The following is a 288,358-nucleotide window of genomic DNA, read 5'->3' on the forward strand; positions in this document are numbered from 1 at the left end:
CACTGATCCTCAACACTGGGGCCCCACAAGGGTGCGTTCTCAGCCCTCTCCTGTACTCCCTGTTCACCCATGACTGTGTGGCCATGCATGCCTCCAACTCAATCATCAAGATTGCAGATGACACTACAGTGGTAGGCTTGATTACCAACAACGACGAGACGGCCTACAGGGAGGAGGTGAGGGCCCTCGGAGTGTGGTGTCAGGAAAATAACCTCTCACTCAACGTCAACAAAAGAAAGGAGATGATCGTGGACTTCAGGAAACAGCAGAGGGAGCACCCCCCCATCCACATCGACGGGACAGTAGTGGAGAAGGTTGAAAGATTTAAGTTCCTTGGCGCACACATCACGGACAAACTGAATGGTCCACCCACACAGATAGTGTGGTTAGGTGATCTCCTGTACTCCCTGTTCACCCATGACTGTGTGGCCATGCATGCCTCCAACTCAATCATCAAGATTGCAGATGACACTACAGGTGCAACAGCACCTCTTCAACCTCAGGAGGCTGAATACATTTGGCTTGTCACCTAAAACACTGTACAATTGGGTCCTGGACTTTCTGACGGGCCGCTTTACAGATGCACAATCGAGAGCATCCTGTCGGGCTATATCATGGCCTGGTACAGCAACTGCACCGCCCTACCACAATGCTCTCCAAAGTGTAGTGCGGTCTGCATAACGCATCACCGGGGGCAAACTACCTGCCTTCCAGGACACCTACAGCACCTGATGTCACAGGAAGGTGTTAGTGTTTAAATACTGGAGAGTTGAGACCAAATCACGAACGCTGGACAGAGTGGATTTCAGTTGTAACAAAAGACAGTTTTAATGAGTCAAAGATATCTTGTCCCGCAGTTTTACGTGCACAGACCTAGTTCACATAACTCGGCAAGGAGTCAGGTGAAAAAGAGACCTTATACAACGGTTACATTCATTTTTATACATAGAATAAAGTAGGTGGAGTCTTGTCGTTTCGGTCTTCTTGACTGGTCGGAGGGTTGGAGGCGGGCCTTGCTCTAGCCAGAGCAGAAGCCCCATTGGTGCACAGCAGAGCCTTATCCTGAGCATCCGACCAATAGAGGGGGTCAGTCTTGTGGCTGGGTGTATGTGTTCTTGCGACGGAATGTCTTTGTTTATATGAGCTATGTGTATGAATATTTATATAACAAGGACAACAACCACCCAAGCCACTGCCTGTTCACCCTGCAATCATCCAGAAGGCGAGGTCAGTAGAGGTGCATTTTTTTATTTATTTTTTATTTCACCTTTATTTAACCAGGTAGGCTAGTTGAGAACAAGTTCTCATTTGCAACTGCGACCTGGCCAAGATAAAGCATAGCAGTGTGAGCAGACAACACAGAGTTACACATGGAGTAAACAATTAACAAGTCAATAACACAGTAGAAAACAAAGGGGGAGTCTATATACAATGTGTGCAAAAGGCATGAGGAGGTAGGCAAATCATTACAATTTTGCAGATTAACACTGGAGTGATAAATGATCAGATGGTCATGTACAGGTAGAGATATTGGTGTGCAAAAGAGCAGAAAAGTAAATAAATAAAAACAGTATGGGGATGAGGTAGGTGAAAATGGGTGGGCTATTTACCAATAGACTATGTACAGCTGCAGCGATCGGTTAGCTGCTCAGATAGCTGATGTTTGAAGTTGGTGAGGGAGATAAAAGTCTCCAACTTCAGCGATTTTTGCAATTCGTTCCAGTCACAGGCAGCAGAGTACTGGAACGAAAGGCGGCCAAATGAGGTGTTGGCTTTAGGGATGATCAGTGAGATACACCTGCTGGAGCGCGTGCTACGGATGGGTGTTGCCATCGTGACCAGTGAGCTGAGATAAGGCGGAGCTTTACCTAGCATGGACTTGTAGATGACCTGGAGCCAGTGGGTCTGGCGACGAATATGTAGCGAGGGCCAGCCGACTAGAGCATACAAGTCGTAGTGGTGGGTGGTATAAGGTGCTTTAGTGACAAAACGGATGGCACTGTGATAGACTGCATCCAGTTTGCTGAGTAGAGTGTTGGAAGCCATTTTGTAGATGACATCGCCGAAGTCGAGGATCGGTAGGATAGTCAGTTTTACTAGGGTAAGCTTGGCGGCGTGAGTGAAGGAGGCTTTGTTGCGGAATAGAAAGCCGACTCTTGATTTGATTTTTGATTGGAGATGTTTGATATGAGTCTGGAAGGAGAGTTTGCAGTCTAGCCAGACACCTAGGTACTTATAGATGTCCACATATTCTAGGTCGGAACCATCCAGGGTGGTGATGCTAGTCGGGCATGCGGGTGCAGGCAGCGATCGGTTGAAAAGCATGCATTTGGTTTTACTAGCGTTTAAGAGCAGTTGGAGGCCACGGAAGGAGTGTTGTATGGCATTGAAGCTTGTTTGGAGGTTAGATAGCACAGTGTCCAATGACGGGCCGAAAGTATATAGAATGGTGTCGTCTGCGTAGAGGTGGATCAGGGAATCGCCCGCAGCAAGAGCAACATCATTGATGTATACAGAGAAAAGAGTCGGCCCGAGAATTGAACCCTGTGGCACCCCCATAGAGACTGCCAGAGGACCGGACAGCATGCCCTCCGATTTGACACACTGAACTCTGTCTGCAAAGTAATTGGTGAACCAGGCAAGGCAGTCATCCAAAAAACCGAGGCTACTGAGTCTGCCGATAAGAATATGGTGATTGACAGAGTCGAAAGCCTTGGCAAGGTCGATGAAGACGGCTGCACAGTACTGTCTTTTATCGATGGCGGTTATGATATCGTTTAGTACCTTGAGTGTGGCTGAGGTGCACCCGTGACCGGCTCGGAAACCAGATTGCACAGCGGAGAAGGTACAGTGGGATTCGAGATGGTCAGTGACCTGTTTGTTGACTTGGCTTTCGAAGACCTTAGATAGGCAGGGCAGGATGGATATAGGTCTGTAACAGTTTGGGTCCAGGGTGTCTCCCCCTTTGAAGAGGGGGATGACTGCGGCAGCTTTCCAATCCTTGGGGATCTCAGACGATATGAAAGAGAGGTTGAACAGGCTGGTAATAGGGGTTGCGACAAAGGTGGCGGATAGTTTCAGAAATAGAGGGTCCAGATTGTCAAGCCCAGCTGATTTGTACGGGTCCAGGTTTTGCAGCTCTTTCAGAACATCTGCTATCTGGATTTGGGTAAAGGAGAACCTGGAGAGGCTTGGGCGAGGAGCAGCGGGGGGGCGGGGCTGTTGGCCGAGGTTGAAGTAGCCAGGCGGAAGGCATGGCCAGCCGTTGAGAAATGCTTATTGAAGTTTTCGATAATCATGGATTTATCGGTGGTGACCGTGTTACCTAGCCTCAGTGCAGTGGGCAGCTGGGAGGAGGTGCTCTTGTTCTCCATGGACTTCACAGTGTCCCAGAACTTTTTGGAGTTGGAGCTACAGGATGCAAACTTCTGCCTGAAGAAGCTGGCCTTAGCTTTCCTGACTGACTGCGTGTATTGGTTCCGGACTTCCCTGAACAGTTGCATATCACGGGGACTATTCGATGCTATTGCAGTCCGCCACAGGATGTTTTTGTGCTGGTCGAGGGCAGTCAGGTCTGGGGTGAACCAAGGGCTGTATCTGTTCTTAGTTCTGCATTTTTTGAACGGAGCATGCTTATCTAAAATGGTGAGGAAGTTACTTTTAAAGAATGACCAGGCATCCTCAACTGACGGGATGAGGTCAATGTCCTTCCAGGATACCCGGGCCAGGTCGATTAGAAAGGCCTGCTCACAGAAGTGTTTTAGGGAGCGTTTGACAGTGATGAGGGGTGGTCGTTTGACTGCGGCTCCGTAGCGGATACAGGCAATGAGGCAGTGATCGCTGAGATCCTGGTTAAAGGCAGCGGAGGTGTATTTGGAGGGCCAGTTGGTCAGGATGACGTCTATGAGGGTGCCCTTGTTTACAGAGTTAGGGTTGTACCTGGTGGGTTCCTTGATGATTTGTGTGAGATTGAGGGCATCTAGCTTAGATTGTAGGACTGGCGGGGTGTTAAGCATATCCCAGTTTAGGTCACCTAACAGAACAAACTCTGAAGCTAGATGGGGGGCGATCAATTCACAAATGGTGTCCAGGGCACAGCTGGGAGCTGAGGGGGGTCGGTAGCAGGCGGCAACAGTGAGAGACTTATTTCTGGAGAGAGTAATTTTCAAAATTAGTAGTTCGAACTGTTTGGGTATGGACCTGGAAAGTATGACATTACTTTGCAGGCTATCTCTGCAGTAGACTGCAACTCCTCCCCCTTTGGCAGTTCTATCTTGACGGAAGATGTTATAGTTGGGTATGGAAATCTCTGAATTTTTGGTGGCCTTCCTGAGCCAGGATTCAGACACAGCAAGGACATCAGGGTTAGCAGAGTGTGCTAAAGCAGTGAGTAAAACAAACTTAGGGAGGAGGCTTCTGATGTTGACATGCATGAAACCAAGGCTTTTTCTATCACAGAAGTCAACAAATGAGGATGCCTGGGGACATGCAGGGCCTGGGTTTACCTCCACATCACCCGCGGAACAGAGAAGGAGTAGTATGAGGGTGCGGCTAAAGGCTATCAAAACTGGTCGCCTAGAGCGTTGGGGACAGAGAATAAGAGGAGCAGGTTTCTGGGCATGGTAGAATATATTCAGGGCATAATGCGCAGTATGGTGGGGTGCAGGTACAGCAGAGGTAAAAAGCTGAGACCGAGAGACTGAAAAACAGCTTCTATCTCAAGGTCATCAGACTGTTGAACAGCCATCACTAACATAGAGGCTGCTTCCAACATATAGACTCAAATCTCTGGCCACTTTAAGAAATGTATTTAGTAAAGGTATCATATATTCTATACCATCTAGTGCCGCACGGCCATCGCTCATCCATATATTTACATGTATATATTCTTATTAATCCCTTTGAATTAGGTAGTCGTTGTGATTACTTAGCTAATTATTCACCTAACCCTAACCGTAACCCTTTAACCTAACTCCTAACATTATTGTAAATGGAATTCGTAACATATCATGTATATTGGAAATTCAAAACATATGGTATTAATTGCAATTCATAACATATCATGTGAAATGGATGATGGACATTCACAAATGAATACATACCATACCGGGTTTGGCCGGGGTAGGCCGCCATTGTAAAATATAAATTTGTTCTTAATTGACTTGCCCAGTTAAATAAAGGTTAAATAAATATCCTGCACTGTAGAAAACATACAAATCAAAGTATTGTCACCCTTGATAAAGATGAGCAAAAAAGACTGTATACAATCATTAAAGCAAATGCTGAGCTGTATTGTATGCTAAAAACCTTGAATATGATATTTTTTTATACATTTTCTCAGAGATAGGCATTTTGTTTATCTATATAATATATAAACTCAGCAAAAAAAGAAACTTCCTTTCACTGTCAACAGTATTTATTTTCAGCAAACTTAACATGTGTAAATATTTGTATGAACATAACAAGATTCAACAACTGATACATGAACTGAACAAGTTCCACAGACATGTGACTAAAAGAAATGGAATAAGGTGGGGGGGGGGGGGGGGGGGGTCAAAATCAAAAGCATCAGTCAGTATCTGGTGTGGCCACCAGCTGCATTAAGTACTGCAGTGCATCTCTTCCTCATGGACTGCACCAGATTTGCCAGTTCTTACTGTGAGATGTTACACCACTCTTCCACTAAGGCACATGCAAAGTTCCCGGACATTTCTGGGAGAAATGGCCCTAGCCCTCACCCTCCGATCCAACAGGTCCCAGACGTGCTCAATGGGATTGGCCCTTCACTGGCCATGGCAGAACACTGACATTCCTGTCTTGCAGGAAATCAGACACAGAACGAGCAGTATGGCTGGTGGCATTGTCATGCTGGAGGGTCATGTCAGGATGAGCCTGCAGGAAGGGTACCACATGAGGGAGGAGGAGGTCTTCCCTGTAACACACAGCGTTGAGATTGCCTGCAATGACAATAAGCTCAGTCCGATGATGCTGTGACACACCGCCCCAGACCATGACGGACCCTCCACCTCCAAATCGATCCCGCTCCAGAGTACAGGCCTCAGTGTAATGCTCATTCCTTCGACAGTTGGAGGAATAGGGCTTGAAATGACTGATATGCTTTCTAAATATAGCCGGGCTGGCGCCAGAACGAATCAGTTAGATGGGCCTTTGATTCCATAGGCGGGCACCAGTGTAGGCTCCTCAGAGGAGAAAAGGGAGGACTATCCTTCTCAGTGAATTTCATAAAAATAAAAAAACATGAAAAAAGTTGTCCTTTTTAGATAAACCTATATTAAATATATTCACGCCACCAAATCATTTTTTTTAAACACACTGTCTTGCAATGAAGGTCTACAGTAGCCTCAACAGCACTCTGTAGGGTAGCACCATGGTGTAGCCAGAGGACATCTGGCTTCTGTTCTCCTCTGGGTACATTGACTTCAATACAAAACCTTGGATGCTCATGGTTCCATAGACTTACACAGTAATTATGACAACTTCCAGAGGACGTCCTCCAACCTATCAGAGCTCTTGCAGCATGAACTGACATGTTGTCCAACCAATCAAATCAATAATGACTAATTATGTATACATTTCAATCAGGACTGACTAATCAGAATACTATTATGTTACTGTATAGATGTATGAATGTTCTTTTAATCCTAGTACTGAATATAATGTGTGTAAATATAATCAAGAATTAGAACAATGACTGTCTGTTCCTTGGTAGAAATGAATGAACTTATCGTCAGACTGACTAGAATGTTTATCTACACAGGAAGACCTTGGCTCGGTCATAAATTATATTAAATTGGTGTGGGACAATGTGGGAAGGCTTTAGATATTGCCTTTGTACCAGGGTGAAGAAGAGACGGGACAGTTCGAAAACTAATGACATCATTTTCAGTTTATAACCTGTGGTAAACTGTATCATGTTCAGTACTCTCGAGAATAAACGCTGCTGATTGATTTTGAGACTGGTCTCTGTCCATTTTATGCAAATAAGAGTCTTACAAATTCTTAGAAGTGGAGAGAGTGTTTAATTTAATTGGGTATTAAAACATGTAGGAATTTAATTCCTGTAACAATCTAGTACTGAAAGCATAAGCTACAGCTAGATAGCACTGCAGTGCACAACATTTGGTGAGTAGTTGACTCAAAGAGAGAGAAAGACAATAGTTGAACAGTTTTGAACAAATTAATTTCTTCCAAAATGAAGAAGCAAGAGAGAGAGTGAGAGAGAGAGATGTTTTTGGTTGTATTTACTTTCACTCAGCTAGCAAATGCAGCTAGCTCGTTTAGCCTACTCAAATACCCGGCTCAAACAGAGAGGGATGCTATGTTAGCTATGGCTATCCAACACTGGAACTCTTCCAAGTCAAGGTAAGCTTTTGGTTTTATACATTATTTTCACATGGCCTACCGGTGTAACTGCTAAACTGCTTTCTGGCTGTACACTGTACTGCATGATTGTAGCGGATTTACTAACACGATAGTTCTGGTAGTTCTAGTTGACTTTGATGTGACAACGATGTAGGTTGTTAAGCTGTCATGATATGACGGTTTGGCTTGGAAAGGTTTTTTCGCCTGGTCACAGAAAGCTGATGTGTTGTGCACTGAAGTTCACAAACGAAGGGAAAAAGTGAGGAGGAGAGCACATAGATACTTGCGAGAAGGAATTATACAGCCTATACAATGAGCAAAGTGATCATGCTGTTGTTATGTGGCTGCTATGAAAATGAACTGTTGGCCTGTGATCAGGATTGGACTCATTCCACCGATTCTGTTGAAAAACGTTTCTTAAATTGAAGCAAATGGAAGGAAACGGGGATATACATACTTGAATTTGTCCAAGAGAAACTCCTATTTGCAACTGTTGAACTATTGATTACACCCTAGATCAACTAGATGCAGAAAATAGTGTGCAACCTGGTACTGACTGTGTCACTGTCTGTCACCTTGATAGTCAAAATGCTCTTGACCTTGAAGTTGTAAACTTTCATTCAAAGGCTAGATTGTAGCAACCTCATGATGGTTACAGGGGGAATTGAAATAGCCTAAACCTATCGATGTTACATTGAGCTGGGTGAATGGAATATGAATGACAGTCATCCAATATGCTGTAATAGAAATAAGGCCATGCTCATAAAAAAAACAGGTAAGCCTCACTAACCTCCTGCAGGGCCATCACGGCGGAGCTCTGGAAGCGCAGGTCGGTAGTGAAGTCCTGAGCGATTTCTCTCACCAGGCGCTGGAAGGGCAGTTTGCGGATGAGCAGCTCAGTGGACAACACATCCGCCACACTGATCCTCAACACAGGGGCCCCTCAGCGGTGCGTGCTCAGTCCACTCCTGTACTCACTGTTCACACATGACTGCACGGCCAGGCATGACTCCAACACCATCATTAAGTTTGCCGATGACACAACAGTGGTAGGCCTGCTCACTGACAACGACAAGACAGCCTATAGGGAGGAGGTCAGAGACCAGGCCGTGTGGTGCCAGGACAACAACCTCTACCTCAACGTGATCAAGACAGTGGAGATGATTGTGGACTACAGGAAAAAGAGGACCGAGCACGCCCCCATTCTCATCGACGGGGCTGTAGTGGAGCAGGTTGAGAGCTTCAAGTTCACATCACCAACAAACTAACATGGTCCAAGCACACCTATACAGTCCTGAAGAGGGCACGACAAAACCTACTCCCTCTCAGGAGACTGAATACATTTGGCATGGGTTCTCAGATCCTCAAAAGGTTCCACAGCTGCACCATGGAGAGCATCCTGGTTGCATCACTGCCTGGTATGGCAACTGCTCGGCCTCCGACCGCAAGGCACTACACAGGGTAGTGCGTATGGCCCAGTACATCACTGGGTCCAAGCTTCCTGCCATCCAGGACCTCTATACCAGGCGGTGTCAGAGGAAGGCCCAGAAATTGTCAAAGACTCCAGCCATGCTCGTCATAGACTGTTCTCTCTGCTACCGCATGGCAAGTGATATCGAGGTCTAGGTCCAAGAGGCTTCTAAACAGCTTCTACCCCCAAGCCATAAGACTCCTGAACATCTAATCAAAAGGCTACCCAGACGATTTGTATTGTCCCCCCCCCCCCCCCCCCCTTTACACCGCTGCTACTCTCTGTTGTTACCATCTATGCAAAGTCACTTTAATAACTCTACCTACATGTACAACTAACCAGTGCCACCGCACATTGACTCTGTACTGGTACCCCCATGTATATAGACTCATTATTTTACTGGTGCTCTTTAATTACTTGTTACTTTTTTTAAATTATTCTTATCCATATATTTTTTAACTGCATTGTTGGTTAGGGGCTCTAAATAAGCATTTCACTGTAAGTTCTTTTCAGCGCTTGTGACTTATACAATTTGATTTGATTTGATCGTCAACGTCACCGACGGCCACTGGCACGCATGTTTTTTCATGGGACCTTTTGTGTGTAATTTAAAAAATAAATAAAAAATGATGGGTATAATAGGAAATACCATAGGCATCTCCTGAGATTCAAGTTTATGGAAGCTTACAATTTATCCTTGTCACGGTTTTCTGTATGTGAAAAAGAGTCGGACCAAAATGCGGCGTGTAGATTGCGATCCATGTTAATTTAAACTAAAGTAAACACAAATCTAAATACAAACACTACAAAACAATAAACGTAATGAAAACCGAAACAGCCTAAACTGGTGCAAACTAACACAGAGGACACTAAGGACAATCACCCACAACAAACTCAAAGAATATGGCTGCCTAAATATGGTTCCCAATCAGAGACAACGATAAACACCTGCCTCTGATTGAGAACCACTTCAGACAGCCATAGACTTAACTAGAACACCCCACTAGCTACAATCCCCATACATACACACCACATACAAAAACCCATGCCACACCCTGGCCTGACCAAATAAATAAAGATAAACACAAAATACTTCGACCAGGGCGTGACAATCCTACCATTTCTACGGGTCTGCTGCCAGTTATGATTATTTTTAGATGTGCATTTTCGTGTAACAGCTTAATTTCAATAATACTGTTTTTGTTTCTCAAAGTCAGTGTCACGTTGTTAATCATAAAAAATCTGAAGTAAAATTGTAAAAGTTCAAATTCAACTAAAGGAAGAGCACCAGCCTCACATAGACACATTGATACACTGTGATCCATTGGCTGTAAGTAAAATAATAGGCCTAAAGCCGACAAATAAAAACAGTAGATACAATCCTGATGAAAATTACGGTTCTTTCAATCACATTCATCTATACTCTGCGTGTCTGCCTCACTTACCATCTGTCTTGACTGAAGCTATTGCTAGTGAAGTTCAGCATTATATCAACTAGCTTATTCCGGGCCCTCAGAGTTTCCTACACCACTGAGCTCGGGACAGACAGGTGTTTTTTATGTTTCCACTGGATATATGGGATCATCAGATCATGATATTTTAATCTATCACACCGAGGATTGGTGATATCGAGGCGGGAGTGTTGGACATTTTTTTTAAATAATGAGGAACTATCATGCACAGTGGATGTTTTAAAAAACGGACTTGGTTGACTTACTGGTTGAGGTGAAGAAACAAACCTGAGAAACTCAGCTTATTAGTGGTGTGTTAAGACAGTCAGAAATCAGACATTGACAGATGGGCACTTACCTACATATGCATGCATTCTGGAGAGAGACGCACCATATCTTTGCTACACACCCCTCCCCTTCTTCTTGATGCAACATTTTAAATGAACCTCGAGACACATTATCTTCATAAATATTTTAGACACTTTTCATTGACAGCCGCAACTCAATCAGACCTATTGCCAGGCGCACTACCCAAATTGCGGTCTTCCCAAATAGGCATATGCTACATGACACACTTGTAATTTGAAACAATCGATAGCTATTTAAAAAAAAATTGTATCTAATGATGCTCTGTGGCTAAATCGTGCTCCCGGGTGAAGTATTTTGAATGATTTCATTTAAACAAGAGTAATTATATAATTTGGGCGAAACATTAGGGCAAACTTTAGGGCAATCCAGCATCATAACAGTGCACTGTGCGCTCGCCAACTTTCCTTTCCAATTCACAAGAGGCTCTGAAACCAGAGATCTGAATATAATGACAAGATGTTCATGTCTCCGCCCTAACAATGGGAGTCTTTGTCCCAAAGGTGGGAAGGCAGGCGACAAGTTTAGGTCTGTATATTATTCCAGTTGAAAAGCAATGGGTATTTTGGGTTTATTCTGGACAGATTTTGGCGAGAGTGAGCCCTTTCGCTTCGCCTCTTCCTCTCTGCTGAAACTATGTCACCTGTCCTCTGAGCAGTGCAGAGATGCCATTTTGTTTTCTGTACTCCCATAGAGTCCTGGCTGAACACTGACCCAGCCTAGGGCCATCACAATAGGACGGAAATGATGAATGCTTCCACTTTTCAATCCATAAATTACATGCCTTTAGTGCAATGTAAAAATGTAATGGTCAAAAAAGTGTTTATACTGAGTCTTGGTGGCACTATTTTTTTGAATGCTCTAGTATTGCTCAAGCATTAATATGTCAATTAACCACAGTCTCTAAATGAAAAATGTTCTGAATGCTCTTTGGTACTGTACATGGTGTTCTTTAGGTGAGACAGATTCCATCACAGTAATTCTAACCATTCTGATGAAAATACTTAACAAAAAAGGTGGAATTAAGTCTACATAGTTGTGGAATATGAATCAATAGAGGCACAGAGCCTCTTTCTAAAATGTTTTGTGAGATTGGAGAACACATTGGGAGGGATCTTAGACCATTCCTCTATATATAGTATTTCCATAGTCATTTAGACAGATTACCTTGGCATTCTTGGGCACAGGGATTATGATGGTCTGCTTGAAACATGTAGGTATTTCATACTGGGTCAGGGAGAGCTGGTCAGCGCATGCTTTGAGTACATGTCCGGGTAATCCGTCTGGCCATGCGGCCTTGTGAATGTTTACCTCTTTAAAGTCGTTACTAACATCGACTACGGAGAACATGATTACAGAGTCGTCCAGAACAGCTGGTGGTCTCATGCATGGTTCAGTGTTGCTAGTCTCGAAGCTTGGATAAAAAGCATTTAGCTCGCCTGGTAGGCTCACGTCACTGGGCAGTTTACGGCTGGGTTTCCCTTTGTAATCCGTGATCATTTGTAAGCCCTGCCACATCTGACGAGCATCAGAGCCAGTGTAGTATGATTCAATCTTAGTCCTGTATTAACCATTTGTTTCCTCAGTTCCTTTCAAAACGCATCTGAGTAGAGGTTCCAAGGTCTCCCACTCAGACCTCCTCCTCGAATGGCCTTTGATAGGAAATGAAAAGGGACAACAGGGATGGAGGAAGCAAGGATTTAACAGCTAGTACATTTTCTGGCAGACTAGAGTGAACTGATGTGCAGTGGCTTGCCCTGGTTCTGTCTTCCTCATCCATCCAATCAGTTGGTTCGGGAGGCAATGCACCCACCCTGCTCAGTCCTATTCAGATCTCAGACCAGGCAGAGCACTGGAGGGGGGTGAGAGAGAGGGGGAGGTCTCTTCTGTAAGGGAAATTAAACAGAGCTGCACATAGCTCATGGCTTCATCTACTCATCTCTGTGGCTGTTAGGGTTGAGAGAATAGGTCAGGCTATTGTACTAAGGATGTTGTCCTCATGAAAATAAAAATCACTTGGAAGCACACAACAGTGTTCAGGTTTATTTTGTTACTTTGAACTGTTCTCTCGATCCGGCACATGGCATGTGGATGTGAGCTCATTGACACCTAAAGAACAAATGATTGTTCTGAGCTTTTTTTAGTTGACTTGTTTCCAACAGCCTTATCTGATGTGACAATGGCGCAGTGCATGTTGCTTATCATGAGCGCTGGTGCCTGAAGTCTGTTCTGTCTTTTCAAGGAAAATATGCTTTCTGCACGCTGAACACTTGTTGCTCCAGCACAATGTGCACCTGTTTAATTTGTGAAATATAGATGCAATTCTGAAAAGGTTATGCTATTGCACCAAGACTTAGAAATGGTAACGAAGGCATACTGTGGGATACCTGTAGGTTGGTCCTATACATAGGGTTAGGGCTTTTATCTGACCACATGACCTAACCAGGAAAGACTCTGGGCCCTAACTATATAGCCCATAACTAGGACCTAGAGGTTTTAGTATCACTTTCTATGAAGCCCATATGCATTATACAGCATTATACTCATAATGCATAATGATAGAGTAATAATGCAATATAAGTATATTTATAGACACACATAAAACTCATATAGACTCTTAATTCCATTTACAAATACTCCTAATGCATTATAAGTATAATCATAATCACGTGTAATATACAGCAACATAGTGCTTCATAATTGCTGGTCACTTGTTGCTCAAGGATCACACAGCATTATAATGACCATCAATGTGATGCATTTCAAATAAATAATAAGTAAATATAATACATAAGAAAAAATGTAATTGTAAATAAGAATTTGTTCTTAACTGACTTGCCTAGTTAAAAAAAATCACAATCTTTGTTATGGTGTTTTATAGCATACTTATAAGCCACTATAAAATTGCTTTAGGTAAAGTGATGAAATGTCTAAGGCAGACAGTTATAATACACCAAAGGTAGGCAACTAGATTCAGCCGCAGGACAATTTTTGTCGAAAGTGGATGGTCGGGGGCCGGGAACCGAGAATCCAGTGTATAAATAAACAGTGTAACAAAATGCAATGTAGGCTACAACAGTCGATATATTAGAATGAGCTATGTGGAGAATATAGTATATGAATACACAGTGTGAAAAATGGTATGAAAGAAACGGTTCAGTGTATGATATCTCTATATACATGAGACAGCAGCGTTGGCTGTGTGTGTGTGACAATCATTTAATACCTCGATTACGTTGAGGAATTATCACATATGTCTCTTTTTTTTATTTGTGGGAAAATATTTGCTAAACTAAACATATTTTTAGCTGAATTTCGTTTTTCACTGAAAACTTTGGGGGCAAAACAAAATCACTCGGCAGACTTTCAAGGTAGATTGTGGCGCCATTGAGGTAATCGTACCGCAAAACTCTTAAAAGAACACCTGAGAGTAGTTGAATGGGAATACTGGCTTGCAAGAAATCACAGATACAAAAAATATAATGTGCATGGGTGTCAGTGACTTTGCACACATAGTGTAAGCCAAGGCCTTTCCCAATAAAAGTGAGAAAGCTCTGAGGAATTTCATCCTTACATCAAACCAAATCAAGCTTAATTTATATTGCAAATTTCAGACATCAATGCATTGCAATGCCCTTCAAAGAAAAAAAGGAGCAACAATGGCTCAGCCGCAAAGTGGTAGGCCACACAAGCTCACAGAACGGGACCGCCAAGTGCTGAGGCGCGTAAAAATCGTCTGTCCTCGATTGCAACACTCACTACCAAGTTCCAAACTGCCTCTGGAAGCAACGTCAGCACAATAACTGTTCATTGGGAGCTTCATGAAATGGATTTCCATGGCCAAGCAGCCGCACACAAGCCTAAGATCACCATGCGCAATGCCAAGCGTCGGCTGGAGTGGTGTAAAGCTCGCTGCCATTGGACTCTGGAGCAGTGGAAACGCGTTCTCTGGACTGATTAATCAATCTTCACCATCTGGCAGTCCGATGGACAAATCTGGGTTTGGTGGATGCCAGGGGAACTCTACCTGCCCGAGTGCATAGTGCCAACTGTAAAGTTTGGTGGAGGAGGAATAATGGTCTGGGGCTGTTTTTCATTGTTCAGGCTAGACCCCTTACTTCCAGTGAAGGGAAATCTAGACTATTCTGTGCTTCCAACTTTGTGGCAACAGTTTGGGGAAGGCCCTTTCCTGTTTCAGCATGACAATGCCCCCGTCCATACAGAAATGGGTTGTCGAGATCGATGTGGAAGAACTTGACTGGCCTGCACAGAGCCCTGACCTCAACCCCATTGAACAGCTTTAGGATGAATTGGAATGCAGACTGCGAGCTAGGCCTAATCGCCCAACATACGTGTCTGACCTCACTAATGCTCTTGTGGCTGAAAGGAAGCAAGTCCCGGTAGCAATGTTCCAACATCTAGTGGAAAGCCTTCCCAGAAGAGTGGAGACTGTCATCCCAGCAAGGGGGACCAACTCCCTATTAATGCCCATGATTTTGGAATGAGATGTTCGACGAGCAGGTGTCCACATACTTTGGATCATGCAGAGCATTTACTACAGAACAAACATACTGTAAGAGGATAAAAAACAAAAGAACACCAATAAAAACGGGAGTGAAAAAATATCACCCTAAGGAAAAGCAATGCTAAAATTGTGTGTTTTAGGACTTCTTTTAAATATGTCCACAGTTTCGGGCCCTCAGGTTCTATGGCAGGCTATTCCAGAAGCAGGGGGCAAGGTAATAAAAGGCTGATTCCCATGCCTCTTGGTCCTAGGCTTTGGGATAGTTAAAAGGCCAGTGCCAGAGGACCTGAGGGACCTACTGGATACTTACCCCAAAAGCATGTCTGATATGTATTGGGGTGCACAATCGTGAATCGATTTAAAAACCAATAGGATTACCTTCAAATGAATTCTAAAACTCGCAGGCAGCCAGTGCAGAGACTTTAAAACTGGTGTAATGTGTGCTCTCTGTCTGGTCTTGGTCAGTACCCGTGCTGCAGCATTCTGTATGTTTTGCAGTTGAGCAATGACTTTCAGACAGGAGATCATTACAGTACTCAAGCCTGCTTGTAATAAAAGCATGGATGAGGCTCTCTTTGTCAGCCTGAGATAGAAACGTCCGCACCGTGGCAAAGTTCCACAGGTGGTTAAAAGCTACATTGGTCACAAACCTAATGTGTGATTCGAAATTGAGTTCAGAATCTAAAATGACACCTAGGCTTTTTACCTGGTGTTTTATCTTTATTGCCCGTGAATGAAAATGTGCGGCCAGATTCTCCCCCTGTGCTTTGGGCTCCAATAAAAAGTACCCCAATCTTGTCTTGAATTAGCTGGAGGAAGTTGTGAGACATCCAGTATTAAAATCACTAACACAGTCTAATAATTTATCTGTGGAGCAAACATTTTCTCCATGACACAGAAAATCAATGCCGTCTGGTTGGTTGATGGAAATCATAATCAGATAAACAACTTTTTAATCTTACACCCCAATGGCCTTGAGACTTTTTTATAGCAAGTTGTTATGGAAACCATATTTGAAAACAGTTGTGGCCAAGTTTCAGCCTCCTGGCAAGAAAATATAGCTCTATGGCCAAGCACACCAGTGGTCTGAGTCTATTCTCTCTGCTACTGCACGGCAAGCGGTACCAATCCACCAAGTCTGGAACCAACAGGACCCTGAACAGGTTCTACGCCCGAGCTATACGACTGCTAAACAAGACTGCTAAATAGCTCATCAAATATCTACACGGACTATCTGCATTGACCCTTTTTTGCACTAACTCTCTTGCATTGACTCTATGCACACACACTGAACTCTACTCACACATACTTACACTGACACCCCAACACACACATTCACACACATAACATGCACACACATGCATCCTGACGCAACACTCACTCACTCACTCACTCACTCACTCACACACACACACACACACACTGCTGCTGGTCACTTTTCCCCTACCTATATGTACAGTACATAGATACCTCAATTACCTCGTACCCCTGCACATCGACTCAGTACCGGTACTCCCTCTGTATAGCCATGTTATTTTCTACTCCCTATAGATAGCCATGTTATTTTCTACTCCCTATAGATAGCCATCTAATTTTTACTCTTTATTTGTATTTATTTTTCACTGTGTCACTATTTCCATATATATATATATATTTTTAAATGTTTAATCTATTTTTTAATCTTTCACTCTGCATTGTTGGAAAGGAACCCAAAGTAAACATTTCACTTTTATTCTAAACCCGATGTCTATGAAGCATGTGACAAATAACATGAAAACAGGGCTGTCAATCATTTTGAACCCTATCTTTTTGTGATTTGTTTTATTACTTGTTAAACAGAATCTCTTTCACCGAGCAATTGTATTAAAATAAAACAATATCATTTCTCATTTTTTAAGCATACAATACACAGTTGAAGTCGGAAGTTTACACACACTTAGGTTGGAGTTATTGAAACTAATTTTTCAACCACTCCACGCATTTCTTGTTAACAAACTACAGTTTTGGCAAGTCGGTTAGGACATCTACTTTGTGCAGGACACAAGTAATTTTTCCAACAATTGTTTACAGACAGATTATTTCACTTTTAATTCACTGTAACACAATTCCAGTGGGTCAGAATGTACATACACTAAGTAGACTGTGCCTTTAAACAGCTCGGAAAATTCCAAAAAACTTTGTCTTGGCTTTAAAAGCTTCTGATAGGCTTATTGACATCATTTGAGTCAATTGGAGGTCTAGCTGTGGATGTATTTCATGTAGTACCTTCAAACTCAGTGCCTCTTTGCTTGAAATCATGGGAAAATCAAAAGAAATCAGCCAAGACCTCAGAAAAATAATTGTAGACCTCCTCAAGTCTGGTTCATCATTGGGAGCAATTTTCAAATGCCTGAAGGTATCACATTCATCTTTACAAACAATAGTACGCAAGTATAATGGGACCACACAGCCGTCATACCACTCAGGAAGGCGGTGTGAAAAGTTCAAATCAACCCCGGAACAACAGTAAAGGACCTTGTGAAGATGCTGGAGGAAACAGGTACAAAAGTATCTATATCCAAAGTAAAACGAGTCCTATATCAACATAACCTGAAAGGCCGCCCGGCAAGCAAGAAGCCACTGCTCCAAAATCACCATTAAAAAAGCCAGACTACGGTTTGCAACTGCACATGGGGACTGTCACGGCCGTCCTCCTCTTCATCTGAAGAGGAGAGGCGAGATGGATCTGAGGACCAATACGCAGCGTGGTAAGTGTCCATGGTGAATCTTTAATAAAGAAAGACTGAACACTATGCAAAAGAGTAACGAAAACAATAAACCAAATACGACCGTGAAGCTACAAAATGAGACCTGTGCTGACACAAGCCACTAACATAGACAATCACCCACAAACAAACAGTGCAACCCAGGCTACCTAAGTATGATTCTCAATCAGAGACAACTAATGACACCTGCCTCTGATTGAGAACCATACTAGGCCGAAAACATAGAAATGCCCCAAAACATAGAAAAACAAACATAGACTGCCCACCCAACTTACGCCCTGACCATACTAAATAAATACAAAACAACGGAAATAAAGATCAGAACGTGACAGTACCCCCCCACAAAGGTGCGGACTCCGGCCGCAAAACCTTGACCTATAGGGGAGGGTCTGGGTGGGCGTCTGTCCGCGGTGGCGGCTCTGGTGCGGGACGCGGACCCCACCTCATCATTGTCTTAGTCCGCCTTATTGTCCGCCTCCGTGGCTTTCTCAGCATGACCACCCCTCTCAATGACCCCACTGGACAGAGGGACAGCTGCTCGGGACAGAGGGACAGCTGCTCGGGACAGAGAGACAGCTGCTCGGGACAGAGAGACAGCTGCTCGGGACAGAGAGACAGCTGCTCGGGACAGAGAGACAGCTGCTCGGGACAGAGAGACAGCTGCTCGGGACAGAGAGACAGCTGCTCGGGACAGAGAGACAGCTGCTCGGGACAGAGAGACAGCTGCTCTGGGCAGAGGGGCTCCGGCAGCGGCGCCGGACAGGCGGGAGGCTCCGGCAGAGGCGCCGGACAGGCGGGAGGCTCCGGCAGAGGCGCCGGACAGGCGGGAGGCTCCGGCAGAGGCGCCGGACAGGCGGGAGGCTCCGGCAGAGGCGCCGGACAGGCGGGAGGCTCCGGCAGCGGCGCCGGACAGGCGGGAGGCTCCGGCAGCGGCGCCGGACAGGCGGGAGGCTCCGGCAGCGGCGCCGGACAGGCGGGAGACTCCGGCAGCGGCGCCGGACAGGCGGGAGACTCCGGCAGCGGCGCCGGACAGGCGGGAGACTCCGGCAGCGGCGCCGGACAGGCGGGAGACTCCGGCAGCGGCGCCGGACAGGCGGGAGACTCCGGCAGCGGCGCCGGACAGGCGGGAGACTCCGGCAGCGGCGCCGGACAGACAGGACCACCTGCAGGGAGGAGACAGAGAGACAGCCTGGTGCATGGGGCTGCCACAGGAACCACCAGGCTGGGAAGACCTTCAGGAGGCTTGGGGTTAAGAGGAGGCACCTGAAAGACCGGGCTGTGGGGGAGCACTGGAGCTCTGGTGCGCAACCTTGGCACCACTTCCCCAGGCTGGATAACCACTCTAGCCCGGACCGTCCAGAGTGCAGGCACAGGTTGAACCGGGCTGTGGGGGAGCACTGGAGCTCTGGTGCGCAACCTTGGCACCACTTCCCCAGGCTGGATAACCACTCTAGCCCGGACCGTCCAGAGTGCAGGCACAGGTTGAACCGGGCTGTGGGTAAGCACGGGAGATCTAGTGCTTACTACACGCACCTCTCCCTTCGGCTCCATTCCCACAGTCGCCCGGTACGAGCGGAGCGCGGGCAGAGGACGCACTGCACCCTCCCAGCGCCCCGGAGACACAGCACGCAGAGCCGGCGCAGGATACCCTGGGCCAAAACTGCGTACCGGCGACCAGACCCGCTGAGCAGGCACCATACGCCCTGGCTCGATGCCCGCACTCGCATGACACTCTCGGGGGGCTGTCCTATAGCGCACCGGGCTATGGACACGTACTGGCGACACCGTGCGCTTAACCGCATAACACGGTGCCTGCCCAGTCTCTTGCTGCTTATAATAAGCACGAGGAGTGAGCGCAGGTCTGCTACCTGGCTTAGCTCCACCCCTCGTGTGCCCCCCCCCAAAAAAAATTTGGGGCTGTCTCTCGTACCTGTCGCACTGCCTTCGCCAACCTCATTCTCCTGTAACCTTCCTTGCACTGCTCCATCGAATCCCAGGCGGGCTCCGGCACTCTCCCTGGGTCGATGGCCCATCTGTCTATCTCCTCCCAAGTTGTGTAGTCCTGTGAAGCCGGCCGCTGTTGTTGTTGCTGCCGCTGCTGCTGCTGCTGTCGTCGCTGTTTTCTACCACGCCGCTTGGTCCTTGGTTGGTGGGTGATTCTGTCACGGCCGTCCTCCTCTTCATCTGAAGAGGAGAGGCGAGATGGATCTGAGGACCAATACGCAGCGTGGTAAGTGTCCATGGTGAATCTTTAATAAAGAAAGACTGAACACTATGCAAAAGAGTAACGAAAACAATAAACCAAATACGACCGTGAAGCTACAAAATGAGACCTGTGCTGACACAAGCCACTAACATAGACAATCACCCACAAACAAACAGTGCAACCCAGGCTACCTAAGTATGATTCTCAATCAGAGACAACTAATGACACCTGCCTCTGATTGAGAACCATACTAGGCCGAAAACATAGAAATGCCCCAAAACATAGAAAAACAAACATAGACTGCCCACCCAACTCACGCCCTGACCATACTAAATAAATACAAAACAACGGAAATAAAGGTCAGAACGTGACAGGGACAAAGATCGCATTTTTTGGAAAAATGTCCTCTGGTCTGATGAAACAAAAATAGAACTGTTTGGCCATAATGAGCATCATTATGTTTGGAGGAAAAAGGGGGAGGCTTGCAAGCTGAAGAACACCATCCCAACCGTGAAGCACGGGGGTGGCAGCATCATGTTGTGGGGGTGCTTTGGGACTGGTGCACTTCACAAAATAGATGGCATCATGAGGGAGGAAAATTGTAGATATATTGAAGTAACATCTCGACATCAGTCAGGAAGTTAAAGCTTGGTCGCAAATGGGTCTTCCAAATGGACAATGACCCCAAGCATACTTCCAAAGTTGAGCCAAAATGGCTTAAGGACAACAAAGTCAAGGTATTGGATTGGCCACCACAAAGCCCTGACCTCAATCCTATAGAAAATGTGTGGGCAGAACTGAAAAGGTATGTGTGAGCAAGGAGGCCTACAAACCTGACTCAGTTGCACCAGCTCTGTCAGGAGGAATGGGCCAACATTCTCCCAACTTATTGTGGAAAGCTTGTGGAAGGCTACCCTGTTTGACCCAAGTTAAACAATTTAAAGGCAATGCTAATCAAACACTAATTGAGTGTATGTAAACTTCTGACCCACCTGGAATGTGATGAAAGCTGAAATAAATCATTCTCTCTACTATTATTCTGACATTTCACACTCTTAAAATAAAGTGGTGATCCTAACTGACCTAAGACAGGGAATTTTTTACTAGGATTAAATGTCGGGAATTGTGAAAAACTGAGTTTAAATGTATTTGCCTAAGGTGTATGTAAACTTCCGACTTCAACTGTAGCTCAGAATTTGTATTACTTATTTTATACAGTATGTTTTGCTCCTCTTTATCAAGGCTGCCAATTATTATGAACCTGACTGTACATGGTTAGTTTTAATGCTTCCATACTAATGTATGAGTGAGTCAACAGATTATAAAGTAAATTGCCCCATCCCACTTCCCTTGACAGTGGTCAAGGGGTAGTGACAAAGAGTACTGTAGAATTAACATATTATGCTTATTGAAAAGAAGAGCCACGCACAAAAGTCAAGGCCACAACATTCCAATGATGCACCACTCAGGACAAAAAGTTTCCATTCTCTTTTGGGACTATTAATGTTTATACAATGGGCAGGAGTGCCAAATTGCCAATTGTAAGATTTTGTGGAAATGTATGTTATGTTATATTACGTTATGTTATATTATGTTATGTTATATTACGTTATGTTATGTTATATTATGTTATGTTATATTACGTTATGTTATGTTATATTATGTTATGTTATATTACGTTATGTTATGTTATATTATGTTATGTTATATTACGTTATGTTATGTTATATTATGTTATGTTATATTACGTTATGTTATGTTATGTTATATTATGGTTTGTTATATTATGTTTTGTTATGTTTTGTTATGTTATATTATGTTATGGTTTGTTATATTATGTTATGTTATGGTTTGTTATGTTACATTATGGTTTGTTATGTTATGTCATATTATGTTATGTTATATTATTTTTTGTTATGTTATGTTATGGTTTGTTATGTTATATTATGTTATGGTTTGTTATGTTACATTATGGTTTGTTATGTTATGTCATATTATGTTATGTTATATTATTTTTTGTTATATTATGTTATGGTTTGTTATGTTATATTATGTTATGGTTTGTTATGTTTTGTTATGTTATGTTATGGTTTGTTATGTTATGTTATATTATGTTATGGTTTGTTATGTTATGTCATATTATGTTATGTTATATTATTTTTTGTTATGTTATGTTATGGTTTGTTATGTTATATTATGTTATGGTTTGTTATGTTTTGTTATGTTATGTTATGGTTTGTTATGTTATATTATGTTATGGTTTGTTATGTTATGTTATATTATGTTATGGTTTGTTATGTTATGTCATATTATGTTATGTTATATTATTTTTTGTTATGTTATGTTATGTTATGTTATGTTATATTATGTTATGGTTTGTTATGTTTTGTTATTTATGTTATGGTTTGTTATGTTATGTTATATTATGTTATGGTTTGTTATGTTATATTATGTTATGTTATATTATGTTATGGTTTGTTATGTTATGTTATGTCATATTATGTTATGTTTTATTATGTTATATTATGTTATGGTTTGTTATGTTATGTTATGTTTTGTTATATTATGTTATGGTTTGTTATGTTATGTTATGTCATATTATGTTATGTTTTATTATGTTATATTATGTTATGGTTTGTTATGTTATATTATGTTTTGTTATGTTATGTTATGGTTTGTTATGTTATGTTATATTATGTTATGGTTTGTTATGTTATGTTATATTATGTTATGGTTTGTTATGTTACGTTATATAATGTTATGGTTTGTTATGTTACGTTATATTATGTTATGGTTTGTTATGTTTTGTTATGTTATATTATGTCATGGTTTGTTATGTTATGTTATATAATTGTATAGTGACAGCTTATGGTGTATTATTTCTCTCTGCCTCAGGCATTTCATCACTTTACCTAAAGCAATCAAAGATTACTTTACAGTGTCTTATAAGTATGCTGTAATAAAGATTTTGATTTAGTAACAGTGATGTGCTGCTCAATGACAAAAACAATGTGATTGTAATTATGATTACACTTATAATGCATTAGGAGTATTGGTTATTAATGGAATTATGAGTATATATATGAGTCCATAACTATGCTTATACTGCATTACTACTCTATCACAGTGCATTATGAGCACAACTATAATACTCTATTATGCATTATGCATATAGTTTCATAAAAGGGTGACCAAGGTTTTTTCTGGGCAGGTCACGGGGCCATGGAAAATTCAGGGACCTTCCTATATAGCAAACTCCATTCAACCCTGTCTGGCTCTATCTTTAGAGTGGACATTGAGCACATTCACATTTACCCTTTCTGGCACATGAAAGCCCTCTAAAAAATCTACCTGATTTATGGCCTGACAGCATGTGTCTGGCCATTACTCTGTGTATCCGATCCCCTGGAGTCAAATGTACTGTAGGTTGTGCACGGTCTCAACTCCACTCCAATTCCTCACAAGAGCCCAGCCTGCCTGAGTCAGGTACTATGAAATAATTGAAGGACATGCTTGTCTCTTTCCTGTGTATTGTTTGTGGAGGAAGGAGTTATTGCGTTATGGCTTAGATTCATTTCATGGTATGAGCTAGGAATGTGCGTGAAATGGATGTTATGGCTTTTGGCACTGTATGCATGCCTATGCTGGCATGCATGTTTTCTCGGTGCACACATAAGCTAAGTCCCTTTCCAATAAAAAAAGGAAAAACTCTGGTTGGTTATTGGAAATCATAATCAGATAAACATTTTAATCTCCCACCCAAATGGCCAGAGAGAGCCCTGCAAGCTTGAGGCTTATTAATAGCAGGTTGTTATGTAAACCATATTTGGAAACAGTTACGGCCAAGTATCAGCCTCCTGGCATCAAAATATAGCTCTTTGGCCAAGCACAGCAGTGGTGGGTTTGGCGTTGAAAGAAATATGCATATGCAGAAAATAACCCCATACCTACTGTAAAATATGGTGGTGGATCTTTGATGTTATGGGGCTATTTTGCTTCCACTGGTCCTGGGGCCCTTGCTACAGTCAACAGCATCAGAATCTTTACCCAGTACCAGGACATTTTAGCCCAAAACATGGTTGCCTCTGCAAGGAGGCCGAAACTTGGCTGCATGTGGATATTCCAGCAAGACAATAACCCCAGGCACACATCAAAATCCACAAAGAAATGGTTAACTGACCACAATATTAACATTTCGCAATGGCCATCTCAGTCTCCGGATTTGAAACCCATTAAAAACCTGTGTTTAGATTTGAAGAGGGAAGTGTAGGTTTCAAGATCAAGTTTCAGACGAAGGTTATTAAGGATCTGGAAATATTCTGTATGGAGGAATGGTCTAAGATCCCTCCCAATGTGTTCTCTAATCTCATAAAACATTTTAGAAAAAGGCTCTGTGCCATTATTCTAGCAAGGAGAGGTAACCTTTCTAAGTGACTATCTCCCCGTAGCACTCACATCTGTAGCCATGTAATGCTTTGAAAGGCTGGTCATGGCTTACATCAACACCATCATCCCAGACAGCCTGGACCCACTCCAATACGCATACAACCCCGACAGATCCTACAGATGACGCAATCTCTACTACGTTTCACACTGCCCTTTCCCACTTTGACAAAAGGAACACCTACGTGAGAATGCTGTTCATTGACTACAGCTCATCGTTCATCACCATAGTACCCTCGAAGCTCATCACTAAACTAAGGTCACTGGGACTGATCGCCTCCCTTGGCAACTGGATCCTGTACTTCCTGACGGGCCGCCCCCAGATGGTGAGGGTAGGCAACAACACATGCGCCACACTGACCTTCAACATGGGGGCCCCTCAGGGGTGCGTGCTTAGTCTCCTCTTGTACTCCCTCTTCACCCATGACTGCGTAGCCGCAAACAACTCCAACACCATCATTAAGTTTGCTAACGACGCAACAGTGCCCTGATCACAATGACAATGAGACAGCCTATAGCAAATAGGGTCAGAGACCTGCCAGTGTCAGTAAGACAAAGGAGCTGATCATGGACTACAGAAAATGAGCTGTGGTGGAGTGGGTTGAGAGCTTCAAGTTCCTCTGTGTCCACATCACTAAGGATCTATCATGGTCCAAACACACCAACACAGTCGTGAAGAGAGCCCGACAATGCCTCTTCTCCCCTCAGCAGGCTGAAGAAAAAGTTAAACAGCTCCACCATCGACAGCATCTTGACTGGCTGCATTGCCCCTTGGTATGGCAACTGCTTGGCATCCGACCGCAAGGCGCTCCAGAGGGTAGTGAGTATGGCCCAGTACAGCACTGGGGCCGAGCTTCCTGCCATCCAGGATCTCTATACCAGGTGGTGTAGGTAGGCCCAGAAAATTGTCAAAAACTCCAGCCACGCAAACCACAGACTATTCTCTCTGCTACCGCATGGCAAGTGGTACCAATCCCCCAAGTCTGGAACCAACAAGACCCTGAACAGCTTCTACCCCCAAGCCTTAAGACTTCTAAACAAGATTGCTAAATAGCCAATAAAATGACTACCTGCATTGACCCTTTTTTGCACTAACTCTCTTGCACTGACTCTGTGCACACACTGGACTCTACTCACATACTTACACTGACAACCCAACACACACACACACACACACACACACACACACACACACACACACACACACACACACACACACACACACACACACACACACAAGAAGAGGTATTCGGAGTGGGCCTCTAGTCCGACTCAGGAGGAAGCCACGCTATCCACCGCTTCCGAGTATATTACTCACTAATGTTCAGTCTCTGGACAATAAAGTAAACAAGCTCAGGGCGAGGATCTCCTTCCAGAGAGACATCAGGGACTGTAAGATACTCTGTTTCACAGAATCATGGCTCTCCCTGGATATTCTGTCTCTGTCCATAAAGCCAGCTGGGTTCTCAGTACATGGCAGACAGGAATAAAGAACTTTCCAGGAAGAAGAAAGCCTGTGGTGTGTGTTTCATGATCAACTACTCATGGTGTGATTGTGATAACATACAGAAACTCAAGTCCTTTTGTTCGCCTGACCTAGAATATCTCACAATCAGATGCCGGCCATATTACCTCCCCAAATAATTATCTTCGGTTATAGTCACAGCCGTGTATATTCCCCTTCAAGCCAATACCACGACGGCCCTCAAGGAACTACATTGGACTTATGCAAACAGGAAACCACATATCCTGCGGCCACATTTATTGCAGCTGTGGACTTTAACCAAGCAAATTTGAGGAAAACGCTACAGAAGTTCTATCAACACATTGACTGTAGTACTCGGCTGGGAAAACACTCAACTACTGCTATTCTCTCTTCCTGGATGCCTACAAGCCCCCCCCCCCCCCCCCCCCCACCCCCCACCCCCACCCTTCAACAAATCAGATCACGACTCCATTTTGCTCCTCCTTTCCTATAGGCAGACCCTCAAACAGTAAGTACCCGTGCTAAGGTCTATTCAACACTTGTCTGACCAATCGGAATCCAGGCTTCAAGATTGTTGATCAAGTGGACTGGGATATGTTCTGGGTAGCCTTGGATAATAACATTGATGTATACATGGACACGGTGACTTAGTTCATCAGGAAGTGTATAGGGGATGTAGTTCCCACTATGACTATTAAAACCTACTCAAACCAGAAACTGCGGTGGCAGCAGATGGCAGCATTCACATTAAACTGAAAGTGCGGAGAGCCACATTAAACCATGAAAAGGTGACTGGGAATATGGCAGAATACAAACAGTTATTAGCAGTTATTCCCTCCGGTAAGGCAATTAAACAGGTAAAACATTGGTGCAGAGACAAAGTGGAGTCGCAACTCAATGCTCTCAAGGGTCTACAGACAATCACGGATTACAAAGGGAAAACCAGCCACGTTGCGGACACCGACGTCTTGCTCTCGGACAGGCTAAACACCTTCTTCGCCCGCTTTCAGGATAACACAGTGCCATAGATGCGGCCCGCTCCCAAGGAATGTGGGCACTCGTTCTCCGTGGCCGACGTGAGTAAGACATTTAAGCGTGTTAACCCTCGCAGGGCTGACGGCTCAGACGGCATCCCTAGCCGCGTCCTGAGAGCATGCGCAGACCAGCTGGCTGGAGTGTTTATGGACATATTCAATCTCTCCCTATCCCAGTCTGCTGTCCCCACTTGCTTCAAGATGTCCACCATTATTCCTTTATCCAAGAAAGCAAAGGTAACTGAACTAAATGACTATCGCCCCGTAGCACTCACTTCTGTCATCATGAAGTGCAGGGCTCTCCAGAGGGTGGTGCGGTTTGCCCTCCAGGACACCACCAGCACTCGATGTCACAGGAAGTCCAAAAAGATCCTCAAGGACATCAACCACCCGAGCCACGGCCTGTTCACCCCATTATCATCCAGAAGGCGAGGTCAGTACAGGTGCATCAAAGCTGGGACCGAGAGACTAAAAAACAGCTTCCATCTCAAGGACAGTTAAATAGCCATCACTAGCCGGCTACCAGTTGGTTACTCAACCGTTCACCTTAGAGGCTGCTGCCCTATATAACATAGACTTGGAATGAATGTTCACTTTAATAATGGCACACTAGTCACTTTAATAATGTTTACATACTACTTTACTCATTTCATATGTTAATACTGTATTCTATTCTACTGTATTCTAGTCAATGCCACTCCGACATTAATCGTCCTAATATTGATATATTTCTTAATTCCATTACTTTACTTTTAGATGTGTGTGTATTGTTGTGAACTGTTAGATATCACTGCACTGTTGGAACTAGGAACACAAGCATTTCGCAAAATCCGCAATAACATCTGCTAAATATGTGTATGTGACCAATAAAATGTTATTTGACACACACACACACACTTTCACATATACTGTACGCTGCTGCTAGTCCCTTTACCCCTACCTATACAGTATGTACAGTACATATCTACCTCAGTTACCGCGTACCCCTGCACATCCACTCGGTACTGGTACTCCCTGTACATAGTCATCTTGTAGCACTTCCGGCGCCGACAGAGATGGCCGCCTCGCTTCGCGTTCCTAGGAAACTATGCAGTTTTTTGTTTTTTTACGTGTTATTTCTTACATTAGTACCCCAGGTCATCTTAGGTTTCATTACATACAGTCGAGAAGAACTACTGAATATAAGATCAGCGTCAACTCACCATCAGTACGACCAAGAATATGTTTTTCGCGACGCGGATCTTGTGTTCTGCCTTACAAACAGGACAACGGAGTGGATCCTATGCAGCGACCCAAAAAAACGACTCCGAAAGAGAGGGAAACGTGGCGGTCTTCTGGTCAGACTCCGGAGACGGGCACACCGTGCACCACTCCCTAGCATTCTTCTTGCCAATGTCCAGTCTCTTGACAACAAGGTTGATGAAATCCGAGCAAGGGTAGCATTCCAGAGGGACATCAGAGACTGTAACGTCCTTTGCTTCACTGAAACATGGCTCACTGGAGAGACTCTATCCGAAGCGGTGCAGCCAACGGGTTTCTCCACGCATCGCGCTGACAGAAACAAACATCTTTCTGGTAAGAAGAGGGGCGGGGGCGTATGCCTCATGGCCAACGTGACATGGTGTGATGAAAGAAACATACAGGAACTCAAATCCTTCTGTTCACCTGATTTAGAATTCCTCACAATCAAATGTAGACCGCATTATCTACCAAGAGAATTCTCTTCGATTATAATCACAGCCGTATATATCCCCCCCCAAGCAGACACATCGATGGCTCTGAACAAACTTTATTTAACTCTCTGCAAACTGTAAACAATTTATCCGGAGGCTGCATTCATTGTAGCTGGGGATTTTAACAAGGCTAATCTGAAAACAAGACTCCCTAAATTTTATCAGCATATCGATTGCGCAACCAGGGGTGGAAAGACCTTGGATCATTGTTACTCTAACTTCCGCGACGCATATAAGGCCCTGCCCCGCCCCCCTTTCGGAAAAGCTGACCACGACTCCATTTTGTTGATCCCTGCCTACAGACAGAAACTAAAACAAGAGGCTCCCACGCTGAGGTCTGTCCAACGCTGGTCCGACCAAGCTGACTCCACACTCCAAGACTGCTTCCATCACGTGGACTGGGAGATGTTTCGTATTGCGTCAGATAACAACATTGACGAATACGCTGATTCGGTGTGCGAGTTCATTAGAACGTGCGTTGAAGATGTCGTTCCCATAGCAACGATTAAAACATTCCCTAACCAGAAACCGTGGATTGATGGCAGCATTCGTGTGAAACTGAAAGCGCGAACCACTGCTTTTAATCAGAGCAAGGTGTCTGGTAACATGACCGAATACAAACAGTGCAGCTATTCCCTCCGCAAGGCTATCAAACAAGCTAAGCGCCAGTACAGAGACAAAGTAGAATCTCAATTCAACGGCTCAGACACAAGAGGCATGTGGCAGGGTCTACAGTCAATCACGGACTACAGGAAGAAATCCAGCCCAGTCACGGACCAGGATGTCTTGCTCCCAGGCAGACTAAATAACTTTTTTGCCCGCTTTGAGGACAATACAGTGCCACTGACACGGCCTGCAACGAAAACATGCGGTCTCTCCTTCACTGCAGCCGAGGTGAGTAAGACATTTAAACGTGTTAACCCTCGCAAGGCTGCAGGCCCAGACGGCATCCCCAGCCGCGCCCTCAGAGCATGCGCAGACCAGCTGGCCGGTGTGTTTACGGACATATTCAATCAATCCCTATACCAGTCTGCTGTTCCCACATGCTTCAAGAGGGCCACCATTGTTCCTGTTCCCAAGAAAGCTAAGGTAACTGAGCTAAACAACTACCGCCCCGTAGCACTCACATCCGTCATCATGAAGTGCTTTGAGAGACTAGTCAAGGACCATATCACCTCCACCCTACCTGACACCCTAGACCCACTCCAATTTGCTTACCGCCCAAATAGGTCCACAGACGATGCAATCTCAACCACACTGCACACTGCCCTAACCCATCTGGACAAGAGGAATACCTACAGTGCCTTGCGAAAGTATTCGGCCCCCTTGAACTTTGCGACCTTTTGCCACATTTCAGGCTTCAAACATAAAGATATAAAACTGTATTTTTTTGTGAAGAATCAACAACAAGTGGGACACAATCATGAAGTGGAACGACATTTATTGGATATTTCAAACTTTTTTAACAAATCAAAAACTGAAAAATTGGGCGTGCAAAATTATTCAGCCCCTTTACTTTCAGTGCAGCAAACTCTCTCCAGAAGTTCAGTGAGGATCTCTGAATGATCCAATGTTGACCTAAATGACTAATGATGATAAATACAATCCACCTGTGTGTAATCAAGTCTCCGTATAAATGCACCTGCACTGTGATAGTCTCAGAGGTCCGTTAAAAGCGCAGAGAGCATCATGAAGAACAAGGAACACACCAGGCAGGTCCGAGATACTGTTGTGAAGAAGTTTAAAGCCGGATTTGGATACAAAAAGATTTCCCAAGCTTTAAACATCCCAAGGAGCACTGTGCAAGCGATAATATTGAAATGGAAGGAGTATCAGACCACTGCAAATCTACCAAGACCTGGCCGTCCCTCTAAACTTTCAGCTCATACAAGGAGAAGACTGATCAGAGATGCAGCCAAGAGGCCCATGATCACTCTGGATGAACTGCAGAGATCTACAGCTGAGGTGGGAGACTCTGCCCATAGGACAACAATCTGGCCTTTATGGAAGAGTGGCAAGAAGAAAGCCATTTCTTAAAGATATCCATAAAAAGTGTTGTTTAAAGTTTGCCACAAGCCACCTGGGAGACACACCAAACATGTGGAAGAAGGTGCTCTGGTCAGATGAAACCAAAATTGAACTTTTTGGCAACAATGCAAAACGTTATGTTTGGCGTAAAAGCAACACAGCTGAACACACCATCCCCACTGTCAAACATGGTGGTGGCAGCATCATGGTTTGGGCCTGCTTTTCTTCAGCAGGGACAGGGAAGATGGTTAAAATTGATGGGAAGATGGATGGAGCCAAATACAGGACCATTCTGGAAGAAAACCTGATGGAGTCTGCAAAAGACCTGAGACTGGGACTGAGATTTGTCTTCCAACAAGACAATGATCCAAAACATAAAGCAAAATCTACAATGGAATGGTTCAAAAATAAACATATCCAGGTGTTAGAATGGCCAAGTCAAAGTCCAGACCTGAATCCAATCGAGAATCTGGGGAAAGAACTGAAAACTGCTGTTCACAAATGCTCTCCATCCAACCTCACTGAGCTTGAGCTGTTTTGCAAGGAGGAATGGGAAAAAATTTCAGTCTCTCGATGTGCAAAACTGATAGAGACATACCCCAAGCGACTTACAGCTGTAATCGCAGCAAAAGGTGGCGCTACAAAGTATTAACTTAAGGGGGCTGAATAATTTTGCACGCCCAATTTTTCAGTTTTTGATTTGTTAAAAAAGTTTGAAATATCCAATAAATGTCGTTCCACTTCATGATTGTGTCCGTCTTGTTGTTGATTCTTTACAAAAAATACAGTTTTATATCTTTATGTTTGAAGCCTGAAATGTGGCAAAAGGTCGCAAAGTTCAAGGGGGCCAAATACTTTCGCAAGGCACTGTATGTGAGAATGCTGTTCATCGACTACAGCTCGGCATTCAACACCATAGTACCCTCCAAGCTCGTCATCAAGCTCGAGACCCTGGGTCTCGACCCCGCCCTGTGCAACTGGGTACTGGACTTCCTGACGGGCCGCCCCCAGGTGGTGAGGGTAGGCAACAACATCTCCTCCCCGCTGATCCTCAACACTGGGGCCCCACAAGGGTGCGTTCTGAGCCCTCTCCTGTACTCCCTGTTCACCCACGACTGCGTGGCCACGCACGCCTCCAACTCAATCATCAAGTTTGCGGACGACACAACAGTGGTAGGCTTGATTACCAACAACGACGAGACGGCCTACAGGGAGGAGGTGAGGGCCCTCGGAGTGTGGTGTCAGGAAAATAACCTCACACTCAACGTCAACAAAACTAAGTAGATGATTGTGGACTTCAGGAAACAGCAGAGGGAACACCCCCCTATCCACATCGATGGAACAGTAGTGGAGAGGGTAGCAAGTTTTAAGTTCCTCGGCATACACATCACAAACAAACTGAATTGGTTCACTCACACAGACAGCATCGTGAAGAAGGCGCAGCAGCGCCTCTTCAACCTCAGGAGGCTGAAGAAATTTGGCTTGTCACCAAAAGCACTCACAAACTTCTACAGATGCACAATCGAGAGCATCCTGGCGGGCTGTATCACCGCCTGGTATGGCAACTGCACCGCCCTCAACCGTAAGGCTCTCCAGAGGGTAGTGAGGTCTGCACAACGCATCACCGGGGGCAAACTACCTGCCCTCCAGGACACCTACACCACCCGATGTCACAGGAAGGCCATAAAGATCATCAAGGACATCAACCACCCGAGCCACTGCCTGTTCACCCCGCTATCATCCAGAAGGCGAGGTCAGTACAGGTGCATCAAAGCTGGGACCAAGAGACTGAAAAACAGCTTCTATCTCAAGGCCATCAGACTGTTAAACAGCCACCACTAACACTGAGTGGCTGCTGCCAACACACTGACACTGACTCAACTCCAGCCACTTTAATAATGGGAATTGATGGGAAATTATGTAAATATATCACTAGCCACTTTAAACAATGCTACCTTATATAATGTTACTTACCCCACATTATTCATCTCATATGCATACGTATATACTGTACTCTATATCATCGACTGTATCCTTATGTAATACATGTATCACTAGCCACTTTAAACTATGCCACTTTGTTTACATACTCATCTCATTTGTACATACTGTACTCGATACCATCTACTGTATCTTGCCTATGCTGCTCTGTACCATCACTCATTCATATATCCTTATGTACATATTCTTTATCCCCTTACACTGTGTACAAGACAGTAGTTTTGGAATTGTTAGTTAGATTACTTGTTATTACTGCATTGTCGGAACTAGAAGCACAAGCATTTCGCTACACTCGCATTAACATCTGCTAACCATGTGTATGTGACAAATAAAATTTGATTTGATTTGATTTATTTTCTTCTCCCTATAAATAGCCATGTTATTTTGACTCGTTATTTTGTGTTTGTTATTCACTGTGTGACTATTTACATTTTGTGTTTGATGTTTTATCTTATCTCTAACTCTGCATTGTTGGAAAAGGATCCGTAAGTAAGCATTTCACTATTCGTCTACACCTGTTGTCTACAAAGCAAGCACGTGACGAATACAATTTGATTGATTGATGTTGAAAGGTATTGAAAACAGGGTTGCCAATAATTTGGAGAATTGTTTTATTTAGTTGTTAAACAAGTCGCTTTCACTGAGGAGTTGTAGTAATATATCAATATTTTTTTTAAGCATACAGTATAGCTCAGTATTTGTACTGATTTTATACAGTATTTTTTGCTCCTCTTTATCAAGGGCGCCAATAATAATGGAACTGACTAGAGTAATAATAATAATGATAGTAATAATGGAACTGGTTAGAGTAAATGCTTCCATACTAATGTACGAGTGAATCAACAGATTATAAAATGGATACCACCACCCCACTGCCCTTGACAGTGGTCAAGGAGTAGTGACAAAGGGTACTGTAGAATTAACAAGTTATTCAGTAGCTTCCAATGCTTATTGAAAAGAAGAGGCATGCACGACATTCCAACGAAGCAGGACTCCGGGCAAATTTTTGTTATCTGCCTGTAGCGAGATAGAGTTATAAAACCCATTTCCTGCTTGGACTTAGATCAAAATTGCTATCTGTCAGGACAGGTACAGGCCTGAAAACCAAACAAAGAAATCAAATCAACACCCATTTTCAGAGTCTGAGCTAGATCACACCATTGACATGGTTGGATGGATGACATTAATTCAACAGTTTGATGGTGAAAGGATGATCTAGACATTCTTCATCTGACATGAGGTATGCCTAAACAAGACTCATTCATTTTGAGGCAGACATCTGAATTAATCATTTTAGAAACTGGAAAGTTTCCAAGACATGTCTGTCATCCCACATTCATCGTTGCCTCTGTGGCTGGGCAGCACAGTCAGAAAGGATAGAGTGCTCAGTGAAGAACACACACTGGGAATGCACTCACTTAGTCACTCATTCACACCCATCCCTTTAAGTGCTGTGCAGGCCTGAGGGTGGAGCAGAGGGTGCTCTCAGATTCTGCCCTTAAAGGCTGGTTTACCCTTCTCTCTCTCTCTCTCTCTCTCTCTCTCTCTCTCTCTCTCTCTCTCTCTCTCTCTCTCTCTCTGTCTCTCTCTCTGTCTCTCTCTCTGTCTCTCTGTCTCATCTGCCTCATCTGCTGTTGTGGGTACAAGAGAGTCAGGTCATGTCAAAACAACAATGGAGTCTTGCTTTCCACCTTAACCTTAACCTGTACTGTCATCTCCATGTAGACAAGATCTGCTGCATCACAGCACAGTCTGGTGATAGGTATCCTGTTTATCCTACATAACAACAGTTATTTTGACTCTCTGTTACATAGTGATGGCTTTGGATGCCCTTCGATACTGTACACCATAAGATGTATTTTTCAGTTGATAGCTGTTATGGTATGAAACGTATTTAAGTTATGGGGTAGCTAAGTGTAAAAAAAAAGGTCAGCTCATCTCATTTCCAAAGACCCCAACTTTCTTTTGATTTTCTTATTGAACCAAGGTCACGCCAATCATTAATATTTCATTAGCCAATAAGTAGCCTATATTCCCGGCACTTAGCATAGGACTCGACCAGGCAGGGCCTCAGTCAGTCAGTAGTTTCTATTACGATGACCGACCGGTTTACCCTCCTGCTTATTCTACCTCCTTAAAGAAATATTGCTTTTCTTTTCTGATGTTTGTTGTGTGTGCAGCTAAATAACCAAAATTAGTATCAGAGTGGTGTTGTATGTGTGTATGTGTGTGTGTGTGTGTGTGTGTGTGTGTGTGTGTGTGTGTGTGTGTGTGTGTGTGTGTGTGTGTGTGTGTGTGTGTGTGTGTGTGTGTGTGCGTGTGTGTGTGGATCTTCATTAAACACTTGAACTGGAACTACTGCTTCCTGGTGTTCTGAACGGACACCCTGTGGTGGTTGCTACCGGCCTAAAATTAAGCACCTACGTTTTTATCCCTTTTTATTTGTCCCACGAATTCATTAAAAAACATATTTTTCACTAAGGCTATATGCTAGCTTTTACTATGATAAAAACATCTATTGCATAATCTGTACTCTGTAGGCTGTTATTTATACCCAGAACACATGTTACAGTTTTATGTTTATCATTACAAGTCATGTCAAAAGAGAGCTTATCCCACTGGGCAAAAACTGGTTGAATCAACATTGTTTCCATGTCATTTCAACCAAAAAATTCAATGTGGAAAACTGATTGGATTGGGGGAAAAAATCATCAACATAAGGGATTTTCTTATTTTTTTTGACCCAACTTTTAACCTAGGGGGGTTTAGCACTCAATGTACAGTACCAGTCAAACGTTTGGACACACCTACTCATTCCAGGCCTTTTCTTTATTTTGACTATTTTCTACATTGTAGAATAATAGTGAAGACATCAACACTATGAATTAACACATATGGAATCATGTACTAACCAAAAAAGTGTTAAACAAATCAAAATATACTTTATATTTTAGATTCCTCAAAGTAGCCACCCTTTGACTTGATGACAGCTTTGCACACTCTTGACATTCTCTTAACCATGAGGTACTGGTGCTGGAATGCATTTCAATTAACAGGTGTACTTTGTTAAAAGTTCATTTCTGGAATTTCGTTACATCTTAATTCGTTTGAGCCAATCAGTTGTGTTGTGACAAGGTAGGGGTGGTATACAGAACATAGCCATATTTGGTAAAAGTCCATCTTATGGCAAGAACAGCTCAAATAAGCAAAGAGAAATGCCTGTCCATCATTACTTTAAGCCATGAAGGCCAGTCAGTCCAGAAAATTTCAGGAACTTTGAAAGTTTCTTCAAGTATAGTCGCAAAAACCATTAATTGCTATGATGAAACTGGCTCTCATGAGGACCGCCACAGAAAAGGAAGTCTCAGAGTTACCTCTGCTGCAGGGGATAAATTCATTAGAGTTAACTGCACCTCAGATTGCAGCTTAAATAAATGCTTCACAGAGTTCAAGTAACAGACACATCTCAACATCAACTGTTCTGAGGAGACTGCATGAATCAGGCCTTTATGGTTGAATTGCTACAAAGAAACCACTACTAAAGGACACCAATAATAAGAAGAGACTTGCTTGGGCCAAGAAACACGAGCAATGGATATTAGACCGGTGGAAATCTGTCTGACAAGTCCAAATTTAAGATTTCTGGTTCCAACCGCCTTGCCTTTGAGACGCAGAGTAGGTGAACGGATGATCTCTGCATGTGTGGTTCCTAACGTGCAGCTTGGAGGAGGAGGTGTGGGGGGTGCTTTGTTGGTGACACTGTCAGTGATTTATTTAGAATTCAAGGCACACTTAACCAGCATGGCTACCACAGCATTCTGCAGCGATACGCCATCCCATCTGGTTTGCACTTAGTTGGATTATCATTTGTTTTTCAACAGGACAATGACCCAACACAACACCAGGCTGTGTAAGGGCTATTTGACCAAGAAGGAGAGTGAAGGAGTGCTGCATCAGATGACCTGGCCTCCACAATCACCCGACCTCAACCCAATTGAGATGGTTTGGGATGAGTTGGACCAGGGAGTGAAGGAAAAGCAGCCAACAAGTGCTCAGCACATGTGGGAACTCCAGTCTTGAGACTGTTGGAAAAGCATTCCAGATGAAGCTGGTTGAGAGAATGCCAAGAGTGTTGCTAGCTAGAGTGTAGCTGTCATCAAGGCAAATTGTATTAATATTTAATTAACTAGGCAGGTCAGTTAAGAACAAATTCTTATTTACAATGACAGCCTACCCGGGCCAAACCCTAACCCCGACGACGCTGGGCCAATTGTGCCCCACCCTATAGAACTCCCAATCACGGCCAGTTGTAATACTGCCTGGAATCAAACCAGCGTCTGTAGTGACACCTCTAGCACTGAGATGCAGTGCTTTAGACCACTGCGCCACTGGGGAGCCCTCAAAGGTGGCTACTTAGAACAATCTAAAATATAACATACATTTTGATTTGATTAACACTTTTTTGGTTACTACATGATTCCATATTATGTTTTTTTCCCCTTTATTTTTATTAACAATATTTTCTTTTCCACATACAGTGAAGACACACAGTACCAGTCAAAAGGTTGGACACCAAGTCATTCAATGTTTTTTCTTTCTTTTTACTGTTTTCTACATTGTAGAAGACGTCTAAACTATGAAATAACAAATGTCGTTATTTCATAGTTTTGATGTCTTCACTATTATTCTACAATGCAGAAAATAGTAAAAAATAAAGGAAAAAATTGGATGAGTTGGTGTGTCCAACCTTTTGACTGGTACTGTGTGTCTTCACTGTATGTGGAACAGAAAATTCTGTTAATAAAAATAAAGGGGGAAAAACATAGATCCAAGTAGACACAGCAGTAAAACAACACTCTTTCCTTACATAACCTTCTCTTCCTACTTGACCTACATGGGGCTTGGAAGTGCTCTTAAAAACATTGGTGGAATCTAAAATAACTCTTTGAATATAAATGAAAGCCACTAAATTTAACAGGCTGTCTTTGGCTTTTGGTTTGCTATCTATTCAACAAATGGGGACTGTTTGAAACCAGCAATATCTCAATAAAATGTAATAAAAAGGCAATCATTCTTAAAGTGGCAATCCGTAGTTGCTACATCCATTATAAATGATTGAAATGTACTCATTGATTCTTGAAGAATATAACTTGGAAATGCCCCATGATTTAGTTCAACTGTCGTACCCCATCAGAACCCAAAACATAAGCTTGTTTAACTCCAATGTTTGTTAACATTGTAAATTGCAGCTTAACAAACACTGTATACCTTCAAAATATGCTTTCAAACTATGAATTGGATATTTTGAATGGTCAGTCCTTGCATCAATAGCTATGTCTATGAATTTAAAAGTGGTTACATTTCTTCAGGCCCATCCCTCAGCTTTTTACCAAAATACATAGTGGCCACTTTGTTATTGTTTCAACTCCGGAATGCCCCTTTAAATAAGGGTGACCGTTGGGACCCACCCTCTCCCTTTGTCTTCATGTTTGACCTATAAGCTGTGACTGGGTAAACTCAGTACACAGTCCAGGATATCATGACATGTTGTATGCCACACAAGGTACATAACACCAGTACTTCCCGCATGATGCATTCCATTCTCTGGTCTGTAATCAGACGTCAGATCAGGGTGACAGTTGCATGTTTGGAATCATGCCCAATCAAAGATAAACAGCCTAGCACCATCTAAACTTCTAAAGTGTCAATGCTACTCTTCTGAGAGAGATTTTACCCTCATGATTCAAAATGTTCCAGGGCAGGCGGCTTTATCCAATCCCCTACTACCTTGGGCAAGGACACAGGGGTTTTCTCGTTTGGGCAAAATACTCTCTCCTCCCTCCTCTCTTCTCCGTGACCCCAGAAAACTGGTAAGTGGTTGAGTGGACGCGGAGTGTCTCAATTCATTAGTAGGCAAATGGTAGTGTCCTTCCCTCCTCGATTAGCCACCTTTCATTGAGGATACTCATGTATTCTACCGCAGAAGAGAGAGAAAATCTGCCACACCCCTTTTGAGTCAGCTTTTGTTTTGGCAGAGGAGAAAAAAACGCACACGTTTAAAAACAATACGCTACTTATTATCTATGAAACATATTGCACCACTAACTTAATTCGTTTTGATCACTTTACACATTTATTTTGGGATCCACCCCTGTAAACGTCCTATGCCTAATGATGTGTGAGTGGAGAACGACCGTCTCATTTCAAATAAGTGCATTTCCATCCACGTTCACTCTCCTCGCCGACTCTCCTCGATTAACTTTGACCTTTTTCAAAAGGAGCAGAAAGAGGACAAAGGAGGTGAGCAACTCTAATTGAAAAAAAGGCTACATATTACCTCACTGGCCTTTAGGTAACCTAGGGTCAGGACGACCCTAAGGACAGTTTCCCTCATCGCACATCGGCTCAAGATCAGGAAAGACACAACAAAGAATACAACAGATTTGGATGATCAATTCTTGTAAAATACGGTATCTTCATCTCTTACAGTAGCTTTCAAACTGACCATCCATCCCTTAGGGTAAATATATAAATGTATAAAGGAAAGCATTTTAGAGGATGAAGAATGTTATTTGGTGAACAATAGTGGCTGAGCCCCTGGTCAACCAGATTTAAGGATGGCGGGATGGAGGTATAGATGGACGGGGGATGGGGTGGGATTATTATGCCCTGGTGTTTTCATTAATGGAAAATCCTGGGAGGATTTGGAAAGAATTTAGTGGAGCGTGCCGTTACGCTGAGGCGAAACAAGTGAGGTCTTTGAAAATAAGTTTTCAATTTCCCCTTATTTGATAGGATACCCTGTCATCTCTATGTCAAAGCTCAAGGCTCTGACCAGAGGCTATTCAGACATATCTTTTTATCAATATGGAAGTACTGTAGCTCTCTTATGATCGCCTCTGCAATGAAAGTTTGACCTCTTGAACCGGGTCATATTAGAGTGTACTGTATATCAAACAAGACAAATCCACTATACGCTGTTGAGGGTCTTAAGGCTTTGTATAATCCCAATATAAATAGGGTATGAGCAGCATTTTCATGGAAACAGGCTAACATATGTTAGCTTAGTTTCATTTTGTAGATGATCAGCTGAGGAATCCAATCTTTGTTTGAACAGGCTATAGGTTTATAGTAATATTCAGAGCAAATACAGTAGGTCTATGTCACAGGCTGAAATGAAATATAGAAGGCTTTCGTCTAGGGTGACATGTTGCTATATACATAAAGACTGATGGCTTTATTTAAACCAAGTTTATGACAGATGGAGCCTTGTGATTTTCAATGTAATGACATGGCTGTGAATCTGATATTGGAAAGAGAGTTACATAAACTAGAGTTTTTCACACCCTTTCACATTTTGGAGAATATGATCCAGTCAAATTGATACAATTCAGAAGACCGGGCCTTAGCTACTAAACTTCACTTTTCATAACTTAGCATAGTTATAGTTAGTAGTAACGACGGCTCCGAGTTGTCCCTGTTCACATCAGGTCAGTCATGAGAAATCACAACCCCTGCGCGTGGTCCTAGAGTTTCCCAGTCTGTGCCTGGGCAAGACAACGATGGTCAGTGTGATAAGCACACTTTAAATTGAGGGAAGAATGGTGTCCCTGTTGGACGATGTAATTTCCCTGTTCCCCGTTCTTTCTCTCTCTCCGCCGGTCCTCACCGCCCGCTCTGATGTGGATTTTGCAGCGAAAGACACGCTCTCTGAAGCACGTCACAGCCAAGGGATATTCAGCACACACTAATCCCTGTGCCAGTCCATCAGTTCCAAGGCACAAACAACAAAATGTCCATGTGAAAGGGAAGATATGGGGCATTGCCGTAGCCACAGAAGAGTGTTTAAAAAAAATGTATGATGAAGAGCTCAAGGTGTTACTCAACAATGCTATTTTGGGGAAGTCATATGCCTACCGTGCTCATCTACAACAGCCCTGAGATGCGGGCGTAATTCTATTTTCTAAGTATTTCCTTGTTCATTGAACATGTGACATGCCTTTGAGGAAGTGCAGTCATGTCCAACTGAAAGCAACAGGTACGTGCAGTACAGTAGACACCTCAGGCTCACTGTGAGAACGAATTATATCAGAAGTCGCTGTGGACTAAGCAGTTTGACACTCATTCCTTTTCATCTCATTTGTCTGGTCTATTGGGCAGGACAGCCTATTGGGCGTGGGCGGGAGGTTCTACTAAACTAACATATGGAATTGTTTTTATAATAGTCATACCAAGGATCATTTAGCTATTTGATTTGGAATTTTAGGACTTATTTTGTTATCACAACAAAATATATACAAAAATGATTTGATAAAACATTGAATTTGGCTTTACATCTATTACCAAATAGAAACGCACTGAGTAACAGATCCATACATGGAAGGACAGATAGTCAAAAAATACATTAAAAATATGTTTGTTTTGAAGTGTCTGTCTGTCTTATATCCTATATAAGAAAGATCCGGAAATTATGACTATTATTATCATTTTTGTACTCATATATAACTCCTTTATATTGCACTAAACTACTTCCACATACAGTACTTTCAGAAATTATTCACACCCCTTAACTGTTTCCACATTTTGCTGTGTTTTAAAGTAAGATTAAAATGGATTTAATTCTTTTTTTTTGTCAATAATCTATCAAATAAAAAAAAGATACAAAATAAAATGAAACCTAAACTAATATTTCTTGATTTGATAAGTACTCAAACCCCCTAGTCAATACATGTTAGAATCACCTTTTGGCAGCGATTACATTACATTTCTGGGTAAGTCTCTAAGAGCCTCACCTAGATTGCACATCATTTGCCCATTATTATTTTCAAAAATGTTCAAGCTCTGTCAAATTGTTTTTTAATCATTGCTAGACAACCATTTAACTCAATTACCTCAACTAACCTGTACCCCTGCACATTGACTCGGTACCGGCACACCCTGTATATAGCCTTGTTATTGTTATTTTACTGTTGCTCTTTTATTTTTTACTTTAGTTTACTTAGTAAATATTTTTCTTAACTCTTATTTTTTATTAAAACTGCATTGTTGGTTAAGTACTTGTAAGCATTTCACTGTATTCAGCGCATGTGACAAAGAACATTTGATTTGATTTGATTTTCAGGCCTTGCCATAGATTTTCAAGCAGATTGAAGTCAAAACTGTAACTCGGCCTCTCAGGAACGTTCACTGTCTACTCGGTAATAAACTCCAGTGTAGATTTGGCCTTGTGTATTAGGTTATTGTCCTGCTGAAAGGTGAATTCATCTCCCAGTGTCTGGTGAAAAGCAGACTGAACTAGATTTTCCTCTAGGATTTTGCAGTGCTTAGCACCTTGCTGTTTCCTGAAAAACTCCCTAGTCCTTAACGATTACAAGCATACCCATAACATGATGCAGCCACCACTATGCTTGAAAATATGGAGAGTGGTACTCAGTAATGTGTTGCATTGGATTTGCCACAAACATAACACTCTCTATTCAGGACAAAATGTAATTGCTTTGCCACATTTTTTTAAATATTACTTTCGGACTTGTTGCAAACAGGATTCATATTTTGGAATATTTGTAATCTGTACAGGCGTCCTTCTTTTCACTCTGTAAATTATGTAAGTATTGTGGAGTAACTACAATGTTGTTGATCCATCCACAGTTTTCTCCTTTCACTCCGTAATAGTTTTTTCATCACTGGCCTCATGGTGAAATCCCTGAGTGGTTTCCTTCCTCTCCGGTAACTGAGTTAGGAAAGAGGCCTGTGTCTTTGTAGTAACTGGGTGTATTGATACACCATCAAAGTGTAATTAATAACTTCACCATGCTCAAAGGAATATTCAATGTCTGCTTTTTGTATATTTACCCATCTACCAAAAGGTGCCCTTCTTTGCAAGGCATTGGAAAACCTCCCTGGTCTTTGTGCTTGAATCTGTGTTTTAAATTCACTGCTCTTCTAAGGGACCTTACAGAAAATTGTATGTGTGGGGTACATACATTAGATGAGGCAGTCATTCAAAAATCATGTTAAACACTATTATTGCCCACAGAGTGAGTCCATGCAACTTATTATGTGGCTTGTTAAGCACATTTTTATTCCTGAACTTATTTAGGCTTGCCATAGCAAAGGGGTTGAATACTTATTGACTCAAGACATTCAGTTTTTTTTTATTTTTTATTCATTTGTACCAACAAGAAAACAAAACAAAATTTTACTTTGATATTATGGGGGTATTGTGTGTAAGCCAGTGACAAAAAAAAAATCTACATTTAATCCATTTCAAATTCAGGCTGCAACACAACAAAATGTGTAAAAAGTCAAGGGGTATGAATACTTTGACGGCACTGTAGTCCCATTCATTGTTGAAACGGGCTACCTTCAGCAAATAACAAATAATATCCAACTCTGCATGTAAAGTGTATCTTCACCCTTTTGCTTTTGTATAACAATGTGTCTCTGTTCAACTATGAGCAGTCACGTACTCTGCAGTCCAGGACCGTGGCTAGTGTGAGTGAAGGTTGACATTTTGATTATTCTGCCACCATACCAGGCAGCTGAGGCATGCGCCAAGAATAGTGTCAGTTTGCAAGGAAGGAATGGAGACTAGGAAGAAAGTGTGGTAAAAAAGCGCAAGTTCATTATTTGTGTGCTGTGCTCTATGAGTCACTAGTGATGTCAGCTCTTGCCCCCTATGATGTCATTACATTCTATGTGAGGGCTTGACAGGACAACATATAAGAGGAGGACTTTAACATGATCTGGTCACAGCATGTGACTTTAGGACAAAGAATGTGTTACATATTCAGTTTCCACCTCTTCCGATGATGTGCATAACAGAGACACCTTGGAGATGTTGGGGCCCACTGACCTGCCCAATGTCACCCACTAGTAACAAAGTTCGTCCATTAAGTAATAGACATTACAATCACACACACACACACACACACACACACACACACACACACACACACACACACACACACACACACACACACACACACACACACACACACACACACACACACACACACACACACACACTTGAGGATTGATCAGGAGTTACTAGAATTCACTATAGATGCCATGTTTTGCCTCTATGGGGTAGTGTCTGGTATTTTGGGGTTGCTTGGAGTTTAGCAAGACTTCTTTAGATGTTGTTTCCCCAAGTGAATTCTGTCTGACATATAAAACAGTCAGTCACTCTCATTATTTTGTGCCCTATAGGTATATTCAAGCTTTAGATGTACTTCTAAACAAGCCACTCATGTCCCTAGTTTCTCTAGGTAGAAGAGTAGTCCATCAGGGTCGGATGTTGTCTGGGTTTAGCATTGACCAACAAACCAAAGACCAAAATGACCGCATCAAGGTATTTTCAACCTATTTTTGTAAATCAGAACTCTGTATCAAATGAAGAGACACGTGTCAACTCTACAAACGTTCTGCAGTAGACAAGTTGATAATGAATGAATAATGGGCGTAATTTCAATAATGTCTTTGCCTGCCAATATGCCATGTCTCGTTAGAAAATCACAGCTACAATGCTTTCACATCAGAGTAGCATGTATCAAAACAACATGAAATAATTCCAAAGTAAATCAAAATATTAAGGAGAGAGAGCATGGGAGAGGGCAAGTGTTTTATGTTTCTTTCCAAGTGAAAGAACAGAGAACCCTACCCTTGTAAAGACATCATATGTTTACACAAGATTGACATTTGACTAATCACTATAGTTCCATGGACATGAGATGAAGTTCAAGTTCATAGAGATGGATTATTTCATTTGACCTCTCTGACCTCTACCAGAAATAGTATGCATTAACGTTAGTTGAGTCCAGTCATTGGTTTGTCCATTTAAAAAAAAAAAAACATGTCCAAAGATTAAGGACATACATACACTGTTAAAAAAAATCCTGTTGTTTTACAGTAACTTACTGGCAGCCGGTTACTTGTAAGTTACTGTCAAATAAAATACAGTATGTTACCGTAAATACCAAAGAAACTTTGGTTTAACAGGACATTACTGTAAGGTTAATGTTAGGATTACTGTTACCTTAAAAACAACGGGATTTTTTAACCGTGTACAGTACATGGAAAGACAAAACCAATGTTTCAAGTCTGAATCCAGTCTTATGTGATGATTCTGTAACAATTAATTGAGACAGGCCATTATATTGTCCCTGCCAAAATAACATAATTTTCACTGTGACCAGCAACATGAAAATAACTCAACTCTGTCAGTAAACAATGATGAAACATCCTGTTTCCCAATAACCTGATTACAAACACTGATCTTTACTTTGGCTTCAATGTTCAAGCGGATACCGTGTCAATACTGAGTTGACCTGTAGTGGATTCTCTATCATTGGTGAACCACTGACAACCCCATATACTGTATCCAGCTTTAAGGGACATGTGTCTGGAATTCTTTGGAGTTTTAATGGAATGAAAATGTATTTGTCATTATAACCCCATAACATCTTTGGAAACATTATGTTCCCTAACTACTCATTCAACTCTATCTGATGAGTAACCAAAGTAAACACACATCAGGCAGGCCGTTGGGCTCATTCACAAGGTGTTAATAGCAAAGGATCCATTTTTGGGATGCTGGCTAGAGTAAGGCATTGGCAGTGTAAAGGGCAGGTGTGAATGAGTGAGTAATATGACATGTCTAGGTCGTAGAGTGACTGGACAGTTAGTAGCGCCCAGAGTTCCTACCCGAGGTACTGTGCTTGACCTTTTTGACTTCGAAAAGGTGGTGAGCTCCTGACCAACGCACAAGGACACATGGCTTGATGGCCGCAAATCTTCACCACTTCTACTTATAGTAGATTTTATTGTAAGCAAGTTGTGAGAAAGTTGACGGACTACCTAGAGATGGATCATGTCGGAGTAATCACAAAACCTGGCTTCGTCCATCTTACTTGTGATAGCCTTGGTAAGTTTATGTGTGAAATGCTATGTATCCAAATGATATTATTGAAGTGTCCTGCGTCATTAACAAGGAGATTATATCATTTCAGGGTCCCATTATTTGCAGGGTAGGCTATGCCAATTCCAACAATGTTGTTGTACTCTATTGATACAATTTATTTGAACTAGCTGAAAATAGTATTATTCGGTTTGTGATATTGGTTCAGCTGCTCACGTGCTGATCGATTCATGCATGGGACGAGTGCGTTGACGCTCAATCGCTGACCATCTGTCCCTGTATCAGACAGGCAAGTAGAAGCAGAGCAAGATGAGTCCAAAAACAAGCGATAAGCCTCAGCTAGGGTACAGACCACTGAATGCTATCAAGACGATGCTTCTTAGTTACTTAATCGGATCTATCTCCTTGCTTTAACCAATCTAAACCTGATAGTCACTGACTCGCTCAATTCAACTCTGACGTTCAAACAGTAAACACAGACGTCTCCCCACTCGACCTGTCCGGGAGAAGTTTTCTTTCCCTTCGTCTCTGTGTCATTCTCTCTCTTCTACACTCTGATTGAATGCAAAGTCAAACATGCCAAGTTCTTCCGGGTCCTGAAGAAAACTGCATTTCTAAACAGCTTTTGCAGCAAATGGCTGTACGTGCTGGTAAGCAGGCAGAGCGATCGTTATGCTCACACAGTCTGTGTTATCGTCTGCTCTGCTCTCTGTCTCTAATAATAGCAGCGACCTGTCTGGTCTATGCTCATACATCTGGCAGCTCATCAATCTTGGCCAATGAGACATGCTCTCTGTCTGCCCAGTGCTCTACGTCCGTCTGTTAACATTGCCTGTGTGGCTATTTGTCTCTTCAGCATTCTTAAGTGAGGCTCTCTGCTCTTTCTGAGAGACGTGCGTCACATGCGACACTGGAAACATATGGACCAACAATGGACCAGACCCTGACCTACTATCAATCAATCAATCAATCAATCAATCAATCAAATGTATTTATAAAGGCCTTATTACATCAGCTGATGCCACAAAGTGCTGTACAGAAACCCAGCCTAAAACCCCCAAACAGCAAGCAATAAAGGTGTAGAAGCACGGTGGCTAGGAAAAACTCCCTAGAAAGGCTAGAACCTAGGAAGAAACCTAGAGTGGAACCAGGCTGTGAGGGGTTGGCCTGGTTCTGGATGTGCCGGGTGGAAATTATAACAGAACATGGCCAGGATGTTCAAATGTTCATAGATGACCAGATGACTGTTTGTGTCTGCTCTCAATTGCTTGATTGTTTGAACGGGTCACCCCTGTATAAATATACTTTTGTAATAAGAGTCACACCACTTTTATAATTTGTGCACCCTGTTTAGTCACAAAATGTCATCAAGAATGTTGTACTTGAGCTTTAGACAATGGTATTTTGCACATACAGTGATCCCAGCTGGATAATACTGCTTAGACAACATAATCATCTCATACATAAAATCCAGATTGAAAAGTCAGGAGTCTTTCACCCTTTAAACATTAGATTTTTCTTTATTTCTGAAAGGAACACAGAAAACAGTAAACCATTTCTCACACACAGAGACCTTTGCTTGCAGTAGAAAAAACCATGCTGGTGGTTAGACACCGCGGCTTGTGTCATAGCCCTTTACATTCGGCCGTATTTCCATTTCAGAAACAAAGTAGCAAACAGTGTTCACCAATGTCTGGTAAACACTGAAGCCTCAGTCCCAAGCACAGCCCTCGAACACTGACCTATTTTCCATTCATTTCCCTTTTAAGCACTTCCCTTACTTACTCATACATTCCTTAAATAACATCCCCACTGCCCTCACTCTCTTCCCCCTTGTTTTACCCATAGGAGACAATTCACATAGCATGGGTCCACGAAACACATTGAAGATAGAACAGCACATTCTTACAGTAGCAGCAAACAGTTTGAAGAGCAGGTTAGGAAGAGCACATTGAATGTGTTTGCATGTGAAGGATTTTCACAAATACCATGGAGGTAGGAAAAATGCTAAGTGAAAAAAGGGAGGTGCTCCATTTAGGCCTACAACTAATTGATAATATGCTGGGGTATCGTCATGCATATTTACCTGTATTGCTTTTCATTTTTTTCACCTGAAAGTCTTCAATCAAATGGTACCATGGCATTTTAGACAACTTCAATATGAAGTACTTTATGTTGTACCAAATGATTCCACTTTCAACTTCTTATTCTTTCACATGTTAAAGGCATACCATAATCCGGTCAGTGCAAAGTTGTGTGCTCTGGCAACAATGTCTGGCAACATTCGCGTGACTTACTTACATTGTACTGATATTCTGGTGGCTTGCCGTACATCTAACACCAAGGAATAGTTTCAGCTATTATAGGGCAAGTAAAGCTAATTATGTTGATATACTGTAAACTCACCAAAACAGCACTCCATGTACAAAATGCTAAACCTAAATGCTAAAAATATGAATTAAAGTGCAGGCTCCCAAATTTGGAGTGGTCTTTCTGTTTTTGAAAACAGCTTTACTCACTGTGTATACAGGTGGTGAAGTAACGCCCTTGTATTACAAACTGCTTATCGGACAATCAAAGTAACATCACAGAGGAAGGCATCTATGTTACGACAAATCATAATTTAACACATTTCCAAATCTATAAAATGCTTTAGTTCACTGCATAAATTGAGTACACTATTATATCTGAGCCTTTAATGCCCTTTGCAATTAATTCTAGGCAATTTAAATCATAATATTTGTGTGGCTATGATGGCATATTACCACAATGCTTTATGTTGTGTACAGGTACACAATGATTAGGGGGTTAACTGGATGACAACAACAGGATCAAATGGTTGTTTATAGATTTCTGTTTCTTCACATATACCCACAAAACATGAAGAGACAGCACATTCTGAACCTTTCCACTGCAGTGACAAAAACAAAGATGTCCATTCTTAGGGCCCCACAATGACCGCAACTGTTGATGCTCGAGTCATCTTAACGGTTCAGATTGTGGTTATATCTTCATTGTTGAGGGGGGGTCAGCCGGCACTCTCATATGAACACACAGTTAAATGTTCTGCTATCGCTCAAATGGAGTTGATGTTATGAGAGCATCTTGTGGATTTCTCATAAAGGCCCTGTTGTTGCTTCACCAGTATGGGGCCGTGGTCTCTATGCGTCCCCGGCTCTGCCATTCAGGGAAGAATCCACTGGACGTTCTCGGGCTCCCGAACTGGTCAAACTCCATCTCCGGCGTCTTGCCGTCTCTCTTGAACTCAACTGGTGCGGTGGTCTGGATGATGGGATTGCTGGTCTGGTCAGCGTCTGTGTCGTTGTGGAGCAACTTGTAGTTCTTCTCATCGTTGTTGTCCCAGTACGTCTGATCCTGGGTAGTGAAGCATATGCAGAACTCTACACGCTCCTGCGAGGGCACAGAACTTGGCAGGTCGACGGTGAAAGCGAAGGTGTCCGTGTCCAAACAACCGTACACATTGTTCAGGTACGTACATGCAACGTCCGTGTGTGTTTCCCATGAGTCAAACGTTATCCGTATGGAAACCAGTTTCTCAAAGCTTACATTCCTCACTTTCACAGTGCCAGTGAGTGACCGTTCCTGGAGCGTGCAGTTCTCCAGACACACTTGGTTCTTCTTAAGCCGGTTCCTGAAGTCAAGATAATCTGCAGCAGGCTGAGGGAAGTCCAGAGTGAAACTTTTCTCTATGGAGACCTTCAGGCCGGTGGTGGCATTGGCCAGGTCAGACAGGTCAAATTGCAGGTCAGACAGTGGGTCCTCCTCAAACTCCTTGAAGACATGGATGGCCGTTAGGGACATGCCTTTTGAATCGGCAAAGACCACCCGCTTCTTCCCGCTGGCCTTGGGACTCTTCCATCCCAGGCTGGAGGCCTCTGCCTCCTGCTTGGAGCTGATGCACGGCCTCAGTGGTTTGTAGCAGTTGGCCAGGTTTCGCGATCGGCAGTCCTCGTACGTGCTGAAGAAGCTGCGGAGGGGCGGAGAGCTTGCCAGGCAGATCCTCATGGCTACATCTACTGGCATGATAGGACCTGGCATCGGCCTGGTGTCCAACATGTGTAGGACCCTGTTGAAAAAGAAGACCGCACCAAGAGGACAACGGGGTTCTAGGTGAAACTGTTATATGTTCAGTTGAAACTGAACATAGTCAAGCCCATACAGGATGTGGTCAAAGAAAGTAATAGAACTCATGTCAGAAGTCTGTACACAGGCTGTGTCAGAGGTAACAGTATTTTAGGCATACTCAAACCACACTTCCGTAGTAATATTGTATACAGAAATGCTGTCATTATTTTGGGGGGATTGATGTAGTTCATTAATTGAAAGAGACCTGTCATCAAAATTAATCCAACACAGATGTGTAAAAGTATTCAATATATTTGTTCCTGGAACAGTTTGAAAATCTACACTGATAATAATGCTCAAAATAGTTTATAGCAGGCTATAATAATCGTATGTAGGGAGCTATATTGCATACTTTTACAGTTCAAATAGGCCTAATTATTATCCAGACAATATTCAGCAATAGCTTACAAAAGTCCAGAAGATAAACAGCTATCCAACTTTCAAGTCCTTGCTCACACGATAATAGCTGTGCCACATAGACTATAGGTTATTCGTTTTCATGTAGATCATGGGGGCAGTAGGCTTGAGTATAAATAGGTGACCTTTTATCTAGCTCTATGCAACAATACTGGCCAGTCAATGAAAATGTAATAAAAAAGTATCACAGGCATAAGAAAACTGGTCAGTGATTCAATTTATGATATTTCATCGACAGATGTAATCTCACCTGGGATTGAAAAACTATTATATTTAAGAAACTTTTCGTTTTTATTAATTGCGCAGTTCAAAATTCATGCCCCATCCAATGACAGTAGTTCCATCGAAGCGCTTCACATTTGACGCACTGTGAGCTTACCTTGTGCAATTCATTGGAAAGCGTTGAAACAGTCAAAAACCTTAAATGTTGCTGATGAATAAACGGACTAACTTCATAAGAACAGAATTGTGTTATTATTTATTTTGCCATTCCAATGAAGGTTGAGGATCCTGAATGCTGCGTGGCACGCCCACTTCACCTCTGCAGTCCAGCTGTACTGACAATGGCTTAGGCGCTCTCCAGTCTCCATCTGTACATCCAGACGATTCGCATACTGCTTCAAATTAACCCCGGATGATAGCCAATGGTAAAGCCAAACGCCGAGCGCTCGAGCAATCAGCGACCAGCTCAGCGTTGCGCGTCTACCGTCCTACCCGAGGTGCTGAAATGTCTAGTCGGTTCGGGTTACGTTGCAGGATGGGGAGTGGAGGAGAAGATTTAGATTTTGAGTCATAATAGACCTCTACTGGTTGTTTTTATGTTTAGCAACTAAATATGTGCATGTCAATAACAATAATAATAGTTTGTAGTCTATACGTTATATACATCTATAATACCATATCTCATAGTTTGAAGATAGACCTGAGGCATTTTGTACACACCATTAGCCTATTTGTGAAATTCCAGGTCTAACTAATTCTAGTTGGATCGGAAAATTAGGCGATCATAATCTAAATATAACTATGCAAAAGTGGGAGCCTGGGTTGGGAGACATTTCTTTGAGATCTCAGGCAGCTGTAGGCTTTGAAATACCTCCACCCTGACACAGCAAATCTAGTTGAACTTGTCTGAGTATCAGTTCATCATAGGGGTATGAACATCTGCTAGGTGCCATGCTAGCGAGGACAACTTCTGCCCTGAAGCGTCCTAGGGAAACTGTTTATATTTGTCTCTGCTGGCTTTAGAGCAGTGCAGATTATCGTAGCTCTTTTTAGCTTGTGAAGGGCTGGAGGAGTGTTCTCACCGCTATCATGAACGTGGTAGACAGAAGAGAGGCCATGGAGAGGGTAGTGTGTGAAAGGGTGTCAAGTGAAATGTCCAGCATCAGAAGCCTTATTACTCAGACGTGACTGAGATTCTGCTCTTGTCTCTATTGGGAGATAAGGTGCTATACATGACTCTTACATCATTGCAGTAGGAATTTTGAAAGAATTTCCGTTCCATAACTGACTTGAGTTATAACTGTGTAAATGGATGATCTACTTTCACAATATGATGTGTAATATCCCCGAATGTAAAAGCAAATGACTAAAACAATCCAATCTAGATAGGGTTTATACAAAAAAGTTTCTCACACAGTAGTCTGTCTAAAAACGTTTCTGATTGCAACCTATTTCCTCATAGCAACCATTTGGCTTGAAGCCAAGTACTGTGTGCGCTTCCCGAGCGGTCACGGTCAGGAGTTCTTACACATTCGTTGGTTTTTACATAACAGGAAGTTACGTTTAATGACGGTCTGCATATCTGCGGAATGCATGCTCACTGTTATACAGTAACTTCCGGAGCAACTGAAAAACATACCAGTGACACACCGAGATAGTGTAAATGACTCTCTAAATACAGTATCTAAGTAAGGTTGAAATTGCAGCAGCAGCCGAAAATAGTCATAATAGTGTGCCTGTTGCTTTCTTGATATCAGGAACCATTGAGGCTTAGTTTCACATGATTCAATATCCTTTAAAAGTGCACACTTCACCTGCTTTTTCTTCCACCATACTGTCGTTGGAATTTCAAATGAGTCAGCATTATTAGTTTCCTGAGGCAAAACGAACAATACTGTGTGGGAATGCCTTCAGATCCAAATCTTTATAGTTCCTTATACTTGAGGCACTGGCCCAAGAAAACACTGCAAACTTCTGTTATAGTTATGCTATTAGGCGGTTATTTCTATTTGTAACAAAATCTTTTCTATTCTTGTGTTGGATATTTCTTCTAGCATTTGGATGTGGTTTGAATGATTGACCAAGATACGTAGTTAAAACTTTATTTAGGTCAAAATGCTTTCCTGGCTGATATCCCTGCAAGTAGTAGAGTACCCATATCACAACAATGAATTGTTATGAATTCTGGATTGGTTAGGTCAGATGGTAGGCCTACCTGAAGGATTCACTCTACAGTGTTTAATCTGGCAGTCTGCCTAACAACCCAACTGAGTAGAAAAATACATTGTTTCAGACTTAGAGACATTCAGTGGAAAAATACCAAAATGATTCTTAGGGAGTAGGGACATATTTTTGAAATGCAGCCAAAATGCATACTCGTCCCTTTAAAAAAATATAATGATATAATCCATTCTTTATAGAGCCAACAAACTAGGTGATTGGTCCTTTGTAGAAATGTACCACAACTTTTGATAAGTATAGTCTACTGAGCTATTTGTGGGTATCTTTTTGAATGTGGCTTATTTGGTTCATATACCGTATCAACCAATAAACAGAGGATTCACACTACCATATGAAATGACATCATAGAACATGGAGTCTTCCCACATTTAAGTACTCTCCCAACAGCCTATAGGGGGTGCTGATGCTGATATGAATAGAGGGCCTGAAACAGGGGCCAGGCAGCTACTGAGAAGTATTTTTAGCACACCAAGTTCAGATGCGTTTGCCTTGTCCTCACCAGACTGTAGTTACAAAGGTCATTGGCAATAGAAGTAACTTCATATCCTCAAGTTCATTAGGTTTTTTGTGTTGAAAATGGAACCCTTCTACCGAAGAACTACAGTACCAGTCAACTGTTCAAAAAAATCCTCATAAATTTGAGATTCTTCAAAGTATCCACCCTTTATGCCTCGATGACAGCTTTACACAATCTTGGTATTTTTGTTCACTACGTGATTCCATATGACATTTCATAGTTTAGATGTCTTCACTGTTATTCTACAATGTAGAAAATAGTAAAAAAATAAAGAAAAACCCTTGAATGAGTAGGTGTGTCCTAACTTTTGACTGGTACTGTATGTACTTCCATTTTGGAAAATGTTGGTGATATGGTATATTTCTAGTTGTATAGTCAATATGAACAGTCCAGAGTCTTGATATTATATACAGACTATAAATCGACAACAGTACAATACATTTCTATCTCAGTGAATTTACAACAAGATACAAAATAGTAATCATAAAATGAAAATAGCACATACAGTATATGGCTCTTTGGTTGAAGGGTTGAATTATCCTTCTTAAATATTATCATAGAGAACACATGATTCATTTCATGTGCAGGTTTTGGGATGGCACAACTGGCTATCTGATCTGTGATAAATCGGGACACTGCTCAGTTGTCCAGACCACTTGAAGTGGAGCCAATACACCAGATTTACACCGAAAATTCAAGGTCAAACTCACTTAAAAAAAATGTGAATTGTGAAAACTGGTGGTAAGCCATTGGACAGATACATCAGGTGAGATATATGGCAAGAGCAGGCCCAGCATACCATGAAACTAGCATAGACATATATTATATTAATTAGACAGTATGGGATAATAACTTGATAATAATATTGCATCAAATTCTTTCCCATATTATTTTCCTTCTGAAGTATAAACCATTTTTTAGCATTTTCTTTATGGTTGTATAGGTGGTATGAATATAACAGGCATGTAGGTTTGCTGCTGTAAAAATGTGACAGTAAGCACTATCCAGTGGCAAATTAAGAAGACCAGACTGCAGTGGAGAGACAATTAGATGATCATATTCTTCCTCATAATAATGAAATTATATTTTTTAAGTAAGTGTGACCTTTATTTCATAGAGAAATCGATTTCCAGTCAGTGCATAATGCTTCAGAAGTGGTTTCATTACAAAAAGGAGTCACAACCAGAGGCGATGCTTGGCACAGCAGCACGACTGGATTTTAAGCATCTCATCACGTGATGGGTGAAAATACCTAGTTTTTTTAAATAACCGTTCTCCTGGCAGCATTATGCTAACAGCACGATCGCTGATTTATTTTATTATCCAATAAAGAGTCCCCCTACAAAGACATGAAAGAATTTGGAAACACCAATTATTTTTAAACTCTCGTTCTGTACAATTGTTTTTCACAGCATTGCAACTGCCTTAAAAAAAAGGATGATATGACATACTTTTTAATATTGTATTATTTATACCAGCATTTCTTGCGAAAGTTTACACCAATACTGGAATGTTGAAAGCTATTGTGTAGGGTAAAGAAATACAGTTCTAATAAAATACAATATGTGTAATTGGAATTACTCAATAAAGTCTAAAAAAACGTAAATTTCTCTATTGTGCTGGGCAACGGGTGTAATGCAGTGTGCTGGTGACTCCTTACTCCACCCACTCCATGCACTGCAATGCAATACACTGCACATGAATTAAATATTGGTTTATATAAAAATAAAAAAAACTATTATTTGTGCAGATGTAAACGTGGGATTGGGATTAGTCAGTAGGGTCTGTTGAACCTACAGTGAGGGAAAATAGTATTTGATCCCCTGCTGATTTTGTACGTTTGCCCACTAACAAAGAAATTATCCGTCTATAATTTTAATGGTAGGTTTATTTGAACAGTGAGAGACAGAATAACAACAAAAAAATCCAGAAAAACGCATGTCAAAAATGTTATAAATTGATTTGCATTTTAATGAGGGAAATAAGTATTTGACCCCTCTGCAAAACATGACTTAGTACTTGGTGGCAAAACCCTTGTTGGCAATCCCAGAGGTCAGACATTTCTTGTAGTTGGCCACCAGGTTTGCACACATCTCAGGAGGGATTTTGTCCCACTCCTCTTTGCAGATCTTCTCCAAGTCATTAAGGTTGCGAGGCTGACGTTTGGCAACTCGAACCTTCAGCTCCCTCCACAGACTTTCTATGGGATTAGGGTCTGGAGACTGGCTAGGCCACTCCAGGACCTTAATGTGCTTCTTCTTGAGCCACTCCATTGTTGCCTTGGCCGTGTGTTTTGGGTCATTGTCATGCTGGAATACCCATCCACGACCCATTTTCAATGCCCTGGCTGATGGAAGGAGGTTCTCGCCCAAGATTTGACTGTACATGGCCCCGTCCATCGTCCCTTTGATGCGGTGAAGTTGTGTATATATGGTGTTATTTCTTGGGGGACTGAGTTCTACGTATCCAGCAGCACTTTTTAGTCCACCCATTCCAGTGGTCCCAATGCAAAAGACTGTAGACCTATACATTACATATTGATTTTTATAAAAACAACTCCATGTGCAAATGTAAAAGTGGCATTGGGAGTACTCAGTAGGGTATGTAGAATCTATATAGGGTGTCATTTCACGGGGCACAGAATAATACAGAGTGTTGCTGGCCTTTTCCTCCGCCCATTACATTGGCAACAATAGAAAAAACTGTGCCCCATGAAGACCCCACTGAGTACTCCCAACACCACTCTTACATCGGCACAAATAATATATATATTTTTTTCAAATCTATAAGCCAATATGTAATGCATATACAGTGCATTCGGAAAGTATTCAGACCCTCTTCACTTTTTCCAAATTTTTGTTACATTACAGTCTTATTCTAAAATGTTTTTTTCCCCCCCTCATCAATCTACACACATTACCTCATAACGACAAAGCAAAAACAAGTTTTTAGACATTTTTGCACATTAATTAAAAAATTACATTTGGCAGCGATTACAGCCTCGAGTCTTCTTGGGGGGGACGCTACAAGCTTGGCAAAACTGTATTTGGGGAGTTGTAGTGGACATGTTTGTGTCCTCTGTGTCTCTGCAAATGCGTTCCTACTAGTTACTAGCTGTTGTAACCTGATTATTGTGTTAGGATGTTCTGTGACTTTGCAAGCCACTTTTGCGTAATTACTTTGCAAATTATTAGTTCAGCACAAGACGACCCACCTCTCCCTTCAAAACCAAGGCAGCACTGAAGATGAGAGATTTGTTTTTACATGGCTAGCAGCAGACAAGCCTTCTTTTGTTATTTAAAAAAGTTAAGGACACAAAATGTAATCAGCAAAGAAAAATAAGGCAGATATTCACTAATTTATTGCCTCTTGGACAAAGGAGTATTGATTCGTTTTACTGAAGGACCAGTCTGTTTGCACTTTCTGTTGTAAAACTGTTGTTTGTCGGACCTGAAGTGTACTGAATTATTTTGAAAGAAGACATGACAAAAACTTCAAGCATGGGGAGGACAAGGCTGAAGGAATCAAGAGGGCTGCGTCCCGATATCAAAAGCAAATCAGTGTGTTTACAAATCAACATGCAGTCAAAAATCAAGCTACAGAGGGGAGCTACAAAGTCGCACAGTGCATTGCTAAACATGGAAAATATCAAGGTGTCACGACTTCCGCCGAAGTCGGTCCCTCTCCTTGTTCGGGCGGCAGTCGACGTCACTAGTTTTCTAGCCAACACCGATCCACTTTTCATTTCCATTTGTTTTGTCTTCATTGTACACACCTGGTTTCCATTCCCATAATTATATTTTCCTTATTTAACCCCCTGTTTCCCCCATGGTTTTGTGCGTGTTTGTTTATTGTAAGTTGGTCTCATTTGTGAGCTTGATTATTTTCCTTCTTGGAATATATTTGTTGTTTTGAGTAAAGTTATGTTTATTACTCATCTCTGTGTCCTGCGCCTGACTCCACCTTACCTGCTACACCTAGACGCCTTACACAAGGAGTCTTTCCTCAGAAGTTCGCAGGCTGTATTTGAAGGATTGCCTAACAAATGTAACAGTATAACTTTAGTCCGTCCCCTCGCCGGGCTCGAACCACACATAGACAACTGACACCCACGAAGCATCGTTACCCATCGCTCCACAAAAGCCGCGGCTCTTGCAGAGCAAGGGTAACCACTACTTCAAGGTCTCAGAGCAAGTGACATCACCGATTGAAACGCTATTAGCGTGCACCACCGCTAACCAGTTCACATCGGTTACACTCACCCCCCTTTTGACCTCCTCCTTTTCCGCAGCAACCAGTGATCCGGGTCAACAGCATCAATGTGGCAGTATAACTTTAGTCCGTCCCCTCGCCGGGCTCGAACCAGGGACTCTCTGCACACATAGACAACTGACACCCACGAAGCATCGTTACCCATCCCTCCACAAAAGCCGTGGCCCTTGCAGAGCAAGGGGAACCACTACTTTAAAGTCTCAGAGCAAGTGATGTCACCGAGTGAAACGCTATTAGCGCGCACCACTGCTAACTAGCTAGCCATTTCACATCGGGTACACTAAGACAATCATTTCAAAGACAAAATATATGCCTGTGTCTGCCAGAACTGTTGAAAGGTGCGTTAGGATGATTGACAATGTAAAGGAGCAGCAAACTGTAGTGTTTAACGTGTGGCTCTTGATGAGAGTGTGGATGGGAATGACATTCCACGTCTGGCAGTTGTTGCAAGATACTGTGACTCACAGCAGGTACGTGAGGAGCTGCTTTGTGTCAAACCCATGCATGGTACTACTAAAGGAGAAGATGTAACAAAAGCCTTCACAGATCATTAAGAGGCGTGAGGTGGCGATTATTGAAAACCGATTACCTATTATAACTGACGGTGCCCACCCCCCCCTATGGTGGGGAAACATAAAGGATTCTTTATATACTTTCGGTAGGAATAGGTTCTTTCTTTGGTATTGTTTGAGTAGTAACCCAGAAAGGGGCACAAAAGGTTGCTGTTGATGAAAACCGCTTCCCATCCTCCTCCCAGGCCACCCAGTCAAGACCATGTTTCAAAAGGAGGGATGGTGTATCTTGTAAATACATATTTGAGTACTGTAGGATTTACTGTGTTTGCTGAAATCTTTTGTAGGAAATGTGTGATCTGTATGACTAATAATGTTGGACACTGCATTTCAGTATCCCCCGCGTCCCATCCCAGGCCAGAGGGCCCCTTTGAGCACTTGATGATGGACTTCATTGAGTTGACCCCTTATGAGGGGCACAATCATTGTTTGGTGATTGTTTAAATATTTTCAACATGGATTGAAGCTTTTCCTTGAAGAAGAGCTACAGCAGCAGCTGTGGAAAAGGCTATTCTGACAGAAATCCCACAAAGTGACTGATCTCTCCAATTGAGGTGCTGACAGGGCGACCTAACATGCTGTAATGGTTTTCCTCCTCTTCTGAGGAGGAGTAGGAAGGATCGGACCAATGCGCAGCATGGTAAGTGTTCATGTTAAATTTATTAGAACAGAAACACTAAACAAAATAACAAATAGAGTGAAACGAAGACGAAACAGTCCTGTAAGGTGCAGCAACACAAAATAGAAAACAACTACCCACAACCCATAGTGGGAAAACAGGCTGCCTAGGTATGGTTCTCAATCAGAGACAACGATTGACAGCTGCCTCTGATTGGGAACCATACCAGGCCAAAACCAGAAATACAAAACCTAGAACAAAACATAGAATGCCCACCCCAACTCACACCCTGACCAAACTAAAATAGAGACATAAAAAAGGATCTAAGGTCAGGACGTGACACATGCCATTTCCTCAAAACAGGTTGATGTTGCAGGGAATGGAAGAAGACATGGTAGCATACTGTGTCTCACTTAACAACGTTCTTAAGACTCTCGTCCCACGGGTGAAGGCTTCTCTGCCCAACCAATCAGGAGGAACTGAGCATTGTCTGCGCCCTGGAGAGTTTTTGGGGGTAAAAGGCTACAGAAGGAAGATTTTGCTGACCAACCCGACTGCGGTAAAGGTAACTGAGAGGGACACCTGGATTCACGTCTCGCACTGCAGACAAATTCCTGCCACTGAGGAGGATGGCGGGAGTCCCATCCTTTAGGCTGTGTGGCCTGCCTGTTTGGATCTGCACCAATGTGTTGATTGGAACAGTTAGTTGCCCTCCTGTGGGTGACCGTTCAAGTGAAGCTGAAAGTCCTGAGCCAAAGGGACCACCGCAGACCCAGAGTAGTGGTCCAGAAAGAGAAGTCAGCCAACGGAAAAGAGAAGTAAAAGGTCAAGATGAGGGAGAGAGTCTGTTCCTCTCTCCAGCTGGAATGGTGACAAATGGCATCTCATATAAGACATCTTGTTGGGTATGTGGGTTGGGTCCTGTGGGAGTAGGTAATGGTCTCCCATATATAGGGATTCCCTTGGGGGTGAACTTTACTATTCAACTGTCTTCAATACTGTCATTGGCCAATTCCCCCCCAAAGAATCTTGACCCCATGACTTATTTTGCGATATACAATGTTACTGTCAGCCTTGTAAATCCTAGACAAACAATTGCAGTGACCCACCCATCCCTATAGTAGGATCCCTGGTAGCCCCCTAGTGTATTAGAGGAAATGGAAGTAACCATTTGTGTGAAAATGTTTGTAACTGTACTATGTTGGTTATTGGTAGCAATAACTGCCCTCTTGTAGTACATGATTCTGTACTACAAGCACCAGTAAATGTGAGTTATACAATTTCTGTCAACAATAAGTATATCACACTAAAAGGAGTTTACCACCTAATTGGGGATGGATGTGTACTGTTGGGGTTGGTGGTGCCAGCCATGAGAGTACTTGGAAACACTGAAAGAGAATTGAGGTTGAGGGTTCTGAAAAAAATGGGAAATGCTACCAGAGAAGCATTGGTTGCTTTGAATGAAGAAGTAAAAGCACTCTGCAAAACAGGGAGGCACTTGACTACTTATTGGCTGGTCAAGGGGGTACTTGTCCAAGGAAGTACTTGTTTAATGTTTTTGATCATTTTGCTTTCTTGTTGTAAGGCCATCAAGGCTATCATGTTCAATGCTACTAAAGAAGCTTATACTGATAACTTGCTGTCTCTCCAGGAACTCCCCTTTCCCCCTATAATGGATGATAATATGCAAGAATGACTTAGTATCCATGTTTGACTAAGTACCTGGAGGTTTTAATAAAAAATAATTATAATCAAAAGGAAGAGATTCTGCAGATTCTTCAAAACATTTTATTGTCCGATTTGCAAATCTGGAGCAGTTAACAATCCACTCCAAAGTGCAGCGTTAAGAGCCCAATGAACAAGAGTTCGGTCTCAGCTTTTATAACCTTTGTCTACTTGGCAGATTAGCAGGTGTGTGAGATCATGGTGGGAAGATAGCGCACAAACAAGTGATAACGGCAGTTTTGTTACTCCTTTCTGCTAATAGAATTGTCGCTGCTGCTCAAGCCAGCCTCTGCTCTCTTCATATCTTTACACAGCTGTGTCCTTGAAAGATAGGAGAAGAACGGTATGGACCAAAAACTGGTCACTCTCAGATGGCCCTTTGTCTTTTGGCCGTGTGACTAAGTTACTCAGAAACAAAAGAGGAAAAACAATGTTTTCTCCTTACTTGACAGAAACAGACAGTGGAAATGTACAGGTTAAGGCTAATACAGCGCATGTGCATAACAAAGTTTGTAATTTATTTTAACCAATTGGCATTCAATTGGCAAATGTGTTAAGTTATTGCCATGGTATAAAAGGAATAATCAACTCAGTGTTCTCTGGAAAATAATGCAGCTCCTTGAAAGGTCAGTTACAGTACACTCCACGAGAGTGGGGTCCCCCACCTTCCACTCGTTCATTATTTCCCATAGAACTCATAGCCCCTCGTTGATTATCTCTTATGTAGAAATGTGTTCAACGTCCACTGAAGTAGCTAGCTATAGCAAGTTTACGAGATAGCTACAGTAGTTGCCGTGGTAACCAAACAAACAGCTAACAAAACCATCAGCCCTAGCTTGCCATGATGAAAATCGAATTCAACAATGCCAATAATGTTTTCAATTCAACTTTTGCTTTCAAAAGCAGCTCAAACATAGAACATGTAAGTGTGACGACCCTCCCACTCTGTCTGCCGTATTTTGTCTTTGTTCTTGTTTCCTTCCTTATTAGGATGCCGGTGGGCGGAGTTGAGAGGGTCGTCAGCTACATGGGAAACACCTGAGCCCAGGTGTTTCCCAGGATAAATACACCCCTTCCCCATTCATGGAGGAGACTCTCTCCATGCAGACATTTGTAGATTGTGTTGTGGTTCTTGTTGACTTTTTGTTTGTTTGCTTTGGCACCTTTCAACACCCTGCATTATCACATTCATGCATGCAAAACACTCACTTACGCTACTGATTACTGATTACACACATCATTGTATATTTTCCTTAGTTGCTTTAGTTAATAAATATCTTTTGTTACTCCTTATCTCCACGTTGTCTCCCTTTGTTACGGGCTTTGAGCCGGTTCGTGACATAAGAATGAACTATATCAATTGAATTGTGCCGTGCAAATACAGTGCATTATAGAGAAGTAATGCACGCTCTAGAATGCCCTTCAAGCCAATCAGAAACAATTATTTTTTTTAAATCCCATAGTATAATTATGCAATAATGCATGAGGGGGTGCGGTATATGGACAGAATACCACGGCTAAGTGCTGTTCTTCGCACAACGCAATGCGGAGTGCCTGGATACAGCCTTTAGCCATGGTATATTGTCCATATACCACAACCCCCTGAGGTGCCTTATTACTATTATAAACTTGTTACCAATGTAATTAGAACTGCAACACTCCTTATCATTTAGTGCCCCATAAAAGTACACCAAAAATAGATTCTACAGACCCCACTGAGTACTCCCAACCCCACTTTTACATTGGCACAAATTATACTTTTTTCAATTTAAGCCCACTATTGTCAACATACCACTCTGAACATTATATTTTTCAATATGGTCTTAAAATAATGTTAACAACTTTCGATTTGATTTGTAATTCTCCATAAATTCATTCTTGCATTTGTTTATAAGCACACAAAAAAAATCGTCATTGATTAAAATGTAATATATTTTGAATTAGTTGTCCACCTTGCAATGTTTTGAAATGCAGGATTTCATTTTGAAGGTTCCTCATTACCATAGGAAAGTGACGTCATCGTTAGTGCTGCAAGCAGAATAGCAGTCCTGTTATTTGGGGCGTACAACCACCCTTTGTGAGGCTTTCAATATTACATAATTAATGAATTGCTTTGTGCAATTATAATGGGGTTCGGTATGGATCGATATTTTGGTAGATGACGTATCTGCAACATGATAGAAGCTCCAAGCCGCAGCCTACAGGCTGATTTTAATGTGGACTGGGTATGGGATGCTTATTTGACAGCGCACTGATGTTCTCGTTGCCAGGAAGGATTTGACTCTGACAGTCATATTTGTTGTCGATGTCATTCATCGCGATTTTCATGTTTTGTAACGATATGCGATAAATTCGCAGAAACTCTTCCTTTTTCATGGCCTCGGTGGCAAGGTTTTGGGGGTCTGCAAACACAAATTCCAAGCTCTACATTTACGAAAATACCACACCACTTATGTCCACCCGACAGTGTTCAAGGGTAATGGGCTTGGGTGGTGTCTCCCCGGGAGTAGATTCACCCGGGTCCGGCGAGCCGAACAGGGAGATCTTCGAGGCCTGCAGAAACGGAGATGTGGAGAGCGTGAGGAGGCTTGTCACACCGGAGAATGTAAACAGTAGAGACACCGCCGGCAGAAAATCCACCCCGCTGCATTTCGCTGCTGGTAAGAACAGTTGATAGATACAATGTTGCTAGGCGCAGGAAACATCTCGCTACAATGTTCCACACTGCAAATGTAACAAATATAGTAACTAATATAGCAGACAATGTAACAAGACACGCTGTACAGTTAATAGTTTATTGTAACAGAATAATCCAGACACAAAGGCTGTACAATGTGCATCCACAATACATTCCCTAATATCAAGTTGATTCATAAAGGACTTATTTCGAGGATTTACTATTTTATTATCTTATGTTATATTACACCTGCTATTGATGTATCAATGCATTTATTAATAAGCAGTAACAGTCATTTTCCAATTAAGAAAATGAAGAAAAAAAAGCATAATAACTAAGTAGGTATGTTTATGCATAGTCACTAAGTAGGTATGTTTATGCATAGTCACTAAGTAGGTATGTTTATGCATAGTCACTAAGTAGGTATGTTTATGCATAGTCACTAAGTAGGTATGTTTATGCCTCTCTGTGGACCAGGTGCATCTATAAATCCATACCGTCTCTCTTATTCAGGATTTGGCCGCAGGGATGTGGTGGACTACCTACTACAAAACGGAGCCAACGTGCATGCCCGGGATGAGGGAGGCCTCGTATCACTCCACAACGCCTGCTCCTTCGGCCATTCTGAGGTGGTCAACCTGCTCCTGCACCATGGGGCCGATGCCAACTCCAGGGACAACTGGAGTTACACACCCCTCCACGAGGCCGCCATAAAGGGGAAGAGCGACGTCTGCATAGGTACAGTTGGATTCTGGCCTGCCTGTGAGGCTGTCCCCTTGGGGGAAAATATGCATTGTTTAAGCACAGTGACTGTTCTCTTATGGCTTCGAGTATCATGGTCTCATCTCCAGAACAATCCGTCATAGATACGTCTGTCTGTAACATGCTTTCAGGACCACTTTTGTAAAAGCCAAGTATGGCAACATTGGTGTGCCCTCTCCATATTGTTGGTGTAGAACATAAGCTATTTGTTGATATATTGTAAATGCTGATATGGGTGAATTTGGTGTTGTAGTGCTCCTGCAACATGGAGCTGAGCCAACGATTCGTAACACAGATGGGAGGACAGCGCTGGACCTGGCTGAGGAGTCCACTAAAGCAGTGCTGACCGGTGAGTGGGAGGAACATGTTCCTCACAAGCACTTTAGAAGCACCGAATTGCATGATTGCATCTATTTTGGGCATGGGAACAGACTGAAACTGTTCCTCTGGGAACCAAGAGTGACAGAACACGCAGTTGAATGAATCAAAATGGTGAAGAACAAGAGTTATCTTGGAATACATGGGCTAATATGTTTCCACACTTTCCTAATCACAGGTGAATATAGAAAAGATGACCTGCTAGAAAGTGCAAGGTGGAGTATATCTCAGATTTTTAAATGGCCACCATTCAGATGCCTTGCAATCAACTGTGACCATTATTGTGCTCTACATGTTCTAATACATGTGATGCTTTCATAGGAGTGGGAATGAAGACAAGTTGATGGCCCTGCTAACACCATTGAATGTGAACTGTCATGCCAGTGACGGTCGGAAGGTAATTCACGTGCTCTCCTAAACTATTCATGAACAGACAACATTTTCCATCGCCTCTCTAAAATTCCAAATGCACTAAAATGAGGTAAAAGACAGATAGTCGTGCCCAAAACATGTTACTAACAAAGAGTGTGTCAGTCTGGACAAACAAACAAATCCCTTTCGAATGGTCCTTTGTGGTGTATCTTTCAGTCCTCCCCTCTGCATCTGGCTGCTGGCTACAACCGTGTGAAGACAGTGCAGCTGCTGTTAAAGCATGGGGCTGACGTCCATGCTAAAGACAAAGGGTACGACTTGGTCTCTGTCCTTTCGTCATCCTCGTTGAATCAGCATCGTATGCTGCAGGGAAGGCATTGTATGTCTTTCCAATACTGTGCCAGCAAGTTCTCTGATGGATGACTCTCTCTGATGTTTCAGTGATCTGGTGCCCCTTCATAACTCCTGTTCCTATGGACATTACGAAGTCACTGAGATTTTAGTAAAGGTTTGTCTGAAACACATTCTTCCTGTATTTAGCTTATGTATTTTTGTGTCACTGTATATAAAATGTACATTTCTTAACCCAGAGGCCCATTGAACATTCAAATGCTCATTGTACAAGTCTTGTTTGACCCCTGTCTCTCCATCGCTCCTCCCTTGGTAATGCAGCACGGCGCCTGTGTGAATGCCATGGACCTGTGGCAGTTCACCCCCCTGCACGAAGCCGCCTCTAAGAATAGGGTGGACGTGTGCTCCCTGCTCGTCAGCTACGGAGCCGACCCCACTTTCCTAAACTGCCACAACCAGAGCGCCATTGACCTGTCTCCCACTTCGCAGCTCAAAGAACGCCTGGCCTGTAAGCTGTGTATATTTTTCCCTCTTTTTCATTGTTCCTATTCTTTATGAACCTTGTTTTTTTGCTTGGAGGTCGTCTACAATACTCTAGTAAAACTGAATGAAACAAATTATTTTAGGCAAGGGGCAACACCTTGATAATGAGTCCTGTTCTCCCTATGCAATAGCTGACACACTCTGACCTCTTGTGTCTGTGACAGATGAGTTCAGAGGTCATGCCTTGCTCCAGGCAGCACGTGAAGCTGACCTGCCCCGCCTAAAGAAGCACCTGTCACTGGAGACCATGACCTTCAAGCATCCCCTTACGCATGAAACCGCACTGGTAAGACACCTCACTACTGAGTTGCCAACGTACTGCAGATAGTGTTGCTGCAGATTATACAGTCAATGAATTGCAGTGCTAGTATCCCATATATTGTTTTACATTTCTGGGTTACTCTGTGTTTGCCTTTCGTCTAAGCAGTGTTTTAAGATCTAAGATATGTTTTTAACAGCACTGTGCAGCGACATCTCCCTATCCCAAGAGAAAACAAGTGTGCGAGTTACTGCTGAGGAAAGGGGCCAACGTGAATGAGAAGACTAATGAGTGAGTAGTGCAAAGTGTGTCAGTCATTGACCCTTATCCCACAAGCAATTACCAGTCACTTTACTCTTACCGTTGTTGATATGACAGATATAAATTAGTCTGAATGCTCTGATAAGAGATTAGAACCACTTTAACTTGTTTGTGATGTAATCTGTCCAAGCTTCCTGACCCCCTTGCACCTGGCTTCTGAAAAGTCACACAACGACATAATCGAGGTGTTGGTGAAACATGAGGCAAAGGTAAGGTTCAGGTGTTATCAGAGCGTTATTAATAGTATAAAGATCAAGCCAACATGAGTATTTGCTTAATGGCCTATGATTCAGCGAGTGTGTGTGTGTGTGTGTGTGTGTGTGTGTGTGTGTGTGTGTGTGTGTGTGTGTGTGTGTGTGTGTGTGTGGTAATGGTGCATCAGGGCTCTAAATGCATCCTTAGTGCTCCCAACTTTAGAGTTAGGAGCACAAAATAATATCTAGGAATATATTTTGGTATTGATTGAAATGAAGCAAGAGATCAATCAGTCATTCAGTCATTCATGCTACGATCATTGATCTTCTAAAGAAGCTATACCTTGTCCTTTCTTTCTGTGCCTCCAAATGTTTAAATATACTTGGCTGTTAGCTAGCTAGCTAATGAGGTAACATGACTGAACAAGGTGTAAACAAATGCCTGTGAGTGGTTTTGGAACGACCCGCGACATGGTTTATGAACAGGCCCTAAAAAGTCACTTTTTGGTCAGGCACTCAGAAACAACTGCACAGCGGAAGCCTATCTTTACAACAGTTTTTATCTGGGCAATTTTTTTTCTTCTCCTGGTCGCACTGGTGCTCCCAAAATAAAATGTCAGGTCGACACAGGATATATCTAGGAGCATATGCAACCAAAATGGTCACACTTTAGAGCCCTCGGTGCAATGCATGTGATTCTTGATAATACGAAGTGTCAATATTTGATTGTGTCTGTCCCTATAAAATAAATGAATTAGTATTATCTCCCTATAGGTCAATGCCCTGGATAACCTGGGCCAGACAGCTCTGCACCGTGCGGCCCACTGTGGCCACCTCCAGACCTGCCGTCTGCTGCTGAAATCAGGCTGCGACCCCCTCGTCATGTCTCTACGGGGTTTCTCTCCATCCCAAATGGGCAATGAGAGGGTGCAGGAGATACTGCATGGTAGGCTGGAAACAGCTAGGAGTATGTTACACGAACAGACAGGAACCTGGCTTGGGATGATCATTCTGGGTGGAAATATTTGCTCCCGTTTCAAGTGTCAATAAATGTCTTATGTATGTCTTTCAGAGGGAACTCTGATTGGAAACTCAGATGTGGACTGGCAGTTGCTAGAAGCCTCCAAGTCTGGAGATTTGGAGATTGTTGAAGTAACTATCTCCAATACATTTTGGCATAATCTGACCAATCAATGCTCTATTGTTATAATACTCATGTTACAAATGATTGATTTCAAATGGTAACAGTAGTCTTCGTGGTAACATGTCTGCTGTATTTATGTTTGCAGAAGCTGTGTACCATGCAGAATGTGAACTGTAGGGATGTAGAGGGCCGTCAATCCACCCCGCTCCACTTTGCGGCGGGGTATAACCGTGTGTCTGTGGTGGAGTACCTTCTACTGCATGGGGCTGACGTCCATGCCAAAGACAAAGGGTGAGCACAGGTCCTGACTTAGGCCAGGAGCTTTTCCCGGTCAGGTGATTTGGTCAGGAAAAACGCAAGGCTCTACCTATTCTCCAATGGGCCTGTGTCAGACTCGTCGCTCAGAAGGGTAATGTGTGTCCGTCTCTCTCTCGCGCTCTGTCTCCTGCAGTGGCCTGTTCCCCCTACACAATGCCTGCTCCTACGGTCACTATGAGGTGGCTGAATTGCTGGTCATCCACGGGGCTCTGGTCAACATAGCTGACCTGTGGAAGTTTACCCCTCTGCACGAGGCCGCCGCCAAGGGAAAATACGCGATCTGCAAACTGCTGCTGCAGGTAAGGAGTTTGTTTCCCAGAGTTTGTTTCCCTCTTACAGATTAGTGCTAGTTTATTTTCAACTGTGTTGGATCATCTACATAGCCACTTGGATTGGAATGATTTAGAGTCATCACTTACCCTGAAAACAATTGCGTTTGAATTTCGAGAAACCAGACACATCCTAATCCTGTGCAGTAGAACACATACTATAGAGCCTTCCGATTCTAGCACAGATGATCTAAACACACACCCCTATCACTCCCTTCCCAGCACGGTGCAGACCCGACCAAGAAGAACCGAGATGGGAGCACTCCACTGGACCTGGTGAAGGATGGGGACACTGACATGCAGGACTTGCTAAGAGGAGACGCTGCCCTGCTGGACGCAGCCAAGAAGGGCTGTCTGGCCCGGGTCGAGAAGCTCTGCAGCCCCGATAATGTTAACTGTAGAGACGCACATGGACGGCACTCTACACTGCTACACCTGGCAGGTCAGTCAGCGCGCTGGAGCTTTCTGTAAGGACAGTGATCTTGAACCCTAGTCATTGAGAGCTTCAGTGTGTACAAGCCGTTGTTCCAACCCAACATTCACAAGTTTAAGGGTTTAGAATGTTTATTGAGAAATGTAATGGATGTGAGAATGAGGATTCGCGGGGGGTGTTGGGAATGGACCGGGTGAAGCCGAGGGCTGCAGATGAAGGATCCAGGGGGGTGGACTCGGTAGAGTTTGGCTTGGAGTCCCAGGTTGACCTCATCGGGCCGTGGATGTTAGGCTGTTGTTCTTCCCTCGCCCACTTCCAGGGCGAGGTAGGAAGGAATGATTTTTAAATGGACCACCCTTGGCAGGAAATTCTACACTCGTTCATCCCGAGATGATTGTGTTTTCAGCCACCGGTAGCTTGTGGGTGCTTTATATGTGCTACAGTCAATTATGAGTGCATGTCTACTTATATTAAACATATACTTTTTAACATACACCTATTGTATGAAAGCTGGCAAATTAATTAGCTAACTAACGTTAGCCTGCCTAGCTGGAACTTCTGAAGAAGTAAAATGTTTTATTTCTACAATTACCAAAAGATAACCAAACAAAAACCATTTTACGAGACGTGTTTGTGCCGTCATGTGTATTAGTAGCACAATTTCTAACTTATTTGCGTTCATTTTAACTTACCTAACTTACTTATATGTTGACTACTCCAATGATGTTGTTTTTAAGTTTTCGCTGACTTTTCTTAGCGGATGTACAATCGCCGCAAATTGAATTATGGGGAGTTTCAGGCCTTGGAGTGAACATAATTGTACACTCGGAAAGCCGACTAAAAACGAGGAAGGTGGGGCTTACGTTGCAAACTTACCTTGCTTGGCTAATCATTTGGACCGCCCTCCAAGATGGCGACGGAGATTCCCCCAAGGGCATAAGGCAAGGACAAGGGTGTGTCTTTTAAGTGTTTGAACCGCAGCCTTAAAAGACACACCCTCGATTTGCGACGATTGTACATCCGCTAAGAAAAGACGGCGAAAACTTAAAAACAACATCAATGGACAAGTCAACATACAAGCGTAAGTAAAAACAAATGCAAATACAGTTGGAGACGGAAGTATACGAACACAATCATTAAAGCTAATTTTTCAACCACTCCACACATTTCTTGTTAACAAACTATAGTTTTGGCAAATCGGTTAGGACATCTACTTTGTGCATGACACAAGTCATTTTTCTAACAATTGTTTACAGACAGATTATTTCACTTATAATTCACTGTAATTCCAGTTGCTCAGAAGAGCTTGCAAAATTCCATGGCTTTAGAAGCTTCTGATATGCTAATTGACATCATTTGAATCAATTGGAGGTGTACCTGTGGATTTATTTCAAGGCCTACCTTCAAACTCAGTGCCTCTTTGCTTGACATCATTGGGAAATCAAACGAAATCGGCCAAGACCTCAGAAAATAAATTGTAGACCTCCGCAAGTATGGTTCATCCTTGGGAGCAATTTCCAAAAGCCTGAAGGTACCACGTTCATCTGTACAAACAATAGCACGCAAGTATAAACACCATGGGACCACGCATCCATCATACCGCTCAGGAAGGAGACGCGTTCTGTCTCCTAGAGATGAACGTACTTTGGTGCGAAAAGTGCAAATCAATCCCAGAACAACAGCAAAGGACCTTGTGAAGATGCTGGAGGAAACAGGTACAAAAGTATCTATATCCATAGTAAAACGAGTCCGATATACACATAACCTGAAAGGCCGCTCAGCAGGGAAGAAGCCACTGCTCCAAAAAAAGCCAGACTACGGTTTGCAACTGCACATGGGGACAAAGATCATACTTTTTGGAGAAATGTCCTCTGGTTTGGCCATAATGACCATCGTTATGTTTGGAGGAAAAAGGGGGAAGCTTGCAAGCCGAAGAACACCATCCCAACCGTGAAGCATAGGGGTGGCAGCATCATGTTGTGGGGGTGCTTTGCTGCAGGAGGGACTGGTGCACTTCACAAAATAGATGGCATCATGAAGAGGGAAAATTGTGTGGATATATTGAAGCAACATCTCAAGACATCAGTTAAAGCTTGGTCGCAAATGGGTCTTCCAAATGGACAATGACCCCAAGCATACTTCCAAAGTTGTGGCAAAATGGCTTAAGGACAACAAATGCAAGGTATTGGAGTGGCCATCACAAAGCCCTGACCTCAATCATATAGAACATTTGTGGGGAGAACTGAAAAAGCGTGTGCGAGCAAGGAGGCCTACAAACCTGACTCAGTTACACCACCTCTGTCAGGAGGAATGGGCCAAAATTCACCCAACTTATTGTGGGACGCTTGTAGAAGGCTAACCGAAACGTTTGACCCAAAGTTAAACAATTTATTTTAAGTGATCCTAACTGACCTAAGACAGTGAATTTTTACTAGGATTTCAATGTCAGGAATTGTGAATGTATTTGACGAAGGTGTATGCAAACTTCCAACTTCAACTGTAAGTTAGAAATTGTTGTAAGGGATTTCCTCCTCTTCGTCTGAAGAGGAGAGGCGAGAAGGATCGGAGGACCAGTATGCGGCGTGGTAAGTGTCCATGGTTATTTTAATTAGAAATACTAAACATGAAGACGACTGAATACAAAAACAATAAACGTGGAACGAACGAAACCCAAAACAGTACCGTGTGGTGAAAAACACAGACACGGAAACAAACACCCACAAACACACAGTGAAACCCAGGCTACCTAAGTATGATTCTCAATCAGAGACAACTAATGACACCTGCCTCTGATTGAGAACCATACTAGGCCGAAACATAGAAATCCCCAAATCATAGAAAATAAACATAGACTGCCCACCCCAACTCACGCCCTGACCAAACTAAATAATGACAAAACAACGGAAATAAAGGTCAGAACGTGACAATTGTGCTACTAATGCACATGACGGCACAAATACGTCTCATAAAAAGTAAAAATGTTTTTGGGAAATTATTGAAAAACATTTTCCTTCTTCAGAAGTTCCAGCTAAGCAGGCAATGTTAGTTCGCAAATTAATTTGCTAGCTATCATAAAGTAGGCGTGTATTAAAAATGATATATTTAATATAAGTAGACATGCACTCATAATTGACTGTAGCACATATACAGCACCCACAAGCTACCGGTGGCTGAAAACACAATCATCGCGGGACGAACAAGTGCCAAATTTCCGGCCAAGGGTGGTCCATTTAAAAAATCATTCCTTCCTCCCTCGCTCCTTGCCCTGCAAGTGTATACTCGTCAGACATCACGATACGTCATCAGAAGTGTCCCCTTAATTTGAGGGCTGAGGGGATAGGGTGTGTCTTTTAAGTGTTTGGACCGTAGCCATAGTGTTGCCAACGGGAATGGAGGCTGTTTGGCAGCTGGTGCTTGTTCCGTTACTAGGGAGTTGTGTTCAAGGCAATTAGTTTAAATGTTGCATTTCAAGTCTGGTCTTCTCTCCTGAATTTGATTGATTCAACTAACTTATCATTAACGCCTGAAAAGCCGGCAGACCATCAGGACGGGACTACGGATTTAGGAGAATAGCATTTTCAGATCATTGTCTCTTCTGATTAAACTAATTATGTGTCTATTGTGTCAGCTGGCTACAACAACCTGGAGGTAGCAGAGTACCTGCTTCAGCATGGAGCAGAGGTCAACTCCCAGGACAAGGGAGGACTCATCCCCCTGCACAACGCTGCCTCCTACGGGGTGAGTCCCAGTTACCCTAATCTACTGTACACACTCACAGCACAATCACACTCTAAAGGTGTCCATTGAGTCTTCCTACTACCTGTACGGTATGATTTTCTCAGAGACACCAAAAGTAAACAGGATGTCTAGAGACTTGATTGATGTGCCTAGGTTTTTCTGTGGTTGTTGAAAGAGTCAGTGCCTCGTACTCGGCACACCAAACACTCACCAAGATCCTTGTCAAAGGCTTCTTTAAAAATGTAACCAGGAATTGGTTTCAGAGATTAAGCACACCTTTGAATAAAAATTGGCATCTTCTGCGGCCTTCACAACAAGCTCCTTTAAAAAAAAAAAAATGTAATCATGAATTGGTTTCAGTGATGAGGGGTGAAGTATGTATGTTGGCCAAATGATTAGCACTCATGTCTCTATGACACAAAACACTGTTGGAAACAAAAGGCCAGTAGATTGCTTTGATCAGACCCTTGAGAAACGAGGAGCTCATCACACCACAGTCCTCCCCGACCGCCTGGTGCTTGCTCTAACTACACACACAGATTGGGTCATCTCAAATAAGCAGTTGGTGTAAATACTTCAAAGTACTACTTAAGTCGTTTTTTGGGGGTATCTGTACTTTGGTTTACTATTGATATTTTTGACAAATGCTACTTTTACTTCACTACATTCCTGGAGAAAATAATGTACTTTTAATAGATTTCCCATGACACTCAAAAGTACTCGTTACATTTTGAATGGCTAGCGTGACAGGAAAATGGTCCAATTCACCTACAGCCTCTGATCTGGCGGACTCACTAAACAATATGCCTGAGTGTTGGAGTGTGCCCCTGGTTTTCCGTAAATAAAAAAAACAAGAAAATGGTGTCATCTTGTTTGTTTAATATAGTGTTTTTCACCTCAACCTAGATTTTAGAAGAGAAAGGGTGAATTAACTAGTAGAGGTCTTGCCTAGTAGAAGTCCTATATCTGAGTCTGAGATGCAAGTTGACCAAAAGAACGAGAGAAAGTTACAAGACACGAACCAAGAGCCAAGTGGAGTCCAATGTGTTCTCATTTGCAGCATGTGGATGTGGCTGCTTTGCTCATCAAGTACGACGCATGCGTGAACGCCACAGATAAGTGGGCGTTCACTCCACTGCACGAGGCAGCGCAGAAAGGGAGGACCCAGCTGTGTGCCCTGCTATTGGCTCATGGGGCCGACCCCGCCCTCCGCAACCAGGAAGGCCAATCACCGCTGGACCTCGTCACGGTATCCGTCCACACACACTTGCTATCCTGTCTCTGAGCTGACAACCTCTCCCCAACACGGGATTGTGTGGGAAGGGGTAGCATAATCTGTCATCCTCACAGCCACCACACTCACCTGTTTCTCATGTCTACTGCTCTTGGATACATGAAATCCCTCAAATCACAACAACACCCTGACATTGTATATTGTGCTTGTGATTCGTGTTAACAGCATGTTAAACATCACCTACATAGTCTTGTTTGGAATTCTTTCCAGAGTTTCGCTGTTGTTGAGGAGATTCAATGTCTCTCAATGCTCGTTTCTACACTCTCACATGGCCTGACCTTCACCAGCAACTACTGGGTGACATGACCTCTTTCTAAATAGAAGAGAGGACCTGTCTCTGTCTCTGGCAATGAAATGCCTGGAAAGTTCTCTCTCTCATCACACATTGCTAAATGACTTGAATGTACTATATGCATGTCAAGGGTTTGCTCACATAGGAGCATGTAGCCTTATTCATACTTTCTATGCGTTATTGATGTGTTGGCAACGGTCGCTAATGCAGTCTAATCGTGTTCCTTTGCATGGTTGTACTGTGATTGAGTCGTCAATATTTTGTGTCATTCTTCATTTCTCCTCCACGACTTGGTAAATTAGGGACAATGCCTCTTTCTCCTTTCTATCTTTTCTTTCTACAGGTGGACGATGTTCGTGCCTTGTTGACAGCGGCCATGCCACCTTCAGCCCTGCCCGGTTGCTATAAACCCCAGGTAATCCGTATGTCTGCCCCTGTAGGGGTGGTGGTCCCCCCCAGCCTCTCAGCCAGCTCCACACCCCTGTCCACCTTGGCCTCCAGCAACAGTCTGGACAATCAGGCCACTGCCTCCACCTTCCCTGAGCTACCCGCTCTCCTGGGGCCCTCTGGGGCTGTGGGCACGGACAAGAAGGAGGGTCCAGGTGTGGATCTGAGTATCGGACAGTTCCTCAACAACCTTGGACTGGAACACCTACTAGAGATCTTTGAAAGAGAGCAGGTAAGCTGAACCCCAAAACGCAGCTCGCTTAAGTCTGATAACTTAGATAAACCTCTTTTTATATAAAAAGCTTCAAGGATGTCTTCAGCATCGGATGTTCCACAATAGGCCTATGAAGCATTACTTAAGATGCTGAAGGTGAGATCTGGCATTATTTTAAAGTTCACCCTTTTCTCTTTTTGAAGATCACACCGGATGTCCTGGTAGAGATGGGACACAAGGAGCTGAGAGAGATCGGTATCAATGCCTACGGACACAGACACAAGATTATCAAAGGAGTAGAGAGACTCACTAGCGGACCTCAAAGTACGTTTACACACTACAGGACCCATGCTGTTGTCCATAACACAGGTTCACTTCAAATGTATGTTAGTGTGTTTAGCATTTAACGACGTGTTTTCCAAGGGCTGTTAGTGAATGCAACCATCAAAGATTTAGATTTTGACTTGATCTTCGTGTATGAAAGGGCAGTGTGCTTCGATTGAAGTTCACATCCTGAGTGAAGTTTTGAACTACTGCAATAGTAAAAAGAAGTTCACGTTCCTGTGATGCAGGTTTGAACCCGTACCTTGCGTTGAACACGGCGAACAGTGGGACTATACTAATAGATCTGGCGTCGGACGACAAGGAGTTTCAGTTGGTGGAGGAGGAGGTACAACCAACAAGATGACTCGCTATCAAACTCTTACATCTTATTGATCATATCTTGTTGTAAATTAGATAATGTTGACTCGAATTTTGAGTCTTGTTTTTGAACAGTTGCAGAGTACGATCAGAGGGCACAGAGATGGAGGGCTTGCTGGAGGGGTTTTCAACAGATACAACATTGTTAAGGTACAGTTGGCTGGTTTCTATCCACATAAGGAAGGCAAAGCTCTGTTTTATTCTGTCAAATCAAATCAAATGTATTTATTTAGCCCTTCTTACATCAGCTGATATCTCAAAGAGGTGTACAGAAACCCAGCCTAAAACCCCAATCAGCAAGCAATGCAGGTGTAGAAGCACGGTGGCTAGGAAAAACTCCCTAGAAAAGCCAAAACCTAGGAAGAAACCTAGAGAGGAACCAAGCTATGAGGGGTGGCCAGTCCTCTTCTGGCTGTGCTGGGTGGAGATTGTAACAGAACATGGCCAAGATGTTCAAATGTTCATAGATAACCAGCAGGGTCAAATAATAATAACCACAGTAGTTGTCGAGGGTGCAGCAAGTCAGCACCTCAGGAGTAAATGTCAGTTGGCTTTTCATAGCCGATCATTAGGAGTATCTCTACCGCTCCTGCTGTCTCTAGAGAGTTGAAAACAGCAGGTCTGGGACAGGTAGCACGTCCAGTTTAACCTAGTTAATGGAAGTCTAGTTAATGGAAGTCATTATTCAACTGCACATTCAGATGATGTTATAACAACTTTATTAACCACCATTAACCATATTCTCTTATCCCTGCTTTGAGAGAAAGGTATTGTTAATTCACTAATTTTTCCCTCTTGATCTGCAGATCCAGAAAGTGTGCAACAAGAAGCTTTGGGAGAGGTACACCCATCGAAGGAAGGAGGTCTCCGAGGAGAATCACAATCACTCCAATGAACGGATGTTGTTTCACGGTAAGAGAATAATATACAGAATAGCACCGCCCACATTCCAATGAGAACCCATCATCCGTGACACTCCAGAAACCACTTGGGTCATGTTGTGTTCGTGGTTGATCTTTTTTTGCGTGCTTAAGTGTTTTAGACACTCAGAAATCCTATTTACAAGTGCTCAGTCCAGCATTCATGCCGCTCTTGATCCAACAGGTTCGCCGTTTGTCAACGCCATCCTCCACAAGGGTTTTGATGAGAGGCATGCTTACAAAGGCGGCATGTTCGGCGCAGGCATCTACTTTGCTGAGAACTCGTCTAAGAGTAACCAGTACGTCTACGGGATAGGAGGCGGTACAGGCTGCCCTCTGCACAAAGACCGGTCCTGCTACGTGTGCCAACGGTAAACCAGCCACCCAGTCCTTTGATGTTTCTCTACCACAGTAAACCATATCAAAGCTGAGGTCTTAGTCACCACAGTACAACTGAACCAAGCCATAGCTGGGCGCTAATAACACTCCAATGAGAGTTTCACAACGTTAAGAAAGAATGGCTCAAATGTGTCAAGTGGATTGATTGAATGGAGGTTCCTTCCTGGCATCACATGTGGCGTGATGTCTGATTGTCTGTGATGGGTTCTATGGGTCTTCAGGCACCTGCTGTTCTGCAGGGTGACCCTGGGCAAGTCCTTCCTGCAGTTCAGTGCCATGAAGATGGCCCACTCCCCTCCAGGACACCACTCTGTCACAGGGAGGCCCAGTGTCAACGGACTGTCACTGGCAGAGTATGTCATCTACAGAGGAGAGCAGGTACGGTAACTAGTGGCTTTGGCATATTGCATTAGTGTGTGACTTTCATTTTGACACTAACTACTGAAGTCACAGGATTGTCATTCTTTGTTATCAGCCTTACATTACATTTTTAATACTGCTCCTCTTGGATCTAATGTGTTAATTGTATGGTAGCATGCCCTTATGACTACCAAGCTGTTCAAATTGACTTGATCTGACACCTGTGTCATTTACTCTAGGCCTATCCAGAGTATTTGATCACCTATCAGATATTAAAGCCCGATGCCTCTGTGGATGGATAGAAGTGGAACGGAGGAAGGAAGAGCAACAAGTTAATTGTACAGAAGAACATCTCAGCCTGTTTCTGTTATGTTCAGGGCAGCAACAGCTTTACTAAATGCATGCACAAACAGATGTATTTATTTTTTCCTCCATTTGAAGCATTTCCATCTGTAGCCATTCTAACAAATGCTGTGCAGGACAACTACAACTGGCTAATGTCTAACTGTAATTCAAAAAAACTTCTGTGTTATAGTAGTTATTTTCTGGAGACATTGTGTATTTATTTTTTGGTACTAGCGTGTTAATTTATTTACATTTTTATGCCCAAGTTATTGTAAATGAATGACCCATAGAATATGTATTCCATCAACCAGCAGTCAAAATCAGTGTTTTCAAAGTCTGCCTTGTGGGGATGTCTGGGTCATATTTATTAGGGCACATGGTAGCAAAAAATGTTTCAAAAGTTGTGGAATGGAAAATTAATGTTTATTGGACAAGCCTAGGTGGTCACTCCCTGTTTCAGTCTGTTTTCTTCCATTGGTGCCTATTGCCTAATGGCTTATTTATCCAGTATTGTAAATCAGGACACAATTTCAGATCATTATCCTGTTAGAAGGTGTATTGTTTGGTCTACAGTGACAGTTAAAAGATCAGGATCAGTGTCCTTTCATTCAGTAATGGTGGCCGCAGCAAAGTCTTCAAATTTGAGGACTCCTAAATTGTCATAAATTGCCCCTCCACGAAGTCTGTTTTGCTTTGAAAGCTGTTTGTTTTACACACCAGACAAGGGTGACGAGACTACGCAGAGAAAACAAAACATGTAGTTTGTCAATTTACCTCGGTCAGTGTTTGGATGCGCTGTGAGAACCGTGTCTATCATTTGAAATAATGTGAAGTTAATTTACACTAATATGCTGTGGTTGCGTGATGTTCTCGCAGCACTTTGTTCCTTTTGCATGATATTCCTGTCTGATTAACTCTCGTTAGAGTTGTACGTCATGTTTGAACAGTGTTTGCTTAGTGCTAATTGGATGCATCATGGCTGGATCTGGGTGGGAATAATCTCCACACAAAACAGCCACATCAAAATAAATGAACTATTTGTGAATCCTTGGTTGTAAATGGTTTGTAGTCTACTGTAAAAAAAAAAAAAAATTGTAGTTGCATGTAATTACTTATGGACCAAACGTTGCGTTGTCTGTTTTTGTAGGTAGTGGAATAACTATCATTGTTAATTACACATGTTTCACTTGTCAGTATGATGTCTCCCAAGATAGTGTACGATTAGCCATACGAGCATACTACATACTTAAACTACTTAATTGCATACTCATTTCGACGTTTGATCTAGTAGAATTAACTGGTCTTTTACGACTCAAGTTTGACAACCGCTGATAATCAGATAAATTGACGCGCTGTACCAAAATGAACGAATGGCAGGAGTCACAGCAATCACGCATTAGATGACGCATTCGAATTACTATTTTCGAAATGTCACAGCCTACTATAAACTTTTGTTTTTTGCACACTATTTAGTAGGCTAGTATGGACATTATACATACAGTCTTCCTCTCTACCTAGGCTACTGCTTTCCTGCCGCATTGTTTTCATGAGACGTTGAGTGTCCGACAATGGCACTCTTCAGTTCAAGATGTTTTGACATGCAAGAGAAGACATTTGGGCCGTAGGAGTGGGCTTGTTACAGTTTAATGTAGTTTAACCTTTTGTCCGACCTGAATTGAGATGTACACTACAAAGCGGAATAGAGGAATTATTGATCAATTCTAAGTTCAATTTGGGATAACCATTGACAAGAAGGTGGCTCACCTTTTAGCCAGGCAGTGGAGAGCCGGGGCGAAAGTAACACGCCCATCTTCTCATAACACAGAAACTAGTGAAGTCAACACGTTGCTAATGTGGAGGTCAACCAGCATATGCACTACCGTTCAAAAGTTTGGGGTCACGTAGAAATGTCCTTGTTTTTGAAAGAAAAGTACATTTTCCGTCCATTAAAATAACAGAAAATTGACCAGAAATACAGTGTAGACATTGTTAATGTTGTAAATGACTATTGTAGCTGGCAATGGCAGATGTTTAATGGAATATCTACATAGGCGTACAGAGGCCCATTATCAGCAACCATCACTCCTGTGTTCCAATGGCACGTTGTATTTAGCTAATCCAAGTTTATAATTTTAAAAGGCTAATTGATCATTAGAAAAACCTTTTGCAATTATGGTAGCACAGCTGAAAACTGTTGTCCTGATTAAAGAAGCAATAAAATTGTCCTTCTTTAGACTAGTTGAGTATCTGGAGCATCAGCATTTGTGGGTTCGATTACAGGCTCAAAATGGCCAGAAACAAATAACTTTCTTCTGGAACTTGTCAGTCTATTCTTGTTCTGAGAAATGAAGGCTATTCCATGTGAGAAATTGCCAAGAAACTGAAGATCTCATACAACACTGTGTACTACTCTCTTCACAGAATGGCGCAAACTGGCTCTAACCAGAATAGAACGAGGAATGGGAGGCCCCGGTCCACAACTGAGCAAGAGGACAAGTACAGTAGAGTGTCTAGTTTGAGAAACAGACACCTCACAAGTTCTCAACTGGCAGCTTCATTAAATAGTACCCGCAAAACACCAGTCTCGACGTCAACAGTGAAGAGGCGACTCTGGCCTTCTAGACAGTTGCAAAGAAAAAGCCATGTCTCAGATTGGCCAATAAAAAGAAAAGATTAAGATGGGCAAAAGAACACAGACACTGGACAAAGGAACTTTGCCTAGAAGTCCAGCATCCCGGAGTCGCCTCTTCTCCACTACAGCCCTTTGAGGTTAATGGGGGCCTGTTCGGCCCACCTTTTCCTGTAGTCTACGATCAGCTCCTTTGTCTTGCTCACATGAGGGAGAGGTTGTTGTTTCCAAGCCCAGTGGATACACTACTAGGGTTGAAAACACCGGCAAATTATTGGCCAAGGGTGATGCTCCACCCTTTTCCTCCTCTATGTTTGATACACCCACTACGGCTGTGGAGGTCATGTCAGCTGGTTTTGTCAGCTGGTTATTGTCATACAAAAGACTGCTGGTATCACGGTAATTTACCATTAATTAACAGAAATGAGTTTAGCATCTCCAGGTCTCCATGCATACAAGCTGCATACAAGCCTCTGATGCACGCTTTTAAAACATCTAGATGCACTGCAGCACTTAATGCAGCTGGTGGCCACACCAGATACTGACTGTTACTTTTTTTTTGACCCCCACCACATTATTCCATTTCTGTTTGCCACATGTCTGTGGAACTTGTTCAGTTTATGTCTCAGTTGTTGAATCTTATGTTCATACACATATTTACTCATGTTTGCTGAAAATTAACGCAGTTGACAGTGAGAGGACATTTCATTTTTTGCTGAGTTTACATTATCACAGTGGTGTTGGCAGTCACAATGTAAGTAACCTAATGTATGTCCCTCTAACTCCGCTGAATGCCTCTGTTGATCCTACAGCTATTGTGTACAGTAATCATGTGCCTTGTATACAGTAATCATTGCACTGAGGCAGTGTGACCTAGTAGTAAGTCCACTGTGTTCAGCTCACCCTGCACCCTGCACACATCAGCTTACATATATAAATAACAATGTCATGTCTACTTCTGATAAGCCTCCAAGTAATGCAATAAAAACAATCAAGCATCGCAGAAAAGGGCTAAAAATAGCCCACATTAACATTTGTAGCCGAAGAAACAAGGTCCATTAAATCAATAACTTGCTAGTAAGAGATAGCATTCATATTCTCTGAAACGCACTTAGATAATACCTTTGATGACACAGTGGTAGCAATACATGGTTATAACATCTACAGAAAAGACAGAAATGCCAATGGGGGTGATGTTGTGGTGTATATTCAGGGCCACATTCATGTAAAGCTTAGAGAGGATCTCATGTTAAATACTGTTGAAGTAATATGGATACAGGTTAATCTGCCTCACCTAAAGCCCATTCTGGTGGGAAGCTGCTATAGACCACCATGTGCTAACAGTCAGTATCTGTATAATATGTGTGAAATGCTTGACAATGTATGTGGTATTAACAGAGAGCTATATTTTCTGGGTGAACTAAATATTGACTGTCTTTCATCCAGCTGGCCATTCAGCAAAAAGCTTCAAACTGTAACCAGTGCCTTCAACCTGGTTCAATCAACCTACCAAGGTATTTACAAATAGCAAACAGGAATGAAATCATCAACATGCATTAGTAAATCCATCGGATGTAGTGATCACAATATAGTAGCCATATGTAGGAAGGCTGGGCATAATATGGTGTATAAGAGGTCATACAATAAGTTTTGTAGTGATTCCTGTGTTGATGATGTAAAGAATATTTGCTAGCCTGTGGTGTGTAATGAGGAGCAACCAGAAGCTGCACTTGACACTTATGAAATTGTTTATTCCAGTTTCCAATAAGCATGTACCCATTAAGAAAATTACTGTCACGTTCGTCGTATACAGTACATAATGAGCGGACCAAGGCGCAGCGTGAGGAGAGTCAAAGAATAAACAAATGTGCAGAACAAAACAATATCCCACAAACGCAGGTGAGAAAAGGACCACACTAAGTATGATCCGCAATTAGAGGCAACGATCAGCTGCCTCCAATTGGGAACCATACTCACACCAACATAGAAATTCAAGACTAGAACACCCCCTAGTCACGCTCAGATCTATTGCACCATAGAGAACCCAAGGGCTCTCTATGGTCAGGGCGTAACAGAACCCCCCCCCCCCCAAAGGTGCGGATTCTGACCGCAAAACCTGAACCTGGATGGGGAGGGTTAGGGTGGGCAACTAGCGTTGTGGCGGCTCCGGTGTGGGACATAGCCCCCGCTCAGACCGCTGATCTGACCACTGGGACTGGACGCCGTGCCCGGACTGGACACCGGCGCAGAGGAAGACTCCGGCCCGTGGACCGTTGCTGGAGGCTTTGGACTGAGCCGTCACTGGAAGCTCTGGACTGTGAACCGTCGCTGGAGACTCCGGACTGTACACACCACTGGTGGACGAGTGCGGGGAGCCGGCACAGGACGTACCGGGCTGGGGAGGCGCACAGGAGGCCTGGTGCATGGAGCCGGCACAGGTGGCACCAGACTGATGACACGCTCTTCAGGGCGAGTGCGGGGAGCCGGCACAGAATGTACCGGGCTGGGGAGGCGCGCTTAAGGCCTGGTGCGTGGAGCCGGCACAGGTGGCACCGGACTGATAACATGCTCTCAGGGCAAGTGAGGGGAGCCGGCACAGGACGTACCGGGCCGGGGAGGTGCACTGGAGGCCTGGTGCGTGGAGCCGGCACAGGTGGCACCGGACTGATTACACGCTCTTCAGGGTGAATGCTGTGCAGAATACACCTAACCAACATCTCTCTCCGATCTCCCTCCTACAACAGCTCCATCGACTCCCCAACGGTCTCTGGCTCTCTCCCCGGCTCGACTGACAGCCACTTGTGCCCCCCCACCAAAAGATCTTGGGGTTTCTGTGGCCGTGGACCCCGGCGTCGTCGCTGTCCTCCTTGGTGACTCCCGCCAAGGAAAGGTCTCGCATCCACCCATTATTTCCTCCCATGTCCAGCTCTCCTTTACCTCCATGGTACGCTGCTTGGTCCTGTAGTGGTGGGATATTCTGTCACGTTCGTCATATACATGAGCGGATCAAGGCGCAGTGTGAGTAGAGTTCCATATACACTGCTCACAAAAATAAAGGGAACACTTAAACAACACAATGTAACTCCAAGTCAATCACACTTCTGTGAAATCAAACTGTCCACTTAGGAAGCAACACTGATTGACAATAAATTTCACATGCTGTTGTGCAAATGGAATAGACAACAGGTGGAAATTATAGGCAATTAGCAAGACACCCCCAATAAAGGAGTGGTTCTGCAGGTGGTAACCACAGACCACTTCTCAGTTCCTATGCTTCCTGGCTGATGTTTTGGTCACTTTTGAATGCTGGCGGTGCTTTCACTCTAGTGGTAGCATGAGACGGAGTCTACAACCCACACAAGTGGCTCATGTAGTGCAGCTCATCCAGGATGGCTCATCAATGCGAGCTGTGGCAAGAAGGTTTGCTGTGTCTGTCAGCGTAGTGTCCAGAGCATGGAGGTGCTACCAGGAGACAGGCCAGTACATCAGGAGATGTGGAGGAGGCCGTAGGAGGGCAACAACCCAGCAGCAGGACCGCTATCTCCGCCTTTGTGCAAGGAGGAGCAGGAGGAGCACTGCCAGAACCCCACAAAATGACCTCCAGCAGGCCACAAATGTGCATGTGTCTGCTCAAACGGTCAGAAACAGACTCCATGAGGGTGGTATGAGGGCCCGACGTCCACAGGTGGGAGTTGTGCTTACAACACCGTGCAGAACGTTTGGCATTTGCCAGAGAACACCAAGATTGGCAAATTCGCCACTGGCGCCCTGTGCTCTTCACAGATGAAAGCAGGTTCACACTGAGCACGTGACAGACATGACAGAGTCTGGAGATGCCGTGGATAACGTTCTGCTGCCTGCAACATCCTCCAGCATGACCGGTTTGGCGGTGGGTCAGTCATGGTGTGGGGTGGCATTTCTTTGGTGGGCCGCACAGCCCTCCATGTGCTCGCCAGAGGTAGCCTGACTGCCATTAGGTACCGAGATGAGATCCTCAGACCCCTTGTGAGACCATATGCTGGTGCGGTTGGCCCTGGGTTCCTCCTAATGCAAGACAATGCTAGACCTCATGTGGCTGGAGTGTGTCAGCAGTTCCTGCAAGAGGAAGGCATTGATGCTATGGACTGGCCCGCCCGTTCCCCAGACTTGAATCCAATTGAGCACATCTGGGACATCATGTCTCGCTCCATCCACCAACGCCACGTTGCACCACAGACTGTCCAGGAGTTGGCGGATGCTTTAGTCCAGGTCTGGGAGGAGATCCCTCAGGAGACCATCCGCCACCTCATCAGGAGCATGCCCAGGCGTTGTAGGGAGGTCATACTGGCATGTGGAGGCCACACACGCTACTGAGCCTCATTTTGACTTGTTTTAAGGACATTACATCAAAGTTGGATCAGCCTGTAGTGTGGTTTTCCACTTTAATTTGGAGTGTCACTCCAAATACAGACCTCCATGGGTTGATAAATTTGATTTCCATTGATAATTTTTGTGTGATTTTGTTGTCAGCACATTCAACTATGTACAGAAAAACGTATTCAATAAGAATATTTCATTCATTCAGATCTAGGATGTGTTATTTTAGTGTTCCCTTTATTTTTTTGAGCAGTGTATTTATTAAAGTGAACCTTCAAAAAAAAAAAAGAATAAACAAAATCATACTCGCACCAACATAGAAATTCAAGACTAGAACACCCCCTAGTCACGCTCTGACCTATTGCACCATAAAGAACCCCAAAGGCTCTCTATGGTCAGGGCGTGACAATTACTGTAAAAACTTAAATCCCCATGGATTAATGAGGAATTGAACATTTTATGGTTGAGAGGGATGAGGCAAAGGAATAGAAAATAAGTCTGTTTGCACAACCGATTGGAAAACGTACTGCAAATTTCGAAATCTTGACTAAACTGAATAAAAAGAAGAAGAAACTATTCTATGAAACAAAGATGAAATGATAGTAAAAACTCTTTGGAGCATCTTAAATGAAATGTTGGCCAAAAAGGAAAACTCAGCTCCATCATTCATTGAATCAGTTGGCTCATTCATCACAAAAGCCACTGATATATCCAAATACTATAATACTTTTTTTCATTGGCAAGATTAGAAAGCTTGACATGCCAGCAACAAACATTGACACTACACTGATCAAATTATGAAAGACAAGCATTGTAATATTGAGTTCCGTCTATCAACAATGACAAGCCACCAGGGTCCGACAACTAGGATGGAAAATTACTGAGGATAATAGCGGACGATATTGCCACTCATATTTGCCATATCTTCAATCAAAGCCTACAAGAAAGTGTGTGATCTCAAGCCTGGATAGAAGCAAAAGTCATTCCGCTACCCAAGAATAGTAAAGCCCGCTTTACTGTCTCAAATAGCCAACCAATCAACCTGTTACCAACTCTTAGTAAACTTTTGGAAAAAATAGTGTTTGACCAGATACAATGCTATTTTACTGTAAACAGTAGATAGTGAGAGCTGTTTTGCTAGACTTCAGTGTGGCTCTTGACATTATTGATCATAGTCTGCTGCTGGAAAAATTGACTAAAGACTTTCAGCACACTTATAGGGAAGGACATTCAACACACAGGGTGTTCTTTAATGGAAGCCTCTCCAACATAATCCAGGTAGAATAAGGAATTCCCCAGGGCAGCTGTCTAGGCCCCTTACTTTTCTCAATCTTTACTAATGACATGCTTTGAGTAAAGCCAGTGTGTCTATGTATGCAGATGACTCAACACTATACACGTCAGCTACTACAGCGAGTGAAATTACTCCAACACTTAACAAAGTGCTGCAATCAGTTTCAGAATGGGTGGTAAGAAATAAGTTAGTCCTAAATATTTCATAAACTAAAAGCATTGTATTTGGGACAAACCACTCACTAAACCTCAACTAAATATTGAAATTGATCAAGTTGAGGTGACTAAACTGCTTGGAGTATCCCTGGATTGTAAACTGTCATGGTCAAAACAGTAGATGGGGACACAGCTCGGACACCCATGCATACCCCACAAGACATGCCACCAGAGGTCTCTTCACAATAACCAAGTCCAGAACACATTATTTGTATTTATTAAGGATCCCCATTAGCTACATAGAGCCATGACTACATGGAACTTTATTCAACATCAAGTAACTCATGCAAGCAGTGGAATCAGATTAGAAAACTGATAAACACACCTTATGGAACAGCGAGGTATGTGAAGACACACACACAGGCACAGACACAGGCATAAACATGCTACACACGCACTCTACACACATGCACACATCGATTTTGTACTGTAGATATGTGGTAGTAGAGTAGAGGCCTGAGGCAGCAGCTAATGGCAATCCTTAATAAATACAAATACAAATCTAAACCAGCACCTCTACCAGAGACCACCACACGGTGGTGCTCTTTTTCACATATAAATGGACTTGACACTCAAATTACACTGAACAAAAATTTAAATGCAACATGTTAAGTGTTGGTCCCATGTTTCATGAGATTAAATAAAAGATCCCAGAAATGTTCCATACAAACAAAAAGCTTATTTCTCACAAATTTGGTGCACAAATTTGTTTACATCCCTGTTATGGAGCATTTCTCCTTTGCCAAGATAATCCATCCACCTGACAGGTGTGGCATATCAAAAAGCTGATTAAACAGCATGATCATTACACAGGTGCACCTTGCGCTGGCGGCGATACAAGGCCACTGTAAAATGTGCAGTTTTGTCCAACAGCACAATGCCACAGATGTCTCAAGATTTGAGGGAGCTTGCGATTGGCATGCTGACTGCAGGAATGTCCACCAGAGCTGTTGCCAGAAAATTAAATGTTAATTTCTCTACCATAAGCCTCCTCCAATGTCATTTTAAAGAATTTGGCAGTACATTCAACATTCCTCATGACCGCAGACCATGTGTAACCATGCCAGCCCAGGACCTACACATCCGGCTTCTTCACCTGCGGGATTATCTGAGACCAGCCACCCGGACAGCTGATGAAACTGTGGGTTTGCACAACTGAAGAATTTCTGCACAAACTGTCAGAAACCATCTCAGATGAGGGAAGCTCATCTGCGTGCTCGTCGTCCTCACCAGGGTCTTGACCTGACTGCAGTTCTGCGTCGTAACCGACTTCAGTAGGCAAATGCTCATCTTCGATGGCCACTGGCACACTGGAGAAGTGTGCTCTTCACAGATCAATCCCGCTTTCAACTGTACCAGGCAGATGGCAGACAACGTATACGGCGTTGTGTGGGCGAGCGGTTTGCCAATGTCGACGTTGTGAACAGAGTACCCCATGGTGGTGGTGGGGTTATGGTATGGTTAGGCATAAGCTATGAACAACAAACACAATTGTATTGTATCAATGGCTATTTGAATGCACAGATACTGTGACGAGATCCTGAGGCCCATTGCCATGCCATTCATCCGCTGCCATCACCTCATATTTCAGCATGATAATACACAGCCCCATGTCGCAAGAATCTGAACACAATTCCTGGAAGGTGAAAATGTCCCAGTTCTTCCATGGCCTGCATACTCAACAGATATGTCACCCATTGGGCATGTTTGGGATGCTCTGGATTGACATGTATGACAACATGTATGTGTTTCAGTTCCCGCCAATATCCATGCACTTCGCACAGCCATTAAAGAGTGGGACAACATTCCACAGGCTACAATCAACTGTCTGATCAACTCTAGCTGCATGAGGCAAATGGTGGTCACACCAGATACTGACTGGTTTTCTGATCCAAGTCCCTACCTTTCGTTTAAGGTATCTGTGACCAACAGATTCATTTCTGTATTCCCAGTCATGTGAAATCCATAGATTAGGGCCTAATGAATTCATTTCAATTGACTGATTTCCTTTTATGAACTGTAACTCAGTAAAAAAAAAAAAAATGTTGCATGTTGCGTTTACATTTTTGGTCAGTATTATTTCAAGTTTGTGCTCTATGTATCCAGTGAGCATGATTCATAGCATACAGTAACTATTTAAAAGGTCAACAGACAGTTGATTTTTTTTTGCATTGAAGCGTGTAAAATGGCCTACTGTAGTTTTTATTTTCTTCTGAAAGCAAATGCAAAACATTATTGAATTCAAACTATCTGTTCTCAGGTCCACAACAATATGCAATTATTTTTGTGTTTCAGAAATGGTCAAATGTCACTGGAAAAGAAAACATTGATGGTCCTCCACACGTTTTACGCCAAGTCTGATTTATAAAGGGAAACATACATGTATGACGTGAGCCAAGTTTGTACATGTCAATGTACACCATCGTTATAAATGAAGCCCCAGGGCCCTTATTCACAAAATGTTTCAGAGAAGGAGTGTTTATCTAGGATTACATCCCACCCCCTCTAATTCATTATGATTTACAAGGCAGAAGTGATTCTAGTCCAATTTTCCTACTCTGAGATGGTTGTGAGTACAGGCCAAATTGTCCTCCCCCAGACACAGATTAAGCCTAGCCTTGGACTATAAAACAATCTCTGTTGTCCGGGAAACTGGCCCATAAATGTCTACCTTGGCTCCAATGTATGTTTGCTTTTATATATCACTTATATGTTTTGCAAACATGTACTCTTCACTCTCTACCTCTCCTGGAGTGGGTATGCTTTCATAGTTAAACCTGCTGCTACATTCACAAGATAACTACCACATAATTGCCACTGCAATTAAACAGCCAATTATCTGTAATTATACTACTTGTTTCCTGCATCTTACCATATCAAAGACTTACTCGCCCACACATGATGCATCTTTTATTTATTTTGAGTGGAATGGTATTAAAGTACACAATGTATTATATTAGCATAATTACATTTCCTTATGAGTTGTAAAAATTACAATTAAGAAAGAGACATTTATTGGTCAGTGTAATCTTTTTATTTTATTATCTTCAACTCAATTACTTGGGGTTTGTACCAATGCTTTTATGTACACTGATATGCCCGAATATTGCACACTATAAAACCATCGGCAAATCAGAATATAGGGATAATAACTGCCCTTTTGTAGATCAAACATAAAAAAGACACAAAGTGAGCAAAATGTAGACTTGTTTCACAGATCCTCAACTTGACCTGGAATCACATAACACTCACTGGGTCCAGTTGAGGGGAAAGGCATCATATCTAATGATATTTCTGCTTCACATTCAAGCTGCAGTATTGCAGGCAGGATAATGTTTCTTTGGTTACGTGAGGTATTAGAGACAACGGAGACTTTGTCAAATGGTAGGTCCAAATCTTCCCCGTGTGAGACCATGGGCAGGCGTTGCGCACAATGCGCAGAGGCATTGATAGTTGCGTTCTGGAACGTAGTGTCGTGGCGGTAAGACATCAACTCGTTACTTAAATGGACAGCTTCTACAGAACTGGAACAGTATCTTTTGCAGCCCAGAATGGTGGAGAATGCTTTTCTGAAATCAGCATTAAAAGCGTATATGACTGGGTTTAACGAAGAGTTTGCCCATCCAAACCACACAAACATGTTAAACGTGGTGTTACTTACGCACAGGCGATCACCAAGATTGTTAATGTCACAAAAAGGTACTATGCAGTTGACCACGAAAAAAGGCAGCCAGCAAAATACAAACACTCCCATAATGATAGAGAGTGTCTTCAAAACTTTCGTTTCTTTTTTAAAGGTTGTTTTTAATGAATTTGTTTTCTCGGCTGCTTGCTGATTGTTCTGTGCGTGTTCCACGGCAGTCTCCAAGGATGATATTCTCCGGATCTGGGTTTGCGCAATCCGGTAGATCCGGGTGTAAGTGCCAACCATAATAACGACGGGAATGTAAAAACTGATCAATGAGGAAGATATGGCATACGTGCTATTCAAGCTTGCGTTGCAGTCCTCTATTTGGTTGATTTGATTAGTCTCGTCCACTCTTTCCATTTCCTCCTCTGACTTGTGCCAATTGAGCTGGACGGGAATGAAGGAGATAAGAATGGAGAGGGTCCATGCCACTCCGATCATAACGAAAGCAAACCTTTGAGTCATTTTACGTTCATATCGAAAAGGGCTCGAAATTGCCCAGTATCGGTCCATACTTATTATGCAAAGATTGAGAATAGACGCGGTGGAGCACATGATGTCAAAAGCTATCCAGGTATCACAGAAGCTGCCGAAGATCCAGTAGCCGGCCACGTCAGACATAGCCTTCCACGGCATCACAAGAATGGCCACGAATAGATCCGACACCGCCAAGGAGATTACAAAAAAGTTAGTCACTTTAGATCTAAGGTGTCGAAATTTGATCACAGCGGCGCACACAAGCGTATTCCCAAAAAGCGTGGAGACGATCAGCATGAACAAGACGCACCCGGTGAGAGCACGGACGCTGTGCTTGGAGCTGTCCGTTTCAGCACCTGCGGTTTCGTTGTCAGATTTCTCCATTGACTAATTTCTCCTCTTTTCTGCGCATATCAAATCTTTAGCGTCTTCCACACTTAGCGTTCAGTGCTCCCTTTATTCATTATGCATTCAACTTCGTTTTGGAGACCCAACTTGCGGATTTCCGTACTCACGCACCTTAATAACTACCTATTAACTACTATTAACTACTAAAACAGGACGTGGGCCAGTTGTAAGAACCTCAGTTATTTTCTTACTCTGGCGCAGTAAAACATTGTCCATTGTCGTGAATAGGTGCACTGCACATAACCCATCCTGCACAATCGCTCCTTTTTTATATAGTGAATGGATCTCACTTAATGGTTGAGTAGGTAGCTAGCTACTCATGCTTGACGATGGCAATGAAGACCCCTCCTCTTAAAGGCCCAGTGCAAATGATGATAATGTCCTTTTAGTGAAATTTCAGGGATGGGGCTTACATCAGCAGGTGGTAAATTAATTAATTGACCAATATGAAAGAGAGCTCCAAACCTCTCTGCCAAAAACAGCTAGTTTTCAGTTTTCCCCTCCTCACTCACACCATACTCAGACAGTCCTTGCGAAATTCTTGTAGTGAAATTGCCCGTTGCTAACTAAGAAGATATTTGTTTTTCTTTCTGAACATTTTAATTTAAAACAATCACAGTAAGGTACTTATACTGAAGAAAAATATAAATGCAACATGTAAAGTGTTGATCCCATGTTTCATGAGCTGAAATAAAAGATCCTAGAAATGTTCCATATGCACAATGATCGTGTTTCTCTCAAATTTTGGGCACAAATTTGTTTACATCCCTGTTAGTGAGCATTTCTCCTTTGCCAAGATAATCCATCCACCTGACAGGTGGGCATATCAAGAAGCTGATTAAACAGCATGATCATTACACAAGTGCACCTTGTGCTGGGGACAGTAATAGGCCACTCTAAAATGGGCCGTTTTGCCACACAACACAATGCCACAGAGAAATTCAGAAATCAGACATAAGAGAAACATCTATAGATCGTAGAAAATCTAAAGAAAATCTTTAATCAATCAGTTAGCTATTGTATGAACTTGGAAATAATCTGCACTTGTCACTACTCCTCCTAAGGTGGCTCCCCTTCCCGTTCGGGTGGTGCTCGGCGGTCGTCGTCACCGGCGTACTAGCTGCCACTGATTTTTTCCTCCCCCTCCTTGTCTGTTTATTGGTTACACCTGTTGTTAATTTGGTTATTAGTTGGGCTTTACTCAGCCACCCGAGCCGCGCATGTGTCTCTGGGACGCAAGGTGCTTGGTAGACTGCTGGAGCATGACCTATACGTCAAGGCTGAGAAGTGTGTGTACTCCAAACGAGCCGTCTCCTTCCTGGGTTATCGCATTTCCACCTCGGGGGTGGTGATGGAGTGTGACCGCATTAGGGCCGTGCGTAATTGACCGACTCCGACCACGGTAAAGGAGGTGCAGCGGTGTTGGGGTTTTGCCAACTACTACAAGATATTTACCCGGGGTTTTGGCCAGGTAGCGGCTCCCATTACCTCACTGCTGAAGGGGGCCCGGTGCGTTTGCGGTGGTCATCAGAGGCGGACAGAGATTTCAACAGGTTGAAGGCGCTGTTCACGGATGCACCCGTGTTGGCGCACCCGGACCCCTCTCTAGCATTCATAGTGGAGGTGGACGCGTCCGAGGCTGGGGTGGGTGCCGTGCTATCACAGCGTTCGGGTACGCCACCAAAGCTCCGCCCCTGCGCTTTCTTTTTCGAGGAAGATCAGTCCAGCGGAGTGTAACTATGATGTGGGGGACCGGGAGTTGTTAAAGGTGGTCAGGGCTCTGAAGGTGTGGAGACACTGACTTGAGGGGGCTAAGCACCACTTTCTCATCTGGACCGACCACCAGAATCTGGAGTATATTCGGGCAGCTAGGAGACTGAACCTACGTCAGGCAAGATGGGCCATGTTCTTCACCCGATTCCGTTTTACTTTGTCATATAGACCGGGCTCCCAGAACGTAAAGGCTGACGCACCGTCCCGCCTTTACGACACGGAGGATCGGTCCACCGAGCCTACTCCCATCCTTCCCGCCTCGAGGCTGATGGCACCAGTGGTATGGGAGGTGGACTCGGACATCGAGCGGGCGTTACGGGCGGAGCCCGCACCTCCTCAGTGTCCAGCTGGGCGGAAGTACGTGCCGCTTGGTGTCCGGGACCAACTGATTCGGTGGGCTCACATCCTACCCTCCTCGGGTCACCCTGGGTGGCAAGGACAGTGGGGGGCCTCCGGGAGAAGTATTGGTGGCCCACCTTGGCTAGGGACGTAAGGGTTTATGTCTCTTCCTGTTCGGTGTGCACCCAGAGTAAGGCTCCTAGGCACCTTCCTAGAGGGAAGTTACAACCCCTCCCCGTTCCACAACGACCATGGTCTCACCTATCCGTAGATTTCCTGACCGATCTCCCCCCGTCTCAGGGGAACACTACGGTTTTGGTGATTGTGGATCGGTTCTCTAAGTCCTGCCGTCTCCTCCCGTTGCCCGGTCTCCCTACAGCCCTACAGCCTGCGGAGGCATTATTCACCCACGTCTTCCGGCACTACGGGGTTCCGTAGGACATCGTCTCTGATCGAGGTCCACAGTTCACGTCCTGGGTATGGAGGGCGTTCAGGGAGCATTTGGGGGTCTCGGTCAGCCTCACCTCCGGTTATCACCCCGAGACTAATGGGCAGGTGGAGAGAGTGAACCAGGAGGTGGGTAGGTTTCTGCGGTCGTGTTGCCAGGACTGGCTAGGGGAGTGGGCGAGATATCCCCTGGGTTGAGATGGCCCAGAACTCACTACGCCACTCCTCTACTAACGTGTCCCCATTTCAGTGTGTGTTGGGGTACCAGCCAGTCCTGGCACCATGGCATCCGAGTCAGACCGAGGTTCCTGCAGTGGAGGAGTGGGTGCAGCGCTCCAAGGAGACCTGCAGGGCCGTCCAGGAATCCCTCCAACAAGCCAGTGGACGGCAGAAGAGGAGTGCTGACCGCCACCGCAGTGAGGCCCCCGACCCGAAACCTACCCCTCCGCTTGCCCTGCCGGAAGCTGGGGCCGCAGTGTGTAGGGCCCTTCAAAGTCCTGAGGAGAGTAAATTAGGTGTGTTATCGATTACAACTCCCTTCCTATTATCGTATTAACCCCTTGTTTCATGTGTCTCTCCTCGTGGTAGCTGGTCCCCTGCAGGACGGTGAGGTGCTGGAGGTCCCTCCTCCCCCTCTGGACATCGAGGGGTCTCCGGCATACACGATATGGGCCATTCTGGACTCGAGACGCCGGGTGAGGGGCCTGCAGTACCTCGTGGACTGGGAGGGGTACGGTCCGGAGGAGAGGTGCTGGGTACCGGGGAGGGACATTTTGGATCCGTCAATGTTGAGGGATTTCCATCGCCTCCATCCCGATCGCCCTGTGCCACGCCCTCCGGATCGACCTCGAGGCCGGAGTCGGCGCGCTGTGGGAGCCGCGCGTCAGGGGTACTGTCACGACTCCTACCGAAGGTGGCTCCCCTTCCCGTTCGAGTGGCACTCCGCGGTCGTCGTCACCGGCCTACTAGCTGTCACTGATTTTTTCCTCCCCCTCCTTGTCTGTTTATTGGTTACACCCGTGGTTACTTTGGTTATTAGTTGGGCTTTATTAGCCAGCCAGCCAGCCTGCTCTTTGTGCGGGATTGTTCTATGTGTACTTGTCGTGCACGCATGTATGTCACGGCTGTTTCATGTACGTGAGCTGTTTTTGGGATACAGTTTAGTTCCCCTGTGGTTTGGGGTATTTGTGTTGAGTGGCGTCTGCTTTTTCACCTGGTCGGTGTATTAAAGACGTGCCTAATCTGAACTCTCTGTCTCCTGCGTCTGACTCCTTCCTCCACTACACCCCGGACATTACAGCACTGTCAGTAGCCTAGAACATTAAAGAAAAGGATTAGGGTGTACTATCTTAAACTAGGTTAAAGTACCAGTTTGACAACAACAAACAGCGGCAGAGGTCATATTGGAGTTGTCCTCCAGGCCAAGGTTACAGGAGACGAGGCCTAGGATTATTAAGGCTGAGTACAGTCCTGACAGACTCAACCCCACAAGAGGTTCCTGGAGGACAAGGCAAAAAAAACTAAGAGAGAAGGAAGAAAGCAAAGGGAGAAAGCTGTGATACTGAAGAAAGCTGTGGCGCCACTGAAAAAGTTTGCTTCAGGTTCCAAAACCACAACAAACACCCTAAAAGAAGGGGATGCAGAATGATTGTTCTGTAACAAGCTCTTCTGTGTTACCTGTGGGAACTGGATACAGTGTGAGCAGTGTCAGAGGTGGGCTCATGAGCTATGCTCAAATTGAACTGGGGTGGGATTCATTTGCAACCTCTGTGTCAATGAAAAAATCTGGGAAAATGCCATTATGTTAAATTCTTGTTATGAAATGTGTGTGTGTGTTTAATCAGTATTTAATCAGTTATATATATATATATATAAAATATATATATAAAATATTTGTAAATATTGCAAACTGGTGGTGATTAGCAGAGTGAGTTAAGGTGTGGTGAATTGGAAGTAGAGGGCATGTCTAGAAGGTGAATAGGGAATAGGTGAGATGGTCCCGTTTTGGTGACTAGTGACAAGGGGCAATAAATCATTAATATCAATTAGGGTTGAAATCAGGTTATATGTGCTGTTGAAACTACCACAACTAAAAAAACACATGTAAACTGAAATGTGTCTTCCGCATTTAACCCAATCCCTCTGAATCAGAGGTGCGGGGGGGGGGCTGCCTTAATAATCGAAATCCACATCTTCGGCACCCAGTGGGTTAACTGCCTTGCTCAGGGGCAGAACAATAGGTTTTTAGTTATCAGCTCGGGTATTTGATCCATCAACCTTCCGGTTACTGGTCCAACCACTAGGCTACCTGCCGCCCCATATACATCACTGGTTAGAGGGCAACCGGCAGAAGACAGTCAGCCACATTTTGGAATTTTGCATTTTGATATAGAAACCATGTGTTTGATGTATTTGATACCATTCCACCCATTCCGCTCCAGCCATTACCACGAGCCCGCCCTCCCCAATTAAGGTGCCACCAACCTCCTGTTTTTGAAGTGTCTTGTTTTGATTCAAGTGGGTTGCCAGCGCAGTAAGTGTAAGGCCATTTTTTGTTTGTTAAAGGTCCAATCAGCCGTTTTTATCTCAATATCAAATAATTTCTTGTTAACAATTAAGTAACTTGCTGTGATTGTTTTAAATGAAAATGGTCAAAAAGAAACAAAAATATCTTCTTAGCAAAGAGCAATTAATCAAGCAAGAATTTTGCTAGGATTGTCTGGGAGTGATCTGAAAACTAGCTATTATTGGCAGAGAGGTTTGGAACTCTCTTTCTTATCTATTAACTAATTTACTGTCACGAACATCTAGCAACCCAAAGGTTGTGAGTTCGAATCTCATCTGGGACAATTTTAGCATTTTTAGCAACTTTTCAACTACTTACTCCTTTTTATCTACTTTGCAACTACTTAGCCTGTTAGCTAACCCTTCCCCTAACCCTAACCATTACCATTTTAGCTAACCCTTCCCCTAATCCTAATCCTAACCTTAACCCTTTACTCTAAATCCTAAAATTAACCCTAACCTTAACCCCTAACCCTAACACCTTGCCTAGCTAATGTTAGCGAGCTAGCTAACGTTAGCCACAAAGCTAGAATTTGTAACATATCATACATTTTGCGAATTCGTAACATATTGTACATTTTGCTCATTCGTAACATATAATACCAATTGTAAATCGTAACATATCATACAAAATGGGTGATGGACATCCACTAATGAATACAAACCATACAAAACGCAACATATCATACTAAATGCGGTGTCTCGGATTTATTTTACGTACAGAATAATACGAAATGCTCTGAGACCAGGTTGCCAAAGAAGGCTGAAATTAAATCTGGTCTTTTCAAACAGTTCTTACACTAAAAGGGCATTATCATAATTTTCACAATTTCACAGTATTATTCCAATTTATTCCAGGATTATAGACAACACACGGGAGAATCACGTTTTTGACTGCACTGGGGCTTTAATCACATGTTGAAATCAATTGAATGTGGGGCAAATATTTGGGGTGTATGCCCTAACACTATTCAAATGCCACACGGAATCTAAGAATAATTTTTACATCACTGGTTAAAATAACATTTGTTGAAGACAGTCATCTAAATTCTAGAATGTAGGACAGAGATTATGGGAGGCTACCAAAATGGGGCAACAAATCAGTTGCTTTGTTATTTAACTTTAACGAATCACGACCCTGAATGTGTAATTCCACTCAATTTTATGTGGTGAAAATGCAAGCTTGTGTAATGTATGTAGTAACACGCTTTCTCCACCACAGGGAAATTAACGTAATATAAAATAATTCAACATGTCAAAGTAAGAATTTTAAAAAATTATGATATTAAATGTAGCACACACAATTTTTTTTTTTACAGCAATAACATATATATCCTCCTACTTTAACCATGGAGAGAGTTTCATAATTAGCTTAAGCAAGATTTAACCAGGCACTCTAGACTAGAGCATCCTTAGTAGTCAGCATAGTTTTAGCTAAAAAAAACGCAACGTGATGTTCACAAGCATGATATTTGGTACAAACATTCCTCAGATGACAAGAAAACATAGGGGTGCTCATTGCAAACTTTACCAGGAAGCGGAAATAAAAAATGGCCACCAATGTAGATGGTAATGAATCCATACCCTGGTTGAAAAGACGTCAGTATGATATATTTTTAGGACGTATTCTTCTGGACGCAAACTGGTTAAAAAAGGAATACGGACCAGAATATGACATATTTGTCTGACCACAAAACTACCAGTTGGTCATAATTATGACCTCTATCTGACCAGCTGGTCATAATTATGAACACTATATTACGTGCTATATTACGTACTGTTTATAGTTAACACCTCATTACATGGTAATGACCACCTGGCTACAGCTTATCACTCTAAAAAGTAAGGGCTTCACTAAGTTAGACTTAGCCTAGCAAGTACATTGGCTGCAGTGCCTTCGGAAAGTATTCAGACCCCTTGACCTTTTCCACACTTTGTTAAGTTACAGCCTTATTCTAAAATTTCTTAAATTGTTTTTTTCCCCCTTATCAATCTACACACAGAACCCCTTAATGACAAAGCAAAAACAGGTTTTTAGAAATGTCGGCAAATGTATGAAAAAAACCAAACTGAAGTATCACATTTACAGTTAGAAGTCGGAAGTTTACATACACCTTAGCCAAATACATTTAAACTCAGTTTTTCACAATTCCTGACATTTAATCCTAGTAAAAATTCCCTGTCTTAGGTCAGTTAGGATCACCACTTTATTTTAATAATGTGAAATATCAGAATAATTGTCATGTATTGTCATGTTGTGTCTTTCTGTCCTTTCCTTTCACCCTGTCTCCCTCTGCTGGTCGTATTAGGTTACCTTTTCTCCCCCGCTTTCCCCCAGCTGTTCCTTGTCTCCTCTGACTACCTCATCCACCCCTTTTCCCACCTGTTCCCTTTTTCCCTCTGATTAGGTCCCTATATCTCTCTCTGTTTCTGCTCCTGTCTTTGTCGGATTCTTGTTTGTTGTGTTTCATGCCTGAACCAGACTATCGTCATGTTTGCTGTAACCTTGTCCTGTCCTGTCGGAATCTGCCGGTCTATCTGAGCCTACCTATGTTTGGTTATTAAAGAAGCTCTGTTTAAGTTAATTCGCTTTTGGGTCCTCATTCACTCACCGTAACAGAAGAATCCGACCAAGAATGGACCCAGCGACTTCGGATCCTCTCCACTCAGCCGTCGGGATCCAGGGAGCGATGCTAGGCAGACACGAGCAGGAATTGTCTGCTGCTCGACATGCCGTTGAGACCCTGGCCACCCAAGTCTCCAACCTCACAGAACAGGTTCACCATCTCCGCCTCGATCCACCGGCCACTTCCAGGGCTTTCGAATCTCCGGAGCCCAGAATCAATAACCCGCCGTGTTACTCTGGGGAGCCCACTGAATGCCGCTCGTTCCTCACCCAGTGTGATATTGTGTTTTCTCTCCAGCCCAACACTTACGCCAGGAGCACTGCTCGTGTCGCCTACGTCATATCTCTCCTTACTGGACGGGCTCGTGAGTGGGGCACGGCAATCTGGGAGGCAAGGGCTGAGTGTACTAACCAGTATCAGGACTTTAAGGAGGAGATGATACGGGTTTTTGATCGATCTGTTTTTGGGGAGGAGGCTTCCAGGGCCCTGTCTTCCCTATGTCAAGGCAATCGATCCATAACAGACTACTCTATTGAGTTTCGCACTCTTGCTGCCTCCAGTGGCTGGAACGAGCCGGCTTTGCTCGCTCGTCTTCTGGAGGGTCTCCGCGCAGAGGTAAAGGATGAGATTCTCTCCCGGGAGGTTCCTTCCAGCGTGGATTCCTTGATTGAACTCGCTATTCGCATTGAGCGACGGGTTGATCTTCGTCACCGAGCTCGTGGAAAGGAGCTCGCGCTCTCCGTTGCCCCCCTCTCCGCATCACTACCATCTTCCTCTGCCGGCTCGGGAGCTGAGCCTATGCAGCTGGGAGGTATCCGCATCTCGACTAAGGAGAGGGAACGGAGAATCACCAACCGCCTCTGTCTCTATTGCGGTTCTGCTGGTCATTTTGTCACTTCATGTCCAGTAAAAGCCAGAGCTCATCAGTAAGCGGAGGGCTACTGGTGAGCGCTACTACTCCTGTCTCTCCTTCAAGATCCTGCACTACCTTGTCGGTCCATCTACGCTGGACCGGTTCGTCAGCTTCCTGCAGTGCCTTAATAGACTCTGGGGCGGAGGGCTGTTTTATGGACGAGAACTGGGCTCGGGAACATGACATTCCTCTCAGACAGTTAAGGGAGTCCACGGCCTTGTTCGCCCTGGATGGTAGTCCTCTCCCCAGGATTCAGCGTGAGACGCTACCTTTAACCCTCACTGTTTCTGGTAATCATAGCGAAACCATTTCTTTTTTAATTTTTCGTTCACCTTTTACACCTGTTGTTTTGGGCCATCCCTGGCTAGTTTGTCATAATCCTTCCATTAATTGGTCTAGTAATTCTATCCTCTCCTGGAACGTCTCTTGTCATGTGAAATGTTTAATGTCTGCTATCCCTCCTGTTTCCTCTGTCTCTTCTTCACAGGAGGAGCCTGGTGATTTGACAGGGGTGCCGGAGGAATATCACGATCTGCGCACGGTGTTCAGTCGGTCCAGGGCCACCTCTCTTCCTCCACACCGGTCGTATGATTGTAGTATTGATCTCCTTCCGGGAACCACTCCCCCCCGGGGTAGACTATACTCTCTGTCGGCTCCCGAACGTAAGGCTCTCGAGGATTATTTGTCTGTAGCTCTTGACGCCGGTACCATAGTCCCCTCCTCCTCTCCCGCCGGAGCGGGGTTTTTTTTTGTCAAGAAGAAGGACGGGTCTCTGCGCCCCTGCATAGATTATCGAGGGCTGAATGACATAACAGTGAAGAATCGTTATCCGCTTCCTCTTATGTCTTCAGCCTTCGAGATCCTGCAGGGAGCCAGGTTTTTCACTAAGTTGGACCTTCGTAACGCTTACCATCTCGTGCGCATCAGGGAGGGGGACGAGTGGAAGACGGCGTTTAACACTCCGTTAGGGCACTTTGAATACCGGGTTCTTCCTTTCGGCCTCGCTAACGCTCCAGCTGTCTTTCAGGCATTAGTCAATGATGTCCTGAGAGACATGCTGAACATCTTTGTTTTCGTTTACCTTGACGATATCCTGATTTTTTCACCGTCACTCCAGATTCATGTTCAGCACGTTCGACGTGTCCTCCAGCGCCTTTTAGAGAATTGTCTTTTTGTGAAGGCTGAGAAGTGCACTTTTCATGCCTCCTCCGTCACATTTCTCGGTTCTGTTATTTCCGCTGAAGGCATTAAGATGGATCCCGCTAAGGTCCAAGCTGTCATTGATTGGCCCGCCCCTAAGTCACGCATCGAGCTGCAGCGCTTTCTCGGCTTCGCGAACTTCTATCGTCGTTTCATCCGTAATTTCGGTCAGGTGGCAGCTCCTCTCACAGCCCTTACTTCTGTCAAGACGTGCTTTAAGTGGTCCGTTTCCGCCCAGGGAGCTTTTGATCTCCTCAAGAATCGTTTTACATCCGCTCCTATCCTTGTTACACCTGACGTCTCTAGACAGTTCGTTGTCGAGGTTGACGCGTCAGAGGTGGGCGTGGGAGCCATTCTTTCTCAGCGCTCCCTCTCTGACGACAAGGTCCACCCATGCGCGTATTTTTCTCATCGCCTGTCGCCGTCGGAACGTAACTATGATGTGGGAAACCGCGAACTGCTCGCCATCCGGTTAGCCCTAGGCGAATGGCGACAGTGGTTGGAGGGGGCGACCGTTCCTTTTGTCGTTTGGACTGACCATAGGAACCTTGAGTACATCCGTTCTGCCAAACGACTTAATGCGCGTCAGGCGCGTTGGGCGCTGTTTTTCGCTCGTTTCGAGTTCGTGATTTCTTATCGTCCGGGCTCTAAGAACACCAAGCCTGATGCTTTATCTCGTCTCTTCAGTTCTTCAGTAGCCTCCACTGACCCCGAGGGGATTCTCCCTGAGGGGCGTGTTGTCGGGTTGACTGTCTGGGGAATTGAGAGGCAGGTAAAGCAAGCGCTCACTCACACTCCGTCGCCGCGCGCTTGTCCTAGGAACCTTCTTTTCGTTCCCGTTCCTACTCGTCTGGCCGTTCTTCAGTGGGCTCACTCTGCCAAGTTAGCCGGCCACCCTGGCGTTCGGGGTACGCTTGCTTCCATTCGCCAGCGTTTTTGGTGGCCCACCCGGGAGCATGACACGCGTCGTTTCGTGGCTGCTTGTTCGGTCTGCGCGCAGACTAAGTCCGGTAACTCTCCTCCTGCCGGCCGTCTCAGGCCGCTTCCCATTCACTCTCGACCGTGGTCTCACATCGCCTTAGATTTTGTCACCGGACTGCCTTCGTCAGCGGGGAAGACTGTTATTCTTACGGTTGTCGATAGGTTCTCTAAGGCGGCTCATTTCATTCCCCTTGCTAAGCTTCCTTCTGCTAAAGAGACGGCACAAATCATCATCGAGAATGTTTTCAGAATTCATGGCCTTCCGTCAGACGTCGTTTCGGACAGAGGTCCGCAATTCACGTCTCAATTTTGGAGGGAGTTTTGCCGTTTGATTGGGGCTTCCGTCAGTCTCTCTTCCGGCTTTCACCCCCAGTCTAACGGTCAAGCAGAACGGGCCAATCAGACTATTGGTCGCATCTTACGCAGTCTTTCTTTTCGCAACCCTGCGTCTTGGTCAGAACAGCTCCCCTGGGCAGAATACGCCCACAACTCGCTTCCTTCGTCTGCGACCGGGCTATCTCCTTTTCAGAGTAGCCTCGGGTACCAGCCTCCGCTGTTCTCATCTCAGTTCGCCGAGTCCAGCGTCCCCTCCGCTCAGGCTTTTGTCCAACGTTGCGAGCGCACCTGGAAGAGGGTCAGGTCTGCACTTTGCCGTTATAGGACGCAGACTGTGAGGGCTGCTAATAAGCGTAGAACTAAGAGTCCTAGATATTGTCGCGGTCAGAGAGTTTGGCTCTCCACTCAGAACCTTCCCCTTAAGACGGCTTCTCGCAAGTTGACCCCGCGGTTCATTGGTCCGTTCCGTATTTCTCGGGTCATTAATCCTGTCGCAGTTCGACTTCTTCTTCCGCGATACCTTCATCGCGTCCACCCGGTCTTCCATGTCTCCTGTATCAAGCCCGTTCTTCGCGCCCCCGCTCGTCTTCCCCCCCCCCCCCCCATCCTTGTCGAGGGCGCACCCATCTACAGGGTCCGCAGGATTTTGGACATGCGTCCTCGGGGCCGTGGTCACCAGTACCTCGTAGATTGGGAGGGGTACGGTCCTGAGGAGAGGAGTTGGGTTCCCTCTCGGGACGTGCTGGACCGTGCGCTGATCGAGGATTTCCTCCGTTGCCGCCAGGTTTCCTCCTCGAGTGCGCCAGGAGGCGCTCGGTGAGTGGGGGGGTACTGTCATGTATTGTCATGTTGTGTCTTTCTGTCCTTTCCTTTCACCCTGTCTCCCTCTGCTGGTCGTATTAGGTTACCTTTTCTCCCCCGCTTTCCCCCAGCTGTTCCTTGTCTCCTCTGACTACCTCATCCACCCCTTTTCCCACCTGTTCCCTTTTTCCCTCTGATTAGGTCCCTATATCTCTCTCTGTTTCTGCTCCTGTCTTTGTCGGATTCTTGTTTGTTGTGTTTCATGCCTGAACCAGACTATCGTCATGTTTGCTGTAACCTTGTCCTGTCCTGTCGGAATCTGCCGGTCTATCTGAGCCTACCTATGTTTGGTTATTAAAGAAGCTCTGTTTAAGTTAATTCGCTTTTGGGTCCTCATTCACTCACCGTAACAATAATAGGAGAGAGAATTATTTATTACACCTTTTATTTCTTTCATCACATTCTCAGTGGGTCAGAAGTTTACATACACTCAATTAGTCTTTGTTAGCATTGTCTGTAAATTGTTTATCTTGGGTCAAACGTTTCGGGTAGCCTTCCAAAACCTCCCCAAATAAGTTGGGTGAATTTTGGCCCATTCCTCCTGACAGAGCTGGTGTAACTGAGTCAGGTGTTTAGGCCTCCTTGCTTGCACACACTTTTTCAGTTCTGCCCACACATTTTCTATAGGATTGAGGTCAGGGCTTTGTAATGGCCACTCCAAAACCTTGACTTTGTTGTCCTTAAGCCATTTTGTCCCAACTTTGGAAGTATATTTGGGGTCTTGTCCATTTGGAAGACCCATTTGCGAACAAGCTTTAACTTCCTCACTGATGTCTTGAGATGTTGCTTCAATATATCCACATCATTTTGATGCCATCTATTTAGTGAAGTGCACCAGTCCCTCCTGCAGCAAAGCACCCCCACAACATGATGCTGCCACACCCGTGCTTCACGGTTGGGATGGTGTTCTTCGGCTTGAAAACCTCCCCCTTTCTCCTCCAAACATAACGATGGTCATTATGGCCAAACAGTTCTATTTTTGTTTCATCAGACCAGAGAACATTTCTCCAAAAAGTATGATCTTTGTCCCCATGTGCAGTTGCAAACCGTAGTCCGGCTTTTCTATGGTGGTTTTGGAGCAGTGGTTTCTTCCTTGCTGAGCGGCCTTTCAGGTTAAGTCGATATAGGACTCGTTTTACTATGGATACAGATACTTTTGTACCTGTTTCCTCAAGCATCTTCACAAGGTCCTTTGCTGTTGTTCTGGGATTGATTTGCAGTTTTCGCACCAAAGTACGTTCATCTCTAGGAGACAGAACGTGTCTCCTTCCTGAGCAGTTGACGGCTTCGTGGTCCCATGGTGTTTATACTTGCGTACTATTGTTTGTACAGATGAACGTGGTACCTTCAGGCGTTTGGAAATTGCTCCCAAGGATGAACCAGACTTGTGGGGGTCTACAATATTTTTTATTGAGGTCTTGGCTGATTTCTTTTGATTTTCCCATGATGTCAAGCAAAGAGGCACTCAGTTTGAAGGTAGGCCTTGAAATACATCCACAGGTACACCTCCAATTGACACAAATGATGTCAAATGATGTCAATTATCAGAAGCTTCTAAAGCCATGACATCATTTTCTGGAGTTTTCCATGCTGTTTAAAGGCACAGCCAACTTAGTGTGTGTAAACTTCTGACCCACTGGAATTGTCATACAGTGAATCATAAGTGAAATATATATGTATGTAAACAATTGTGGAAAAATGACTTTTGTCATGCACAAAGTAGATTTCTTAACTGACTTGCCAAAACTATAGTTTGTTAACAAGAAATGTGTGGAGTGGTTGAAAAACAAGTTTTAATGACTCCAACCTAAGTGTATGTAAACTTCAGACTTCAACTGTACATAAGTATTCAGACCCTTTAGTCAGTACTTTGTTGAAGCACCTTTGGCAACAATTACAGCCTTGAGTCTTCTTGGGTATGACGCTACAAGCTTGGCACACCTGTATTTAGGGAGTTTCTCCCATTCTTCTCTGCAGATCCTCTCAAGCTCTGTCAGGTTGGATGGGGAGCGTCACTGCACAGCTATTTTCAGGTCTCTCCAGAGATGTTCCATCGGTGTCAAGTCCGGGCTCTGGCTGGGCCACTCAAGGACATTCAAAGACTGGTCCCAAAGCCACTCCTGCGTTGTCTTGTCTGTGTGCTTAGGGACGTTGTCCTGTTGGAAGGTGAACCTTCGCCCTAGTCTGAGGTCCTGAGAGCTCTAGAGTGGTTTTCATCAAGGATCTCTTTGTACTTTGCACCGTTTATCTTTCCCTCGATCCTGACTAATCTCCTAGTCCCTGCCGCTGAAAACCATCACACATCACACAGCATGATGCTGCCACCACCATGCATCACCGTAGGGATGGTGCCAGGTTTCCTACAGACCTGACACTTGCGTTCAAGCCAAAGAGTTCAATCTTGGTTTCATCAAATCAGAGAATCTTGTGCAGACATTTTATAAACCTGTTTTCGCATTGTCATTATGGGGTATTGTGTGTAGATGGATTAAATAGAAAAATCCTCATCAATTTTAGAATAAGTCAAGGAGTCGGAATACTTTCCGAATGCACTGTATGTTGCCCCTCAGCAATCTGCCAGTCAGCCAGACAGAAGGATAGAGATAGAGACATAGACAGCAAAACATAGGCTATTTACATTTCTTAGTCAACAGGCTGGATAACTTCTGTACTCTTTCCCTTTGTTCCCCCTCCATCTTTCCATCTAAGCTTCCTGCTAAAAGGAAAATGAAGAATAACATAATGCAGTTGAGAGAGAGAGTGACAAGGCTCAGGAGAACACCCAGATGCAGACAGTTTTCGAAGTAACAAATGTTTATTACAGAAACAGGGGTGCAGGCAAACACCAGGTGAAGGGCAGGCAGAGGTCAGTAGTCCAGAGCAGATTCCAAAAGGTACAGAATGACAGGCAGGCTCAGGGTCAGGACAGGCAGAGGTCAGTAGTCCAGGGTGGTATAACAAGGTACAAAACGACAGGCAGGCTCAGGGTCAAGGCAGGCAGAACGGTCAGAAACTGGGAAAGGTTGAAAAGAGGAACTAGAGACAGACAGGAGCACAGGACAAAATGCTGGTAGGCTTGACGAAACAAAACAAACTGGCAACAGTCAAACAGAGAACACAGGTATAAGTACACTGGGGATAATGGGGAAGATGGGTGACACCTGGAGGGGGTGGAGACAAGCACAAAGACAGGTGAACAAATTAGGGTGTGACAGTACCCCCCCCCCCCCCCCCTCTAGCGGCACCACCTGGTGTCCTACCTGGTCGCACACCTGGTTGGCCGGGGTGCCGGCGTTGGAACTCGGCGATGAGGCCTGGGTCCAGGATGCCCCTGGAGGGGACTCAGCACCTCTCCTCCGGGCCATTACCCTCCCAGTCAACCAGGTACTGGAATCCACTGCCCCGCGGTCGAACCTTCAGGAGGCGCCTCACCGTGTACGCCGGTTGGCCATCATTGAGATGGGGAAGAGGGGTGGGCCTGGAAACAGGAGACAAAGGGCTGTGAGACATAGGTTTAATCCTATAAAAATGATAAGTGGGATGTATACGGAGGGTACGGGGCAACAGAAGACGAACAGCAGAGGGGATAATAATCTTGGAGATGGGGAAAGGGCCTATAAAGCAGGGGGAAAGTTTGCTGGACTCCACCCGGAGGGGCAGGTCTTGAGTGGACAGCCACTCTTTCTGAGACGATACCGAGGAGCCGGGGTCCGGTGGCGGTCCGCTTGTCGGTGATACCTGGAGGTGGTCTTGAGAAGAGCCAACCGGGCTCTCTTTGAAGGTATGGCGACAGAGGTGGACAAACATCTGGGCCAAGGGTATGCAGACCTCTTCCACTTGCTCCGGGAAGAGCGGAGGCTGATAACCCAGGGAACACTCGAAAGGCGAGAGACCAGTGACAGAGCAGGGGAGGATTTTGCGGGCATATTCAATCCACACGAGTTGCTGTCTCCAGGTGGTGGGGTTGGCAGAGGCAAGGCAGCGAAGAGTGGTCTACTGGTCTTGGTTGGCTCGCTCAGACTGGCAGTTGGCCTAACGGTGGAACCCGGAGGACAGACTGGCCTACGACTCAATGAAAGTGCAGAAAGCCTTCCAGAACCAGAACAAGAACTGAGGACCATAATTCCTCTCTGTGGCGTTGAGGCGATGGGAGAAGAAGGCGCAGGGATGTAGCTTGAGGTCAAGGGCAGAACGCTGGGACAGGACAGTCCCCACTCCGACATCCGAAGCATTGGCCTCCACCACAAACAGACGGGACGGGTCAAGGTGAACCAATTTGTGAGCTGTGGTGAAACAGTGCTTGAGGTCCCGGAACGCCCGGTCAGCAGCTAGGGAACATGTGAACTGAACCTTGGGAGAGGTGAGTGCAGACAGGGGGGAACCCAGGGTGCTGACAGGGGGGAAGCCAAGGATAAAGCAGCGATAAAAGTTGAAAAATCCCAGGAAATGTTGCAGCTGCACTCTGGATGCAGAATGGGGCCAATCCACCACCGCTCTCCCCTTCCCGGGATCCATCTGTACATTCCCTGCAGCTATGATGTAACCAAGGAAGGGGATGGTGGAGCGATGGAATTCTCATTTCTCCGCTTCACAAAAAACGGGTTCTCCAGGAGGCGCTGGAGGACCTGTCGGATGTGGAGCACGTGTTCTTGGTCTGAGTGGCCTCAAACAAGGATTTCTTCGAGGTAGGCGAAGACGAACCAGTTCAACATGTCGCGGAGAATGTCACTGATCAGGGAATGGAACACAGTTGGCCCATTGGTAAGGCCAAATGGCATGATCAGATATTAGTAGTGACCTCTGGCCGTGTTGAAGGCTTTCTTCCACTCGTCCCCCTCCCGTATCCGCACCAGGTGGTAGGCGTTTCGCAGGTCCAACTTGGAGAAAACGGTGGCCCCCTGGAGTGGCTAGAAGGCCGAGGCGATGAGTGGTAGTGGGTAGCGGTTCTTCACAGAGATGTCATTGAGGCCCCGGTCGTCGATGCATGGGCGCAGAGTTTTGTCCTTCTTCTCCACAAAAGAAAACCCTACGCTAGCGGGGGAGGCAGCAGGACAGATACACCCTGCAGCTAGGGAGTCCTCGATGTAGGTCTCCATAGCCTTGGTCTCTGGACCTGACAGAAAGTACAGTTGTCCCTGCGGTGGTGTGGTGCCTGGGAGAATGTCGATCCCGCAGTCATAAGGTCGGTCGGCCTTACTGAAAACCTCCCGGATGTCCTGGTACTCCGAGGGAATAGCGGAGAGGTCCGGGGCAACTTCCAAGCCTGCTGGAACACATCCTGGGGCAGGCTGCGCTGACTTCAGGCAATGTGCGTGGCAGAACGGGCTCCAGTGAGTGGGGATGCCCATCTCGGACACCAGCGTAGCGTCCATAAAACTTTCATCGGCCCCATAGTCGATGAGTACCCGGAGAGAGTTTGACTGGTTCCCCCACAGCAGAATGGCAATGGAAAGGGGTGCGAGTAAGGGGAGAGGAAAAGTTTTCCATATGGCCCACCAGAGTACTCCCCCTACTGGTTAGCCTGGTCTTTTAGTGGACAGGAGTACAAAAAATTACCAGTAGTCCCGCAATACAGGCAACTCTTCGTGTGAAGCCAGTGTACACGTTCTGCTGGGGACAGCCTAGCTCTGCCTAGTTGCATCGGCTGAGGTGAATCGGCAGACTTTGGAGAGTATCAGGGGAACTCGGGTAGCCTCGGGTCCTCTCGGCAACGGCGACATCGGGGACATCCGGGATGCCTCGGAGGCGAGGTGGAATCCTTGGGTGGGCGAGTGGAATCGGACCTCCTTTCCTTCTTACGTTCCCATAGCCGCCCATCGATCCGGATGGTCAAGGAAATGAGCGAGTCAAGATTTATTTTAATTTGATTTATTTCACCTTTATTTAACCAGGTAGGCCAGTTGAGAACAAGTTCTCATTTACAACTGCGACCCGACCAAAATAAAGCAAAGCAGTGTGACACAAACAACAACACAAACAAACAACACGCAAACAACAACAACACATAAACAAATGTACAATCAATAACACAATAGAAAAAATAGAAAAATCTATTTACAGTGTGTGCAAATGTAGAAGAGTAGGGAGGTAGGCAATAAATAGGCCATGAAGGCGAAAATAATTACAATTTAGCATAAACACTGGAGTGATAGACGTGCAGTTGATGATGTGCAAGTAGAGATACTGTGGTGCAAAAGAGCAAGAGGGTAAGTAATCATTTGGGGATGAGGTGTGCTATTTACAGATTGGCTGTGTACAGGTACAGTGATCGGTAAGCTGCTCTGACAGCTGATGCTTAAAGTTAGTGAGGGAGATATAAGTCTCCAGCTTCAGTATTTTTGCAATTCGTTCCAGTCATTGGCAGCAGAGAACTGGAAGGAAAGGCGGCCAAAGAAGGTGTTGGCTTTGGGGATGACCAGTGAGATATACCTGCTGGTGCGTGTGCTTTGGGTGGGTGTTGCTATGGTGACCAGTAAGCTGAGATAAGGCGGGGCTTTACCTAGCAAATACTTATAGAATAACTGGAGCCAGGGTTTGGGGATGAATATGTAGTGAGGGCCAGCCAAGGAGAGCAAAGAGGTCGTAGTGGTGGGCAGTATATGGGGCTTTTGTGACAAAACTAATGGCTTTGTAATAGACTACATCCAGTTTGCTGAGTAGAGTGTTGGGGGCTATTTTGTAAATGACATCGCCGAAGTCAAGGATCGGTAGGATAGTCAGTTTTACGAGGGAATGTTTGGCAGCATGAGTGAAGGAGACTTTGTTGCGAAATAGGAAGCCGATTCTTGATTTAATTTTGGATTGGAGATGCTTAATGTGAGTCTGGAAGGAGAGATTACAGTCCAACCAGACACCTAGCTATTTGTAGTTGTCCACATATTCTAGGTCAGAACCGTCCAGAGTAGTGGTGCTAGACGGGCACTTAGTTTTACTAGCATTTAAAAGCAGCTTGAGGTCATTGAAGGAGTGTTGTATGGCGTTGAAGCTCGTTTGGAGGTTTGTTAGCACAGTGTCCAAAGAAGGGCCAGATGTATACAGAATGGTGTCGTCTGCGTATAGGGGGGATCAGAGAATCACCAGCAGCAAGAGCGACATCATTGATATATACAGAGAAAAGAGTCGGCCCAAGAATTGAACACTGTGGCACCCCCATAGAGACTGCCAGAGGTCCGGACAACAGGCCCTCCAATTTGACAAACTGAACTCTTTCTGTCTGAGAAGTAGTTGGTTAACCAGGAGAGGCAGTCATTTGAGAAGCCACGGCTATTGAGTCTTCCGATAAGAATGACAGATTCAAAAGCCTTGGCCAGGTCGATGAAGACGGCTGCACAGTTCTGTCTTTTATCTTTTATTATTTTCAAAATCCTAGAGGAAAACCTGGTTCAGTCTGCTTTCTAACATACACTGGGAGACAAATTCTCCTTTCAGAAGGTCAATATCCTAAAACACAAGGCCAAATATACACTGGAGTTGCTTACCAAGACCACATTGAATCTTCCTGAGTGGCCTAGTTACAGTTTTGACTTAACTTATCGCTGTCTAGCGATAATATTGTGGTTACTCTACAAATCATTCCTACTGAATATGTGGTGTACTTAACTGCAATATAGTATTGTTACTATTCATGGGAGCATTGTTATTAGGGACATTGGTGTTGACCGTGACCTTTACCCTCCAGAGTCGTTGCATTATTAACATGACACTACCACATGTTGAGTTGGGCATATCGCTCTCCTGTTTTCTACCGTTTGTATATGGCTGTATACCGTTTGTATGTAAAGTAAATGAACATTGAAAAGCTTGTGGATATTCCTTGTAAAGTTAGCACACTAGCAATGCTCAACAGAGCTTGACAGAGCTTAAAGAATTATGTGCAAATATTGTACAATTCAGGTGTGCAAAGCTCTTAGAGATTTACCCAGAAAGACTCAAAGCTGTAATTCATGCTAAAGGTGATTCTAACATGTATTGACTCAGGGGTGTGAATACCTATGTAATGAGATATTTCATTTTCAAAACATTTTCAAAAATGTCTAAAAACATGTTTTCACTTTGTCTTTATGGGGTATTGTGTGCTGATGAGTGAGAAAAACAGTATATTTAATACATTTTTAATTCAGGCTCTAACACAACAAAATGTGGAATAAGTCAAGGGATATGAATACTTTCTGAAGGCACTGTAAATCCCAAATAGCATCTCTACCAAATTTGGCGCCAGTAGCAGCGCGTGGGTAAAATCACTGTGGAAGCCAAGCCAGACAAAAAGCCATATTACAACCTGTGTTGTGATAATTGCTTTGTTCGCTCTATAACCTGTTAGTGCATATGCCTTGCCACTGTGATATGTAGGCCTAAGGCCGAGATAATAAGAAGACACAGTGGCAGAATAAATTCAACCACTCCTTTGTTTCATCACAAAACTGGAGAGCAACATCTGTCCGGTGAAGTCTACAAAGCATATTGCATGTAACAAACAGTTACATGACCTACAGCCATGGTCAAGAAAGTTATTGTTTCCAACATTTTTGGACTACTTAACAACTATTGATTTAGAACCACGGAGAGTGACCGCATGTCACAAAGAAAACAGGAGCTGCCTCCACTATTCTAGTACCATTTCAACTTCAATATTTCAACATCATCAAATCACTTCTGCTTAGTCTAATACATTGACAACTTAGAGATATCAGAAACCATTTAGACCAATCAACGTAGGCTAAATATTATGTGGCCTGCCATGGTTCTGATTTATATGTGTGTGTGAGTATGTATATGTGTGTGTGTGTGTGTATGTGTATGTTGGCGCGTGCAAGTAGAAATAACATGTTCACTCACCTTACTTGTAGAGAAATGCCAATGCCATCCTCTCTTTCACCGTCTATGAGTCTGTCATACAGTACACGCTTTTACTTTTTTGTTGTCCTAGGCTACCTGGCTAAAATGCTTGCTCGCTAGCCTAACTTCCTTTCACGGGCAACATTAGCTAGTTAACATTAGCCTTCTACATCTAGTTACATACTGAACTTCCATCCTCTCAGGCCAGGGGCACAATGTAGGAGTTTATGGTTGGATCAGAATTGGCGTTATAATCATTGGCCAGTAGGGAGAATTAAGTTAAACCACAAGTCCAAATCCCTATCTCCATCCATGGCAAATTTTAGCTAGCTAGCTACCCACTGGAGGACAACAACACAAGTAGATGCAACAATTCAAGTTTTTTCTGTCAATTACCTATTTCTCTTGATGTGATGTGATTGCAGTGAAGCCAAATCCAAACTGTCTCCCCTTTACACTTTTTTTGGGGTGCTCCAGCCCCATTCACAGTTGAGCTCACTCAGTTTCACTCAAGTCTGATTAGCAATTATTTTATATGTTTTTTTTAAATCAAGGGAGGCCATGGGCTCGCTGTCTTTCCTTGCATTCAATACTAGGGGCGGCAACAATGTCATACTCTTTTTTTGACCGTATAGCATCAGATAGATGGCATACACATAAAGAGACAGAGGGACGCTGTTTTGCTCACTCCGATGCTTTCTCCGGTGAGATTCAGCCTCTTGGAAAATTATGAAACACAGAGATGAAAGATACATTATTTTTATTCTAGGTCCTATGAGCACATGCCACGGTAAATGAACGTGTGAATCCGCCACGTCACGTTTTTGATGCTAAGGCCCAGGACTATAGGGTCTGTCCTCTGTGCAGCAGGGTGAACGTTTAATGTCCCTAGGCATAGTCTCTTATTTAGATGCCTTTAAGCATCTACAGGTAAATAAGACGAATCAGTGTCCACTGCCCAAGTGGTTTATTTCATTGGCGCTGTCCATGGTGCTGAAACTAAACTGGGCTCTACAGGTGGTCTGTGTATATGAAGTGAACCAAATTAAACTGTAGCCTATTGAGTGATCAACTCTTTCCAGGTCTTAGCCTACCTCCATTGTTGTGTGTTCCGTTACAAAAGACGGGATACTTGTGCTGAACCAACGAAGCCTGAATACTTGCGCGTTGTGCTTTAAAAAAAACTAGTCTCGGATAAACCAGGCGTGTTATAGCTCCGTATGGACAGCAGATGTCCCCTCATCCCATATTTTCCGTCTGCGTGGCTGGTGATTTGCTCTCCCCTTCTACGTCATTGGAATCTCAAAATGGCTCCTGCTCACCGCCCAAATGGGGGCGGCTGCCGGTTTTTCTAATAACAAAAATTATACACGACCAGGCGACTGATATTCCCCCTTTTCCTGCCACCGTCGCTCGGAATAGCAACCGTATTTTGATTATGCGTCATTCTGTAAGGAGGGATACTCTCTGAGATCATGATAGGCATAATAGCTAGACAAGGAAAAACGGGGAAAGAGCAAGCAAAGCTGAACCAGCCACCACAGCGTTTTTGTTATGGAGCAGTGGTGTAGGGAGTGTGAATGACATGGAAAAGGCATATAATGTCTCTTCTCCACCGGCTTTCTGTGTTGGTGTGAACGAAAAGGGGACCAGCAGCACATATGTCACCCAGCCGCTGTCTCACGGTACCGCCGAAGCGGCAGCTCGTATCTCTAAACATGTCAGCAGGGACGCAACGGGTTGCAGTGACAGCAGGGAATCGGGTGAAGCAGGAGAGGATATTGGCCGTTCCACGGTTTTAGTTACTGACAGTCCATCCGGTGGCACTGTAAGCAATTGTGTTATTCCTGAGCCAGGTTGTGACTCTGCTACAAACGGGTTTACTGTGTCAACAATGGTAGGCGCCAAGGCAGGGACCTCTGCTGTCGCTGCAGTGAATCGAGAGGAAATGGACGGGAATGCGCTCCAGAGGATTTCACTGGCAGAGAAGAACAAGGAATCCTCTGCAGAAGAAGTAGATGCCTGTCATCCACCATTGAACTTTGTGACAGCAGCTGAGACTGTAGAGTCATTGAAACACTCCTGCAATGGACAGCTTGAACTGAGCTGCACAGCTGCCTCCCGGACTGTTCCAGAGGGGCTCTCGAATTGGGACACAGACAGTGTTATTCAGAGCACCCTCAGCAGTGATGCTGTTATTAGGCCACCGATTAACTGGAGTATGACCCCTGACAAGGAGGCCAAAATGGCAAATGGTGGATTATTTATAGGACACAGCAGCGCCAAGTTACACACAGAGACAGTTGTAACAATTATTTTGGATGGAGCTGCAACATGTCTCTCTAACACACAGTGTGAAAAACCCTCCTCAATTGCAATGAGTGCAAGGGAGGGACATCACGAATCCTGCAATATCAGAGTGGAACCTGACGGAGCCGGGGCCCAGCCTAGGACACAAGCTAACGTAGCAGGAGATCTATCTGGTGGTGCTACATCCAATCTCAACTCTCAGAGTTTACCATCAAGCCCAGCACCAACGAAAGACCCCTGTAGGGTCAGTGCTAAACCAGACACCATTCAGGGAGAGGAACCTTCAGCATCTGGTCACCTAGGAGATGATCTTTCTTCCAGACCCCATCCTCAGGCGCTCAGGACCAGGACTGTGCCCAACAGTGTGAGCTATGACTCCTCCACCATTCTCAGTCCAGGGGAGGAGGATGGGGAGACCTTCGCGGAGCTGGGGGCCCAGGGCCACAGTGACCTCCGATTCATGGACGTCAGTCTGAGCTCCAGGAACACCTTTGAGTCCAGCAGACGTCAGTCTGCCCCAGGCGATATACCAGAGGGCCTGAGTGTAGTCTCGGCAGACCCCTCAGAACTGGCTTTACAGTCCAAAAGACCCGGCATTGCTGAGTATTTTGGCAGGTAAATGAGTTGTTGTATTTGTTGGCTGAGATTATTTGCATTTTCTGCAAGGAACGAGAGGTACAAACTTTGTCACCATGTGCTTACTTCGCTTTACATCAAGGTGTGCCTTTTATACTCCGTATAGCCATATTATTGATGCAATTTAAACCCTTTAAAACAGCAGTCACTGCCATTAATCTTCCTCGCCTTGCAAAACTGTGTATTGGTATTGTAACGGCACACCAGGACATAACAAACAAAGCCAGCGACTAGAACTAGGCCTCTGTCTCATTCAACATTTAGAGCAGGCAGAGACCTGGTGGAAATGGAGCCAGCTGCAGTGAATACTGTAGTAACGGTGTTCCCACACACGGACGTCCCCTAGGTTGTTACACTTTACAGTAGGTGCTAATGAATTAGAAACACTTCATTATTAGTTCATAGATAGTTTATACATCTCTAATAAATACTTAGGCCATGATTGGTAGCTATAATATTGTGACATCAGCTGATGTAAGAAGGGCTTTATAAATACATTTGATTGATATAATATAATAAATAACAGTTTATGAGCTACGTATAGCTCCTTTGTGAACCTTCATGTGAAGTGTTAACCCCTAGGTTTATGGTCCCGCATAGGATCAGGTGAAATTGATCCAATTGATTAAATAAGAGTGGCTGCATATCACTCCTTCAGTGGCAACTGAACTGACCATATCAGTATGACTTTTGTCCGATCTAGGAAGTGATTCAGAAAGACATTTAATAACCCTGATTTCTCAGTACGTCGACTCATCAAAACCGTTTAGCTGACAGGGGGAATGAAATGTGTGTCATCATTAAAAATTGCCCACTCATTGTCCTGGCTTTTCTGTCTGGTCAGGAGTTTATTTCCCAAGAAGCAGAGAGAGCCGAAGGGTCCGTCTCAGAATGTTCCTGGTTGGAAGCTGTTTGGGAAGGTTCCCGCTAGAGAGAGCGCTCCCAAGGACTCCAGGACCATACAGCAGGTTGGTGTCCCAGGCCCATATTCATGAATAAAGCATGTCAGATTAGGAGTGCTGATCTAGGATCAGCTGTGTCTTTTAGATCATAATGAAAAGGATTTCATTGACATGGAGGCCCTGGGCCCGTATACATAAAGCATATGAGAGTTAGAGTGCGGATCTAGGATCAGGTCATCCCTGTCCATATAATCTTATTCATTATTATTTGAAAGACAAAACTGATCCTAGATCCACACTCTTACTCTGAGAAGCTTTTTGAATGTTGGCCCCGATGTCACTGCTACAGTAGTTATTCACAGACCTATTAACTGACCTAACTTCCTGTAAAGTATTGTGTATGGGAGAGAAAGCTATCTGACCCCGCCTGGAGGGAATCCAGCAAGTGCGTCATCTAGGAATGTACTAGTAAAGTCGAGGTGGATGCCATGAGCTCAATATTTAGCCTAGATAATTTTTTCCCACGTGCTAGTCAGGACTTAACCCTAATGAATAGGGATTATGTCAGCCTTATGTACCTAACCTCAATTTGTTAACATAGCTTAATGCTTTAAAGAAAGTAAAGGACTACAACTGTTTAATCTCCAAGTAATTTACACCCCTTCTGTTCAACTCCTTCACCTATGATACATTGCATTGCAGCCCTTTTGTTTTGTATCACACGATTCACTAGTTGCCACTTGAAACTGACACAGTAAAATTGCAGCCTTGTGCAACACGCAATGACACAGCATAACAATCATTCCCTACGCCCTATTCTGACAACTCACCTATACTTGTCTGACCAGGTAGCATACTGATAGCATCTCATGCTCACAGCTCGAGTAGATTCTTTAATGTCAGATATAATTTCTTCTGAGAATCCTATAATAGAGTGCCTGGTAATAATGGCATCAGAGCTTATATATAGTGGTGTGACAAAGGCTTTAGTCGGCCTGTACTTGGCCTACTCCTTCCCAACACTGACGAGAGAGTAGGGTTCAGGTCATCCAGGTTGGAGCCTGGCAGGCCCTGGGGCCTGGCTCTGTCCCTGGGGCTGGCTAGCTGCCTGAGTAAAGAGTAGGTCTTATTCAAGGTGTATGCCTCTTGCCTGATATGTTGAGCCTCGATTGAGCTTGAATTATGCCCTTATCTCCTGGCCTCAGTCGTCTCCTGCCCTCAGCCCCTGGCTATGTCCTTCCTTCCTCTCTCTCCCTCTTCTCCTCACTCCCTGTCTCCCTCCCCTACTCTGCCATGCAGCTACAGGTCCGTCTCCACAGTCATTGGAGGCACTAATGCATGATTTCATGCCTGGATGGAAACAGACACTGAAGCCAGTTAAATGTCTCCCTTCACTGGATTAGTAGTGCACTCAACTCTAGTACATACAGCTGCAGACGAGATGAGAGATGAGCGTTTATAAGCCTCACTGTCCTACTGAGATTATGACTAAAAGAGAGTGACCTCATCTAGAGTGAGCTACACTGGTTAGAGTAGGGATCTAGGTGTCAGAGGGTCCATCTGTAATGTGTTCCAGAAATGTGCCGTATAGAAGCTCAGGTGATGGGTTGATTCTTCATGCAGTTATTCTACCTGCAGGGGTAGGGATTGAATTGCATCTCCAACAGAGGCCCTTTCAATAAAGTTGCCTATCTTCTTTTCCAGTGCCAAAGGGCAAAGTTGCTTATGTGGATTGGATGTGTACTGAAGGGTCACACTTTATTTGGATAGTCCGAATAGTCCATCGGTAGATGCTCTACAGGTGGTCATACGATCAACAAACTATCTGCTAAGGTTAAGGTTAGAGTTAGGTTTAGAATAAGGGTTAAGCTTAGGGCTAGGATAAGGGTTAAGGTTTGGGATAGGGTTAATAGATAGTTAGTTGAAATGTTACTGATAGTCTGTAGAGCATCTACAGATGGACTATCTAAATAAAGTGGTTACCCTGAATTACTTGACACTATTCTTCTTCTTTTTTTGATAGACACTTTTGAACTGAGTTTAAACGTTGTTCTTCTTTCATCAGGAGAGTACTCCAGATGGTCTCGCGTCTGTGTCCACACCAAATCTCTTAAGCGCAGGGGTATGGACTTTCTCGAGTTTCCTTTTCAGTCATCTTCTCAATCTCCTATCTGCATGGGGCTGCTAAGCAACCATTTCCATTGACCATACAACTCATGTCCATGCCCACCCTAGTACTAACAGAGTAGGGGAAAATGCATGCTGGGGGAAAAAATAATCAGAATTTAATGCAGTATCAAAGTAATCTTCGACAATCACAAGGTCTCTGAGACTCTTGCCATAGCTCCAGCAGCTCATAGACTCTGTGGCTCAAAATGTTGTAATCCAGAATGTTGTGATCCATTTTCCCTTACATCCGTTCTCAAATGTGATAGATCTATTAGATTTGCCTGTATTCCTTATTATGGACAGCGGACGTTCAGGAAGCTACACAGACACACTGGAAACTAGATTAGAGCTCCTAGTTAAATTGTGTTTGAGGGCATTTAAAAAAAAAAAAACTATAAATGGTTAAATGAGTGAAAAATAGATGTCATTGTTGCAATTGTTTGACTAGGCAACATATTCTAACATCCGAAATTGACATGTTGAGTTGTTTTGCCATATTCAGTTATTTAATAATACGCTAATTTCCCTAATGTGGGCAGTTTGTGTTACTACCTTACACAAGCTTGCATTTTCACCTCAAGCAACAAAGTGAAATTACACATTTTAACCTCAGATTGGTGAACTTAATATAAACATTTATAGTCATCAAGATGACACTAAATCGATTGATTTAAATAAATGAATATCTTTGGTTTGGTACCATTGATTTTATCATATGCGCTTGTCTGTCGCATGTCTAGCAATGCTGACCAGACTGCATGCGCGCAAGTTGATTTTGTCCACTTACACCAGACGCGATCAGGACACGCAGGTTGAAATATCAAAACAAACTCTGAACCAATTCTATTAATTTGGGGACAGGTCGAAAAGCATTTAAGATTTATGGCAATCTAGCTAGCTAGCTTGCTGTTGCTAAATAAACATTGGGTTGTTATTTTACCTGAAATGCACAAGGTCCTCTACTTTGACAATTAATCCACAGATAAAACGGTCAACCGAGTTCGTTTCTAGTAATCTCTCCTCCTTCAGGCTTCTTCTTCTCTGGACTTTATATGGCGGTTGGCAACCAACTTTAAGGTGCATTACCACAACTGACTGAACTGGAGTGTGGACCTCAGTTCATCTTTCAATCACCCACGATGGTATATGCTCCTAAAAACCAATGAGGAGATGGCACGTAGGTATATCCTGCTAAAAACCAATGAGGAGATGGGAGAGGCAGGACTTGCAGCACGTTGTGCTTTACAAATAGAACCAAGTTCTATTTTTAGTGCCTGGCTACGTAGACGTGCGCGATAATTGAATAACATATATGTGTACATTTATTTTGCGACGCTCGCGCATGCGACTCAAGCGCTGTGGTCAGCATGTAAGAACGTGGTTGTCCTTTTCAAACTCAAATGGCAATGGGAGAATCAGGGCGCACTCTTTCTAAAAGCCTCTGGCTACAAACAAATACACAGATTTGACAGTCAAGCTGTCACTATGTGGAACTACCTGTGGAGTAATTATTTTTTTAAATTGTCCATTGTTGTTTACTTTTTCGTATTGGTCATCTACCGTAAACTTTGTCCCTCAGGGCGATGAGTTGATAAATGGCCACTACAGGTTCTTATCTATTGACTGGTAGTATACCCAAGTTCGTTGTCGTTTGTCTTTCAGAAGAGCGAAAAATGGTAGCGGCAGACAATTGTCCCAGTACCATTGATTTACATACAATATCCATGTGAGTGATTCCTCTGTGCACGCTATTGATTACAGTAGAACAAGCTAATCAATTTCTGTCTGGCGTGGCTGCTTGACAAATGTTGATGCATGAGCAGTTTTTAAGTTACTAATTTAGCAAAATACAAAGAATTTGAACACAAGCGTGACAAGTGTGTAGGGAGTAATGTTTATGTCTTGGTCTTCAACATGCAGTATCACAACTTATTTCAGCATATTGATTATGAATTTGGACATTTAAAACCAGTGTTTTTACACAGCTATAAATCAAAATGACATGACAGAAAGCAGCTACTGTACCATTTTCAACTTGTCTTAAGAATGTAGATGTTACTTTTTAACATTATTTTTCAACAAACTTCTACTTAATTGGTTAAATACTACTGCATGAGTCCAAAAATGTGCTATGATTGATTGATTTTGATGATAGTGAAATTGGGAAAATTACTAAGAATTGCTTTTTTGGTTTACCTTACATTGATATATTTGACTTGACATTTATTAATAAACACAGTTGATTACATGATGATTGTATATACACTTTGACATTACAAATGGTCCCAGAGATCTATATGCTTTTCTGGTATACACTTGGTGATTATATATGATAGTGTGCCTCTAGAAAAGCATTGGTGTTGGTTAAACACAGTTCAACTCTGACCTTTTCTAAGTACTATAGGATAGCAGCAATCAAATGGTGAAAAAGCAGTGCCTATTTCTCCACTTTTACTATGGTGGCTGTTATTCTTCACTGGTTTTGGTCAATCTCACTCTCCTGAGACGCCACTCCCCTCCCCCGTCCTTACCAGCCTTTTCTTCTGATAGCCCCTTTTGTAACTACTACCCATAAATGTCTTGAAGGAGCCACAACACAAGACAATGTAGCCATTGACATCCATACAGTAGCCGTTTCATGCATGGTGAAAGGTCAAAGGTGAGTCTTGTTTTGTGTAGTGGAGCTGAGGGATGTATGGTGATACATCTAGTCACTTGGTCTATTAGATAGTCAATGCACCAACTTGCACGAAACAAACGCATTGGATATCAGGGGCATTTATTGACCCCTTAGACATGACTCATGATGTACAGTTGAAGTCGGAAGTTTACATACACCTTAGCCAAATACATTTAAACTCAGTTTTTCACAACTCCTGACAATTAATCCTAACTGACCTAAGACCTAAGACCTAGTCTGGTGTAACTGAGTCAGGTTTGTAGGCCTCCTTGCTTGCACACGCTTTTTCAGTTCTACCCACAAACTTTCTGTATGATTGAGGTCAGGGCTTTGTGATGGCCACTCCAAAGCCATTTTGCCACAACTTTGGAAGTATGCTTGGGGTCATTGTCCATATGAAAGACCCATTTGCGACCAAGCTTTAACTTCCTGACTGATGTCTTGAGATGTTGCCTCAATATATCCACATAATTTTCCTTCTTCATGAAGCCATCTATTTTCTGAAGTGCACCAGTCCCTCCTGCAGCAAAGCACCACCACAACATGATGCTGCCACCCCGTGCTTCACGGTTGGGATGATGTTCTTTGGCTTGCAAGCCTCCCCTTTTCCCTCCAAACATAACGATGGTCATTATGGCCAAACAGTTCTATTTTTGTTTCCTCAGACCAGAGGACATTTCTACAAAAATACGATCTTTGTCCCCATGTGCAGTTGCAAACCGTAGTCTGGATTTTTTATGTCGGTTTTATAGCAGTGGTTTCTTCCTTGCTGAGCAGCCTTTCAGGTTATGTCGATATAGGACTCGTTTTACTGTGGATATAGATACTTTTGTACCTGTTTCCTCCAGCATCTTCACAAGGTCCTTTGCTGTTGTTCTGGGATTGATTTGCACCTTTCGCACCACAGTACGTTCATTTCTAGGAGACAGAACGCGTCTCCTTCCTGAGCGGTATAATTTCTGCGTCATCCCATGGTGTTTATACTTGCTTGCTATTGTTTGTACAGATGAACGTGGTACCTTCAGTCGTTTGGAAATTGCTCCCAAGGATGAACCAGACTTGTGGAGGTCTGCAATTTCTTTCTGAGGTCTTGGCTGATTTATTTTGATTTTCCCATGATGTCAAGCAAAGAGGCACTGAGTTTGAAGGTAAGCCTTGAAATACATCCACAAGTTCACCTCAAATTGACTCAAATTATGTCAATTAGCTTATCAGAAGTTTCTAAAGCCATGACATCATTTTCCAAGCTGTTTAAAGGCACAGTCAACCTAGTGTATGTAAACTTCTGACCCACTGGAATTGTGATACTGTGAATTCTATGTGAAATAATCTGTAAACAATTGTTGGAAAAATGACTTGTCATGCACAAAGTAGGTCCTAACCGACTTGTCAAATCTGTAGTTTGGTAACAAGAAATGTATGGAGTGGTTAAAAAACGAGTTTTAATGACTCCAACCTAAGTGTATGTAAGCTTCTGACTTCAACTGTACACCCTAAGGATGCTCTCTCTCTCTCAACCTCTCTCCAGATCGCTCTCCACAGTCATCAACAACCATCACACACTCCACAGTCCCTCCATTTTCTCTCCCCCCCCCCCCCCAACCATCACACACTATTTAGTCCCCTCATTCTCTCTCTCTAATTCCTCTCTCTCTCTCCCTCCCCAGACACATAGGCTGCTGCCTGCATGGGCCTTGTGATTTCCACAAGCCTGTCAGCTGATCCTGTCACCCCTCATGGCTAAAGCCACTATCTTTCCTCCCTTTCAAATGTAAACCCAAGAGGCTAGTTGACCTGTATTTGAGCTGTGTTTTCTAGTACCTATAGGGATTCAGGTTTTTTATGTATCTGCAGGAGTTTGAGGCCAGGGTGGGCAAGGCTGGGCCTGGGGGAACGTCAGCTGGGACGTCCCCTACTCAGCCTCAACAGGGCCGGAGGAAGAACCTGGAGTTTGAGCCACTGTCCACCACAGCTCTTATACTGGAGGACAGGCCTGCGTAAGTCCACACTATCTCTCCCTCTGACTCTCTCTCCACTTTATTTCTGTCACATCTTTCCATTTCTTTGTCTGTTCCTCTGTTCTTGTTTATTATGCCCTCCAGTCCTTGCAGAGGGAAAAGGCCAAATGTTTTGAGAAAGGTTAGACCTACAGTGGCTTGTGAAACTTTTCACTCCCCTTGGCATTTTTCCTATTTTGTTACCTTACAACCTGGAATTAAAATAGGATTTTTAGGGGGTTTGTATCATTTGTTTTACACAACATGCCTACCACTTTGAAGATGCAAAATATTTTTTTATTGTGAAACAAACAAGAAATAAGAAAAAAAAACTGATAAAAAAAACTGAGCGTGCATAACTGTTCACCCCCCAAAAGTCAATACTTTGTAGAGCCACCTTTTGCAGCAATTACAGCTGCAAGTCTCTTGGGGTATGTCTCTATAAGCTTGGCACATCTAGCCACTGGGATTTTTGCCCTTCAAGGAAAAACTTCTCCAGCTCCTTCAAGTTGGATGAGTTCCGAAGATATACAGCAATCTTTAAGTCATACCACAGATTCTCAATTGAATTGAGGTCTGGGCTTTGACTAGGCCATTCCAAGACATGTAAATGTTTCCCCTTAAACAACTTGAGTGTTGCTTTAGCAGTATGCTTAGGGTCATTGTCCTGCTGGAAGGTGAACCTCCATCCCAGTCTCAAATCTCTGGAAGACCGAAACAGGTTTTCCTCAAGAATTGTCCTGTATTTAGCGCCAACCATCATTCCTTCAATTCTGACTAGTTCCCAGTCCCTGCCGGTGAAAAACATCCCCACAGCCACCACCATGCTTCACTGTAGGGATGGTATTCTCGTGGTGATGAGAGGTGTTGGGTTTGCGCCAGACATAGCATTTTCCTTGATGGCCAAAAAGCTAAATTTAGTCGCATCTGACCATAGTACCTTCTTCCATATGTCTGGGGAGTCTCCCACATGCCTTGTGGCGAACACCAAACATGTTTGCTTCTTTTTTTCTGGGCTACTCTTCCGTAAAGCCCTGCTCTGTGGAGTGTATGGCTTAAAGTGGTCCTATGGACAGATACTCCAATCTCCACTATGGAGCTTTGCAGCTCCTTCAGGGTTATATTTGGTCTCTTTGTTGCCTCTCTGATTAATGCCCTACTTGCGTAGTCCATGAGTTTTGGTGTGCATCCCTCTCTTGGCAGGTTTGTTGTGGTGCCATATTCTTTAAAAAATGTAATAATGGATTTAATGGTGGTCCGAGGCATGTTCAAAGTTTCTGATTTATTTTTATAACCCAACCTTGATCTGTACTCCTCCACAACTTTGTCCCTGACCTGTTTGGTGAGCTCCTTGGTTTTCATAGTGCTGCTTGCTTGGTGGTGCCCCTTGCTTAGTGTTGCAGACTCTGGGGCCTTTCAGAACAGAACAGGTATGAATACTGAAATGGTGTGACAGATCATGTGACACTTAGTTTGCACACAGGTGGACTTTATTTAACTAATTATGTGACTTCTGAAGGTAATTGGTTGCTCCAGATCTTATTTAGGGGCTTCATGTCAAAGGGGGTGAATACATATGCACGCACCACTTTTCTGTTTTGAATTTTTTATAATTTTTTAAAACATGTTATTTTTTTCATTTCACTTCAGCAATTTGGACTATTTTGTGTATGTCCATTACACGAAATCCAAATAAAATCCATATAAATTACAGGTTGTAATGCAAGAAAACAGGAAAAATGCCAAGGGGGGTGAATACTTTTGCAAGGCACTGGATCTATATTACACACACGACATTATTTTCAACTAGGCTCAGGCCAGGGTGTGGTGTCTATTAAGAACACAGTGAGAAGCACACAGCGTCCAAAAACAAGTGGTGTTGAGTTTCTCTGTCTGTGAGACTCCTTGGTCACCTCAGCTGCTCTCTCTGATCCAAGACCTCAGGCCCTCATTAAGAATAGATATATGAAATCTGAGTGTGTTGCCTGAACCATAACAAACACACTGTCTACAAGGCAAAGTCAGTCTTTCTGTTTGTAGGTGTTAATCTCTCTTTAATCCTCAATGTGTTGAACTTGACTAAAAGTAACCATTTTGTGTCCTCGGTTATGTGATATGCACTGATTACGGTGAAATTGACACTGACAGACACTGATACTGTGTCTCCTCTGCTCTCTCGGCAGGAACCTTCCTGCCAAGTCTGTGGAGGAGGCCCAGCGTCACCGCCAGGAGTATGACGAGATGGTGGCCGAGGCCAAGAAGAGAGGTACTGTTAAATGCATTTCTCTCTCACCCCTTCCATTTTACTGTCTTTTCAGGGCTGTGCAATGGAGGTCAGCCGCATTTGACCTGTCCACTGTATAGACCTCCAGATGTTACTTGGCTCATTCTGTCAGTTGAAGCCGTTGCTAAAGCCAGAACTTGAACATACTTTTGCCACTTTACATCATGATAACAATTGTAAAGCAGAAGGAAAATAAGATATATATATTTTTAACGCGTTTATAAGCATCTGTTAACATTTATAAGCATTTCTAATGGCGTATTCATTAAAAGTTATTATGAAGTGTAACCAAAGGATTTGTGCCCCCCTCCCCACAGAATTGAAGGAGGCCCAGAGGAAGAGGAAAGAGATGAAGGAGAGGTTTAAGCAGGAGGAAAGCATCGCCAACGCCATGGTGGTCTGGAACAACGACATCCTGCCCAACTGGGAAAACATGTGAGTTAGCTAGCTAGTCACTTCCTGCTAAACAACTCTCCACTGGCATGGGGAAGCGATGGAGAGTATCCAGTCAGTACAGTACAGTGGCGGTCGGTGCCGTTTAAGATGAGGGATGATGATACATTTTTTATGAGCATGGCCTTGTTTCTATTACAGCATATTGGATGACTGTCATTCATATTCCATTCACCCAGCTCAATGTAACATCGATAGGTTTCGGCTATTACATGATACTCTAATTTTCCCTTTACCCATCATGATGTTGCTACAACCTAGCCTATGAATGAAAGTTTACAACGTAGGTGCACAGATAGAGAATTTTGAGTAATCAAGATGACAGACAGTGACACATTCAATACCTCCTTGCAAATTATTGTCTGCATCTATCTGATCTAGGGTGTAATCATTAGTCCAAATAGTTGCAAATGAGAGTTTCTATTGGATAAATTCAGTTATTGTTATCCCCGTTTCATTCCGTTTGCTTCCGTTTAAGAAACATTTTTCAACCGAATCGGCAAAATGAATACACCCCTGATCACATGCAAACACAGTTCACTTTCATAGTAGCCACATAAAAACAGCATGATCACTTTGCTCGTTGTATATATAATTCCTTCTCCCAACTATCTACACGCTCTCCTCCTCTCACATTTCCCCTTTGCTTGTGGACTTCAGTGCACAACACATCAGCTGTCTGTGACCAGGCAAAAAAAACTTTCCAAGCCAAACCTTCAAATCATGACCATTGACCGCTAACCGCTACACACAGCCTACATTGTCACATCATAGTCATGCAGTACAGTGTACAGTCAGAAATCAGTTTAGCAGTTACACCGGTGTGCCCCGGTGGCAATAACTTAATAAAAGCTTACCTTGATTTGGAAGAGTTCCAGTGTTGGATAGCCATAGCCAGCTGGCTAACATAGCATCCCTCTCTGTTTGAGCCGAGTGTTTGAGTAGGCTAAACTAGCTAGCTAGCTGCATTCATGTGCTAAGTGAACGTTTTTAAAAAATACTTCCAAATCTCTCTCTCTCTTGCTTCTCCTTAATTTTGGAAGAAATTAATTTGTTAAGAACAGTTGAACTATTGTCTTTGTCTCTCTTTGAGTCAACTACTCACCACATTGTATGCACTGCAGTGCCAGCTAGCTGTAGCTTATGCTTTCAGTACTAGATTCATTCTCTGATCCTTTGATTGGGTGGACAACATGTCAGTTCATGCTGCAAGCCCTGATAGGTTGGAGGACGTCCTCTGGAAGTTGTCATAATTACTGTGTAAGTCTATGGAAGGGGGTGAAAATCATGAGCATCCTAGGTTTTGTATTGAAGTCAATGTACCACCGAGGAGGACAGAAGCTAACTGTCCTGTGGCTTCACCATGGCGTTACCCTACAGAGTGCTGGTGATGTTACTGTAGACTTTCATTGCAAAACAGTGTTTTAATCAATGATTTGGTTTTAGCTATGAGGAGGACGGTCCTTCACCCTCTGAGGAGCCTCCTCTGGGACAGTATTCAGTCCGTAACTCAGTCAGTTTTTCTGCCAGTCAGCCATTTAATTAGCCAGCCAGACAGCCAATCAGTCAGTGAACCAGTCGACTCAATCAGCCAGTCAGTAACTTGGTCAGTAAACCAGTCGGTCAGTAGGCTTGTAGGCATAGGTCAGGGCTCCCATGTGCAGCAGACCCATGCCAGTCTGTTTGTGTCCCCCTGTAGGCGTAACACTCGACGGGTGCGAGAGCTCTGGTGGCAGGGCTTGCCCCCCAACGTCCGAGGAAAGGTCTGGAGCCTGGCCATAGGCAACGAGCTCAACATCACCCCAGGTATGTAATGGTGTTTCAATAGTCATAACTCAGCATAATTCAGTATAGCAGAATAGGATCAGATTTGCATTCAGAAAAATACATCCAAAGTCAAGTTATGTGTCAATACACGTAAAGTACATTGGAATGTATTAACATGGCCAACGTTGTACATCTAAAAATGTAGTGCGCGGGTATTGTTTGTTTTCTAAAACAAGCACTTTCCCCACTTTCAGCTGGAGTATATGTACCAGCCTGTTGTGTTGTGAGTGGGAGGAATTTCTGGATTGCCTCCATGTTTCACTGCCAGAAAGTGCCTTTGTGGTTTCCAGAAAAATGCAAAGTAGACGTCCTGACTCATTGAGAGAGTAATCTTCTTTCCTTTTCTACAGAGCTGTATGAAATATTCCTCTCCAGAGCAAAGGAGAGATGGAGGAGTTTCAGTGAGACGGGTTCAGAAACAGAGGCTGACGGTTGGTCTGAGGCGGGGGTGGGGTGGGTGGGTGGGTGGGTGGGGGGGGGGGGGAGAGAGAAGCCCTCAGGGGACAAGACTGTGAATCTCAGCCTCAAACGCACACACACATCCATTCTCCTCTCTTCCTGTTTGAGACAAAGCTATTTCCTCTCGTTGCTTTTACATCTGAGGTCCTTGACACATTGTGGAACTAAAACTTAGCAGTGCTGCCGCCACATTGGCGTCACATTACTGCACAAATCCCCCTCACTCAGGAGCCATTTGCAGGCTTGGTGCAAAGGCTTTCTGTTGTTTTTCCTCCAGTGATCTGTAAAGCGCCTGTTTCTACCATCATGTCAGACTGTCTGCCCATTGGTCCAGTACTGAGAGTCAATAGTGACACATTCAAAGCGCTAACATCTGTAGCGCATTAGAAAGACTGTTTTTTTGCCAACGAGAGCCTTAGGAGATGGATCCAACAGGATTTAATAGAGCTGAACAGAGAGATTTGCAGCCTGTCTCCTCTTGGCATCGTTTTAGGTTACAAAATATTGGCACTGCATCAGTGTCTCTGTATCGGTCATTGATTGCTGAGTTACTCGGCCTATCATGCACAAACAACGATACAGAGAGGTCAGACAAGCTGGAGATCAGTTTATTGTAGCAAACTGAAATGGTTCCGTTTTATCCTTTCTCTTATGATGTTTTTAACATAATTTGTTCGTGTTTCGATCCGAGATGGGGCATCGCTGGCAGACAGAGAGTCCAGTCTGGACCTGATCAAGCTGGACATATCCCGCACATTCCCTCCTCTTTTTATCTTCCAGAAGGTACAGTAAATATCTTACCCCGTGTGTGTGAGTGTGTGAGTGTGTGAGTGTGTGAGTGTGAGTGTGAGTGTGAGTGTGAGTGTGAGTGTGAGTGTGAGTGTGAGTGTGAGTGTGAGTGTGTGTGTGAGTGTGTGTGTGAGTGTGAGTGTGAGTGTGAGTGTGAGTGTGAGTGTGAGTGTGTGTGTGTGTGTGTGTGTGTGTGTGTGTGTGTGTGTGTGCGCTCCATGGCATTTCTCATCCTCTGATTGTCTTCAACCACAGGGTGGGCCATATCATGATCTCCTCCACAGTGTGCTGGGGGCCTACACCTGTTACAGACCTGACGTGGGATATGTGAGTAACACGTCCAAACAGCACTCTTTGTCCTTATTATCTCCGATACTGCAGGGGTTGTAAAGTGAAATGGCGGCTCTGTTCTCGTTCAGGTCCAGGGCATGTCCTTCATAGCTGCAGTGTTAATCCTCAACCTGGAGGAAGCTGATGCCTTCATCGCATTCGCCAACCTGCTCAACAAACCCTGTCAGCTGGCCTTTTTCAGAGTGGACCATGATCTGGTGAGGCCCACTTCCGCAGGGGCCACTGTGGAAAAATTGTCCTCTCTCTAAAAACGACTTTAACAGGACTGAGTTAGTCGTCACTGAATCTCTCGCTACCGTTCTTCTTCTCTAGATGCTGAAATACTTTGCTGCATTCGAGGTGTTCTTTGAAGAGAACCTCCCAAGACTATTTAACCACTTCCAGAGCTCCAACCTCACCCCAGATCTCTATCTCATAGACTGGTAAGTACCTATGGGATCTCTGTGAACATTTGAAGGTATGTAGCAGCTCTCTTTAGTGTGGCCTTCAACTTTTAGTTCCAGTCATGCTATCAGCTCAGTATTCACAGTTATAAGAGCACAGCTACTGTCAGCTCTAGATTAAATCATCTGCATTCACCATTCTGCTAACTGCCACTTTTGTGTGTGTGTGGTGAACTTGCTTGCGTTCGTTCGTTTGTGAATGCATGCTTCTGTGTCTGTGTACAGGATCTTCACTCTGTACAGTAAGTCGTTGCCATTGGACGTGGCGTGTCGCGTGTGGGACGTATTCTGTCGTGACGGCGAGGAGTTCCTGTTCCGGACGGGTCTGGGGATTCTGCGTCTGTATGAGGACGTGCTCCTACAGTTGGATTTCATCCGCAGCGCCCAGTTTCTGACACGCCTCCCTGAGGATATAGGCTCAGATAGGCTGTTCGCCTGCATTGCGGCCGCGCCCATGCTCAATGGAAACAGAAAATGGTCCCAGGTCAGTTCCTCTAAACAGAAGAAGACATGAAAGTGAGAAAATGGATACGTTTGAGCGGAGTGACAATAAACATACAATAATGTTATTATGTGGTTGGGTTGAAGCCATTTCTGTAGCCTATTGAGTGAACTGGATCATCCTCCCAGAATTCCTCAAAAATAGCCTGTAGTTATGTCCAGTCCCTGGTCTGCCCGTCCGTCACGTGCCACTTGTGTGGCAAGGAGCAGTTTAGAAATTACACATAACTCAGCCACTGCTATATGGAAGACATCTTTATCATAGATTCGCACTTGTTGGGTCCAACAATTCATATACTACACCACCTACAGGTGAATGAATGTACATTGAGTACACAAAACATTAGGAACACCTTCCCTTTTGCCCCACAGAACAGCCTCAATTCATCGGGGCATGGACTCTACAAGGTGTCGAAAGCGTTCCACAGGGATGCTGGCTCATGTTCACTCCAATGCTTCCCACAGTTGTGTCAAGTTAGCTGAATGCCATTTGGGTGGTGGACCACTCTTGACACACACAGGAAACTGTTGAGCGTGGAAAACCCCAGCAGCGCTGCAGTTCTTGACACAAACTAGTGCACCTGGCACCTACTAGCATACTTTGTTCAGAGGCACTTAAATATGTTGGCTTGCCCATTCACCCTCTGAATGGCACACATACACAGTCCGTGTCTCAATTGTCTCGAGGCTTAATGTCTCCTCCCCTTCATTTACACTGACTGGAGTGGATTGAACAAGTGACATCAATAAGGGATCAGTCTACTGTATATCATCGATAAGAGCAGATGTTCTTAATGTTTTGTATACTCGGTGTATGTCAGTTACAGAAATAAATTGGAAAGAACCTGTATGATGGTCTGCTTTTTTGTTGTTGTGGAAATGTAGGCTACACAGCACCACCTACAGGTGTTTATTTATTGTGTTTGCCTAAAAAGAATGACCAGTTGCAGTTTTATGCTAAGATTTGCTCTCTCCTCTCCAGGTATTTCACGCGTTGATAAAGGACAACAAGGACATGGACAGGAATTGCAACCCAGCACTTAAGAGTTTATGATTCAGCAGTGGAACATTTGAATGATCATGTTCCTCTCTTTAATTGAGAGGCTTTGATCACCTTAGATGGATCATGGTAAATGGACCTCAAAGAATTTCATACTTGAAGATGGAGGCCTTGAACACCATTGGCAATTTTATTGAATTTAGAGTGTTTATGTTAGTATATCATGAATATACAGTACCAGTCAAAAGTTTGGACAGACCTACTCATTCAAGGGTTTTTCTTTTTTACTATTATTTTAGAATAATAGTGAAGACATCAAAACTATGAAATAACATTTATGGAATCATGTAGTAACCAAAAAAGTGTTAAACAAGTCCAAATAGATTTTAGATTTAAAGTAGCCATGCTTTGTCTTGACGACAGCTTTGCACACTCTTGGCATTCTCTCAACCAGCTTCACCTGGAATGCTTGAAGGGGTTCCTACACATGCTGAGCACTTGTTGGCTGCTTTTCCTTCACTCTGTGGTCCAACTCATTCCAAACCATCTCAATTGGGTTGAGGTCGGGGGACTGTGGAGGCCAGGTCATCTGATGCAGCAGTCCATCACTCTCCTTCTTGGTCAAATAGCCCTTACACAGCCTGGAGGTGTGTTGTGTCATTGTCCTGTTGAAAAACAAATGATAGTAACACTAAGCGCAAACCAGACGGTATGGCGTATCGCTGCAGAATTCTGTGGTAGCCATGCTGGTTAAGTGTGCCATGAATTCTAAATAAATCACTGACGGTGTCACCATCAAAGCACCATCACACCTCCCCCATGCTTCACGGCCGGACCTACACATGGAGATCATCCATTCATCGACTCTGCGTCTCACAAAAACACGACGGATGGGACCAAAAATCTCATGTGGACTCATTAGACCAAAGGACAGATTTCCACCGGTCTAATGTCCATTGCTTGTGTTTCTTGGCCCAAGCATGTCTCTTCTTCTTATTGGTGTTGTTTAGTAGTGGTTTCTTTGCTGCAATTCAACCATGAAGGCCTGATTCACACAGTCTCCTCTGAACAGTTGATGTTGAGATGTGTCTGTTACTTGAACTCTGAAGCATTTATTTAGGCTGCAATCTGAGGTGCAGTTAACTCTAATGAACTTATCCTCTGCAGCAGAGGTAACTCTGGGTCTTCCTTTCCTGTGGTGGTCCTCATGAGAGCCAGTTTCATCATAGCGCTTGATGGTTTTTGTGACTGCACTTGAAGAAACTTTCAAAGTTCTTGTTATTTTCCAGATTGACTGACCTTCATGTCTTAAAGTAATGATGGATTGTCGTTTCTATTTGTTTATTTGAGCTGTTCTTGCCATAATATGGACTTGGTCTTTTACCAAATAAGGCTATCATCTGAAAACCACCCCCACCCCTGTCAAAACACAATTGATTGGCTCAAACACATTAAGAAGGAAAGACATTCCACAAATTAACTTTTATCAAGGCACACCTGTTAATTGAAATGCATTCCAGGTGACTACCGCATGAAGCTGATTGAGAGACTGCCAAGAGTGTGCAAAGCTGCCATCAAAGCAAAGGGTGGCTACTTTGAAGAATCTCAAATGTAAAATACATTTGTTTGACACTTTTTGGTTACTACAAGATTCCATATATGCTATTTCATAGTTTTGATGTCTTCACTATTATTCTAAAATAATAGTAAAATAAAGAAAAAACCTTGAATGAATAGGTGTCCAAACTTTTGACTGGTACTGTATGATGACATACTGAAGTTAGACCCAATTCATTACATCTATCTAGTCCCATCACAAAAGTCTGGAGTTTCTTATTTGAGTGAGGCCCTTAGTTACACCTGTGGATTTTATCTCACTAACATAAGATATTTAATGAAAATGCACCTCCAAGCATAGATTTACAGTATATGATTTAATGGACCAAGCCAATATAACAACATGGAACAAAATGAAAACAGTGACACAGCCCATGCATTTCTTAAGTCTCTGAAGCTTGACATTGAATAGTTTCTGCTCAACTAAACTAACAGTAATAGGTTTTCATTACAGTGAGCAGTAAGCACTTGTTTCCGAAAGACCCATAGAAAGTGCAAAAGAGAACGTGTGACACATGAAGTTTCTGTTTTGCTTTTGTGTGTGAATGAATCCACAGTGAAGCTCTAATATTGTTGTGAATGAAAGAGCAATGAGACCCTTCAAAGCACCTATTCATGAAACATAATTTACTTTTAAAACATTGTTTGTGATGTTGCTCGCATCTTTTGTTACTTTACATTTGACTTATATGTTGAGATGCAACATATGTTTTAATCAATGCTGTAGTTCATGGTTCTACAGGACATTTTTCATATCTTATATATTGGATATAAAAAAAGTTGTATATTGTTTCTTTTGCATTTTTTCTATGCTCTATTGTACAGTTTTCATACTACTATGTTAGAACAATTGTAAATATATTTGAAATGAATTTTAAAAAGTACCTCTGTGATACTGTATCAGACCAGAAGTTATGAATTATGTGAATAAATCAAAGATATGATAATTGCATTTTTAAAATATTGTCTATTTATTCCCAGACAGTCAGTGTTTCCTTACTGCCGGTGTACGCACCCACAACACACCCAAGCAAACAGGTCTTCCCGACCACTAGGTGGCATTTATTTTTATTAGATTATTTTTTCATCCGTGAAGAGAACACACTTCCATGATCTTTACTTTGAAAAAAATATATACTTCCGGAAAAGGAAAGAAACGCACGTGTGGGAACATTTTACAGTTGATAGCTAACTATTATTGTAATACACTTCAGACAACGTATTTGATATCGACTTAAACAAGCGCTCCATCTTTAAAATAAGTATTTTACGATGGCTCCGGTAAGTACATCGTGTTATAGCTAGATAGCTAGCTAGATAGACATTAGCTAGCTAGCAGCGTTACTATCTATGTAGTTACTCATTTTGTCAGCAGAATGTCTGTAATTTACACTGAACAGTTTTTCAACTACTGTTACTCATCATTATTTTAGTGGACACTATGTTATCCACATATTTTCGAGAAATTGGGCTATTGTAAACAGCCTGTCACCATTGCTTCAACTACATAGAAATAACGTTACACGAACTATTAGCTAACTAGTTGCAACTTGCAGGTTTGACAGTGATTTTCACCAGAGAGGAACCCAAGCTATGTGTTGTTTGCTTATATAAGAATTCACATTGCTTGACATGCATTCATGTCATACCATAGTCAAGTCTAGCTGTACTAGCTCGTAACTATTCAACCCCAAATCATCACCCAGGTTGTCCTTATGAATACAAAGCACTGACGACCTTTTCTCACCAACAGCCAAGGAGTAAGAAGAGGAAGCCGAGCTTTCGCAGGCTACTGAAGACGAGCAATGTGAAGCTTGACAACAAGCTAAAGAATCGTCAGTTCAAGAAAGAGAGCACCGACAAGAAACACCGCAAGGAGCAGAAGAAGCTCCGGGCAGCTATCAAAGATGCTGTCTTGAAGACCCCCCTCCCCCTGGAGCGCTACAAGAAGAGGCCAGGTGTGTGCAGTATGACGACCCACCCATACAGTAGTATAGCTTAACATCTAGGCCCTGACATCTAGCACTCAAGCTGAATGATGCATGTACTGTAATCAGTATAGTTTGGTTTCCAATTCGTGCACTGTTCCACACTATGGCATCAAAATAATTACGTAACCTATATAAAGTTATTATCGTCTATTGTTTTTTTGAGTCCTGTTTGGTGTCGTTAATTACATGTCCCTGTCTGGTTTCTGTTACAGAGGATGAAGAGGAGGAGGAGTTTGTGGAGTCCCTGCCAATGGACATGATGGAGGAAGATGACCTGGAGCAGATCAAGGCAATGGCTCAGAAAGCCTCCTTCCTTACCAGAGACCTGTCGTCAAGGTAATTACACAGTCCATACAGTCTTTTTGTAGGGCTGGTCTGTATACACATGTAGGGCTGGGCGGTATACCGTATCTTAATATTTCGGTATTGATTGATTGACGGACCGATTTGGGGTTGTACTTGCCTTCTGTAACGCTATTTCAATGTTCGGTTTGTTAAATGTAGTCCGTCAGTCCATGTGTAACATCCGTGTTTATAGTTTTGCTCTGCTACTTGAGTGAGTCCCCTTTCTCCCACCAAGCTTCATACTGTCAATAATGTGAAAAATATCACGATACTTAGATGCCGATACAATATGTATTGCGATTCGATATTGTTATTTTATTACGATCGTATGTTCCAAAGGGATTGCTCACCATATGTCTGCTGCAGAGGGACAAGAGAGATTATAGAAAACGAGTTTATCAGTCATGGAAATAAAAGTGCAGAAAACAAATTAGCGCCCTACTTAAAAATAAGATGGAGAACAAGCTATGAAGGAAAACTACTGCCATTTTGGTGCAGGTACAGCCATCTAGCGCACATATCGTCTCAAATGATATCTGATATGTAACTGTATCCCCCCATCACTATTATGTACCATCTTTCTGTCAATCTCATGTACATCCCATCACAAGTAGATCATAATACACATGTTGAAATGTATAGCTATGTCTAACTTCTCTCCTCACTTAACCTTACTTGAATACCTGCAGTGGTCCAGTGCATGCCAAAAAGCGCAAGGGGGAGCAGCAGGGGCCAGAGAGTTATGAGAAGATGCCCAGAAAGATGCAGCTAACAGAGGAAAAGGAGGTCATTCACCTCCTGCCAATCAAAGACAAGATTAGAGGCCTCATCCCTCAGAGCATGGAGAAACCTGGTAGGATGATTAATATGTGTTATCCCTGAACATCTTCACCTGTAAGTTTACATTTCCACCTAAGTCTTATTGTTTAAAAGTTTTTTAGAATTTACAGCTCTATTGATACAATTGCGTTGGATTGCTTTGTCTTGTTTTTAGTTGTAGAAAAAAAGGCTGAGGAGGAGGAAGGAGATGCCCCGACTGGCATGGAGCAATTTGAAAACGGTACCAGCACCATGAACCCCTTATTGACTTGAGTCAGTCATCCTCTCTGTGTAGAATGTATTGTTAGACCAACTATTGGTAGCCCAGTCCTGATCAGTAGATGAGGTGCTTGTCTCTGTTGCTGGTATGTTTCCACAGAGGATGAGGCTATGCCCGGGCCGGCCCTGACCCCTCAGGAGCAGCTGACGCTCCGCACACAGAAGCTGACCAACAGGAAACTACGAATCGCTAGTCTGGGATCAGACATCCTCTCAGACCCCACCACCAACGTAAGCCCTGGTTCGAACAACCCTGCATCTCCGCACCGAACCCCAAAAAATACATCACTTTCTCTTTGGAAGAGCGGGAATTGAGTGCCGTCTGAAACCACGCGGTACGCCTTGTCGGACCTCTGACGACAGCTCAGTACAGTGCATGTGAAGCACGCCTCTTGCTTCATGTTGCGCGCCAGAGCAGTTTTTCCACTGTCGGGAGAAATGGTGATACATATGTTAATTGCATGCAAATAAAGGTTGCTTCGCTACCGCACCCACAACGGAAGCACAATGATGACCCTGGATTCGCAGGTGGAGATGTTAGAACAGACCCAGGGTCTGTTTCTGTGACGGCAGAAACACTAAAAGGATCATGGTTAGTGGAGTTTTTGGTGTTTTTTAAAACCAGCAACTGACAGTAAAAACACGACTTCAACACGTTCAAACCGATGGGCACTACTACATCAACATACAATTAGTTTTTCAATCTCAGGAGAAAATGGAACGTCTGCGTTGCACATAATATCGCCATGCTAACTTATCTATCGTGGTTTATTTTAGGGATGAGGAGACTTCGGGCTTCCTTAGTAAAAGGGAGTTATGAAATCTGAAGACAGATTACGTTAACCGATACACATTAAACGGATCATGTTCATGGTTGCAAACATTAACTTCCGCACTGCACAGGTGTGCGAGTCGTCTTTCTTTGCCTTTTTAGTACAATAAACGTTGTTTATTTTTTATTTTTTTTTCACCTTTATTTAACCAGGTAGGCTAGTTGAGAACAAGTTCTCATTTGCAACTGCGACCTGGCCAAGATAAGGCATAGCAGTGTGAACAGACAACACAGAGTTACACATGGAGTAAACAATTAACAAGTCAATAACACAGTAGAAAAAAAGGGGAGTCTATATATACATTGTGTGCAAAAGGCATGAGGTAGGCAAATAATTACAATTATGCAGATTAACACTGGAGTGATAAATGATCAGATGGTTATGTACAGGTAGAGATATTGGTGTGCAAAAGAGCAGAAAAATAAAAATAAATAAATAAAAACAGTATGGGGATGAGGTAGGTGAAAATGGGTGGGCTATTTACCAATAGACTATGTACAGCTGCAGCGATCGGTTAGCTGCTCAGATAGCAGATGTTTGAAGTTGGTGAGGGAGATAAAAGTCTCCAACTTCAGCGATTTTTGCAATTCGTTCCAGTCACAGGCAGCAGAGAACTGGAACGAAAGGCGGCCAAATGAGGTGTTGGCTTTAGGGATGATCAGTGAGATACACCTGCTGGAGCGCGTGCTACGGATGGGTGTTGCCATCGTAACCAGTGAACTGAGATAAGGCGGAGCTTTACCTAGCATGGACTTGTAGATGACCTGGAGCCAGTGGGTCTGGCGACGAATATGTAGCGAGGGCCAGCCGACTAGAACATACAAGTCGCAGTGGTGGGTGGTATAAGGTGCTTTAGTGACAAAACGGATGGCACTGTGATAAACTGCATCCAGTTTGCTGAGTAGAGTGTTGGAAGCAATTTTGTAGATGACGTCGCCGAAGTCGAGGATCGGTAGGATAGTCAGTTTTACTAGGGTAAGTTTGGCGGCGTGAGTGAAGGAGGCTTTGTTGCGGAATAGAAAGCCGACTCTTGATTTGATTTTCGATTGGAGATGTTTGATATGGGTCTGGAAGGAGAGTTTAGAGTCTAGCCAGACACCTAGGTACTTATAGATGTCCACATATTCAAGGTCGGAACCATCCAGGGTGGTGATGCTGGTCAGGCGTGCGGGTGCAGGCAGCGAACGGTTGAAAAGCATGCATTTGGTTTTACTAGCGTTTAAGAGCAGTTGGAGGCCACGGAAGGAGTGCTGTATGGCATTGAAGCTCGTTTGGAGGTTAGATAGCACAGTGTCCAAGGACGGGCCGGAAGTATATAGAATGGTGTCGTCTGCGTAGAGGTGGATCAGGGAATCGCCCGCAGCATGAGAAACATCATTGATATATACAGAGAAAAGAGTCGGCCCGAGAATTGAACCCTGTGGCACCCCCATAGAGACTGCCAGAGGACCGGACAGCATGCCCTCCGATTTGACACACTGAACTCTGTCTGCAAAGTAATTGGTGAACCAGGCAAGGCAGTCATCCGAAAAACCGAGGCTACTGAGTCTGCCGATAAGAATACGGTGATTGACAGAGTCGAAAGCCTTGGCAAGGTCTATGAAGACGGCTGCACAGTACTGTCTTTTATCGATGGCGGTTATGATATCGTTTAGTACCTTGAGCGTGGCTGAGGTACACCCGTGACCGGCTCGGAAACCAGATTGCACAGCGGAGAAGGTACGGTGGGATTCAAGATGGTCAGTGACCTGTTTGTTGACTTGGCTTTCGAAGACCTTAGATAGGCAGGGCAGGATGGATATAGGTCTGTAACAGTTTGGGTCCAGGGTGTCGCCCCCTTTGAAGAGGGGGATGACTGCGGCAGCTTTCCAATCCTTGGGGATCTCAGACGATATGAAAGAGAGGTTGAACAGGCTGGTAATAGGGGTTGCGACAATGGCGGCGGATAGTTTCAGGAATAGAGGGTCCAGATTGTCCAGCCCAGCTGATTTGTACGGGTCCAGGTTTTGCAGCTCTTTCAGGACATCTGCTATCTGGATTTGGGTAAAGGAGAACCTGGAGAGGCTTGGGCGAGTAGCTGCGGGGGGGGGGGGGGAGCTGTTGTCCGAGGTTGGAGTAGCCAGGCGGAAGGCATGGCCAGCCGTTGAGAAATGCTTGTTGAAGTTTTCGATAATCATGGATTTATCGGTGGTGACCATGTTACCTAGTCTCAGTGCAGTGGGCAGCTGGGAGGAGGTGCTCTTGTTCTCCATGGACTTCACAGTGTCCCAGAACTTTTTGGAGTTGGAGCTACAGGATGCAAACTTCTGCCTGAAGAAGTTGGCTTTAGCTTTCCTGACTGACTGTGTGTATTGGTTCCTGACTTCCCTGAACAGTTGCATATCGCGGGGACTATTCGATGTTAGCGCAGTCCGCCACAGGATGTTTTTGTGCTGGTCGAGGGCAGTCAGGTCTGGAGTGAACCAGGGGCTATATCTGTTCTTAGTTCTGCATTTTTTGAACGGAGCATGCTTATCTAAAATGGTGAGGAAGTTACTTTTAAAGAAAGACCAGGCATCCTCAACTGACGGGATGAGGTCAATGTCCTTCCAGGATACCCGGGCCAGGTCGATTAGAAAGGCCTGCTCACAGAAGTGTTTTAGGGAGCGTTTGACAGTGATGAGGGGTGGTCGTTTGACTGCGGCTCCGTAGCGGATACAGGCAATGAGGCAGTGATCGCTGAGATCCTGGTTGTAGACAGCGGAGGTGTATTTGGAGGGCCAGTTGGTCAGGATGACGTCAATGAGGGTGCCCTTGTTTACAGAGTTAGGGTTGTACCTGGTGGGTTCCTTGATGATTTGAGTGAGATTGAGGGCATCTAGCTTAGATTGTAGGACTGCCGGGGTGTTAAGCATATCCCAGTTTAGGTCACCTAACAGAACAAACTCTGAAGCTAGATGGGGGGCGATCAATTCACAAATGGTGTCCAGGGCACAGCTGGGAGCTGAGGGGGGTCGGTAGCAGGCGGCAACAGTGAGAGACTTATTTCTGGAGAGAGTAATTTTCAAAATTAGTAGTTCGAACTGTTTGGGTATGGACCTGGAGAGTATGACATTACTTTGCAGGCTATCTCTGCAGTAGACTGCAACTCCTCCCCCTTTGGCAGTTCTATCTTGACGGAAGATGTTATAGTTGGGTATGGAAATCTCAGAATTTTTGGTGGCCTTCCTGAGCCAGGATTCAGACACGGCAAGGACATCAGGGTTAGCAGAGTGTGCTAGAGCAGTGAGTAAGACACACTTAGGGAGGAGGCTTCTGATGTTGACATGCATGAAACCAAGGCTTTTTCGATCACAGAAGTCAACAAATTGTGCTTTCTTTAACACAGAAGAGGTTGCTGTTATGCCTGAATTTGACCTGATACCAACAAGGAAGTCTGCGGTGTTGAGAGCTGTTGTATGACACCAATTGGTACGTCAGGAAAAGCTCTCGACCGTGCCAACCCGCTCTTTACTTCTATTCAGTTCGACTCGCCATAAGTTTGGCGTGTGAACTGTGCGTTAGACTCCTCGGGCTACTCTTGCTTCCTAGTCCCCATGGCAAAATATTATTATTTTATGTCACATAGACCAATAATCACATAGCAGAGAGAAGTAGACTTAGGAAATGTTTTGTTTCACTGTTCTTGGTATTGATGTTTTCTGTGTAAAGCCAATGTCTGAACTTTCCATCTTTGTTCAGATCAAGAAGCTGAAAGAGCTGCGAGCCATGCTGATGGAGACCGACCCCTATGTGGCCGTTACGGTCAGAAAGCTGGTCATGGTCTCTCTGATGGAGGTCTTCAAGGACATCGTCCCCTCCTACAGAATCAGACCCCTGACAGAGACTGAGAAAGCCTCAAAGGTGAAGAAAGAGACCCAGCAACTGAGGGAGTTTGAGGAGGGCTTGGTGAGCCAGTACAAGTTCTACCTGGAGAACCTGGAGCAAACGGTCAAAGGTAGTCCACTTCTATCTCTATTTGTTGATATTGATGACTTGTTCTGACTGGCTGATGTTTGCTGGGACTGGTTGATGTTTGCTGGGACTGGCTAATGTTTGCTGGGACTGGCTAATGTTTGCTGGGACTGGCTAATGGACATGACATCAGTCAAAACACCTCAAAACAAGACAGGATATCAATAACGAGATGAAATGAGCCACCTACAATTCCCCACACGGCAGCTTCTTGACATTGCTGCGAGCTATCTGACCGTTCAGAATCACAACGCACACCTTCCGGTCCACATCAACGCGCGCACATCATCTTCGTGGTGTCAGCCAATTTGTCTATTTGTTATGACTGGTTGACATTGATGACTTGTTGTGACTAGTTGATATTAATGAGTGGCTGCTGTTGGTTGTAACTATTTGCTGTGTGCACCCCCTGCCCCGTAGACTGGAAGCAGAAGAAGAGAAAGAGGAGCGAGGCTGTGTCACTGCAGTCTTATAGGGGCCTGGCTGAGGTGGCCATCCGCTGTATCTGTGAGCTGCTGGTGGCCCTGCCACACTTCAACTTCCACAACAACATCATCGTCACGGTGGTGCCCCTGATGAACGACCCTGTCAAGAGGGTGAGTCTGGGAGGCTCCGTATCAAGCCCGTAGTTCTACATCTTGTCACGTGGTGTTCACTACAATATTAGCTATAGACTTTACAATGGGAGTGGGCTCTGTAGAGGCGGGTTTCTCTTAATTAAGATTCATTTGGCTATCAATCGAAGGCCGCGGTTTTATCTTAGATATATGAAGGGTTGTGTTTGTCTCTTGTCTGACTGAGTTGGCGTTATGTTGTCTGTCCAGGTGTCTGACATGTGCTGTGAAGCAGTCAAGAAGCTACTGAAGCAGGACAAACAGGGCCATGCCTCACTTGGGACAGTCAAAGTTATCTCCGGACTGGTTAAAAGCAGAAATTATGACGTCAGACCAGAGGTACTATTCACCTACTATTCAAGTTTTTTTATTTTTTTTATTTTTATGACATGGCTCTTAAAGAAATACATCTAAAATGTTCCCACTTCTTCACCCCCACAGCTACTCAAGGTTCTCCTCTGCCTGAGGATAAAAGAGGTGGAGGTGAAGAAAGATACAGATGACACAGCTCCCAAAAAGAAGTTCATGAACTATAAAGACAAAAAGAAGAATCTGTCCAGGATGCAAAGGAAGGTCAGTAGCCCACGCACCTGTGTGTAGGGACGTCAAACGTTCAGCCTGCTGCACAACCCTATGGGCACTCTAGTCTACAGCACCTGGTTAAAGTGTTTTTCGCTCGGATTGGTCATCAATTGCACAAAATTACGGACTTAAAACTATCAATATCTTTTGGTTTTGTACTAGGCTTGGGAGGTATCCAGATTGTCATACCTTGTGCCATACCGGGATAGTTGGTAATACCGGCACTGAACACAAGGGGCACCGTTTTCAGACAATTCTCGTAATAGTTATGAGATCTAGCTGGCAAACATTTAGTTGTGAAATCCATACAGTAATTAGATCACCTGGCGCATGCTGCACAATAGTGAGTGACTCATTGTTGTGTGCTTGTAAAAAAAAAAATACCACGTGACTGGCGACTACCGTAAGCATCGTAATATTGTGGCAGGTGAAATGAAGAACACAATGTTCTTTATTTCCTAACGTATTGCACAAGCTGACTGCAGTTTGCCTTGCTTGTATTGTGTCTGTCTGTGTACAATCTGTGAGTGTAATTTTTTTTTGATGTGTCTGTGAGAAGAGTGTAATGGATGTGTCCTGTCATCCTTACAGTGGAAGAAGGCTGAAGAGAAACTAGAGAAAGAGCTGCTAGAGGCTGAGGCATCAGAGAGCAAAGACAAGAAGCTCAAACTGGTGAGTGTTTATTCCCCAAAGTTACAACAGGCCTGAAATGACTCAATTTGTTTTTGTGAAAACACTTTCGCGCTTCTCACGACAAAAGGTCTAACCGTCATTCCAATTGTTCTCTCTCTCCTAGCACACAGAGACCTTGAACATAGTGTTCTTGATATACTTCAGAATACTGAAGAAAGCTCAGAAGTCTATCCTGCTTCCCTCCGTTTTAGAAGGTCTAGCAAAGTAAGAGAGGCTACCTGTTCCCAGAGACATGAGTCACTTCCTGACAAATGGAAATATTTGTTTATGAAATATGGAGGCTTTCTTTTAAGACAAAATATTTTTCTCATAAGGTTTGCCCATCTAATCAACCTGGAGTTCTTTGATGACTTGTTGAACGTTCTTCAACATCTTATCCAATCAGGAGTGAGTATACATATTCTACCAATCCTATCAAAATACTATTCACATCATCGTGTATCATTGGCTAATGACCTTTTTTCTTTGTAGGATCTGACCTATCGGGAAAGCCTTCACTGCATTCAGACAGCTTTCAACATTCTCTCTGGTCAAGGTCGGTGATGGTCTAACCTCACTGAATACTGTGTATATTACATACTGTATGTGCTTAAAGGATAGGTTCACTTTTTTGAACCAAATCCATATTTTGGATGTATATGTCAGGACACTATTTTTGAGATTTCACTTGGTTTTGAGAAATTTAGCCCATCAGCGATATGTATATACAGCAAATGTATATACTTCATCATGGCGATGTAAATTGCTGATTATGTGTTCTAGACACAGTATGCTTACATCGTATTAGGGTCACGTGACGTTCGGGTGTCACGGGATTTTTTTGAATTGTTCAAACGTTTGTATCCATCTTAGCGCCAATCTCCTGGAGGGTCAATAGGAGAATTAATGTGGTAGGTTAGGAAAATATTTAGGGTTAGCTAAAATGATCTCCGATGCGACTCAAACATGTCTAGCTACATATTGCTGCGGCAATATGGTGCGTGATGTCAGACACTAAAAAATGCTGATTTAGGAGACGGACCACGTAGAACTTAAATGTGTTGTTTCGCAGTAATTTATCTCAGTCCCGGATCACGAACGTTGACGTAGTATACTGTTCCTTTTAATTAATTTCCCTCTTTTGCGGATAGGTGATGTCCTCAATATTGACCCACTGAATTTCTACAGCCACCTGTACAAGACGCTGCTCAAACTCAATGCTGGTAAGTCAAACCACCCAAGAGCTTATTTAAACCCATGTCTGGCTCGTTGACACTAGATCCGTTGTGCTCTGAAGGTCCACCTGTACCTGGAGTGACTGTTCATAAGTGTTAAAAGGTGCAGCTGTTCTGTATCTCAATATCATATCATTTCTGGGTACTATTAAATACCTTACTGTGAATTAAAATGGTCAAAAAGAAACAGAAATAACTTCTTAGCAAAGAGCGATTTCTCAAATAAGAATTTGTCTGGGAGTGGTCCGAGTGGGGAAAATGTGCCGTTATTGGCAGAGAGCTGTGGAACTTTTTCTTATTGGTCTGTTAATTAATTTACAGCATGGTGATGTCACCATGGAAGGCCAAAACTCCCCCCCCCCCAGGGTGTATTTGAAAAATCTCTTACACTGAAAGGGCAGTATCATTTTCACAGTATTATTCCAACCTCAGTGTGGAAATGTATATAAAACACCGGAAAATCTAGTTTGTGACTGCACTGGGCCTTTAAATAATGTGGATGCTCTTCCCAGGTGCATCTAATGATGACATCAGCATCGTGCTGCGTTGTCTCGACGTGATGCTGACCAAGCGCAGGAAACAGGTGACCCTGCAGCGTGCCCTGGCCTTCGTCAAGAGACTGAGCACGCTCAGTCTGCACACACTGCCCAACGCTACCGTGGGAATCCTGGCATCCAACAGGACGTTGATGCATGTAAGTGTTTATCGTGTGTGCATCTGCGTGTATTATGGAGAGAGATTGTGTGTGTGAGAGAGTCCATGAAGAGTGACCATATATATGTGTGTGTGTGTGTGTGATTAATAAGACTGTGCTCCCCCTCTCTTCGCAGACCTTCCCCAAGTGTGACATCCTCCTGGACAATGAGGCTCAGGGTAGTGGGGTGTTCCTTCCTGAGCTGGATGAGCCAGAGTACTGCAACCCTCAGAACACTGCCCTGTGGGAGCTACACACACTCAAGGTAAACACGCAAAAAGCACACGCACAAAAAAACAAAAACAAATACACACACACACACACAGGTATAGCTGATGGCGTTGCTGTTGTTGTGTTGCAGAGACATTACCACCCAGTGGTCAGGAGGTTTGCCACTCACCTCTGTGCAGGGGCTCCCAGTGAAGGATCTGGAGCGCTAATCGTTCAACTTGCAAGAAGGTAAGAACGAGAGGATCCCCAAACTTCAAATCTCACATTTCATTTATCCTCTGAAAAGCCAGTTGCTGCTCCTCCAGTTCTTTTACAAATACTCATACAATCCCAGGGTTTGTATGGTCATGAAAATCCTGGAAAAGTCCAAAGAAATCCAGGCCAGAAAAAGTTTTAGTAATTTAATTAGAATTTCTATTCATGTAATTTATTTAGGCACCGTTTTTCTTTTATCAATCAAATAAAAAAATCTACATATCATCCAGGATGGGAAGGACACTTTAGTGTGCCTGTGTTCGCGCGCATTAGTTGCATGTGTGCGAGACTAGTTGGCCGTTGTTCAAGGGAAGAGAGTGACAGCCGGACATTACAGCAGAAGGCCTAGGGTGACACATGTCCCAAATTGTGCCAGAGAGTCCCGCATCCTACAACCAAACAATCATGTCCCACGTTTGTTGCGTCTATACACTGACGTGATGTTGTAGATTTGTTTTGTATACTGAACCAAAAAATAAAACGCAACAAGTTATTTCAAATATGGAAATCGGTCAATTTAAATAAATAAATTAGACCCACTTGGGAGCCGACCCACAAAAGGGCTTAGTTACAGATAGAAATACTCCTCCGCATCCAGAGAATGCGTTTCCACTGCTCCAGAGTCCAATGGTGGCGAGCTTTACACCACTCCAGCCAATGCTTGGCATTGCACATGGTGATCTTAGACTTGTGTGCGGCTTCTCAGCCATGGAACCCCATTTCCTGAAGCTCTCGACGAACAGTTATTGTGCTGACGTTGCTTCCAAAGGCAGTTTGGATCTCAGTACTGAGCGTTGCAACCGAGGCCAGACATGTTTTACACGCTTCAGTATTTGGCGGTCCCGTTCTTTGAGCTTGTGTGGCCTACCACTTCGCGGCTGAGCCATTGTTGCTCCTAGACGTTTCCATTTCACAATAACAGCACTTGCAGTTGACCGGAGAAGCTCTAGCAGGGCAGAAATTTTACAAACAGACTTGTTGGAAAGGTGGCATCCTATGGCGGTGCCACGTGGAAAGTCACTGAGCTCTTAAGGCCATTCTACTGTCAATGTTTGTCTATGGAGATTGCATGGCTGTGTGCTCAATTTTATACAAGTCAGTAACGGGTGTGGCTGAAATGGCCAAATCCACAAATTTGAAGTGGTGTCCACATACCTTTTGGGTAGTTATTTCCCTGTCCCCACCTCTATTTCTAGAGACACGTCCTCTTCCCTCCACAAAGCTGCCTGAGGAAGACTCGAGTAGTCGAAACGTGTTGAAGTTTAGCGTCTTGATGTGCAATGCTGACTGCTCCGATATGTATTATTTTGTAAATGCATTGCAATGTACTGGCCTTTCTTGAATTACCCGCCATTTTAGGTGTCTACCTTCCCACTGCCCTCATCTCACTCGCGTTTGATCAACAAATTCAAACACCACTAATTTAGAAAAAAAGGTTGATTTGTCCCTTTTGCAGGTAGACATTCCAACCTGTCTCTTGCAGTCATGTTGCACTAATGAAAACATGTATCATAACGGGTGTGGTACTGGTGGTGATTAACCTTTCTGATCTCCCCATCCCGGATCCGGGATCGTGAATACAGACTCAAGCTCATTACCATAACGCAACGTTAACTATTCATGAAAATCGCAAATGAAATGAAATAAATATGCTAGCTCTCAAGCTTAGCCTTTTGTTAACAACACTGTCATCTCAGATTTTCAAAATATGCTTCTCAACCATTGCAAAACAAGCATTTGTGTAACAGTATTGATGGCTAACGTAGCATTTAGCATTAGCATTCAGCTGGCAACATTTACACAAAAAAACAGAAAAGCATTCAAATAAAATCATTTACCTTTGAAGAACTTCAGATGTTTTCAATGAGGAGACTCTCAGATAGCAAATGTTCAGTTTTTCCTGAAAGATTATTTGTTTAGGACAAATCGCTCCGTTTTCTGCGTCACGTTTAGCTATGAAAAAACCCCTGTATCCAGGATTGTGTAAATCTATCAGCAAGCTCATTAGCATAACACAACGTTAACTATTTATGAAAATCGCAAATGAAATGAAATAAATATGCCATCTCTCAAGCTTAGCCTTTTGTAAACAACACTGTCATCTCAGATTTTCAAAATATGCTTCTCAACCATAGGAAAACAATCATTTGTGTAAAAGTAGCTAGCTAGCGTTAGCATTTAGCGTTAGCATTAGCGTTAGCATCCAGCACGCAACATTAACAAAAACATAAAAGCCTTCAAATAAAATAATTTACCTTTTGAAGAACTTCTGATGTTTTCAATGAGGATACTCTCAGTTAGATAGCAGATGCTCAGTTTTTCCAAAAAGATTCCTTGTGTATTAGAAATAGCTCCGTTTTATACATCACATTTGGCTACCAAAAAAAATCCGAAAATTCAGTCCTCAAAACGCGAACTTTTTTCCAAATTAACTCCATAATATCGACTGAAAACATGGCAAACGTTGTTTAGAATCAATCATCAAGGTGTTTTTCACATATCTCTTCATTGATACATCGTTCTTGGACACATGCTTTCTCCCCTGAATCAAATGGTAAAGTAGAAGCAGCTGGCAATTGCGCACCGAATTCGACGCAGGACACCAGGCGGACACTTGGAAAATGTAGTCTCTTATGGTCAATCTTCCAATGATATGCCTACAAATACGTCACAATGCTGCTAAGACCTTGGGCGAACGACAGAAAGTGTAGGCTCATTCGTTGCGCAATCACAGCCATATAAGGAGAGAATGGAAAACAGAGCTTCAGAAATTCTGCTAATTCCTGGGTGATGCATCATCTTGGTTTCGCCTGTAGAATGAGTTCTGGGGCACTTACAGACAAAATCTTTGCAGATTCTGAAACTTCAGAGTGTTTTCTTTCCAAAACTGTCAAGAATATGCATAGTCGAGCATCTTTTCGTGACAAAATATTGCGCTTAAAACGGGAACGTTTTTTATCCAAAAATGAAATAGCGCCCCTAGAGCTCTAACAGGTTAACACTTCTCCAATCATTGTTTATCTGATATTCTGCGCAGCGCAAGACAAGACATAGGCCAATGTCATGTCAACCAATAACATTTTATTGTTTCAGCTCAACTTTGGAACGTTTCCAGCTCAAACAGTTAGGCCTAACTGAAACTTACAAAAAGCATGCTTCTGACGAAGAGCGTGGCTCTGCCACTTCACACAATGGTGTTGAATTGATGTCTTGGAATATCACAATCATTATTTAGTATTCTACACAACCGAACCAAATCTAGTAGCATAGTGTAATGTTAGGTGTTTTTTGGGGGGTGTAACTAATTAAAAAAGATTTTAGGACATTAAGCTGAAAAGTAACTAAATAAATCTAATGTGGCCAAAACTCAGCAGCGAGTGCCACTAGGCAGAAAGTGCTTTGATTGAAACAAAATCCAGGAAGGCTATATTAGTTTACCATCTGCTCTAATTTGCTCACAAAATATTAATTCAAGAAGACCCAAATGCATATTCCCATGAAACTGATTGAGATCAAATGATTGGCATGCAGATGCAGTTTGGACGTTTCACCAGTAAAAGTGAAATATCATTCAATGAAGGCTTATTTTGAAATTTCTTGAGTCAATATGTGTGGGCATTGGCAGACGTTGCAATTGGAGGATGAATTTTATGCACTGGCCAATTCTATAATAACATTCAAGACATCTGTCGGTACAAAGTTTGAGGAATGTCATTTTTATTTGCGTTCCCGATGCCTAAAAAAAATCTACACCATGAGGGGGATTTGAGTTTTTATTTATGTAGGCTACACTGTCCCGCATTTGTAAATGTGGTCACCCTAGGTAGGCCTATAAAATATGATGGAGAACAGACTAATAACGAGACAGCGAATTCAAAACATATCTTGTACATATCTTGTCTAGTTAACGCTTTATTACCGTAATTGCTGGACTATTAAGCGCACCTGAATATAAACCGCACCCACTGAATTATTAAAAAATATGTATTTTGTACATAAATACGCCGCACATGTCTATAAGCCGCAGGTGCCTACCGGTACATTGAAACAAATTAACTTTACACAGCCTTTAAACGAAACACGGCTTGTAACAAAAATAAATAGGCTTTAACGAAACACGGCTTGTAACAAAAATTAAAACAGTAGCCTACCAAGACTCCTCCTGTGCACTGAAACCACTGAAGTCATCTCCTTCGGTGTCGGAGTTGAATAGCCTCAGAATTGCTTCATTCGATGTTGGATCGTTTTCATTGTCGCTCTCACTTTCATCCGGAGGCAAATACCCCGCTGAGCTCATGCTGCCCCTTCAACACGCAGCAGTCCAGCCTTTCGAAACCCGTTGATGATAGTGGATTTTTTGACAATGCTCCACGCTGTCAGGACCCACTGGCAGACTTGACCATAAATTGCTCTTCGCATGCGTCCTGTTTTAGTGAAGGATTTCTCCCCACTTGTCATCCAAGCCTCCCACTGAACACGGAGCGCCACCTTAAATGCACGATTTACGCTGATGTCGAGTGGCTGCAAATACTTTGGGCCATCTGCTTTTCTTCCCTTTGAAAGGTTTGTTGTCCTTTTGCACTGAGTCAGTTCCTCACGCTGCTGTTTACAAAGTCTTATAATCGACTCATTAAGGCCAAGCTCCCATGCAGCAGCTCTATTTCTTTTTCCAACAGCCAGATCGATCGCCTTCAACTTGAAAGCTGCATCATATGCATTTCTCCGTGTCTTTGCCATGATGAGGGTGACAAAATGACTACCGTAATCAGAATGATGGGAAGTTTGAGCGCGCTCGATTTCCGTCACATTATGTGACGGTGCTGTTTTTTGGCGGCATGAATCTTGTGAAAGTGGGAAAAATCCATAAATTAGCCGCATCATTGTATAAACCGCGAGGTTCAAAGTGTGGGAATAAAGTAGCAGCTTATAGTCCAGCAATTACGGTATTTGTTTTCGTCGTGTCCCCAAAAACTCTCTTCCGACACTCGCAAGTAAGGCCACACAACGAATGAGTCACTTCGCCATTGAACCAAACCCCAACCAATACGATCGTTGTATTAGTTGGGGTTTGGTTCAATTGCTGTGAATCGAACAGTAATTTTAGGAAAAAATATTAGGTGTAGCCTTTCTTTCGGATTATGTGGCTTCAAAACTTGTTTTGTTGATTGGGACATGGCAACTCAAGATACTAGTCACCCTTCAAAGTATACACTTCTAAGATAGCTAAATATGACTACACTAGAAAAGGTACATTTCCTGAAGAACATTTGTGGGCTTGCTTCAGCTGAATAAAAAGATTTGTAGACTACCATAGCCATTTGATCTTTGATATATTGAATGAGCAAATTATTTCAAAAGGCATAACGTGTTTGGTTGTAATTTTATACATCAAGGGTGGTCAACCATCCTCCAGTAGAGCCAATGGGTACGCAGGCTTTTATTCCAGTCCCCCGCCAACAAAACCACGTTTTTATAAATGATCTGTTCAACCGGACCTCTGTCTCTGATGTGTCTGAGCAGGGCTTGATCAAATCCTGCAGCCCCAGTAGAGGACCACAATGGGAATAAGTCCCAGACTGTGTGTTGTCCTCTGATTCTACTCGTGCATGTTTGGCTTTTAAGTCATGTGTGCTTGTTTTTGTTTTTTTTAATGGTTGAATTAATACACTTCTATAGTTCCCTAACAGGTTTTGTACTTTGGGGGGGGGGTGTAAGTGCCTTGCACAACGACAGGAGATGGTACATGGGATCAGAGCGCAGCCTCCCAGTGTCGTGCTTACTTTTTTATACATACATAGAGACGCTGCCAATTGTTGTCTTGGCAATTTGGTTAAAGGTAATGAAATTCCATCTGTCAAAATGTGTTTGAACCCTGAAGACATTCTCTACGGTGCGTGCGATATTAACCAAAGATGTGTGCATGTGCAGTATGTAAAAGCGCTAGCCTCTGTTGGGTGTAAATTACCTTTAACACCTCTCAGGCACCCAGTGGAGCTGTTTGAGGACTACAGAGCTAAAGACATGACCTTCAATCCTCCAGTGGTAGCGCCTTCCACAAAGAAGAAGGTACAGTAGTACTTCCCTCTCTGTCCATATATATACAGTGCCTTGCGAAAGTATTCGGCCCCCTTGAACTTTGCGACCTTTTGCCACATTTCAGGCTTCAAACATAAAGATATAAAACTGTATTTTTTTGTGAAGAATCAACAAGTGGGACACAATCATGAAGTGGAACGACATTTATTGGATATTTCAAACTTTTTTAACAAATCAAAAACTGAAAAATTGGGCGTGCAAAATTATTCAGCCCCTTTACTTTCAGTGCAGCAAACTCTCTCCAGAAGTTCAGTGAGGATCTCTGAATGATCCAATGTTGACCTAAATGACTAATGATGATAAATACAATCCACCTGTGTGTAATCAAGTCTCCGTATAAATGCACCTGCACTGTGATAGTCTCAGAGGTCCGTTAAAAGCGCAGAGAGCATCATGAAGAACAAGGAATACACCAGGCAGGTCCGAGATACTGTTGTGAAGAAGTTTAAAGCCGGATTTGGATACAAAAAGATTTCCCAAGCTTTAAACATCCCATAATATTGAAATGGAAGGAGTATCAGACCACTGCAAATCTACCAAGACCTGGCCGTCCCTCTAAACTTTCAGCTCATACAAGGAGAAGACTGATCAGAGATGCAGCCAAGAGGCCCATGATCACTCTGGATGAACTGCAGAGATCTACAGCTGAGGTGGGAGACTCTGTCCATAGGACAACAATCAGTCGTATATTGCACAAATCTGGCCTTTATGGAAGAGTGGCAAGAAGAAAGCCATTTCTTAAAGATATCCATAAAAAGTGTTGTTTAAAGTTTGCCACAAGCCACCTGGGAGACACACCAAACATGTGGAAGAAGGTGTTCTGGTCAGATGAAACCAAAATTGAACTTTTTGGCAACAATGCAAAACGTTATGTTTGGCGTAAAAGCAACACAGCTGAACACACCATCCCCACTGTCAAACATGGTGGTGGCAGCATCATGGTTTGGGCATGCTTTTCTTCAGCAGGGACAGGGAAGATGGTTAAAATTGATGGGAAGATGGATGGAGCCAAATACAGGACCATTCTGGAAGAAATCCTGATGGAGTCTGCAAAAGACCTGAGACTGGGACGGAGATTTGTCTTCCAACAAGATAATGATCCAAAACATAAAGCAAAATCTACAATGGAATGGTTCAAAAATAAATATATCCAGGTGTTAGAATGGCCAAGTCAAAGTCCAGACCTGAATCCAATCGAGAATCTGTGGAAAGAACTAAAAACTGCTGTTCACAAATGCTCTCCATTCAACCTCACTGAGCTCAAGCTGTTTTGCAAGGAGGAATGTGAAAACATTTCAGTCTCTCGATGTGCAAAACTGATAGACATACCCCAAGCGACTTACAGCTGTAATCGCAGCAAAAGGTGGCGCTACAAAGTATTAACTTAAGGGGGCTGAATAATTTTGCACGCCCAATTTTTCAGTTTTTGATTTGTTAAAAAAGTTTGAAATATCCAATAAATGTTGTTCCACTTTATGATTGTGTCCCACTTGTTGTTGATTCTTCACAAAAAAATACAGTTTTATATCTTTGTTTGAATCCTGAAATGTGGCAAAAGGTCGCAAAGTTCAAGGGGGCCGAATACTTTCGCAAGGCACTGTATATATTCCATAATGTTATTAGGCCCACTTGACTGAATTGTCTTTGTGCTAATCTTGTCTCTAAACACTGCATTTTGTTGCAGGATTATTTCACGATAGGCCTTGCCCTGCTGGATGATAAATTAAAGCAGCAGATTGATCGTGTTCTCTCAGCGGAGGAAGAGGATCCTATGTCGCTGGATTTCTCTGCAGTTCTACCACAGACCAACAGCACATAATAATTCAGACCCCACCGGAAAACACCCAATTTCCTTTGTGCCCTGTATCTTAGTTCTAAATGGACTGCAAAATAACAACCGTATGCTGGCAACATTGCTTTTTGATTGCTCTCTTTGCTCTTTGACTAGAATGGATACAATTAAGTGTTGAGTTAAACCACCTGCCTCATTGATTACTCATATCCCTGACCTACAGGACCTTCAGAAAGTAGTCACACCCCTTGACTTTTTCCACATTGTTACAACCTGAATTTAAAATGGATTAAATTGAGATTGTCACTGGCCTACACACAATACCCCATAATGTCAGTGGAATTGTGTTTTTAGAAATGTATAGAAGCTTAAATCAAGTATTCAACCCCTTTGTTATGGCAAGCCTAATTATGTTCAGGATTAAAAATGTGCATAAGTTGCATGGACTCACTCTATATCATTATTGTTTTTAATGACAACCTCTCTCTATCTGTAAGGTCCCTCAGTTTAGCAGTGAATTTCAGACCAAGGAGGTTCTCCAATGCCTTGCAAAGAAGGGCACGAATTGGTAGATGGGTAAGAATCCATTTTTAAAAAGCTGACATTTAGTATCCCTTTGAGCATGAAGTTATTTACTCTGGATGGTGTATCAATACACATACGCACTACAAAGATATACACCTATATCTTTGTAGTGCGTATTTGTGTATTGATACACCATCCAGAGTAAATAACTTCATTCCTAACTCAGTTGCCGGAGAGGAAGGAAACCGCTCAGGGATTTCACCATGAGGCCAATGGTGACTTCAAAACAGTTTAATTGCTGTGAAAGGAGAAAACTGGATGTGTCGACAACATTGTAGTTATACAAACCCAAACGAGTGAAAAGGAAGTCTATACAGGGTAAAGAATATTCCAAAACTTTCATCCTGTTCACAATAAACTAAAGTACAACTGCGAAGAATTACACTTTTTGTGCTGAATACAAAGTGTTATGTTGGGGGCAAATCCAACAACACTTCAACACAAGGTCAAATATACACGAGTTGCTTACCAAGATTACTATTAATGTTCCTGCGTGGCCTAGTTACAGTTTTGACTTAAATTGTATTAAATCTATGGCAAGAACTGAAAATGGCTGTCTAGCAATGATCTACTTGACAGACCTTGGAAGCATTTTACAATTATTTTGTACCAGGTGTGGAAAGCTCTGAGGCTTAGTTTTAATCGTTGCCAAATATAATTATATCGTGTTGAATCAGGGGTGTGAATACTTAAGCTAGATATCTGTATTTCATTTTCAATAAAAAAAAGTTTTTGCTTGGTATTATGGGGTATTAAAGTCTGTTGAATTCAGGCTTTAACAACGTTTGGAATAAGTCCAGGGGTATGAATACTTTCTGAAGGGTGTGTGTGTGACAAAAATATAAAACTTAAGTGTTGGTTCCATGTTTCATAAACTGAAATAAAAGATCCCAGAAATGTTCCATATGCACTATTTTTTTTTTACATCCTTGTTCGTGAACAATTTCTCTTTTGTTAAGAAAATCCATCCACCTGACAGGTGTCGCATATCAAGAAGATGATTGTACAGCATGATCATTATGCAGATGCACCTTGTACTGGGGACAATAAAAGGCCACTAAAATGTGCAGGTTTGTCACAACACAATGCCACGAATGTCTCAAGTTGAGAGAGCGTGCAATTGGCATGCTGACTGCAAGAATGTCTACCAGAGCTGTTACCAGTGAGTTGAATGTTAATTTCTCTACCATGAGCCGCTTCCAATGTCTTTTTAGAGAAATTGGCAGTGTCCAACCGGCCTCACAACAGCAGACCATGTGCAACCACGCCAGCCCAGGACCTACACATCCTGCTTCACCTGTGAGATCATCTGAGACCAGTCACCCGGACAGCTGATGAAACTGGGGGTTTGCAGAAGTGAAGAATTTCTAAACAAACTGTCAGAAACCTTCTCAAGAAGCTCAACTGCGTGCTCGTCGCCCTCACCAGGGTCTTGACCTGACTGCAGTTATGTGTTGTAACTGACTTCAGTGGAAAAATGCTCATCTTCGATGGACTCCATGTTGCAAGGATTTGTACATAATTCATGGAAGCTGTAAATGTCCCAGTTCTTCCATGGCCTGGATACTCACCAGACATGTCACCCATTGATCATGTTTGGGATGCTCTGGATCGAGGTGTTCAACAGCATGTTCCAGTTCCCGCCAATATCCAGCAACTTCGCACACCCATTGAAGTGTGGGACAACATTCCACAGACCACAATCAACAGCCCGGTCAACTCTATGAAGATGTGTCGCGCTGCATGAGGCAAATGGTGGTCACATCAGATACTAACTGGTTTTCTGATCCATGCTTCTACCTTTAAAAAAAAAAGTATTGGTGACCAACCAATGCCTATCTGCATTCCCAGTCATGTGAAATCCATAGATTAGGGCCTAATGAATGTATTTCAATTGACTAATTTCCTTATCTATTCTTTAACTCGTTGAAATTGTTGCATTTTGTGTTTATATTTTTGTTCAGTGTGTGTGTACACACACATTTTTAAACATGACCAGCATGATGGGATGTTAATTTCTGCATGTATTTTTAGATATTTAGGCCTATTGTAAGTGTGTAGTGTCACCATCTTTAGGCAAAATAAATACTTGACACACAGCGCCATAACACGTTATGACAAGGTCATAACATCTGTTGTGATATTCCATTATTTTATGGCTGGTTATGACACCTACACAAGTGTCAACTCACAAAACGTACCACACAAGGCAAAATATTCCATTATACCATAAACATACGGTTGACATGTTAAATATATACTTTTTTTATTCACCATATTATTGTAATAGTGTACACAATGTCAGACATGCACCTAAAAAAAGCAGATTTCAGGAGCAGGATATAAGGGCATGTACGTGATAGGCCTATCTGGCTTATATGATTATGTCATAATGCTTCTTGGACAGTGTCTTAAAGTTTATTTTGTTAGTCCAAGTAAAGTGACACAGGATGGTCATAATGCTTCATGAAAGTGTCAAAGTGTCATTTCTTAAGTTAAATGTGGCTCATGACAGTGTTATGACATGACTGAGTGATTATGACTGTCATTACGTTACCCAACAAAGGAATAAACAGAACTTTAAGCTACATCTTCATTTGACATAGATAATGAACTGTCCATTGATAAAAGAAGACCATGTTTGCAAAACATGTGGTTCTGCACTTAATTCACCATTACACTGGTAAGCTAATGGTTTGATAATATCAGGAATGCATACAGACATCTAGTGAATGTGTCCAACACACCACCGCCTGTAGTTATGTTTGGCACTTACTGACCAAAACATTTACATTTTTTTTCTTCTCAATTACATGTATTGCTAAAGTAAAGGATTAAGGAAATATAGGCAGGCACCACATTACTACAATACAGAACAGCTCACTCAATCAAGCCTGGTGGTCTTGTACAGTTGAAGTCGGAAGTTTACATACAATTAGGTTGGCGTCATTAAAACTCGTTTTTCAACCACTTCACAAATTTCTTATTAACAAACTAGTTTTGGCAAGTTGGTTAGGACATCTACTTTGAGCATGACACAAGTAATTTTTTCAACAATTGTTTACAGACAGATTATTTCACTTATAATTCACTGTATCACAATTCCAGTGGGTCAGAAGTTTACATACACTAAGTTGACTGTGCTTTTAAACAGCTTGGAAAATTCCAGAAAATGATGTCATGGCTTTAGAAGCTTCTGATTTGCTAATTGACATCATTTGAGTCAAATTGAGGTGAACTTGTGGATGTATTTCAAGGCCTACCTTCAAACTCCTCACTAGTATTAAATGTCAGGAATTGTGCAAAACTGAGTTTAAATGTATTTTACTAAGGTGTATGTAAACTTCCCACTTCAACTGTAAGTATAAAAGCTTGCTTTCATATAATAAATAAAAGCTTGAAATGTTAGTGGAATGGGATAATGTCTTAGTGTGGTGTGTGAATAATCCAATACTGTAGCAGGTCAAAGCTGTGTGCTGGAAAACCTTCAACTACAGCTGTAGACTAACAGTGAAACACTTACTTATGGGTACTTTTCCAACAATGCAGAATTAAAGATAAATAGATGTCCATGTAAATAGTGACACGAGGAATAAATACACTAAATAACAATAACGAGTAAAAATAACATGTCTATATACAGGGAGTACCAGTACCGAGTTGATGTGCAGGGGACGAGGTAATTGAGGTAGCTGGGAGTTTCTCCCATTCTTCTCTGCAGATCATCTCAAGCTCTGTCAGGTTGGATGGGGAGCGTTGCTGCACAGCTATTTTCAGGATCTCTCCAGAGATGTTCGATTGGGTTCAAGTTCGGGCTCTGGCTGGACCACTCAAGGACATTCTAAGACCTGTCCCGAAGCCACTCCTGCGTTGTCTTGGCTGTGTGCTTAGGGTCGTTGTCTTGGTGGAAGGTGAACCTTCACCCCAGTCTGAGGTCCTGAGCACTCTGGAGCAGGTTTTAATCACGGATCTCGCTGTACTTTGCTTAATTTCAGCTTTCCCTCGATCCTGACTAGTCTCCCAGTCCCTGCCGCTGAAAAACACCCCCACAGCATGATGCTGCCCCCACCATGCTTCACCGTAGGGATGGTGCCTGGTTTCCTCCAGACGTGACGCTTGGCATGCAGGCCAAAGATTTCAATATTGGTTTCATCAGACCAGAGAATCTTGTTTCAGAGTACTTTATGTGCCCTTTGGCAAACTCCAAGAGGGCTGTGCTTTTTACTGATGCGCGTCTTCCATCTGGCCAGTCTACCATAAAGCTCTGATTGGTGGAGTCCTGCAGAGACGGTTGTCCTTCTGGAAGGTTCTCCCATCTCCACCGAGGAACTCTGGAGCTCTGTCAGAATGACCATTGGATTCTTGGTCACCTCCCTGACCAAGGCCCTTCTCCCCTGATTGCTCAGTTTGGCCGGGCAGACAGCTGTAGAAAATAGAGTCTTGGTGGTTCCAAACTTCTTCCATTTAAGAATGATGGAGGCCACTATCTTCATGGGAACCTTCAATGCTGCAGTCATTTTTTTGTACCCTTCCCCAGATCTGTGCCGACACAATCTGGTCTCGGGGCTTTACGAACAATTCCTTTGATTTCATAGCTTGGTTTTTTTCTCTGACATGCACTGTCAACTTTAGGACCTTATATAAACAGTTGTGCCTTTCCAAATCATGTCCAATCAATTTTATTTACCGCAGTCATGGTTATGACTGTCATAATGTTGTGACGCTGAGTATCAAGTAAAGTGTTTCCGAAATAAGTCTGACTTGGGTGGCTGGAGTCTGACAATTTTTTGGATCTTCCTCGACACCGCCTGGTATAGAGGTCCTAGATGGCAGGGAGCTCGGACCCAGGGATGTACTGGGCCGTACTCATCAATCTCTGTAGTGCCTGGAAGTCAGGTGCCCTGCAGTTGCCGTACCAAGAGGTGATGCAGCCAGCGAAGATGCTCTCAATGGTGCAGCATTATAACTTTTTGTGCATCATACCAAATATTTTCAGCCTCCTGAGGGGGAAATGCTTTTGCACAACTGTGTGGACCATGTTAATTCCTTAGTGATATGAACACACTGAGGAACTTGAAGCTTTCGACCCGATCCACTCCAGCACCATCGATGTGGAAGTAGGCATTGTGGTACTTGTTCATTTCCTGCAATTTGGATAGAATGGCAGGAAAATAGCTGAAAACCATCACATTTCACACTCCGGTGCCAATTCTGTACCAATTTTAGCCATGCCCTCAACCCCATTCATTGGTTGTACATTTGTTGATATTGGACATTTAACCATTTACACTCGTGGGAATTGGCCTACATTGATTGGGTTAAATTGAAATGTTTCTTACAAAAGAAATATGAAAAGCACATGCATAAGCATGGTAGCAATTGAAAGGCAACAGATTAAGATTATGGGAAAGTTCCCTTGACACAAGACTGACTCCAAACACTTTACATTTTCTGTACTTTTCACTGCGTTTGTTGATGCCTAAATCTGAAAATACTCTGGATACATTCCGTAACATAAGAATATTATTGGAAAATATGGGGTAGGTGCAACCTAAGACAACGGTTTGAGTGAGAGGACTAACTGGTGTGTGCACAGTTCCTAAGTAATTTCAATGCACTTTGACTCAGTCTTCAACGATAATGTGCTTTTTTGAGCCCTCCAAGCTGTGCTGTTGAGAAACTAGAGCAAGCACATTTGTTTGGAACACAACCCTACATCCCCGCCATCACACAATTACTGTTGTTTACGTAATTCAAAAATGGGCCATTATATATCTCAATCTGGGTCAGGTTGGCATCATTTATAAGCTTGTTCGATTGCCAACATGACCAGCAAAGTTATAAAATACGATTTTAAAAAGTGTTAGTCTTACACAGGCCAATTCAGAGAAACAGATCGTCATTTTGGTGCGCATAGAAAAGAGTCATGGGTGCATTCAGGTGCGTGTTCCACAGCGAATTTTCTTCACAAAAGACAAACAGATTCTGTTCAGCACAACCCAGGGTATGACACCATGTCATATTGTAACTGTACATCAGTGATCAAACATTACTGTATATGACATGAGTTTCATGATATGGAAATGTGAAGTGCACATTGGCTTGCTTGCATGACATCAAAGCGGTATTTATTATAAATCATCGTCTCATCTTTCAAAATACATTGAATCCTCTTGATTGACAGCATTTCCCTCACTGAAACAAAACATTTGCAAAAGTTGCCCAATTAGCAGGAGGGGTGGGAGCAGCTTCTTGTCGCGTGCGGTGCTCAAGTTCAGAATGGCTGTCAGTCAAAACCCCCACAGCGCTGTGAAGCGCAGAGCTCTGACGTAATGTATAGCATGTTACTGTACAGCCACTGTGTTCCAATTTAGACACTTATCAGTGACTAAATCTGCCATTTTCAACCCGTAAACGGGCACGAGTGTAGTGGACTATATATTATAACTACTGTAGTATTTATACATATCATACAGACGCTGCATAAAAGCCCTTCATTTTGTTTGCTGTGAAATTGTATGGACCCAGGGAGAGAGGCTTAAATGTTTATCTAGATCTATAAGGAAGTTGACACTTTTGCAGTACCAATAATCAGACACCAAGTACAATATAAATCATTCATTAGAAATGCCACACCTTCATAGTATAAGTTTGTTTTAAAACTAAGTTGAAAAAAAACTACGGACTGACTGTTATACAAATCTCACACTTAGTGATCCACATTCTAAATTAAGGAGGGAAACAACATGGGCCCCCATTGAAACAAGTTTCGGACAACAGACTGAAATGGGCATAGGTTAAAACACCTAGTAGACAACTCAGTATAATACTATCATCAATTTCATCAATAAACAACTTAGGAACAATATCAGAAATCGCTAAACCCTGTATTGACATTATGATAGTTGAGGGACGGGGCTGGAGAAATGTAATCACTCAAATTCATAGACCGAGCTATGGATGCAAGGATTGACCAACCATGATATCAAAATTAAACTTTAAACCATGTTTCAAGGCTATATAGTTTGTTTACATTTTGTTGGTTTGCAAACATTGGAGTAAAACAAGCTTACATTTTGGGTTCTGATGGGGTACGACAGTTGAACTAAGCTTATGAGGCCTTTAAATTAAAGTTATATTATTCAAGAATCAAATGGGTACTTATCAGTCCAAAAATGGATGTAGGAATTGCTGATTGCCCCTTTAAAAATGTACTTTTGATTTGATGTTTTACAAAAATAAATTATACCTGGGTATTCGAAAACCTCTTGCTTTTGACATCAAGAGGTGATGGGGTTCTCAAGTGCTGATACGCTTGGACCTGCTGCAATGACGAGTTGAATTTGAAACCAAAATCTCATTTTGTTTTCAAATATCATATCAAACACCATACACCATCATACAGTGAGTACTCCAGTGTATTAAAGTAGTCAAAGGTTTAGTATTCGGTCCCATATTCCTAGCACGCTATGATTACTTCAAGCTTGTAACTCTACAAACTTGGATGGATTTGCAGTTTGTTGTGGTTGTGTTTCAGATTATTTTGTGACCAATAGGAATGAATGGTAAATCATGCATTGTCATTTTGGTGTCACTTTTATTGTAAATAAGAATTGAATATGTTTCTTAACACTTTTACATTAACGTGGATGCTACCATGATTACGGATAATGAATAATGATGAGTAAGACAGACGCACAAATATCATACCCCCAAGACATGCTTACCTCACACCATTACAATAACAGGGGAGGTTAGCATTGTTTTTGGGGTATGATATTTGTGTGTCTAACTTTCTCACTCATTATTCACAATACAATTCAGGACTATCCGTAATAACGGTAGCATACACATTCATGTAGAAGTGTTTCGAAACATATTAGATTCTTAGATTCTCCAAAATGACAAAATATTTTTTACCCTCAAATTAAAGCTGACAGTCCGCACTTTAATAAACTCATAATCATTGTATAATTTCAAATCCAAAGTGCGGGAGTAAGGAGTCAAAACAAAAACAGTCACCGTCACAATACTTTTGAAGCACACTTTCATATCAAACAAGATAAACCATCGGAAAAATGGAGATAAAAAAATACTGAATATAACAGCAAAACTACTACGTGCAAAACACTGAATATCATCAAATACACAACTATATAGTTATAAATTACAGTACTGTGAAAATTGGGACATAAGGCCTGCATCGTTTTTTCTCTCACTAATTGGCCTTTTGACCAATCAGATCAGCTATTTTGCCAATAACTAGGCAAATGATCAGAATTGGGTTGCCTGTGTAAATGCAGCCAAAGGGAATCAAACAACAAGCCAGCTTGTTGGCCACATTCACAATGCCCTCATTCTTAGCAAGAGAAAGGCTGGTAGCCGCAGCTACTGCTGCTTCCTGCACCTCAACTAAATACACTGTCTGGAGTTCATACACTGTCTGGAGGTCAGATAGCCGGTGTGGGCCCTGCTCCCAAGGACGGTCACCACCCCACAGGAGGAGCCTCTCCGCCTCCGCCCAGCCCTCCACCACCCAGGCCTTCGAGTCCTATAGAGGGAGACCCTGCAAAAGGGAGAGGGAAGTAGTGGACAACAGCACAACAGACATATCTGGAGTATACAGTACTTCATATGCATGATGCAATACACAACTGCCCAGGTCATTGTCCACTCAAACATACTAATGCATATCAATCTATAGGTCATTGTGTTGTTATGTTATGCTAGTTAAAGTATCAATAATAATAATAAAATACTACACATACAATATTAAAATAAACAACATTTTGTTTGAAACACTGCAGATAACATAGACTTCGACATTGTCCCCGAGTGAGTCATTTATCCTAATTAATGAGGCGATAAATAATTGGTAAAACATAAAAATAGCATTATATAAATATTGTATAAATAAATTAAGATGTCAAAAGTTAAGAAATTGAAAAAGGAAAACTGACTGTGGAAGACATTTATAGGCATGGCCAGAAGGAGGAGACAAAAAAGATGGGGGCTACTAGGGCCAATAGGGAAAGCCCTAGTTGTAAAGACAATAGGAAACAGTAGGGACTTCCGTACCTTCTGGGGACTCCATCCACACACTGCAGACTGAGCGTCTCACTCCCGGGTCTCAGTCAGAGGCACACAGTATGCTGCCCTGCTGCTTTCATCCTTACTGTGGCTGCTCTCTTGTGCGGCCAGGGCAACGACGCTCTGGCTGCAACTCGTCAGTTTCTTCAGTTCGCTGACAAACGAGATGCCTTTCCTCTTGTCCTCACGGGCCATCTGAGTGCGCACGCACACACAGAGTTATTTCTGATAAAAGCAAGAATTCTAAGGAGCAACAATAATCACTTGAACTTGTGGTTTAATGTGGGTGTGTTATGTTCGTATATTACTGAACAAAAATATAAACACAACATGTAAACACAACATGTAAAGTGTTAGTCCCATGTTTCATGAGCTGAAATAAAAACATCCCAGACATTTCTCTCAAATTTTGAATCCAAATTTGTTTACATCCCTGTTAGTGAGCATTTCTCCTTTGCCAAGATAATCCATCCACCTGACAGGAGTGGCAAATCAAGAAGTTGACTAAACAGCATGATCATTACATAGGTGCAACTTGCGCTGGGGAGAATAAAATGGCACTAAAATGTGCACAATTCCACAGATTCCACAGTCTAAAGTTTGAGTGTGCTGACTGCATGAATATCCACCAGAGCTGTTGCCAAAGAATTGAATGTTCATTTCTCTATCATAAACCACCTCCAACATTGTTTTAGAGAATTTGGCAGTACGTCCAACCGGCCTCACAACCGCAGACCACGTGTATGGGGTCGTGTGGGTGAGCGGTTTGCCGATGTCTTTCATTGTGAACAGAGTGTCCCATGGTGGCGGTTGGCTTATGGTATGGGCAGGCATAAGCTACGGCCAACGAACACAATTATATTTTATCCATGGCAATTTTTATGCACAGAGATACTATGACGAGATCCTGAGGCCCATTGTCGTGCCATTAAATGCCCCCCATCCCTTCATGTTTCAGCATAATGCACAGCCCCATGTCGCAAGGATCTGTACACAATTCCGGGAAGCTGTAGATGTCCCAGTTCTTCCATGGCCTGGATACTCACCAGACATGTCACCCATTGATCATGTTTGGGATGCTCTGGATCGACTGGTACGACAGTGTTCTCCAGTTCCCACCAATATACAGCAACTTTGCACACCCATTAAAGAGTAGGACAACATTCCACAGGCCAGAATCAACAGCCTGATCAACTCTATGCGATATGTCGCACTGAATGAGGCAAATGGTAGTCACACCAGACTGGTTTTCTGATCCACACCTCTACTTTAAAAATATACAGTGGGGCAAAAAAGTATTTAGTCAGCCACCAATTGTGCAAGTTCTCCCACTTAAAAATATGAGAGAGGCCTGTAATTTTCATCATAGGTACACTTCAACTATGACAGACAAAATGAGAAAAAAAACCCAGAATATCACATTGTAGGTTCTGGGTTCTGGGATTTTTGTGATCATATTGGGGTGAGATCTTGCGTGGAGCCCCAGATCGAGAGAGATTATCAGTGGTCTTGTATGTCTTCTATTTCCTAATAATTGCTCCCACAGTTGATTTCTTCAAACCAAGCTGCTTACCTATTGCAGATTCAGTCTTTCCAGCCTGGTGCAGGTCTACAATTTTGTTTCTGGTGTCCTTTGACAGCTCTTTGGTCTTGGCCATAGTGGAGTTTGGAGTGTGACTGTTTGAGGTTGTGGACAGGTGTCTTTTATACTGATAACAAGTTCAAACAGGTGCCATTAATACAGGTAATGAGTGGAGGACAGAGGAGCCTCTTAAAGAAGAAGTTACAGGTCTGTGAGAGCCAGAAATCTTGCTTGTTTGTAGGTGACCAAATACTTATTTTCCACCATAATTTGCAAATAAATTCATAAAAACATCCTTTAATGTTATTTTCTGGATTTTTTCTTCTCATTTTGTCTGTCATAGTTGAAGTGTACCTATGATGAAAATTACAGGCCTCTCTCATCTTTTTAAGTGGGAGAACTTGCAATTGGTGGCTGACTAAATACTTTTTTGCCCCACTGTATATATATTTTTAAGGTATCTATGACCAACAGATGCGTATCTGTATTCCCAGTTATGGGAAATCCATATATTAGGGCATCATTTATTTAATTCAATTGACTGATTTGCTTATATGAACTGTAACTCAGTAAAATATTTGAAATTGTTGCTTGTTGCATTCAGATTTCTGTTCAGTATACATATGGAAAAAAACACAAATTGTCATTGATGACTGGTGCACGGGCTGCGATTATGTCCGGTACGTCAGTGGGTGCAAATAATTTCGGACCCTACTGCATATGCATGACATTATGTAAAACATGTCTCACACTCAGTCATAGTTAGTAGAATAATGAATTGGCAGATTTTGACACCAACTTTTAAAAGGTTATGAGGAAAGTTAATAATTTGAACCACATCAAGTTATTATTAAGTTATTCATTGAATGTTAAGTATATGAAATTCAAACATTCATTACCAAACTGCTTTCTCTAATCCTGCAGACTATCATTCTCCGTGAGAAAACATATCTCAATTAATCTCTAGTGGACAGATCTACGTAAACCTAATTTGCACCATAGAATCTGTCGGGAAGGAATGGGATGCGAGGGATAATAAGCATTAGTAGTTCTGGTTTTATGGCACTGATGGTTTGTACGGTTGTGGCTAGATGAGTACAGCGCCATCTAGTTGTCAACAACTCGTCACCAACGTGACAACTGTAGCCTAACCCGAACCCTTTTCCTAACGTCTCTGCTGGAGCGTGTCCCCATACATGAGTGGTTAATTCATGTCAAATGACCAGGAAGTAGGGGCGGCAGGTAGCCTAGTGGTTATATATAGCGTTGGGCCAGTAACCAAAAGGTTGCTAGATCAAATCCCCGAGCTGACAAGGTAAAAATCTGTCCTTATGCCCCTGAACAAGGTAGTTAACCCACTGTTCCTAGGCCCTCATTGTAAATAAGAATTTGTTCTTAACGGACTTGCCTAGTTAAATAAAGGTTAAATATATTTTTTTTTAAAGTAGGAAGCAGAACGTTTGAGTGGTGACACAGCGTTTTATACTTTTAAAAACATTATTTTGGGACCAATGTGTTAGTGCTGTTCTTAACCCCCAGTTTTTTGACAGGATTTTACTGTCCTGACTGAACTGATAGGTCTAGCCCACGACTAGCTAGGCTACATTGCTGTCACCGGCAAAGCTTGTCTCGCTTTGCGGATGGCTCTTGTAGCCGGGAAGGCTGTTTCTGACTACTCTGATTTGTAGACTGATCTGGAAATGGCCACAAAATTCTTGAAATATGAGACGTGTGAAAGAAGAAAGAATTTACTGACATACACTTGTGATAAGTGTAAACAGTTCGTTGCCTCAAAAGACCGGATCATTGAACGGGGTCCTAAATAAAAGTATTGCTCTGGCCAAAAAGACTTCAAGGCTGCATGCTGTTTTTGATGCGACAATTCGAAACGATCGAGGGGATAATCCAGGGGGTGCTCTACAAAACTGGGCTCCTCTGCAGTAGCTAATGTGGACACTAACATGGGCCACTTTCCGGTATTAAACATCCCACCGACGAGAACCAGAGAACTACTGCGTCTTGCTCTACACCACCGGAGACAAGGCGGAGTCGAGTTAGAGGTAGAAGAGGAAAATGTCAACGTATCTTCCATTTGCCCTCTCGTCCAGACCTGTGGCTATCTAACAGTTTCATAGGCTCTGAGCTCCGTCTCCAACAGGGCCCTTCGCCTCTCTACCCGTCCTTCCCATTCCACCTCAGTACCGAGAGCAAGCTCCTCTGGATCTGGTCCTGGGTTACTGAGCCGGCTATCCACTGGAGCAGCCCCCAGAGCACGTTCCACACCTCGCAGGGACACTCTCGTCCTCTAGTGGTAGTTTTAGGAAGCTCCATAGTTAGGGTGGTCACGGAAGCAAGGACCCTCGGCTTCCCTGCAGCCCACGTTCAGGACATAGATCACCAGGTCCTTGCTGTGATGGACCAACCGAATGCTCACACATTAGTCAATTCCTGTCGGTACAAACTACATCAATCTTCATAAGTCGGAGCAATTAAAAGCTGACTTCAGAGTGCTCACAGGCAGCTTAAAGGAGACAGACAAGCAGGTTCTAATTTCCGGGCCGAAACCAACAACAGGTTGCGGAATGGAACACTTTAGTCATCTACTCTGGCTACACTACTGGCTTAAATCCTACTGTTCCTCGGTAGATTTTGAGTACATTGACAATTTTGACCACTTCTGGGAGAGGCCCCAGTTTAACAAGAAGGATGGCTTGCAACCAAATAGGAGGGGTAAAGTTACTTACCCGAGGAGGCTCATATAAAACATTGACTCAACAACAGCCCAACCCCTGCTCAGGTAATTCTTCCCATTCCCACATTATTATCATCATACTGCTACAGATAATCATTGCCAGTGGTATTGACAGTAATAATCTTGTGACCATACACTTGAATTCCACTGTTCCCTCTGTTACGGTTAGCCCAAATGGGAAGCTCATGGATCAGCTCGTCCAAATGGGAAGCCCACGGATCAGCTCGTCCAAATGGGAAGCCCACGGATCAAACTGGTAGGCATGTCGTGTAAATCAAATGATACAAAGCCCCCAAAAAATCTATTTTAATTCCAGGTTGTAAGGCAACAAAATAGGAAAAAATGCCAAGGGGATTGAATACATTCGCAAGCCACTGTAAAGATACATAAAAAAGTGTTGGCCTATTACTTTGAGTCAGCTGCATGCCTGACCCTGAATTAGCTACGTTATCTATTTTTTTATCTCTCTGGCAGACAAACACGCACCCGTTAAACGCCTTAGAGTAAAAAACAGAACAAATCCTTTGGTCTCTCTAGAACTTTCAAACCTTGTTAGAATGAGAAATCAGGCCTGAGCCAAGGCTAGAAAAATTGACACTGTAGCGGATTGGCAGCTTTTCAGGCAATTGAGAAATAGATGAACCTCCTCAATTAAGAAAGCCAAATCCTGCTACTTTCTAAGTTTTATCTCAGACTCTGCTGGTGATCCATCTAAATTTTGGAAAACAGTTATTGCACTGAAGCGTGGAAAATGTCTCTCCCTCCCTGCCTAAGCAAGTTGTGTCAGACTCTAGCATCATATGTCTGCATATGTCAAGTGCACTCGAAACAATATATTTATCTTATTTTAGTCTTTGGGAGCTAGCTAGATTTTATCATCATCATCATCATCATCACACACCGACAGCAGCTTATGATTTCTTCTTCGGTATAATGGCGGTCCGCAAACAATTGTTTAAGGTGCATGCCACCACCTACTGTGATGGAGTGTGTGGTCCATCACAGTTACACAGCTTTACATTAGTATAAAAGAAAACAAGCACAAATACATTTTAGTCACTGTCATATACAAAATAAAATCAGCTCCTCCCTCGACACGGATTGATCATCAACTTTAAAAAAAAAATTGGTTCGGCCCACCACTTATTTTCCCTATAAGCAACAAAACCAATGCATGTGCAACTGTGGACAAATTTAGGCAGGGTTGGCTTAGAATCAAGGGATGGTTGACAATATTGAAGCTGTACTTCCTCTCCATATCATTATAAAAACATATTTCAATTGCACAATGAGCACTTGTCTCAAATTGTTACAGTTGTTTCTTATCCAGCTAGCACATGTTTTGGCATATTAGCATACAGAAGACCTAAAAACAAGACATGGTATCAATAAGATGCAACGAGCTGAAACGAGCCATCTACGATTCCCCACGTGACAGCTTCTTGTCATTGTTGCTAGCTATCTGACTGTCCAGAATCACAACCCCATCGACACGCACGCATCGATTTCATGACGTTGTCAGCCAACCCGTCTACTGTATATGAAAGGAAAGTAGTGTGTATTTCATAATATGACCCCAGGACAGGGCACTTAGAATGAAGAAATTGATAAAAAAAATACAGTATTTGCTTGACCGGTTTCTCATTAAAATAGCTCGACTCTACAGCAGTCATGGGAAATTTCCGTTGAATAAAGTAGTACCTCTTCCTTGGTTTTAAGGCAGATTCTGCCCACATATCCCTCTTCGGGCTGCCAGCTGTTGATAACCCTGATGATCTCCTCCTCAGGGGCTACGGGGCGCTGCTGAGGACACCTCTTACGGTCACTGCGCTCCTTCCCCAGTGACACCTTCTCCTCACAAAGGAAGTACTCACTGGCACCATCTGTGGACATCAGCAACTAAAGTGGGGAGAGGAGAAATAGATAGGCCACTATGAACTGAGAGCGTGGCGGGTCTGGTGTGTTTGTGTGGGTACATTTTCCTATGGGTGGGTGTGCCGGGACTGACCGTGTCCAGTAGCTGTCCGGCGGTGGTCTGCTCTTTCACAGACACTACAGTGAAAGGCTCTCGACCTGGCACACCGTGGACAGTCACTTTGTGCTGCTGGGCTGCCCTCCGCTCCTCAGAACTAAACAGCTGCCAGGGAAATACAGTGTTGTAGATAGATATTTACATAGTCCTTACATGTATTTTAAGGTTACTAGCTAATTAGCTCATCAGATGCTGTTCGAAGAGATACAATAATATAAGCAATCCCTAGCTGCTCCTCAGGGGTGTGTGTGTGCGTTACCATGGCAGCAGGCAGGGCTGTGCCGGTGGGGCTCTCCTCTACTCTGCGGCTATAGATGAACAGACTGGACACCTCCAGGGGCTCGTTGTGCTGCGTCCTCAGCTGGATGTGTCTATAGCCTGGAACAACAGACAACCAACCACAGACATTAAGAACAGGGAGTAGAAATGTATATTACCTGGCAACATGCTGCTAGCAAACTCTGTACATAGCATGTTGCTAAATATCATTGTTCAATTATCTATTAATAGGTTACATGCTATTGATGTGTATACTTGAGAAAAAAATTGTCAGGAATGTTTCAAGTGTAAATAGAAGTTTAAAGTCTTCACTTTCTTCCTCCCCTTTTCCACCCCATCTTCTCCCTCACCTGGTTTGAGGGCCCGTAGGGGCAGAATCCTTTGAGCAGTGGTTTGGTAGCTGTTGTTCTCGACCACAGCGATGCGCAGGAAGCAGGCGTCCTCAAAGTGCACGGGGAATCGGAAGTGCTCTGACCACATGGGGTTGAGCGAGTTGCGGTGGATGGGCTTGGTGCGGAATTGGAAGCTGTCCACGGGCATGCCCATTACTTCCACCTCCACACAGGGGCTGCCCGCGCCGATGGCTGGGCACACGTTCTGCCCAGACACAATCTGACAGAGGGGGAAAGGACACCTTTTATTCATTATATACTGTATATCAAAACTGTATTTAATAATCTCAATCCACTATAAGACAGATACTTGGCATTACACGTGTAATTACATTACTCTGTTTTACTTAATACTTTATCATACTTACTGTATGTCATATTCCTGACAGATTTTATAAGAAATTAAACATCTGTTTACACAACTCGTTTTACGACCTCTTTTCCCATTCACTATTGCGGAAGATTAATTGGGTGGTGTCCTTGTCTCAAATAGAGAAATCATACTGTATATATGGTGCAAATATCTCCAATAAACCCATCAAAACCATGTTGAAGAGCCCGATGGCAGTGCTTTGGGTAAGTGTGTGGTGTGTGTGTGTGTATACCCAGCAGGGTAGTTAGTGAGAGAGACCAGTATATGGGTAATATTGAAGTGTGTTTGGCTACATTTTAAAATTCATTTTTGATGGGTTGAGTGTCTGTGTATCCCTAGAGGGGGAGAGATTGTGTGTGTGTGTACTCCCAGCAGCATACCACCCTGCATCCCATTGCTGGCTTGCCTCTGAAGCTAAGCAGGGATGATCCCTTGATGAGAGACCAAATGCTGCTGGAGGGCCATTAGGAGGCACTCTTTCCTCTGGTCTAAAATGTACAAAAAAAACTTTCCCAATGCCCCAGGGCAGTGATTGGGGACAATGCCCTGTGTCGGGTGCCATTTTTAGATGGGACGTTAAACAGCTGTACCGATTCTCTGTGGTCACTAAAGAGCTCATGGCACTTATCATAGGGGTGTTAACCCCGATGTCCTGACTAAATTCCCCATCTAGCTATCATGTCCACCTAATCATCCCCAGCTTCCAATTGGCTCATTCATCTCCCATGTAACTATTCCCCAGGACTTTGCTGTAAATGAGAATGTGTTCTCAGTCAACATACTTTGAAAAATAAGGGTAAAATAGATATTTTTTTTATAAAAAGTGTATGTTCGCATGCTTGCTTGTGTGCATCCATGTACACTCCCCTCCATATGTTCATATCCATTCAGTTCCTATTAGACAAAATAGAATCCAAAACACAATCAAAACAAACTGGAAATACATCCAATTAGTTTGTAGTCACAAGCTTGATGTATTCATTGCGTGGAAGGAATATGGGACAAAATACTAAACTTTTGACGATAAGCAAATTTGTCCACATACTCTTTCTAAATGGGAGGGGGGGGACAAGATACATAGTGCTTTCATTTGTAAACAGTATAACAGATTTGTATGAAAATACCCTCACGTAAAAAGGTGCCATTCTGTACTGTCACCTCATATGAAACATTTGATCTCAAATCCAAAAGTAGTATCGAGCCTATGAAGTAGAGCCAAAAATGGTTTTAGCAGTCCAAATACATATGGAGGGGAGTGGGTGTGTTTGTGTGTACTCACAGTCAGAGAGTAGAGTGTTGGGCTTATGCTCTCCACGTCTCTCTCCAGGGAGCAGAGTTGCTGGTAGAGGGGACAGCAGCGATCCCACAGCACTGGAGGTTTCAGGACATATCCACAATGCCCATTTGCCTCAAACAGAGCTGTGTTCAACTGCATGGGCAGGTCTGGAGAGAGCAGAGGTGGCGACAGAGAGAGTGAAAGAGAAGGTGGTGAGAGAATGAGAGAGGAGAAAGAGTAAGGAAACAGACAACAGCAGACCATCCATTGTTTCACAAGCATCACTTATCCTAATTTTAGTTTGAAAATTGGCACAGGTGAGTGGAGAAACATAGCTTGCAAATCTGCAACTAGGCTTTATAAAGGTGTAAAACAGACAAGCCTGTAAAATGCATGTTTTATTTACTTCTTTAACTAGGCAAGTCCGTTAAGAACAAATTCTTAGTTACAATGACGGCCTATCAGCATCACGACCATGTCCAGCGTACCGAGTTGACTCAGTGCTGCCCAGGTCAGAGCTCCCCCTTACAGAGAAATGAGCAATGACATGCAAGATAACATAACCCAGTGTTTCCCCAATACATCTCCACACGGTCATATTGTACCCTGTCCAAGCCATTTCCAATGAATAGGCAACTAGAGTTTCTTGAAAAGTTAAGAGTTCATAAGTTGTAAGTAGGGCCCGGAGTTTTTCCTGACCATGTCACCTGACCAGGGTACAAAATTACCTAGTTAAGGACGACACTGAACAAAAATAGAACATATAAAGTATTGCTCCAATTAGCCGAAGTAAACGATCCCAGAAAAATTCCATACGCACATAAAGCTTTTTCCGCTCATATTTTGTACACAAACTTGTTTACATCCCTGTTAGTGAGCATTTTTCCGTTGCCAAGATAATCCATCCACCTGACAGGTGTGGCATATCAAGAAGCTGTTTAAACAGCCTTATCATTACACAGGCGCACCTTGTGCTGGGGACAATAAAAGGCCACCTTAAAATGCGCAGTGTTGTCGCACAACACAATGCCACACGTCTCGCGGGAGCGTGCGATTGGCATGCTGACTGCAGGAATGTCCACCAGAGCTGTTGCCAGAGAATTGAAAGCCGCCTCCAACGTTGTTTTAGAGAATTTGGCAGTACATCCAACAGGCCTCACAACCGCAGACCACGTGTATGGAGTCATGTGGGCAAGCGGTTTGCTGAACAGAGCGCCTCATGGTGGCGTTGGGGTTATGGTATGTGCAGGCATAAGCTACAGAATGAACACAAGTGCATTTTATCGATGACAATTTGAATGCATAGAAATACCTTGAAGAAATCCTGAGGCCCATTGTGAGGCCCATTTTTTTTAAAGGTATCTGTGACCAACAGATGCATATCTGTATTCCCAGTCATGTGAAATGCATAGATTAGGGCCTAATTTATTGATTTCATTTGACTGATTTCCTCCTATGAACTGTAACTATGTGAGATCTTTGAAATTATTGCATGTTGCGTTTCTATTTTTGTTTAGTATATAGGGGTTATTTCCTCATACCCAGAAAACATCCCAGCCTGGTCCTGGACTAAAAATAACTTGCAATGAAGAATCTCCATTGAGCATAGTAAACAGGGACTAAACTGGACCAACCTTATCAGTAAGACTCCTCTCCATGTCCTTACCATCAGTCTGATAATTGAGAGCCACCACTTGCATGCCGTGTAGCCAGAAGGGCAGAGGGTTGGGGTTGGCTGAGTCGATGCGTGTGGCGGCCGGGTAGGTCCTTAACAGCTGGCAGGTGGTGTGCTGGATTAGCTTCTCTGAGTTGCGGCGGCACAGGCGCTTGGCAGTGTTCTCGTTGACAGAGGAGATGTGGTAGCACTTGGGAGTGTGGATGACGGCACTCACTGAGGCATTGGGGCTGAGCACGGGCGATGTCTGCTCTTCCCAGCTCAGACGGATGCCCTCCACGCTACCTAGAGGGGGCAACAGTTACACATTTACAATCTAGTAATTTGGCGGATACGTTTATCCAGAGCGATAGCAGTGAAAAGGAAGCAGAAACAAGGACAGCTCGAATAACGATTTGAACACATTTTCAAAAGAAAAGCTTTTTCCCAGGATAGTAAGACAATGTAACACTAACATTTAACTAACCCAAATAGTACAGGTAACTGCCAAAATAATGAAAACACTTGAGTAAATCAGAGATACAAAGTATATTGAAAGCAGGTACTTCCGCACAGGTGTGGTTCCTGAGTTAATTAAGAAATTAACATCCATCCCATCATGCTTAGGGTCATGTATAAAAATGCTGGTCAGGCCGTTATTTGACTACCTTTGGCCCTATAGGATGACAATTGGGATGTGGCAAATGTAAAACATTTCTGAATGTTTAAACTGCCATTTTTTTTAATGAAGATAGACAACCAGGTGAGGAGAGTTCCTTACTAATTAGTGATCTTATTTCATCAATCAAGTACAAGGGAGGAGTGAAAACCCGCAGACACTCGGCCCTCCATGGAATGAGTTTGACACGTGATTTAAACCATAAGAAAAAAAAATCATAAAATGAAGTGAATTCACGATTCAGATATGGTCCTGCAAAGCAGTTCAATCTACCCTGGTTACCTACCAGACGGCGCTCACCCTTACTGCTGTCCCCCACCCACTCAGCAACGATGCTACGTAATGCCGTTATAGGTTCTCTGCTGTGTCCCTCCCCTCCATGTTCTCAGTTGTCAGTACTTCATGTCCCACTTCTCATCAATGTGATGGCTCGTTGCAGTGATGTATGACAGCATGTTCATAGACGCCCAACAATCTGTTAACTCCACATAGTACGGTGTAGGAGAGCTCACACTTTGTACTTGCAGAGCAATCATTGTACAGTTGTGGCCAAAAGTTTTGAGAATGTTAAAAATATTCATTTTCAAAGTCTGCTGCCTCAGTTTGTATGATGGCAATTTGCATATACTCCAGAATGTTATGAAGAGTGATCAGATGAATTGCAATTAATTGCAAAGTGCCTCTTTGCCATGCAAATGAACTGAATCCCCCAAAAATATTTCCACTGCATTTCAGCCCTGCCACAAAAGGACCAGCTGACATCATGTCAGTGATTTGCTCGTTAACACAGGTGTGAGTGTTGACGAGGACAAGGCTGGAGATCACTCTGTCATGCTGATTGAGTTTGAATAACAGACTGGAAGCTTCCCAAGGAGGGTGGCGCTTGGAATCATTGTCCTTCCTCTGTCAACCTTTGGTTACCTGCAAGGAAACACGTGCCGTCATCATTGCTTTACACAAAAAGGGCTTCACAGGCAAGGATATTGCTGCCGGTAAGATTGCACCTAAATCAAGCATTTATCTAATCATCAAGAACTTCAAGGAGAGCGGCTCAATTGTTGTGAAGGCGGCTTCAGGGCGCCCAAGAAAGTCCCGCAAGCTCCAGGACCGTCTCCTAAAGTTGATTCAGCTGCGGGATCGGGGCACCACCAGTACAGAGCTTACTCAGGAATGGCAGCAGGCAGGTGTGAGTACATCTGCACGCACAGTGATGCGAAGACTTTTGGAGGATGGCCTGGTGTCAAGAAGGGCAGCAAAGAAGCCACTTCTCTCCAGGAAAAACATAAGGGACAGACTGATATTCTGCAAAATGTACAGACAGGGATTGGACTGCTGAGGACTGGGGTAAAGTCATTTTCTCTGATTAATCCACTTTCCAGTTGTTTGGGCATCCAGAAAAAAGCTTGTCCGGAGAAGACAAGGTGAGCACTACCATCAGTCCTGTGTCATGCCAACAGTAAAGCATCCTGAGACCATTCATGTGTGGGGTTGCTTCTCAGCCAAGGGAGTGGGCTCACTCACCATTTTGCCTAAGAACACAGCCATGAATAAAGAATGGTACCAACACATCCTCCGAGAGCAACTTCTCCCAACCATCCAGGAACAGTTTGGTGACGAACAATGCCTTTTCCAGCATGATGGAGCACCTTGCCATAAGGCAAAAGTGATAACTAAGTGGCTCGGGGAACAAAACATCGATATTTTGGGTCCATGGCCAGGAAACTGCCCAGACCTTATCCTCAAAAGGTGGGTGGACGAACAAAAACCCACAAATTCTGACAAACTCCAACATTGCTTATGCAAGAATGGGCTGCCAGTAGTCAGGATGTGGCCCAGAAGTTAATTGACAGCATGCCAGGGCGGATTGCAGAGGTCTTGACAAAAAAGGGTCAACACTGCAAATATTGACTCTTTGCATCAATGTAATTGTCAATAAAAGCCATACAGGACTTTGTGCTGTCACTTCCCTGTCTCACTCACTGGCATTTTTCCAACCGTTAACGATGATGAAGTGCCTTATATCCGTGGCAAATAAACGTTTAAATGTTCACACCTCTAGATGACAATGCCCTCCCATCCACAGGGCACAAGTGGTCACCGAATCGTTTGAGGAGCCTGAAAATGATGTAAACCATACGCCATGGCCGTCTCAGTCACCAGATCTCAACCCAATTGAACACTTATGGGAGATTCTGGAGCGGCGCCTGAGACAGCGTTTTCCACCACCATCAACAAAACACCAAATGATGGAATTTCTCATGGAAGAATGTTGTCTCATCCCTCCAATAGTTAGACACTTATATAATCTATGCCAAGGTACACTGAAGCTGTTCTGGTGGCTGGTTGTGGGCCAACGCCATAGAGTAAAGGGTTTCCTTTACTTCGGAAGTTACCTGAACCTTTCGAAGGGTTATGATGGATCATGAAAGAGGCATTAGCTACACAGCTATTCAAACTCTATGCCAAGAGTCAGTCCTGAGACAGAAAAAACATGCCTCCAAGATATGCAGTTTCTAACAATCCCATTTCAACCCTTTTTACAAACCCTTTAAAAACTCCACAGCTTCTCTCAGCATATTTCACTATACTCTGTAATGCAGCGTGTGCACACTAAGAGGGCCATTTTATGGAAAAGTTAAAGGGATAGTCCACCCAACTTCCAACATGACATTGGTTTCCTTACTTTGTAAGCAGTCTATGGACAAGGTCTGACAGCAATCCATGCTTTGGTTTAGTTTCCCTGGCACTGTTTCCACATGCTAACATTTGAGCATTTGTGGCACAAAACCCATTCATGTCATGGGACCAATATTAGCATGTCCAAATCACACGAAAGTATCTAAAAATTTACTGTGAAACTCAGTCACTTATAGATGATTTGAACATGTCGAGCGAAACAAAATGCTTATATTGGTCGCATGACTTGAATAAGATTTGTGCCACAAATGCTAAAATGTCAATAAAGGAAAACCAACCATCCCTTTAACAGGCTGGTTCCAATGGGGGGGGGGGGGGGGGGGGGGGTAATCTGACCGAGTCTGTATGTGGGTGTCCTTACCTGTCCCTACACATCTCGCCCCCAGCTCCAGGTCTAGGTCTATGGGTCTGGCTCAAAGGCTCGGCCATACGTACCCTTCCCTGGTACCGCCTCCCTGGGGCTGCCTCCACTACGACCAGGATCCATGCCAAAGACGGACTTCTTGTTCTTTCTGTCTTTTCTTCTGCCAGAGGCTGAATGAGAGAGGGTGGAGAGGCCTGTTCCCCCCCACACACAGAAAGAAAGCGACGGATGAGAGTGTAAGACAAGGCCGTGGCTTAAGGGCACCATCACGCTTCCTCCCCTCCTTTCCCTTTCTCACGCTGGTTTAATGTTGCTTGTTTGCTCTGGCTGTGTTCTGGAGAATTATACCCCTAGAAGATGTGCACCCGATTCTAATTTACAATCAATTCAGAGCCCTGTTTAACTCCTTTGTGAACATTCATCGTTCTCTCTTTCAGTTGGGAAAATCACCAGGCAGAATAAAAACACTGCGCTACATTCTGAACATAAACCATTTCTATGCTGGAATGAGCCATATAGTAAAGTTAATTGAACTGAATTAAAGGAGGACTACCAGGGAACTTGACGGCCTGGCAGTAGATGATGAGGTCAGAGAGCTCCTGAGCGATCTGTCGACTCTCCTTCTTGTTCTGGGGGGGATATAACTCTTCTTCCAGCTCTATGTCAAATACCTGGGGTAGGAGCAGAGTCAGTGATTCAGATCTGGGATTACTTCTAGGGAAAAATATACATTTAGGGTGCATTTGTCAAGCGTTTATATACTGTAGGCCTGGTGTCTCGTAGTTAATATTTAAGATCAGTTTTATCTCTATGGTCTCTCCTGGCTCAGAGACTAGAGGTCAGAGGTGAAACCCACCTTCCCTTTGTACTTAGTTACAGCATTGTCTGCTTTCTTCATCCTCTTGGCCATCTCATCAGTGATGGGATGGTCTTCCTTGTCACCTGATGACTTCCTTTCTGGTTTATCATTCAGGATGTTATCTGAGAAACAAAACCATTGTCTTTGAGTGAGGGAGTCAGACAGAACAGCTTGAATTACTCAAATGACTGCTTCCAATGTAATGTTATTCAATGGCTTCACATTTAATCTTCCTTGTGAAACCATTACCGGTAAACTGAGATAAGAATTCCATCCCATAACAGTCCACATGCTTGCAATGCTGGGAATTGGGGAAATGCTATTCAGACAAAAACAGTGGCCCTCCACAAATCCCAAAATGCAACGCAATGTCTGTAAACAAAGAGCTGGGAGTTTGAGCCTTCAGCTCTTCTCTCGCCCACACACAGCAGGATACAATACACGACTGTAAACACAGATTTGATGTCAGCAATGGATCACTCAAATATGATTTCCACCACTGCATTTCCACCACTGCATCATGACAGTTATTTTACTGCAGGAATCACACTGGTTCAGTGCAGTTTCAGTGTCGTGTTGTCTGTCTGTCTCACACTGCTCTGGTTACGTGTGGTGGCTGGTGAGAGCCTATCCACAGAGGTAGTGGAGTGGGCTAGTGATTTTCACCCCCACCGCTCCATGTTTCTTCAGGGTCACACAGGGGCCTAATAATCCAGATGTCTTGGTTTTCTCTCTCTGATGAGCCAGTGTCACTAGCAAGGTCAGGACGTACATACACAGCAGTGCAGATGGGTGGGGTGGGAATGTATTTACACTACACTGGCCCTGTGTGTACTGACAACACAGAACCAATCAGATCATGAGCCATCAACCCACAAACCACATGCTCTTCTGCTTTAACCTTACTCCCTCTGCAGTTTAATAATACAATTACCCTCAATCACAATGTCAAGTTCTAGAATTCTAACCTACCCAGTAACCCCCACTTGGTACAGTAAAAGCCTTGATTTCACCCCAGCAAGCAGGTAAGCGAGGGAAACATGCAAAGTGTACAGTACCCGGGCCCACGGCACAAGCTCACTGCACAGACGGAGAGCTACAGCTGGAGCCACGCAGTGGAGCTGGTACTGTATATGCAGGATAAGACCGCTTATGTCGTTCAGTTTACCTTCAAGGCTATAAGAGGCAGTGGAATCTGGAAAGACGTCAGCTGCTGCACAGAGGAACAGTCAGGGACAGAGTAATAGGAGGAAGGAGCACAGGAAAACAAACACACCTCCAAGTAGAGCTACTGTAAATCCACTGGAGGATTCCCTTATGTTAATAACAGGGAATCAAGGGAGGCGTTAAAAAGAAGAGTAAATTCAAGATCTCACACCCCTACGTCATTAACCTTCATAACAACCATACGTTGTTACAGAGACGTACTATAGGGGCGGAGTGAGTGAGAAAGTAGTTAGCGAGGACGTCATTGAAACCACAAGAGACCGAAGCTTTGACCTGCTCAGCGTACGTGTTGTACACAATGTTAGTGTTTATCCCACAGCAAAAGCGAGTCTCTCTCACCATCAGACAGGGATTCGCAGTCATCGTCATACTCGTCTTCTTCCTCTTCATCGTCATCATCGTGGTTACCAGGAGCCCCGTTGCCGGTCTGTGCCTTTATGTGGGCCAGCTGGTGAGTCTGAGAGAACAGAGCATGATTAGTGGAAAGTCCTGTAGTCATTGCACCATGTCAACAGACATAAAAGCTTGTTCTTACATGGGGCCATTATCTTTCTGAGTGCTTCCAGGACTAGGCTCCTCAGTCACTTCCGAAGACAGCTTGACTGACGTCATCCTCGACTGCGAGGGGCCGTGTGTGTATAATACTACATTTCAAAAAACATAATTCCACTGAAATTATGGGGTATTGTGTAGGCCAGTGACACAAAATCCAAACTTATTCAAATTTAAATTTAGGCTGTATCAACAAAATGTGGAAAAAGCTAAGGGGAGCCTTTTTAAGGCACTGTATGTGTGACGACCTGAGGGGGTGTGCTGGGTACTATAGAGATATGACAGACTTCTTGAGAGGATAAAAGATGCACCTAAGGACTTTCAGACCATGAGAAACAAGATTCTTTGATGAAACCAAGATTGAACTCTTTGGCCTGAATGCAAAGCGTCATGTCTGGAGGAAACCTGCCTCCATCCCTACGGTGAAGCATGGTGGTGGCAGCATCATGCTGTGGGGATATTTTTCAGCGGCAGGGACGGGGAGACTAGTCAGGATCGAGGGCTTGATGAAAACCTGCTCTAGAGTGCTCAGGACCTCAGACTGGGCTGAAAATTCCCCTTCCAACAGGACAATGACCCTAAGCACACGCCAAGACAACGCAGGGGTGGCTTCGGGACAGGTCTCTGAATGTCCTTGAGTGGCCCAGCCAGAGCCCGATCGAACATCTTTGGAGAGACCTGAGAATAGCTGAGCAGCGACGCTCCTCATCCAACCTGACAGAGTTTGAGAGGATCTGCAGAGAAGAATAGGAGAAACTCCCCAAATACAGGCGTGGCAAGCTTGTAGTGTCATTCCCAAGAATATTCGAGGATGTAATCGCTGCCAAAGGTGCTTCAACAAAGTACGGAGTACTAACCGGACGACGCTGGGCCAATTGTGCACCGTCCTATGGGACACCCGGTTGTGGCAAAGCCCAGGAATGAACCCGGATCTGTAGTAACGCCTCCAGCACTGCGATGCAGTGCCTTCCACCGCTTGGGAGGCCCCCTCTACTGACGGTTTTGTCAATAAAAATGTTGTATAGCATTTTCTATGTGCCCACTCTGGTATTGGAACGTGCGTTCCAGCCAACCATTCGCAGATATAGTGTAGGTACAGCCTACATTAGATTATTAAGGACAAAAGAGCACGATTTTTTACATGTCAAATGGCAGCCAGGGATCGATCATGTCACCGGAATAGGACCCTTGATATTTAATAGAAAGGAACATCAAGCATCATCATCGCGTGCACTTTCACCTCCCTGTGAAGTTCATCATAAATGATCTGTAGTCAAATAAACCGCACGCTTTCCGAGTCGTAGAGGGAGGATCACAAAGTATCATTGCGTGACTCCACGTTTACATTCGATAAGATGGTTACAATATCAATATTTGCGCATAAAAGGCATTTCCACCTTCATTTCTCACAGAATTCATTTTAGACTCAAAAGATCGTATTTTGTTTTGCCGGCATTTGGAAAGTTTTCTAACACATTTGCTGTTTCCATCAGCCTTGTTGTGACATTTTTTACTTTACTCGCATTAAAAAAGGTTGGATGGACACCTGGTTACTAACACTCATTTCAATAGTCAGTCCGTTGGATACTGGTGTGAGAGAGATGCATTTTTGCCTCTTGAATATTTTCCTTGTTTTCCTGGGCCATTTTCCATGCAGACCCAGAGGTGACAAACGTTACATACGTTAGGGCCGAGCCTACAGTCTCACCTTCTGTTTGAGAATGTCAACAGGAGCTTGGTGGGCTGTCAGCTTCTTGTTCTTGAGGAGGATCTTTCCCTTCAGTTGCAGGGGGGAGGGGAGCAGCGGGTCATCAGAGAAATCACTTTCAAACAGGAATTTGCTCACCAGCTTGATTCCGAACACCGCCTTCAAACACAAATAAACAGATCAAGTGGGCTGACCACACTAAAATCAAAGGTGTTTCATCAAAGCACCATCAGAGTGGTCTCCAAAGGAGGAAGGGATGAAGTAATGAGGTTCTTAGGGATAAAACACATGACAGTGTCAGCTAGAATCCGTACTGATCATGTCCATTGGAGCCAGAAGGAGGTACCTTGAAGATTTCAGCCATTTTGCGTTGCTGGGGCAGAGAGCAGTGGTTCTCAATGGACAGGATGACCGGCATGTCCGAGTTGACAAAAGCAGTGCGATTGATCGCCTCCACCACATCCTAGAAGAAAATGGGTTACAGTACGAGGCATAACTACAGTCCTATTTATTCAATAATTCCAGCATCTAAGCAGTATTACGCATGCTATAAAAGAGGTATGCTGTCATTGTACTGTATCTTGGCCAAACAGTGACATAAGGACAATAGCGGCAGTGCGACAAGGTTGTGGCAGGGTTACAGACTAACCTTAAAGGGGATCTTGGTGGTCAGGGTGTATCCGTGGTAAATAATGGGTGATCCGTCATCTCCATCCCAACAGTCCAGCTCCACACTCCTGCAGCCCTGCAGCAGCACCTAGACAACACAACAACCACATCCCAAGACAGACACCAAAACATAATCCATCTTATAGTACAGTAGGAGCCCAGAGGTTTTCCTGGTCAGGTCACAATCTGGAAAAACTCCTAGCCCTGCTTACGGCAAACCGAAGATGACAAACTGATCCGATGCTTAGAAATCCCTGACAAACCTAAACTAGAAAAGGCACTTTTCCGGGAGAAAATATGTTTGTTTGCGTCAATTACCTAAAAGGATGATAGTGGTGATCTCACCTGGCTGTAAAGCTCCACGGAGGACTCTCCTTTGAGCTGGTGTCCAGTGAGGTACGTGTTGTGAGAGGACTCTATGTAGTAGTATGACATTGGGTACTGGAGCTCCTCCGCATTCACCTGAGACTCCTCGTTCTTAGATGCAAAGTTCTCCTTGTCCATCAAAAACCTGGGGAGGATTTGAGGAAAAAGGTCACTACTTAAAACTGGTGATGAATGTCATTTCAAAATTCCTCTGACGATTTTCTGACGAGTTAACGAACATCATTTTTCAGGGGAAATTAAGGTACCTGGCAAAACCTTCAAAGGACATCCAACCCATCTGACGTATGCTTACACAAGGCTCAAATGTCTGAGGGAGACAAAGGAAAACAATTCAACAATACATCACAGGAATATAATACTCCAAGTCTTACTTCTATCACGTCTGTGTTCTGTACAGTATGTCGCAATGCATTGCGTTACACGTCTGCCAAGTTGAAGGGACATTACATTCCCAAAATCAAATTATGTCAGATGTTTTCAGACCGTAGGAGACATCCAAGTTCAGCCTGCTGGACAAGTCATGAGACCCACCTGGATGATGCTGAGGATCTCATCGTAGGTCAGGTGTTTCCGCTGGCAGTTGACCAGGAAGTCGTTGAGTTGTGGGATGGCCAGCCCAAGCACTCCTAGAGAGGCGTTCTCCACGCCCGTCCCATTGGTCACGATGCTGGCTGCAGCAATGGCGTCCGAGATCTGCTTCTGGTTTTCCGACGTCTGCTGGCGTGTTCGGATGAAGAGGCCCAGGTCCGATCCATTACGGGTCAGCAAGTCTGTGGTGGAGGACAGGAAAACTGCATCTTTAGAATTAATTCCCTAACTAAGACATTAACATCCAATACTCCCCAGTGTTGCTTACTGATCTAAATCAGCATGTAACATTATGATAGGGCTGACCCCATTTAATCGACTGGTCGATAGGCTGTTGGTCGACCGACACTTCTTTAAACAAACAATAGCACCAAAAATCATGGTGTACAAGACACCTGTCTGATTCCCGCCTGTCTGAGTGGACTAATCTATTGTGGAGACGGGACAGTTTATCACAAGACATGGGCTACTGAAATTGTATATGGTTATAAACTCAGCAAAAAAATAAAGTCCTCTCACTGTCTACTGCATTTATTTTCAGCAAACTTAACATGTGTAAATATTTGTATGAACATAACAAGATTCAACAACAGACATAAACAGAACAAGTTCCAGACATGTGACTAACAGAAATGGAATAATGTGTCCCTGAACAAAGGGGGGGGGGATCAAAATCAAAAGTAACAGTCAGTATCGGGTGTGGCCACCAGCTGCATTAAGTACTGCAGTGCATCTCCTCCTCATGGACTGCACCAGATTTGCCAGTTCTTGCTGTGAGATGTTACCCTACTCTTCCACCAAGGCACCTTGCAAGTTCCCAGACATTTCTGGGGGGAATGGCCCTAGCCCTCACCCACCGATCCAACAAGTCCCAGATGTGCTCAATGGAATTGAGATCCGGGCTCTTCACTTGCCCTGGCAGAACACTGACATTCCTGTCTGGAGGAAATCATGCAGAGAATTAGCAGTATGGCTGGTGGCATTGTCATGCTGGATGGTCATGTTAGGATGAGCCTGCAGGAAGGGTACCTACCACATGAGGGAGGAGAATGTCTTCCCTGTAACGCACAGTGTTGAGATTGCCTGCAATGACAACAAGCTCAGTCCGATGATGCTGTGACACACCGCCCCAGGACCATGACGGACCCTCCACCTCGAAATCGATCCCGCTCCAGAGTACAGGCCTCGGTGTAACGCTCATTCCTTTGACAATAAACGCGAATCCGACCCTCCCCCCTGGTGAGACAAAACCGCGACTCATCAGTGAAGAGCACTTTTTGCCAGTCCTGTCTGGTCCAGCAAGGGTGGGTTTGTGCCCATAGGCGACGTTGTTGCTGGTGATGTCTGGTGAGGACCTGCCTTACAACAGGCCTACAAGCCCTCAGTCCAGCCTCTCTGAGCCTATTGCGGACAGTCAGCACTGATGGAGGGATTGTGCAACTCGGGCAGTTGTTGTTGCCATCCTGTACCTGTCCTGAAGGTGTGATGCTCGGATGTACCAATCCTGTGCAGGTGTTGTTACAAGTGGTCTGCCACTGCGAGGACAATCAGCTGTTCGTCCTGTCTCCCTGTAGTGCTGTCTTAAGCATCTCACAGTATGGACATTGCAATTTATTGCCCTGGCCACATCTGCAGTCCTCATGCCTCCTTGCAGCATGCCTAAGGCAAGATCATGCAGATGAGCAGGGAACCTGGGCATCTTTCTTTTGGTGTTTTTCAGAGTCAGTAGAAAGGCCTCTTTAGTGTCCTAAGTTTTCATAACTGTGACCTTAAATCACCTACTGTCTGTAAGCTGTTAGTGTCTTAACGACCAGTCCACAGGTGCATGTTCATTAATTGGTTATGGTTCTTTGAAAAAGCATGGGAAATGGTCTTTAAACACTTTACAGTGAAGTTATTTGGTTTTTTACGAATGATCTTTATAAGACATGGTCCTGAAAAAGGGACGTTTATGCATGTATGTATGTATGTATGTATGTATGTATGTATATAAATAACACTTCTTTGGCTACAACATGATTCCATATGTGTTATTACATTGTTTTGTCTTAACTATTATTCTACAATGTAGAAAATAGTAAAAATAAAGAAAACACCTTGAATGAGTAGGTGTGTGCAAACTTTTGACTGGTGTTGTATATACACGTTCTGACCTTATATTTTAGCTTTTTTATTTTACTTTTAAACAATGACTGAACAGTACCAAATACAAACCACTCACAGACAAACACATGGGGTTACATTAGCACAATGTGAGAGACATACCTAGGTCAGGCTGCAGTCCCGTTTCCTTGTCGTCAATCCTCAGGGTGGTGTAGAGGAGGGCAGACTCTGGGCCGGAGCTCCTACAAGGAACGGCGTAGGTGTCAAACAGCTCCTTCAGGTCTTTACGGCTCCGAATGCTGCACATCAAAACAAGAACAAGGGCTTTCACATTCAACTGACAAGAGAGGGAAATTATTATCCACTCTTGGGGGACAATGGGAGTGGACAGTGTTATGGTTTTGCAATTATTACATGTTTCGGTGTTTAGCCTTAGTCTTATCAACTGAGAGAAACCTCAGAAGAACCCAGTATGTCATTTACAAAACAACCTTCGGAAAGATTGGTTGGATTTGTCAAAGCTTCTTCTGAATGGAATGCAATGTCTCCATCCTGTATGTATTATGAAAGTACAGCAGGCCTGTGTTGTATAGTGTAGGGATGATATACACAGCACATAATTGTGCTCTTGTCCTTTGGGAATGCAGAAGGAATTCTCAGTGGGAATGATTAACAGAGACATGTTGAATTTAAATCACTACCTGTATATAATTACTATCCCTATATAGACCGTATACGGTAAAGAGAGGAGCTCGGAAGTTGCATGGAGCACCTGAAAGACTTGAAGAGCTCGATGAACTCGATGAAGCTCATAGTGCTGTCAGAGCTCATGAGGTCCTGGAAGCCCTTGAAGTAGCCCTTCCCTAGGCCGTGCCAGCTCTTGCTGCTCCATGCACTACGCAGGGACACGAGGAGAGGGATTGGTGACTGTTCCAACTTAAAAACACTAGATTTTAAAAATGATATTTTATATTGTAGATTATGAGTAAATAAAGTGCTTGGTACAAGGTTCACGGTATGAGTAGGTTTACATGTAAGTATTTGACACTAGGTTTACAGATGAATTATAAACCATGGAGTGATAGATAGGCAGTGTTTACCATTAGGAACAGGTCTGGGGTCAGGTTTTGAGTCTTACCCTGGCTGGGCCTTGGTGCTGCCTGAGAGGATGGGGGAGGAAGCCAGGGAGCCAGAGGTCAGGGAACCAGGGCTCTTGCAGCACGGTTGGGGGAGGGGTCCAGGGAAGCCGTCCTCTATGGAATCAATAAAGTACAGAGTTACACACACACACAGTATAAATGGTCAAACACAGTGAACTAGAACATTCCAAAGGAAACTAAATCTGACACTATTTAATATCTCAAATATTCCCATTTTTGTATCCCTCCCTATAAAACATAAGGATGGTACAGTCGTGGACAAAAGTTTTGAGAATGACACAAATATTAATTTCCACAAAGTTTGCTGCTTCAGTGTCTTTAGATATTTTTGTCAGATATTACTATGGAATAGTGAGGTATAATTACAAGCATTTCATGAGTGTCAAATGCTTTTATTGACAATTACATGAAGTTGATGCAAAGAGTCAATATATGCAGTGTTGACCCTTATTTTTCAAGACCTCTGCAATTCGCCCTGGCATGCTGTCAATTAACTTCTGGGCTACATCCGGACTACTGACAGTCCATTCTTGCATAATCAGTGCTTGGAGTTTGTCAGAATTTGTGGGTTTTTGTTTGTCCACCCACCGCTTGAAGATTGACCACAAGTTCTCAATGGGATTAAGGTCTCCTGGCCATGGACCCAGTTCAAACAGGTGCCATTAATACAGGTAACGAGTGGAGGACAGAGGAGCCTCTTAAAGAAGTTACAGGTCTGTGAGAGCCAGAAATCTTGCTTGTTTGTAGGTGACCAAATACTTATTTTCCACCATAATTTGCAAATAAATTCATTAAATCCTACAATGTGATTTTCTGGATTTTTTCTCTCATTTTGTCTGTCATAGTTGAAGTGTACCTATGATGAAATTACAGGCCTCATCTTTTTAAGTGGGAGAATTTGCACAATTGGTGGCCGACTAAATACTTTTTTGCCCCACTGTGTGTGTGTGTGTGTGTGTGTGTGTGTGTGTGTGTGTGTGTGTGTGTGTGTGTGTGTGTGTGTGTGTGTGTGTGTGTGTGTGTGTGTGTACGAATCCCCGAGCTGACAAGGTTCAAATCTGTTGTTCTGCAGTTAACTGAAAAAGGCAGTTAACCCACTGTTCCTAGGCCATCATTGTAAATAAGAATTAAAATGAGGAAGGCTTTTCCAACAGTCTTGAAGGAGTTCCCACATATGCTGAGCACTTGTGGATGCTTTTCCTTCACTCTGCGGTCCAATTCATCCCAAACCATCTCAATTGGGTTGAGGTCAGGTGATTGTGTAGGCCAGGTCATCTGATGCAGCACTCCATCACTCTCCTTGGTCAAATAGCCCCTACACAGCCTGGAGGTGTGTTTGGTCATTGTCCTGTTGAAAAACAAATGATAGCACAAACCAGATGGGATGGCATATCGCTGCAGAATACAGGTTAAGTGTGCAATGAATTCTAAATAATGACAGTGTCATAAGCAAAGCACCCCCACAATCTGACATCTCCTCCTCCATGCTTCACGGTGGGAACCACACATGCAGAGATCATCCGTTCACCTACTCTGCATCTCACAAAGAAAGCGGTTGGAACCAAAAATCTTACATTTGGACTCAGACCAAAAGACAGATTTCCACCGGTCTAATGTCCATTGCTCGTGTTTCTTGGCCCAAGCAAGTCTCTTCTTCTTATTGGTGTCCTTTAGTAGTGGTTTCTTTGCAGCAATTCGACCATGAAGGCCTGATTCACGCATTTTCCTCTGAACAGTTGATGCTGAGATGCATCTGTTACTTGAACTCTGAAGCATTTATTTGGGCTGCAATTTGAGGCTGATAACTCCAATGAATTTATCCTTTGCAGCAGAGGTAACTCTGGGTCTTCCTTTCCTGTGGCGGTCCTCATGAGAGACAGTTTCATCATAGTGCTTGATGGTTTTTTGCGACTGCACTTGAAGAAACTTTAAAAGTTCTTGAGATTTTCCGGATTGACTGACTTTCATGTCTTAAAGTAATGATGGACTGTTGTTTATCTTTGCTTATTTGAGCTGTTCTTGCCATAATATGGACTTGGTATTTTACCAAATAGGGCTCTCTTATATATACCCCCCTACCTTGTCACAACACAACTGACTGGCTCAAACGCATTGAGGAAATAAATTCCACAAATGAACTTTTAACAAGGCACACCTGTTTATTGAAATGCATTCCAAGTGACTACCGCATAAAGCTGCTTGAGAGAATGCCAAGAGTGTGCAAAGCTGTCATCAAGGCAAAGGGTGGCTATTTTGAAGAATCTCAAATCTCAAATATATTTTGATTTGCTTAACACTTTTTTGGTTACTACATCACTCCATATATATTATTTCATAGTTTTGATATCTTCATTATTATTCTACAATGTAGAAAATAGTAAAAATTAAGAAAAACCCTGGAATGAGTAAGTGTATCCAAACTTTTGACTGGTAGTGGATATATTTTTTTACTATTCAAACCGTTATTACGGAGACCGTGGACCGGAGATCTGGCTAGCCAATCAGCATAATCCAAAATCCATGACTGTCACAGCCCAAGGTAAAACAGATATGAATAAAAATACCCTAAAATAAAAGGTGACATTCTTTACCGTCGCCTCAAAGAATGCTGGAGTATAAAGCCAAATGAAATATTTTAGTTTCACCATCCAAATAAATACATAGGGGAGTGTATGAGAGTTAGTTGCATGTTTATTTTTTATTTCACCTTGATTTAACCAGGTAGGCTAGTTGAGAACAAGTTCTCATTTGCAACTGCGACCTGGCCAAGATTAAGCAAAGCAGTGTGACAGACAACAACAGAGTTACACATGGAGTAAACAATAAACAAGCCAATAACACAATAAACAAATCAATGACAGTCGAAAAAAGAATGTCTATATACAGTGTGTGCAAAAGGCATGAGGAGGAAGGCAATAAATAGGCCACAGGAGTGAATAGTTACAATTTAGCAGATTAACACTGGAGTGAGAAATGAGCAGATGATGATGTGCAAGTAGAGATATTGGTGTGCAAAAGAGCAGAAAAGTAAATAAAAATGTTTAAAGTATGGGGATGAGGTAGATAGATTGGGTGGGCTATTTACAGATGGACTATGTACAGCTGCAGCGATCGGTTAGCTGCTCAGATAGTTGATGTTTAAATTTGGTGAGGGAAATAAAAGTCTCCAACTTTTTTTTTTCAATTCGTTCCAGTCACTGGCAGCAGAGAACTGGAAGGAAAGGTGGCCAAATGAGGTGTTGGCTTTGGGGATGATCAGTGAGATATACCTGCTGGAATGTGTGCTACGGGTGGGTGTTATCGTGACCGGTGAACTGAGATAAGGTGGAGCTTTACCTAGCATAGACTTATAGATGTCTCTGAATAATTGTGAGATATCGTGTAATAAACCTAATCTAAATCTAGTGATGAATGTGGCAATTGTGCAAGTTGAGACTAAACTGCTTGATGTAAACCTAGATTGTAAACTGACATTCTCCAAACATATCGATTCAACGGTTGCCAAGATGGGGAAAGGTCGGTACTTGACAAAGGACTGCTGTGCTTTCTTTACATCACAATCGACCTAGAGGCCCTAATCGTTCTACAGGCCCTAGTTTAATTACTTCTAGACTGCTGCCCAGTTCTTTGGTCAAGTACTGCAAAGAACAACATTAGTAAATTAAAGTTGGTGCCCAGATCAGAGCAGCACGGGTGTGGGTTCTACTAAACTGATATATGGAATTGTTTTAAGATGGTCATACCAAGGATCATTTAGCCATTTGATTTGGAATTTTAGGTATAAAAAAAACATTTGCTTGAGTTGCTAGAAATCTGAATGCATTTCCAGTGTTAATGTAATGATACTTTCCTGTAGATATATTGTCTCACATTCCTACCACCAAAAGGGCCAACCGGTAAAGTATGTTAAAAAATAATTTTATTCAACATTCTGGCTTGTAGAGGTCGTGAGGGTAAACTTTCCTGATTCAAAACGCTAATTTCTGCCCGACATAGAATTCTATGCAATTCAACGTTGGGCTTCCCGAGTGGCGCAGCGATCTAAGGCACTGCATCTTAGTGCTAGAGGAGTCACTACAGACCCTGGTTTGATTCCAGGCTGTATTACAACCGGCCGTGATTGGGAGTCTCATATGGCGGCGCACAATTGGCCTAGCGTTGTCCGGATTAGGGTTTGGCTAGGATAGGCCGTCATTGTGAATAAGAATTTATTCTTAACTGACTTGCTAGTTAAATAAAGGTTAAATAAAAAATAAATTCCAGGCAATAGTTAGCCCCGAAGGTAGCCTGCCACGGAGCAGGTTAGATCTGAAGGATCCGCTGCCATAGAAATGTACCTGGCTAAAAGTTTAGCCACTTCCGTGGTACTGGTTATCCCAAGTTGACCTCAGAGCTGACCAAAGTTACCTCGCTAACTCCTCAAACTACATTAGTACTATAGGGCCTTAGTCTTTGTTAGTGATATCGACGTATTGAAACAGCCAAACTGTCTGTTCAATAAGTACATGACATGCCACCAGGGGTCTCTTCACAGCCCCAAGTCCAGAACATGCTGTCTTGGAAACAGCTAATGGGGATCCTAATAAAATACTAATAGATAGGTTACCTAACTCTTCCTGGTGCACGCTGTCATATAGCTCCGGCCCGTTTCTGCACAGGGTGTCCTTGCAGCTCTTGGTTTTACGTTGGCTCGTCTCGTCATCGGTAGCATCCCCGCTGTATTTCTGTGTGATTTATGAAACACACTGTCAATGACACAAACTTAGAAAAATGTAAGACTATATTCCTCAAACTAAGACTATTTAAAAAAAATATATTTATCCTAACCCTGACGAGAGCATTCTTCTTCTTCTTGGTGGTGGAGCTGTTCTTCTGCGTGCTGGGCTTCTCTGTGCCCATGTTCCAGCACCGCCCCCCAAACAGCTTGATGGCCTGAGCTAGGGTGGGACCCTCAAACCTGCCCTCCTCCTATTGTGGATGGGAGACAACAAACACACCACACAGCAGTGAGGAGATTGCTCACTCAAGGCTTATTGGCATTAAGTGAGTCAAAATGATCTTCTTTGCATCTGTGCTCATGTTAGAGGCACACTGTTTGTTTCCCTTTTGAGTATTGATTCACAGGACATTAGACAAAACAAATGAATTCTACATACTTGTATATTCTAGACTGAGTCAATATACTTGCCATTCCATATTATCCACTACAATCTAAATGTAGTTGTTTTTTACCCAATAGAGGTGGATGTACTGCCTCCTGAGCCAGTGCAGCCTCTTATCTGGGAACTTCTTCAGCTTCCTCATGGCGTTGACCAGCTCCACCAGGCCCTCATACAGTATGCTGGCTGTGTGCCTGGGGGCCACAAAGTGCAGTAGCCTGTTGTCTGTAGTATGGAGCCCGTAGAGCAGACTGACCCCATTCTCCTCGGCCCTCATGGTGTTACACAGCTTGTTCTGCAGACACACAGCGAACATGTCCACCCCCTGGTGGCCCATGAACACAGCCTTGACCACAGAGATGTCCAGCAGGCCCTCCGCCAGGCCGCTCACAACGGGTTGACCCAGGCCTGGGGGATCTGTGGGGGGGCTGCCGCTCTGGGGATTAACCCAGGTCAGAAAGCAGTTGTCGGGCTGCAGGCGGAGGAAGCAGCGAGCGGTGAGGTGGCTCTCCTGGTCGTAGTGGATGACGGTGGATCCCTGCAGGAGGAACTGGTGGATGTCAGGCTGGAGGGAGAGCACGTACCAGGGGATGAGCTCTGTGCCGTGGCTAAAGGAACGGTGGGTCTCCTCGGTGCCCTGGAATGCCACCTCTTTAGCCTGCTCAGACAGGTCGCCCTCCACAAACCTGATGGGAGGATGAAGAATTGGGAGGACGTGAAATAGAGAAGCAGAACATCAAACAATAGATATTTGTAGAAGAGTTAATAGTTGTCAACACTTCAATCTTCTGTCTCTTCTGTAGGACAGAGGAAATTGTCTCATCACCACCTTCTATTCAATGAGTGTAACACATCCCAGCCATGTTATCTTCCTAAAGAATATCACTTTGAGGATAGCAAATCCATTGAATGCAACAGTCTCAAAACAGTTCAACTGTATTTAAAACATTTAGCACAGTTGAACAAGCATAAAAAAGCACCATGCAATTGTAATAGCAAATTCTACTCATACAATTAAAGCAAAGTCAGTTAGTGGGAAACCTCTAAAAAACGGCAGTCTAATACCTTACGGTGGTTCGAATCAGACCTGCTCCTGAAAGAGCTACGGTGGCGGGAGGAAGAACAGAGAGAAAAAGTCTGGAAGTGTCTAGCTACAAATAGTAAAACAGAAGAGTAAAAGAAGGATGACGGCTGTCACATTCGCCCTCATCTTCCCTCCAAATCAGCCTTGTTGAGAACTTCCACTGAAATCCATTGACTGGATCCAGAGGCCCCCTGGAGTCATAAATCAGAGGCCTTTTCCACCCAGAGGACAAACCGATCTCCCATCAGGGTCAGGAAACTACACTGAACAAAAATATACAGTGCATTAGGAAAGTATTCAGACCACTTGACTTTTACAGCCTTACTCTAAAATGGATTAAACTGTTTCCCCCCCCTCAATCTACACACAATACCCCACGATGACAAAGCAAAAACAGGTTTAGAAATGTTTGAAAATTTAGGAGAAAAACCCCCAGAAATATCACAATTACATACGTATTCAGACCCTTTACTCAAGCTTGGCACACCTGTACCTTTGGCAGAGATTACAGCCTCAGGTCTTCTTGGGTATGATGCCACAAGCTTGGCACAACTGTATTCGGGGAGTTTCTCACATTCTTCTCCACAGATCCTCTAAAGCGCTGTCAGGTTGGATGTGGAGCATCGCAGCACAGACAATAAAAGGCCACTTAAATGTGCCATTTTGTCACAACAAAATGCCACAGATGCCTCAAGATTTGAGGGAGAATACAATTGGCATTCTGACTGCAGGTATATCCACCAGACCTGTTGCCAGAGAATTTCATGTTAATTTCTGTACCATAAGCTGCCTCCAACGTCGTTTTGGAGAATTTGGCAGTACTTCCCACCGGTCTCACAACCTCAGACCACGTGTATGGCATTGTATGGTCAAGTGGTTTCCTGATGTCAACGTTGTGAACAGAAAGCCCCATGATGGCGGTGGGGTTACAGTATGGGCAGGCATAAGCTACAGACAATGAACACAACTGCATTTTATCGATGGCAATTTTAATGCACAGAAGCACCTTTAAGAAATCCTGAGGCCCATTGTTGTGCCAGTCATCCTCCCCAATCACCTCATGTTTCAGCATGATAATTCATGGCCCCATGTCGCAAAGATCTGTACATAATTCCTGGATGTGGAAAATATCCCAGTTCTTCAAATGGCCTGCATACTCACCAGACATGTCACCCATTGAGCACGTTGGAATGCTCTGGATTGTTGTTTAACGACAGCGTTTTCCAGTTTCCGACAATATGCAGCAACTTCGCACAGCCATTGAAGAAAAGTGGGACAACATTCCACAGGCCACAATCAACAGACCGATCAATTCTATATGAAGGAGATGCGTCACGCTGCATGAGGCAAACGTTGTTCACGCCGGTTTTCTGATCCTCACACTTACCTTAACAAAAAAATTAATATCTGTATTCTATTCCATATTCATATTCATATCTGTATTCCCAGTCATGTGAAATCCATACATTAGAGCCTAATGCATTTATTTAAATTGACTCAAAGAATTCATATCAGCAACACTCACAGTCCCAAGATAACCTGAAATTAAATATGCAGTAGAGTGGTGTCATCAAGTAGAGGGAAAGACCAGATGAAGGCCATCACAGTATAATGGCGAGAGGAATGGACGGACTCTATTCTTCCCGACACTTTAGGATTAGCCCAGATCTTAGGTCAGTTTTGTGTTTTCCCCCTACAGGTCAAGGTTAGGATTTGGGGATCAGAGCCTTCCTGATCCTGGTCACTTACTGGTTCCTGTCCATGAAATAGTTCCTGTGAGAGGTGAAGCCTTTGTGGTGGTCCCAGTTCTCCGTCTCCAGACTGCGGTTGCAGGAGCGGATGATCTGCAGGATGTTACTGACCGTGGCCTCCTTCACGTGGCTGTGCAGTCCGTCTGGCCCCACCCTCTGCAGGAAGTGCTCCTGCCCGCCGTAGTCCGTCACAAACTACACAAAGAGAAACACAGTGAACCGGTTACTGTAGTAATAACTGTTACTACACAGGTATATAAGCAATTAAATGTAAAGTGTACATAGCATGTTTATATAGTCAAACTGCTTGTTTCGGAAAAGCCAGCAAAGTATTCAGACCCATATACCTTTTTTCACATTGTTACGTTACAGCCTTATTCTAAAATTGATTACATTTTTTATCAATACACACACACACGCCACACACCAACACACGCCAACACGCCCACACAAAATCAATGACAAAGCGAAAACAGGATCCGGAAGATCCATCAAAGCGGTGTTCAAAGCTTTAGGGTGATAGCAGGTGTTGTCAGTACACCGAGCTTTATTCAGCCACTGCTACAAGCCTGGCCCACTTTACCTCTGGCAAGTCATGCGGTGAGTGGCGCAGGCTGATAATGCTGGCTGCTCCATCCAACGCGTCACTCAGCTCTTTGAGGAAGACACCACAGAAGGGCACCACCTTGCACCCTGGGATGTTAAGTGCCACCTTCCTGTACTCGGACAAAGACTTGTGCTGCGCCATGGCATCTTTCAGGCTGCGCATGGTCTCAATGTCTGACTGGTCCATGAACTGCCACATCTTCAGCACTTTACGAGACCTGGAGCAGAGAATAATTCCATATTGATCTAACCACATCTTAACTTCTCTGGGATATGTGGGACGCTAGTGAAATTGCCAGTGAAATTGCTAATTATATTAAGTCAGCACCTAGCCACAGAAAAACATATCTCCTTGGTTGGAAAATGGCTGTGTGTCACAAAACTCAGAAATAGCGTTATAAATATTCACTTACCTTTGATGATCTTCATCGGAATGCACTCCCAGGAATCCCAGTTCCACAATAAATGTTTGATTTGTTCAATAAAGTCCATAATTTACGTCCAAATACCTCCTTTTTGTTCACGCTTTTAGTTCACAAATCCAAACTCACGAGGTGCGGGCAAGTCCAGACGAAAAGTCCAAAAAGTTTTATTACAGTTCGTAGAAACATGTCAAACGATGTATAGAATCCATCTTTAGGATGTTTTTATCATAAATCTTCTCTTATGTCAACCGGACAATTCCTTTGTCTGAACGCAGCTACCGCTCACGGCCGCGCGCATAATTTAGCTCATGGCATTCTGCAAGACACCTGACTCAAACAGCTCTCATTCTCTCCCCCTTCCCAGTTGAAGCCTGAAACAAGGTTCTAAAAACTGTTGACATCTAGTGGAAGCCTTAGGAAGTGCAATATGACCCCATGTATACTTGATAGGCAAAAACTACAAACCTCAGATTTCCCACTTCCTGGTTGGATTTTTTCTCAGGTTTTTGCCTGCCATATGAGTTCTGTTATACTCACAGACATCATTCAAACAGTTTTAGAAACTTCAGTGTTTTCTATCCAAATATACTAATAAGATGCATATTCAAGCTTTTGGGCCTGAGTAGCAGGCAGTTTACTCTGGGCACCTTACCTTTTCCAAGCTACTCAATACTGCCCCCCAGTACCAAAGAAGTTAACTACATTGTTTTTGTACATTGTAGAAGACACTTATCCAGAAAGACTTTCAATAGCTGCGTTCTGAATATGACAATTTACAGATACTGTAGGAAGACTAAGCTAGATGTGTAATAAATGTATTTGTACTATAGTGTTGTCAGTCATAAATACCGTAGTCCAGCCAGGAACTCCATGACAGCGTTGTAGTTGCCCATGTTCCAGCAGCACTTGGCTACATGGACCAGGTAGGAGAACATCTCTCTCTTCTTCTCCATGGTACCCGCAGTCAGGATTAACCAGGTCACCCACAAGCTCACCTATTAGATGCAGCAAATCTCAGTTAGAACATGGACCCCACAAGCTCACCTCTGGAGCACCTCGGTGTTAAAACAGACTACTTCATGACCTGCCAATGATCTGTAAAAGCCAGGCTGCACTTCAAGTCTCTACATAGTGCACTACCTTTATTAGGGTCCATAGGGCTCTAGTCTAATGTAGTGCACTATATGGGGAATAAGGTGCCATTTTGGACATAACCCTAGAGTGAAAGACCAAGGACGAGGACTAGTGTTTCTCACTGCACAGGTTAATGTTCTACACAGCATGATTTATGATGAACCAAGGTGAACTCATTGAAACGGAAATAAGCCTAAATTCAACCCAGGTTTCGCTGTCACCATCTCCAACCAAATACAAAAAGATGCTGGTAGTTGGCACCACAACAAGTCATGAAACTCCTGATTGCACCAGGTCTTGTTTGTTTCACTGGCACATAAATCCAACACAATAGTAGGCCTAAGGCAAAAGCTATATTGGCTTTATCCAAGTGCTGGCAGAAACCGTGGCCTGGACATAACAGTTGGCGCAAATATTTGCCAGCTGTCATGTTGTAGCTAACCACCCCCCCCCCGAAACAATGATGGTTAGATAAACAGTTCCACAGGCAGGACCCTGATTAGGGGTGTAATGGTACATGTATTTGTACCATTCTGAACAGGGACCTCAGTTTACAATAAAAATATATTTCCAACAAAAACACTAGGTCTGCATTGCAGTCCTATGCCTAGAGTAAATAAACATGGCAGGCTATTCCATTCAACTAGAGCTCACGTGCACCTCAACAACAAAATTGAAACTCTAATTGGCGCATTTCAAACTGTCCTTTTGTGAGGCGCAGCCAGGAACTAGTTCTGTAGGACTATGACGCCGAGTGGTGGGGGGGCTTCCCAGTAGATTATTTGAGTGGTGGGGGGCTTCCCAGGAAATTACAACCGATGGACAGAAAGTTCTGGATAAAATGAAAACAGTATGTCGCCATGCTCATCAAGAATAGCCTATGCAGCTGCCAACACCTCAAATATGTTGACGCAGTTATGGGTCTTTCTATAAACTAGGGTGCCAGCGAGCATCTGTTTGGAGCTGTTACAATACAAGTCATAATAATTTACCTTTTTTAAGTGAATAAGTATAGGACATCAATGGGAAACATGGGTACATTCAAAATAATACAAACTGAGCAATTAGGAGAGAAGGGCCTTGGTCAAGGAGGTGACCAAGAACCCAATGGTCACTCTGATAGAGCGCCAGAGTTTGGTTCTCCCATCTTTAAAGCACTCCACCAATCAGGCATTTAGGGTAGAGTCCTGTCCCCGCATGCAGCATTTAGATGTCTGGATTTCTAAGACGTTCTAAGATTTGTATCATATTCACAACTAAAGTACCCAAAACTCTAAATCTAGCAAATAGGACCTTTTTCAAATGATCACTTTTAAGCTCAACATAGCCACTTCATAAACGCACTCGATCCGTAATGGGAAAATATCCTTTCTATTTCATTCAGTTAAGTTCAATTACATTAATCATACAATACAATAAAAGCATATATTGTCAGCTAAATGAAAAAGCCTACAGCCTATGGCATGGAGTATAGCCAGATAACATAGGCCTACAACTCATTCTGTTCTTCTGAAATACATTTTCTTCATATCATAATGTTTCTTCAGACCCGACTCAAATAAATAATGGATTTATTGTGATGGTGTACAGTCGTGGCCAAAAGTTGAGAATGACACAAATATCAATTTTCACAAAGTCTGCTGCTGGCAATTTACATATACTCCAGAATGCTATGAAGAGTGATCCGATGAATTGCAATTAATTGCAAAGTCCCTCTTTGCCATGCAAATGAACTGAATCCCAAAACAACATTTCCACTGCATTTCAGCCCTGCCACAAAAGGACCAGCTGACATGTCAGTGATTCTCTCGTTAACACAGGTGTGAGTGTTGAGGAGGACAAGGCTGGAGATCACTCTGTCATGCTGATTGAGTTTGAATAACAGACTGGAAGCTTCAAAAGGAGGGTGGTGCTTGGAATCATTGTTCTTCCCTTGTCAGCCATGGTTACCTGCAAGGAAACACGTGCCGTCATCATTGCTATGCACAAAAAAGGGCTTCATAGGCAAGGATATTGCTGCCAGTAAGGTCACACCTAAATCAACCATTTATCGGATCATCAAGAACTTCAATGAGAGCAGTTCAATTGTTGTGAGGAAGGCTTCAGGGCGCCCAAGAAAGTCCAGCAAGCGCCAGGACCGTCTCCTAAATTTGATTCAGCTGCGGGATCGAAGCACCACCAGTACAGAGCTTGCTCAGGAATGGCAGCAGGCAGGTGTGAGTGCATCTGCACGCACAGTGAGGCGAATACTTTTGGAGGATGGCCTGGTGTCAAGAAGCGCAGCAAAGAGCCACTTCTCTCCAGGAAAAACATCAGGGACAGACTGATATTCTGCAAAAGGTACAGGGATTGGACTGCTGAGGACTGGGGTAAAGTCATTTTCTCTGATGAATCCCTTTCAGATTGTTTGGGCATTCGGAAAAAAAGCTTGTCCGGAGAAGACAAGGTTGAGCGCTACCATCAGTTCTGTGTCATGACAACAGTAAAGCATCCTGAGACCACTCATGTATGGGGTTGCTTCTCAGCCAAGGGAGTGGGCTCACTCACAATTTTGCCTAAGAACACAGCCATTAATAAAGAATGGTACCAACACATCCTCGGAGAAAAACTTCTCCCAACCATCCAGGAACAGTTTGGTGACGAACAATGCCTTTTCCAGCATGATGGAGCACCTTGGCATAAGGCAAAAGTGATAATTAAGCGATAAGGGAATTTCTATGTTTAAAGTAATGACTAAGGAATTGCACCCTGAAATGTAATTATTAGATTATGTGAAATGTATTAGCATAATAATCCAATAATGTAAGGGTGAGAAATGTGTGACTGAGAAAACAGAGGACAATTGAACTATACATGACCTGACCTGGTTGGAACTTACGACAGGAAAGAGGCCCTGTCAAGGCCCCTCTAATCTAGGGAGGAAGGGAACGGCATGGAACTGCCAGCTTGGTTGAATAGTGATAAACGAGGAATGTGAACTGTGGAAAATGATACAGCCCACCTACTGTTTGTATGTATATGGGGGGTTATAAAGACTGCTCACATTTTGGTGGACTTTAGAACGTTCTCTGAATAAAGTTTACGGACCTTTTGCAGAATCTGAGTCTTTGCCTAATTATTATTAAACCCAGGGTCTTACAAACCTCGGGGATTGGTCAAAGCTTAAATAATTGTTAAGTTATCGTCATTGAAAATTCTCGTAACACTAAGTGGCTCGGGGAACAAAACATCAATATTTTGGGTCCATGGCAAGGAAACTCCCCAGACCTGAATCCCATTGAGAACTTGTGGTAAATCCTCAAGAGGTGGATAGACAAACAAAACCCCACAAATTCTGACAAACTCCAAGCATTGATTATGCAAGAATGGGCTGCCATCAGTGGCCCAGAAGTTAATTGACAGCATGCCAGGACGGATATCAGAGGTCTTGAAAAAGAAGGGTCAACACAGCAAATAATGACTCTCTGCATCAACTTCATGTAATTGTTAATAAAAGCCTTTGACACTTATGAAAAGCTTGTAATTATACTTCACTATTCCATAACATGTGACAAAAATATCTGGACACAGAAGCAGCAAACTTTGTGGAAATTAATATGTGTCATTCTCAAAACCTTTGGCCATGACTGTATATTGATTTAATATACCTTTAAATGTAGGATGTTCCAAAGGGATACATCAGCAGCTTGTATGCATGGAGGTCTGGAGATGCTAAACATGTTAAATGTTAATTAATGGTCAAATACCATGAGACAGGCAGATTTTTGCATGACAGTAACCGCCACAGCCCTAATGAAAGTCAAATGATACAGAGCGGGTGTGATACTGCATGCGATTGAACAACAGCCAAAGTGCTGGAATTATTGTTGAGCTGGAGAATTGACAGAACATTTGGGTGTCTATTGTTACTGCGGTCAAGATAATTAGCCTATGTCCTGGACAACATTATGTCAAGATTCCTGAGGTAAGATTATGGTCAGTGTACATTTAGATAATTTGTTTTCTTGATTAAAATGGGGCAAATCGGGAACGTGAAAATGGCTTGTTTATTTGTTTTTGAATAGAAATAGAACACACTGAAAATGGCTTATTTGTTTTTGCACATCAAACAAAAAAAACAAAAAAGGGATGGGGTTAAATGCGGAATGCCTGTCATTGGTTAACCCTTTGACGCATACGATCACATATTTGTGATCATTGTTGAGAGGTCCCTGTAGCGTACCATCACAAATAAGTGATTGGAACAGTATCAACAGAACGTATGATGCAACAAAACGCATCTAAACAGCATTGCTGTCTGAAAAGCATCCAAACAATGTTTTTGTACTGATGGGAGATAAGTCTTCAGAACTTTATTGCACCTTTTATTGTAAAAGATAAACGCAAACTTTATCATCCAAACATCACACGGAACACATCCAAACTTATTCCATAAACCAGTCTAAATAACATGTTGCGCTGACAAAAAAACAAAACATGTGTTAGCGACGTAGCATCTAGACTAGTTTACAATGTACCACATATCTGGTGAGCACAAGGGATGAATAATAATAATGTTTAGAAAAGAGATGTGCATCAGCTAAGCTGACAGCAGCTAAATTCTTTATGATGGCAGCCATGTTTGTTTATGTTAGACAAGCAAAAACTCCCTGATCACAGAATGCCATTCACTATAAGACGCAAATATACAAAGTCAAAGATAGCTGTCCCATTGCCTGAAAAATCTTTACTTAGTTTAGCCACTTTCCAGCATATTAAAATCTTCAATGTACTTGTTACAGTGCATACAAGAACCGGAGCAAATCACTTGACAAGTTGTTACCCGTTTTTGACAAATCACAAGGAAAATATAATGTTATCACCTCACAGATCATCACACCAAATACAAGCCTAGCCTAACTGCAGCATGAAAGCTAAACAGGGATGAAACCATTTTAGGGGGGTTTTCAATTCCATGTGTGGTAAAAAAAAAAAATGGGGGAAGGCGTCGAGGGGGGATATGATGCAGGAAATATTACGATGGGGGATTTATGAATAAATTTATGAACAAAAGTTAAATAAAAATAAAACCCCTGGAAAGGAGGGTCTGAGCTGCCAACCCTTAGGTACCATAGTTACAATCTGATGCCGCGTTCAAAACAACAGGGAACTCAGAAATCTCTGACTCAGTGCGTTCAAGACAACTGGGAATGTGGAAAAAAACGAGCTCCGACTGGTAAAAATATTTTTGATCCTTCAACAAAATGCTAATTAATTACTTAAAAATCATACAATGTGATTTACTGGATTTTTGTTTTATATTCCGTCTCTCACAGTTGAAGTGTACCTATGATAAAAATTACACCTGTACATGCTTTGTAAGTCGGAAAACCTGCAAAATCCGCAGTGTATAAAATACTTGTTCTCCCCACTGTATATACAGTGGGGCCAAAAAGTATTTAGTCAACCACCAATTGTGCAAGTTCTCCCATTTAAAAAGATGAGGCCTGTAATTTTCATCATAGGTACACTTCAACTATGACAGACAAAATGAGAGACAAAAAATCCAGAAAATCACATTGTAGGCAACATGAAGTCCTATGAGTGTCATCTGATGAAGATCAAAGGTTAGTGATGAATTTTATCTCTATTTCTGCTTTTTGTGACTCTTCTCTTTGGCTGGAAAAATGGCTGTGTTTTTCTGTGACATAATCGTTTGGTGTGCTTTCGTCGTAAAGCCTTTTTGAAATTGGACACAAGAAGTTTCTTTAAAATGGTGTAAAACACTTGTATGTTTGAGGAATTTTAATTATGGGATTTCTGTTGTTTTGAATTTGATGCCCTGCAATTTCACTGGCTGTTGTCGAGGTGGGACGCTACCGTCCCACTTGTGCCAGAGAAGTTAACACATTTAGCATCTCCTGGCTTCCAGACATGATACCACTGATGCAGACCTTTGGAACACCTACATTTAAAAAAAGTATATTAAATAATATATAATTAATTAATATAATAAATAATATAGCCTACACCATCACAATAAATCCATTATTGATTTTAGACAGTTCTAAAGAAACATGATATGAAGAAAAAAAGGTAGTCTATTTCAGAAGAACAGAATAGCATACTCTGCGTTGTAGCAATGTTAGGCCCTGATCTGGCTATGGGCTACACTAGTTCATTTAGCAAACAAACTTATCTTTGAATTCCGTGGCATTATTTTACAGTATGAAGAATACAATTGAAAATAGCTGAATAAAATATAACAAATATTTTATCCAAACGTTTGAGGCAGTGCACACATGCGGCTATTCTATGTTGAGCAGTTAACAAAGAAACAGGTACACCTATGCTTAATTTAGCATTATGTAACTTTAGATGTGATACAAATGTTGGACTATTTGTTTAGATTTGTAATACATTCTAAGGCTGCATGATGCGACTAATGATGATTTGAAAAAAGGAGCATGAAAGCCATTAGCTCTGCTTAGTTTTTTGCACAAGTACTATTGGGAAAATCTATCATCCTAAGCAAGCTCTTCTCCCACATGGTGACCTCGGATGTCACCTACTAAGGAAATGGCGTCTAACAGCATTTGCAACATTTAAATGCAACTAAACATTTATAAAATGCAAACTATTAGTGTTTTTTTTAACTATCATTTGTTAACCAGCATGACAGCTGTACTTTTAGTTTATGGTTGACAAGTCCAAATCACATGAACGCATCCAACTAGTATTTATGGCTTCACAACTGGTAAATTCCCACCTCCTACAAAGTTACAAACGCAGCATCAGATCTGGATCAATGGCATTTTATTTTGCGGCTGTACCGAAAACGGTACCCTAAAACTGCAATACGTACCAAACTGTGGGTTTGAAACAGTTTGATTTCCTCCAGAGAAAACACTTCAGAGACACTAAATAAAGTTACAGCCCCATTACAGATATCACCCACCCATACATCCTCCTCCCTCGTTTCCAGGAACGACCGTCACTGAGAGACAGTACCAAAGTGATAGAGAAGCGAAAACATTCCTTTTCTCCCTCTCCAAGTGTTTGCAGTACATGAGATAGCTATAATGTCCGTTTGGATTCAAATAAGTTATGTTTCTCAGCGTTATAAACCGTTTTGGCGGTGGACTTGAAAGCACTGGTAGGCCAAGTAGATTAGAGGCAGGCGCAGAGCAGCTGATATTCTAGATATCGATGGGAGGATGGGAGTTGTGCTAAGTCAGTATTAAATGGTGAGAGATCGGTGGTGATCTAAAATAGGCTCTAGCTGTTATGTGGTGTCCCTTTGATAATAACACAAGGGTTGCATCAGAATGACAACCTATAATCGACTGGACTGAAAACCAAGCGGCACTTTGATTACATCCTATTGGCGTCATTTGATCAGTGAATAAAAACCTACACAATGTACTTACAAACTTGATTCATTTGTTGTGTGTGCTATAGCATTATTAGGGTTCAGGATTCCCATGATGAAACTTTTACATATTGAAGGTTGACAGAGAGTTATTACAAACTCACCATAGGAGCATATTGTGTTTGTCAGAAATAACCACTCCAGACAGCTACTACAGGCTCAAACCATCCAATAACTTCCCCCAGTTTATCTGCTCCAGTTTGGGAAACTGGGACACAGCAGGTAACCCAGCACACAGTGAGTCCATCTCATCATGCTGTGGAGGTTGTCAGACTTGTTCTCTATTGGGAAGAGTCACTCATTTGGTTCGAGCTCTGCCACATAACCAAAAATGGTCAGGATGCACATTTGGGGAATTGTATTTTTTACTCCCTCTGCTTTGTTCACTTAATGAAAGCCAGCTGATGTTAAGACATGCAACCTAAAGATGACATTTCCACTCCTCCGCTCGGTACTCCGTGCTTGGGACTGACCTTATTCCGATGTGGCAGATACGTTTTTCATAGTTGTTAAATCTCAAAATCAATCAGCGTAGGGAGTAGCTCAAAGGGCTGAGTTTAGTGTAATCACCACAAGTATGAGAAAAACTGTCAGAATAAGATACACTATAGCACGAGGTGGTCAATTCTACAAAAAATTATAACTCTAACATTACTGTCAAGTGAGAACCTTGATAATCTAGTACAAGAGTGATCACCAATCTTGGTCCCGGAGAGCAACAATGTGCGCAGGCTTTTGTTCTAGCCCATCACTAAACACACATGACCCAACTTCATTAACCATCAAGACCTTCATTATTTGAATCCCATCCATTAGATATTTAGGACAAGGATTGTTATTGACCACTCAAAGCATAGTAACATTAGCATATCCTCTCTACAATAGTCTCACCTCATTGAATCGTGTGACCAGGTCCTCCACAGAGTTCCTCTGGGTCTGCGTGGGCAAGGCCGGGCCCGACAGCGAGTCCTCGAGGCTGGGGTGCAGGTGCTTGCTACAGTCGGGGCTGCCCAGGTCCCTAGTGAGGAAGCAGAGGTAGTCCAGGGGTAAGATGCGTCGGTACAGCTGCTGCTCCTGCTCCGTCAGGATCCGAGCAATCTCCTCGGGGAACTGGATCAGGTGGCACAGCTCAGCCAGCTCCTTGCTGATGTCCATCATGTTGGGCGGAAGGGCGCTCGACACTAACATGCTGCACATCTGACGCTCTGAGAGACAGACAGATGTACATAGTCAACTAAAAATGTTAACTTCAATGTCAATGCCAAGGTAATATTAAACATGGTGAGAAAGCTGAACACCACGGCCTTTCATAACAAACATGTCTTAAACTCCGTAGTTCAGACATTAAACTTCAGTGCCCTCAGAATCCCACATTTATAGTACCTACTGAAAGTCTACCTTTGCACAGTTCACATTCTGCTGCCTTAAATTTCAATCTAAAAAGTGATTCAATTGTGATTCATTCTCCATTGATTTACACATCTATTTGCAAAAGTAGTAGTTCTTGTGATTTAAGAATAACTTTCCCTGTAAGGTCCCTTTGGACCAATGAATGTCAAACAATGATTGAACCTCAGACACACCAATGAGCTTTAAAAAGCATGTATAGAATAGATTTTTAGACAGGCGTAGATCAGGGGAGATTAAGAAATAATTTGTTAACACTGAATAACTGAATATCCCTTTTAGTATGGTCCAGTATTGTAATTCCTCTATGGGTGGTGGGTTCCCACTTGGGCTCCCGAGTGGCACTACAACTCAGTGCTAGAGGCGTCATTAGACACCCTGGTTCGAATCCTGATGGTATCACAACCGGCCGTGATTGGGAATCCCATAGGGCGGCGCACAATTGGCCCAGTATCGCCCGGGTTTGGCCGGTGTAATCCGTCATTGTCCCCCCCCTGCGGGACGGTTGAGCTAACGTGCGCTAATGTGATTAGCATGAGGTTGTAAGTAACAAGAACATATCCCAGGACATAGACAAATCTGATATGGGCAGAAAGATTAACAAGAATTTAAGCTAACTGCAATGTCCAATTTACAGTAGCTGTTATAGTGAAATAATACCATGCTATTGTTGAGAGTGCAGTTATGAACTTGAAAATGTATTAATAAACCAATTTGGCACATTTGGCCAGACTTGATTCAACATTTTGAACAGAAATACATTGGATCAGTCTAAAACTTGGCACATGCACTGCTGCCATCTAGTGGCCAAAATCTAAACTGCGCCTAAACTGGAATAATGCATTGTGGCCTTTCTCCTGCATTTCAAAGATGGAGAAAAACAAACATTTTTTTCTTTGCATTATCTTTTACCATATATAATGTGTTATATTCTCCTACATTAATTTCACATTTCCACAAACTTCAAAGTGTTTCCATTCAAATGTTATCAAGAATATGCATATCCTTGCTTCCGGTCCTGAGCTACAGGCAGTTAGATTTGGGTATGTAATTTTAGGTGAAAATTGAAAAGAAAAAAAAAGGGTCTGGTCCTTACGAGGTTAACTGACTTGCCTAGTTAAATAAAGTTTAAATTGAACAAAAAAATCTAAAATCACCCAAACACCGCAAATATCTGGCCATCCTTCCGCACTGAGCTGGGAAAAAAATGAATGGAAACTGCTCAGGGACATCACTACAAGGTTTAAGATAATTTTAAAAAGCCACTGAATTCATTGGCTGAGCTGATAAACTGTGCATGGATTAACATTGTATTCACTCAACATTACTGGCTTGTATGACAAAGTGAAAAGAAAGAAGTCTGTTAAAAAAACAAAAACATTCCAAATCATCCATTCTGTTTGCAACATGGCTGTTGAACAATACTACAAAACGGCAAATAAAAGTTTTTGGCCTAAATGTCAAACTTCAAATCGAATACAACGCAGAGTGAAACAGGGACTGGGGAATTTGTCAGAATAACAATACATATAAGGGAGAAAAGCCCAGGTAAAAAGTTTAAGGAAAACCTGCCTCAGTCTTCTGAACACCTAACTCTGGGATATAGTTGTATTTTCCAGTGAGACAATAAGGCCTACTGTACACAAATTCTAAGGGTCAATTGCCGCTTAGGCAGTTTTAACACCTGAAAAGTTGGTTCTGTGTATCATCGATATGGGTCAGAAACATTAGTGTCATAATTGACAACAAGGGGTAAATTAGATTTCAAATCTAATGTTATTTGTCATATGACCGGAATACAACAGGTTAAGACCTTACCGTGAAATGTTTACTTAGAAGCCCTTAACCAACGTAGTTAAGAAAAACAAGGGTTAAGAAAAAGATTAGTTTATTTAGTCAAAGTAAAATTAAAATAACAATAACATTAAAATAACGAGGCTATATACAGGTTAGTCGAGGTAATATGTGCATGTACAGTGCATTAGGAAAGTCTTCAGACCACTTGACATTGAGCGTCGCTGCACAGCTATTTCAAGGCATCTTCAGAGATGTTCGATCGGGTTCAAGTCCGGGCTCTGGCTGGGCCACTCAAGGACATTCAGAGACTTGTCCCGAAGCCACTCCTGCGTTGTCTTGGCTGTGTGCCTAGGGTCATTGTTCTGTTGGAAGGTACACCTTTGACCCCGTATGAGGTCTTGAGCACTCTGGAGCAGGTTTTCGCCAAGGAGCTCTCTGTACTTCGCTCCATTCATCTTTCCCTCGATCCTGACTAGTCTCCCAGTCCCGGTCTCTGAAAAAAATCCCCACAGCATGATGCTGCTACCACCATGCTTCACCGTAGGGATGGAGGCAGGTTTCCTCCAGACATGATGCTTTGTATTCAGCCAAAGAGTTCAATCTTGGTTTCATAAGACCAAAGAAACCTGTTTCTCATGGTCTGAGAGTCCTTAGGTGCCTTTTGGCAAACTCCAAGCTGGCTGTCATGTGCCTTTTACTGAAGAGTGGCTTCCATCTGGCCACTCCACCATAAAAGGCCTGATTGGTGGAGTACTGCAGAGATGGGAGAATTTTCCAGAAGGACAACCATCTCCACAGAGGAACTCTGGAGCTCTGTCAGACTGACCATTAGTTCTTGATCACCTCCCTGACCAAGGCCCTTCTCCCGATTGCTCAGTTTGGCCGGGCGGCCAGCTCTAGGAAGTGTCGTTGTGGTTCCAAACTTCTCCATATAAGAATACTATGTGTCTTTGGGGATGGTCAATGCTGCAGACATTTTTGGTACCCTTCTCCAGATCTGTGCCTCGGCCCAATCCGGTCTCAGGGGCTCTACTGGTAATTCCTTCGACCTCATGGCTTGGTTTTGCTATGACATACACTGTCAACTGTGGGACCTTATATAGACAGGTGTGTGCCTTTCCAAATCATGTCCAATCAATTGAATTTACCACAGGTGGACTCCAATTAAGTTGTAGAAACAAAGGATGATCAATGGAAACAGGATGCACCTGAGCTCAATATCAGTGGATATTAAGTTTAGAATTAGCGATCTAGCTAATGTGTTTTAAGTTTCCACTTACTCAGATGGTGAATTAGCCCCAAATAACTTAGCCTATGATATTAGTGCACATAAAGATGTAGGCAAATTTATATCTATTGAACATAGGAAAAATCTGAATTCTGGAGCCCTATTTTAACAATAAAATAACAATAAATGCTTATTTGTCAACATATAATCCATTGATTGACATGAATTGTATTACACATCAAAATATCTTGAACCATGCATTCCTGCATGAACAGGTTAGATTAAACAACGCATTTATCGAAAGCCATATCAGAAGTCTATTGACCCTCAATAAAAGCACTGAATGACTTTATAAAGATGACTATTTTTTCTATTGTGTGTGCACCGCAATTTTTTGTGGGTGCTACCAAATCGTGTGTTGGTGCCACCAACTAAGAAGCTTTCAATTACTGTAGCATGAACCACACGGTATGATGAATCACCTGGATATTTACAGTATATTGACCCGAGCAGAGCACAGAACCTTGAACATGAAGTCTGACGTTACTCACCGCTGCTGTGATGACAATCAGGGCCGGATTAAGAAATTATAGCGACCCCCACCCACTGTTGAGTTAGATTATTAGGATACAGGTGCAATTTCGAAATGTAGTTGTGCATCAGCAGTTTCTCTTGTTATGTCAGTCACTGAATTAACCATGTCAGCAAAAAATCTTTAGGCTAATTTACCAGTCTAGCCAGCTATCTAAACTTGTAGTAACCATGGCCGAACACTGACCAAGCATGCATGGCATGTGCCCAGATGCCCTAACCTCCAGGCGTCCCCCTTGATTTTCTTAGTCACTCTCCCTCAGATATCATTAACATGGCATAAGTCATGGCAAAATGTGTAGAATCGCAGGTAATTACAGTGCCTTCAGAAAGTATTCACACCTCTTGAATTTTTTCCACATTTTGTTATTGTTACAGACCGAGTTTAAAATGGATTAGATATTTCGTTTTTCTTCCATTGGCCTACACACAATACCCCATAATGTCAAAGTGGCCTTTTTCTAAATGTTTACAAATTAATAAAAACAGGAAAAGATGAAATGTCTTGAACCAATAAGCATTCAACCCCTTTCTGATGGTAAGCCTAAAGGAGTAAAAACATGCTTAACAAGTCAAATAATAAGTTGCATGGATTCACTGTGTGCAATAAGTGTTTAACATGGATTTTCTTGAATGACTACCTCATCGCTGTACCCCACACATCCAATTATCCGTAAGGTTCCTTCAGTCGAGCAGTGAATTTCAAACAGATTCAACCACAAAGACAAGGGAGGTTTTCAAATGCCTTGTAAAGAAAGGTCACCTATTAGAAGATTGGTAAAAAATAAATAAAATAAAAAGCAGATACTGAATATCCCTTTGAGCATGGTGAAGTAATCAATTACACTTTGGATGGTGTATCAATACACCCAGTCACAAAGACACAGGCATCCTTCCTAACTCAGTTGCTGGAGAGGAAGGAAACCACTCAGGGATTTCACCATGAGGCCAATGGTGATTTTAAACAGTTACAGAGTTTAATGGCTGTGATAGAGGAGGAAACTGAGGATGTATCTCCACAATACTAACCTAAATGACAAAGTGAATATGAAGTCTACAAACAGAATGCATGTTTTGTACAAGGATATAAAGTTAAACAGCCAAAAACGAGGCAAAGAAATGAACTATGTCCTGAATGCAAAACGTTATGTTTGGTGCAAATCCAACACGTCACTGAGTATCCCTTCATATTTTCAAGTATGGGGGTGGCTGGATCATGTTATGGGTATGCTTGTCATCTACAAGGACTATGGAGGGTGTTTTTGGATAAAAAGAAACGGAATAGAGCTAAACACAGACAAAATACTAAAGGAAAACCTGGATCATTCGGCTTCCAACAGACACTGGGAGACAAATTCCCCTTTCAGCAGGGTAATAACCTAAAACACAAGGCCAAATATGCATTGGAGTTGCTTACCAAGAACGTTCCTGAGTGGCCTAGTTACAGATTTTCTGCAGTTGGCAGAGAGCGTATTTTAGAGACTGGTGGGACTTTTTTGCAGAAAGTACAGATATTGTTTTCCAAAACCAATCTTACAGGATCTTTGCAAGGATTTAAGACCTACTTTTTAAAAAAAAGCATACACGTGCCATTCCAGTGCTATCCACCCTCAGGTTTTTGGCAACAGCACTTTTCAGCGGGAGCTTGTCGATTGGCATCTTCACAGCCCTCGATGAGCCAATTCTTTGGATGCAAGCAACAAAACTAACATACATTATCACACAACAGGTTGAAGTCAAGAGGGGGTTCTTTGCCATCAATGCGTTCCGAAATATGAACAGAGCAATAGACGGCACCCACAGCTATAAAAGCACCATCGCAAAACTGGCGATGAATAAACTATGTGAACAGAAAAGGCTTCCACTCTTAATGTGCAGGTGATCGGTTATGTGACACGCAAAAGACACTGCTGAATGTGGTGGCAAGGTGGTACGCACAACTCGTTCATTCAGCAGAACAGCAATGTTGGCCTATATGCCTACAGGAGGGAGCTGTTGAGGATGGATGGCTTTTTGGTGTGTGTTGCCTACTCATTTGAAGTATATTTGCCATTTCTAAAGCAACTAATCGTCTTAATGGTCTTTTCTTTGTAGCTATGTTTTTAGTTTTACTGGTCAAGCCACAACTGAGAAGCCAAACCCTTCGGTTGTACTCAATCTGACACCAGCGCCTCTTTTTCAGTCTCCGAAAAGAAAACTAATCGTAGAGTCTTTTTGGGTTGCATCGTTGTATTTCATGGTACAGGGCTGTATATTCCCCACAGGCTTTAAAGGGATGATTGACCATATATGGTTAATTAGGGGCGTTTCAAAATGCAAATAGCCAAGGTCGCGCATGAGCACTGAGAATAATTGGTATTTAGCAATGGTTCTCTTCTACCAGTGTGCTTATACATAAAATCACATGTTTTCTATGCATACGAACATTGTAAATTCAGTTCATAAGTAGTATTTTAGAATAGTTTCTACACAATATTGATACATTAAGCCCCAGGTGGGCAATGCCCTTAAGAGACTTACTCAGAAAGACTGACAGCTATAACCGCTGCCAAAGATAATTCTAACATGTATTGACTCAGGGGTGTGAATACTTACGTAAATGAGATATTTCAAAAAACATGTTTTCACTTTGTCATTATGGGTTATTGTGTATATGAGTGCGAAAAAAAATATTTTTTGAATTCAGGCTGTAACATAACAGAAAGTGGAATAAGGGGTATGAATACTTTCTGAAGGCACTGTAGCTTTAAAACTGGAAAAATGACTTTCGGTCCCATTGAAAAATACGTAGAATTGCAATAAACTGTGTTTAAAACCGTCCTGATAAACTAGCTACGGACAGACCGACAGGAGTAGCAACAGTCAGTGACAGCACTGGAGACAGAAATCAGCCTGTGGAGACTAGTCACACAGGCAAGTGACAAAACACAGGGGCAGGCTATAGAAACTGAAGATATCTCACAGAAACTTGAGCAGGCTGCTAAGGTGCAGGGGCAGGCAGATGGGTAACTTAAGTGAAGAGAGCCTCCACACACTGACCGTACAGTATAGTCCACCCACTCGCAGTATAGTCAATTCCGTAAGATGAAAGCATTAAAGCAATCCCGTCTGTCTTCACAATGTAGTTCCATCCTGCGGGAGTGCTTCATGGCTGAGCAGCGGCCGGCGGGAGCAGCCCTGTCGTTACTGTTAGCTAAGTGGTTGTTCACACAGCACCGGCGACGTGCACTTGTCCACATTTAAGCAGCCCAGGGGCGGAAGCTCCTCTCCAGCTCTCGTTTCTCCCCGAGGTTACACACACACACACAATCTCAGCCATGCACCAGCAACACCTGCAGCCAGCCCACAACCCCACTATCCCTACCACCAGCTATCCCCCCCAACTCACAGAGAAACACATAGCCCCTACACTCCTCCCTCTCCTCTCACCCATGCTCCTCTCTGTGTGAGCCGTTTGCATACGAAGGCTGAAGGGAGTCAAGTATCTAAACACGTCAGCTAAAAGCTCAGTATGACTCATTTCAAAAGTGGAGGGAAATCACTGAGAAAAGAAGTGTTCCATTGATTTACTGGTGGTTGTAAAATGTTTCAGATATACAGTGGGGTACGAAATTGACACCCTAGATAAAAATGAGCAACATTCAAATAGCGAGCTATATTGTATGCTCCCCAAAAAATATGGAAATTATATTATACTAATACAATTGCCCAGAAAAATGTATTTTGTTTAACAAGTTGATTTATTTTTCTAAAAAAGGGAGGTGGTCACAATTGACACCACTAAAGATTTGTATAAATAAAGTAGTCAAATGTAGTATTCGACTACATCAAGCTTGTGACTCTCCACACTTGTTGAATGCATTTGCAGTTAATTTTAGTTGTTTCAAATGATTTATTACCCAAAAGAAATGAAAGCTAAATAATTTAGTGTGTCATTTTGGAGTAACTTTTATTCGCTTACATCCTCAACACCAGTGCCCCTCAGGGGTGTGTGCTTAGTCCCCTCCTGTACTCCCCGTTCACCCACGACTGAATGGCCAAGCACGACTCCAACAGCATCATTAAAGTTTGCTGATGACAACAGTGGTCACCGACAATGATGAGACAGCCTATAGGGAGGTGGTCAGAGAGCTGGCAGTGTGGTACCAGGACAACAACCTCTCCCTCAATGTGAGCAGGACAAAAGGAAATGATCGTGGACTACAGGAAAAGGAGGGCTGAACAGGCCCCCATAAAAACGACGGGGATGTAGTGGAGCGGGTCGAGAGTTTCAAAGTTCCTTGGTGTCCACCTCAACAAACTATGATGTACCACCGCACATGGACTCTGTACTTTAGTTTATTTAGTAAATATTTTCTTAACTATATTTCTGGAACTGCATTGTTGGTTAGGGGCTTGTAAGTAAGCATTTCACGGTAAGGTCTACCTGCTGTATTCTGCGCACGTGACAAATAATTTAATTTAACCTTCAATTAACTAGGCAAGTCGGTTAAGAACCAATTCTTATTTACAATGACGGCCTACCCCAGACAAACCCTAACGATGCGGTGTCAACTGTGTGCTGCCCTGTGGGACTCCCAATCACGTACGGTTGTGATACAGCCTGGAATCGAACCAGGGTCTGTAGTGACGCCTCTAGCACGGAGATGCCGTGCCTTAGAGCACTGCGCCCTTTATAACCGCCCCCCTCTTACCTTTGAGCATGGCGTGGCCAGTGGAGCACACAGTGACTCTGGGCAGAGCACTGCGGGCCCCGATGGCGGCGGTGGCCTCCAGCAGGGCCCCGGTCAGACAGGCATACACAGAGGTCTTCTGGGAGCTGGCCCGGTACCCGTACCTAGGCTGAGCCGGGCAGAGGTAGGGAGGCCATTCCACCCTAAGACACACACATCTGGCAAAGGCTAGGAGCTTCCTGCATGGGTGGACCAGGTTGTCAACACTCAGCACATGGTGGATCTGTGGACAGAAGAGAAGAAATGTATTTATCGAGACTTTGGTATAAACAAAGGTGTTAAAGTGACTAACTTTAACACATTTAATCCTGGCAATCTTATGTAAAACGTGAAAAGATCAGAGGATGTTTTTATAATGTTGTCCAAAAGCAATTTTGCATCGAAGGAAAAAGTCTAAAGCAACAGCTTGACCTTAGAGGCCGGCCACCTCTTCCCAATTCATTTCAGTCTCTTCCAAGAGCACTTCATCTTACTCTGAAAACGGTTCTGTGAATCCAGCTGCCATTAGTAACCCCGGAGCACTATTCTGCCAGGCGGTTTCAGGAAAACCATTTACTAGCCCTTCCTCTGAGCAGAATGACCCTGCTACTTCACAAGATCTACAGCACTCTCAGATGGTGACAATATGAAAAGGGATGGACTGGATCAAATGGTTTGAATGGAGGGCCTGAGCAGGAGCTGCACCATTGCCAGACTGTAGTTTAAGAGGTTGTCAACTCTGGAGACAGCATGATATAAGGGAATGGAACACTGTGCTCTGTTAGGTCAGTTCACAGACCTTTGAAGTCAGAGCAGCACTGAATACTTTCAAATCTCCTCAGAAGAGACAGCCAGACCGTTTGATTTTGTGAACTGCATGTTGGTTTTGAATGTATTAAGAAATGACTCATCCAGTTATGGTAAATGTATCTTCCAAGGGCTGACTAAATATTCATAACAGAAATCCTGAAATCATCAGGTAGATCATGTTTCAATATCATTACTCCAATAACACCATCCTTGCCTCGTTAAAGCCACATCATCCAGGATAAGAAGACCCTCTATAACAGGGTTCCCCAATAGGAGGCCCAGTGATTTTATTTGGCCCCCAAATTTGTATGAGTAAAATTGTTGGACGTAAGTCTAAAAATCACTAAGAAAATCAGCTGAAAGTGATTTGAATGTAGAAAATGTTCCAAAGTATTCCCATACATAAATGGAGGCATATGTGATCGTATCCTAATGTAATTAAGGTTGGAAATGATTCTGTTTTTGTCAAACACTATTGGCCCGCGGCTGAATGCAATTGGGGACCACTACTCTTTAATACTTAGCAAGTCAATTAGCTGCTTCTCATTTCTGCCTCTCTATTTCATTGCCACAGAAAACTACATATCACAGCTTATAAATATACAGTTGTCTGAACTGTTCAAGAATACAAGGACAACTCTGATGGTCAGGGGCTACAGTGTGACACTTTATATGTAATAAATCATGTCTGGCTAGTCTCTTGTCCTTTTTAACCAGACCTGGGTTCAAAAATGATTTAAAATCATAAAAGATACATTAGCTGTACTTGATTGATCTTGCCTCTTGCAATGGAACCAATAGAATAGCCCCAAAAGTGCACACTGTGCTAAGCATTCAAAATGTAACGACTACTGAGTGTCAGGGAAAATGTAAAAGAAAAAAAAAGGTATATTGTCTTTAGGAATGTAGTGGAGTAAAAGTAGTCAAAAATATAAATAAAGATAAGTAAAAAAATATTTAAGTATTTTTTGGGGTTAAGTACTTTACACCACTGCTCCTACCAAAAACTGTACACGTTTGAACAAGTTCAGGCTTAATTGGCGTGTGTGTGCGCATGTTGTGAGAGTGCGTGAGCTTGAGCGAGGCGACTTACAGGTCTAATGCAGCCGTTTCTCAATATCAAATCATTTCGGTCTAACAATTAAGTTATTGTTTTCAATTAAAATGTAACAGAATCAAAAAATGCTTCTTAGCAAAGAGCAAATCCTCCTCCAACTATTTGCTAGGACTGTCGGAGTGGTCTGAGTGGAAACTAGTCGGTATTGGCAGAGAAGTTTGGAACACTTTCTTATTGGTCTAATAACTAATTAACCAGGCTGGCCAAAACTCCATCCCACCTAAACAGGCAGACATTTCAGGTGGTCTTTTCAAACAGCTGTTACACTAAAAGGGCTTTATCATCACAGAAACAATTATTTCAACAGTGTGGACTGCACTGGGCAAGACAAGTTTTTGACTGCACTGGGCCTTTAAAACAACAAGCTATTATTCTAAACCCCAAACAAATTGCATGAGAAACCCTAACTATGTTCTGGTGTAGCGTCACATTGAGTAACAGAGCGTGTTGAACCCCACAGCCTAGAGAACTGTAGGAGTTGAGAGAAAAAGCAGAGTTTGGTTCCCTCCAGACTCCAGAGCCATCCTGAAACCCATTATTACCAGGCAGAGAGAGGGTGTCTCACTGGGGCTCCCAGCACCACAGAACTACACCAGCTCATCAACTCGTTCTCATGTCTTATCTAGCTGGCCCTCTGCTACAATTTGCATACTTACAGTATTCCAGATATCCAGTAGGCTACTTGTGATTTCGCAAGTCTTATAGTGTACAAGAGAAAGTAACCTTTCAATACAGTACGGTTTAGTACTTAGCAGACTAGAACCTGCAATCTTTTTTTTTAATACATTTACATTTTTTTTTACCCCCTTTTTCTCCCCAATGACAATCTTGTCTCCTTGCTGCAACTCCCCAATGGGCTCGGGAGAAGTGAAGGTCGAGTCATGCGTCCTCCGAAACCCGGAAGCAAGCTGCACCAATGTGTTGAAGGAAACACTGTTCAACTGACGACCAGTCAGCCTGCAGATGCCCGGCACGCCACAAGGAGTCGCTAGAGTGTAATGAGCCAACTACAGCCCCCACGGCAAAACCCTCCCCTAACCCAGACAATGCTGGACCAATTGTGCGAAGCCCTACGGGACTCCCGGTCACGGCTGGTTGTGACACAGTCTGGGAACGAACCCGGGTCAGTAGTGGCACCTCAAGCACTACGATACAGTGTCTTATATCACTGCACCACTCGGGAGGCCTAGTCACCTATCTTCTAATGAGCAATGTAACCGTTATTACCCTTTAAATGTCACGAATATATCTGCCATATACACTACATACACCCAAAAGTATGTGGACACCCCTTCAAATGAGTGAATTCACCTATTTCAGACACATCCGTTGCTGACAGTCAGTAGCGGTGCGTGGGTAAAAATCACTCCCCAACCCCAATTTTGTTTTAAGCCATATTACAACCTGGGTTGTGATAACAGGTTATAGAGCAAGCAATGCAGTTAATTTACATGCCTTGCGACCGTGATATATAGGCCAAGACAGTGGCATAATAAATTCAACCACACCTTTGATGTATCACAAAACCAGATAGCAACCACTGTCCAGAGAAGTCCACAAAGCATATTGCGTGTGCGCGTGTTCATGCAAGTAGAAAAACATGTTGGCTCACCCTACTTGTAGAGAAACACCAATGCCATCCTCTCATGTTGATGAAACAGTATCACTCTATCATACAGTACACAATTGCTTTTTTGTTGTCCTAGACTACTTGACTAAAATGCTTGCTTGCTAGCTTAACGTTGCCCATGAATGGAAGTTAGCTAGTTAACATTAAAAGGCATGAGCTCTGCTTTGTTTTTTTTGCGCAGGCTGTACACATTTCAGTCTCTCACTTACAATTTCCCGGCTGCATCCCCGTTGTGTGGCCATAATCCCCCAAATAAAATCATGCATTTTGTGGCCAGTGGCCATTATAATTCCCTTCTCCCCGCTGTGTGCCAAAGCACCACTCACATGGTTCTGTCATGTGATCGATCGGGTCTTTCTCACAGGCTACAAGTGAAGACCGACACATCGGGGACAACTATGCGCATCCTTAACCAATTCCGAGGAGCATATTGGAAGAACTGTCCACATTTACCATTCGTCAGCCAACAAAACGAGTCGGCCTAAACGAACAGCAAAAGCACGAGCCTATGTCAATCTACTATCCCCCATAGGAAAAATAAATAAATAAAATCACCTATTCTTTTATGTGCGAGAAATAAATATTCCAAACAGTCTGGGACAGTTGTGTGATGCGATAGATTCCAAATTATTACAACCACTAGCATAAAAATATACTACGAGGCTGACACAACAGAACCTTTAGCTTAAAATGTTGATAGCCTAAGTTTATTTCTTCACATTATAAGCGCAGCAATGAGCACACGATAGTAGGCTATAAGCAAGATGTGTTTTCTAATGGAACACATACTCAAAAGTGACCACAAAAATCAATTAATGCATATAATGCTTTTATTATAAAAAGGTGCATTTTTAATAGTGAAAATTCTCTTCCCCAAACTTGCTGCGAATGTATGCCAGTTAGACTCAACACCCACTGTAAAGCGGACTAATGTGCCTTATTTTAAGATTTCTTTTGGCTACTTTAGTTGTGATACAGACGAAGACGTGGATGTCGATTAAGGAAGCCCCCCGCACCTCTCTGATTCAGAGGGGTTGGGTTAAATGCAGAAGACACATTTCAGTTGAAGGCATTCAGTTGTACAACTGACTAGGTATCTCCCCTTTTCCCTTACTGCACGCAGAGACATAAAAGAGGTATCCATAGGATCTGAACAAGCTTAAATCTGAACAAGCTTAAAAATGACACTCATTTTCCCTTTAACAGAACAAGCTGTTAGATAACACTGATGTTGGAGACACACCTTCCTGAAAATCACAGGGATAAGCACTTGCAGTGGGCGTACTGCACATTTTCCGTGACAGTTAACACCCTACAATTTGACAAATTTTGCAAATGGAGCAAAGACAAAATGCTGCCGTTGTAAAGCAAATTTCCTGCAATTCTACACGCATTGCCATGGAGCAGAGAAAGATTTGCAGTTGTATAGCTAAATCTCAGGCTATTATACACATGTAAAAAAAAAATTTAAAACATTGACGTTTTACAGCTCATTTCCTGTAATTCTAAACATTTTCACCACGGTGCATTCATATGCTATCTGGTGAGGGGGGGCGGCTTCAAGGCACAAAGTTAACACTATGTTTATTTAGTAACCTACTTGGTATGTCTAATTAAAGCAAGTCTCTGATAATAAGTGTGTGGGCCAATCATCTCTCCACCCATGCAATATGGCTGCCCACTAATGTCCCCTGAGACTGTGGGAAGCTGATGGAACATGCCACCCTGGAACGTCGGACCACTTGATCCTGGTCATTAACCAGCTATGCCCACATTTGGCATGAGAAACCTTTAGAAAAAGCCCTTAATAAATGTCAGCTTTCTTTGTTGAAACGCTTTGACACTGTTCACACTGCAACACAGAACGTCACACAATATCCACCATGAGCCATTACGTTTCAGCTTTTCTGTTCAAATGATATATTCAGAATTCAAAAGCCTATACTAACCCTGACCCCAAATGAACATATTTTCATGTTTTTCACTTGTGTTTTTGTCTTGCAACCTCCATCAGTAGCTGTGTGGCAGGAGGTGAAGACATTTACCTAAACACAGACCCTTAGTCCATCCACTTAATTAAAGTGGGAAAACTCACCCATTCCATGCTTTGTAAGCACCTAAGTGATCCCATGAACAAAGGACTTCCTTCCACATCAATGCCTTTGATCAATACTTTGTCAAATGAAATACACTACTGTAATTAAATTAGGTACAACGCCCTTCGATACGTTGAACACTATTCCCTTGACATGGTGGTGATATAGATTATTCGCGTAATCATTTTAGGAGGGGAGATAATTCCTTTTGTTTCCATGGAGCGATTGAGGAGCCGAGGTTCTGGTTCAGATTACATAAGTACTGCCACCATGTGGTGAAAGTACACTAACAGGATAGATCACAATGCTGAATAAAGGAGCCTAAAATCTGCTGATAAAATGAACTGATAAAGCATAAGGAGTATCAGGCTGAGGCAATACTTCCAGTATACAGCCTCACCCTAACGGTGTTCACCGTTCATACACACAAAACCACATTTGTCCAAGTAAAAGGAAGGACATGAAATCTGACCAAGAAATTTGCCTTGGGGCCAGTTCTTTCACAATCTAAGCTTTCAAATGCCAGCAAAACTTGAGAAGTCGTCCAAAAATACTGCATGTGGTCACTAGATGGCACCCAATAGCAGCCATGCTGCTGGCTTACGAGAACTCAGTTTCCACAGCCTGTGCTCTTGTAAACCATCCATTCAATGAGGTACTAAATTCTATTTACGAAATCAAATGACTTGTAAAATCGCTCTAGTAAAAAGCCAACATATTGTACTAGAGGGAGATTGTTACAGTGCTTTCAGAGAATATTCACACCCTTGGACTTTCTCCACATTTTGTTGTGTTACAAAGTGGGTTTAAAATTGAGTTGTCCTTGTTTGACACCGATCTACACAAAGTGTTCTGTCAAAGTGGAACAATAATTATATTTGTTAACAATTCATGAAAAATAACTCATGTCCTGATTAGATAAGTATTCAACCCCTTGGAGTTTATACATGTTAGAATCACCTTTAAATCGCTGCCAAAGTTAATGAGCTTTGTCATATTTTTTGCAGTACTACAGTGCTCTGTAGTAAACAGGATGCATGTTTTGGAATATTTTTTATTTTGTACAGGTTTCCTTTTCACTCTGTAAATTAGGTTAGTATTGTGGAGTCAACGGTTGTTGATCCCATCCTCAGTTATTTTACCCATCACAACCATTCAACTCCGTAACTGTTTTATTGGCCTCATGGTGAAATCACTGAGCGGTTTCCTTCCTCTCTGGTAACAGAGTTAGGAAATAAGCCTGTATCTTTGTAGTGACTGGGTGTATTGATACACCATCCAAAGTGTAATTAATAACTTCACCATGCTCAAAGGGAAATCCAATGTCTGCTTTTTTACCCATATAGCAATAGGTGCCCTGCCTGGTGTTTGAAATTCACTGCTGGACTGAGGGACCTTACAAGTAACTATGTGTGGGGTAAAGAGGTCGTCATTCAAAAATCAAATTAAAACACATTGCAACTTGTTAAGCATATTTTTACTCAACTTATTTAGGCTTGACAGAACAAAAGGGGTTGAGTACTTACTGACTCAAGACATCAGTTTTAAATGTTTTACTAATTCAGAAACATTTCTAAAAACATAATTCCGCTTTGACATTATGGGGTATTGTGTGTAGGCCAGGGCCAAAATCTCAATTTGATCAATTTTAACACAACAAAATGTGGAAAATGTTAAGGGGTGTGAATATGTTCTGAAGACAGCTGTATCTGTTTTGCCGTTTGGAAATTAAAGCACTTTATGTATATAGTTCCCTCATTTGAAGGGGTCATAAGTATTTAGACAAATTCACTTACAAAGTTACATTTAGTATTTGGTCCAATTTTCCTAGCTCACAATGACTTTATCAAGATTGTGACTCTACAAACTTGTTGGATACATTTGTTTTGGCTGTGTTTCAGATGATGTTCTGCCCAGTAGAAATGAATGGTAAATAATGTAGTCATTTTGGTAACATGTGAGTGACGAGGAACTGCGAGGCTCCAGTTCATGAGGTATGTAATGCCTAAAGAAAACACTGACCAAGGGTGGAGGATACACACCCTTAGGGAGTAGTTTAATAAACCATATTCCTCCAGCCTCTAACAAGGTTTGTTAACTCTCAAAGTGGAGCACACACACACACACACACACACACAAGCTCTCCACAGGACATGACAATAGGGATGTTCTTTCTGGACCTCGCGGTAGACGAGATGGGGGGGGTCCCACATCAGTACTGTACTCACAATACAATACATCATGGGGCCTCTATGATAATTTATCTTGCATATTTAGGATAATTCCTAAACATAGTGAATGGCAGAATGAGGATTGCATGATCACAGTTCCATCAAAATCCTTTTAAAAACAGTTACAGTGCAGGGAATCATTGACTCAATCAATAGATAAGGAAATAAATATGCAGTGGATATTTGTCTTACGGATAGGCTAGCTGAAGGTCCTTCCTCAAAACAAAGCCCCTTCCTCAAAACAAAGCCCCAGGCCGTCCTATAGGAGATTCCTCAAATAGTGATGTGTTTACTACTCACCCTTTTTTTGTGTAGGAGGGCATCTGGACAAACTGAAGTGTTACACTCCCCTAATCTCTGCATCACCCAACTGGGGGAAAAAAACACGCCGCCTCGTCACATTCCACTGGAATAGCACAACATAATGCTATGGAGCAGGTAGAGAATGGCTCTACCACCTGCCTCTACAAATCAGCTATTCAGTGGCCTAGTGATGGTCCCAGACCCTGAAAGCTAATTACAGAGGAGTCCTATTGGACTTTGTGTGTGTGCCCGCGCGCATATCTTTCTAATTTCCTGGTATCCATTACACTTCACCTAATCAGAGTTTGTCAAACAGCAGAGCCCCTAAGATTTTGTATTCAAGGATTAGGTTCATGGAAGCAGGAAGCTACTAGCTAGCAACTTCCAGCTACAACTGATCTGCACCGATACTACTGACTCCTATCCCTGTTTCTTCATACTTTTCTTATGAGTAAGGCCATAGAGTCTCTCTCTCTCTCGCAAGTGACAGTGGTGTGCTAGTGAGTGTCCTTATCAGCGGAATCCTGTCATTCTGCTCTCCTGACACCCAACAGACAGGAAGTGATACGGCCATGAAGGTTAGTCAGGACTGTTGTTTTTGTGAATCAAACAGCAGACTGAGTTCCTGTAGTTAAGGGGCGCTGGGCCGAGCCAAGACTGAAAAAAGACCCCAAATAAAGAGAATTGTGTGTATAGTTGTGTGTGTAGTTAATGCGTCATTTCAAAGTTCAGATTTCAATAACGTCGTCGCTATATTAGTCAGATCCTGTCGGATATCCCACTTAATACAAGGTAAAACTGCAAAGCCTATCCTTTTATTCACATACTATATCAGCTGTGTGCCATCTATACTGAACAAAAATCTAAATGCAACATATAAAGTGTTGTTCCCATGTTTTATGAAATTAAAAATCCCAAAAGTTTTCCATAAACACAAAAAGCTTCTCAAATTTTGTGCACCCCTGCGTTTACATCCGGGTTAGTGAACATTTCTCCATTGCCAAAATAATCCATCCACCTGACAGGTGTGACATATCAAGAAGCTGATTTAACCTGTTGAGTGTAGGGGGCAGTATTTTGATGTTTGGATGAAAAAAATGTACCCAAATTAAACTGCCTATTTCTCAGGCCCAGAAGCTAGAATGTGCATATAATTGTCAGATTAGGATAGAAAACTCTAAAGTTTCCAAAACTGTCAAAATATTGTCTGTGAGTATAACATAATTTAAATTGCAGGCGAAAACCTGAGGAAACTCCAACAATGAAGTGCCTAAGAGAAACGAATCTCCCTGTTCCATTGCATGCCTTCCCTCCATTTAAAGGGATATCAACCAGATTCCTTTCCCTATGGCTTTTACATGGTGTGAACAGTCTTTAGACATAGTTTCAGGCTTCTCTTCTGAAAAATGAGCGAGAAGGATCACATCGTGTCAGTGGATGGCTGGGTGCCAGCAGAGTTTTGCATGCGCAACAGCTTGGAGCAGACATTTTCTCTCTCTCTCTCTCTTATTGAAATATTATCGATGATTTATTGTAAAAACAACCTGAGGATTGATTCTAAAAAACATTTGACATGTTTCTACGAACTTTGCGGATATTATTTGGAATTTGTCTGCCCCGTCGTGACCGCTCGAGCCTGTGGATTTCTGTACAAAACGCGCCAACCAAATGGAGGTATTTTGGATATAAAAATAAATCTTTATGGAACAAAAGGAACATTTATTGTGTAACTGGGAGTCTCGTGAGTGCAAACATCTGAAGAGCAAAGGTAAGTGATTCATTTTATTGCTTTTCTGACCAATCTACTTTGCTGCTAGCTGTTTGTAATGTTTTGACTGCTGAGAGAGATGTTCTAACATAAATGCTTGGATAGCTTTTGCTGTAAAGCTTTTTTGAAATCTGACATGCCAGGTTGATTAACAACAAGCTAAGCTGTGTTTTGCTATATCGCACTTGTGGTTTCATGAAAATAAATATTTTTAGTAATTTAATTTGAATTTGGCGCTCTGCAATTCAGCAGATGTTGACGAAAATGATCCCGCTAACGGGATGGGTGCGCCAAGAAGTTAACAGCATGATCATTACACAGGTGCACCTTGTTCTGGGGACAATAAAAGGCCACTGTGCAGTTGTCACAGAACATAATGCCACAGATTTCTCAAGTTTTGAGGGAGCATGCAATTGGCATGTTGACTGCAGGAATGTCCACCAAAGCTGTTGCCAGAGAAATTAATGCTAATTTCTCAATAAGCCGCCTCCAACGCCGTTTTACAGAATATGGCAGTACGTCCAACCAGCCTCACAACGGCAGACCACGTGTAACCACACCTGCCCAGGGGCCGAAAGTATTTCTGATTGTGGGGAAAAAACTAATTCTGATTGGCTGGGACTGGCTCCCCAGTGGGTGGGCCGATTTTCTTACATGCTACTTTCTGTGAAGCAACCTACCCTTCTCGCCATTCCCTCTGGCCAATAGTAAAACATCTGTTGCCAGGAGGCTATACATGTGCAAACTTAGAGCTGAATGTTGGCATGAAAAACTGCTTTGGGGGGAAATTAAAAGGAGTCGGTCCGGTCTAATTGGTACAGCCCTGAAAAGCAAACCGTAAAAAGCACCGTCTTCGCCCTGAAGATGTTTGATCCTGGGTGTACGTGAGCTGGGACTGTTTTACAGGTAAACACATTCATGGTCGGCCTCCCGAGCGGCGCAGTGGTCTAAGGAACTGCATCGCAGTGCTTGAGGCGTCACTACAGCCCCGGGGTCAATCCCAGGCTACGTCACAGCCGGCCGTGACCAGGAGACCTATGACGCATGGCAGAGCAGAATTGGCCCAGCATCGTCCGGGTTAGGGGAGGGTTTGGCTGGCCAGGATTCCCTTGTCCCATCACGCGCCAGCGACTCCTTGTGGCGGGCCGGGCGCCTGCAAGCTGACCACGGTCGCCAGCTGGACGGTGTTTCCTCCGACACATTGCCAAGAAGCAAATGTGGCTTGGCAAGGTCGTGTTTTGTAGGACGCATGGCTCTCGGCCTCTTCATAAGGAAGTTGCAGAGATGGGACAAGACTAACTACCAATTGGATATCACGAAATTGGTGAGAAAAAGGGGTAAAAGAACAAAAATATAAATATATCTTTCAATTATTAAAATCATATTAATGGTGGTGAATGTCAAAGCAGTGGTCTGGTCTCTATAAACAAACACTGCACTACAGGGCTGTTAAACTGAATTGATTATGTAGAGTTTCTCAACAGAGAAACAAATAAAGCTGTTGAGAAGGTCTCATTTGAATAAAATCATGGAAACTTGCAAGTAACTAATACAGTTTGCATGAGAGGTTGATCTCTTGTCAATTACCACAGCATGCAAATTAACATTCAAACTAGTTACAAAGATGAGCTACCAGCTTTCAACTACAATCTAGCTTGCTGCCCAACTCAACTAACTTTTGTTAACCTACTAGCCCAGCAAAAACTAAACAGAGAAAAGCTGGGTCTCTCTCTCACCCTCTTTTCCGGTGGGCAATTTCAGGGTAACTGATATACGCTGAGACTTCGATTTTTCACTTCACAAAATGTGAATCAAACAAAAACAATTGATTTGACAGTTCAACAAACAATAGAACGCCATGCACAAGCACTACTTTTAACAAATTCCACAGAAAATTGTACAAAAACACATTTACAGGAAGAACTGTGCAGGTACAAAGTTTGGTAACAGAATTACAATAAAATATCCCTCAGTTAATTCTGCTAACTTTGTATCTGCACATTTTATCAAGTAATTTTGTTTTTGTGTAAATCGTTCAAATTAGTCATTGTGCATTGAGTTGCATGGTTTGTTTGGCATACAATACCAGTCAGAAGTTTAACCACACCTACTCATTCAAGGGTTTTTCTTTATTTTTACTATTTTCTCCATTGTAGAATAATAGTGAAGACATCAAAACTATGAAATAACACATGTGGAATCATGTAGTAACCAAGTGTGATAATTCAAAATATATTTTACATTTGAGATTCTTCAAAAGTAGCCACCTTTTGCCTTGACAGCTTTGCACACTCTTGGCATTTCCTCAAGCAACTTCACCTGGAATTATTTTCCTACAGTCTTGAAGGAGTTCACACTTATGCTGCGCACTTGTTGGCTGCTTTTCCATCACTCTGCAGTCCAACTCATCCCAAACGGGTTGAGGTTGGGTGATTGTGGAGGCCAGGTCAGAGGTAACACGCCATCACTCTCCTTGGTCAAATAGCCCTGACAGAGCCTGGAGGTGGGTTGGGTCATTGTCCTGTTTGAAAACAAATGATCGTTCCACTAAGCACAACCCAGATGGGATGGCTTATCGCTGCAGAATGCTATGGTAGCCATGCTGGTTACGCGTCTAAATAAATCACTGCCAGTGTCACCAGCAAAGCACCCCATCACACCTCCTCCATGCTTCACAGTGGGAATGACACATGCAGAGCTCAGCCGTTCACTTACTCCGCGTCGCTCAAAGACAGAGGTTGGTACCGAACATCTTTAAACTCAGACCAAAAGGACAGATTTCCACCGGTCTAATGTCCATTGCTCGTGTTTCTTGGCCCAAGCAAGTCTCTTCTTCTTATTGGTGTTCTTTAGTAGTGGTTTCTTTGCAGCAATTCAACCATGAAGGCCTGATTCACGCAGTCTCCTCTGAACAGTTGATGTTGAGATGTGCCTGTTACTTGAACTATGTGAAGCATTTATTTGGTCTGAAATCTGAGGTGCAGTTCTCTAATGAACTTATCCTCCGTGGCGGTCCTCATGAGTGCCAGTTTCATCATAGCGCTTGATGGTTTTTATGACTGCACTTGAAGAAACTGTCAAAGTTGTTTACATTTTCCGGATTGACTGACCTTCATGTCTTAAAAGTAATGGACTGTCGTTTCTCTTTGTTTATTTGAGCTGTTCTTGCTAGAGGTCGGCATGGCCGATTAATTAGGGCCGATTTCAAGTTTTCATAAATCGGCATTTTTGGATGCCAATTATGGCAGATTATATTGCATTCCACCCACGAGGAAACTGCGTGGCAGGCTGACCACCTGTTACGCGAGTGCAGCAAGGACCAAGGTAAGTTCACAAGTTCGTTGTGAACTCATTAGTCAGAATTTCACATAATTATGACATAACATTGAAGGTTGTGCAATGTAACAGCAATATTTAGACTTAGGGTTGCCACCCATTCAATAAAAATACGGAATGGTTTTGTATGTCACAGAAAGAATAAACGTTTTGTTTTCAAAATGATAGTTACCGGGTTTGACCATATTAATGACCAACGGCTCGTATTTCTGTGTTTATTATATTATAATTAAGTCTATGATTTGATAGAGCAGTCTGACTGAGTGATGGTAGGCGGCAGCAGGCTCGTAAGATTCATTCAAATTTTACTGAGTTTTCCAGCAGCTCTTAGCAATGCTTGCCTCACAGCGCTGTTTATGACTTCAAACCGTAGTCTGGCTTTTTTTATGGCTGTTTTGGAGCAGTGGCTTCTTCCTTGCTGAGCGGCCTTTCAGGTTATGTCAATATAGGACTCGTTTTACTGTGGATATAGATACTTTTGTACCCGTTTCCTCCAGCATCTTCACAAGGTCCTTTGCTGTTGTTCTGGGATTGATTTGCACTTTTCGCACCAAAGCACGTTCATCTCTAGGAGACAGAACGCATCTCCTTCCTGAGAGGTATGGCGGCTGCATGGTCCCATGGTGTTCATACTTGCGTACTATTGTTTGTACGGATGAACGTGGTACCTTCAGGCATATGGAAATTGCTCCCATTGATAAACTAGACTTGTGGAGGTCTACAATTTTTTTTCTGAGGTCTTGGCAGATTTCTTTTGAATTTCCTATCATGTCAAGCAAAGAGGCACTGAGTTTGAAGGTATGCCTTGAAATACAGTCACAGGTACACCTCCATTTGACTCAAACGATGTCAATTAGCATATCAGAAGCTTCTAAAGCCATGACATCATTTTCTGGAATTTTCCATGCTATTTAAAAGGCTCAGTCAACTTAGTGTATGTAAACTTCTGACCCACTGGAATTGTGATACGGTGAATTATAAGTTAAATAATCTGTCAGTAAACAATTGTTGGAAAAATTACTTGTAGATGTCCTAACCGACATGCCAAAACTATAGTTTGTTAACAAGACCTTTTTGGGGTGGTTGAAAAACAAGTTTTAATGACTCCAACCTAAGTGTATGTAAACTTATGACTTCAACTGTATATGTCCGATTAATCGGTATCGGCTTTTTTGGTCCTTCAATAAATTGGAATCTGCGTTGAAAAATCATAATCGGTCAACCTCTAGTTCTTTCCATAATATGGACTTGGTCTTTTACCAAATAGGGATATCTTATGTATACCACCCCTACCTTGTAACACAACTGATTGGCTCAAACACATTGAGGAAAGAAATTCAACAAAATGAACTTAAGGCACACCTGTTAATTGAAATGCATTCCAGGTGACTACCTCATGAAGCTGGTGGAGAGAATGCCAAGCTGTCATCAAGGTTACTTTGAATAATCTTGAATATAAAATATATTTTGATTTAACACTTTTAGGGTTACTACATGATTCCATACGTGTTATTTCATAGTTTTGATGTCTTCACAATTATTCTATAATGTAGGAAATAGTACAAATAAAGAAAAACCCTGGAATGAGTAAGTGTGTCCTAACTTTGACTGGTACTGTACATCTCAGCGTAATTCCGTTATTGTGAATTGCCCCTTTCCGCACTCTTGAGTTCACTACTCCAGTGTTGCCCCGCTAAGATCCCTTCACCATATAATCCTGTGTGTCTTGGCTCACTTAATTTGCTGTGGAAATAAACACAGGATACCTTGGAATTTCTCGCATGAAACTCCACTTAAATTATTGTATAGTTAAAAACTCCAGGGGGTTTAGGCAGAGAAAAGCACAAGATTCAGTGAGCATTCTGTTTTGTTCCTATAGTAACACCATAGGAATAGCGCAGATTGAGTTGACAGGTGCTGTGATGATTACCCTTTTCAATGGCCTCCCTATTTGCAAAGATGCGAGCCTTAGATAAATGCAGCCCATATTGCACTACAAATGACCCATAACAACCCTTCATTTCTAACCACTGCAGTGGCCGGGTTGGTTACCACAGACTCTCTCAGATGTTCACTCCGTTGTCGTATTTAGTGTATGTACACACAGTGGTGTCCGTTAAACGTCCATGGCAGTGGTTTATTTGACAAGGAAGGTTGAAGTCAGATAACTGCACTTTCTCCGGCCCTAGTCATCTAAACGCTCGGTGACAGGTCCTCTCAGCGTCGCAAAAAGTCCTCCAAAAAGTCCTCACAACACAAATGAACCTTAACACAGAACCGGGCCTCTCCCGCTCTGTGGATATTACAGATTTCCATGGCTATAACTTCAATAGAATGGTAGCTCAGGCTCAGTAATATTGGGATCTGAACTAACTGGCCCTAAATAATTGTTCCACTGCTGCGGACTGCGGACAAAACGACAGTATGACTGTGGTTCCGCTTACTCTTCCTGCAGAGTATAATAGGTGGAACATTTCAATCAGAGAAGAAAAACTAAAAACATCGTATTTTTTTCTGTGAACCAATGATTTGTTGTTCTTGTTGAGAGGGATTGAATTGCTGATGCCTAGTAATGAGCAAAATACTGCACACTACAGAAATATTTGCATTATGTTTCAAGATAGCGTTACAATCTGATGGAGTAGATTTTTCGTGTGTGGGACCTAAACCGACACTTTTATAACAGAAAGCCGCTGCAGCTGCACAGAGCTCTGATAAGAGGGTTCTTACATGAAACCTGTAGCCTGAGGTTGAAGAACAAACGTGCTTACCTCCGAGAGTCTGACTCCGGAGTAGCCGAGCAGCCCCCTGCAAACCCGCAGGCTGATGGCCAGAGTTTCCGCGCCGTGCCCTCTAACTGATACGATGGGGTGCCAGGTCCTTCTGCAACCAGCCTTCCAGGCCCTAAAACCCAACCCTCCCATCCTCCGCTCCCCCAGAGACGTGGCGCTGAGCTGGTCTAAGGCACTAGCATGTTTAGGGTTAGAGTAATCCCAGCATTTGCATCCTGCATCCAAAAACATCCCCTGCCCGGTGTCATAAGATAACTTCAGAGACAGAGGGAGGGGTGAGCAGCAGCAGCCTCTGCTGCCCTGGTTGCTAACTTCTGGCTGGTGAGAACGTGGGCGTGCTTTGCTTGGACTCCAAGACATGCTGTAGTCTGAAGTGATAAAGTCATTTCTGGTCTCGGCTGACACGGCAGACTCCAGCATGGTCCCACGACCCACAGCAGCTGCTATGTCCTCAGATGCCATAGTGACGCTCAATGTCCCACCTTCCTGGCACGGGGCTTCAGATCACAGGCTATTTAAAAGGTGGAGGATAGGGATGGTCTTTATCAGGAACATACACAGCCAGTCATACTCCTCCGGACAGAAGTGAAAATAGAAGCTTTTTCAGGTGTACAAACCAGCCCGGAGAACAGGTGACCCTTGGCAAAATTAGGAATTTCCTGAGAGATCTGTCTGGTGTTGAGAGCATGCATATCCCTTCTTCAGAGTGGGGTGTGTGACAAGGCAGTCACTGACGCTTTGGCTCGCTCCTCCAGAGTCCAACAGCCATGCCTGCTTTCTGGATCTGAGAAAAGCAGAAGACAAAAGGGAAACACAGATTAGCACCAGAACAGACACAATCACATACTGTAACACAAGCCAAGTTCCTTTGATACTTGATCTTTGTAGAGACTGTCATCATGCTGTTCGAATGTCAGTTATAACAACCTAGTTCTGTTGTCTCTGCATACACTATTTGGGTTTTGTCATTTGTGTTTCACATTAACACCAATGGACAGGGGGGGGGGGTTCTGAAGTCTTTCGTCTGTCTCCAGCCTGGACAACATCCACTACTGAAGCGCAGGTTGACTCATAACCAGTCCCCTCGTTTACATCCACGGGCAGGCTGGTTTAGGGTCATAAAATATTGTATGGATGAAGACAGGTGGGTGGCGGTTGGATTGAATAAAGACTCATTTTTTTTAAACGCATCATTCTTGTGCAATCTATAAGCTACATTTAGATTTTCCTTTCATTATTTTTAGGCTATCTGGCATTAGGCCCTGAAGCTTAGGCTTCCGCACTAACTTTTAGTGCGCCAAATTGTCAATCGCTAAATGTCAATCGGCAAAATGATTTAATATTAATTTATATTATTGGGCACAAAATAATCTGAAACGCAACCAAAACAAACAGCAAATGCATGCAACAAGTTTGTAGAGTCACAAGCTTGATGAAATCATTGTGTGTTAGGAATATATGAGACCAAATACTAAACCTTTGACTACTTTAATACACATAAGTGAATGTCCCAATACTTTTGGTCCCCTAATGTTGGACTAGGTAAAAATGATTAAACGGTTCACCCGATATGGAAGAAAATACCCTCAAATTAAAGCTGCACCTTAAATTCAGTCCTTGTATCATTTCAAATCCAAAGTGCTGGAGTATAGAGGCAAAAAATTGTCACTGTCCCAAAACTTTGAGCTCACTGTATAGTCGGGCAGTTGTGGGTGGGTTATTAGCCATTGTGGGCAGGTGCAGGTGAACAAACAGCTGATGTTCACATCCACTACTGCGGACTGCAGCAGAAAATCCTGCTGTAAAAAAGGCGTGGGTAATTGGAATGTCAGGCCTGCACAAGGGAGGACCAGTTCAGAAAAGTTGGAGGAGAATTGGGTCCATTGATCCTGGGTGAATTTATCTAGTAGTCAAGGCCTAGTAACCCGCCAACTTCCCACACAGCAGACACACAGTAAAGCAAGGTGTCTGAAGAGCAACAGCCTATTTTTACAGATAAATGTCAAATTATGTAAGAAAAATTAAAAGAACTTAGACCAATGAAAGAATCCATTAGTTTGGAAGTTGCAGCAATTCTCAATACAATGGAATTCAGTTGACTGCCCGACTCTCTGTGCCCTTTAATGAAAAGCTGTCATCACAATGACAGAAAACAAGTACCAAGTGTTTAAATCTCTTTATTAAAAGGGGCAAACCTAAACAACAAAGCCTTTGGAGGCTATGCAGAGTTTATTTATACTATGTTACAAAGCATTGGAGTAAAACAAGTTTAGGCCTAAATTCACTGTCATTGAGTATATAATATATTTGGGGTTCTGATGGGGTTTCACAGTTAAACTAAGCTCATGAAGCATGTAAAAGGTTATAATTCAAGAATCACTGGTCACCCCCAAAGCCAACTCCTCCTTTGGCAGCCTTTCCTTCCAGTTCTCTGCTGCCAATGACTGGAACGAATTGCTAATTTTTTATTTTTTTTTTAATCACTGAAGCTGGAGACCCATATCTCCCTCACTAACTTTATTAAGCAACAGCTGTCAGAGCAGCTCACAGAGATCACTGCACCTGTACATAGCCCATCTGTAAAAAGCCCATCTAACTACCTCATCCCCAATCTGTTATTTATTGTTTTGCTCCTTTGCACCCCAGTATCTCTACTTGCACATTCACCTTCTGCACATCGATCACTCGTGTTTAATTGCTAAATTGTAATTATTTCATCACTAGGGCCTATTTATTGCCTTACCTCCCTTCTCTTACCTCATTTGCACACTGTATATAGACTTTTTCTCTATTGTGTTATTGACTATGGTTGTGTATTCCATGTGTAACTGTTGTTGTTTGTGTCGCACTGCTTTGCTTTATCTTGGCCAGGTCGGAGTTGTAAATGAGAACTTGTTCTCAACGAGCCTACCTGGTTAAATAAAGGTGAAATAAAAATTAATTAAAAGTTTGTACTGAGGAAAGTCGTATTGCATGCTCATGAATGTGCTGGTTGTCATACTGATGCCGCCATTTCAATGGCATTTGAGAACATTTTTGAAACATGAACACACTAGCTAGCTCCATTCGAACAACTGACTGGAGAAATAAGCTCATCAACTACGTCTACAGCAAACGCGATACCCTCTGTCATGGCATTGAAACGCCTGCTCAACAAAACTGCCGACATAGGCTGTGAACAAGCAATTGTTGGCATTCTCTTTACTGTGTCGCCACCATGCTCGATGCCATGTACAAGGACCGCTACTTCGATGCAGACAAGAAACAGGGTTTACGTGAAATGTTACATACACAGCTGGACAAGATGGAATTGGACAGTGACAGTGCATGCCGAGGAAGAGAGGCCATGGACAGACAGAGCTGAAACTTCACTGCTTGACATGTAGGGCGAAATCCTGGTTGAGAATGAAAATGACTGAACAACAAAACAGCACAGCAAGTAAGTGAAAGAAATAGATTTCAATTATGTTTTACTGGTAATGGGGACAGCCGTAAATGCCAAGAAAACTTTTGGGTCAATGGGTGTGTAACCTTTATTTAACTAGGCAAGTCAGGTAAGAACATATTCTTATTTACAATGACGGTCTACCCCGGCCAAACCCGGACGACACCCTATGAGACTCCCAATCACGGCCAGATGTGATACAGCCTGGATTCGAACCAGGGACTGTAGTGACGCCTCTAGCACGGAGATGCAGTGCCTAAGACCTCTGCGTACATGTGTGTGTAACTATTTAACTGTACTAGAATGCTTGAAAGGCCGCTAAAATGTTAAATATCGATTATCGGTATTGTTTTTTTGTCAAGGAAAATATTGAATATGGTATCGGCCATAAATGTAATATCGGTGCATCACTACAATCATGTAGTAACCAAATAAATAAATAAAAATAAAAAAAAATCTTTTTTTTTTTTATATATTACATTAGCAGTCCAACTCATCCCAAACCATCTCAATTGGGTTGAGGCTGGGTGATTGTGTAGGCCAGGTCATCTGATGCAGCACTATTACTCTCCTTGGTCAAATAGCCCTCATACAGCCTGGAGGTGTGGTTTGTGTCATTGGTTTTTCAACAGGACAATGATAGTCCCACTAAGCGTAAACCAGATGGGATGGCGTATCGCTGTAGAATGCTGTGGTAGTCATGCTGGTTAAGTGTGCCTTGAATTCTAAATAAATCACTGACAGTGTCACCAGCAAAGCACCCCCACATCTCCTCCTCCATGCTTCACGGTGGGAACCTATTAATGGGTTATGCTTTAATAAATTATTAGAATATTACACTCTGAAACTATAACTCTGAAACCATATTGTATGAAATTGACTAGAATCATTAGATTATCTTAATGCTGTGTGTGGTTTTAGTTAGTAGAATTATATCCTGGAGTGTAGTTCTTAGTCAGAATTAATGTTTTGGTGACAATATGTCTAGTACCTTGATAACAGACTGTCTGAGCAAGATTCGGTGCAGACCTTGGCTGGGGGTACTGAGAACTTCCCAGGGTCTCTCCCGATCTTGAGGGAGGGCGGGAAGAAGTTATTCTCACGGACTCCCCTAATCTTTGTCGGCTGGGTAGCAGGACAGTGTGGGCGTAGGATACCTAATGTTTGGTGTGGAAGTATGTGTGTCGCTATAAAACGAAGGTCTTTGTACTGTGCACGCCAGAACGTTCCCGTGAATAAATATTGTACTATTGTGGACTGGGCCTCTGTTTTCATTCCAACCAGTATATTACAAATCCTGGTCACAGACTGAGTAATTTAAATGAATTGGTTTATGAACATTGAGAACCTAATTCTCGGGACAGAACCACACATGCGGAACCGCATCATCCGTTCACCTACTCAGCGTCTCACAAAGACACGGCGGTTGGACCAAAAATCTCAAATTTGGACTCAGACCAAAAGGACAGATTTCCACCGGTCTAATGTCCATTGTTCATGTTTCTTGGCCCAAGCAAGTCTCTTCTTCTTATTGGTGTCCTTTAGTAGTGGTTTATTTGCAGCAATTCAGCCATGAAGGCCTGAACAGTTGATGTTGAGATGTGTCTATTGCTTGAACTTTGCGAAGCATTTATTTGGCCTGCAATCTGAGGTGCAGTTATATCTAATGAACTTACCCTCTGCAGCAGAGGTAACTCTGGGTCTTCCTTTCCTGTGGCGGGCCTCACGAGAGCCAATTTTATCATAGCTTGATGGTTTTTGCAACTGCACTTGAAGAAACTCAAAGCTCTTGATATTTTCTGTCTTCAAGTAATGAACTGTCCTTTATCTTTGCTTATTTGAGAGGTTCTTGCCATACTACGGACTTGGTCTTTAACCAAATAAGGCTATATTCTGTATACCACCCCTACCTTGTCACAACACAATACGTTTGAGCAAATCAGTTAAGGAAAGAAATTCCACAAATTAACTTAAGGCACACCTGTTAATTGAAATGCATTCCAGGTGACCTTGTGAAGCTGGTTGAGAAAAAGCCACAAGTGTGCAAAGCTGTCATCAAGGCAAAGGGTGGCTACTTTGAAGAATCTAAAATACATTTTGATTTGTTTAACAAACATGATTCCATATATGTTATTTCATAGTTTTGATGCCTTCACTATTATTCTACAATATAGAAAATAGTACAAATAAAAACCCTTGAATGAGTAGGTGTCCAATCCACTGGAAACGTCTATGATCCATGAATCACACTAAACTAACAGATCAGATGAGGAAAAACATTAATCTTGAAAGCAAAGGAAAGCTGGGAAAGCAAGCAACATGTTTTTTTTATGGCCAAATCACCTTTAAGAAACATCAAACCAAATATGGAGTTGATTTGGACATTGTTTTTTTTTTTTTAAATCATGCTCACATGCCCCCATCAGTTCCATTAATTGGTAGCTTGTAGTGGCTAAGGTTCGCTGAGGTTTGTGGTGGCTGTTTAAAGAGAACTGTAGTCCATGGTTCAGTTTCGACTTGGCCCATATACTACTTTCAGGGTGAGGAACTATCTAACATCAAGTTGTAAAATAGTGAACCTCTCCGTTAACACTCAATGGAAATGAGCATTGGGCCCCCATACAGAATATTGCAAAGGCGAAGCACTAATAGCTTAAATTCCTCTTATCCCTTGCAGAGTTTGGGACTCAACCGCCTCAGTCCACACGTCAACTGATCAAAGTTCCTTTGTTATCGGCTTAGCTGCAATTATGACTATACAAACAGAGCTCTTGAACTGCAAATCACAGCTTGGTGCAATAGAAATTGGGGAGGGGGAATCAGGTCAGGTCACCGAGAAGACACTGCAGAGACAGCAGATATGAACATATTCAAAACTATTTTATATAGCCTATAAATGGTCAATTTCGGTCCTTACCTCTACAGTTATTAGTGCTAAATGAGACATGCTTTTGAAAATACAGATTGCTATTTTATGGATTAGAGATTGAAAATATATTGATAATGAAATGGCAATGTAAGACTCTACACCCTATCAGAGGAGTACAGGTAGGAAGGGGTTAGGCTAACCCTAACCCTTAAAAAAAAAACTTTATTTATTTAAACTAGGTCAATCAGTTAAGAACAAATTCTTCATTACAATGACACCGTACCCCGGCCAAACCCTAACCTGGACGACGCTGGGCCAATTGTGCACCGCCCTATGGGCCTCCCAATCATGGCCAGTTATGATACAGCCTGGAATTGAACCAGAATCTGTAATGACACCTCCAGCACTGAGATGCAGTGCCTTAGACCACTGCGCCACTAGGGAGCCCATGGCCCACGTTGACGTGGGAAGTTGTGGGAAAAATATTATTCTATATTCCATTATATTCTTAGCCTACTATACAATTTAGGCTGTGTGTTGACTGTGATCAGGGTAAGTTGTTGTCTGTTAAATGAACAAAATAACTATGGATTTCATGTGCATGACACAGCCATGTAGTACATTGGCTGCACAAACCAGTAACATAATTCAACTCAAAATATGCTCAAATTGTCTGTAGAAAATACATTAGTCATCTTTTAGGACCTGCCTAAACAAGTGTATAAAATGAATAAAATGAATTTATTAAAATAGACGTGCACCCGTATCGGCCCACGCCTCTTTCCACTCCTTAACTTGCCGACATGTGCACGTTAGGTATGAAAAGGTTTATCCCAGCCAAAGCATGTGGTAAGAACGGGACTATATGAATTTTATTCCTGAAAACGTCAACTGATTTTTTTTTTTACAGGCAACATATCGTTTACATATGTATAGATTGCATACTGTACTGTTAGTGATATTTGGGTTGTTAGATTTGTTTCCGACATTTCTTAAAAATATACAGTACTAGTCAAAGGTTTGGACACACCTACTCATTCAAGGGTTTTTCTTTATTTTTACTATGTTCTACATTGTAGAGTAACAGTAAACACATCAAAACTATGAAATAGCACATATGGAATCATGTAGTAACCAAAAAAAAGTGTTAAAGAAATCTAAATGTATTTTATACTCGAGACTCTTCAAAGTAGCCACCCTTTGCCGGCTTTACACACCTTTGGCATTCTCTCAACCAGCTTCATGAGGTTGTCACCTGGAATGTGTTTTAATTAACAGGTTTTCCTTCTTAATTTGTGTAATTTCTTTCCTTCTTAATGCATTTGAGCCAATCAGTTGTGTTGTGACAAGGTAGGGGTGGTATACAGAAGATGGTATTTTACCAAATAGGGCTAAGTCCATATTATGACAGCTCAAATAAGCAAAGAGAAACGACAGTCCATCATTATTTTAATGAAGGTCAGTCAATTCGGAAAATGTCAAGAGCTTAGAGTTCTTCAAGTGCAGTCGCAAAAACCAAGTGCTATGATGAAACTGGCTCTCATGAGGTTTGCCACAGGAAAGGAAGAACCAGAGACACCTCTGCTGTAGAGGATAAATTCATTATAGTTAACTGCACCTCAGATTGCAGCCTAAATAAATGCTTCAGAGTTCAAGTAACAGCATATTTTAACATCAACTGTTCAGAGGAGACTGCATGAATCAGGCCTTCATGGTCGAATTGCTGCAAAGAAACCAATACAAAAGGACACCAATAAGATGAAGACTTGCTTGGGCAAAGAAATACGAGCAATGGACATTAGACCGGTGGAAATCTGTCCTTTGGTCTGACGAGTCCAGAGCCGACCCGTCATTCAGAGCAGGTGGGGCTTGCCTGTTTTGCATATTATTTTGGCATTAATACGCGTCACATATCAATTTGTAAACAATGTAAAAAATATATAATTTAGTTTAAAAAGTTGCATACAAACACGGTCTCTTGTTTTCTTGAGTAAGGCAGCTCCAAAATGCAGGTGTTTCAGCCTAGCTCAGTGATTTCTGTTGTGGTGGGGCAAGCCAGCAGAAAATACGGAACATTGCGCCGTGTTTGGCTCAATGTTCTGTCACCCATGGGGACACTACATCACCGCCAAGTCTAATGGTAGAGCTAGAAAAGTCCTTTGGATGCTGCCATAGAGTTACAATAGAAGTGCCCATCCATGAAGGAACAAGGTCATTGGCCACAGATAAAATGATATCAAATCACATATATGTACAGTAGCATTGATTGGACTGATCATGTCGTCAACATACATTCAAAAATCTTAGCTAGCAGTCCAGGTGAATTCCAGGTGAATCAAATTGACAATCTACTTGCAAATCATTTTTAAACCTTGTCATAAGAAGAGAAATTATAGATAAAAAAGTATCAGTGCTCATCTGCCATTGGACATAAACATTAGGCAACAAGTTGGAAATCGCAAATTCAACAATGAGTGGTTTGGAAGGAATAAGTGACAGCCAGTGGCTAACTGCTATCATTGCAAAGCAATCACTAGCCTGCTATTCAGTAGAGTGTCTGTGTGGTCCCAAATCTGGGATTAAGGGCTCTTTTCCAAGTTAAAATGATAAACATTCAACATTGGCCATGCTGTCAATGAAGTATGATTTGTGCTGCGCTCAAAACAACTTAACTCGGAACTATGAGGTCTTGAACTCCCTGAAGTCAAGTTACCTGGGAAATCGGGAATAAACGAGCTCCGACTGGGAAAAAAGGTTATGAACGGTCATCCAACTCGGAATTGTAAACCCGACCTTTTTCTAAAGCTACGACCTGACGTCATCATGATTTAACCTTGATTTTTTCCCCGAGTTCCAAGTTGTTTTGAAAGTGCCATAAATGCAGACAATACCAGACTTTGATTACAAAATTTGCCCACGGAGGACTGCCGCGCCACCTTCCTGTTCAAGTGAGCACAGGACAAGGTGAGTCCAAAAATGTATTTTATGCTGCTGCATAAATTAATGTAATATGCCAGGGACATATGTAACACTGTAGCTAAGAAACTAATACTAAATGTATGTTGTGAAGTAAGCCGTTAGTAGCCCATGTGCCTCACCCTAATAATTTGGTCCCTTTCCCCCTTCTTAAATTTTGCCTACTGTTCTGATTTGGTGGTGCACATGAAGCCTATAGCCTGTTTTAGAGAAATGTAATCATTGAATATTATAAGAGCTTTCATTGTCTGCCTATATGCCCCCTTCATTTATCTTACGGTTCTGACTTGGTGTACAGGGAGAATACTGGAAGAACAACCCATGTTTCTGAATTCTGTCGCTGTACATTAAGTGATAAACAAATAGTTATATTGACTATGTCCGTCCTAGCTCTTAATCGAAATGACAGATTGCCTCTTATCTGCTTGTCGTCATCTCAATTGTCATTAGAAACCACATTTGTTTAAGCAAGTCAGCCATATCAGCAAAAAAGAATTTAAAGGCAGTAAATGAGGCTGAAAGAACTGTTTCACTGCCAGACAAGGCTCAGCTGATAGCCAGGTGTAGCATTGGTAAGATGCTGTTGTTGGGACAGCTTTATGTAGGCCCTAACAGTTTGTGGGCATCATTTGTCACCTTTATAGTGCAATTAACGTATTGTTTAGTGGCTTTGCTGGCATGCATCCCCAAAAAAAAGAAAAACTGGGGGGGGGGGGGGGGAGTTTTACCCCACCAAGATTTACATGCCAAAATCGCCAATGGCTCAGTCTAAATTTGAGATTTTTGGTTCCAACCGCCGTGTCTCTGTGAGATGCAGAGTAAGTGAACAGATGATCTCTGGTGGTTCCCACAATGAAGCATGGGGGAGGTGGCGTGATGGTGCTTTGCTGGTGACACTGTCAGCGATTTATTTAGAATTCAAGGTACACTTAACCAGCATGGCTACCACAGCATTCTGCAGCAATACGCCATCCCATCTGGTTTGCGCTTAGTGTGGACTATCATTTGTTATTCAACAAAACATTGATCCAAACCACACCTCCGGGCTGTAAAGTGGCTATTTGACCAAGGAGAGTGATGAAGTGCTGCATCAGAGGACCTGGCCTCCACAATCACCTGCCCTCAACCCAATTGAGATGGTTTGGGATGAGTTGGACCACAGAGTGAAGGAAAAGCAGCAAACAAGTGCTCAGCATATGTGGGAACTCCTGCAAGACGGGAAAGCATTCCAGGTGAAGCTGGTTGAGAGAATGCCAAGAGTGTACAAAGCTGCCTTCAAGGCAAAGGGTGGCTACTTTGTAGAATCTCAAATATAGTTTTGATTTGTTTAACACTTTTTTTGGTTACTACATAATGCCATGTGTTATTTCATAGTTTTGATGTCTTCACTATTATTATACAATGTAGAAAATAGTACAACAAAAACTAAACTTGAATGAGAAGGTGTCCAAACTTTTGACTGGTACTGTATACAAACATTTTACTGCAATGTTAGGAGTAAGTAACATAGGCAGTTTCATGCACCTGCTAAACTGTGTATGGACCAATAAACTTTGATTGGATGACTAAGTCAATTCAAACATGGATAGCATTGGCTGTTACACCCGGTCCTGAGCAAATTATTCATTTCTGAGTCAACAATGAAATCAGACAATTAGGCCTACATAACTCATCTGTGCAGACTGAGGTTCATTTAACAAATTCATTTCAATGAATGGACTTAAAATAATCACCAAGATGAGATATACAAGAGCAGAGCATCGTGATAAGTCTGTACCCATAAACATTATGAAAATCGATAGTTACAATGGCAGTAAGGAATCACTAGTCATTTGAAGCATGCCTTGGCACGTGTATGCATATGCATGTGCGCTCCAACTTGCTTTCTCTACATTTAGCCAAGACTTAGCTACATCTCCCAGAAAATGTGCATAACGTACCAAAAATGTAGGCAAATGTAGTGGAAACTCACGGTAAACAGTCCTCAAAAACGATTCAATGAAAAAGTTATAGGACTTTTATCCCCCACGACGAATCACGAAACCGTGAAAGTTGCCGAATGAGATGAAAAGGCCACCCCTTAGTAGCATTGATTAGGACCTGCTGCTGTTGTGTTGGTAGTTGGTAGCCCATTTGCTGCGATGGCGGTTGGACAATAGCCGCTGGGTAGTTAAGATATGCAAATTCAATGCACTGTCACTACATTGGAATGTCTGTGGCTAGCGTTTCACGAGGCAATTAGTTTGACAGTGGCCTTGTCCAAATACTTATACTTGCGTTTTAAATAGTATGCGATAAAATAACGTTTTATAGTATGTGAAAATGTGGTATGCTTTTAATTCCAGGATTTCATACACATTTCGGATTTTCATCTAGTAGGATTTTGCAGCGCACTATTGAGGAAGATACTTATCTTTCCAGACCCACGTGTATGACAATAGCTGAAGGGACAAGCTGTACCAAAATTAACGATTGGTGGGAAACAACGGAATTGTGCATTAGATTATGCATTCTCAGTGGGATGAGCCTAGCATGCTGATATTTTTTGCTTACTACAGTCGTTTTTACTAAACAGTACGTTGTAAATAGTATGCAGTTTAAATAGGCAATCTAGCATTGGGAATCTGTATATTGGTTAGACCCCCTAACTATAGAGCTCCACAGTGGTGGTGTCGTAATACCCATAAAACCTTCCGGTCAAACAAAACAATTATTCCAATCGTTTTTTCCACCACTTATTTTTCCCATGGGGAATTTTAGAAACACTTACAATAAGGGCTGTGTTTCTTGTCAGCTTACCCCCGTGTGATGTGTTGATAACCATGCAAATCTCACTCGGGCAAGGTGACTTTTATCAATATATTCGGATCTATTTACTCTCAGAATTGAAAATACTAATTCACATCAAAATAGACCTGTAAATGTAAAACTTGCTCAAGACAGTTCACAAAATGTACTATTTAAATAAATGTAGGTAATTAATGAATTGCTAAATTTAACTAACAATAGATAATTATCCAGAGATTCTTACCTTTGCCTAAATTCGGCAGTCTCGTCCAGACATCATGGCATTTGTAGTTCTTTATGATAGCCACATGAGCAGCTAATTAACATTTCATTTTTGGGGGGTAAATACAGGTGACTATATTGATTAAAAATCCTCTTGTCCTAGAGAAGTGTACACGGTTATCAAAGCGTCACACCAGGGTAAACCTACACAAAACACAGCCTATATTTTAAGTGTTTGTTAAATCCCCTATACTGTGCAAATTTGCCCATTTAAGGACCGCCGCGCCGCCTTCCTGTTCAAGTGAGCACAAGGTGAGTCCAAAAAATGGATGGTAAGCTGCTGCATAAATGATGTAATATGCCAGGGAGATATGTATACTGTAGCTCTGTCTTGCTTCCAGACAAACTAAACATTTTTTTTGCTCGCTTCGAAGACAATACAGTGCCACCGACATGGCCCGCTATCAAAACCTGCGGCTCTCCTTCACCGCAGCCAATGTGAGTAAAACTTTTAAACGCGTTAACCCTTTGCAAGGCTGCAGGCCCAGACGGCATCCCTAGCCGCGTCCTCAGAACATGCACAGACCAGCTGGCTGGTGTGTTTACGGACATATTCAATCAATCCCTATCCCAGTCTGCTGTTCCCACATGCTTCAAGAGGGCCACCATCGTTCCTGTTCCCAAGAAAGCTAAGGTAACTGAGCTAAACGACTATCGCCCCGTAGCACTCACTTCCGTCATCATGAGGTGCTTTGAGAGACTAGTCAAGGATCATATCACCTCCACCCTACCTGACACCCTAGACCCACTCCAATTTGCTTACCGCCCCAATAGGTCCACAGACGACGCAATCGCAATCACACTGCACACTGCCCTAACCCATCTGGACAAGAGGAACACCTATGTAAGAATGCTGTTCATCAACTACAGCTCAGCATTTAACACCATAGTACCCTCCAAACTCATCATTAAGCTCGAGACCCTGGGTCTCAACCCCGCCCTGGGTCCTGGACTTTCTGACGGGACGCCCCCAGGTGGTGAGGGTAGGAAACAACATCTCCACAATGTTGATCCTCAACACTGGGGCCCCACAAGCGTGTGTTCTCAGCCCTCTCCTGTACTCCCTGTTCACCCATGACTGCGTGGCCATGCACGCCTCCAACTCAATCATCAAGTTTGCAGACGACACTACAGTGGTAGGCTTGATTACCAACAACAACGAGATGGCCTACAGGGAGGAGGTGAGGGCCCTCGGAGTGTGGTGTCAGGAAAATAACCTCGCACTCAATGTCAACAAAACTAAGGAGATAATCGTGGACTTCACGAAACAGCAGAGGGAGCACCCCACATCGATGGGACAGTAGTGAAGAAGGTGGAAAGTTTTAAGTTCCTCGATGTACACATCACGGACAAACTGAAATGGTCCACCCACACAGACAGCGTGGTGAAGAAGGCGCAACAGCGCAACAGCGCCTCTTCAACCTCAGGAGGCTGAAGAAATTTGTCTCGTCAACAAAAACACTCACAAACTTTTACAGATGCACAATCGAGAGCATCCTGTCGGGCTGTATCACCACCTGGTACGGCAACTGCTCCGCCCATAACCGTAAGGCTCTCCAGAGGGTAGTGAGGTCTGCACAACACATCACCGGGGGAAAACTACCTGCCCTCCAGGAAACCTACACCGCCTGATGTCACAGGAAGGCCAAAAAGATCATCAAGGACAACCACCACCCGAGCCACTGCCTGTTCACCCCGCTACCATCCAGAAGGCGAGGTCAGTACAGGTGCATCAAAGCTGGGACCGAGAGACAGAAAAACAGCTTCTATCTCAAGGCCATCAGACTGTTAAACAGCCATCACTAACATTGAGTGGTTGCTGCCAACATACTGACTCAAATCTCTAGCCACTTTAATAATAAAAAATGGGATGTAATAAATGTATCACTAGTCACTTTAAACAATGCCACTTTATATAATGTTTACATACCCTACAATACTCATCTCATATGTATATACTGTACTCTTTACCATCTACTGCATCTTGCCTATGCCGCTCGGCCATCGCTCATCCATATATTTACATGTACATATTCTTATTCGTTCCTTTACACTTGTGTGTAATAGGTAGTTGTCATGAAATTGTTAGATAACTTGTGAGATATTACTGCATAGTTGGAACTATAAGCACAAGCATTTCACTACACTCACATCAACATCTGCTAACCATGTGTATGTGACCAATAAAATTTTATTTGATTTGAAGAATGTAATGCTAAGTGTATGTTGTGAAGTAAGGTGTTAGTAGCCTATGTGCCTTAATTTAGCCTTCTGTTCTGATTTGGTGGTGCACATGTAGCCTATAGCCTGTTTTAGAGAAATGTAATCATCGAATATTGTTTGAGATTTCATTGTCTGCTTATATGCCCCCTTTATTTATCCTACGGTTCCGACTTGGTGTACAGGGAGTATACTGGAAGAACGTCCCATGTTCTGAATTCAGTCGCTGTACATTTTCAAAAGAGCTGAACAAATAGTTATATTGACTGCGTCCGTCTAAGCTTGCTCATTAATATCTTAATCGAAATGACGGATTGCCTCTTACCACTTGTCATCCCTTTATGCCATAGTTTGTACATCTCAATTGTCATTAGAACACATTTGTTTAAGCAAGTCAGCCATATCAGCTATGTTTTTTTTAAAAGGCAGTAAATGAGGCTCAATGAACTGTTTCGCTGCCAGACAAGGCTCCGCTGATAGCAAGGTGTAGCAGTGGTAAGGTGTTGGTCACACCTATATTGATCAAGCCACACCTCACCACACCCACCAAATTGGAGCAAATGTACTGCTACGGCAGTTGAAGTACAGTGCGTGCTGTTTTGAGGAAACGTGTCATTCAGTCAGGGCCACAACTTTGGTTTTAGAAGTTGAGGGGACATGTCATTTATTTTTTAGATCAGCTTACTTGGACACAATATAGCTAGGTCACCCCGTTCTGCCCCTATGGGTCCACAGCCCTGTAGCACCCCACCCCAACCCATCACACCCCACTCAGCTTTAGGATCTTATTGGTTTCAGGTGTGTTAGGCCAAGGCCAGAGTGATCAGAAGAATAGCGCAGGAGGGGATTGCTGCCGTTTTACGGGCTCCTAACCAATTGTGCTATTTTGTGTGTTTTTTCGCATTGTTTGTAACTTATTTTGTACATAATGTTGCTGCTACCGTCTCTTATGACTGAAAAGAGCTTCTGGATAGCAGAACAGTGGTTACTCACCTCGCACTGGACAAAGATTTTTCTTTAATGAGCCCGACGTGAAGGATATACTGCTTCTCCGAGACCAGTCCCAAATCCCTGTCGTTCGCGTGAAGAAAAGATGGAAATACAGGGGGCGGAGATCAGGGTGCCTTGTGAGAATTTGTCGGCAAGTGGGTAACCCGCCACTACCATCTGTTCTATTGGCCAACTTGCAATCACTGGAAAATAAACTGAATGATATCCACTCTAGACTATCCTACCAACGGGAGATTAAAAACTGGATATCTTATGTTTCATGAGTTGTGGCTGAATGACGACACAGATAATATACAGTTGGCCGGGTTTTCCGTGCATCGGCAAGACAGAACAGATACGTCTGGTTAGACGAGTGGTGGTGGTGTCTTTTTGTCAATAACAGCTGGTGCGCAATGTCTAATATTAAAGAGGTCTCAAGGTAATGCTGCTGCTATTGTTCACCTTTTTAGGTACCAGTCTTTACGATATCTGCACAAACAGTTCAGCAGTTCTTTTAAAGATAATTGCTTAACTTGTATTAAGTTTAAAACAAGATGAATATGCTATTTAAGCCTACCTATTTTATTAACACATACCACTTCAGTAATATCATTTTAATTGCAATTACACAGCGGGGACTGTTTCAATTATTCCGCTTGTGTAATAACATAAACTGCTACGCAATTGCAAAGCTATAACTACATTATTATGCATTAACAATGTTACCAAAGTAATTAGTTACTACACAGGCATAAACAAATGAATGTTACCCATATGTTTAAATTGTTTAGAAAAAAATCTATGCATGAGGAGTTTGTTGAACCAATGATGTGTATAAACCCTGGATGACTGACAGGGGCGCTGTATTGAAGCCACAGTGCAGCCATCTTGGCACTCCTCAATTGTAAAAAATATTTTGGGAGCTATAGAAATGCATTTATTAATGTCTACATTAGTTTCTGACATGTTTATTATATTAAAGACACCTTAATGCATACTTTTACATTATATTATGTGAGCTAAACCTAAAAATGTTCCTTAATTTTTTTTGCTACTAATGTTACTGTCCCCACTATATCAAAACAATACTTAAATACATGTAATTTTGTCCTTGAAACATTTAATTGAAATACTGTAGAATTCCAGAAATTCCTATAGGGGACTGCTCTATTAGAGAGTGCCAATATGGCTGACTGGTGGCTTCAAAGCCTCTCCATGGCAACTACACAACAGCATCTGCAACCGAGGGTTTATTTATGTCATTGGTCTGAACAAATGGTTTATATATACAGTGCCTTGCGAAAGTATTCGGCCCCCTTGAACTTTGCGACCTTTTGCCACATTTCAGGCTTCAAACATAAAGATATAAAACTGTATGTATTTTTTTGTGAAGAATCAACAACAAGTGGGACACAATCATGAAGTGGAATGACATTTATTGGATATTTCAAACTTTTTTAACAAATCAAAAACTGAAAAATTGGGCGTGCAAAATTATTCAGCCCCTTTACTTTCAGTGCAGCAAACTCTCTCCAGAAGTTCAGTGAGGATCTCTGAATGATCCAATGTTGACCTAAATGACTAATGATGATAAATACAATCCACCTGTATGTAATCAAGTCTCCGTATAAATGCACCTGCACTGTGATAGTCTCAGAGGTCCGTTAAAAGCGCAGAGAGCATCATGAAGAACAAGGAACACACCAGGCAGGTCCGAGATACTGTTGTGAAGACGTTTAAAGCCGGATTTGGATACAAAAAGATTTCCCAAGCTTTAAACATCCCAAAGAGCACTGTGCAAGCGATAATATTGAAATGGAAGGAGTATCAGACCACTGCAAATCTACCAAGACCTGGCCGTCCCTCTAAACTTTCAGCTCATACAAGGAGAAGACTGATCAGAGATGCAGCCAAGAGGCCCATGATCACTCTGGATGAACTGCAGAGATCTACAGCTGAGGTGGGAGACTCTGTCCATAGGACAACAATCAGTCGTATATTGCACAAATCTGGCCTTTATGGAAGAGTGGCAAGAAGAAAGCCATTTCTTAAAGATATCCATAAAAAGTGTTGTTTAAAGTTTGCCAAAAGCCACCTGGGAGACACACCAAACATGTGGAAGAAGGTGCTCTGGTCAGATGAAACCAAAATTGAACTTTTTGGCAACAATGCAAAACGTTATGTTTGGCGTAAAAGCAACACAGCTGAACACACCATCCCCACTGTCAAACATGGTGGTGGCAGCATCATGGTTTGGGCCTGCTTTTCTTCAGCAGGGACAGGGAAGATGGTTAAAATTGATGGGAAGATGGATGGAGCCAAATACAGGACCATTCTGGAAGAAAACCTGATGGAGTCTGCAAAAGACCTGAGACTGGGACGGAGATTTGTCTTCCAACAAGACAATGATCCAAAACAAACAAAAGCAAAATCAGGCACACCCCCACCGTTTAAATATTTAGGAAGATATAGAAATGCATGTATTACTATCTACATTTGTTTTTGACACTTGTATTCTATTACAGACACATAATGCATACTTAAATTTAAAGATGTAAAATAAAAAATATCTAAAAACATTATCCTGACAGTATAATTTATTTTATAGTACTGATGTTACTGTCTCCACTACAACAAACAAATACTTAAAGTAACTGCCCAATGTTTCCAGATTTCTATGAAATATGACCTATAATTACTCATAATATGAATGAAGTAGTTTCCCTTCAATATGAGAGAAATAGTTTTCCCTCCAAAAAATTGTTATAAGTATGTTAAAAAGCATATTTTCTGTGGGCGTATACTGGTCATTAAAAATATTCATGCAAGTAGTGTTTGGCTAGCTCATCCTTCCTCTAGACTGCTGATTGGCCAGCTCATCCTCCTCAGGGAGATTACATCAGTGGCAATTTTAGCATGTAAATCTTGGTAGCCCCCCCCCCCCCCCAAATATGGGGATGCGTGCCAGCAAAGCCACTACACAACACAACACTAAACAATACATTAATTGCACTATAACGGTTACAAACGGTGCCCACAAACTTTTAGGGCCTACATAAAGCTGTCCCAACAAAAGCATCTTACCAATGTTACACCTGGCTATCAGTGGAGCCTTGTCTGGCAGTGAAACAGTTCTTTCAGCCTCATTTACTGCCTTTTTAAAAAACTTAGCTGATATGGCTGGATTGCTTAAGCAAATGTGGTTTCTACTGACAATTGAGATGTACAAACAATGGCATAAAGGGATGACAAGAGGATAAGAGGCAATCAGTCATTTCGATTAAGAGCTTGGACGGACTCAGGCAATACAACTATTTGTTCAGCTCTTTTGAAAATGTACAGCGACTGAATTCAGAACATGAGCCGTTCTTCCAGTATTCTCCCTGTACACCATGTCAGAACCGTAGGATAAATAAAGGAGGCATATAAGCAGACAATGAAAGCTCTTATAATATTTGATGATTATATTTCTCTAAAACAGGCTATAGGCTACATGTGCACCACCAAGTCAGAACAGTAGGCAAAATTAATTAAGAGGGGAAAGGGACCAAATTATTAGGGTGAGGCACATGGGCTTCGATCAGCTTACTTCACAACATACACTTAGTATTACTTTCTTAGCTACAGTATACAGTGGGGCAAAAAAAGTATTTAGTCAGCCACCAATTGTGCAAGTTCTCCCACTTAAAAAGATGAGAGAGGCCTGTAATTTTCATCATAGGTACACTTCAACTATGACAGACAAAACGAGAAAAACAAATCCAGAAAATCACATTGTAGAATTTTTAATGAATTTATTTGCAAATTATGGTGGAAAATAAATATTTGGTCACCTACAAACAAGCAAGATTTCTGGCTCTCACAGACCTGTAACTTCTTCTTTAAGAGGCTCCTCTGTCCTCCACTTGTTACCTGTATTAATGGCACCTATTTGAACTTGTTATCAGTATAAAAGACACCTGTCCACAACCTCAAACAGTCACACTCCAAACTCCACTATGGCCAAGACCAAAGAGCTGTCAAAGGACACCAGAAACAAAATTGTAGACCTGCACCAGGCTGGGAAGAATTAATCTGCAATAGGTAAGCAGCTTGGTTTGAAGAAATCAACTGTGGGAGCAATTATTAGGAAATTGAAGACATACAAGACCACTGATAATCTCCCTCGATCTGGGGCTCCACGCAAGATCTCACCCCGTGGGATCAAAATGATCACAAGAACGGTGAGCAAAAATCCCAGAACCACCTGGGGGGACCTAGTGAATGACCTGCAGAGAGCTGGGACCAAAGTAACAAAGCCTACCATCAGTAACACACTACGCCGCCAGGGACTCAAATCCTGCAGTGCCAGATGTGTCCCCCTGCTTAAGCCAGTACATGTCCACGCCCGTCTGAAGTTTGCTAGAGAGCATTTGGAAGATCCAGAAGAAGATTGGGAGAATGTCATATAGTCAGATGAAACCAAAATATAACTTTTTGGTAAAAACTCAACTCGTCGTGTTTGGAGGACAAAGAATGCTGAGTTGCATCCAAAGAACACCAGACCTACTGTGAAGCATGGGGGTGGAAACATCATGCTTTGGGGCTGTTTTTCTGCAAAGGGACCAGGACGACTGATCCGTGTAAAGAAAGAATAAATGGGGCCATGTATCGTGTGATTTTGAGTGAAAACCTCCTTCCATCAGCAAGGGCATTGAAGATGAAACGTGGCTGGGTCTTTCAGCATGACAATGATCCCAAACACACCGCCCGGGCAACGAAGGAGTGGCTTCGTAAGAAGCATTTCAAGGTCCTGGAGTGGCCTAGTCAGTCTCCAGATCTCAACCCCATAGAAAATCTTTGGAGGGAGTTGAAAGTCCGTGTTGCCCAGCAACAGCCCCAAAACAATACTGCTCTAGAGGAGATCTGCACGGAGGAATGGGCCAAAATACCAGCAGCAGTGTGTGAAAACCTTGTGAAGACTTACAGAAATGTTTGACCTCTGTCATTGCCAACAGGGTATATAACAAAGTATTGAGAAACTTTTGTTATTGACCAAATACTAATTTTCCACCATAATTTGCAAATAAATTCATTAAAAATCCTACAATGTGATTTTCTGGATTTAAAAAAAATCATTTTGTCTGTCATAGTTGAAGTGTACCTATGATGAAAATTACAGGTCTCTCTCATCTTTTTAAGTGGGAGAACTTGCACAATTGGTGGCTGACTAAATACTTGTTTGCCCCACTGTACATATCTCCCTGGCATATTACATAATTTATGCAGCAGCATACAATACATGTTTGGACTCACCTTGTTGTGCTGTGCTCACTTGAACAGTAAAGTGGCAAGGCGGTCGTTCGTGGGAAAATTTCGTCATCAAACTTTGTCCACAAAGTCTGGTGTTCTCTGGATTTAGAAAGAGGCCTGAGAAAGAGGCCTGAGTTCCTGACTTACAATTCCGAGTTGGATGACCGTTCAAAACTTATTTTCCCAGTCTGAGCTAGTTTTTTCCTGAGTTCCCAGTTGTCTTGAACTCACTGAAGTCAGATTTCCCAATTCTGAGTTAACAGTTGTTTTGAGCACAGCAGAAATGGATTGACAGCATGGCCAATGTGGAATGTTTATAATTTTAAGCTTGGAAAAGAGACCCATAAACCGAGAATTGGGACCATACAATTGCAAATTCAACAATGACTGGTTTGGAAGGAATCAGTGGCTAACTGCAAGCATTGCAAAGCAATCACTAGCCTGCTACTCAGTGAATAGTATCTGCAGTCCAGAGTTTATATACATCATTAGTCTGAACACGTTGCATGATTTTAAAGTTCCTTCTGCCCTCTGCTGGTTACACATTTTATACATGGGTTACACAGAAAATAATCTATACCGTATCAAGTTATCTGTCCCCTCTACAATACAACAATACACAAGCGTTGTTGTTCAATGAAGGGTCAAGGGAGAACCATGGAAAGGTCATGGCAAAGTCCAAAACCTCAAACGTAGGGTAACATGACAATGGTTCCCCTTAGAGTCTCTGACTCAGTGTTTTGTGAAAAGCTATAGTGTCGTCTTGTTTCTACCATTGTTCATAACTGAGTACTTTGTTTAGCCAGGTTGGAACAACTGTGGGCAACATTGGCGTAAACATCATTCTGTCCGATCTGTTAAATCACAACAGGAATTGCAGCCATGCTCATGTATGATCAAATGGAAAACGGAAAACGTCCTTAGTTCAAGAGATCAAGACACATAGGTGAAATGTATATGTCATTTATTTTAGAATTCAAAAATGACATCCGGCATTGTGTATGAATATACAACTTTTAGAGTAATCCTTAACTCCAATAAAACAATCTGAAATAGTAGTATAATAATTACATAGTTAAAAAAGGATTTAGCAAGGCATGAAGGTGGTAACATTCTATTCAACTGTCAAAAAATAAGTTTAAAAAAACTCATCTGTTATGCTCTCTCCTTTGTGCAAATGCATCCAACTTTTCAGTGTCAATCAAATCCGTATCAATCAAATCAAATCGAACATGAACCACACAAAGGTTTAGATATCCTATATGTCTCAGTGTCCACCTTAATTGAGGACAAACATGTTGTGAATTATGGTCCCATAAAGAAGTAAAGTTATTTCAAGTTGTAGAAACAATATATGAAAGAGCAGGGCACAGTAGGCTCAGAATTACATTGAACAATTAAATGGTTCATTTAAATTGTTCATACTGTTGTTTATAACCAATTTATGTAGACCTACAATTAAATGATTGAACACAGTTAATGTTAAGAAGCATTTTTTCCACATATTTGATAAACAAGTCATACATTCAATCAGTCTGAGAAAGTGCTTTTGATAGAGAAATATGTATTTGATTTCTATTGATAAATAAATACTATAAAACAGCAGTCACGCTGGCATAACTAGGAGTATAACACGTATACAAAGCATCACAACTGACACGGCATGTAACAGAAATGTGCAAAGTCAAGTGATTAGTTCTAAATTAGTAGTACACATTTCAAAAGGAAGGCACAACAAGTTGTTTTTTGGGGTATACTGTCATAAAGCTATTTGTACTGTAAATGTCAAGTTTCCATCATATTATACTATTTAACTACTGTAGGCAGCATAAATGTGAGATGCATAAAGTCATCTGTCTATGGGTCAACAAAATATTATTGCTAGCTGTGACACATCGCACAAAGCAAATATTTTAAAAATCTTTGCATTTTGTAAAAAATAATGTCACACTTAACATTTCCACAAAAAAACTATTCTGACCAGCAGTGTAATAAAATAAAGGACATCAGCCCATTTTAAATAGAAATATATGCTAATATAAGCTTAGCTGATTAACCTCAGTGTCACACCCTGGCCTTAGTTATCTTTGTTTTCTTTATTATTTTGGTTAGGCCAGGGTGTGATATGGGTGATTTATGTGTTTTGTCTCGTCTAGGGGTTTTTGTAGATTTATGGGGTTGTGTTCTTTTAGGTGTCTAGGTAAGTCTATGGTTGCCTAGATTGGTTCTCAATCAGAGGCAGGTGTTTATCGTTGTCTCTGATTGGGAGCCATATTTAGGCAGCCATATTCTTTGGGTATTTTGTGGGTGATTGTTTCCTGTCTTTGTGTTTACTGCACCAGATAGGGCTGTTTCGGTTTTCACGTTTATTGTTTTGTAGTTTGTTCATGTTTGAGTTTACTTATTAAAGAACCATGAACTATAACCACGCTACGTTTTGGTCCGCCTCTCCTTCCCAGGAAGAAAACCGTGACACTCAGTACACGTGCAAAAATGGTTCTACAGTGCCTTCAGAAAGTATTGATACTCATTGACTTATTCCACATTTTGTTGTGTTTGAGTCTGAATTCAAAATGGATTAAATTGATATTTTTTCTCACCCATCTACACACAATAGTGAAAACATGTTTTTAGAACTTTTGCAAATGTATTGAAAGTGAAATACAGACATATCTAATTCACATAAGTATTCACACCCCAGAGTCAATACTTTGTAGAAGCACCTTTGGTGATGATTACAGCCTTGAGTCGTCTTGTGCAAAGCTGATACAGACATACTCATCTATATTTGGGGATTTTTTCCCATTCTTCCCTGCAGATTTTCTCAAGCTCCGTTAGATGGAGAGTGGCGGTGAACAGTAATCTTCAAGTCTTTCCACACATTTTCAATGGGATTCAAGCCTGGGCTTTAGCTGAGGGCCTCAAGGACTTTCACATTCTTGTTCTGAAGCCATTTCAGCATTGCTTTTGCTGTATGCTTGGGGTCATTTGTCCTGTTGGAATGTACATTTTTGCCCCAGTCTGTTGTTTGCACTCTGAAGCAGGTTCTCAAGGAGTTGCCTGTATTTGGCTCCATTCATTGTTCTCCCTATCCTTACCAGTCTCCCAGTCACAGCCGCTGAAAAGCATCCCCATAGCATGCTGCTACCGCCATGCTCCACGGTAGGTAGGGATGGTGTTCAATGTGTGATGAGTTATTGCTGTTTTTTTCCAGACTTAGCGCTTTGCATTTAGGCCAAAGACTCAAATTTTTGTCTCATCAGACCAAATAATATTTTTGTATTTCACTTGCCTTTTTGGCAAACTCCAGGTGTGCTGTCGTGCCTTTTTCTCAGGAGTGGCTTCAGTCTGGCCACACTCCCATAAACCCCAGATTTGTGAAGTGCTGTAGACACGGTTGTCCTTCTGGCAGGTTCTCCCATCTCAGCCAAGGAACTGTAGTTCTATCAGAGTGGTCATTGGGTTCTTGGTCACCTGCCTTACCTAGGTCCTTCTTGCCTGTTTGCTCAGTTTGGTCAGACGGACTGCTCTAGGCAGAGTCTGGGTAGTTCCATATTTTTCAACACAATTCTATCTCAGAGATCTATGGACAGTTCCTTGGACTTCTTGGTATAGTTTCTGCTCAGACATGCAAGTTGTAGTGACATCTAATGGATGATCAAAGGAAATTGGATGCACCTGAGCTCAATTTGGAGTGTTATAGCAAAGGAGTGTAAATACTTATGTTAAATGAATTATTAATGTATTTGATTTTCAATCAATTTGCTTATATTTCTAAAAACATGTTTTCACTTTGTCATTATGGGGTTTCGATTTTGAATTCAGGCTGTAACACAACAAATTGTGGAATAAGTCAAGGGGTATGAATACTTTCTGAAGGCACCGTATATAGTGCCACTGCCAAATAAGGGTAATTTGTCTTGTAACCATAGTGGAACCCTTTTTGAAGGTTCTACCATGTTCATGAGGTTCTAAATGGAACCTTTATGGTGCTATAAAGAGGGTTAGCCATATTATATTACCTTTAAAATGACATGGGTCTTAATATTGTGTTCATTTACAAGTTGAATCAGGTGTGCTAGCTCTGGACCGGCTGGGTGGTCCCTGAGGAGATAATTGAGATTTAGTCAACAGTTGACACGAGGCCTTACATAAGTCTCTCACAAGACACTATTACTGGCCAGTCATATTTAACATGCAGTGACATAATACAACAGATTATGTCAACTGGAATGACATTCACTCTCGGCTGCACAAAAAGAGCTGTGAGAAAGCCACGCCCCAAAATATTAGAATGAGCCACCTCCCCTACATTTGAATTATCACTAAAAGATTAAAGCACCGTTTTCTGAACGGCAAAGAACCATTGAAGAGCTCAAATGGTTATTTTGAGTCCTTATGGTTCCACATAGAACCATCACCCTTACCAAAGAACCCTCTTTTCTAAGTGTGTTGATGTAAATACTAAAACATTTCCAGTTTTGTGCTCAAAACCTCACAGTAACATTTGGATGTAATATTGCTTCTTTGGTTTAAATAACACTCTTGACTGCTGAACATTAACATCATGTTAATTGATAACCTTTCATTTATTCCTGGAATCAAATATTTGTCTGATGCGTGGTTCGCGGCTCTTTCTTGGGTGTGTGTTGCTGTACCACTTCCTTAGAGCCACACCACAGGTACTGACGACCACACAACATGCCCCACCGAGACTCCACATGGTGGGCTTACGGTTGAAAAAAAAGAACTGGAAAATAAAGGCCAGGACCACGTCAACGGTCCTCATCAAGGCCACAGGGCCGGCCTTCTCAATCTGAAGTGCTTTGGTGAGGAACGTTTGGCCAGCAATACCCAGGATTGCTATCAGCATAAGGACCCACCTGTCTCTCCCACAGAATGGAATGGTCCATTCACCAAGTATAAACAAAGTGATGACACACTCAATGAAACCAATGACCGCATAGTACCACACAGACAGATAGTAGTGGACGCTTTTGCCCATTTTCCTGAGTATAACTAAAGTGCAGGCTGCTCCTAACGCTCCACCGAAGGCTGCAATAGTCCCCTTGAGATGATTGGTGTAGTCTCCCTCTATTCCCTCTCTACGAGCACCAAATATAAAGGGAGGCCTGGCTATCATTATGACACCAGCCAGTGTGAAGACAGTGAAGACACAGTCCCAGATTGTGCATTTCTCTTTGAGGAAGATCCAGGCTAACAAGGCAGTGAACACTGGGTTGCTGAACATGATGACTGTTGCATCAGCCAGGGGCATCTGCTGAACTGCATAGAACAATAGGATCATGGCGTTGGAACCCAAGAACCCTCTCATCACCAAATAGATCCGCTTGTCTCTTGGTCCAAGGAAGCCAGTCCTGAAAAACAGAAAATTGATAGGTTAAATATTTGTATGGGATTATCAAGGTTCAAGGGGTCAAGTGGTCCAATATAGTATAAATACAGTTATGTAATAACTTACTTGTAATAGATAAGCATAGGCATCACAAACAGCATCTGGAAGAAGCAGCGAAAGGCACTGATTTCTACAGCATGGACTCCATCTATTGTCTTCACCAGAAGAGCTATAATGGAGAAGAATACTGTTGCCAGCAGGCCATAAAACAGGCCCAGTCCTGGACAATGTTTATTCTCTGAGGACAGAGGGAGAAGGACACATGAACTGGTTAAAATAGCTTGAATGGAACTGAACATTAACCTACTAAGAGGGAAGTAATTTAATAGTTGTTTGTCTGAGATGGGGAAGAGGTACAGTACTCAAATGTGATATCAAATGCAACTTTGTTGAAAAGAATCCCTGCTAAAGCTTAGTTACTGGCAGCTTCTTGACAAATTGAAAGCTGCAGGGTGATTTGAGGTGTTGAATATTATTAGATATATCTACCTGGGAGTTGGCCTGTCACACACTGTACCTACTGATTACTCATGTTTATTGCCAACATAGAAAGAGGGCAATGAACCAATGTCCCCTAAATAGAGGGAGACTCAAATTGAACAGGAAGTATAAGAAGGGGCCATTTTAGCCTGTACTAACTAGATATATGGAAAACAGTGTGGAAGGACGCAGAAGAGCATTACTCATCTGAGAACAGACAACACCATTGTTAGACTTCCTTGTGAGTTTGATTAACACCCTGTGGGCACTGTAGGTGCTCATTCTTTCCCATTTTGTAATCGTACCTTAAATCAGGGGTCTCCAACAGGTAGATTGCAAGCTACCAGTAGCTCGCAGCGCACCTACTGTATCAATAGCTCGGCCAATCTATTCTGAAAGTACATTCATTTTTTCATGTGTTCCATCTGTCATAAACATAAAGCTCCCGGCTACTATCCAATCAAAGTCACATTGACAACATCCCTGGTTAGGCACTTTTGTCTTAAAAAGTCAAACGTAACACAGTCTGCCAATTAATTTCCAGCAATATTTCCTCTGTCTGTTTGGTGTGCACGTTTGGTGTGCACTAGGCTGTATAGCTGGCTATTTGTATGTAACCAGGTCAGTTGCCCCAGTATCTCTGTCTGAGAGACCTCTCTAACGCCCAGGAAGCTCAGATTCAAACTCCCATTCACCAGCTCTGCAAGCATTATAAAAAACGTTTGTTTACTCACCAAATATATCTCATTTACTCCCGTTACGGCCAGTATGGACATCCAAAAAAGGTATAAATATAAATGTACAAGCAACAGAAAAAAATGCCTCTTCGGCACCACCAATGTATTGAGCTGTTGTAGACCTCCGACGTGTGCGTGGCAGAAATATGTGAATTACATATGCATTTTTTTTTTCCGGTTACTTGTACATTTTTATTTAGACCTTTTTTGGAAGTACATACATACAGTGCCTTCAGAAATTATTCACACCCCTTGCCTTTTTCCACATTTTGTTTTATTCCAGCCTGAATTTAACATAAGATGTTTTGAGGCCTACTAAGTGGTGCAGTGGTCTTCACTGCATCGCAGTGCTAGTTGTACCACTAGAGATCCTGGTTCGAGTCCAGGCTCTGTCGTAGCTGGCCGCAACCGGGAGACCCATTGGGCGGTGCACAATTGGCCCAGCGTCGTCCGGGTTAGGGGAGGGTTTGGCCGGGATGTTCTTGTGCCATCGCCCACTAGTGACTAAGGCACTGCATCTCAGTGTTTGAATCCAGGCTGTATCAAAACAATTGGCCTAGGATCGTCCGGGTTTGGACGGTGTATGCCGTCATTGTAAATAAGAATTTGTTTTTATCAGACTTGCCTGGTTAAATAAATAAATAAAATAAAAACACAGAGGATTTCCAATGCCTTGCAAAGAAGGGCACCTATTGGTAGATGGCTAAAAATTTAAAAAAAGCAGACAGCTGACATGGTGAAGTTATTAATTACACTTTGGATGGTGTATATATATCGGGCGGCAGGGTAGCCTAGTGGTTAGAGCGTTGGACTAGTAACTGGAAGGTTGCAAGTTCAAACCCCCGAGCTGACAAATCTGTCGTTCTGCCCCTGAACAAAGCAGTTCCTAGGCCGTCATTGAAAATAAGAATTTGTTCTTAACTGACTTGCCTAGTTAAATAAAGGTAAAATAAAAAAGAAAAAAATATATATGACTAGATATATGGAAAACAGTGTGGAAGGACACAGAAGAGCATTACTCATCTGAGAACAGACAACACCATTGTGTGACTTCCTTCCCCATTTTGTAATCATACCTTAAATCGAGGGTCTCCATACACGACAAAGATACAGGCGTCCTTCTTAACTCAGTTCAGGGATTTCACCATGATGCCAATTGTGACTTTAAACAGTTACAGAGTTGAATGGCTGTGATAGGAAACATTGTAGTTACTCCACAATTCTAACTTAATTGACAGAGTGAAAAGAAGGAAGCTTGTACAGAATACAAATATTCCAAAACATGGACTGAAACAAGGCTCTAAAGTAATATTGCAAAAAATGTGGCAAGTTACTCACTTTTTGACCTGAATACAAAGTATTATGTTTGGGGCAAATCCAATACAACACATTACTGAGTACCAACCTCCATATTTCCAAGCATAGTGGTGGCTGCATCATGTTATGGGTATGCTTGTAATTGTTAAGGAGTGCAGAGTTTTTCAGGATAGAAAATAAATGTAATGGAACTAAGCACAGGCAAAACCCTAGAGGAAAACCTGGTTTTCTGCTTTCCACCAGACACTGGGAGATGAATTCACCTTTCAGTAGGACAATAACCTAAAACACAAGAAGACACTGAATGTTCCGGAGTAGACGAGTTTCAGTTTTGATTAAATCTACTTGACCTGAAAATGGTTGTCTAGCAATCATCAACAACCAATTTGACAAAGCTTGAAGAATTTTGAAAAGAATAATGGGAAATTGTTGCACAATCCTGGTGTGGAAAGCTCTTACAGACGTAACCAGAAAGACTCAAAGCTGTAATCACTGCCAAAGGTGCTTCTACAAAGTATTGACTCAGGGGTGTGAATACTTGTAAATGAGATTTCTGTATTTCATTTTCAATACATTTTGCAAAAATGTCTAAAAACATGTTTTCATTTAGTCATTATGGGGTATTGTGTATAGATGGGTGAGAACATTTTGAATTCAGACTGTAACACAACAAAATATGTAATAAGTCAAGGGGTATGAATACTTTCTGAAGGCACTCTACTGGCCGTAACGGGAGTAAAGGAAGATAGTTGTTCAGTGAAACATATTTGTTGAGTACAGAACGTATTTTGATATTAAAACACTTGCAGAGCTGGTGAATGGGAGAGCTTCCTGGGTGTTAGAGAGGTCTCTAACGCACATACATTTTTGTTGTTTCTCTATGAATAAGTGTAATATGAGAGTAAAAAACAGAAAAGTCCCATACCAGGATTTTTTCTTTACTGAGAACAGAATTTGGGAAAACACAGAAGATTCTTTTATGGGGCCTGTCATTCCAAATGCCGTTTATTAGCCATTACACTGAGTGTACAAAACATTGCCATCAGAACAGCTTAAATTCGCTGGGGAATGGACTCTACAAGGTGTCGAAAGCATTCCACAGGAATGCTGGCCCATGTTGACTCCAATGCTTCCCACAGTTGTCAAATTGGCTGGATGCCCATTGGGTAGTGGACCATCCTTGATACACACGGGGAACTGTTGAGCGTGAAAAACCCAGCAGCATTTCAGTTCTTGACACACTCAAACCGGTGTGCCTGGCACCTACTTATCATACCCCGTTCAAAGGCACTTCAATCTTTTGTCTTTCCCATTCAGTGAATGGCATGGAAAAAGCAGTTGTTCTTAATGTTTTGTACACTTTGTGTATTTTACCAGGTATAACAGAGCAACCTCTTGTTACCGGGGAAGAGGGGAAGAGTTGCAGGGTAGAGAAGAAGACAAGAATGTTCCTATTTGAAAGCTATATATAAAAATATAAATAAGTAGCTACTACACATTTTTTAAGTAGAAAAGGTTATAAAAAATGATAGACAAGGTTGGAGACCCCTCCCTGTCTATTAAATTATATGTTTTTAAATAAATGCCCACCATCCTAGAGGTATAATATAATAATATAATTCATCCTGGTGGGAAATTGCCTGATCATCACCTTTGAGGATGATGAAAATGTTTAAACGGATTACCATTCAATAATTCATAATCAGACAGATTAAAGTGGGGGTGAAGCAGCCACAATGATGCAATGTGGAATATTAGCTAGTTTAATCTGAAAGAGTTTGTGAGGCAATGTTTATTACCAGTATAGTAATTAGAGAACCACGATTAGGTCCGTTACATAACGTGCTGCTACGGAGGTCGTCATTGGCTACTCCGCTGGTTATAATTTCTCATTCCCATCTACCTCAAAAGGTCATACAACTTTACCTAGATGGAAGCAGATCCAGTCATATAATGGACTGTGTTAATAAACCGCAAACAAGTGTGTTCAAGTGGTTACGTTGGTAGACCTCTAAAGATAGCTAGCTAAATTATATAAATTATCTCTAGTTTTAGCTTGAAGGCTACCTTTGGCAACTGTGTCTCCTGCGTCCGTTGAGATGGGATCCCCGCCGCCGCCAATTCTACAACACAAGGGAGGACATAATCTTTGCTTCGCACTGCTTTCCACTGTTCTAGTCCTTGCCTCTTCATTACCCCGCTCATCATGACTGTTACTTTGTAAATTAATCCTCTCAGTAGTGTGTTCATCCTCGTCGTCATCGCCAACTTTGTGAAATACAACTTTAATGTCCCCCTGTCTAAAGGGAACGGCCGATAGAACTCTGTCGTCTATACTATTACTGTCCTTCAAATCCCCCATTGTAAAATGCAACTGCAACAGGTGAGCATGCCTTGGATGTATTTTACACCCTTTATGTCTGAGGGTGAGTGAGTTGTCAGACCGGTTTAATATGTAACCTTAGTGGCCACTGTAGTAGCATGCAATAGTTACTTTAACCACGGGGGACAGCTCCAGTGGGCAGCTCTCCGGGGTCATGGCTAGAAGGGATCCAGCGTTTGTCAAATTAACCTCAGATTTGACTTTTGGTAGCAGGTTAGGAGAATTCGTTTTGGGGTAGGAAAAGAGTTAGGGGTAGCTAAAATTCACAAAAAAATACACTTTTGACGTTAATTTGTCAAAAGATGGATCCCTTCTAGCCGCGCTCAAGCAAATGACATACCGGTAAGGGGCAAGCCAGTTGGCCAACCAAAACGTTACCCTAAATACAGGTCTAGTTCAAAAAACGGTTCAACCTTCACCTTATTCAAAAAATATGAAAGAATAGTGGACATTATTGGGGTACTAAACTAAAGTGCTGTTCTTGTTATAGAATGATCAAGATTTGAATATGTGTAGGCCTGTGGAGGCTGGTGGGAGGAGCTATAGGAGGATGGGCACATTGTAATGGTTGGAATGGAGTTTTTGGAACAGGGTCAAACACAGTTTCCATACGTTTGATACTGTTCCATTTATTCCATTCCAGCCATTACAATGGGCCCGTCCTCCTATAGCTCCTCCCACCAACCGCCACTAGTGTAGGCTAATGCAATTGTGGTGTTTTATTAAACAAGGACATGAAGATAACGCATTTATGGTTTTATGAAATGTGTTTATTACTAGCCTACTACACATAAAATACAGCTAAAGTAAAAACAAAATACACTCTTACTACAGATTAGAATACACATGTTTTTTGTAGTATTGCAGTTATATATCTTGGCCTACAGTAGGTTAAATTCAAAATGTAATTTCAAAATCTAAAACTAGCTCCATATGAAAGATATAACATGATTGGAGTGGTCCCCTCTACATACAAAATGCGGTATCGTATAAATTAATTGGCTCATTATAAAAACGTAAACATTTTATTTGGCAAATTGTTTGTCAATGAAATGTTCAATTTAACATTTGAGTTACATTTGAATGTATTCTCGTTATTTTCTTTACCTAAAGCACAGCTATTGTCGTAGTATAGGGCTTAGTTGCAGTCAGTCAACAATTGCTTTGTCTACAAGGAAGAAAAGAGGAGAGTGCTGTGAAAGAAAGGGATACAGTAGATGTTTCTAGCAAGGCATTCATCAGGAATTCTTATTAGTGGACTATATCATGCATATAGCCCTACAGTATAGTCATCCCCTCCAGTGTTATGTGATACTGCATTTATCAACTACACACTCCTTAATTGTTTTCATTAATTAATTATTACTCAGGTCAATCATTATGTGCTCGTATATCTGAGTTTTCCCTCTAAAGCTGGAGGCCAGCAGAAACTCTCTGTTGTCAATGGACACCACAGAGAATGCCCTTGGTGCCTGGATGTTCAGGTCCTGGAAGTGAACAAATTGGCCCCTCTTCAAATCCCACTGATAGACCTGCGTCAGTGAGTAGTCGCTGCCGAGGATGGCGTACTGCCAGTTGCCGATGGAGACTGGCTGGAAGACCATGGAGCCCCGCGAAGGCATTGTCTGTACCTCTTTGAACATGGCGCCGTCCCACCTCATCACCTTGGAGTCCCCAATAAAACGCGTCAGGCAGATGAAAAGATCACTCTTCACCTTGAAGTGCTTGACCGCATACACGTCCTCCATTTCGGGGATATCAGTGCGCCTGTCGAACTGCTTCAGACTCTTGCTCCACTGGTAGATGACAGGCCTCTGGGAACTGCTGGCTAGGATCAGATGGGGCTTTCCAGAGATCTCCAGGTACTCCACGTCTGTGTCACGGTACCAGAGATGGAGGGACTGGTGAGAGTAGAACCCATAGCCGTTCCACTTGTACACTGTGGTATAACCGGCCTTGGAGCTGTCTGCGATCACGAAGAAGGACTCACCGTCTATGAGGAAAGTCTCAATGTCATTAGGTTTCCTGATTTTTAGGATGTCAATATCCTGGATTTTGATGAATTTGTTGGCTGAAATGTCCCGCTTGTAAATGTGAGAGCCACCAAAGAGCTGGGCTACGAAGATGAACAGCTGATTATCAATCACCATGGGTTTGCATACCACAGTGGATGTACCTGTAAAACAAGGACCAAAAACAAAGTATTAGAACATAGGAACATGAAGTCAACATTTGCGAGAAACACTAAATACATATACACTATACATTTTTAGGATGCACAAGATATAGTACGCCACTGTATTCATGGCATATCATTTCGACATCTCGTGATATAAAATAAACATTGCTCACTTTGAATGCTGTCATAGGTTCTGAAAACAGTTTCAACGTGATCCCATTCCAGGAAGCTGCACGTTCCAGTAAAGGGCTGGGCAAACACAACAAATGTATCCATACCAAAGATAAAGGACTCCACTGAAATGGACTCAAACATCAGTGGCTGATAAGAGGCAAACTCTGCAATACAAAACAGATTTCATGTTTCAATGTTTATTCGACAAGTGCAAAACCGGTGTAAGACAGTACAGTGAAATTCTTACTTGAGAGCTATTTCCCAAAAATGAAGCAATAATAATGTAGATAATTGAAAATTGAATAAAAAAACAAGATGTATGATGTAAGTTGAACATAAGAATGCAAGTACAGTGCCTTCAGAAAGTGTTCACACCCCCTGACTGTTTCCACATTTGTTTGTGTTACAAAGTGAGACTAAAATGGATTAAATTGTCATTTTATTGTCCACTCAAAATACTCTAATGTCAAAGTAGAAGAAAAATTGAATACCCCTTTGAGCATGGTGAAGTTCTTAATTACACTTTGGATGGTGTATCAGTACACCCAGTCACTACAAAGATACAGGAGTCCTTCCTAACTCCGTTGCCGGAGAGGAAGGAAATCGCTCTGGGATTTTACCACAAGGCCAATGGTGATTTTAAAACAGTTACAGCGTTTAATGGCTGTGATAGGAAAAAACTGAGGATGGAAAAACAATATTGTAGTTACTCCACAATACAAAATTCAAAAGGCACTCGCACATCTGAGCTATCTTTTTTAAAGGTGCATGTACTGCGTATACTGACAGTCATAGACCGTTTTGCCAACATGAAAGAGAGGAGGAGGCATTGGCATTCACAGGGCCGGCTACAGGCATAAGCAAAATAAGCGGTCACTTAATTTTCATTTTTTGGAACTCCGTCATGGTCTCAAATTACTATTGAGAATAAGAATAGTAGAATACACCAGGTGCAATTTTTTACATGTGGTTTTGCATCCTTCAACAGTTTTTCTCTTAGTATGTCACTCACTGAACCAACTCTAGTTTAGGGTACCCAAAAGGCTAGAGTCGGCCCTGGACATTCATCTAATGTACAAGTAGGGTGAGTCAACATGTTTTTTCTTCTTGCTCGCACGGTGCACACACACACACACGCACACACACACACACACACACACACACACACACACACACACACACACACACACACACACACACACACACACACACACACACACACACACAGAGAGAGAAATCAACACCATGGACTGCCACATGTTATTTAGCAATGTTGATTGGACTAAAACGTTTTTGGTATCTTTAAGTTTGTTTTCACTGTATTAGACTAAGCATAAAATCGAATTTGTCACATGCTTCATAAACTAACAGTGAAATGCTTACTTACGAGCCCTTCCCAACAATGCAGAGAGAAATAAAATAATAATAAATAATAACACGAGGAATAAATACACAATATTTTTAGAAATGTTTTGGCAGCGTTTACAGCCTCGAGTCTTCTTGGGTATGACGCTACAAGCTTGGCACACCTGTATTTTGGGAGTTTCTCCCATTCGTCTCTGCAGATCCTCTCAAACTCTGTCAGGATAGATGGGGAGCGTCGCTGCACAGGTCTCTCCAGAGATGTTCGATCAGGTTCAAGTCCGGGCTCTGGCTGGACCACTCAAGAACATTCAGAGACTATTCCTGAAGCCACTGCTGTGTTGTCTTGGCTGGTTGTTGTCCTGTTGGAAGGTGAACCTTCTCCCCAGTCTGAGGTCCTGAGCGCTCTGGAGCAGGTTTTCATCAAGGATCTCTCTGTACTTTGCTTCGTTCATCTTTCCCTCGATCTTGACTAGTCTCCAAGTCCCTGCCACTGAAAAACATCCCCAAAGCATGATGCTGCCACCGACATGCTTCACCGTAGGAACGGTGCAAGGTTTCCTCCAGACGTGAAGCTTGGCATTCAGGTCAAAGAGTTCCATCTTGGTTTCATCAGACCAGAGTTTCTCATGGTCTGAGAGTCCTTTAGGTGCCTTTTGGCAAACTCCAGGTGGGCTGTCATGTACCTTTAACTGAGGAGTGGCTTCCGTCTGGCCGCTCTATCATAAAGGCCTGATTGGTGGAGTGCTGCAGAGATGTTTGTCCTTCTGGAAGGTTCTCCCATATCTACAGAGGAATTATGGACCACTGTCAGTGACCATCGGGTTCTTGGTGACCTCTCTGACCAAGGCCCTTCTCCCCCTATTGCTCAGTTTGGCAAGGGCGGCCAGCTCTAGGAAGAGTATTGGTGGTTCTAAAATTCTTCCATTTGAGAATCATGGAGGCCACTGTGTTCTTGTGGACCTTCAATGCTGCTGACATTTTTTGGTACCCTTCACCAGATCTGTGCCTCGACACAATCCTGTCTCGGAGCTCTACGGACAATTCCTTCAACCTGTGGACTTGGTTTTTGCTCTGACATCCACTGTCAACTGTTGGACCTTATATAGACATGTGTGTGCCTTTCCATATCATATCAAATCAATTTAATTTACTACAGATGGACTCCTCTATCAAGTTGTAGAAACATCACAAGGATGATCAATGGAAACAGGATGCACAATTTTGAGTCTCATAGCAAAGGGTCTGAATACTTATGTAAATAATGTATTTCTATTTTTTATTTTTAGTAAATAATGCAAAATTGTAGAAAAACCTGTTTTTGTGTAGATTGAAGATAGACATAAATAATTTAAAACTTTTTTGGAGACACCTGGACTAAGGTGTCTGGGATGATGGAGTTGATGTGTGCCATGACCAACCTTTCAAAGCATTTTATGATTACAGATGTGAGTGCTACAGGGCCATAGTCATTGTGATAGGTAGCCTTTGAGTTCTTGGGAACAGGAATGATGGTGGTCAGCTTGAGACGTGGGGATTACAGACTGGGATCAGTAGAGGTTGAAAATGACTGTGAAGATGCCAGACGTTATGAGAACCGTCTGGCCCCGTGGCCTTGCGAGTATTGAACAGATTAAAAGCTTTACTCACGTCGGCCTCAGAGCGAGATCACCCAGTCCAATGAAATGGCGGGGGCCCTCATGCACAGCTTGGTGTTGTTTTTATCGAAGCGTGCATAAAATGCATTGAGTTCGTCTGGTAGAGAGGCATCGTTGGGCAGATCACGGCTAGGCCTTCCTTTGTAATCTGTAATGGACTGTAGCCCCTGCCACATACGTCGAGTGTCAGAGCCGGTGTAATAGGATTCCCATATTGTCCTTTCGTCTGTTTGATGGCTTTGCGGAGGTTGTAGCGGAACTTCTTGTACGTGTTCGTGTCAGCCATAGTGCCGGGGTTGGCTGTGGTAGCCCTGTGTGTGCAATATTTCTGTCCTTTATTTTAGCACTTACCTCAGTGTTAATCCAGGGCTTTTGATTGGGGAAGCAGCAAACCTTCACTGTGGGGAAAGCGTCTGCAATGCGTTTCCTGATGAAGCCGGTGACTGTGGTTGCCAGCTCGTTGATGCTATCGGTGCAGTCCCAGAACATATTCCAGTCAGATCTAGGAAAGCAGTCCTGCAGTATAGCTTCCGCTTTGGGTATCATTTATCTACCGTCATTGTAAATAAATGTCCACGGAACGCATCACAGGTACTTCCTGTTTGAGCTTCTGTTTGTAAACAGGAAGCATGAGTCATGATCTGATTTGCCTAAGGGGCATCATGGTGGGCCTTGTATGCTTGCATGTGGGTTGAGTAACAGTGGTCTAGGACTTTATCGCCCTTAGTGGCAAAGGAGACGTGTTCATAGAAGTTGGGAATCAAGTGTCTTAGTGACACGGAAATAAAATTACTGGCACCAAGAAAAGCAGCCTCGTACAGTTCGTTAAGTGCCAGCTTGTTGCTGTAGTAGGCCTGAGGTGGAATATATACATCAACACTCTCGAGAGGTAGGAGGGTCTGCATTTCACCATCGTGGAAATTCCAAGACGGGTGAACAATACATTGTTGGTGATGAAGAGACTTACCCCTCCCCTTTTGATTTCCCTGAATCCAATGTCCTGTACGCTCAGTAAATGGAGAATCCACTGAGTTGGATAGCTGCGGGGGGTCTGAAAGCCATGTTTCAGAAAAACAGAATATTGCAGTTACGAGAGTCCCGTTGACAGGAAAGCTGCGATCAGTCTTCCATCTTATTATCAAGTGGCCAATAGAATACAGGGAAGTGGTCGCCGGTTTTCCCTTCGCCTTAGTCCCACCAGGATGCCCGCTCTTCTCTTTTTCGCCTGCATTTCCTCTTGGGTAGCCCGAAGATTGGGTCAGAGGTACACAAAGAGCCCAGGGCAGATGACTTGAAGTCGAAGTTGATAAGGATTACCATCACTACCAGAGAAGGCAACATTACTGGCATTCTTCCTTGGTGACTGTTTTTAGTGTTTGTAGGCTACTCTAGGTACATACTCTACAGTATTAGTGTTATCATTTTCACTTTATTCTGACTTGTAATTAATTTACAGTCTTTGAGTCTATTGTGTAATGGCCACTGCTGAATAGCATGAAGCAGCAGTGGTTAAGGAGATTAACATTGCAAGGTGTGCAATGCATAGTCACTTTAACTCTTCCTACATGTACATATTACCTCAATTACCTCGACTAACCTGTGCCCGAGCACATTGACTCTGTACCGGTACCCCCTGTATATAGCCTCGCAATTGTTATTTTACTGCTGCTCTTTAATTATTTGTTACTTTTATTTCTTATTTTTTACTCATCTATTTTTTCCTTAATTACATGTGTTTTTCTTAACTGCATTGTTGGTTAAGGGCTTGTAAGTAAGCATTTCACTGTTGTATTCGGCGCATGTGACAAATAACATTTTATTTTATTTTAAATAATTGCACCAATCACCTGCAGTTATGCAGTCAAAAGACCCGGGCACAAGGTCATTGATCAGTTTCCCTTGAAAAAGCGGGGGCCCACTGCAGAAGATCTGATCAACCATCGCATTGGTGGTATGCATCCACTCCACCAGCCACTTTAGTTTGCAGTCACATTCCAGGTTGTTCCCTTTCAGATCCCTGGTAAAACAGGTTAACACAGTATGCATAAATCAAAACCTGAATATTTTGAATGAAAATAAAACACTTTTTTTTTGTTTTACATAAGTACACTTTAGATGGCGATGTTGCAGATTAAGCGGCTGGTTATGTGAAGAAAATAAAAAAATACTCACACTTTCACCAAAGCATCCATGCCCTTGAAAACATCTTTGGGTAATGTACCCAGGTTATTATAGGCCAGGCTCCTGATAAAAAATTTAAAAAAGGAAAACATTGTGTTTTAGACCACAAAATACAGTATGTCCTGAATCAACACAATACATTGTGTCTGACTTCTAAAAAGAGTTGTTCTTGGAACTCAGCATTATGTTTCCCCCCTGTCACTGCCCTGACTGTCACTTCGGTCCAGAATGAGTAAGGAGGAGAGGTTACAGAGCAGAAATCATGTTTTGTTTTGCACCCCAGGACATATTGTTCTTGGTTATAATTTGATTGTCAAGAGTACACAGTACACTCAGACAATCTACTGAAAATAGTGAAAGGCGATACATTCTTAGAATTACGATTCGACAAACTTATATGTCCACTCATGTTTGCCTTTTTTTTCTATACAAAGGAGTGTAGGGTAAAACGGGATGGTGGTGACACGGGACAGTTGTAACACTTGCAATTCCTCCAATCAGGAGCGAGGTAGAATCATATGATTCACTGTGCACATGCTCAGTTTAGTCCTGAATCCTTATGTGAAAAAGCAAGTCACTGTGATAAACTCTGCAAATTCTATTGACAGAAATCTGATTTTGAGGTAAGAAAGTCATTATTTTGACCGAATGTGTTTTTGTGATTGTATAAAAGTGTAGCTTCATTCACCAAACTTATATCAGGTTTATAACCAGTCTGTGTAGAGATATTTGATGCAAGTTAGCAATGGTAAAGTTTTAACATTTAGCTAAAATGGAAGCTAGCTAATGGCTGCAAGGGTCAGGGTTGGTTGTAACATGTTACAATTAACCCCGACTAAAACTGGATGTTTTTGGTACATGTTTTCTTTTACTTTCAGCATGCCTAGATCATGGAAGAGAAAGACAGACAGGGGAGGACCTCTCCACACTTTGAAAATAACGTAAAATGATGTAACAGAGCAGGGGGAATCAATCAGATCAGTTGCAAAGTTGTATGGCATATGTCATGTGATGCTGTGCAGATTCTGCAAAGAGAGAAAGAAACCACTGGAGAAGGGGTCGAGAGAGCTTGTAGGCTACCGTAGGGGAAACAGGGTCTTCGTTGACGAGCAGGAGCAGAAGTTGTCAAGAGTATCTCTTGAGGGCAGCTGATTTATGCCCACTGTGCCCACTGCTATCCATGCCACCTCTCCAGCTGCCTCCCAGGCCACCTCTCCAGCTGCCTTCCAGGCCACCTCTCCAGCTGCCTTCCAGGCCACCTCTCCAGCTGCCTTCCAGGCCACCTCTCCAGCTGCCTTCCAGGCCACCTCTCCAGCTGCCTTCTAGGCCATCTTTCCAGCTGCCTTCCAGGCCACCTCTCCAGCTGCCTTCCAGGCCAACTCTCTAGGCCAGGTGGAAACGCCTGATTACTCTTCTGATTTCAACCCAGTTGATGTACCCATTCAATCACTCGGAAGGCAAAACAAATGTTGCTCTTCCTAAAAGAAAAACAGATCGAAAGAAGAAAGCCAAAACAAACCACACCAAACAACAACAAAAACTGTCCTGCTTCAGAAATAAATAAATAAATAAAGCAGATTGAACCAGAAGATTCAGATTCCTTCATCGAGGAAAAGTTCTGCATGGTGTGCATGGAGCACTTTAACAATTCCAAGTCCGAGGAGGTCTGGTTGCAGTGCTAGGAATGCAAATTATGTAGGCACCAAGCCTGTACCACTGTCGCAACTGTGACTGATTAAATGTTCAACATACAAATCACACACACACCAGAAATGTTCAGGTGTTTAGTTTAGCCTAGTTGTTGTCTGGTTGAGAAAGACCATTTAGTGGAGGGTTAAATAACATGCCTAGTTAAAAAAAAATACAAATTAACATTTTTATTATTTATATTTATTATTATTTCTGCCAAACAAAATGTTAAACATGGCAATGTTGCTCTCATGGTCTCAATGAAGGCGTTCAAAAATGTGTTGCATGTCATGATTTATGAACTTTTTCAATCTGTTACAATTCACCTCAAGCACTTTTACAACTAACCCAGATCATGGGGTAGATTGTAACACTTCACTCCTTGTATTTAAGACAACACCATGCATTTGCAGTTTGTATATATAATAAAGTGTTACAACCATCCCCGGTCTCCCCTATTAGCAAATATTCTGAAATGAAAACTGGAAGTATTCCCAGTCAGAGAGGTCACCAAGTTTACATAGACCCACCACAGTGTCCTTTGGCAACTTGATATGGCAGAAGTGAGGGAGGCTAACCTTGCTTAATATCACTGAAATAGGATTTGCATCATATGCAGTTTTCACAATAATACAATTGAGGTACATTTGCTTAATATTTGAATGTACCTATGGGAGGCCTCAGTGAACAATGGTTTTGATAATGCTATGCACCATGGGAAAAGCAACAGAGGTGCGGACTAGAGTCACATGACTTTGACTTGAGTCGGACTCAAGTCACAAATTTGATGACTTGAGACTGGATTTGGAAACTCAAGACGTGGATCTCAACTTTGCCTTGAGACTGATGACTTGAAATGATCTGGCCAGGTTGTGTAATGTTTTGTCATTCATTTTGTGGGACACTTACTCTCCATGCAGCCAGAGACGTTTGACCAATGACCAGACATCAGCATTGGCGAGCAAAGGCACATTTCCCGATTAGTGACCATAAAGCACTTGTTTCATTTTCTCTGGTTTTGTTTGTCAAAAAACTGAGTAGCCTGCATTCATATTATCCATATAAAATACAGTTTAGCAATCTGCAACGGATCTTTGCCAGAACAATAGGCTACCTGGTGATTTAATTGTTAATTTTCATATTTCAGATGATAGGCCTTGGTTGGGTGAATTATATACCTCAGTGGTGGGTACTGGTTATATGTCTAAAGATAACTAACCTAGCACTTCCTTCAATACTTATAGGATGAAGATGTAACATATTAAATCAAGAACGATATTTATGAGGAAGAAAAAGGCTACAGACAGACCATGCCTTCCAACTGATCCTCAACCTCCGCTGCATAGGTGATAGGTGAGAATTGTCTGTTAATTGAAGGATTAGAATATTCCGCCTTGAAACATATAATTGTATGGAATTGATTATAATGTATGAAATCATAATCAATAAATGTGTAGTCCTAGTCAGAATTAGGGTAAAACAATATGTCTTTATGGTATTCTAAACACACTGTCTCAGCTTGGTGCTGACCTGACTAGAGATTTGGGAGAGAACGGGGAGTACGTCTCAAGGACAAAGTCACTCTCTCTGTCGGCTGGGAAGTGAGACAGGCAGTGTGTGCGTAGCAGGACATGTGTATGCGTATGTTTGTGTGTATGTGTGGGCGTGAGAAGTCAGTATAAAATAAATAGATTTGTATTCTTGACTTCAGAACGTTCCCGTGAATAAACATTTAACTTTGGTAGACTGGGCCTCTGTCTGTTTTCGTTTCTATCAGTATCTTACAAATCCTGATAAAACAGACTGAGGGTATCATAATTGAATTGGTAAATGAACAAGAGTATAGAATTCTCCTGACAATAGGCTACAGGTAGGCGGTGACATTGCAAACATGATTTACGTTCAGCTCAAAATGCTGGTGGAAAACATCGTTTATTTGTGTATATTGCGTTTAAAAAATGCAGCACCGTTTACGGCTGTAATGACAGACAACATTCGCGCAGCGATTGTGCGCGCTGGTTCGACCTGTGTGCGTGCGCTTGCTTATACGTGATCACCAAACAATTTTTGGAACTGCATGTATGGCAATCCTCTCCCTACAATTTGACGCAAATCAGCAATATGTTCGCTCGTTCATAGGTTCACAAACTCTTTGATCCGCAACCTCTAAAAATGCGTGTTTCAAAGCTTGAGAACCTATGATTTGCTGTAAGCTATAGGATCGGGTGCGTTGGATTGTCATATGCAGCTCCAAAATTGTTCGGTGATCAAAAATATTAGGCTAACAGTTTACTTTGCAATCTCACCCGCAATTTGGCATCAAGCAACAATTACTAGCATAGGCCTACGGTTCTTTTGGTAAGTCAATATGGCTTGAAATGCATAATTTACTTATGAAGCTTGCATTTGGAATTTGTTTTTTTAAATGAATTATTACATCATCAAAATGTGTTGTAGACAAAATAATGAAAAAGACTTGTCTGGTAGCCTCAATTGACAAATATTTGTATTTGAACAAGTCATTGCATGTATAGATATTTTTTTAAATCTTGATTTGAGACTTGACTTAATAAAAAAACGTGTGACTAAGAATGCACGTCTTGGACGTTCTACTTGGGACTCAATTTGAGACTCAGACCTTGAGACTAGCTTGTGACTCGAAAAATGTTCAAGTATGGTTAACACAATATGCAAATGACACAAGTCCATTGTTCTAACACATTTGACATGATTTCGGATTGTAATTAAGTAAAAAATGACATTCTTATACTTACAGGTGTATAACTGCTTTTAGGCCCCGGAATGCATATTGTGATATTGTTGCAATTTTGTTGTTTTCGATAAACCTGTGAATGAGTTAACATTTAATAACATATTTTGAGATTTAATCATCATATGATGCATTTGAGGATCATATCCAATAGAGAGAGTACAACTCACAGGTACTCCAGATGCGGTAGACCAAGGAATGCATCCTCATCAATTGAGTCAAATGTGTTGGCAGTGAATAGGCTGTTAAGAAAATAGTTTACATTCCATCATTTCTATAACATTTTTGCTTTTACTCACACTTGAATATAAATATTTCACATTGTGGTTGAGTTTCCAAGCAACCCACTGCTAAAAAAAATGTGAACCACTTCATTTTCATGTAGCCTAATCCTTCTGTTCACACTTGTAATGTTTTCTTACTCTGCGTTTCCAAAACAACTCTGTTTCACAAGCCTATAACAATAACATATGTGGTCCCAACATAACTTGTCATAACATAGCCTATTCAGTATTATTAATATTGCCCACAAACTCTTGACTCATTTTGCATCATTAGGCATGAGGGAAACCACCATGCCACAAATGCATGTTTTCCTGAAATGTTTTCACACTGTAGCCTATCATGGTGAGATATGGGTGGGTCCTCAGACAATCGATTTACTGCAGTGGAGTAACAGTATTCCCGAGAAAAGTTTTTGGTTTCATTTCATTGGGCAGCTTTTATTTCAGCTAAGCAGCCAATATCCTACGCCCCACTGAGTTCATGTAGTGTGTTATTACATAATCCTGCTCTTCCTCTGAGGGAGCAGAGCTGTGCTATGTTAATGCACATGGACCATCATGTTAACGTATATTATAAAACGTCGTTTAGTAACGTCAAAACTCACAGAAGATGTAGCGCTGGGGAGTGTAAGAAGCTTCCTCCAGGGATTTGGGTGAATCCTGATTTGAGAAAAGATCTGAATAGAAACATGGTACAAAAGATTCACGTTATTGATAATATATCAACCATTTAATTTGATTGTAGCCGTACATTATTTAAATTAGCTGCTTTGTTTGCGGTGTTATTTATTCCATTCAACATGTTCCTAATACTCGACAAAAGAGAGATCATACGATATCCCCATCATAATGCCATTGCCAATATTATTATTTAAATAATTTACAATATTTAATTCCAAGCACTTACAAGGAAAAGACATCAGGTGGAAAGCTGTGAGGGACCGATCTTATATTTTCACACAATGCATTATCTTTGGTGCACGTACAAGATGCGGGGCATCTAGGTTGCTTCACTCTTCTGCTCTCCGCTAAAAGCAGGATGGTGGCGACGCAAAGCAAGACCGTGCATTCTTTCAGGGTTTTGTTTCCATATCCCATCCTTTTGGTGCTCTCTGGTGACAACCAGTCCGTCGAAGATTTCTGAACATGAACCTCAATTAAATATCCAAACTTAAAATGTTTCAATGTCAAATCTTGAATGTCTGTATTTGCTTCGAGTTATGCAGTGATGCATGCAGCTTGTATCTCAATGACCAGGCACTCATCCAAAAGATTCGTTCTGCAAGGCGCAGTATGTAAATGCAGGACAGGGAAAATACGGCAAACGTCACCGATCCTTGGACGGATTAAAATCCTCCAAAATACGTTGTCATTCCAAAAGTGAAAATGTACACAATGTAGGCTACACAATTTTATATTGTATATTTTTGTAACTAGGTTGGCTCTGTGTTTTATTATGAAGCTCTGACTGAGCATCTATTTGGCTTGTGCCAAATAAGAAACGATGAAAGCCTCAGTCCCCGTAGAGAGAGCTCAGAGAGCTGCGCTTATTTTATGGCTAGGTGGTATGGAGCCCCACAGTGGAGGTGTCCTAGTACCCATAAAACGTAGCTGTTGAACAGGAAAATGGTTCCAATTGTTTTTCCACCATTCATTTTTTCCATAGGGGACTTTAGAAACACTTAAAACAAGGATTTTGTTTCGTATAGGCTAACCCTGGCGTAACGTTTTCATAACCATGTACATTTCTCTCGGACAATGTGACTTATCAAAATAATTGCCTTTATATACACTCAGATTTGAAAATGCTAATTAGCATCGAAGTAGACTTCACACAAGACTACTTAAGACTATTTAAATAAATGTAGCCAATTATTCATTACTACATTTAGCTAACATTTAGCTAACATTTTATCATTAATACAGAGATTCTTACCTTTGCCTCGATTCAGTCTTCTTCAGATCATCATGGCATTTGTAATTCTTTATGAAAGCCACATTAGCAGCTAATTAGCATTTTTTCGGGGGGGGGGGGGGGTAAATACAGGCAAATATATTGATAAGTCACTTTGTCCTAGAGAGATTTACACGGTTCTCAAAATGTCACGCCGGGGTACGTTACACACATTTGAAGTGTTTCTAAAAAACTCAATGGGAAAAAATGAATGGTAGGTTTTATGGGTTTTTCTGCGTTCAAAACAACTGGGAACTTGGGGAAAAACAAGCTCTGACTGGGAAAAATCGATTTGAACAGTCATCCAACTTGGAATTCCAACTCTGGGAACTCTGGCCTCTTTCTAGTGCTACGACATTCCGACTCGAAGATCAATGACATCATTAGGCCAAAATGAAGTCTGACCGTATCCATGTATAGTCTGAATTTTATATATTTCCAGATTATGTTTGGGGGGCATATAAAGAGCCACTAGTGAGTAGCAGCTGTCTCTAATGTTATTGGGGTAATATATTGACATCCAGAAAGGTCATAGAACAAGCCCAAAATGAAGCCTGACCTACATTTGAGGTGCTTTTGGATGACAGTGGTAGAACCGTTAAGGCTAGAGGCACAATTCAACAACAGGAACGTTTTCCGATCTGTACCATGTGGAATTAACCCTTAACAGTGAAAACATGGTGCTTTCTTCTAACAGAATATATTGCCTGCTCCCCTAACTTCAACCTGATGCCTATGTGGGTTATGATTGCCATATCAAACTGACTTCAATGACATTCCATCAGGCCACTATGAGGATTACTATGTTGATTTTAAGCTTCCTGGGGCAACCAAAAGTGGTTTAATTGACCCTACAAGTGGTTTTTATTTCACAACCTACAGTTAGTGAAAAACACTGCATTCAACCCACTGTAAATCAGTCAGACTTGAAACTCAGGATTATGTAAAAACCTGCCCCAATGAGGATATGTGTTTACTTTCAGCTTTCTGTGACATCATGAAGTGCCTTAAATGGGAGATAGGAGATGTTTCAAAGGGTTAAAAAGGCAACCCTCATTAACTGTAAATCAGTCAGTTCTCCAATCAGATGTCCAAGAAAAAACACACACACACAGAGCCTGTAATAGATACCGATGTCCGAACCATCAAAGAATTGTCAGACCTAGAGCTCTGAAACGTTATAAACCTGTTCTAGAGCTTAAGTTGGTTGTGCACAGTGAGTTATGTGGCTTTAGAAGGTTCTCAGGCCGAGAAACAGCCTCATTCATTTGCAATGTACTCAATTCATCTTTAACATCGTGAAAATTATGATATTTAGAAAAGTCCCAGAATTACAAGACTAGGTGCATTGAAACAGCCTCGACCCATAGAAACTGACCCTACACATTACTGGCCATTAATTAAGGTCCTTGCTCGGCCTCTGAATTACCTATCGACCCGAAACTCGGGATTCGGGGTCGCCTCAGCTATGCCTACACATAATGTCAGAACTGGACCCGCAGGTTGAATGTAACTATGTTTTGGAAGGTTTTTTTATGGCTTTAACAGAAGGCGCTGTGAATTGTGGGCCGGATCTGAAATATGTTATAGTTGGCTTCTAAAAAAGTTGGACAAAGTGAGTTTGGTGTCAGTATGTATAAGTTTGGTGTCAGTATGATATCTTATTGACTGATGGCTGACTTGATGGCAGTATAATATACTGGCATTGTACATTTTACATTGCAAATGGACAGTGTACATTTCCAATGTATTTAATGAGGGATTTACCATCACCAAATGGACAGGCTGAAATCAACCCCAACGAGCTGTGGAGAGGAACCACTATCACTGCTCGGCCATCCCGAGTTCAACAAACCAGTAAATTGGGCCTTTCTGCAGTATATTAGAGCCTATCCAATCCATGTTGGTAAATGCCCATTGTAATACATTGCAAATGGACAGTGTACATTGCAAATGTATTTAATGAGGGATTTACCATCACCAAATGGTGATGGACACCAAATGAAATTAACACCAACGCGCGATTGGACAGTGTCCATTACACATATGCTATATTGTCACTGTGAACATGCTCAACTGCAAGTTGACAGTGTACATTGCCAATATATATCCATAAGGACTTCCCATTACGAAATGGACATGCTAAATCAACACCAACGAGAAATTCTGACTTAACATAGTGATATACAGTTGAAGTCGGAAGTTTACAAACACCTTAGCCAAATACATTTAAACTCAGTTTTTCACAATTCCTGACATGTAATCCTAGTAAACATTCCCTGTCTTAGGTCAGTTAGGATCACCACTTTATTTTAAGAATGTGAAATGTCAGAATAATAGTAGAGAAAATTATTTTTTTCAGCTTATATTTCTTTCACCACATTCCCAGTGGGTCAGAAGTTTACATACACTCAATTAGTATTTGGTAGCATTGCCTTTAAATTGTTTGACTTGGGTCAAACATTTCGGGTAGCCTTCCACAAGCTTCCCACAAAAAGTTGGGTGAATTTTGGCCCATTCCTCCTGACAGAGCTGGTGTAACTTAATCAGGTTTGTAGGCCTCCTTGCTCGCACACACTTTTTCAGTTCTGCCCACAAATTGTCTTGGGGATTAAGGTCAGGGCTTTGTGATGGCCACTCCAATACCTTGACTTTGTTGTCCTTAAGCCGTTTTGCCACAACTTTGGAAGTATGCTTGGGGTCATTGTCTATTTGGAAGAACCATTTGCAACCAAGCTTTAACTTCCTGACTGATGTCTTGAGATGTTGCTTCAATATATCCACATAATTTTCCAGCCTCATGATGCCATCTATTTTGTGAAGTGCACCAGTCCCTCCTGCAGCAAAGCACCCCCACAACATGATGCTGCCACCCCCGTGCTTCACAGTTGGGATGGTGTTCTTCGGGCTTGCAAGCCTCTCCCCTTTTCCTCCAAACAAAACGATGGTCATTATGGCCAAACAGTTCTACTTTTGTTTCATCAGACCAGAGAACATTTCTCCAAAAAGTACAATCTTTGTCCCCATGTGTAGTTGCAACCCATAGTCTGGCTTTTCTTATGGCTGTTGGAGCAGTGGCTTATTCCTTGCTGAGCGGCCTTCCAGTTTATGTCGATATAGGACTAGTTTTTCTGTGGATATAGATACTTTTGTACCTGTTTCCTCCAGCATCTTCACAAGGTCCTTTGCTGTTGTTCTGGGATTGATTTGCACTTTTCGCACCAAAGTACTTCATCTCTAGGAGACAGAATGCATCTCCTTCCTGAGTGGTGTGACAGCTGTGTGGTCCCATGGTGTTTATACTTGCATACTATTGTTTGTACAGATGAACATGGTACCTTCCAGTGTTTGGCAGATTTTTTTTTGATTTTCCCATGATGTCAAGCAAAGAGGCACTGAGTTTGACGGTAGGCCTTGAAATACATCCTCAGGTACACCTCCAATTGACTCAAATTATGTCAATTAGACTATCAGAAGCTTCTAAAGCCATGACATAATTTCCTAGAATTTTCCAAGCTGTTTAAAGGCACAGTCAACTTAGTGTATGTAAACTTCTGACCCACTGGAATTGTGATACAGTGATATAAGTGAAATAATCTGTCTGTAAACAATTGTTGGAAAAATGACTTGTGTCATGCACAAAGTAGATGTCCTAACCAATTTGCCAAAACGATAGTTTGTAAACAAGAAATTTGTGGAGTGGTTGAAAAACGAGTTTTAATGACTCCAACCTAAGTGTATGTAAACTTCCGACTTCAACTGTATGGAAGCGACATGTTTGACGCTGTTCCATTCCAGCCATTCCAATGAGCCGTCCTCCTATAGCTTCTCCTACCAAGCTCCACTGCGCAGTATGTACCTACAGTATGTGTCCTCTGTTGTTGCTTGCCTTTCTTTGTTTGCCGATATCCAAACTTTTGAAAGGGATAATCCACCCCAAACCACAAATTCCTATGTTTAACAGCGTTGAACAGTGTTAAATAACACTAATATGTGAAAACAATATTTTTTTGTGTAGGGAAATGTGGTGGAGAAGTAACCATTAGTCATATCTGCTACCTGACTGTACTTCTGTGTGCTCATAGATTCCAGCAAAGATTCCGTTATAGATCAGTTATGCCAAATGGGAACAATAGATCTCTTATTCTTCTGAATGCTGTAATTGAAGTCCTCGGAAAATGGTGGGATAGTAGGAGTGAACTTTTCCAGTCTTGAACAGAACTCCACTGTTATTGGGGTTGATCCCCCATTAAAGTCAACAAAAAGACACAGCATGTGATTCAGCATGTTCGCTGAGAGAGCAGCAAAGAAATAAACATTTGGTTGAGCACAGAAATGTAACTGGTAAGTAAGCCCCCTGGGAACAAAACTGATTAAAATAAGATCTGTGGGGAGGATAATATATTTAGCTGCATCATATTACATAGGCTATTACAATTGTATTATTATTATGATTTTGATTTGGTTTTGATTATATTGTTATTAACCTACTGTGAAACTTCAATTAAATCGGCGAGTCTCAAATAGCCTCATCTTCCTTCTCATAGCCGCGCAATGGCACACATTTCAGCAAATTAACGCCTGTATCAAATAAATATTGGGTCTAAATTAATTGTTTACCAGGTTACCATAAATTACCATTAGTTGTTTACAAGGTTTAATGTTTGATTTAGTAATGACTCGAAAAATGATGGGAATCATCAGTTTTTAATGCCAGTCAGAAACTGCTAGCCATTGGCTGCTGACAGCTGAGAACTGCTAGCTAACTGGCAAGCACAAAAACAGTCAACGCCTTCAGGAGTACAGAACCCATTGAAATTGGTCAATAAACCTCTATTGGCGAAAGTATAAATGCAGAAAATGCACAGTCAGAGGAGAATAATTATTCTGTCAAGGAAAAGTTTTTGCTGTGGTTGAAATAGAGGGATACTAAGACAAAATAAATGTGACAGTGTGTAAATGATAACACAGTGCAGAAAATTAAGACATTGAATAAAATGCTGGATGTGAATGCTGGATTTAAACAATGAACTACGCAAATGAGCAAAATATGTGAAATCCTTGGGATGTCCCTACCCCATTAAAGTTTACATTTTAAATGGTTATGATTAAGTAAGGATTATGGTTAGGGTAAGGGTAGGGGTTAAAGTTAGTGTTCAGGTAAGGGAAGACCCCCATGAAATGGACAAAAATGAATGGCATCTTATTGGCATTGGGCAAACCATATACACGATCGCAAATACCATTCAAACGGACGGCAGTTCATCAAAAACATATTGCAACCGGAATATTGCAAATGCCAAGCTTCATAAACCAAAAATCCCATTGGGGGGCGAGAGTGCCCCACCGTAGGATTTCATATGGGAAATGATCACAAAGTCAAGGGTGAAATATTGCCAATTATACATATGTAGTAACCGTATGGACATACATTTGTCTTATTTTATTGAGTTTGTCCATAAGGCCTATGTTATGTCCATTTGCCATATGTGATCATAGGAAGTTGGCTCCCGAACCCAAAAGTCAGTGAATCATGTCCTAATGGCATAAGAAATGTCTAAATGACATATATACGTATTGAAAGTACCAAATCAGGATGTTATGTCCATTTGCCATATATGATCATAGGAAGTCCGCTGCCGACACCCAAAAGTCAGTGAACCATGTCCTATTGGCATAAGAAATGTCAAGATGGCATATATACTGACCAAATTATATACAGTTGAAGACGGAAGTTTACATACACTTAGGTTGGAGTCATTAAAACTCATTTTTCAACCACTCCACAAATTTATTGTAAACAAACTTTAGTTTTGGCAATTCGGTTAGGACATTTTTATTTATTTTATTTAACCTTTTTTTTAACCAGGTAGGTTAGTTGAGAGGAAGTTCTCATTTGCAACTGCGACCTGGCCAAGATAAAGCAAAGCAGTTCGACACATACAACAACACAGAGTTACACATGGAATAAACAAACATACAATCAATAATACAGCAGAAAAGTCTACACTATTCAAAAAAATTAAGGGAACACTTAAACAACACAATGCAACTCCAAGTCAATCACACTTCTGTGAAATCAAACTGTCCACTTAGGAAGCAACACTGATTGACAATACATTTCACATGCTGTTGTGCAAATGGAATAGACAACAGGTGGAAATTATAGGCAATTAGCAAGACACCCCCAATAAAGGAGTGGTTCTGCAGGTGGTGACCACAGATCACTTCTCAGTTCCTATGCTTCCTGGCTGATGTTTTGGTCACTTTTGAATGCTGGCGGTGCTTTCACTCTAGTGGTAGCATGAGACGGAGTCTACAACCCACACAAGTGGCTCAGGTAGTGCAGCTCATCCAGGATGGCACATCAATGCGAGCTGTGGCAAGAAGGTTTGCTGTGTCTGTCAGCGTAGTGTCCAGAGCATGGAGGCGCTACCAGGAGACAGGCCAGCACATCAGGAGACGTGGAGGAGGCCGTAGGAGGGCAACAACCCAGCAGCAGGACCGCTACCTCCGCCTTTGTGCAAAGAGGAGCAGGAGGAGCACTGCCAGAGCCCTGCAAAATGACCTCCAGCAGGCCACAAATGTGCATGTGTCTGCTCAAACGATCAGAAACAGACTCCATGAGGGTGGTATGAGGGCCCGACGTCCACAGGTGGGGGTTGTGCTTACAGCCCAACACCATGCAGGATGTTTGACATTTGCCAGAGAACACCAAGATTGGCAAATTCGCCACTGGCGCCCTGTGCTCTTCACAGATGAACGCAGGTTCACACTGAGCACATGTGACAGACGTTACAGAGTCTGGAGACGCCGTGGAGAACGTTCTGCTGCCTGCAGCATCCTCCAGCATGACCGGTTTGGCGGTGGGTCAGTCATGGTGTGGGGTGGCATTTCTTTGGGGGGCCGCACAGCCCTCCATGTGCTCACCAAGGGTAGCCTGACTGCCATTAGGTACAGAGATGAGATCCTCAGACCCCTTGAGAGACCATATGCTGGTGCGGTTGGCCCTGGGTTCCTCCTGCAAGACAATGCTAGACCTCATGTGGCTGGAGTGTGTCAGCAGTTCCTGCAAGAGGAAGGCATTGATGCTATGGACTGGCCCGCCCGTTCCCCAGACCTGAATCCAATTGAGCACATCTGGGACATCATGTCTCGCTCCATCCACCAACGCCACGTTGCACCACAGACTGTCCAGGAGTTGAAGGATGCTTTAGTCCAGGTCTGGGAGGAGTGTCATGTATTGTCATGTTGTGTCTTTCTGTCCTTTCCTTTCACCCTGTCTCCCTCTGCTGGTCGTATTAGGTTACCTTTTCTCCCCCGCTTTCCCCCAGCTGTTCCTTGTCTCCTCCTAACTACCCATTCACCCCGTTTCCCACCTGTTCCCTTTTTCCCTCTGATTAGGTCCCTATATCTCTCTCTGTTTTTGTTCCTGTCCTTGTCGGATTCTTGTTTGTTGTGTTTCATGCCTGAGCCAGACTATCGTCATGTTTGCTGTAACCTTGTCCTGTCCTGTCGGAATCTGCCGGTCTATCTGAGCCTACCTATGTTTGGTTATTAAAGAAGCTCTGTTTAAGTTAGTTCGCTTTTGGGTCCTCATTCACTCACCGTAACAGAAGAATCCGACCAAGAATGGACCCAGCGACTTCGGATCCTCTCCACTCAGCCGTCGAGATCCAGGGAGCGATGCTAGGCAGACACGAGCAGGAATTGTCTGCTGCTCGACATGCCGTTGAGACCCTGGCCACCCAAGTCTCCAACCTCACAGAACAGGTTCACCATCTCCGCCTCGATCCACCGGCCACTTCCAGGGCTTTCGAATCTCCGGAGCCCAGAATCAATAACCCGCCGTGTTACTCTGGGGAGCCCACTGAATGCCGCTCGTTCCTCACCCAGTGTGATATTGTGTTTTCTCTCCAGCCCAACACTTACGCCAGGAGCACTGCTCGTGTCGCCTACGTCATATCTCTCCTTACTGGACGGGCTCGTGAGTGGGGCACGGCAATCTGGGAGGCAAGGGCTGAGTGTACTAACCAGTATCAGGACTTTAAGGAGGAGATGATACGGGTTTTTGATCGATCTGTTTTTGGGGAGGAGGCTTCCAGGGCCCTGTCTTCCCTATGTCAAGGCAATCGATCCATAACAGACTACTCTATTGAGTTTCGCACTCTTGCTGCCTCCAGTGGCTGGAACGAGCCGGCTTTGCTCGCTCGTCTTCTGGAGGGTCTCCGCGCAGAGGTAAAGGATGAGATTCTCTCCCGGGAGGTTCCTTCCAGCGTGGATTCCTTGATTGAACTCGCTATTCGCATTGAGCGACGGGTTGATCTTCGTCACCGAGCTCGTGGAAAGGAGCTCGCGTTCTCCGTTGCCCCCCTCTCCGCATCACTACCTTCTTCCTCTGCCGGCTCGGGAGCTGAGCCTATGCAGCTGGGAGGTATCCGCATCTCGACTAAGGAGAGGGAACGGAGAATCACCAACCGCCTCTGTCTCTATTGCGGTTCTGCTGGTCATTTTGTCACTTCATGTCCAGTAAAAGCCAGAGCTCATCAGTAAGCGGAGGGCTACTGGTGAGCGCTACTACTCCTGTCTCTCCTTCAAGATCCTGCACTACCTTGTCGGTCCATCTACGCTGGACCGGTTCGTCAGCTTCCTGCAGTGCCTTAATAGACTCTGGGGCGGAGGGCTGTTTTATGGACGAGACCTGGGCTCGGGAACATGACATTCCTCTCAGACAGTTAAGGGAGTCCACGGCCTTGTTCGCCCTGGATGGTAGTCCTCTCCCCAGGATTCAGCGTGAGACGCTACCTTTAACCCTCACTGTTTCTGGTAATCATAGCGAAACCATTTCTTTTTTGATTTTTCGTTCACCTTTTACACCTGTTGTTTTGGGCCATCCCTGGCTAGTTTGTCATAATCCTTCCATTAATTGGTCTAGTAATTCTATCCTCTCCTGGAACGTCTCTTGTCATGTGAAATGTTTAATGTCTGCTATCCCTCCTGTTTCCTCTGTCTCTTCTTCACAGGAGGAGCCTGGTGATTTGACAGGGGTGCCGGAGGAATATCACGATCTGCGCACGGTGTTCAGTCGGTCCAGGGCCACCTCTCTTCCTCCACACCGGTCGTATGATTGTAGTATTGATCTCCTTCCGGGAACCACTCCCCCCCGGGGTAGACTATACTCTCTGTCGGCTCCCGAACGTAAGGTTCTCGAGGATTATTTGTCTGTAGCTCTTGACGCCGGTACCATAGTCCCCTCCTCCTCTCCCGCCGGAGCGGGGTTTTTTTTTGTCAAGAAGAAGGACGGGTCTCTGCGCCCCTGCATAGATTATCGAGGGCTGAATGACATAACAGTTAAGAATCGTTATCCGCTTCCTCTTATGTCTTCAGCCTTCGAGATCCTGCAGGGAGCCAGGTTTTTCACTAAGTTGGACCTTCGTAACGCTTACCATCTCGTGCGCATCAGGGAGGGGGACGAGTGGAAGACGGCGTTTAACACTCCGTTAGGGCACTTTGAATACCGGGTTCTTCCTTTCGGCCTCGCTAACGCTCCAGCTGTCTTTCAGGCATTAGTCAATGATGTCCTGAGAGACATGCTGAACATCTTTGTTTTCGTTTACCTTGACGATATCCTGATTTTTTCACCGTCACTCCAGATTCATCTTCAGCACGTTCGACGTGTCCTCCAGCGCCTTTTAGAGAATTGTCTTTTTGTGAAGGCTGAGAAGTGCACTTTTCATGCCTCCTCCGTCACATTTCTCGGTTCTGTTATTTCCGCTGAAGGCATTAAGATGGATCCCGCTAAGGTCCAAGCTGTCATTGATTGGCCCGCTCCTAAGTCACGCGTCGAGCTGCAGCGCTTTCTCGGCTTCGCGAACTTCTATCGTCGTTTCATCCGTAATTTCGGTCAGGTGGCAGCTCCTCTCACAGCCCTTACTTCTGTCAAGACGTGCTTTAAGTGGTCCGTTTCCACCCAGGGAGCTTTTGATCTCCTCAAGAATCGTTTTACATCCGCTCCTATCCTTGTTACACCTGACGTCTCTAGACAGTTCGTTGTCGAGGTTGACGCGTCAGAGGTGGGCGTGGGAGCCATTCTTTCTCAGCGCTCCCTCTCTGACGACAAGGTCCACCCATGCGCGTATTTTTCTCATCGCCTGTCCCCGTCGGAACGTAACTATGATGTGGGAAACCGCGAACTGCTCGCCATCCGGTTAGCCCTAGGCGAATGGCGACAGTGGTTGGAGGGGGCGACCGTTCCTTTTGTCGTTTGGACTGACCATAGGAACCTTGAGTACATCCGTTCTGCCAAACGACTTAATGCGCGTCAGGCGCGTTGGGCGCTGTTTTTCGCTCGTTTCGAGTTCGTGATTTCTTATCGTCCGGGCTCTAAGAACACCAAGCCTGATGCCTTATCTCGTCTCTTCAGTTCTTCAGTAGCCTCCACTGACCCCGAGGGGATTCTCCCTGAGGGGCGTGTTGTCGGGTTGACTGTCTGGGGAATTGAGAGGCAGGTAAAGCAAGCGCTCACTCACACTCCGTCGCCGCGCGCTTGTCCTAGGAACCTTCTTTTCGTTCCCGTTCCTACTCGTCTGGCCGTTCTTCAGTGGGCTCACTCTGCCAAGTTAGCCGGCCACCCTGGCGTTCGGGGTACGCTTGCTTCCATTCGCCAGCGTTTTTGGTGGCCCACCCGGGAGCATGACACGCGTCGTTTCGTGGCTGCTTGATCGGTCTGCGCGCAGACTAAGTCCGGTAACTCCCCTCCTGCCGGCCGTCTCAGGCCGCTTCCCATTCCCTCTCGACCGTGGTCTCACATCGCCTTAGATTTTGTCACCGGACTGTCTTCGTCAGCGGGGAAGACTGTTATTCTTACGGTTGTCGATAGGTTCTCTAAGGCGGCTCATTTCATTCCCCTTGCTAAGCTTCCTTCTGCTAAAGAGACGGCACAAATCATCATCGAGAATGTTTTCAGAATTCATGGCCTTCCGTCAGACGTCGTTTCGGACAGAGGTCCGCAATTCACGTCTCAATTTTGGAGGGAGTTTTGCCGTTTGATTGGGGCTTCCGTCAGTCTCTCTTCCGGCTTTCACCCCCAGTCTAACGGTCAAGCAGAACGGGCCAATCAGACTATTGGTCGCATCTTACGCAGTCTTTCTTTTCGCAACCCTGCGTCTTGGTCAGAACAGCTCCCCTGGGCAGAATACGCCCACAACTCGCTTCCTTCGTCTGCGACCGGGCTATCTCCTTTTCAGAGTAGCCTCGGGTACCAGCCTCCGCTGTTCTCATCTCAGTTCGCCGAGTCCAGCGTCCCCTCCGCTCAGGCTTTTGTCCAACGTTGCGAGCGCACCTGGAAGAGGGTCAGGTCTGCACTTTGCCGTTATAGGACGCAGACTGTGAGGGCTGCTAATAAGCGTAGAACTAAGAGTCCTAGATATTGTCGCGGTCAGAGAGTTTGGCTCTCCACTCAGAACCTTCCCCTTAAGACGGCTTCTCGCAAGTTGACCCCGCGGTTCATTGGTCCGTTCCGTATTTCTCGGGTCATTAATCCTGTCGCAGTTCGACTTCTTCTTCCGCGATACCTTCGTCGCGTCCACCCGGTCTTCCATGTCTCCTGTATTAAGCCCGTTCTTCGCGCCCCCGCTCGTCTTCCCCCCCCCCCCCCCCATCCTTGTCGAGGGCGCACCCATCTACAAGGTCCGCAGGATTTTGGACATGCGTCCTCGGGGCCGTGGTCACCAGTACCTCGTTGATTGGGAGGGGTACGGTCCTGAGGAGAGGAGTTGGGTTCCCTCTCGGGACGTGCTGGACCGTGCGCTGATCGAGGATTTCCTCCGTTGCCGCCAGGTTTCCTCCTCGAGTGCGCCAGGAGGCGCTCGGTGAGTGGGGGGGTACTGTCATGTATTGTCATGTTGTGTCTTTCTGTCCTTTCATTTCACCCTGTCTCCCTCTGCTGGTCGTATTAGGTTACCTTTTCTCCCCCGCTTTCCCCCAGCTGTTCCTTGTCTCCTCCTAACTACCCATTCACCCCGTTTCCCACCTGTTCCCTTTTTCCCTCTGATTAGGTCCCTATATCTCTCTCTGTTTTTGTTCCTGTCCTTGTCGGATTCTTGTTTGTTGTGTTTCATGCCTGAGCCAGACTATCGTCATGTTTGCTGTAACCTTGTCCTGTCCTGTCGGAATCTGCCGGTCTATCTGAGCCTACCTATGTTTGGTTATTAAAGAAGCTCTGTTTAAGTTAGTTCGCTTTTGGGTCCTCATTCACTCACCGTAACAAGGAGATCCCTCAGGAGACCATCCGCCACCTCATCAGGAGCATGCCCAGGCGTTGTAGGGAGGTCATACAGGCACTTGGAGGCCACACACACTACTGAGCCTCATTTTGACTTGTTTTAAGGACATTACATCAAAGTTGGATCAGCTTGTAGTGTGGTTTTCCACTTTAATTTTGAGTGTGACTTCAAATCCAGACCTCTATGGGTTGATAAATTTGATTTCCATTGATAATTTTTCTGTGATTTTGTTGTCAGCACATTCAACTATGTAAAGAAAAAAGAGCTGCCAGTCTGCAAGGAGCTGCCAGTCTGCAAGGAGCTGCCAGTCTGCAAGGAGCTGCCAGTCTGCAAGGAGCTGCAAGTCTGCAAGGATCCGCCAGAGCTGCCAGTCTGCAAGGAGCCGCCAGAGCTGCCAGTCTGCAAGGAGCCGCCAGATCCGCCAGTCAGCATGGAGCAGCCAGAGCCGCCAGTCAGCATGGAGCAGCCAGGGCCGCCAGTCAGCATGGAGCAGCCAGAGTCGCCAGTCAGCATGGAGCAGCCAGAGTCGCCAGTCAGCATGGAGCAGCCAGAGTCGCCAGTCAGCATGGAGCAGCCAGAGTCGCCAGTCAGCATGGAGCAGCCAGAGTCGCCAGTCAGTATGGAGCAGCCAGTCAGCATAGAGCAGCCAGAGCTGCCAGTCAGCATGGAGCAGCCAGAGCTGCCAGTCAGCATGGAGCAGCCAGAGCTGCCAGTCAGCCAGGATCTTCCAGATCCGCCAGTCAGCCAGGATCCGCCAGTCAGCCGGGATCTGCCAGAACTGCCAGTCAGCCAGGATCTGACAGAACTGCCAGTCAGCCGGGATCTGCCAGAGCCAACTACCTGCCTGGGCTTCCTCTCAGTGCTGAGCTTCCCCTCAGTCCCGAGCTACCCCTCAGTCCCGAGCTACCCCTCAGTCCCGAGCTACCTCAGTCCCAAGCTGCCCCTCAGTCCAGTGGGGCCCTTGGTGAGGACTACTAGGCCAAGGTCGGCGGCGAGGGTCGCCTATCTAGGGCTGCTAAGGAGGTGGACTAAGACTATTATGGAGTGGGGTCCACGTCCAGCGCCAGAGCCACCACCGCGGACAGATGCCCACCCACACCCTCCCCTATAGGTTTAGGTTGTGCATCCAGAGTCTGCACCTTGGAGGGGGGGGGGGGGGGGTACTGTTATTAACCTACTGTGAAACTTCAATTAAATCGGCGAGTCTCAAATAGCCTCATCTTCCTTCTCATAGCCGCGCAATGGCACACATTTCAGCAAATTAACGCCTGTATCAAATAAATATTGGGTCTAAATTAATTGTTTACCAGGTTACCATAAATTACCATTAGTTGTTTACAAGGTTTAATGTTTGATTTAGTAATGACTCGAAAAATGATGGGAATCATCAGTTTTTAATGCCAGTCAGAAACTGCTAGCCATTGGCTGCTGACAGCTGAGAACTGCTAGCTAACTGGCAAGCACAAAAACAGTCAACGCCTTCAGGAGTACAGAACCCATTGAAATTGGTCAATAAACCTCTATTGGCGAAAGTATAAATGCAGAAAATGCACAGTCAGAGGAGAATAATTATTCTGTCAAGGAAAAGTTTTTGCTGTGGTTGAAATAGAGGGATACTAAGACAAAATAAATGTGACAGTGTGTAAATGATAACACAGTGCAGAAAATTAAGACATTGAATAAAATGCTGGATGTGAATGCTGGATTTAAACAATGAACTACGCAAATGAGCAAAATATGTGAAATCCTTGGGATGTCCCTACCCCATTAAAGTTTACATTTTAAATGGTTATGATTAAGTAAGGATTATGGTTAGGGTAAGGGTAGGGGTTAAAGTTAGTGTTCAGGTAAGGGAAGACCCCCATGAAATGGACAAAAATGAATGGCATCTTATTGGCATTGGGCAAACCATATACACGATCGCAAATACCATTCAAACGGACGGCAGTTCATCAAAAACATATTGCAACCGGAATATTGCAAATGCCAAGCTTCATAAACCAAAAATCCCATTGGGGGGCGAGAGTGCCCCACCGTAGGATTTCATATGGGAAATGATCACAAAGTCAAGGGTGAAATATTGCCAATTATACATATGTAGTAACC

At 43.0% G+C, this 288,358-nt stretch overlaps 8 protein-coding genes across 14 annotated transcripts; 3 read left to right on the forward strand and 5 right to left on the reverse strand.

Moving 5' to 3' along the window:
• Positions 1-47,076: 47,076 nt before the first annotated feature.
• Positions 47,077-51,148, reverse strand: LOC110499001 (protein phosphatase 1 regulatory subunit 3C-B). The gene is made up of 2 exons (XM_021575782.2): positions 50,754-51,148; positions 47,077-49,898 (listed from the first exon to the last, which is right to left on the reverse strand). The coding sequence occupies exons 1-2, from the start codon at positions 50,765-50,767 to the stop codon at positions 48,950-48,952; spliced, it is 963 nt and encodes a 320-aa protein (XP_021431457.2). The 5' UTR covers positions 50,768-51,148; the 3' UTR covers positions 47,077-48,949.
• An 11,415-nt stretch (positions 51,149-62,563) lies between these two features.
• LOC110499002 (poly [ADP-ribose] polymerase tankyrase-2) lies at positions 62,564-78,379 on the forward strand. Of its 2 annotated transcripts, XM_021575783.2 has the most exons (26): positions 62,564-63,202; positions 63,733-63,957; positions 64,235-64,330; positions 64,538-64,574; positions 64,681-64,756; positions 64,948-65,042; positions 65,173-65,239; positions 65,404-65,590; positions 65,790-65,911; positions 66,084-66,175; positions 66,336-66,414; positions 67,174-67,345; positions 67,472-67,551; positions 67,689-67,834; positions 67,995-68,160; positions 68,413-68,632; positions 72,252-72,361; positions 73,422-73,610; positions 74,291-74,626; positions 74,812-74,932; positions 75,181-75,278; positions 75,386-75,460; positions 76,117-76,222; positions 76,415-76,601; positions 76,851-77,007; positions 77,229-78,379. In XM_021575783.2, exons 1-26 carry the CDS (start codon positions 62,917-62,919, stop codon positions 77,289-77,291), a joined length of 3,588 nt encoding a protein of 1,195 aa, XP_021431458.2. In that variant the 5' UTR covers positions 62,564-62,916; the 3' UTR covers positions 77,292-78,379. The 2 variants fall into 2 exon arrangements, with proteins under 2 accessions (XP_021431458.2, XP_021431459.2); XM_021575784.2 differs by lacking the exon at positions 73,422-73,610.
• Positions 78,380-88,097: 9,718 nt separating this feature from the next.
• On the reverse strand, positions 88,098-90,673 carry LOC110499003 (D(5)-like dopamine receptor). Its single transcript, XM_021575786.2, has one exon. It carries the CDS (start codon positions 90,375-90,377, stop codon positions 89,040-89,042), a length of 1,338 nt encoding a protein of 445 aa, XP_021431461.2. The 5' UTR covers positions 90,378-90,673; the 3' UTR covers positions 88,098-89,039.
• Positions 90,674-112,558: 21,885 nt separating this feature from the next.
• Positions 112,559-130,399, forward strand: LOC110499004 (TBC1 domain family member 12). 2 transcript variants are annotated; one of them, XM_021575787.2, is made up of 14 exons: positions 112,559-114,203; positions 115,069-115,192; positions 117,192-117,248; positions 121,830-121,972; positions 124,156-124,238; positions 124,574-124,691; positions 126,409-126,515; positions 126,887-126,967; positions 127,687-127,778; positions 128,040-128,111; positions 128,204-128,332; positions 128,448-128,557; positions 128,804-129,062; positions 130,062-130,399. In XM_021575787.2, exons 1-14 carry the CDS (start codon positions 112,864-112,866, stop codon positions 130,131-130,133), a joined length of 2,787 nt encoding a protein of 928 aa, XP_021431462.2. In that variant the 5' UTR covers positions 112,559-112,863; the 3' UTR covers positions 130,134-130,399. The 2 variants fall into 2 exon arrangements, with proteins under 2 accessions (XP_021431462.2, XP_021431463.2); XM_021575788.2 differs by lacking the exon at positions 117,192-117,248 and having other exon boundaries at positions 112,560-114,203.
• Positions 130,400-132,813: 2,414 nt separating this feature from the next.
• noc3l (NOC3-like DNA replication regulator) lies at positions 132,814-153,614 on the forward strand. The gene is made up of 20 exons (XM_021575789.2): positions 132,814-132,977; positions 133,450-133,654; positions 133,900-134,023; positions 134,722-134,885; positions 135,027-135,092; positions 135,231-135,361; positions 139,684-139,939; positions 140,377-140,552; positions 140,781-140,909; positions 141,012-141,143; positions 141,744-141,824; positions 141,949-142,049; positions 142,160-142,232; positions 142,317-142,380; positions 142,976-143,047; positions 143,572-143,753; positions 143,890-144,018; positions 144,115-144,212; positions 150,221-150,305; positions 152,020-153,614. Exons 1-20 carry the CDS (start codon positions 132,969-132,971, stop codon positions 152,152-152,154), a joined length of 2,412 nt encoding a protein of 803 aa, XP_021431464.2. The 5' UTR covers positions 132,814-132,968; the 3' UTR covers positions 152,155-153,614.
• Positions 153,615-159,315: 5,701 nt separating this feature from the next.
• Positions 159,316-240,072, reverse strand: plce1 (phospholipase C, epsilon 1). 5 transcript variants are annotated; one of them, XM_036955848.1, is made up of 31 exons: positions 239,786-240,072; positions 229,141-229,307; positions 212,423-212,684; positions 203,597-203,910; positions 195,010-195,155; positions 193,713-193,953; positions 193,128-193,324; positions 190,368-190,980; positions 189,963-190,103; positions 189,742-189,859; positions 185,114-185,228; positions 184,748-184,870; positions 184,138-184,274; positions 181,816-182,054; positions 181,530-181,591; positions 181,243-181,408; positions 180,878-180,985; positions 180,575-180,691; positions 180,229-180,387; positions 178,308-178,425; positions 176,739-176,863; positions 176,436-176,553; positions 175,954-176,076; positions 172,155-172,448; positions 170,492-170,655; positions 168,798-169,059; positions 168,428-168,546; positions 168,145-168,273; positions 167,838-168,035; positions 161,791-161,997; positions 159,316-161,278 (listed from the first exon to the last, which is right to left on the reverse strand). In XM_036955848.1, the coding sequence occupies exons 2-30, from the start codon at positions 229,213-229,215 to the stop codon at positions 161,830-161,832; spliced, it is 5,151 nt and encodes a 1,716-aa protein (XP_036811743.1). In that variant the 5' UTR covers positions 229,216-229,307; positions 239,786-240,072; the 3' UTR covers positions 159,316-161,278; positions 161,791-161,829. The 5 variants fall into 5 exon arrangements, with proteins under 5 accessions (XP_036811743.1, XP_036811744.1, XP_036811741.1 ...); XM_036955849.1 differs by having other exon boundaries at positions 239,754-240,072; XM_036955846.1 differs by lacking the exon at positions 239,786-240,072 and having other exon boundaries at positions 180,229-180,297; positions 228,503-229,307.
• A 12,131-nt stretch (positions 240,073-252,203) lies between these two features.
• slc35g1 (solute carrier family 35 member G1) lies at positions 252,204-259,790 on the reverse strand. Its single transcript, XM_021575792.2, has 3 exons — positions 259,402-259,790; positions 254,867-255,038; positions 252,204-254,762 (listed from the first exon to the last, which is right to left on the reverse strand). The coding sequence occupies exons 1-3, from the start codon at positions 259,694-259,696 to the stop codon at positions 253,970-253,972; spliced, it is 1,260 nt and encodes a 419-aa protein (XP_021431467.2). The 5' UTR covers positions 259,697-259,790; the 3' UTR covers positions 252,204-253,969.
• A 676-nt stretch (positions 259,791-260,466) lies between these two features.
• On the reverse strand, positions 260,467-273,383 carry LOC110499008 (leucine-rich glioma-inactivated protein 1). Its single transcript, XM_021575794.2, has 8 exons — positions 272,922-273,383; positions 272,620-272,691; positions 271,901-271,972; positions 271,735-271,806; positions 267,263-267,334; positions 266,938-267,107; positions 262,070-262,234; positions 260,467-261,893 (listed from the first exon to the last, which is right to left on the reverse strand). The coding sequence occupies exons 1-8, from the start codon at positions 273,110-273,112 to the stop codon at positions 261,073-261,075; spliced, it is 1,635 nt and encodes a 544-aa protein (XP_021431469.2). The 5' UTR covers positions 273,113-273,383; the 3' UTR covers positions 260,467-261,072.
• Positions 273,384-288,358: the final 14,975 nt, after the last annotated feature.

Source organism: Oncorhynchus mykiss, chromosome 20, assembly GCF_013265735.2.
Source record: "Oncorhynchus mykiss isolate Arlee chromosome 20, USDA_OmykA_1.1, whole genome shotgun sequence".
In the NCBI taxonomy this organism is placed as follows: Eukaryota; Metazoa; Chordata; class Actinopteri; order Salmoniformes; family Salmonidae; genus Oncorhynchus; species Oncorhynchus mykiss.

Bases quoted from the DNA above. Each gene is read 5' to 3' on its own strand.
- noc3l (XM_021575789.2), top strand. The intron at 134,024-134,721 runs GTAATTACACAG...GAATACCTGCAG, and splicing joins ACCAGAGACCTGTCGTCAAG to TGGTCCAGTGCATGCCAAAA. The intron at 140,553-140,780 runs GTGAGTCTGGGA...TTGTCTGTCCAG, and splicing joins TGAACGACCCTGTCAAGAGG to GTGTCTGACATGTGCTGTGA.
- slc35g1 (XM_021575792.2), bottom strand. From the start codon at position 259,696: ATGGGGGATTTGAAGGACAGTAATAGTATAGACGACAGAGTTCTATCG. The intron at 255,039-259,401 runs GTAGCCTTCAAG...CTCTGTCCTCAG, and splicing joins AGGAGACACAGTTGCCAAAG to AGAATAAACATTGTCCAGGA. The intron at 254,763-254,866 runs GTAAGTTATTAC...TCTGTTTTTCAG, and splicing joins CCTATGCTTATCTATTACAA to GACTGGCTTCCTTGGACCAA.
- LOC110499003 (XM_021575786.2), bottom strand. From the start codon at position 90,377: ATGGAGAAATCTGACAACGAAACCGCAGGTGCTGAAACGGACAGCTCC.
- LOC110499008 (XM_021575794.2), bottom strand. From the start codon at position 273,112: ATGGGATATGGAAACAAAACCCTGAAAGAATGCACGGTCTTGCTTTGC. The intron at 271,807-271,900 runs GTGAGTTGTACT...ACTCATTCACAG, and splicing joins CTACCGCATCTGGAGTACCT to GTTTATCGAAAACAACAAAA. The intron at 267,335-271,734 runs GTAAGTATAAGA...ATTTTTTATCAG, and splicing joins CTAAAAGCAGTTATACACCT to GAGCCTGGCCTATAATAACC.
- LOC110499002 (XM_021575783.2), top strand. From the start codon at position 62,917: ATGGCCTCGGTGGCAAGGTTTTGGGGGTCTGCAAACACAAATTCCAAG. The intron at 73,611-74,290 runs GTATCCGTCCAC...TTCTTTCTACAG, and splicing joins CACCGCTGGACCTCGTCACG to GTGGACGATGTTCGTGCCTT. The intron at 74,627-74,811 runs GTAAGCTGAACC...CTCTTTTTGAAG, and splicing joins AGATCTTTGAAAGAGAGCAG to ATCACACCGGATGTCCTGGT.
- LOC110499004 (XM_021575787.2), top strand. From the start codon at position 112,864: ATGGAAAAGGCATATAATGTCTCTTCTCCACCGGCTTTCTGTGTTGGT. The intron at 115,193-117,191 runs GTTGGTGTCCCA...TTCTTTCATCAG, and splicing joins ACTCCAGGACCATACAGCAG to GAGAGTACTCCAGATGGTCT. The intron at 121,973-124,155 runs GTAAGTCCACAC...CTCTCTCGGCAG, and splicing joins ATACTGGAGGACAGGCCTGC to GAACCTTCCTGCCAAGTCTG.
- plce1 (XM_021575790.2), bottom strand. From the start codon at position 228,985: ATGGCATCTGAGGACATAGCAGCTGCTGTGGGTCGTGGGACCATGCTG. The intron at 190,104-190,367 runs GTAAAAAACAAC...CATCCACAATAG, and splicing joins AGTACATCCACCTCTATTGG to GAGGAGGGCAGGTTTGAGGG. The intron at 189,860-189,962 runs GTTAGGATAAAT...TAAATCACACAG, and splicing joins AGAAGAATGCTCTCGTCAGG to AAATACAGCGGGGATGCTAC.